The sequence below is a fragment of the Momordica charantia genome (genome assembly GCF_013281855.1).
Source record: "Momordica charantia cultivar OHB3-1 chromosome 11 unlocalized genomic scaffold, Mcharantia_2.0 BLBB01000011.1, whole genome shotgun sequence".
NCBI classification, from domain to species: Eukaryota; Viridiplantae; Streptophyta; class Magnoliopsida; order Cucurbitales; family Cucurbitaceae; genus Momordica; species Momordica charantia.
The window spans coordinates 3,022,637-3,248,013 of record NW_028275159.1 but is presented as its reverse complement, the minus strand read 5'-3'; the positions used below and the strand labels follow the sequence as shown (position 1 = coordinate 3,248,013).

Here is a 225,377-nt window from a genome sequence, read left to right as displayed (position 1 = left end):
CACGAAAGACATAAGTAAAAAGGAGCTTAGAATAAAAACGTGTAGGTGTACGATGCAAGTTCATTGATTAAAACCACAAACTAATTTATCGTTTTCCAAAAGTGGAAGGTTGCTGAAAAGATATTAATTAATTATGGAAATTGAGTGTTAGGGAGGACTAAGAAGCGCCATTTAAGACAAAGAATTAGGAAAAAGGAAATATTTCAACCCTAACATCAATTATTAGTGTCTAACCTTCTTTGATTTGATTGCCAATTTGCCACGTACTCATCGTTTCCTCAACTAGATCTAACTTCAGTTTGTCGAGATAAACTATTTTTATGGGATTTCTCAAAGCAAAGTAGAGTGATCAAACAAATAATTTTGTTACAAGTATTAGTATTTCAATTAGTTGAATTTGTTTGGGTCGGCCCATTTCCATTACCAGGCTCAAGAAGCCCAATGAACTTTAAATATTGTTCAAACACTGGCAAAGTTTTCATTATAGTTTAAATCTCGTTTCTTCTATTATTTTAACTTTTGAACTTCAAAACGTATATTTTACGTTTGAATTTTCGAAAAATAATCATATTATCCAATAACTACCTTAGCAAAACCTACGTGGCACTAATACACGTAGTCAAAGCCTGTGTTATCCATTTGTAGCACTAATACGTGCTCTTGTCGGTAGGTTAAAATTTTAAACACATGATAGAAATTCTGTTATTCATTTGTTAAAATAAAATTAAGGTAGGAGCCTAAAATGATATTTTTCAAACCCAAAGATAAAAATAATAAATTTAAAAGTTGAATGACATGATAGAATAAAGACGAGAATTTAAAAACTAAAACAAACCTTGTGAAATTTTAAAATGGAATAAATTTAAAAGCTTAAAAACTTTTTTTTTTCCTTTCTAAATGTGGACAGTCATGCCTGCACAGTCATATTATATTACGAAACAAATCTTGATGTATTTTTAGAATATGATTCTTTCTAAAAAGATTATGAAAAAGGAAAATATTTAGGTTGAGGACTTACCAGTGGAAAAAATGAGAGCTATTTATTTTTTTAATATTTGTTAATTGTCAAATATTTAATGGTAATGAATACAAGGTAGGTTATCGTCGATCAGAACAAAGTACTTTTCAAAAAAATAATGAGGAATATCTTTTTGAAGGAAAATACTCCCGTCTTGACTTTTGTCTTTCTCAATCAACCATAAATGTTTGACAACTAATAAAGAAAATGTAAAAACTAAGATAGCTTCTATTATTTTTTCTGATGGTCTGAGTGATCGACCTCGACCCTATAATTATGAGCTAAATATTTAATAATTTTTTTTCTTAAAAAACAAAATGATTATTTAAATATATAATTAACTACGTTAAATAATATTTTGATCTCTATACTTTTGACTTTGGTTCATTTTCGTACTTTCAAAATGTTACAACTTTGTTCCTTTTGATCCATGTACTTTTAAATATTTATTTTTATTTAAAAAAAATATATTTATTTTGGTCTATGTGCATTTTAAAAGTGAATATTTTGGTCTCTTTATTTATATTTTTATCTCATTTCTTTCTTTCCATCATAATATTAGCATGACATTTCACTCACTAAATTTTTTGAAATATAGTCATAAATTTATATTAAGAGTTTTTATTGTGTATTGTTTGTGTTAAAATTGTGCAAATAGTCTAAAATTGTCATTTTTTAAAAGTACAAAAACCAAAATAAACATTTTACAACTTGTAAGCGACTAAAATGAATAAAATTTAAAAGTAGCAGGGACCAAAATAGACGTTTTGAACATATAAAAAACAAAATAAATTAAAGCGGCCATATTTAAACTTTTTATTTTCTTATTAAATCAACCAAATGTGAAACACGGGTAAAGTTGGGAGAAAAAAAAGCATTAGCATATGGTTTGTGGGAAGAAAAATCCAAAAAAAAAATATATATATATATTGACCATAAGAGAATGGAGAAGAATCTGAATTAAATATCAAATCGAAATTTTACTAATCTGAAAAAAAAAACGCATTACAGCATATGATTCTGGAGAAGAAAAAACTCAAATAAAGAGAAAAACGATAAGAGAGAATCTAAAATATATATATCAAATCGTTCTTACTAAATTTGACCCAAAAATATTGAGAGAAATATAGATTTGGTATAAACTCAAACACCTGAAATTTTCAATTTTTGCTGCTGCAAAGATTTAATTTCCAAACACTGTTTCTTCACTCTTTTTTTTTTTTTTTTTTCAACTTCATTATCAGCTCAGCCGCACAATTAATTACCAAAACCAGCACTACCTTTTATTTTTCTTCTTGTTTTCCTTCACGGGTGGGAATTTCCATATATTGTTAAAGTTCAAACTTTGCGTCTCAGTTTTTTCTTTTTTTAATTTATATAAGTAAATAAAGAGGGAAATTATGCGTAGGAATTAATTACCTGTCCCTAATTTGTTAAGAATTAAGATATATTTGAACATAAAGAGAATTAAGACGTAGATATGATATATGTATAAAAAGCATGCATCACGTTATAAAGTTTAATCTCTACTTAAGTCTTCTAAATATTCTCGTGTGGAAAGAATAATATAATTAAACAACTCTCACGAGTAAGATTCAACTAGTTAAAATATTATTTGTAAGTCGAATGTTTGAAAATTGTGTATATATAAAAATGTTAAATAGGTCTTTGAACGTTTGATTTTATGTTTGTGTTATTGATTTACCATCTAAATTTTTAGATAGAGAAATCTAAATTGTTTATCTAAAAGTCATATGAGCGCACACGCCATTATGCTATTTACGAATTTTAATGAAGCATTATATATAAAAGTTACTGCACAAATCTATATTTTCTAAAGCATGAAGTTTCAACATTTTAATTATTTAAATCACAAATTCTTGTATATTAAAAAGTTATACGACTCTATCCATAAACTCAACTTTTTAATTTCTTCTAATAATACTAATAAAATAAAAAGTTAGACATGACTAAAAGTAATATCTGGGGACAATTTTAACTGCATCTCGAAACAAACACAAATAGTAATTCATACATAAAGTTGCAATAAATGTACTCCTTTAATTTCAACCAATTGTTATTTATTTTTGAAAAAACTACTTTCAAAAAGTGGGATTAATATTTTGCATGATCTTATATTTAATAAAAAGACACCCAATTAATGACCTCCATAGCCAACCATTAACCAACAAAAATAGAGAGCTCCAATATGTACAGATCCAATGAGAGGAATCAAATTATGAAAGGAAAAAAGGCAAAAAAAAGAAAAAGAAAATCAAACTTCTCTTCTCTCATTCAAAACAGTGAGCAAAAAAGTCTTTTTCATTTTCAAAACCGCGTGGGACCTAATACACTCAACTCAACCATTCCACTCCCTCTTTCAAAGTCAACCCCAACCATAAAACAGAAGTAAGAAAAACACATTTAAAAAAAAATAAAAATAAAAATATATATGTATATATGTATATGTATATATGTATATATATGTGTGTATATATATAATCGGAGGGTTTCGAGTAAATTATAAAGCTTAGTCCATGAAATTAGATTTATGAATTTTTTTTTGTGTTTAATATATTTCTTTCATATTTAACATTTTCTAAAATTCACAAAGTTATTAAGTACAAATTTTAATACAAAGTGTTAAAAATTTAGGAATTTATTTGACATATTTAGATTTTATTAGACACTTTTTAAAATTTAAGGACTAAGTTTATAAATTAACTTTTAAAATAATACTATCATAATTCAATATACCTCTTCAAAAGTATAAGAGAGAATTTGAAAATTGTATTTTAAATTTGCATCGAATCGTAGTAATTATTTGAGATTTAGGGATTTAATTATAATCATGGTATTAAATATCCAACGATATGTGGACATGTCCATCAACATTTTCATATATCTATGAGTTCTATATCAACAGGTAAATCGACATTTTCATCCTATTACAAAAAAAAAAAATCGACAAAATATAAAAAAAATCAACAAAATGTTACTAATATACCCATAATATTAATATTAGTCATTTTAAACTTATTTAGAAATAGAAAAATATTTATGTAAATGTCAATTGTCGCTGAAATATGCTCGATTTGGCGAAAAATATTTATTTGTTAACTTAAATATTTTTTACGATTTTCAATTTTTCTAACTTTTACAAAAATTAATATCCATCGACATTGACATTTTATCGATATTTTCATCGATATTTTCATGAAATTAAGACTTCTATATTTCCATTGACATCAACCTTTAAAATCTTGATGGTAACTGTATATCTAACATACTAGGAAGCAAATTATTTATTTATTTATTATTATTATTCTTTTTTGAGCTTATCAATGAAGTTGGACTCTGCAAAGAATTCCAAAACCGACTTCCAGAAGTATGGGGACCCTACACACAGACGATGACAAATTAAGCTTCTTTTTTCTTTTTTCCTTCTCTCTTTCTATGAATATTTGTATATATAATCACTCAATTTTCTGCAATCTTCTTCTTCTTCTTCAAAACCCCATTTTCAAAATTTTCTTCTTTCAATGCAATCTGAAGAAGCCTTGTCTTTGTCTGCCATGGATGTTTTCTTGGATCTCAATTTGGATCCTTCCCCTAATTATGGATCAGCCATGGATGTGGGTCTTGAAAATTCAGTAAGTTTTGATTTTGTTCCATCCCTTCATCTCTCTGGGTTCTTTTGTTTGAAGAAAATCGTGGCTTCTCTCTTTATTTTCAAGAGAATTTTGATAAATTTAATGATTGTTGTTCAACTGTTTTTTTTTTCCTGAAGGAAAAAAGAGGGTTTGAAGAAGAAATCTTTTGGGATAAAACAAAGCTCTCACTAAGCTTGCAAAATAAGGTGAGCCCACGAGTGCTCTAATTTTCATTTCCTTCTTTAAAAAGATCTGTTTTTTTTTTTAATTTCTTACCATTAATTAGTTTTGAGACCACTGAATGAATGAGTGTTGAGAATATATAAATGAGCTCACACAACAACAAATTTGAGTTTGGTCGAGACCTAATTTTGGTAAATTTCAAAATAATACACATTAAAATACTCAAAATCCGACGACAAAAAGGAATATAAATATTCGTTGGAGTGAAAGCTTTGAAGCAGAGAAACAAACAGTTACCAAACATTTATGCTTATTTCTAAAAAAATGCTTATTTCTAAAAAATGAGAATGTTACCAAACGAGTCGTATAATTTTTGTTTTTTTAATACATCGGGTTTTTCTCTAAATATTATGAATGGTTAATTATGTCATTTGAAGGAATTCGATTCGGGGCGAACATTGGAAGAAGAGTTGGATAGAAAAATCAAGGAGAACGAGAAGCTGAGTCAAATGTTAAGAGTAATGTACGAAAAATACATGAATCTTCAAAAGCAAGTGATGTGTTTAGTGAAGGAGCAGAAGCAGAACTCAGAATTAGTAGAAGCTGAAGAAGCAGTTTCAAGGAAGAGATCAAAAACAGAAGGATCAGAGAATGATCAAAATTGCAGTAATAATAATAATCACACAATGGATAATGAAGAAGAATTCAACAGGTGGCTTGTTAAGAGGCCAAGACTACTAAATCCAAACTCAAAGGTTTCAAAAGTTTTTGTGCACAAAGAAGCATCAGATTCAAGCTTGGTATATATTTTAATTTTATTTAATTTAATTTACCCATAACTAGCTTAAATTAGCCTAATTTTTGCATGTTTGAATTAACAAAACCTCTGGTCGAGAAGTATTTGATACTACGATTATTAGAGGAACAAATATCTAAATTATGAGGATTTGTACGATCTAGAAGCTTTTCGATTGCTCGTTTCGCTATTTCTATAGTGTTTTTTTTCCATTTTCTCTTATATCGACCATATAATCTCTCCATTGACTGTAATACTTGAAGGAGTTGATTGAGATATCTGAATTAAATTTATCTAATTCATCGACTTAAATTTTTGGATTGAGGGGTGGTCTTATTCATCTTTAACAGAGCTCCCATGCGATCAACCACTCCTTCTCACATCCCAAATAAAAGGGAATTGGTGTATGGCCGATTTAGTAAGACCGGTTTTAGAGATTGACCCATTAGGGTTTAGGCTCGATGAAAATTTTGCTTTTGGCTTTCTGTTTTTGAGAAATATATCTAAGATGGTTCGTGTTGAGTTAATTTCTTCATTTTACCTTCTTTTTTAAATCTTAGCCAAATTTTGAGACATGAATTTAGATTCAATAGGGATTGAACCCTAAAATTTGGAATTTGTAAATTATTAGGTGGTGAAAGATGGTTATCAATGGCGGAAGTATGGCCAAAAAGTTACTAGAGACAACCCTTCTCCCAGAGCTTACTTCAAGTGCTCCTCTGCACCAAATTGTCCCGTCAAAAAGAAGGTAATCGATCTCTACTTTACTCGTTTAGTAACATTTTTATTTTTTATTATTCATTTTTTTTCGTAGAAAAAATAAAAAAATAAAATTCTATTTTTTTTCTTATGTCTCATTTTTCTTAAGAAATATAAGAAACAAGAACAGAAATGTGTTGAGTAACTATTTCGAGTTCCTTCTCCTCTAATATTTTAATTCTAAAAAAAATCAACGTTTTGTTTTTCTTAATATATATTTATTATGCTTTGTAGGTAGAAGTAATAAAATAATGCTTTGTTTATAGTTACGAAAAGTTTGAAAAACCAATAACAAGGTTGAATTTTGAAAATTTTGAAATATGTTTAAATAATATCAAACGAGGAACATGAGTAGTTATTATGTAAACAAGAAATAAGAACGCGCTATTGAGTTTTGTCGATTATATGAATTTTGTGATTAGGTGCAAAGAAGTTTGGAAGATCCAAGGATTTTGGTGGCAACTTACGAAGGAGAACACAGCCATGCCAGCCATTTTCAAACTGAGCTATCCTTGAGGTCCATCAATGGCGGGAAAGCCAGCTCAGTCCCGATTTTAGCCACCATCAAGCCGTCGTGCGCCACCGTCACCCTCGATCTGATCCATGGAAACGGCATGTCGTCGTTCAAGAGCCCGACTCCGACGACAACGGTCGAAACGGCGGTTTGGCAGCAGTTTTTGGTCCAACAAATGGCCTCCTCATTGAAGAAGGATCCTGAGTTTGCTGATATTGTTGCAGGGGCAATCTCAGGCAAGATTTTGGGCCAAACAAATAAACATCACTGTTAAACCTAAGTTTATTTAATTATTTTAGGCTTTTGTGAATACGTTTTTGTTTCATGGGACAATCCAAAGTTTAATTAAAAAAGTTACTTTTTAAATCTGCGACGATGATGTCAATATTAGGACATATTTCGAAGTGGTTGGACGTATACAGCTAGAATCTCTAATTTTTTTCTTAATATTAATCGCTTGAAATAACGTTAAAATAATTATATAAAAATCATTTTCACAAAATCAATTTTTATTAAATCTCTTTTGCTAAATTCACTCGTTCTAAAATCATTTCCATACTGATCCTTAATAGTATCAATATCGATTATCATTTTTGTCTTTGTAGCAGTGAACGTTCAATTGACAAAAATTTTAGGAACAATTCGAGTTGAAGTATCCACCTCTAATTTTCTTTTGTTAGAATATATATATATATATATATATAATAAAAGAAGATGAAATGGTCGAGTCTATTACTTCTAGTTGTACAGTCGATGAATAATAGAAGTCTTGTTTATTTAGTTATTCCTAGTATATTTAATGTGTGTATTTGGTTGAACAAATGATCCAACACCTTTTAAGTACAAAGAGCGAAACATTTTGTTCTTATATTTAATAAATAAGTAAATCTCATTATTATAATATATTTTTTAGATAAAAAATCTATAGAGTGGAAATTTGAATTTTCGACATTTCAATCTATGATGTATGTCTTAACCAGTTAAACTATATTACATATCTTGTTAACATGAATAAATAGTATATTTGAGATCTTAAAAAGAATTAGTTTTTAAATAGTATATTTGAGCGTGTTTAGCTCACACGTGCCCGTTTAAGGAAAAATTTAAGTTCAAGTTTGAGAATATCTGGATTCCCTTTTGTAATTTTCGTACACTTGTTCTGTTTCAAAAAAAAAATGTTAAGGCATCTTGCTCATTTTGTAGAGATCGAAGATTCGATCTCTCACAACATAAACAAGTTTTTTGTTCCGGTTTTAATTTGTTCTAGTATAAATAAAACGTCAGTTGGTGTTAGGAGCAACGTAATTCCATTTTTTTTATTATTAAAAAAGAAAACAGGAACAAGAAAATGTAACATCACCAAGATAGGCCTGTAATTTATTGTTCTTGTTTCTAGTTTTTTTCTTTTTTCAAAAACATAGAAAAAAACATTATCTTTATCATTTTTTACTTATAAAATGCATCATAAATATAACATAAAAATGTTGAAATTTTAAATTCCATATAAAATTTGTACTTTTCTTAATTTAAAATTTTGGAGAGAAATAATTTTCAAAATATTTATGTTCTTTTTTTTTGTATAAAAAAGAATGATATCAAACGCGATTTTTCTTGATTGAAAAAATAAAACGAAAAACAAGAAACGGTAAAATGATAAACAAGCTGAAATAGAAACGTTATGAAATGAACCTAAAATTTATGTGACTAGTGTTTTTTTTCCCTAATATTTGTCAAATAATAAGAACACTATATTTGAAATTCCATGGGTAAAAACTTCTTCCCCGTTGAAAGTCTTGACATAAAATATCCCTACCTAACAACTTTCTCCAAACTATTTTTGCTTGTACCATATATTTTAGGAAAATAAATAATACATCGACATATCAAAGAGGATCATTCTAATAAACACATAAGTCCACCCATTGAATGATAAGTTTTCTTTTTCCATCTTTGAAGTCTCACTTCCATCCATATAATCGGATTCTAAATTACGGTCACTATCAATATAATAATTTTCTCAATATATAAAGACTTCTGGTTTAAGAAAGCTAATAAATATATATATACGGCTGAACGATTAAGATTTACCAAATTCTGATTTCTAACATCACTAAATCAAATTGAATATGAACTCCAACCTAAAAAATTATGTGTTGAACTTTATTTTAGTACAACAAATGTAGGAGAATAGAGACTTGAACTTTCGACCTCAAGAAAATAAGCAAATATGTTGGCAGATACTTATTGACTTGAACATCAAAAGTCATTTTCAAAAAAAATAAATAAAGAAAAAACCTTTGACATAATAGGGATAGTAGTTAGGGATGACAACAGGGTCGGGGGCTATACCCATCCCCGCCCTGTTGGAGATTTTTTCCCCATCCCCGTCCCCATCCCCAAAATTTTGGAGCGGGGACAGAGCGGGGATTCCCCGATCCGGGACGGGTTCCCCATTATAAATATATATTTTAAATTTTAAATTTTTTTTAAATTAAGTTTTGTTATTATTAGTATAAAAGTGATTAAATGGGTATTAGTTTGAGTTTTTTTTTAATTAAAAAATATTTATAAAATTAATATATATTAATATTATTATATAAAAAAATATAAAAAGTAATAAAAAATTAAACGGGGCGGGGTCGGGGACGGGAGAGAACCGATCCTTGTCCCCACCCCGGCCCAGTCGGAAATCCGATTGGGAACCTCGGTTTGATCCAGTCTCCTATCAAATCAGGAAATCTCCACCTGATTGGGTCGATACCTACAAAGATAGAGTCCTACGGTTATTTTTACCATCCTCAATAGTAGCAGATGAATTAGAAGCTTGGAATAAGGAAACGATAGAAGACAACAAAAGCTAAGACAAATGTGGAAAGTGGAGCAAATGCGAACAAAGGCCGCAAACGCTGACCAAATTACAACATTACACTTACTCTTAACTTGTCGTGCGTGAAAAGGAGTTGGATTTGGATTAATAATTGTTTGAATTCCAAACCCATTGACTTCAAATTTCTTAGCGAAGACTAAACAAGTCCACATCCATTTGTTTCTTCTTTTCCAATGGTCCAATTCTCTTGCGCCCACCATTTTTCCTTTCTAGAAAGAAACATATTATCAAAGTCAGCTATGTACACGTACAAGTTAGTAGCAGTAGTGTGTCTATTTACGTTTCTAGACTTTGAATTATGTTTAGTTTTAGTATAATGTCTAATATTCCGATACGACATTGTCTCACTCAAAATTTAGACGAAATTGACTAGATATATATAATATAATCACTCGACTCCGACGTCTCGAATTTAATCGAGGAGCATTATAAGTAAACACAGTGATTAAGAAACACAATATAAAGTAATTTAGCATACCAGAGAGAGGAGATTAGAGATATGGCATGACAGTTTGGATGATTAGATCACTAATTACCTGAGAAATTTCCTCTTAGTGATCATCTTCATATAACATTACATCATTATATACATGTAAAAAACACAGAAAGAGAGAAGTTACAGACTAATGGAGGAAATATTAGCAGGGGAAAAGATGTATTATATAGAACATGAACAAACTATTATTACATTTTTATGATATATTTTACAGCAAAATTCTGATCTAACCAAATCCCATTTGAGTGCTTCCTCAAACAAGACTTCCTTAAATCTACCTCCCTACCAGTAACTCAGTTACACAAACAGCAACAATGGCTGATGAGTTTCACACCCCTGTAGCTTCTTCTTTTCTTAACAAATAATACAAGTTTGGTGGAAGACTTACTGCTTCATAAATGGCCCGTATCTCGTCCGAACACCGGCTGCTTATTCTACCTCCCGTGCCTCTGAAACTTTCTTTTTTGTCCAAGATAGCAACATTGAAGTCGACATTGTTTCGACTGTGCACGATGGGTTATTTTTGGCCACGGCATATAGAGAATAACTTAGTATGTTGCAGAAATGTCTGTTAGAACACACGGGATCAATTGATGTCGCTATGCTAGGTTCGGGTCTTCATCAAGAATCCTGACTCCTTTTTTGGGGTACTGACCTTCAACTTCTCCTTCTTCTCCTTCTCCTTTTCTGCTGCTTCCTTCTGTGCTTTCTTCTTTTCGTAATCAAGCTGCTTGCAGTTCTCTTCATGCGCTCGCACGAACATACGCACAAAATTGAACAGCGTCGATACAACTGATATCCGAACAAATGTCTTGGATTTCAGTACCAAATATGTTCATTATAGAAGGGGGATGACTCTGTGAGTTCTAGGCACTTGCACATTTAACCTTTGAAAGAATATTTTCCTTTCGTTTCTAAGTTAGGGTTAGTCAGTTCTACTTTTTGATAGTAGCAAAGAGAGGGATATAGCAAATATACCTTGCTCAAAAGGGCAACGTGCTGGGTCCTCCCCGAAGTAAAGCGCCAATGCATCAGCATTCCTACCCTGAAAATGCCCAAAGTTCAGAAGATTTCTAATGCTGCTTTCACAATATATATCGAAATTAAAGGAAAGAGCATCATACATACCACATTAGAATAAAGAGAGGCAAGAGACCTCACTTCGGCCTCGGCATGAGAAAGGAAGCCTTTTAAAGTCTAAATATAAAGAAAACAATAAGACAGTAACTGGTATGAATTGAAAGAAACAACTGCCACATCTTTACAAGAGGAAAGCAGCTAAAACTCATAATTTGGAGCAGTTCTTAGACAAGGAAGTCAACAAGTCATTGCATAGTTATCCCTTTTCTCTCATTTTGAGCCCTTTCTGTATTTGTTCTCTGATTTTCTGTTAGCTTTTTTTGGCTCCTTTTGGCCTGGGATTTCCCTTTTTTTTCTCTTTATTGCCCTCGTGTATTCTTTCCTAAGTTCTCCCAGGAGATTAAGTTAAGTGAATGCCAAAAATGATAATGTTCCAACCAGTTAATAATGCTGGAAATAATCATCAATCTTAGACTAATTTCTAAGATCAGCCAAATTACCATGTCTTAAGCAAACTACTTTAGAACTTTACAAAAATAAAACTATCCTTCATTAAACGCTACACAATACCCGGCAAAAATTTTCTGAAACAATCCCATCATTTTCTGAATTCGCCAATTCCTGAACAACCTTCTCAAGCCCTTTGCTAATGGCTTGCATTTCCTCTGCCAAATATTTCAGTTGTATCTGCATGATGATCAAACTATTAGCTTCAACTACAAAACAACACTGGATACTGGTCGTACTGCACAGAAATTAAAAGAAATGAAGAAATAATACCTTTGTAGAACCTTCCAAACTCACAAGGTCCTTCGGAAAATCCAGAAGTTCTGGCAGCTTTTCAGCAAGCACCTGCACTTAATCAGGCAGATATTTTACAAGTTAACATATAAATGTATAACAAGTGCCTAAGATGTTCGATTCTCAAACAATTTAGACTTAAAAGTTACTTTAACCGAACATCTACAGTTTTACTCCACCATCCATCTAGAATCCATAATTTTTAAAAGTTGTGTTAAGTGCCACCTTTACAAAGATTTGACAGTCAGATAATGATTCATCTTTATCACTTTATTAGAAGCAGCGCTTAACTTGGAAGTATACTGTTCTTTATAAGAAGTATACTGTTCTTTATAAGAAAATGGATTGGCTTGGGAAGGGTTCGTTCATTGTCATTTTTACTATTTACTCGTGAATTATTTTAAAGTTTCCTCATTCTCAGAAACAGCAAGAAGAATACCATGTATGTGCATTACACAATAGCATTGACATGAAGATTATAGTAAATCATGTGTACTAAATGCAGGTGAGACAAGAGTATTCACTATAAGAGAGAAGTTTTTGCTGAACGACAATACAAAGAAGACCGCCATACATCAAGAAAGCCTATAGAACTATTTGACAAGCAAAAGGAGCAATTTATTGAACAGAACAGGAGAAGTCTACCTTACATAGATAATGCATGAGAGTCATCTTGTTGTTTCTGGCTCGCGTATCAGTGAGTTTGAGAAGACTATCAAGCCGAAATCCAATAGCAGAACCTACATCAGCAAGAACTCATAAGAGCAGAACACTTGAAGTCTTGGTGATACCATTCAAAAGTTTTAACGGTGAAGCAGAACACCTAAAGGAACTATTTCCTATTTTTTAAATTTTAGGCATCTAGTGTGCTATGCATGGCATATTTATAAACCTTTTTTTTTGGGTCAATGAATGAGTCTTTGCAATCGAAGTTTCATCTAGAAAAAATTTACCTAAAATAAATGTCGTATATTCTTCATTTTATCATCACAAATACTGTTTTCTTCATTCTAAAACTCAATTCTAAAATATGCATGTCATTGTAAAGAATAAATAAATATTAAATATGATTCTATTATAAATACTTATAATAAGTAAAGTTTAAATACTCTATTTATTTTTAGGTTTCGTTCATTTTAGTCTCTATAATCTCAAAATATTCATTTTAGCCCCTACCCTTTCAACTTTATTCTCTGTGCTTTCAAAACGCCGATTTTGGTCCTTATACTTTTTAGAAGTAACTATTGTAGTCCTTATATGCAAAACTTTAACACAATTTTTATACAAAATGAAAAACTCTTTAATACAAATTTGTGGCAACATTTCAAGAAATTTATTGAGTGAAGTGTCATGGCAAAATTATGATTGAAAAAAATTAGATAAAATGAAGGGATCAAAATGGTCACTTTATAGAAGTATGAGAAACAAATCAAAGGCTTCAAAAGTACATGAACTAAAATGGACAAAAGCTAAAAGAACAGGGACCAAAATGGAAGTTTTGAAAGTACAGGAACCAAAATAAACTCAAGCTAAAAGTATAGGGACCAAAATAATATGTAAACCTATCATTAATTTTAACCTTCACTTTTGAAAGTGAGGCATTCATATTAGTTAAGAGATTTACCACGAGTGTGAAGGCAAATTTTTCGAAAAAAATGTTTCTCCACTGTTCATACATAGTGTAGATTATTTGAGAGGTTATTTCAAAGGGAAAAGACTCCCTCACCTCTAGCCGTTCCGTGGTTCAAAGCATTACCCAATGATAGAATAGTTTGCATTACCCTTTTCAACTTTACCGAACTTCTGATCTGACTAGCACATAGAGAAAGGGTTTAAAATGTGAAAATGTCCAGATGATGCACCTAAATTAAGGAAATTCAAAGGAACATCACTTGCCTCTTCAGATGCCGAATTGATAGTATTCAGACTATATCTAAGGTCAGAGACCTAGAAAGTGAAAATAGTGAAATTGGGAATAAGTAATACAAAAAGAAAAAGGAACAGAACAATTAGATAGGCTGTCCCCTCACCTGCAAACGGAATTGTATCTTGAAAGAAAAAACCCTTAGCTTGGACTCTACTCGTGGGACTTTCATCAATTCTAAGAAGAACTACAGGGAGAAAAGACAGAAGCAGGTTAATTTTTTTTTTATAAGAAACAAATTATCAATCAATAATATGAAGCCAAATGCCCAAAACATATAAAGAAAAACTCCGATGCTAAAATAGAATTTTCCCAACCATGGTTCAAATAATGATGTGGTAATGAGGGTTGAATTGCAGATAAGTTAGCTCTATAATTTAGAAAACCAGAATCTGAATAATGGGGGGGGGGGGGGGGGGGGGGGGGGAGAGAGTAATGTATTAACACACTTGTTCGCATTTTCCCAAGTTGTCCTTATCCCCACTGTATGCCTGAACGTGAAAGCAAAAATTTCAATGTCAAAAGAGGGGCAAGCACATTTTCAAGAAAATTTTGGTAGAGATCAACGGAGACCAGAAAAAATAAGTACAAACTAAAGGAAATACAATATGATTCAGACCACTGAATGTAAGCACTTGCAGAGAAGGAAATAAGTACCTTAAGTTGTTCCATTTCTTCTTTTGTTGGACAGAACTTGATTAGGTTCTCAACCGTATCCACATCTAATGCTGAATCATCCAAGGCTAGGACTGAACTCTGACAATGATAATACCAACACAAAGAATCAGAGACAATGTTATGCATTAGTTTCTCCAGATGAAAAATATTGTCCCTGCATAAAACTTGCCTACACAGCAGAGAAATGAGAAATTGCAAATTAATAGAATGCTTCACAATTCCTCCCTGCATGCCAAATGTATCGCTCAATATAAAGTTGTACTTGATCATTTAGGTTATGTCACATATACCACATTATGAGAGGCACAGAATGGTACTAAAAAAAAAGAGAGAGGCATGGAATGTGTACAAAAGTAATTTAATGTGAGGCATATCAAATAAGAACAGAATACTAATTAAAAATGAAGCCATCAATTTTCAAAATCACATTTGAAGATTTTGGAATCCCCCCCCCCCCCAAAAAAAAAAAAGAGTAGCATTTTAGTTTTGTAGTGTCAAAATGTTTAGTACTGTTCCACATTTTAATGTCATTTTAATTAAAATTGGTAAGGATTTACTAACTATACTTGAAATGAGAAAGTGACCTTGAAGGATGTCAACAAACAGAGGGAATCTCGATACCCTCAACAAACCGAGAGGCAAGCAGGGGGGTATAATTCTTGATGACAGAGAAAAAAGAAAGGAAGTAGAAGACCAAGTGAAGACTGCTAGCAAAAAAGAGGTTCCGTTTGAAGAGGTAGGAAATAGCTATTTAAGAAATGTCAAGCTCTTATCTTACCAAATATAGCTGTTCTATATAGGTGAAAAATCTGTGGAGGTAATGAAGATAATTATCAAACACATGAACTTAAACTAATAAGTTCTTATTTAGCTGTGAACCACAACTTAAACAATTAATAGCCTCACATTGGCTTCAGAAAAGATGCAAATTAATAACTTACCATCATATCGGGCAAAGGAATCTTAACTTTAGAGAGCATAATTTCGCAATTATATGCCCGCCGAAGTTCAATCTGCCAGAACAAGTAGATACATGAAACATAAGTTGCTTTTGATGAAAATATGTAACAAATGTATCAAAGTCACAGTGTGCTAGCCACAATTTTTATATTTAACACAAATGAAAAGGTAGTCATTGTTCAATAAGTAACTACTTCATACAAAAGTCAGGATATAAAAAGTAGTTCGAAGTTCAAAATTTGCAAGTTCAACTGTTCCATTTTTCAACAAAGAAACTAACAACTTAAAATTGTCCCGTACCAATGAGATATTCAATGACATGCAGATGTAATCATCTAAGTATAAACTAAGAGTCAAGCCTACAAGTTCAGCAGGCGACATAAATCTTTTGCTATAATTGCATGGCTTCTAATCCATCTAGAAAGAAAAAATGCATGACATGCACGAGTTAATACCCAAACATAGGTTCACGAATTAAAACTAACTATATTTTGCAGTAACACTGTAACAGAATCCAATCGATGGGATTAGCTTCTTTAACATCTAAAATTATGTCAGAATCTTCAGTCAAAGAAATAAGTCTGGCAACAAGTTTATTTCTTTGATTACCAAATGAACTTTATCTGATTTTGGCCCTGAGGCTCGGCGATTTGAATTTCCACCAGAACCTCCAGAGTCTGAATTTGGTGCAGCTGCAGAGAAAAGACTTTCAAGTTCGGACATGTCAAACTCCGGAGCTCTATCACATAAAGATAACTAAATTAACAAAACGAATCTTATAATATATAAGAGACAACCTAAAATATAGGACACGTACTTGGAGGCTTCATCAGTCTTTTGTGTCTCTGCCCATAAGCTTCCTTGCATGGCCCTTGTTAATTTTAACCAGTGATAAGGCTTCAAATTGGATCTTTTAGGTAGAGACTGGTTTTTGGAGTTCAAACGTCCAAGGCCTCGTCCCTTTGAATTGAATAGAGCACTAGAAGGTGGTCCAGGAATAGAAGGTATGTTGCCGTTATTAATGCCAATGTGAGACTGTGAGGAAGTACCATTGACATTCGAAAGTTTATTACCACTAAAAGGAGGAGGGGGTGCAGGTGGAGCATGTGTTGGTGAATCCTTCATAGGAGAACCTGGAGGAGGTGGTGCAGGTGGAGCTGACGATACAACACCAAGACTTAATGGGGATCCAGAATTCACAAAAGGTGGTGGAGGAGGAGGAGGGGGGCCAGAGACATGTGTCAAGTCAACTGTTGTTGCAGAACCATTTGCTGCAAGACTAGGAGGAGGGGGAGGTGGAGGGACTGAAGATACAATACTAGGCACTACGGTAGAACTAAGAGATGGTGGAGGTGGGGGAGGCGGGGGGCCAGTTGTCAAGTTGCTAACTATCGTTGCGGAATCTTGTGATGCAAGACTAGGAAGAGGCGGTGGTGGTGGTGGTGGTGGTGGCAGCGTTAAAGACGTGATACTGGGACCACTAGTAAATGTTGAACCTAAAGAAGGTGGGGCTGGAGGTGTAGGCGGGGAATCATGCATGGATGTGATTGTAGAGTCATTCCATGAAAGAGGTGGGGGTGGGGGTGGGGGCACCGATGTTGGCGAGATGACACTAGTACCCAAATTAGGGTTAGAAGTTGGAGGAGGGGGAGGGACAATTGTCAAGTTCTTTTTAGGTGACTGAAAAGAAACTAGACTGTCATTTGGAGAAAAACTAATGGTTGGAGAAGGTGGAGGTGGAGATGAGGAAACTAAACCATTAGTCTTTCTAGAAGATGGAGATGTTACCAAATACGAAGGTGAATCAAGCAGAGAGGGGGGAGGAGAAGGAGGGGGAGGAGTGGGAACCGAAAATGAATCCTTAATAGAGGAAGTTGGAGATGATGCTAATAAAGGAGAAGAAGAGGATATTGAAGGTAAGCTCTCATTGAAAGAGGGTGGAGACCCCCCAAGACGAGAGGTAGGCGTTGCTTGATGTGAATATGGTGACAATTGACTTCTCCCTGGTGATGTGGTTTGAGACTGTTGAGAAATTGAAGATTTAATAGTTTTCAAAGAAAGTTGGTGAAGCAACAGCCGATCACCAATGTTTGAAGTTGAGGTGGTGGTAGGAGAATCTTCTAAGGTGTAACTTGGAGGTAAAATAGGAAGCTTACTTGGTTGAATATCTTTAGGGGAATCTAGAGCAGATGAAGGTGACGGAGCAGATGAAGGTGACAGAGCAAACGAAGGTGAAGATACTGTCAATGGATGTATGACTTCTTTACTACTAGAATTTGAATGATCATGTAATAAAGCTGTAATGCCAAGAGCTGAGGGGGCACTGTTATTTCTTAATATTGGGCGAGGTGAACATTGCACAGAACTCCGGAAGGAGACTGGTGTGGACAAGGAAGGTTCAGGTATTCGCTGGGTAATGATTTTAGACTGGACTGGTAGTTGGAGAGCAACCTGCAGTTCTGGGGATTCATCCTCTGATCTTATTGGACTTGCAGCACGAGATAGCTCAGAAGAAAGCCGAGATTGCTTTGTTTTCACTCTCAATCGGGGACTTCTAATGTTGTCTTCAGATGTCTCTGCTTCCGAGATTAGTTTTTCAAAAGATAAGTCAAGCAACTGGTTTCTGTCTAAAGAAGAGGCAGAACTAAGCAATTTCTCTTGGAGCACATTCGATGATGTTATTTTTTGAAGCATATTAAGAGCTGCATCTGCTTTTGGGCTTAGCCAGTCCACATTGCTAAAGATCTCTTGAACTCTAGCAAACGCTTCAATTGGAAGACCATCTTTCTCCTCAATATTTGGTAATTCAATTGAAATAAGTGATGCCGTGGCATCCATCTCTGAGAAAAGAACCTTGATCCAAACACAACTTATTTAGTCTTAGCAAGATAAACACAAAAAACAAGTAATAATAATAAAAGAAAATAAAGGAAATGTATGTATTTACCGGAGAGAGGAAGAGGGGATGAAACAAGTAATTGAACATACCTCTGCTCTGAAATCCTTTGGAAATTGATCCTTTGCATGCCACAAGATATCAATGTCATCACGGTTGAGCATCAAAATATTTGATCTTATAAAAGCTGTATTGAACATGACTCGAAACATCATCTCCTCCCTTTCCAGATCATTGTCCAAACTTATACATTCAAGAACAACATCACCTTGGATATGGCAATGGATATCAATTTTAACTAGTTCGCAATCTACCTGTAACAAAATACAGAAGAATTACAAAAAGCAGGCAGCACCCACAAACAGGCAACAATACGTATACAAAAATCTTGCAGGCTCCCACCACAAACCAAGTCAGGAAAGTTCCCTTCTGGAGTAATATACGAATTTGTCTTCTTTTACCATTAGAGGTTCATAATTGGCATTTACGTCGATGGAAGACTATCCAGCCACAATAAAACCACTTAAACATCGGGGAAAAAAACAAAATCTCATAGTTCAAAATATTACTACCTACAAAAGGCCTAAATGGATTGACATGTAACTTAAGAATAAAGAGGAAAACATTTAAAGAAAGAAATATAGATAGGCAGAAATTAGCAAGTCTCGGCATTAAAAAGACTAGATAAATGGAGAAAGAAATTCCCAAAAGAAAAGAGCAATTTCAGTAAATAAGACAAGAAATAAGGTAGGCAATATACGCTTGACCCTCTATTTAAATTTAAAAGGGAAAAAAAGGAGTCACCTGCTTATATTGACGAACAAGTTTACTCTTTTTGGGGGTTGAGAACAATACTTTGGAAGTTCGATCAGCAGCCATAAAGGGATCCTGTCCATATATCCTAAATATTGGGCGGCAACCACCTTCCCCATCCATATTAGGAATAAATCTAATAATTACGCAGTCTAATGTAAGCGCCCTATCAAGTGGAGGCCATTCGGATGCCACATTTCTTCTCGATACATATTGGAGATACCTCAATTGCGAAGGCAATGGATTAAGAGGGGACATCAACTGCAAAAGCTCCCGAGGTGCTTGCTTGTAAATCATGTCTAAAGTTTTTTGCTCCCCAGCATACTGCTTCCTGTAAATCAAAAGAGCAGCCAACATGAAAGCCAAGACTGGCCACCCCCCTCGTTCACAGTGCATCAAAAGTACATTTTGTTGCCCAAGTGAGAGCCAGCTTTCACTGGATCTTAAGAAGTGGTGGATCATCTCCATAGTAAGTAGAGGGCAGCCTTCATAGTGTCGAGGATAGTCCATGACAGTCATATCATAGTCAGATAATATATTAGTAATCATGCTTTGGCTCTCCCCCTCTCTGAAATTGAACACCATGAATGAAGCGTCGGTGAGACTCTCACGAAGTTGACCCACTATGCCTCCAATATAGACTTTGTAATCTACCTCTTCCAAAACCTCCGTGGTAAAGCAGCAGTCAAAAACTGCACACACATTCATTGGTTTACCCACTTCCTAATCATCCATAACAAAGCAAGACTACGCATGCATATACACAAGCTTGAGAGGAAAATATTAAAAACTTTGAAATATTCATTCAACGCTCGCAGTTTATTGATCGAGATGCAATACTCACAGTTCAATGCACAGAGTATTTTGGGGTGGAAAGGGGTGGGGGAGTTCAAGGCACTGAATTTGCCGTATCTTTAAGGGAAACATATGTGGAACATACAATTGCAGGCTAACAGAATGCAGATATGATACAACAACAAAGTTAATGCATGAGAATAATTGTAACTCAAAAGAAAGGAGGATAATTTGTAGTATAGTTCCAAAAGGGTACGATAGAATCCACAACTGCGAGCTCCGGGAAATTATAGCTGAATGGTTGCATCTTATAACTTGAGAGAGCTACGTTAAACGAGGACAACTCAATGATTATGAAGGCCCACGCACCTAGCAGCTAATAGTGACTTTTAGTAACAAAATTTCATGTAAAATTCCATAAGGACACTCGGAATTCAGTTTAGGCCACAACCAAAATGATTTGCAGAACTAATAACTATGCGTATTCTGTCACGAAATGTTGTGAAATTAAAGACAAAGAATGGCTATCTTAAATTGTTGTAAAAATCCACACTCCCATTACTTTCGAACCCCATAATACCAAACTTCAATCAACAGCTAAAACCAGTAGGACATACCATAAACCCTTTCAGATATCTCTAGAAGCCCGTCAGGCGGCTTCCGATAAAAGAACTTGCGAAATAAGGCCATTCTGATTCGGCGTTGAGATCCAAATCAGCACAAAAGCAAGGCTCCTACGAAATCCCTAATTTCAACCCGCATTACGCAGACACATTGCAGCTAATTGGCCCCCCGCAGATCACCAAATTCCCGCAGACGACGAGCAATTGCAGAACGCCATGATTGTGTTATGGCAGAGAGTGTAAATTCCGGAACCAAATGGAAATGGATTTTTGATTGGCCTTGAAGGGAACACAACACTTTCTCCTCGGTGAGGCCGTTGTTGCCGTCACGTTCACACTTGATAATAAAGATTTACTTAGCTTTCAATCAATTCAAGCTCCCATGGCCGAAAGAACAAAGAACCAGACGAGAAAATTGAGAGGAGAGAGAGAGAAAGAGAGAAAACAAAATGAACAAAAAAGCTTTGGGTTTAGAGAGAGAAAGTGGTGGAATATTCCAACAAAATTTGAAGGAATTGCAAAAGAAAATGAAAGAAAAAATACTGTAAACAAAGAAGAGTCGGATATGGCGGTTGGTGATCAAGGATCTGAGGTTTGTCTCTATCTCCTCTGTGTTCGCTCTCTGTAAATATTTCTTTTCTTTTTCTTTTTCTTTTTCTTTTTCTGTGATTTGTAGAAAGATTGGTGTTAAATAAGTGAAATATAATTATGATAATGATGGTGGTGTTCCTTTTTTTTTTTTCTTTTTGTTCTTTGCGTGAAATATTAAAATAAAATGATGTCTCCAGGTTAGATCTGTAGTTGTTCTGCTTTAGACACGTGCGTCCCCCATGCATTGGACAATTAAAATTTGTGCCGCATTGAATAAAACATATGTTCTTCTGATTTTATTTAATTTTAATATTTGAGTGTCACGAGCTATGGTTTCCTCTCTCTTAAAATTAATTTAGGCTTTAAATTACAACAAATACGACGTATAAGATTTGAATCCCAACTTTAATATAATCGATCAATTATTTATTATTCAACTAAGTTCGAATCGGCAGCTTCTAAGATTAAATTTATAATTTTGTCTTTAATACTATTTTCGGATTATTTCTTCAAAATATGGATTACACACGTAATTAGTAGTTTAGTTGTAGTTTTATTTTTTCAATTTATACTGTTATTCATTGCAATTTTTTTTTCCTTGGTTAAATAGACACTTTGAAAATAAGTAACAAATAGCTTACCCAATAAATTACCTTGAATTGACACCTATTATTAAAACTTTATTCAAAATAGTATTTGAGAATAAACAATATATATTAACAGAATTTATATGTTTGTCTATCCATTATTCGATTATGAATTTAGTGATCTTTTTTAGTGTGGGTGTTTAAGATTTACATCTCCAATTCTTTGAAAAATAAAAATGAAATGATAAAATACGTTGGAGTATACTCGTGATTGTTATAGATTTAGGAATTGATGTTAATAAAAATTAAAGAGGCATTTATGAAGTTGTTGCACGAAGGTGAATTTATTATATCAAGGAAAATCTCGAAAACATTGTTAAATATTTTTTTAAAATAAAAAATGCACATTTGATTTTGTAGGTTTAACTTAGATTTCACATTTTACGAATCCGAGCTAATCCATGCATGCAAGACTAGTTTGAAAATCACAATTATAAAAAGAAAACAATTTTTTTTTCTTTATATTAGGGTGTAATTTGAACCTTCAAAACTTTTGGGGCAGTCATGTATGTCTTTGGGTAAAAGATATATGTCTTACGTGAGTTAGTGCTCTGGTTGGTCAATTATATTAACTTATCTTAAGTATACTTGTATATAAAAAAATTAAATTAAAATACATAAAAATCTCTACACAGAAAAATTATTGGAGGAGGCTGCTACAATGTGGGTGTCTCCTAATAACCGTTTGATGTATATTAAAAAATCTTTTTCTCTATAATAACCATTGGATATAGATCATTCGAGGTAATTTTGTAGTTTATTGTTCATATACATTAAATTATATAGAATTATTAATCGCATTGTCAGAGCTTTCTTCAATCATTATCCTCTTTATTACCAATAAAAGTAATGTGGGAAAAGTTTGAAAACTACAAATTTCTCAATGTGAGCCTAAATTTATTGGATATAATTAGGGTTTATTTGAATTCATTTATATTTGGGAAAATTACTAAACTAAGGCAGATTTTATAACTTTATTTTATTTTATTTTATTTTAATGTTTTAATTATAATGATTTACTTTATTTTTTATAATCTATTAAAAAAATGAAATTTTGAAGGCTATTATGCTGTTGTTTTCTAGCATGCTTTCAGGAAAATTCTATTTCTTATAATAAAATATGAATTCAATATATATTCAACAATATTAAATTTTTTAACCCATCTAATCAAATTTTTAAAATAAGCTCGAGAACAACCTTAAAAAAATAAAAGCAAGAGTTAAAAAGATATTTGGTGATAGGAAGACAAGAATATTCTTGAAATCACATGGTAGGGAGTTGGCAATAACGGAATTTAGGATTAAGAAAGGTGAATTGGATTTTGATGTGGCCCCCAACCAATGATTATATGCATACCAACTGTTTGTTCAAAGTACTCAAACCAATCAAATTTCACATATTCCAACAAAAAAAAATCAAAATTTACTTTTTTTTGGTTGTTTTTGTCTTTTTTTCTCCTCAATTGGGTAAGATAAATTTGAGACGATGTAAATGTCATTTGCAGTTTATTTATATTCTAATTTGACAACTTTAATTTCATCGCATTCATTTTCGTTGTTCTCTAAAAAAAAAAAAAATTCATTTTTAATCGTTGTTTCAGTCAATATATTATATATTCACAAGATAATTTAGTTCTTAAACTTTCGTTTATCATTATAATTTATAATTTATTAGGATTAAAACTTCAAATTTAGTGTATGATATATAATATAGTTATTATCTTTCCATGTATATAATTATTTGTAGTATAAAATTTGTAATTATGTGTTACTAATGTTAAAAATGTCTGTTTTTGCAAAGGAAAAAAAAAAGTTTGTTAGGTATGGGTTTGATGGTGCAACTGCATAGATACTACCAAACATTTGCTTGTTTTATGCACAAGTTATTTTTATTTTTGCACACACAAGATTCGGCAAATGTTGTTACGTCAATTTTTAATGGTACATTACACATTTTAATGAGCTATGGTATGTGTTGCATAAATTAAATTATATAATTAATTTGTTATGGATTATATCATTAATTAAATGGTTACAAATTTCAAATTAAATTAGACTAAAATTACGTGCTATAGTTTATGGACTAAATTACTACTTTAATAAAAGCAGATGAATTAGATATGTTTTTTTTTAACATGTTGTCTTACTCTATTAATTTACTAAGAATGCTTTTTGTACCTCTGTTGACTTTAGCAAATTTTAATGAATATAGTCACCTACGTTGAGGTCTCAATTTTTCCGAGAAAGAAAGAAAAATGAATAAAACTAGTCAATGTATTAGTAATTTATCCTAAAAGCTCGTTTAGGTTATTTCTTCAGTAAGGTAAAAAACATTGTTTATGTATAAAATTTTGGTCATAGCATCAAGAATAGCTTTCGATGTACTATATTTTATTTTGTTAGAAACGATGTATAAGTTTTGTGGTAAAAAGTCCATTACTACATGAATATCATACTATTTAGGATATATATTATCAACAAAAAAATCGAAAGTTCATGTCACATATTTCGAACAAAAAAGTCTTTGAATCCACGTATACATGAATAGAAATATTACGGTAATTATGCTAAATTTACAATTAAACTAACAATTATATTGGGAAAAAATCCACCTCACTTTTATTTTGTACGATAATTTCATCCACTGAACCTTTTTGTCTACCAATTCCAAAGAATAAATTCACCACAACACTGCATCCATTTAATGCTTAGTTGAGAATATATTTAATTGTATATTTTGCATAAAGGTTTTGGTCCAGTGAATCTTCCATATAAATAAATATAGAATCAATTGTTGTCGTAAAAAAGGTAAATATATAGTCTCATATACTTTGAATCCAAATTTAATCAAGGGTGGAAGTTAAAATTGGGAAAAAAAATGATACGTTTTACTAAAATCGGAAAGATAACAAAACGACATAAATATTAGAATAATTTTGTTGTCCACACCGTAGTTTTATCTTTATAAAAAATTATTAATGTTGGTAAATCCCATCTTATTTTTAATAGGATTATGATAGACAATTAATGTAAACCATTGTGGATGATACATTGGTTCAAAAGGACTAAGGTTAATCGAGGGAAATATCGAAATAACCTGCACAAGAGAGAGGTAAAGAGAGTACATTTGAATTTGAATTTTTTAACTAGATAAAGTGAGATAAATATTAATTATTGATAAGTATATAAATAAATAAGTATATATATGTATATAAATTATTAAAAACAAATTTAAAATATTCATAAATATCATATTACCATTTTATAAAATTAATTTTCAACAGTTTTATTGGGTAAAACTAAAAAGTCAGATTGAGAAATTATGATATCTCAAAGGGCGTTATTTAGGCTTTAATATTTTAAAGACAAAATTGGGAAATCATATAAAGTTTTATTTATTTATTTATTTTTTTGAATAAATATAAAGTTAAGGTACGGTATGATAGATTTGGTAAAATAAGAAATAAAAAGAAACATTTAAAGCAAATTTGAATTGGCGATGAATTTGAAATGTAATAATTCGATCCCACAGAAATTATTGAGTCCAATCCAATTTCATTATCGGTTCATCAACATCATCAGAGAGAAATCATAAATACTTCGAAATTATTGAGCCGAATTCTCCAGTCTCCATTATCAACCACGACGAAGTTATTGAAGTTTTAAATCAATCCTGGAGAAATCTCGTGAATCGCAGAAACCAACCCCAACACGCCATCAATATTCGCTTCTCCCTCCATTTTTTCTCTCTCTGCAAATTCGAAAACCTTTCAGTTTCTTCTCTGTCACTTCGCCATCGAATTTAATATCCGAAACTGATCACATTCTCGTATGAAGTCGCCCTTTAAATCCCCCAATTTTTCCGAATCCTGCAACTCGACGGGCCGTCTCCTGCGAGTGGTTGATATTCTCCTGGAGGAAGAAGACGACGGCGCCGGCTGTGACGGAGATTTTGGTATGTCCGACGCCGGAGAGCGCCTTCCGGATGAATCGCCGACCCTTCAGTGTTTGTCTCCCCGGCGGATTATTGCACGGTGGGTGGCTTCGTTCAGGCGACTGAAGCGGAGGAGGGAGGCGGAGGAGGTAAAGAGAGTGAAAGAGGGCGGAGAATCCGATGGTCGATTGACGCCTAGTAGGTGCTCGAGGAATGGAGTTGATGGCGGCGCTTCGTCATCTTCACCTACGGAGAGCGCGGGGCCAGGTGAGCGAGTATGATTTAATCTATCGGCGCTTGCGTTTTTAAGCGATTGAATGTGCTTTGTTGTATAGAGACCATTTCGAGTTCGAACCAGCTTTGCTATTGTATCTATCGCTGTTTGACTGCGTCGATTGAAATTTTAACCAAATCGATTAGGAACTGAGGAAATGACAATATTCTAATGCCGGATTGCGATTTAGAAGTCCGAACTTTATGAAATGGAATAGTTAATTCTTCATAAGATAGCAACAAATTTATGGAACTTCTCTCAAACGCACTTGTTTGGTTTTTCTGAACTGTTTTTAATAGTTTGAACTTCGTGCATCTCTATTTTCGCTGTTGTTTTCTCCAACGTTACAATTTTTTTGTGTGCCGAAATTCACAGGGCTGAGTAGGAAAGAAGATACGTCATTCAACTTGGGAGTTGGGTGTAGTTTATTGTATCTTGTACTTGCGAGTAGAAATGAACTTTCTAAGATGGCAGATTTGAGGAGACAAATGGAACTTTTTCTTCAAGATATCAAAGAGGAGCTGAGAAGAAAAGGTGATCCCTTCGAGCCATTCCAATTGAATACAGATTTGGCGTGTTCCTCCACAGATTGCCAAGAAGGTCCATGCTCCACCAGCCAGCTTTCATATCAGCAAGATTTTTCGTCTCAAATTTTATCCGATGCACAATCAACTATACCGAATCATTCTTGGAAGTCTTGTCCGCACGAACAAGGGGAATGCCAGGAACGCATCGACGAACTGGAATCTGAGTTTGAGGCCGAGTTAGAACGCTTGCAGATCCACTTGGAAGTTGAGAGTTCTTCTGGACGCATTGAGCAACTAAGAATCAAGGTATGTGCGAACATACTAAGATTTATAGATTAGCTTTCCCTCACAAATTGATTTCACATGATTGGTTGGTTTGGTAATGCTCTCTTGATTTTGATCCAAGCTTCATAAGATTGAGAATATGATGAATGATATTCTTATGTCCTGATTTGATATCATTACTTATGATGAACTTGGTTTTGCACCTTTTGCTACATAACTTCGGTGATACCACTTATTCGTAGAAAGATGTAGAAGATAACATGACTAGAAAAGCAGGTTCAGTTATAACTATGCAAATGAAAAAAGTTTATCTGGGCAGGAGATGTTTATGTGATAGGATTGCATAGATCTATGCTAGTTCATGATCACTCTGCCTACTTAAAATTAAAAAATGGTGGATGACACTGGTTCTTTAATTTCATGGAGTAAATACCTAATGATTTGATTGAGGGGGTGAAATCATTGACATATATGATTGGAAACAGAAAATTAACTACCAAGTAAAGTAATATGAGTACTTGATTGGCCTAGTGGTCAATAGTCAATGTAAACAGTACAAAGGTTCGGAGGAAATGAGTTTAAACCATGATTGGCCATATATCTAAGATTTAATATTCTACAAGTTTTTTTTTACAACCAAATGTAATGGAGTCAGGTGGTTGTAGTCGATGAGTATGCAAGCTGGTCCAGACACTTACAGATATTAAAAAAAAAGAGTACCCTTTCGCTCTATTTATAACGTATCCCTGCTAACTTATCCCTTAGCTTATTTACTAATATATCCTTAATATTCTAATAATATCCCTAACTTAGAACCGAGTTGCATTTCTATCAATATATTGACGATAATGTATATTCTGTTGTATGTTCAATTCTTTGATTGCAAGTTCTGAAACTGTCAATGTGAAATGTCAGACTGCAAAAAACGCCAGCTCGACAAGAAGTTGCCGTTGGAGTTCTAGCGAGGTCATTGATCCGCAAGAAGATGGCACCGAGGGGCAACATGGAGTTCCTCCCATAGAATTGGAAAGAAAGTTGCACGAACTGCTCGAAACAAGGCAGCAAGAACGGATTAAAGAACTCGAAGGCGCTTTAGAATGTGCCAAGCAGGAACTTACTGATAAAGAATCTGAGGTTTCTTGGTGGAAAGAAACTGCAAAAGTTATTTCTCAGCACATTCCAGTTCATTCACGTCTTAGACTTGCTTCTCAACACGATCAGCTTCAGTTACTTCGGTAAGCATCATTCTACAACTTACCAAAAGGTTTTCAGATAGATTAGTGTTCTTAAAATGATGACTGATGCTTTTGTTACAGCCAATCAAGTCTTTGTGTTGTAGCTTTTTAAGGCAAAAAATCACGTTTTTGCCTATATTTTTTTTCTTCTAAAGTGTCGTAGTCATACACAGCTATATTGATCTATTGCTTCACTAACATTACCTTAAACGTAAATGGTCTATACAATACAGACACTTTAATTTGAGTAACGAATTTACATGTGTTATTGTCTTGAATTTTTGGTAAATATCGTGTCACTGTGTCCGTGTGTTTGTGTCGGCGTCTTTGAGGATGGTACGTGACACAAGTTTGTGAATCAAAGTTGGACTAGTGGGACTCAAATCAAATCTAGTGAAGTCAAAATGATATTTGAAATAAGATGGAATTTGATTGTCATATTCATGCACTTATGAATTGTGTTCATTTAACCAGAAAGGTCAGGTTCCAATGATGATGAAAAGGATATAAAATATACCGAAAGTAGCCCTCTGGTTTACTTTATTCTGAAGATGCGCACCGTAGACGGCCATAGTGAAACAATGGTCAATTCACAAATCCACAAATCACAACAGACAACACAAATCAGATTCCTTCTTATCTTAATCTGATAGTGTCCCATTGGAAATTCTCTTCCTATTATTTTGGCAAGTCCAAAATTGTGTAAAATTTGTAGGCTAAATTACCTTTTTAGGCTTTATTTAGTTATGATTTATATACTTATCCTTTTAAATGTTTGATAATTATCATTATCTTTTAAACTATCACTAGTGAAGTTGAGGAATTCTATTCTAACATGTTTGTTTGCTCAAAATAGAATTGAACCAGGATTATAATCAAGTCGATTTCAAAAAACATACGACACACGTTTTTTTAATATAGGGTTTGTGTTACATATCACAATGAGAAATTTGCCTATGTGAAAAATGTACTTTGTATATGGTCTAGTTCCTTGGACATTGGATTGACGACGACATGAGTTGTAGGATTGAAATCTTGAATATGAAAGTAATAGACGTTTTGTCTACTAAGCTATTCTCGAATTAGAAATTTAATATAGGACTCCACTTCTAACGAAAAAAACTACACAAAAAACTTTTGGATAGATTAAAACATAAAATAAAAGAAAATCAAAGTTAAATAACTTTTTCCAAAAGGTGATGTATGTTTTTTGAAATTTTAAAGGTACCACATAAGCAATTTTTTACACCAACCGTCCAATCACATCAGAAACTATTTATTGTTAGATATTTTTTCAAAATTGGCCTTTTGAAAGATTTTATCAATTCATTTACAATATCAAAAAGAAAATTGTGGGCAGTCCCATTCATTCTTTTTTCCACGACTTATGTCCACATATTAAACCTTCTGTCCATAATTTATAACAAATATAATATATAATATAGACATGGGAAAAAGCATTGCAAAGTATCATCTAATTTAAAATAAGTACACCATCTTATAGAATATATTTCCTTTCACGTAATGATACTCTATTGATGAAAAAACAAACGATGGGTAGATTTCTCTTTTTTATATATATATTTTTTCTTTTTAGAAATAACGATGGGTAGATTTCATTTATAGGAAGATACGATGCGTTATATATAATAAAAGAAAATTTATATATTATATTATAAATCATAGTTTTCTATGTCATTGGTTAGTGTCATTTTAATGGAAAATTTGACGTATTAAATACAAGTTTGATCAATTTGGACAATTATACATCTTAATGACTCGATTCAACGAAACAATACTTAATAGGATAAATTTTGGATGAGGTTACATAGTGCAACAATTAGTTAGACAATTACAACTTTTGATATAAAATGTCAAACCCATCATACTCTGCACCCACCATTAAAGCCTTAATTATTTTTTACCACGCATTTATAATTTGTTCGACTAGCTATCAAATCAAGTTACTTCATTTAAATTTATTTTAATTGAATGCAAATGATCAGTGTTAAATCGAGATAAGTTCAATTCAAATATTAGATATTATTATTTTTTATATAGTTCATACTTCATAAATTTAATAAACATAAGCATAAATCAAGACATATATTCCCGATCAAAATATCGAGTTGAAATCTCCATCCTTACATATTAATGTACTAAAAAAAGGTATACATAATGCTTGAAATACGACATTTATTATTAACCAAATATATGGTCAGACACGGGTGCCAATTACCACTAAGCTAAGCCCATATTAGTATTGTTATTTAACTAATTGAGCTATATAATGATGTAGTTCCAAATGATGCTCAAAATGATACGTGATTTAATATCAATATGTTATGTAAATTTATTTTCATTACTTATATATATGCAAAATTATAATTATATATCAATATTTGATAATCTAAGTTATTTAATATACTTTAAAATAGATAATATTACTAATTTATTTAATATTATATAGTTTATTTCAAATATAATCCGATCAATTTTAATGGTGAAAAACAATAAATTAAAAAGAGAATAAATAGAAGGTAACTCTCTTTTAAGGAAGGTTAATTTTTATTTAATGAATTTGAACCGATTTAGTCGAAAAGATAAAATAAATAAATTTAAAAACCGAGTCCATTAAAATTGAAAGAAATTTATGAAATTTTTAAGTTCCAAAAAATAATTGCATTTAATTGAATCTTTTTTTTGAACAATTGTATATATTATTAGTTTGTAATTTCAATATTATAAGAAAATAATTTTTGTGAAAAATATATTATTTTATATTATAAATTAAAATAAATGAAACAATGTTATAGTATATATATTATATGTTATATGAAAAATTTGGAGTGGATAGTATTAGACGATCATTTCACTTGCTTGTATCTTAGGTCGGGCCTGTATAGTTTAATTTTTATTTTTTTTTTAAGACAAGTCATATTTGAATTCGAACTAGATTATCTAAAAAAACCTTGAATTCACACTATTTATTTATTTTGTTGAGTACGATATATGAAGTAAGGATTTGAATGATATTTTGATCCGAGATAAAAGTCACTATTGAGAGATATTCAATAAAATGTTGATATTATCATATTTCCAAAATTGCAAGTGATAGTTAAATGTGACAGATAAGGCAGCATCCATATCTAAATTAAAAGAGAGAGTATATTTGAAAAGATTTTCGGGACAATCCTGACCGTTAAAATCTACGGACGGTGGAGATGGTTTTCAACCCAAAGGAGGGGAAAAAAGAATATCAGCATTTTTTAGGGGGTTGGCGTCAGAAACCCTAATCGCACTCGCACATACGTGTCCGGTTGAAACGCGATGCTATAAATTGGTCTCCTCCTCTTGACTCGTACCCTCCTCCTTCCTCCCGTTTTCCTTCCGCTTCCACCAAAAACCCACTGTTCAACACACAACTCCACCAGGAAGCTGTAGAAATTTCAACCATGTCGGACGAGGAGCACCACTTCGAATCCAAGGCCGACGCCGGAGCCTCCAAGACCTACCCTCAACAGGCCGGAACCATCCGCAAGAACGGCCACATCGTCATCAAGAACCGTCCCTGCAAGGTCATTTCATCTTCTCTCTTTTTTCTTTTTTATTGCCACGATTTAATCTCCTCGTCCTCTTGATGATCCGGCCTTTCGTTGTTGCGTCTTTGATTTGTGGTTTCTAGGGTTAAATTTTGGATCGGATGTTTTAGGTTTTGCTTGATTTGATTTTATTTGATTTTTTGTTTGCCTTGTAACTGATTTAGTCTATTCTGTGCGACTTGTATCGCCTTTGACGTGCTGGACGTGATCGATGGGCATGGGCGGTGAAATATTTCTTCTCATTTTGAGTGTTGTATTGGATTGGAAAGAAATAGACGAATCTGATGTTGAAGTTACCTATATACTGCTAGATTTATTAATCTATCTATTTGGCGAGGGTTTTTGTAGTTACGATTTAGATGAGTTTTTTGATGGTTCATTTTTTGTTCGGTCAACGATTAATTTTCAGTTTGCTATTTTCTCCTCCACCCTCTCTGGGAGGACGCTGGTATGAACTGTGCAGTTGTGATTTGAATTTTGATTTTATGACGGAGACGAAAATTTTCCCGGTGTAATAAATTGTAAGGGGCGTTTTTGTTTGTTGAGACTATTATTGATATCCTTTATTGTTGTCGAAAAAAGTTAATTGAGCTTCCTAAACTTACAGTTTCTGTTTTGTGAACAATGAACTGTTGATATTTTTAGCCATTAAAGTAGACAAGCTTCCATTTTAAGCATACTCTCGAGGCAATATTTATGCTATTTTTTGAAAAATTTATCTGTTTTGTATGATAATGCAGGTGGTTGAGGTTTCAACTTCTAAGACAGGCAAGCATGGACATGCAAAGTGTCACTTTGTGGGCATTGACATCTTCACTGGCAAGAAGCTCGAGGATATTGTTCCATCATCCCACAATTGTGATGTAAGGAGAATATAATCTGGCTTGAAAATCATTTTTCATTGAGTAATATGATTTACTAGTACCATTAATGGATTTTATTTTGTGCCTTACAGGTTCCTCATGTGAATCGTACTGATTATCAGCTGATTGACATTTCTGAAGATGGATTTGTGAGTAATTTGTTTATATGAATTTGTTCAAATCAATTTTGTCTTTGTGATGTTAAATGTGATTGCTCTGTTATCTTGATATCTTTGGAAATCTACGCATGTTACCGTTCGTTCTTAATAGTTAATAATCAATTCTAGAGGTTAATACTCTGTTAAATTGTCCAATCTCGTTGGTTTGGTCATAGCTTATGGCAGTTGGTTATTATTGTTATTTTCAGAGGAGGAACTTGAAAGTAAAATAGCAAATATTAATGTGAAGGATTCATAGCAAGCATGCATCGGATTCATACATGTGATTGCTTGTGAAGTCTATTTGATCAGTCATATATTTTTATTTGATGTTTTGATTTTGCTGCAGGTGAGTCTGTTAACTGACAATGGTAACACTAAGGATGATTTGAGGCTTCCCACTGATGACAACCTGCTCACTCAGGTAAGCCACATATGAATCGACTCTTATCGTTGAAGTTATTCGAGCAGATGTTATTCCCATATTTTGTACATTTGGGTGTTAGAAGGAACCCGATTCCCTCCCTCGGCCCCCCTCACCCTATTGATATTCTATTTCTAAGATACGTGATCCATTCCATATTTCTTTGTTCGCAAATATTCCATCTCTGAGATGACTTTTTGTTTACTAAAAGCAAACGATCATGGGTTTGTATCCACAGATTAAAGATGGATTTGCTGAAGGGAAGGACCTTGTTGTGTCGGTGATGTCTGCCATGGGAGAGGAACAAATTTGTGCCCTGAAGGACATCGGCCCGAAGAATTAGCTTCTACACAAGCTAGCTGCTAAGTTGTGGTCGGTCCCCGGGTTCCTCTGATTGAATCTTTAAATGGTATAATTAATTAGCAGAGACTTTGTATCTGTTAACGTTTCACTCTCCCGTCCCTTTCCCTCCCCTCCCCTCTCACCTTCTGGCCCAGGATTGTATGGTTGGTTGGTTCATCATTACTGTGTTTTTATGCTGTGTTATTTTATGATATTGGTGTAATGTTATTGGGTTTTTGGATGCTTACTTTGATAATCGAAGTGAATAATTTTTGCTAATGCAGTTGCCTCTATAATGTTTTTTATTGGTCTTGAAACTCTTTGGGTTTGGCTTTTCCTGCGAAAACTGTTTATTATTCAATAAGGAGATGACAGATTCCGAAACTACTATTTTGATGGGTTTCTATATATAGATTTTTATGTTGAATAAATTTAGGATTGTGAAATTTATTTTAGATTTTATAATTTTTTGTTTATTTATATTTTTCCACATCACCTAAATGGAAATGGGTCAAACATTTACATTTTTTCTCTGTTTGAAATTGATTGTATGGTGGATCTTTGAGTTGATTTTCTTTTTTCTTTTGCGAAATGCTAAAAATATGTTTCTACTTTTATATCAGCTTTTAAGGAGTCTCAACGGTCGTGGTGGTTGAGCATTCTTTTTACTTTTTGATTTAGAATCTTTTCGTTGTTAAACGTTCTGTTCCGTCTCCATTTCAAAATCTAGCTGGTTATTTTGTTTGTTGCCCTAAGATTTATTTCTAATTCTGGAAAGGAAAATTTTCACCACTAAAGAAAGTAAAAAAGTCGTCTCTAGTTTTTAGTATTATTTCATTCTTTCAAAGAGGCGTCCATAGATTCTTTGTTTTTGTTACCATTGATTTCTACTTCTGAAAAGGAAAATTTTCACACTAAAGAAAGTAAAAAAGTCTTCTCTAATCTTTAAAATTATTTCATTCTTTCAAAGAGGCATCCATAGGTTGGATCGGATTAAGGGAGTCATTTGGACCAAACTTTAGATTAAGGAATCTGAAGTTTTTGGAGGATAATCAAAAGTCGTTTGTTCAATCGATCAAAAAATATTTTAAATCGAAAAATCGAGAAACAAAACTAACCTAATCTCATTTTTATGGTTTTGGTTGGGTTGTCCAAGTTATTCAAAACACTGATTTTTTTAACATTTTTAGTTGGAGTCTCGTGACACGTGCAAGAATCGGGAAATTTCGAAGCTTTTCCCATTAAATTTAAATTTAATTTTTTAAAATTACAATGGAAGATATCAATTATTTTAATTATTTCAAATCGGTTATAAAATATAAGTTATAATTTCTCTTTCCACCAACCAGAAATCCCATGAGTATACACGAAATCCATATTTGTTTCAGACACAGTGTCCTAAGTAATTATTATCTAAAGATAAAAATAACCCATAAAATATGAAATTTATTATCCTTGGAGATTTTTGTTCCTGCAAAATAAAAAAATCTATAGTTAATGTCTAAAATTTTTCTTTTGAATTCAATGAATGTGAGCGATAGGATCTTGCTCCTTCAGAGATGGGAAGACTCAATTCCTATATATATTAAATTATCCTACATATACAAAAGTCAAAAACACACATTTATTATTTCAGACATTTAACTCCCAATACGTGATCCAAATTATACAAATTTGGCTATTACGTTTAATCATTTTTATCTGAAGCTATTAATTTCGACCACAACTTGACAAAAGGCATTAAAAATTCGCCTCTACTCAACGGTACACATCTAAACTTGGAATAGTTCGTGGGCCCTCACCACCACAAAAAATTCCTAAAGCAGGCTGCAGCCAATCACGCCGCGCCAAATCAGCCCACCGCCGCCTACGGCGGCGGCCGCTTCTGCACCACCGCCGGCCCTGTCCAGTGCCGCCACCACCACGTAATTTTCTTTCTCATTAAGCAAATTTTGCTTAGGTTAAAATCCACTTCCCCTTCCCCTTTACTCATAATTCACTGTCTCCGAGCTTCTCCCGTGCGATTCATGCCAGCTACTGCGCCATTTCAGCCATTCTTCCATAGCCACATGTTCTCGAGGAGCGTTGACATTTAACCCAAATCCTCGCTTTAATCTCAAATCTCCTTGACTTGAAGAACAAATTTGCGGCAGGGTTGAATCGTGCGAAGGTCAGCGTTTTCTCTCTTTTGAAAGTAATTTGTGAACGCCCGTTATTTTGAGGCGTGGACTTTTCTCGTTTACTCGCTGATTTTCTAATGATAATGTGAGATTTTCAACTGCTTCTTTCTTTTGTATTATTTATAGCACCGTTCGTTTCGTTATAGTTATGATTATTAATAACCTCGCGTTTTCGTTGTTTCATCATTGAGGCTGACGATTTTTTCTTCGCAATGTTGTTTATTGTCTTGGTTCTTTTGGTAATGGCTGGAGAAGCCATGGCGGATTTGAACTGTAACCCCAATTCGGCTTCGGATATGTTGACACTTGATGGGATTAGAGACTCTCTAATCAGACAGGAGGATACTATAGTTTTCAGTCTCATTGAGAGAGCGAAATTCCCTCTCAATCGGAAGATGTACTATAATAATCATACTTCAATTCCTGGATTTTCTGGTTCTTTGGTTGAATTTGTGGTGAAGGAAACGGAGGCCATTCAAGCCAAGGTTAGTTGATGTTTGTTCCATGAATTTACATTAAAATCTTGGTGTCTCAAATGGCTAGAGAAGATAAAGAACATGCTGTGGATTCTGCTGTATCTCTATGTTCTGTTTCCTGTAATTGTTAGATAGCAGAGAATGATGAGACACATTGTCCATAAATGGCTGTAAATTAAATTTCAAATGTCGTTTGGCTGTTGTCATTTACAGCATAGGCCTTTGCTGCAGACTTTCATTACTTCCCGATCTTAATGGGAAAAATTCCAAATGTTAAGTTGGTACAAAGAAAGAGCAGTTCTAGTTGTTGATGCCTGTCTTTTTGGTTCATTTGTTACTTCTTTTTTGAGATCCTTGCTGATTATCCGTTTGGATTTTTCGTCAACAGGCTGGTAGATATGAAAACCCCGAAGAAAATCCGTTTTTCCCGAAAGATTTGCCTCGTCCATTGGTGCCTCCTCACAAGTATCCAAATGTGAGAGATTGTTTAATAAGTTTTAAGTTCTCCATTCTGTTTGAATAACGTGAATACAGAGCCCATTTGTTGGAAACTAATCCAAGTTTGCAGGTTTTGCATCCTGCAGGCGCTTCAATTAATATGAACAAAGCCATATGGGATTTTTACATCAACAAATTCTTACCACTGTTGGTTGCCGACGGTGACGATGGAAATTATGCAGCCACTGCTGCTAGTGATCTTGTTTGTTTGCAGGTAAAAACAAGTTTACAAAGTGCAAAACGTTGCTATTCTTATTGGGTATTTTGAGGTCTGGATGCCCTTATTAGCTATGAAAACTGACATTATCTTTTATGCCTATGACATTATCGCAGGCGCTTTCGAGAAGGATTCACTGTGGAAAATACGTAGCCGAGGTGAAATTCAGGGATACCCCCAAGGAATATGAGCCTCCTATTCGTTCTAAGGTATCGTAAATTTATCATGAAGCTGTATGATTAACAGGGTAGCCATCTTTGTTTTCTTGGTGAGAAAAAAATGAAACCAATCTTAAGGGCCACAACTACAAACATTGTTCTTGTTGAAGGGTTTGATAAAACCAAGTTAATTTACTGTTCGTTTAGGAAAGAGACACTTTGATGAGGCTATTGACATTTGAGGCAGTGGAAGAGGCGGTGAAGAAGAGAGTAGAGAAGAAGGCCATGGTGTTTGGGCAAGAAGTCACCCTCAACAACACAAGTGAAGGGAAGCCTAAGATTGATCCTTCCCTTGTATCTCGCCTTTACGGCGAATGGGTAATGCCTCTCACGAAGGAAGTTGAAGTCGACTACCTCCTGCGACGTCTCGAATGAGTCCATACGATAAATAACCATATGTAAGGGCCAAAACCAACCAATATTTTCTGAAAATTTATCGTTGTAATATGGTCATTGTATAATTTCTTCCTAACACTCCATGTCCTCGAACTCTCGAATCGACAATGGAACAAGAGACTCGGATATTTGATGATTAAACTTATGCAACAGCTCGGCTAAATTAGCTACTTTTCTTGGTGGTAATCTCCTCATTTTCAAATGCAGTTTCAAAATTGACATAGTAAAGAGGTAATCTCTTTCTTGCTTGTTACTGTTTGCAAATGGCATGGATTTGGGCATCAAAATCTGATTATTTTGTGCCTTTAGAAGTCTTTCTGGAGAAGTGATCGTAATTCAATGCAGTACTTTACAATATCAAAATATTTGTCACAGGTAAGCTTTGATCTATATTTTTAATTGCACGTTGACATCTCATGCATGAATTTGTCAACATCCAAATCACTTCACTCATGATTGGTCTAAAACCCATTTAAAACTGATGAAACATTTCATAATCAGAACCAATCATTTTAATACAAAAAGTTATTTTTTAATAGAAAAATTAAAGACAAAATATAAAATAATTCAAAATTAAAACAAAACAGTCCGTAAAAGTTTTATGTTATAATCAAAATAAATTTTAATGAACATAAAATAATTACTCTATTTACTTAGATTAAAAAAATAATCAATAAAATAAGTTTATTACTTTCAATTATTTCTAACAATAACAAAAGAAATCCCAATCCCAACCAAACCAGCTTCAAGTCAATGCATGCGATTTGTGTCCCAACACAGAAGCCACTAAAATCATGACTAATGCTTGTAATTTCACCTCAAATCGCAGTCATTACACACGATTTACCTAAAATCACAGCGATTCCACTTTAACACTTTTCGAAATACTTTAAAACTTACCATCCGTGTCATTTGAAAAAAAAAAATCCAACCCGAAACACCGGAGAATCGTAAATTTACAGTTTGCCCCCTCATTTTCCTTCGTATTTACCAGTCGTACCACCGGACTCCCAGCTTCACTTCCCTCGAAGGATGCATGCGTCCTTTTTGTATCCCCTCGCCGAATTGTCATTATTCTAAGCGCGCGCTCTCTCTCTCTCTCTCTCTCACTCTCAGTTCTCAGTTCTTTTCGTGAATGCCAAATTCTCTGAACAATTGAGCGCTAGCTCGTGTCGATCATCTTGTTCCCTGCTTCCGCAGCAGAGAGAGATCGTCTTTTCCCTGAAACTGGCGTCTGATTCGAGCGGGGACCGCCGGCATTGCGTGGATGCTCCATTCTGATCTTTCTTGCAACGGATAAAGCTCGTGGAGTCGTCCTCTGGAAGTGGCCTAGGGTTTAATCTCGAAGGTACTTGAATCTGTTACCTCCATGACTGCGTTACGGTCATTTCAATTAGTTACGAGAGTATCGGATTTCTGCTGTTTTCGTTTAGGTATAGTGAAGTTTTGAGTGTGTGTTTCGAGCATTTTAGCATGAGGATTCTTTTTCCTACGAGTTTAGTGTGTGTAGCGTTTATGTGAAGTTGTGAACTGGTGCTGGTTTAGCTTTTATTTCGGGTTTTCAATTTGTGAAATGAAAAACGTTCGTTCTATGGCTTGGAGATGGAGCGGAAAGGATAGGCTAGTTCCAATCCTCGAGTTTTAGTGTTAATTACTTCGTTCAAAGCAGGAGTTGTTGAGGATGCTTCTCCAAATCATCTGCGTACTTCCCGATGCTTATTTCTCAGGGCTGTACATGTCTAATAATGTTGATTTGATTAACCTTTATCCATGAGCAACATTGTAAATTCGTTGCTCAGTTTGATTAACGCTTCTGTTCATTCTGCCTGTTTTATGTAGAAAATTCATCAGGCTTTTTTGTGATATTATTTGTTTGAGAAATTTTAGTATTTCTATCTGCCTCTTATGTATGTTTGTATTTATTGTAGATCTTGAATATAATGGGGACATCGTCGGGTGCAAAGGACGATATAGAGATGAATAGTGAGGCAGAATACTATTCACCTGGAACTGATATGGATACAGACGATGATGATTATTCTGAGGCAGTCAACATACGCGAAATTGGGGAAGGGTTTTTAAAGGATTTCTGTAAGAAGGCATCGATGGCATTTTTTAATGAGTATGGTCTTATCAGTCACCAAATTAACTCATACAATGACTTTATAGAAAGTGGTCTTCAGAAGGCCTTTGACTATTTTGGTGAGATTGTGGTTCAGCCAGGATATGACCCCTCTAAGAAGGGAGATGGGGAATGGAGATATGCTTCAGTGAAGTTTGGTAAGGTAACGCTTGATAAGCCAAAGTTCTGGGGTGGGGCAGCAAGTGGAAAAGAGTATAACATGCTTCCTAGGCATGCTCGACTTCAGAACATGACTTATTCATCAAGGATGAAAATGAATATTAATGTAGAGGTGATTGAAACGTCTGTGTAATTTTTACTGTTTTCTTGCTTTTTGTTAGCCTTTGTATCTAATCTAATAACTTGCTAATTTATTGAATAAATGCCTAATGAGGTGTTGGATACTTGTAATGTACTAGGTGTATACTCAAAGGTTAGTCAGAAGTGACAAATTTAAAACTGGGAAAGATCAATATGTCGACAAAGATCTTTTAAGTCAAGATAACAGGGAGATATTTATAGGCAGGCTACCTGTGATGGTGAATTCTGACCTTTGCTGGATGAAGGAAGAGCAGAAACGTGACTGTGAATTTGATCATGGAGGTTATTTTTTAATCAAAGGTGCAGAAAAAGTGAGTCCATTTTCCCTTCCATTTGTCACCTTTATAGTTATGTCTTATGTTATCTACAAATTAAAATTTTACTGTTTTCTTAAATTGTACTGAAACTCATAATGGATTGTTTGTTTCAAGAGATTGTTATTTATTGACATAAATTCTTATTAAAAAAAAATTAATGACATAAATAAGTCTCCTGGAGTTCACATAATCTTATAGAGATCAGTTGTCCTGGAACAGGGAGCTGTTAGGCATAATTATTTAATCGATGTTCTGGAACGTGATCTACCTCCTGATGGGGCATAAAATTTAGTCAAGAATTTTAGTTGAACACGCTTTTATATCACCACCAACCATATTTTGTAAAAAATGATTAATTGATACCATCAACTTCTACGTCTTGTAGTTTTATGCAGATATTTCTTTCTTATTCTACATGTATATTACATCTTAGTGGCTAACTTTTGTTATTTTCTCTCATACAACTTTTGTTATCTTCTAACCACTTCAATATCATTTTCATGCTCATTCCAGATATTTATTGCTCAAGAGCAGATTTGTTTGAGAAGACTCTGGATTTCTAATATCCAAGGTTGGACTGTGGCATACAGATCAGAAGTTAAGAGGAATAGACTAATTATTAGACTAGTAGAAAATTCCAAGTCTGAAGAACTTAAAAGCAAGGAGAAAGTCCTCAATGTATATTTCTTGTCCACAGAAATTCCCGTGTGGATTTTATTCTTTGCCCTAGGTGTTTCATCGGACAAAGAAGTAGTAGATCTAATTGATTATGGCAGGGACGATCCAACTGTTCTGAATATTCTCTTTGCCTCTGTTCGTGAAGTTGATAATGATGATAAGTGGAAAGATTTTCGAAGAGGTAAAAAAGCTCTGAATTATTTGGACAATGAGATTAAAAAGACCAGTTTCCCACCTACTGAAAAAATTGAAGATTGCCTTAACCTGTATCTTTTTGCCAGCTTGAAAGGCTTAAAGCAGAAGTGTCGTTTTCTTGGTTATATGGTTAAATGTATCCTGCAAGCCTATACTGGCCGTAGAAAAAGTGATAACAGGGATGATTTTCGCAATAAGAGGTTCGAGTTGGCTGGAGAATTGCTTGAACGAGAGATTAAAGTGCATATTGCACATGCACGGAGACGCATGGAAAAGGCTTTGCAAAGAGACCTTTATGGAGATCGTGAAGTGCGCCCAATTGAACACTATTTGGATGCTTCCATAATCACTAATGGTCTATCCCGAGCATTCTCTACTGGAGCATGGGCGCATCCATTCAAGAGGATGGAAAGGATTTCGGGTGTCGTGGCAACGCTTGGTCGTGCTAATCCCCTGCAGACAATGGCTGAATTGAGGAGAACACGTCAACAGGTTGCATACACGGGGAAAGTTGGCGATGCAAGATATCCGTGAGTTACTCTGGACTTCTTATAAGTTGCACTTTTGTATTATCGGCTACCATGTTGATATGTAAACCTGTGATTATGTGCTTACCTATGTTTTTTTCTTCTTTGAGCTGTGACTTCAAGGACGCTTCTGCCTTGTCTGTAATTCTAGTTTAATAGGTTGTACTCAGTGCTACCAAACAGATTGTTTTTAAAAATTCGTAGGACTCCTCTCTCTCTGCCTTGTATGTTACAAATTTTTGAACTTCTTGGGGCTACCAAAGAACAATTTTTTAAACTTCATGGGGTTCCTCTATCTGCCTTGTCTTTAATTCTCATTTACAGATTGTCATTCATTGAGCTCGGTTTCTCGTATTAAAAAAATCTCATTTATAGGTTGTACTTGCAACAAGTTTTTAAACTTCATGGGGTTCCTCTCTCTCCCTCTCTCTTATCTATCTCTGTTACTTTATATGTGTATATACATATTCTTAAATTTATAAGAAACGTGTCCTTTCTTTTATAACGTGTGCAAATGTGCTGCCTTTACATGGAATGAGCTCATGAGATTGCAAACACCTTCCCATTGACATTTTGCTTTGAAGTTGATCTCCGCATGGTATCCACGGATGATGGAGAGGAAGATATAAATTGAATTATTTTGTTCATATGTTTCTCATTGTGTCTATGTATTTTTTTGGACAGGCATCCTTCTCACTGGGGAAGGGTTTGCTTTCTCTCCACCCCGGATGGTGAAAATTGTGGGCTTATTAAAAATATGTCCATCACAGGTCTAGTAAGCTTAAACACATTGAAGCCTATAGTTCCCACATTGTTTCGGTGTGGGATGGAGAATTTGGTGGACGATACATTTACTCCTCTTAGTGGGAGCTACAAAATTTTTCTCAATGGGGAATGGGTTGGCATTTGTGCTGATTCCGTTTCATTTGTGACAAAACTGAGACGCAAGCGACGAAGGAATCAATCACTGCATCAGGTTATTCACTAAATAATTTTTTTGATGGCTTTATGAGATTTAAACCTTTTATTTGGGCACCTAGATGCAGTCAATTGTCAATATTGTCTGGATTTTTTTTTTTGACAAGGCCATTGTCCGGATATTAATACTTCAGTGATTTACTTGGTCTACTCAGCTCGGAACGTTTTTGCACATGTATGTTGGTGTTTGCAAGAACTTGCGTACTTTATAAGCTAACCAAAGTTTTTATTCCATTTATAGTTAGTTTTTTTATCTTATTAGACTACCAGGTGCCTCATTGGGCATTTTGTTGCACTCAGTAGGCATCCCTGTTGCTCTTCTTCTTTTTCTGTTTTGTTGTCAGAGGTGGCAGATAGCTGCTGTTTATTTCCATGGACTTTATATATTTCCTTTTAATTGTTTGCAACATTTTCTGATCAACTTATATGAGATAAATCCATATAACTTTTTTCCTTTCTTATCTACTTTAGGTAGAAGTAAAAAGAGATGAACAACTGAAGGAAGTACGTATATTTTCGGATGCTGGAAGGATATTACGTCCTCTCTTAGTTGTAGAGAACTTAAACAAGATCGATAAGTCTAAGGGAGAAAATAACACTTTCCAATCCCTTTTGGACAAGGGAATAATTGAGCTTATTGGAACTGAAGAAGAAGAAGACTGCCGTACAGCTTGGGGTATTAAGTATCTGATGGAAAATGAAGGGACTACGAAATATTCCCATTGTGAACTCGACATGTCATTTTTATTAGGATTAAGCTGCGGACTTGTCCCATTTGCAAATCATGATCATGCTAGGAGGGTTCTGTATCAGTCCCAGAAACACTCTAATCAAGCCATTGGATTTTCAACAACTAATTCCAATTTTCGCGTTGATACTCTATCTCATCAGTTACACTATCCGCAAAGGCCACTTTTTCGTACAATGAATGCTGATTGTCTTGGAACACCTGGATACCTGTCATCTCACAGTGGGATATCCCCAAGACCCGAGTTCTACAATGGTCAGAATGCTATTGTGGCAGTCAATGTTCACCTGGGTTACAACCAAGAAGATTCTTTAGTGATGAACCGGGCCTCTCTGGAGCGTGGTATGTTCCGATCTGAGCACATTCGCAGTTACAAGGCTGATGTAGATAATAAAGAATCCTCCGAAAAGAGGAGGAAATCTGATGACGCAATAAATTTTGGAAAGACTCAGAGTAAAATTGGAAGGGTGGACAGCTTAGATGATGACGGCTTCCCTTACATTGGTGCAAACTTGCAGAGTGGAGACATTGTCATTGGCAGGTGTGCTGAATCTGGGGCAGATCACAGTATCAAACTGAAGCACACTGAGAAGGGCATGGTTCAGAAAGTCGTGCTCTCTTCTAACGATGATGGGAAGAATTATGCTGTTGTATGCCTGAGACAGGTAACTTAGATCTGATTTTAGATGGGCCTGAATAACACATTGAATAGCTAGGATAACTATCCTAGGAAATCATATTAGATGTGGATCTTTGATCTCTTGTAACTTAACTATCCATTCGTGTTGCTCGATTCTCAGATGCGATATCTCTTTTCTTTTGTCAGGTTCGTTCCCCATGTCTTGGAGACAAGTTCTCTAGCATGCATGGACAAAAGGGAGTTCTTGGCTTTCTGGAGTCTCAAGAGAATTTCCCATTCACCATCCAGGGGATAGTTCCAGATATTGTTATAAACCCGCATGCTTTTCCTTCGCGACAAACTCCTGGTCAACTATTGGAAGCTGCTCTCGGGAAAGGCATTGCTGCTGGCGGTTCGCTGAAATATGCCACTCCTTTCTCCACTCCTTCCGTTGATGCCATTACAGACCAGCTTCACAGGTAACTAACTGTCTCTGTAACTCTGAATATATAGCTTTTGCTTAGAAATGTTTTTTGCTCCGTTCTAGCAAAGTAGGATTAGACTAAAATGCTGTTTATATCATAAATTCGCTCTGTTCTTGGAATTTCCATTTTTCTCTTGGTAATTGAATTGGTATTTTATTCAACTTTTCGAATAGGTGGATCTCATGTCCATCGCCAAGCTGCAGTTACATTACATGCGTTTATTTATGTCGAAATCCTAATTTTCTCTTGAACTTTTAGGACTTCCATAAAATTCTATTTTAGTTTTTAATTTTACCTGTCATTAATTAAATTATTTAATAGAAACTCAACATCCATTAGTTTTTGTTCATTTATTTGATGAGCAAATATCTACCTAAATCACAAGCAAAAGAATAAAATGGCTTCTTCCCTGAAGTAGAACATTTGAAAGTAGTTGTAGGAAGAAAGTGAATTATACGAAGTTTCTAAACTTTATAAAGAATTGTAAAATTTCAATTTAGAAATCTGTGATCAGACTGATGGCGATGTTGTTGAATTGGTGAGCATGAGCAGGGCAGGGTTTTCAAGATGGGGTAGCGAGAGGGTGTACAATGGCCGAACTGGTGAAATGATGCGGTCACTCATATTCATGGGTCCAACATTCTACCAGCGCTTAATCCACATGGCTGAAGACAAGGTAAAATTCCGCAACACCGGCCCCGTCCACCCTCTCACCCGACAACCTGTCGCCGACAGGAAGCGTTTTGGCGGGATCAAGTTTGGCGAGATGGAGCGCGACTGCCTTATAGCTCACGGGGCCTCAGCCAACTTGCACGAACGCTTGTTTACCCTCAGCGACTCTTCCCAGATGCACGTCTGCCAGAAATGCAAGAATGTCGCAAGTGTGATCCAACGATCAGTGGCCGGTGGTCGCAAGATAAGGGGCCCGTATTGTCGGGTTTGCGAGTCGGTCGACGACATTGTGAGGGTGAACGTACCGTATGGAGCCAAGTTGCTGTGCCAGGAGCTGTTCAGCATGGGCATCAATCTCAAGTTTGAAACACAACTGTGTTGATCCATGGCCACCAGAATAATTGCTTCCTTTTCCCTAATCTTTTGACTAACTCTGCCACATGTTATTGTAGAAACGGAAATATTTCAGACAGACTTATTGGCGTCTCATGGAAGGGAAAAGATAATGCTGTGGCAATGTGAGCGCTCTTATCTGGCTTCTGTTATGCGTTCTGTTTATAACCTCAAATGATGGCAATTAGTGGTCGTCCCTTCGAAGCAATTTTCTAAATTTTCAGTATTTAAATTTTGATTATGAAACTTTGAAAATGATGAATTACATTTATAAAAATATTGGTAAATATATGTCATGAACTCATTTCACCTTTTAAAATCACAACATATAAAGCAATAATTATACAAAATTTAAAATATATATCTTAAAAATTTAATTAATAATATTTAAGATTAAACTAAATATTTAATGGATTAATAGTTTATAAATATATTACTAAAATAATTATTTAAATTGAGATTTAATTTTGAAATTAACTATCCATTCAAAAATATTGAAAAGATAGAATACAATTCTGTTTTTATTGAATTTATTAATTTATTAATTTTTATTTTCAAGTCACCCTTAGTATTTAGTTAAATAGTAATAAATAATTTTCTTTGCAAAAAAAAAAATATATATATATGGATATATTTTTGGATGCTTTTAGAGAATATTTAATTAGTGCTTTTTTAAAAGTGCTTGTGAGTTATAACGAGTAGAAGTGCTTTCACTGTCTCGAACTCACTCTTAACAAGATTCTCACGGCCGCCCAATATGGTGGATTCCACGTACCTCTTTACGTGCTTCGTTGAGAAGTCCACCAGGGTTGCACGTTGGACATCTGTGAGATTATTTTTAACATCAAATCAAAGGATCATTTTCCAGCACTATAACATCAAAAATAGTTCTATTATACAGATTGGGGCATGCGCCAGGGAAGGGAAGGCGGCTATGGATTAGGAAGAAATGCTCAAAAAATTCCATGAAAACCCTAATACATTAGATGGGAGAAGAAAACACCAAAAATGGTCAGTCAAAAAAAAAATAGATGAAATTCTCCGGATAAACAGGAGACATTGACTGTCTGAAATAACATTACATGAGTGGAGAGAATAATTTACCCACCTGAGGCGCCGGGTATATTTTTTTTGCCCTTTTTTTACTGTGATTTGTGGAACTTTTCAACCTCAAATGAATGGTTCCCGCAAAGCGGTGGGCAGATCTAATTCAGGCTCAAATTCACCTGGCCGTGAAAAGTAGGATTCTACCATGTCTTTACTCACATCATCTACACTGGGAGGATTCCACTGCATCATTTCGGGTAATATTAATTGTTTTACTTCACACATTCACAAAATATACCAAAAACATTCGAAATGCCTATTTACCCTTGAAAGTTACTTTTTATGAAATAGTTCGAAACTAAAATATAATAAACTTGAAAGTTTAGAACCCATTTGATGGTGATTTCAGTTATAATTTTTTTATTTTATAAAATTTTTCTTTGCTATGTTTTTAACCTTTCTTAAAAATGTATTTGAATCTGTAGCCAAATTCAAGAAACGAAACAAGTTTTCAAAAACCATTTTCAGCTCTCTAAACTTCAACTTGGATGCTGAAACCATTTTTGAAAAGCAAACAACAAAACAGAGTAGTAGCGTTGGAAAGACAATAAACCATAAATGGACTTGAAATTTAAATGAAAGGCAGGTTCGAACCTGAGGTGCGAAGTCTTTATCCACCAGCCGTGCTCGAGCACCCTATCAATGCATACAAATAAAAAATCAATAACATATTTGATTTCTTATAACATGTTTTGAAATGGCGCGCAAGTTAACCACAAATGAATTTGAAAAAGCTGAAACCTCGTAGAAGTCGGGAGATGCTCGCTTTAAAATTGCGTTGATGGATATCCTGTATTCACGAGCAAGGCATTGGTCGAGACTTTGAAACCTACCTTCGCGTATCTAACAGAACAATGGGATAAACATAAGGATTAGGGAGTTGAGGTATTCCCTAGACGAGTAAAAAATGCAAAAAACTCACAGATCTTAAAGTAACTTTCAGGCTCAATGGCGAGGCTTCTCTAAGTAACTTCAGGGTTGTAGAATACCATTCATCATAAGATTCTGCAGCCTCTTTTTCCTGAACGAGTGAATTAAGACAAATAATATTCCACCTTTATTTTCTGTTCCTTATATATATATGTGTGTGTGTGAATATATATATATATATATATATATTCCAACTTTATTAGTAGGTCAGCTTTGGCTACAGGCTTTAGTCTATGAGAATTCTGCTAAAAGAAGCGTACGGCATTTTAAAGGTTTAGAAACAGAATACAGCGCTTACCAAGGCTTCCATAATTTCCTCAACCGTGTCGTGGCAAAAGCACCTATCAATTGCGTCAAGCCTGTGGAACAAGAGAGGTTTAGAAATGATACAAATCAAGAAGGGGCAAAAAGACACAACATATAAAATCATCAATGTCCAGTAATAAATCATAGTTTTTCGTGTTTATGCGATGCAATGGCATAAGAAATGTCATCCTCACTGCTTTTGGATGGAAAACTGCACTGCACATTCACCCTGCCATTTTCCTTGACTGTCTCCTGTTTGGACACCCTTTTAGAAAGGAAAAGGCTACACTGTGGGTTCAATTTATAAGGGCTTTCTTATGGAGTCTTTGGTTGGAGGGAAACAATAGGGTCTTTAATGATAAAGTTCTTCCCTTCGAGATATTTTTTGACAGAGTTACTTTCTTAACTCTTGGATGGTGTAAATGTTTCTACTCACCTTTTAATAGCTACTCTCTTAACAATCTTATTACAAGCTGGAAGACATTCTTGTAATTGCCCATGTGGTCTTTTGTATATTTCATACTATCAATGAAATATTTGTTTCCTTCCAAAAAAGAAAAAAGAAATATCCACTAATCAACATGAACGGTGAACAAATTGGAAGATGAAGGCGTTTAAAGTACACGGCTGGTTGATGATTTATTGGTCGAAGTTGAATATGATGAAGTTCACTATTTAACTCAACCAACAAAGTTTCCGGTTGCACGCTTCATTCAGTAGGTACAAATTCTCAAAAATGGCTAGGACTTAATCTAACCAAAGAGGAAAGATGTAAAAGAGAACAATACTTGGAAAGAACACTCCTTCTATCAGGATAGACAAGATCACCATATGCGGCAAGAGATGATTCTATGACAGAAGGGTCATCTGTTATCATTTTACCGAGGCGTTCTTCAATCCCACCAAGTCGCTGCCAGAATCATATATTGATCATTAGATTCATTACAAGCTACGAAGGAATGAGAATGGGAAATAAAAAAGGATTAAGGAAAAGAAAACAAACTGCATTTAGCGAATAGTGTGTAGCAAGGCCACAGACAAGCATTTCCACCCCATTGAGTTTATCACCTGTAAGAGCCAAGTACTCCCCTGCAAGAAAGAAAATCGTCTTAGAAAAATGATTGTTTTTCATGACAAACAAGCTAAAAAAAAGTTAAATTGAGGGGCCATCGTCTATGAACCAACTAAAGAACAGCAGAGAAAATTATGCAATTAAATATGTTGCTCTTGGATGTATTACTTGATCGATTATACAATTATTGCCATCTGATCCTAACAGAGGAGTTTTCACTTTAATAAGTAGCTTTACCACATTGACGATGTTCACTTTCCATCATACTTTTTAGCATTATTTTATGCTTCAAGCAAACCCAGCCATGAGAAATCTTCATCGGTGCACCAATTTCAGAAGCTTATATCTCTAGGTTTTATCCAGTTTTTGAAGGATGGATTTACATTGTGTCCACCAAAATAACTTAGTTTGGAATAAATTTTATATGTTCTATCTTCCAATTGATCTATTTTGAGGCAACCAACTAAAAATGGAATGGAAATTGTTACCACACCCAAAACTTAAATCAATTGTTAATTTACTGTCATATTGATCAGATTTATACGTACGAGAGAAAAGAAGTCACAAATAGCACAACTTGTATATTACATGCACTACCTAAGTAGCCAGGAAGACGAGAAAGATAAAAGGAAGCTCCAGCATCAGGATGGAAACCCATTCGAACCTCAGGATGAGAGAAAACCTGTAATAAAATACGTGTAAAACGTACAAGAAGCAAATGTGGAGACTCAACCCCATTGACTTCAAAAAATAGAAGGAATATTGAAGATTGAAGAAGATTACTCTTTCTTGTGCTAATTGTGCTTCTATTACATACGAATGCTTTGAACATTATTTTGGAAGAAAATCCTAATCTCATTCTCAACTACGTGGTCCCCCAGAATTCCAAAATTATGAAATCTCAGAAAGTCTATTGCTATCTATTCAGAAAGATATCATACACTCAAACAAACAAATTCATATGATATGCAACTCTTAATATTAACCATATCTTGCTCAAGTATTAGCTACCCATCTTTGATCTATTAAATTTATTCATTTTCAAATGCTTAAATTCATTTACTCAAATATCATGTTTTAAAGCATGTATAATGAGCAACATCAAATAAAAATCATCTAGATACCTAGATACAAAAACATCACAAAAAGGTCACTCCACTTGGTGCAACTGTATTCACTTACAGTTTTATCAGTCACCACTTTGAACATTCCTGGAAGAGAAATCCCAGCCCCACCTCCCATCATGATACCATCCAACAAAGCCACCTAATAAAAATAATGATTACAGGCTACAAATTTTTAAAGGCAGGGTAAAGTTTATATATAGATACATATATAAACAAATTGAAGAAAGAAAAGTATAAAAATTGCATATTGAAAGATCTGCAAATTCACTCAACTAACTCTTTAACCTCAACAGTAATCCTAGGCCAAGAGAAAAAATCATAAAGGACTGATGAGCTCTCTCTCGTAAATCACAATACCGAAGATTTCAACAGAGGCCACGAAGAGTTCTTGTTACTCACATGTGGCTTCAAGTAAGTTCCTTGAAGATACACAAATTTGTATAATGTCTCAAAGAACTTCTTGCAGTCTTCAACATTCCCTGCGCCCAAAAGAAAAAAGGATTGACTAAAGGTTCTAACTCATTTGCAATGAAACAATGAATCCCCATTTGAAGCACCATACACTGGATGTAATATGATAGAAAACATGAAGTGTAGATTCAGTTACAAGTATGGCAACTATAAAAATCAATGGAGGTGCATTAATGTCTAAAATGACCAACTGTGGGAAATATTTCCATAGTGTGCCACTGTCTAATTCACTAAACTTGAAAACCTTCAATCGAAGTTTTCTTTGCTTCATCTGACCAAACTGGTTTAGAACAATAGGCCATTACTTCTCTTCTTTATCTAAATACATCTTATCCTTGAAGTTAAGATATATTAAGAGAAATGTAAACATGGTAGTAATGACTTCCAAGTCCAAAGCATTAAAGGTCATCACGAAATATAAATTGAATTCTGGTTCTACCTATCATCTTCAAATTACTCGAAAAGGTCTTAGCACTCAAAAGTATGTGACAATCATACAATTTTTAAGAAACTGATTAATGTTTGCCATTCATAATGAGATTATTTAGGTATGTACACGATGTTAATGCCTAATTGATTCCTTTGAGCATTCCAAATACTTAATTGCCAAACTGAATCCAATAAAATTACATGATCTTACAAACACCTTAACCAATACCAATGATTAGTTTGCTAGACTGCGACTCAAATCATTCAAAGACATCTCACCTTCATTCGATAGATGGTAAAGGTTAACAACGTCTGCACCGGAACAAAAAGCCCTGCCACTACCCTTCAGGAAGAATAAAATGAAGCAGCTCAGGTACGGAGGCAAAACAAGTGCGAATAATTAAACGCAAGCTATAGCACCACACAGATTAAGAGGTTTCTGACACTAGAAATAGAAAAATTAAATCGGAGAAAGTGTACGAAGTTGAACGTCCGTGAATGCAGACATAAACTAGTCCACACCTTCATCAAGACAAATCCGATATTGGAATTTTCCTCCCACGACTCATAAAGCCTGTTCAGCCGAGCTACCTACAACAAATACAGCTTTTGATTTCACATATTTCGATGAGATAATTACGAACCAAACAATACAGTAAGCGAAACTCACGCCACGGAAAGGAAACAGAGAATCAAAATTAGAAAAAGAACCATGGAAGTAGTGAGAGCATTAAGCGCCGATGGTCTGTTGAGGATAGCTGCTCTTGATTTCGGTCTTCCTTCCACTAGAACCTAAAACATCACATAAACAGCTCGTCAGAACAAAACCGATAACTGCTCAGCAAGTTCCTCAGAAAATTAATCAAGTCAGGGAGAGAAAAACAGACAGAAAGAGGCGCATTGCTGCGTTTGATCCGTTGTTAACAAACTGAAGTAGAACTCCGAATACAAACCTGGTCTGAAAGATCATCAGTTTGAACATAGCTTGGTAGAGCAGAGAAGCCTCTCCTAAGGTTAGAAAAATAACACAGACGATGAAATGAAGATCTCCTCACTGCTTCCAGAGCCTTGAATCTCTGCATCTCTCTTCTGGAAATCGGCGCGAATTGTTCTAGGAGCTACAATCTTTGTTCTTCGTCTCTACTGCTTCGAAGCTTAGAACACACTTTCAAGCGAACTCTGAAGTCCGAAACGTAAACGATATTAGAGCGACTCGGAGAATTTGCTGCGTATTGCGGCTACGAGACCGTTCTTGATTCAGAGATTCGCGACTATCTGGTGTTTGGTTGGAGGGAAATTAGCCCATTTCATTTCCCGCTGGTTCCAGAGAAAAGGGCCGAAGGCTCCTTTGTAATTAGGCCCAAGCCCAACAATCTGGGAACCTGGTCCAATTTATGGTCCATGTATACTATTTTTTCCTTATTTTTTTTTGGGTAGATGTGGTGACCGTGGATCGAATATCTGATCCCTGAGGAAGAAAATGTTTTAACCGTCGAGAGTTTCGCTCGTCTTGGTGAGGGAGGAAGGGTTCCGGGATATCTTGAGGCCCTTTTTCGTATATTTCATCATTAGCAACCCCTAGCAACCCCTATTTATCGATCATCAAAAACATATGTTTGATCAGCTCCCCTATTAATATTGTCTTGTAATTGCCCATTGTATATCTTTACTAACTCCATTGCAGTTCCCTCGATGTACTACTATGCATAGCTGAGGAAGATAATAAGGGCAGAGATTTTTGTTAACAATGTCTTGTGCGTTGCTCAATGCTTCTCCATCAATTGTAGTGGGAATGATAGGAATAGGAGACTGGAAGAAAGAGACCATCTTTTTTTCTAGGTTAGCCCCGGAAAATGAAAGCTCTTCATTACCATTGTTATTCATCAATGCACACTATCCTCTAGGTACTTCTAAATTTAGTTTATGTTAGTCTATGTACTTTCGAAATGTCCATCTTGATCATTGTACTTTTAATTTTTATTTATTTTAGTCTCTATACCTTCAAAACGTCTATTTTGGTCCATGCTCTTAAAAGTGACTATTTTTTTTATAGAAGACAATTTTGATTTTAATACATTCATTTTCATTTTGATCTCATTTCTTTTGATAATGACACTTCAGACTATATTTTTTGAAATGTTATCATAAACTTGTATTAAAGGGTTTTCATTATGTATAACATTTATGTCAATATTTTGCAAATATAGACTAAATTGGTAATTTTTTTAAAAGTAAAAGAACAAATACGCCTAGGTTTTGAAAATACAATGACTAAAATAATTTTTTAAAAGTACAATAACCAAAATAGATATTTTTTGAAAGTATAAAAATGAAAATCAACCATATTAGAATAGTACTAATATTTAAAATTAATATTAGGTTATGTATTTAGCATATTCATAGAAAAATAACGTCTAACATTTAAAAATCAGTCTTAAATATTTATGACAAGTACACAATAAATGAAACGAATGCATTCGAATTTTCTTTTCGTATGTTTAATAGAAATAAAATGATCTACAAATATTTGCATTATTTCTATAATACTTAACTACAATATTACAGCACTTATTTGGATCAATGAGTCAACCTATAATAGTTCAATGTGAGTTTAATTAAAAGTAGTTACAAATTTAATATTTAATTAAATCTAAAATATTATTAATTAATTTATAATCGTATATGTTATAAATTTGTATAATTATTATTTTACATATTTCAGTTTTAACAAAAATAAAATGAGTTTATTATTTTAATACAACATCTGAGATAAGAGTGGGAGATCAAACTCACAACCTATATGCCAATTACCGTTAAGCTTGACTCGTTTTGACAAAATAAAATGAGTTTATAACACGAAATAATATATTTATCAATATTTTTTTATCATTTCTACTAAATGTAATTATGCAATTTTAAAGTTTCAAATTTAAAATCTAAAAATACTGATAACACACCAATGTTCTTTTTAGAATTTCCAAATTTGAATCACATAATTAAAAAAAGAAATATTTTCCGAATCTATCTGAAAATAATAAATGGAATTCGGATTACATACCAAGCAGACCTATCGACTTGACTTGAGTTAGAGTAAATTTAATTAGCCACATGAGTTGTAGTGTAGCTTGATTTTCTTGCAGCTTCATCAGACCATCATTCAAGAGCAACTCAGCTGGAAAAAGTAAGGCCATTCTGTATGGCCTTAACAGGAACAGTATAAGGAGAATTCCAGTCAGCTTCAAATACTTCTTGAAGTTGCTTAACAATGGCTAGATTATATGTTCCAAAGCTGATTCCAGAGGTTGCATAAAAGTAATCCCATTCAAGATTGCTTGTTCCTATGTGTGCTCTAACATCACTAACAGCAAACTTTCCATGCTGAACTCTGCCAAAACCCGGATATGTATTTTTCGTTCTCGTTCCGTTGGGGAAAAGTGCTGGTCCAGTCTCGTTGTAACCGGGAACCACATAGTACTTGATCTCAACTTTGCCAAAACAATCATTGAATTTTGAGGAGTTGCAGAGGATGTTCGAGTAGAGGAGAGACTTGAGGTATGGATCCGTGCTCTCGACAGAATGCGTCCAGTACGATACCAGTAACTTGACTGTAGCATTTTTAGAGAAGATGACCTATAATAGTAAATGGTTTTGTCAAGATCCAAAATCTAGAATGCAAGCCATTTTCTACCGGATAGTACAAGATGTGATAACCTCAGCATGAAAAAGCTTGTGGTTTAGGAGGTAGAGGTAGTAGACAGTTTCACATAATGTCATTATGTCAATACTCGACATTAATAGTATCATGGCTTACTTTTTCCATTTGTTAAGGTCTCCGTTTTTAGTTTTCTGTTTTTGAAAGATTTTTTTGCATTTCTCGAAAACACATTCGTATTCTTAGCTAAATTTTGAAAACCAAAATACAAGTTTTTTAAAACTACTTTTTTTAGTTTTTAAAATTTGCCTTAGATTTTGAAAACGTTCTTAAAAGTAGGTAGTGAAACAAAGAAATACACGAGTAAATAGGGTTAACAAGCTCAATTTTCAAAAGCAAAAAACCAAAAACAAAATGGTTATCGAACAGGGTCTAAATATTTTCATAAGATTAGCAACCTCAGGAACGGTCGTCTCTAATATGATTTGAGTGTAATATATTTCCTACGACGTTTTTTAATAACAAGAATGGCAGTAAGATGTATCATTAGCCACAGAAGCAGGCAGGTAAAAGCCACGCAGAAACTTACCTCTGATATTGCAGAAGACAAGGAAGACCAGTAAACTGCTGGTGTGGTAAATTGAGACTGACCAAGCCAGTCCATGGTACTAATCCTAACAGTTGCTCCATTGCCTACAGATTTAATTGTGTCTGACCAAGCCTGTTCATCAGATTGGTACCTGCCAAATAATAGCTGTGGACTGCAAATGCTTTCAGAGTGGAGGAAGGATGAAATTAGATATACTTTCTGAAAACTAAATGTAAATGGAGCTCTGTTAATTGGTCTCAGACTGGAGCTATTGATACAGTTGAGTATCATCACCCTCCAAAAGCAGAGGAAATAAGAAGAGAGAAACAAAAAGTTGTGAAGTTTTTTTTCTGTGACCCGTGCGAAAGATGAAAAAATGAGAAAAAATGTAACTTCAAATCCATATGACATCAGTAGAGGGTCTTAAAAACTGAAAACTTGGAGACGAGCCCCTTCGGCAACATCTGATAAAAACTTAGAGACGAGATAGAATCTTAAAGCCCAAAATTTGATGCCAATTTCCCCCAAAACAGTACCATCTTTCATACTGCAAACAATGGTATCGACTAATACGATACACAGACTACAGGACACAAACATGTGAATATGCATTTCCTTTTCTCCTCTAAACCAGATTCTCCTTTTTGTTCGTTCCTTCTGAAACTTCTAGTTGGTTTTTGTTTTGTGGGAATCTCAAATGCCTGCCCCATGGAAATCTGAAGTTCACATTTGTTTCATGGGTATGACCACTTCTCTGGCATATAAGGATGTCAAGGCATCTTACAGCCCCATTCAAGGACCATTTTTATCCCATCATTTTCTATACCTATTTGGAAGTATCAGTTTTTAGGATGCGTAATTTTTTGGCATCCAAATCTGACAAAAGTCTCACAGCTGATATACATTTTACTAATAACAAAACAATAATAATTCACTACAGTGACTTAGGTTTGTACCTAAAGTTAAATGTTAAATTATTCTTTCATTAAAAGAATTTGTAATATCAATTAATTCACTTTACTACTTTTAAAGCACTATGTCGGTTTACTTTTAATTTGATTAGGATGTGCTTTTTAGTGCGTCTATAAATAATATATCTCTTATTTTCCAGGTATAATGCTCCATAATATTGAATTTATAACACTATATACTAATTTTTTATTCTTATAAAAAATATATATACACTAATTTTTATAGCATGCCTCACCTCACTAAGGTTTTGAATTTTTTTTTTCCTTTTTTTAAGCTGACAAAAAGCATCAGCCTTTAGACTTTATATAGCAAGAGAGAAATAAAGAGCAGTAGCCCAAAGAAGTGATTGAATTGCCAAATACCTCTGGAGGAGCGAAAGAGAGATAGCAAGAGTGAGGCTGCAAGGTTGAAACGCTGCTCCCAGGAGTCTGGATAGATAATTTGATTGTGTAAGGATCTGATATGGACGGATATCCTAATATATGGGGAAAGTTCACATATGGAGGAAGCGGTGACCTGCAATGTAATAATTGTTAACGGTGAACATAATTATCACAAGGAAATGCCAGATTTTGCACTCATGGCATGTAGTACCATAAGAAGTTCAAGTAAAACATAACCGGAGCTATTGCCATTGGCCAAAATGCAAGACAGACATCTTACATAAAATTGGCTACCACACACTACACAAGACTTCAATTGATTTGTTCCGCAAGAACTAAGAAGGCAGCTGATTTTTTAAGGATTCCAACCTCTTTAGATACATTCAATGATGGGCACAATTATTAAATGTAACATTCTTGACACGTGGCTCTTGATGTTAAGAAGCATGGATACAGACATTAGACGCGAATATGACACGACATGGACACGGTGACATATCATGTTCTAAAAATCTAGGACATGGACATGTTTATTGAAATATACAATTCTTTTAAGTATATATCATTTTTATTGGAAAGGAAATTTAAATTCAAGAGGATTCATATTCATTATTTTGCTCTCAAAATTTATTATTTTGTCCTATATTTCTATTTATGTCTATTTCTTATACAAATATGTGCTAGCAAGTTTCGGATTCATATTCACTTTGTACAACTGTGACACACATCTATTGAGCTAACACGTGTGATACATGTCCAATGAATATCGGAGTATCCGACACAGACACGTCGAAGTGTCTATGCTTATTTGATGTAGACATTCTTTTAGAAGCCGGAAAAAGAGATTCTCAGATCTTTCTCAGTTCCCTAAACCTATCTCTCAGAAAAAGGACAAAGAATCTTCTGCCACTATAGAATAAATCACAAAAATACATTCTTCTGTAAAAACTCACTCGGGGGAGGGGGTGGGAAATTTTGGACTTGCCTGCATCTGGACTCAGGATCAACAAAATATGACCAGCAAGGAACTTTTCTATGTATCTGCCACTGCTGGTCGAATATTGTTCTTGTGTAATCTGTGTCATTAAGAAACGCGAGTTTCAATAGGTTGTCAAAATAGGCCTTGACATCAGCTGCTATTGTTGGGCAGCCAGTAAGATATATTCCGAGTTCCTTCACCTAAAGCAACAAATAATTGGGGCATCAACTTATAACTCAATTCCAAAACCACTACTGCGACCAATACTGGAGAAAACCAAGGAACTCAACAAAAAGAATGTTCGACAATGGTTTCCCAAAAATTGTAATTACATATTTCGAGTCTATTTGTTTTGTTTTTTTGTTCTCTTTCTTATAAATGCTTGCAGTATCATCTTACCTGTGAGAGAGATTTCCAATCCTGGTTTGCAGATCCTATATACACATCTCTATCATCAGATATCCAAACTTTGGAATGGACTATGCCTGATCCGTACCAATGACCGAGTAATAAAGTTACATTCTGGACATTTGGCCTGCCAGAAGCTAAGTCAGCTGGTTCTTTTCCATAGTGAGGAGATACTCCCGAGTGAGATACGAGCCTACACGATGAACAGTTTAGAAATTAAATAACATAACGAAAACCTTGAATTAATACTTAAAATAAGTAAAATTCAAAACTGGCAATATCTTTAGGCGAATGAGATATTACTGGCACTGGATAAGCGATTAAAAGCCCTAAAAATTTACATATCGATGTTATCATCTTCAAGGAGTAAAATATACATATTTTTAATGACGAACGAAGTATTATTGAGTTCTACAAGTTTGAAAGGATACACCAAAGCAGCTTACTATTTGGATTTGGCTAATTTCCATTCCAAACCCTATATCATTGCCAAAGCATCACCAATCGAAAATTGAATCTACCTGACAGTGACATTGCGATCAGCAGCTTTCTCAATGGCTGTATAAACATCATAACCTTGATAGGCACCAAACTTCTTCAAATCCTCATTAGAATATCCATAGTCTCCCGAGCGAGAATCATCGGGACTGGCTAATAATTCCCAGTACTGAGCAATGATATCCAAACGCTGCGTCGAGTTCCCAGCTAACCAAACAAATACATCCCCTGATAATCCAAAAAACCGAGAACTAACAATCAGGTCAGAGTTTCTTGGTATTTAGATCTAGATGATCAGCGAAAAAAGAACCAAAAGAATCATATGAATTAGTTAGCTAACTGGCAAAATGACGATGAGATTTACCAGTAGAGAGGACGCCCGGAACCCGCTGAAGCTGCGGCATATCGGTGGGAATTGATTGTACAAGCCATGCCTTGCATTGCGGTGGAGTGAAGGAGAGAGCAGTTGAGAATTGGCTGAAGAAGAAGAAGAAGAAGAGAGCACTGAAAATGGTAGGTACAGTCCGCGCTCTCATCTTCCTTCCTCACTTCTTATCCAAAAAATCTTCCTTCCTCACTTCTTTGGGGGAATGTTGACCTTTGAAGAAATGTATTTCCTCTAAATTCTCGTTTTGACTAAAATAGCCCTGTACTTTCGTGAAAGAAAAAAAAAAGAAAAGTATTTTTGTTAGCCATAGTTTTTTGTGCCATTTATGAAGATTTAACTCTTAAAAAATCCTTCACTACACCCTATTTAATATATAACTATTATAACATGTAGTAAAAAATTTATTTGTTTTGGGTTGAATTTTAGTTACCAAAAAAATAAAAAAATAAAAAAATTCACCAAGTGTTCGAATAAGTATTTTTTAGTCACTATTTTTCTATGACTAAAATAGAGTGTACTCAAGGGTTTTTATGAGTTAAATCTTCATAAATGGACTCCCAAAATTAGATATCTGTGTTTATTTTTTCAATTTATAGTCGGGATATATCTTAACTGAGCTATGTTTAGATTGACGTGTTTTTTCATTTATTTAAATGTTAGATTCTAAATTCATAATTTCTTTTTTTAATCATTAGATTTTTACATATTTTAGTTACAAATTATATTACTTTAAATCATTTGACAAAAGATTCAGGATAAAAATAACATTAATAAAACTTGTTTGAAAAATACCCAAACATTAATTGACGAGATTGTTTAAGAACAACATCAATTTCCTAAACATTATGGTTGTTATTTTTGGGACCCTTTTCCCCTGAAATTGACTATAATTGAACTTTTCGAATCTAGATTTTGGTCCAAATTTAGGTGATTCGTTTTTTTTTTCTTTCAATTCACTCTTTTTTTTTTTCAAGAAGTATGTTAGTTTCATCACTAAATAATTTTCAAACTCAAGTTGATAAAGTTAAAATAGATCCACCCACCGAAATATAGGATGAAATTTTAAATCCGTTATTAACAACAATAAAGTCAATTGCCAACCTGAATATAAATCAACTGTTCGAATTTCCTCTAAATCAAACTTCCAAATTATACATGAAATTGAAGAAACAAGACTAAAGATTAAGTTAACCCTTCACAGTTAAAACTATATAAGAATGTCAAAAGCATCAAATAATGCCAGGTTCTCTAACACATACGACTGAACCAGCAGAAAATTCCAAGTTAAAACTCCATGAAACTTTAGTTTCCCGAATTTAGTACAGAAAAAATGTCCATCGACTGAAAGGAAAAAAAAAAGAGAGAAAAAAAGAAAACAGGCTAGGAGAGAAGATCTGCTAATCAAATTTCACAGAGGAATAGATAATTCTTGTGAACCAAAAGCAAGCAAAGAATCCAATGGTACCAGTTAGCACGAAGAAAGCATAAGAAGCAATTAGCATGTATCCTATGTACAATAGCACAGAGACAAGCTTCGTGATCTCGAGCGAGTTAGAGAAGTACGACATCGAATAAAGGAAGAGGTAAAGAGCGACCGAACCCGATGTTATGAAAGATCTCCACCACCAACGGTAATCCTCCCTGCATAACTGTAAGTAACAAAGCATGATGGATATTTCAGCACAAGTGAGGGTGAGGATGATGAAAACCAGCAAGTGGAAGCCAAAGAACCAGTAGAATTGGTTTAGCCAAGTTGCAGTAAGGCTGAAGGAGAGCTCAATGAAGACGGTCGAAAAGGGAAGTATCCCTCCAATAAAAACGATGGAGATCGGATTCATGTACCAGGACTGTCGTGGGATTTGCCTGTGAAGTGAGTTGTTCGTCACAGGTTTTTGTATTGCTGCCTTCTTGAATCCAAAGTAACTTCCCACAAAAACAAGTGGGGCAGAGATTCCAACCCATAGAAAGACCAAAGCAAGCATTGCCCAAGATGGCACTATTGCAGATGATTTCTGACCCCATAACAGAGCATTTAACATGAAGAAGATTACAAAGTTGACAGCCGGGATTATGAAGGCCGTCTTAAGGGCAATTTTCTTCCAATCCGAACCGTTAAACATCTTGTAAAGACGGGCCGACACATAACCAGAACAGAGGCTCATGAAGATCCAGAGCAAGAGCATGGTTGTAATAAGAGCACCCCTATTACAAGGGGAGAGGAGTCCCAGGATGGCAAAAAGCATAGTGCCAAAAATCATTCCAAGAAACTGAACTCCAGTTCCAACATGGACACATAATAGATCTGAATTACTTGGTGGCCTGAAAACATCCCCATGAATGAGCTTCCATCCCGTCTCTTTCTGGGATCGATCTTGGGTCTCAAGATCATTGTAGTTCAAAATATCCCGGTAAATCCGCCACACAATTACTGCCAGTATGCCAGAGATCACAAGAATAGACTCTAAGCCATTCATTATTGAGAACCAATGCATTTGGTCATCCCTCGTGGCAAGATAGGCATCCCATCTTGATGCCCAATCCACATCGCTCTCCTTAAATCCAGGAAGAAACACACACAATATAAGAATGATACACTATACCAGTAAGAAGCAAATAATTATGTAATGGTATTTGACAATAAGCAATACAACAGCAAGTAAATAAAAGGCAAGGAAACTAGCATAAAGAAATTCATCCTTGGGGTACTAATACTCCTGATTTGGTAACAACTGAACAAATGTGAATATAAACTGCAATTATGCAAGATCTGATTTACTATTCAGACGTACTTGATATTCGACATCATAAGTAAAAATGATTTCATTTCCCTCCTCAACCTCTTGAGGACCGTCAGAGTTAAGAACCGTGACTTTTGAGCTTGGGTCACAAGTTGAAAGCCGAGTATTCTTTTCTTCCCACTGCCCTTTATATTCATGTTTGACACTGCTTTGCATAAAAGAAATATATATATATATATATATATATATATATATAGAGAGAGAGAGAGAGAGAGAGAGAGAGAGAGAGAGAGAGAGAGAGAGAGAGGGAGGAAAGGTCATGTAACATCATAAGAACCGGAGCGGTGCTAAGAAGATTCGAACTTGATCAAATGGAAGGGGGAAGAGAGGGAGAAAGGGGGAAAAACCTGAATGGTTTAGCCTCAAATCCCACAATTCTTGTAGAATTAGTTCGTGTATCTTGATAATACTTGATAGTAAATGACAAATGGTTGTAGATGAAGTATTTACCAAATGTTTCCTGTGCGCGGAGGAAAAAAACGAGAGAATTTTCAAACATAAGTGAACTTATAATGATGATGATGATGATGAAAGTCCATCAATAGAAAATGACAAAACTTGCCTCAGGATAATACCCTTTAAGCCCGATATGAAATCCAAGCTGATAAGTGAGAGGAGATTCGTGTTCAAAAATTCTAATCGGATGAACCAGAGGAAGGTTATCAAGAGTCCTACCAAATGCAAGAAAAATTCATTAAAAAATGCAGATGACAAAATCAAGGAATCTTATCTGACCGAGTGAGATATTTCCATACATGTGGATCATATACTCATCCTCAATCTTCTCTTTCAACTCTTTAGCTCCTTTGTCATCAATTTTGATCCGGCAGATAATATTGCACAGTTTATGCTCCATCAGAACGGCCTGCAAACAAACACAATGCCACACACTTGAAAACGCCACAAATCCTAAGAATTGAATAAGTCCTCTGATATCAATTTCTGTGGAACCTTGTTGTGATTGATAATGACAATATCAATAAAATAAACACATAAAAACCAAAATACTCTCGGAAAAGTCTTAAGAATAAATATAAAGGTTACCACGTAAGGAGAATTTTCACTCCGATCACCAAGTAAAATTTCTCCAAGATTCTCTGCATCTTCCTCTATCTTTCCGGGGCGACAAAACGGAAGTGAGTAATATGAAAGCGGAAGTTGTGTCTTGGTAGAAGTTAATCCTTTCACCTTCACTTTCAAGTCATCCCCCTGCCACCAACAAAATTGGTAAAAGTTATCTCAGGCAATATCTCAAACGCCTTCACGGCATAAAACTTGAATTTTCATAAAATCCCCTTTTCGTCATACTTCACTACATTTTGAACTCTAAAGTCCTATAAAAAAATGGGAATCCAATGAATCCATCGAATGCTTAATAAAAATTTCAGATGCATTGATGAAGTTTGAGTTGACCTCCTTAAAGTCCACAGGATGAACGCCGAAGAAGTAGAAACAGTGGACGGCGTGAACCAGAAGCAGAAAGCTCAGAGAGATCGGCAATGTCCGGACCGGGGAAGAACTCGGAGACGGCATTGGTGAGTGAGTAGAGTACAGAACACGAACTAAAGTCAACGAAATGCAATATTGTTCTTTTCTTCTCCATCTTCCCCATCCCGCGGAATTCCGAGATCGATCGAACCCAATGGATTATAAAAATGACAGTGGGACTTTCTCCCGACGAATCTCTTCTTTAACGAGCCTGTCGGCGGAAATTATAAAAAGAAAAAATAATAATAACGAATTTCCAAAATTATTCAGTTTTATGTTTAAAAGATTATCTATTCTGGCTTTATTCAAATTTTTTTTTTGTTAATGTTTGCTTTATTTACTTTTATTTTTAATTTCTTTTTTAATATTTGGCTCTTAAGTGAAGAGAGATCTTGCCTTCCTTGTCGTTAAAGATTTGATAATTCATTATTATTTAAAAAGAATATCTGAACAACAGTTGTTGCTTATTGTTAATAAGTCAAATATTATTCATTTTATTTGGTTGAATACATGACTACATTTTGAGAGAGTATATAGCTCAATGCATAAACTTTAAAATATAACTGTTTTTGTTCTTAGTCATTTTACTTTTAAGTAACTTTGGGTGTTCTTTTTTAAATACAACATGTGGAGGTAGAGGTTCGAACTCGCAACCTCGGAGGAAAGTGTTAATTATTACTGAACTATATTCACTTTGTCCTTCCCTTATTTTTTTTCCCTATGTTATTGCATGCAGACATATATTTAAGTACATAAATTAGCCTAGGTAAATATTTAGTAAACATATATTATGACCAATTTAATAACACTAAGTGGTTTATCATTTCTCATTTCATGTTTTATATTTTTTAATAAAAAAACTGCATTCGGTAATTGTTTGAGAAAATGAGCAAAAATACCTTTAGGATAACCTTTTCCTTTTTTTTCTTCCTTTTCTTTTTGGTTGTTTGTGCTCTAAAAATTTAAATTAAAAGAAAGGTAAAAATTTTATATGAAAAGTAATATTTCAAATTGGATATTCAAACTTTTAATGTTATAATTATTTCTTAATACTTAGTATGCATTTTATAAGTAAAAAATCACGTAATAATGCTTTTATACATGTTTTGGAAAAAACTGAAAAATAAGAAATTTGATTTTGTCGATTCTTAAATTTGTACGAAATTTTCAAAACATTTCTTAGGAATAATATATATATATGAACTCCATTACCATATGCTAAAGTTTCTCGAAACTTAAAAACCAGAAACAAAAAAATGGAAATATTACCAAGCTTCCACTCAAGTTTAGCACAGAAAAAATCTCCAGCAACCGAAAGGAAAAGAGCTAAGGGAGAAAAATCCCTGATAATCAAATTTCACAGAGGAATTAGATATCACTTGTAAACCAAAGGCAAGCGAGGAATCCAATGGTACCAGTTAGCACAAAGAAAGCATATGAAGCAATAACTACGTAACCTATGTACAATAACACAGAGACAACCTTTGTGATCTCGAGTTTCATAAAGAAGTATGGCATCCGATAGAAGAAGAGGTAAAGAGCAGCCGAACCCGATGTTACGTAAGATCGCCACCACCAATGGTAATCCTCCCTGCATAACTGTAAATAACAAAGAATGATGGATATTTCAGCACAAGTGATAGTGAAGATGATGAAAACCAGCAACTGGAAGCCAGAGAACCAGTAAACTCGGTGTAGCCAAGTTGCAGCAAGGCTGAGGGACAACTCGCTGATGATGATTGAAAAGGCGATTACCCCTCCGAGCAAAACGACGAAAATCGGATTCATGTACCAGGACTGTTGTGGGATTTGCCTGCGAAGTGAGTTGGTTTTCACAGGTTTTTCAATTGCTGCCTTCTTGAATCCAAAGTAACTTCCCACAAAAACAAGTGGGGCAGAGATTCCAACCCATAGAAAGACCACAGCAAGCATTGCCCAAGATGGCACTACTGCAGATGATTTCTGACCCCATAACAGAGCATTTAACATGAAGAAGATTATAAAGTTGACAGCCGGGATTATGAAGGCCGTCTTAAGGGCAATTTTCTTCCAATCCGAACCGTCAAACATCTTGTAAAGACGGGCCGACACATAACTAGAACAGAGGCTCATGAAGGTCCAGAGCAAGAGCATGGTTGTAATAAGATCGCCCCGATTACAAGGGGAGAGGAGTCCCAGGATGGCACAAAGCACAGTGCCAAGAATCATCCCAAGAGACTGAACTCCAGTACCAACATGGATACATGATAGATCTGAATTACTTGGTGGCCTGAAAACATCCCCATGGATGAGTTTCCATCCTGTCTCCTTTTGATTTCTATCCTGGGTCTCGAGATCATTGTAATTAAAAATATCACGGTAAATCCGCCGCACAATTACCGCCAGTATGCCAGATATCACAAGAATTGATTCTAAACCATTCAATATTGAGAACCAACGAGTCTGGTCATGCCTAGTGGTTTCAGCAAGATAAGCATCCCATCTAGACACCCAATCTACATCACTCTCCTAGAATTCATGACGAAATGCAAGATAAGAACAATATACAGTGAGAAGCAAATAATTATGTAACGGTATCTGGCAATAAGCAATACAGCAGCAAATAAATAAAATGCAAGGAAATTAGCATGCAAATTCATCATTAGGATACTACTCGTGCTTTAGAAACAACTGAAGAATATTTGGATATAAAATGCAATCATGCAAGTCTAATTTACCATTGAGACATACTCGATATTCAACGTCATAAGTAAAAACAACTTCCTCTCCCTCCTCAACCACTTGAGGAATGTTAGAGTTAAAAACCAAGACTTTTGAGATTGGGTCACAAGTTGATATATGAGTATTCCTTTCTTCCCATCGCCCTCCATATTTATGATTGACACTGCTTTGCATAAAAGAATCATAGACGAGAGGTGATGCAACATGATAATTCATAAACATATAAGAACTCCACTGCGAAGCATGGATAGCAGTAACAGTAAGTTAAGGTTGGATTAGAGCCAGAGTGATCCTAAGAAGATTAAACTTGCATCAAATGAAAGAGGAAAGAGAAGGAGACGGAGAAGAGGAAAAACCTGAATGGGTTAACCTCAAATCCTACAATTCTTGTAGAATTAGTTCGTGTATCTTGATAATACTTGATAGTAAATGACAAATGGTTGTAGATCAAGTATCTATCACCTTTTCCCTGTGCCTAGTGAAACAACGTTGGCATTTCGAGAAGATAATGAACTAAAAACAATAATTATAAGATTTAAATTTTGACATAACTTACGTCATAATTATACCCTTTAAACCCTATTTGGAATCCAATCTGATAACCAAGGGGAGATTCATGTCCAGAAATTCTAATCGGATGCACCAGACGATGATTTTCGTGGGTCCTACCAGATGCATGGAAGATTCATTAAAAAATGCAGATGACAATATCAAGGAGTCTAATCTGCAAAAGTGGGAGATTCCCATAAATGTAGACCATATACGCGTCCTCAATCTTCTCTTCCAACTCTTTGACTCCTTTGTCATCAAGTTTAATCCGGCAGATAATATTGCGCAGCTGATTCTCCATTTTGGCCTGCAAAATGGCAGACACTTTTTGATAAGACAAAATGCCAGACACTTGAAAACGCCAAGAATTGAACAGGTCCTCTGCTAACATTTTCTATGGAACTTTTTTTTGTAATTTAATGAACCATAATCTTAAACTGATGGACTAGGGTAAATTTAATCATTTAGGTTAGTTATCTAACACCTCCCTCACTTAAAATTGCACGAGACTCGATAAGTGGAAATGAATATAAATAGAGAATAAATGACAACACAAATATTCTAATATAAGACCTTTTGCTTTGATACCATATTAAACATGATTAAGATGATTAAACAACCAAAAGCTTAAGCTAGTACATTAGGATAAATTTAATCATTTATATCATATATCTAACATGTATATAGGTATATATATAAACCGAAATATTCTCTATAAAGTCTTAAGAATAGACATAAAAGTTACCACGTAAAGGGAATTTTCACTTCGGTCACCAAGTAAAATTTCTCCAATATTCTTTGCATCTTCCTCTATCTTTTCGGGACGACAAAACGGAAGTGAGTGATATGAAATCGGAATCTGGGTCTTGATAGAAGTTAGCCCTTTCACCTTCAATTTCAACTCATCCCCCTGCCGCCAACACAATCAGTACACGTTCTCTCAGGCAATATCTCAAACACCTTCGCGGCATAAAACTTTAATGATTATAAAACCCCCTTCTCGACATACTTCAGTACAATTTGAACCCCAATCCTCTAAACAAATGCCAACCTAATGAATCCATCAGGTACATTGATGAAATCCGAGTTAACCTTCTTAAAATCCACTGGGTGCACATCATAGATGTTGAAACAGTGGGCGGCGTGAATCAGAAGCATAAATCTCAGAGAGATCGTCAATGTCTGGACCGGGAGAGAGCTCCGAGGCGCCATTGGAGAGCGTGTAGGGTATAGAACACGAACTAAAGTCAAACCAGGTGCAAGTGCGACTTTCTTCCTTTTTCTCCATCTTCCCCGCCCAGCGAATTATGCAGTCGAACAAATTCGAAACCGAGTACATAAATAAGAGCTATTTATCTTCCGACAAATTAGAGAGTTCTTTTCTTTTTCTTTTTTCCTTGTTTTAAGATCCCGACAAACTAGAGTAAAAATGAGTCTGTCGGCGGAAAAAAAAAAGAATAAAAATTAATTTATATTGTAGATCCAGTTGATTATATTCTAAAAATAATTATAGGACCATATGATCAAATTAGAACCGTCGATTATTTTATTACAATTACAGCACATAAAAACAAATCCTACAATCTGTACAAAATAAACACAAAAACAAAAACAAATCCTACAAAACATGACACAATTATCTGTTATTTTTAGACGTCTCTATCGGTCTACTCCACTTCAACACCACAAATTAAACAAAATTATTCATTTTCTCTTATATATAGAATTATTCTCATTTTTTGTATATTGCCATGTTTCTTATTTATCGATTATTGTTCTTTATTTTTGTGGAAGAAAATAGATACATTCATGTAGTATTTTTCTTTTTAATTTCACGTTCCCTAGTAGTTTAAATTCAAATATATTTCTAAAAATATATTGTATATTTCGTTTTTGAAAGTATACATTTGTCAAATCCTAAAAACACTGAGGTTTCAAGATATTTATTCAATTCACAACACTTAGCTATCCTGATTATTGAATGTTTAGAAATCATATTTTATTACATGAACATCTTAAACGATAACTAACTTGATTATTGCCACTATTTTGCCATCTATATATGTAAATCAACTAATGTAGTCTTCCTGTATGTCTAAATCAACATGTTAATACACATATTTGAAGTCACTTTATCTATATATCAAATTAAATATATATCTTTTAAATAATTCATAAACCAAAATAGATATTTTAAAAATTTTAAAACTAAAATAATTAAAGTAGACATTTAGAAAATTTAAAAGTCAAAAACTTAACCATTTGAAAAAAAAAATTTAAACTTAAAAATTAAATACCATAGAAAGTAAGTAAAGTTTTGAAATTCAAAACAAGAATTTCTAAGCTAAAAAAAAAAAAGAGTATACACCTTTAACACCAAATTACGCTTAATTAAAAAAAAAGGAAAAAGGAAAAAAGAGGGAAAAAAAGTGTAATTCCGAAGGTTTATGCACGTGTTTGCTATATTTATTATTATTTTTTTAATGAGGCGTAGGTTACTTTAATTAATCAGAATAAAATTACGCAAGCTCCACACCGATCTCCATGTCCGGAAAATTCAATAAATTCCCCACCAATTTTCACTAAAATAAGAAAAAACATTGTGTGGACCTGATTAATTCGACACCCTGACGTGGCAAGATCAGGGATGTGCTGGTAAAACGTCGCCGTAACAATCACGAATGGTAGGGGGGTAGTAATCTGGTGTGCTGCCATTACTGGATCGCTCCTGCACCCTTTTTCTTCCTTCCCATTTACCATATGTACAGACACAACAGGCGGAAAATTAAATCCTCCCCTCTCGGATCTATAGCGCCTTCGTTTCTCTCCTCTCCCCTTCCCCTCTCCCTCGCCATGGCGACTCCGAGATCTCCATCGATTCGGAACTTGTCCATTGCTGCCGTCCTCTTGCTTCTGATTCATGGAGTCAACTGCTTCTACCTCCCCGGTGTTGCCCCCGAGGACTTCGAGAAGGTTAGCTCCCTCGAACACGCTTGTTTGAGACTTGTTTGTGTTGAATGTTTGCATTGTCGTCGATCTTTCTGGGTGTGAGGGTGTAATTGCTGCTTGATCCGTGTTGTATTGTCGGATCTGCGCTCGATGTTGGTGGCTATTGGAATTACGTGGGTTGTCTGTGTGTGGAATGGGGTGGTTGCTGAGAAATCTAGATCTAGAAACCTTGTTCGTTGTTTTTTGGTCAGTTTGGTTTCTCAATCGTGGTAGATCATCTATATATCGAGTGGGGGTTATTCGTTTGGCATATGGGGGTGGAAGTTTTCGGTGTCTCATCTCAAATTGTAGGTGTCGTGTAATATGGAGAATTTTTGTTACCCATTAGGATTAAGCATCTTGCACTGGGCCAGGATTTTTAGAGAACTTTTACTCCTGGATTAAACTTTTGTTTTGGACAACGGTTTCATCACGGGGACTAGGTAACATTTCGAGTCATGAGTCGTCTATTTTATCATGTGGGGGATGGTGAGGGGTTGGTGTAAGTCAACTGGAACTATTGGTTCTAGATTTGCTTTGAATGGGTACAGATAATGCGTTTTCACATTCATTCTATATGTCGCGTGTAATGTATTACATATATACTGGATTTTGCTATTGTCAACTCGAGTTGAAAATATGTCGAAATGTGTTCAATGCTGTTAGATATTTCAGTTAGAAATTAGAATCTCGCGTGCGTGTGTGGCATAGTTCCTCTAGTATCATGAGCACAGTGCGTTTCAGATCTAAGAGATGATTGTGGTACTTTTCACGTTGGATGCAGGGAGATGAATTAAAAGTGAAAGTAAACAAATTGACGTCAACAAAGACTCAGCTTCCCTACTCGTTTTATTCCCTCCCATTTTGTCGTCCAGATAAGATATTGGACAGCGCAGAAAATCTTGGCGAAGTTCTTCGAGGTGACAGAATTGAAAATTCCCCCTATGTGGTGAGTTAAGATATACTTGAAGTTGGGAAACTTTCTTTCTGTTTGGCGCGGTTAATTTAGTTCTTAACCACATTCGAATTTTTTGCAGTTTAAAATGCGGGAACATCAGATGTGTAATATTGTTTGCCGGATTAAACTTGATGCTAAAGAAGCAAAGGAATTCAAAGAGAAGATTAATGATGAATATCGGGTCAATATGTGCGACATTTTTTCTTAAGCTAAGCTTATTACTGTTAGCTGTTGTTTGTTTTAACATATTTTTGAGATTGCACATCTTGAATCTGCTATGTATGTGACAGGATTCTCGATAACCTTCCCCTGGTTTTTCCAATCCAAAGGCAGGACCAGGAATCACCTGTTGTTTACCAGATGGGTTACCATGTTGGGCTTAAGGGCCAATATACTGCGGCAAGTTCTTTATTTTTCACGAGCAAATTGATGTCTATGCTTGCAAAAATTTGGAATTTATTTATTTCTTGATTTTGTTCAGAGCAAAGATGAGAAGTTCTTTATCCACAATCATTTGGCATTTACAGTCAAGTATCACAAAGACATGCAAACCGATTCTGCGAGAATAGTGGGATTTGAGGTCAAACCATTTAGGTAATCACCCCACTCATTCTACTAAATCGAGCTTCTGATTTTTCAGCTCTTACAGTTTTGCTTACGGTGTTATGTTGCGTTCAGCGTGAAGCATGAATACGAAGGGAACTGGAATGATAAGAATACTCGTCTAACAACCTGCGACCCGCATGCAAAACATACAGTTGTTAACTCCAACTCTCCGCAAGAGGTTGATGATGGAAAGGAAATCGTATTTACTTATGATGTTGAATTTCAGGTGCGCTCTCAGATCTACCCATGCTATAACCTTTATTAACAGTTGTCTATCGTGATTCATTTTGTAGTGGCCAGGTACCTCGTGAATGTTCATTTGTTTTTTTGGACCATCTATTCTTTAATTACTGAATTAGATTTTCATTTTGTCACTTTGTTGTCCTCTGCTCATCCATAGGATGTCAAGTATACGTATACCTATAGTAGAGTAGCCTATATTTACTTGGCCATGAACTCGTGCCTTTTTTCAGGAGAGTGAAGTGAAGTGGGCTTCTAGGTGGGATGCGTATCTTTTGATGAGTGATGATCAAATCCATTGGTTTTCTATCGTCAATTCATTGATGATTGTTCTTTTCCTCTCCGGCATGGTTGCAATGATTATGCTACGCACATTATACCGTGATATTTCCAAGTACAACGAACTTGAAACCCTGGAAGAAGCCCAGGAAGAGACCGGGTGGAAGCTTGTCCATGGGGATGTTTTCAGGCCTCCTAAAAACTCAGATCTGCTCTGTGTGTACGTTGGAACTGGAGTTCAGTTCTTGGGAATGGTTGTTGTAACAATGATGTTCGCCATCCTCGGCTTCCTCTCCCCCTCGAACAGAGGTGGACTTATGACGGCCATGCTCTTGCTCTGGGTTTTCATGGGTCTTTTTGCCGGTTTTGCCGCGGCCCGTCTCTACAAAATGTTCAAGGGTACAGAGTGGAAGAAGGTTGCCCTCAACACCGCAGTCATGTTTCCTGCCACCATATTCGCACTGTTCTTTGTTCTAAATGCCCTTATCTGGGGCCAGAAATCATCCGGAGCTGTGCCCTTTGGAACAATGTTTGCTCTAGTTTTTCTATGGTTTGGAATCTCAGTTCCCCTTGTTTTCGTCGGCAGCTATGTCGGGTTCAAGAAGCCCGCCATTGAAGATCCAGTGAAGACAAACAAAATCCCCAGGCAAATCCCAGAGCAAGCTTGGTACATGCACCCAGCCTTCTCAGTTCTGATCGGAGGGATCCTTCCATTTGGGGCTGTTTTCATTGAACTCTTCTTCATCCTCACCTCAATTTGGCTGAACCAGTTCTACTACATTTTCGGATTCCTGTTCTTGGTTTTCGTTATCCTCCTCATCACCTGCGCTGAAATCACCATTGTTCTGTGCTACTTCCAGTTGTGCAGCGAAGATTACCTATGGTGGTGGAGATCTTACTTAACCTCAGGCTCATCTGCCCTTTACCTCTTCCTCTATTCCACCTTCTACTTCTTCACGAAGCTCGAAATCACGAAGCTGGTCTCTGGGCTGTTGTACTTTGGGTATATGCTGATTGTGTCGTACGCATTCTTTGTGCTCACGGGAACCATTGGCTTCTACGCATGCTTTTGGTTCACAAGGCTCATCTACTCATCAGTGAAGATTGATTAATGAACTACTCGAAGCAGACAGATCGACCAATCATTTTGCTCCATTTCCTTTTGCAGGATGCCGAAATTATATTCTTGTAAGATTTTGAAATTGAAGTATTACTATGATGATGCTTTCAGATGTAACCTGTTGTACTCAATTTTGAATGATGACAATTCTGTTGCCATAGCCAAGATCATTTGTTCAGGGATTCTTCTGTTATCTACCTTCATGTTGACAAATGGATTCTCAATCTTTTGAAAGGAAAAGCCGCATATAGATCCCTTTTTTTTTAACCCATTTCGTTTTCTTTTTCAGATTCTTCTACACAACGAATAAATGTTTATAGACATAACCGCTTTTTTTGCTATGGAAAAGCATCTTGATGTCTCTATTGCCTTTGCTTGCATATTTTGCATTAAGTTTGTTAATAAAGAGGAACAGATGGATGATGTGAGGAAGAAATACAAGAAAAGGCTTCATTAAAGAAGAAACACAGCCACCCAGCAACAGAGCCTACTTCCTGGGCTTGGTGTCTTCAGGCTCTGCGACGTTGGCGGCGACCTTGGCGACGTCTTTGGCGGAGGCGTCGGGCTTTTTGAGGGCATATAAGGTGAAGTATCCGGTGGCTCCGATGACGAGGAGGCCGGCGATGGTCATGGTGGTGTAGCTGTAGGGGAGGCTCCGCCGCTGGTGCAGAATTGTGCCTGGGTGGTGCCCCGGCGGCCTTTTGGAGGCTTCCACTCCCGCTGCTCTCACATCCTCAGGCGTCATTTTGTGGGTATCTGCATTTTTCCTCCACTCTTCATTGCTTCCCATCTCTCTAAATTCTTCAGGTTCCACAGAGTTGGTGGTGTCGGTAGAAGGATCGTGAGAGTTCAAACTTTTTAGTTCTTTGAGAGTTGGATTTTTGAAACGTGTTGTGTGTTTGGGTGAAGGGGAGATTCATGGAGAGTTGGAATTTGAACACGTATACAACTGCATGATAATATGGTATGACAAGTGTTGTGTTTGTTGATATCCACGTTTTCTATCGGTTTTGCCATAATTCACACAAAAATGGGAATTTCTTTTTCTTGTCATATCTTTTCCCGAATAAAGCAAAATCCAAAGGTGGAGGAAGATTATAGAAGAAACCAATCACCGACACCCACCGTCAACGTCAGTTCGGTTCGAAATTATGTCGTTTTCCAGACTTATTTGGTAAGAGAATAAAAACAGCCTGCCTCAGTCAATAAATTCTAGACATTCATTGAGTGACTTGAACCATGCTCGAAAGGGTCAGTACCTAATATGGTACTCTTTTTTGGTTACATAATAAATAAAAGAAATAACCCAAATAATAAATGAGTATAATATTCTCGTAATACCAAAAATAATTTTTAATATGTGGTACCGTCCGTAGTGTCGTTTCATTCTTGAGTGAGCTTTTATTCAATGTCAAAACAGGCTGAAGCCAAACATTTTTATTAAAACATATCAAATCTTGGAAGAAAATATTTTCTATACATTTTTTAAATTAGAGTTTGAGGAGGCAAATTGCTCCTGCCTGCATTGAAGATTAATCTCATTGTGTAATGTAAAAGTTGAAATTTAGAAAAGAAACCAAAGAAAACCCTGCCAAAATAAAAATTTTCAGGGTTTACTAGAGACTAGTCTGTGGCGATCTTTGGAACGCCTAGAATATTCCCATTTCTTGTTTTCTAATCAGTGGCTCTCTTTAAAAAAAACTGGAAGCTGAAAAACTTCAAACCTCCAGTAAAGTGGATTCGAGGGGTAGTAGCATACTGCAGCTTAACAGCGTTGAGCCACTCATTATGAGAGTCACAAGAAAGAACACAGATGCTGGTATTTCTCCAGTCCTGTCTCCGGTGAAGTCCCTGCTCCGATAGCGGTGGCTCCGCTAGTCTGCAACTGCACTGTAGTTCTAATGAGGAGGTGGCTCAATAGGGTAGTAAAAGAATCAGAGTAAAGCTTGCTTGAGTAGTTGATTCTAACAAGAAACTAAACAGGGCCCATCAGAAAACACAGAATAAGATTCTTGGAGGCGATTCATCACAACTAACACGCTATTATTAATTTATGGCAAAAGGCTAATCCACATAACAAGATGCTGATTCATATACAGACCCAGAAGAAAAAAAAGAAGTCAGATTCCATGTAGGCTACTTTACATGTAAAAGGCAAGGCCTCCTTTTATCAAAATCATGTCGATCACTCACACTAGTTCAAAAAATATTGGGGTGGAACTTGGAAGCAACCAAGAACATCAGCCTGTGAGAAAGAGTAGAGAGCCAAATTCCCAACCAGGTCCTAATAGTAACTTAAACTTATGGTGGGACTGAAACTTCCAATGCATATATATGAAGACTTCTAGATAAAGTAAAGGGAAAACGGCTTAATGTTGTAGGGAGAAACAAGAAGAAGGAAAGAAAAAGAAAACAGATGATCCTCTACAACTTCAAAATGGACCAATTCTTCGAGAGTTGGGATAATTAAGTGCACAGGTGAATCTGGTTTTCATAATCCTGGAAGATGTAAAAGTGAAGGAAAGTGTTAAAACATAGAGGAACGAGTGCATATACATAAACGGAAGTAATCTGTTTGCATGGAGTATTTGCATGGAGTAAACAAAAATTATAGCACTCAGTTTAGTGACGAAAGGATACAGTTCGATTGAAGAAAAACTATTGTTGCATTCGAAATGACGCTGCAATAATGCATAATAGCGTTCGTTTAACAATAATAATAGAGCATGATCTACATATCACCATATAGAAACACATCAAAGAAATCCAGAAACAGAATATATTTTCTTTTATTTACAACTCACAATCCATACACTAAGCAAGCTAACAACAGATAATAGTATATGAGTCAGCTATAGAACTAAAAATGGCTAATTTATTAAGAAAATCGAATCATGTTCTAGCAACAATCGTATGGAAAAGCATGCATTCATTAAAAAGAAAAAAAAAAAGACGCCAAAATTATAATAAAAACGTGATGAACAGGTACCAAGTAAAATCAGGAATTCAGTCCTCCTGCAGGTCATCATCTGAAGCGTCACCACAGAGTGGTCCCTGAAAACCTCCATTATTTTCACCAAGAAGCTCACGCGCTGCTTTTGCAAGAAAATCCTTGGCAGCAGTTTGAACAGATTGTTTTTCAGAAGACTGATACTTCCTCTTCTTTTGTGCATTCCTCTCTAAATGCTTAATTTTTGGTCCCTTCCCCCTACTAATATCCCTCATACTCTTCTTTTGCTCTGAAAATATTGAAATATTTCCCTCATCAAAGGGAACCAAGCACAAAAATCCCCCTCCTCAAAACCAAAATGCAAACAAATTCAACCAACCTTGGGTGAGATCAGGCAGAGAATGTTCAATAAAACGTGTAGCTGCTTGGTAGTTCAAGGTAGTAGAAGGCCTTAATGGTGCTTCATGAGCAAAATTAAATACAAAACAATTAATCAACCGAGGAAGGAAGTAGGAATGACAAAGAAAATGTGCTGATATAAACGAAAAACCAAAGATCAAGAATACCTTTACTCAAGCCAATGAACCGTTCTAGTTTTTCTTGATACAAGCTTAATCTCTCCTACATGCAAAAGAAAGAATAAGAATGATGTTCAAAGAAGCAATGGGAGAATAAAATTTACTGCCCATGCGAGAAAATTTCAGTTTTAATCACCAGATACAAGGTACGAGAATAATTACAAGCTCTGACTTGACAGGATGATCATCGGGGTGAACTCCGCTACACCTCACCTTCACTGCAAATCACCAAACCTCCATAATCCAAAACAAAAGAGGAACAAAATCAAGTATTATCCACGAGTAATCAACGAATCTTACACGAGAATAGAGTGGTAGTGATTCTAGCAAGCAAAAGCATAGACTGAGCCCGTTGGAGAGGCTGCATTTGAGCGAGGACCTCGGGCTCGGAGATCGAAAGGAAGGAAATCAGGTGAGTTCGCACTTCTTCTACATTGTCCAATGTCTTCTTCACTGAATCCATCGCCGACTCGGGCACCACGGCGGATTCTCGAACACCCCCCTCCATATTTGGCCCCAATTTTGACCTCCGTCTCTGTCACAGGCGCACACAGAAACCCTGCGAAATTGAAATCCTTAGCAGGAGATTTGTTGAGATGGCGACGGCGAAGGTCGAGCTCGGACCGTTGTCGTTAAAGGCGGTGGGGGAAGGGGAAGGGGACGGGTAGGGCTTTTGGGTTCGAAGAGGTTTATGGCAGCAGTTTGGCCCGATACGCTTCGGATCTCCAGTGTGTTGAATTTGTTTCTGCGTTAAATTATGATTAAATTATTTTGCAAAAACGTAAATTATGATTAAATTATACAAAATCACCCAAAATCAAATTTATTGGGTTTCAATTTTACCGCAATGATAAAAGTTCCAATTTTACTCTCAATTTATTAATTTTTTCTTTAAATAACAAATTGAAACTTTGTAGAACACCCTTAATAAATTTGAAAGCAGAGTAAACAATTTTGAATAACTATTGTTTTACTACACGGTGTGAGGAAGGAGTTTGAATACAGATATTTAATTAAATATAAATGTGTTGTTCAATTGGATTAGATTCAAGTTTTATTTTTTCAAACAATTTGTAGGATTGACTTCTAAATTTATGATCTAATATATTTGAAAATTTAATCTAACATATTTCAAAGGTTAAATTTCATTAGAGTCGTAATAGAGACATTTTTTTCCTTTCTTTTTTCAAATGTTTAATAAGTTATTAAAATTTTGTGTCTCGTATACTATTAAACTTTATATCTTTTTCCTAAAAAAACTATATATATAAACTTACACATTTATAATTCTACATTTAATGGATACCTGACTTAGATAATTTCTAAAATTCACGAATCTATTGAGTACAAAAATAAAATTAAATATCTTATTTGACACAACTCTAATACATCCATAAATTTTGAATGGGTTAGAATCCACAAAATTGAAAATCAATGATATCATTAGATATTTTAAAAAGTTCGGGTAGTAAAAAGTTTTTCGTATTTATTTATTTTATTTGTCTGCCATTTAATAATAGTCCGTTGGTATTTTTTATATATATTTCTAACAAAATAAAAAAATTAAGAGATTTATTACATCAAATTTGTAATTTAATCTATATTAAAAATATCTTTAATCTCTCCCTCTTTCACTTTCTCAACATTTCATCCATTGCCGAAAGAAAAATGTGACCATAGGCTTCGTACAAAATATCCCAAAGCGCAAACTGCAGACAGTGCAGAAGATATTCATATCATATCCCAGAGGCCATGGCGATGGAGGCTCGGAGCTCCAACTTTTAACTGAATTCATCAGAATTCAGCCGCCTCTCCGGCCGAGAAATGCTATTCTGAAGACTCAGAGGTAATGTAAATGCAATTTACTTCGTTTAACTTTCTCTCAAGAGTGAGATTCATCAAGCAGCAATCGTCCATTGACGAACTCAAATTTCGAAACCGAACTTCTTCACTCATGTTGTTGATGAAAATGTCCTGATGTCGCTTTTAATCCTCAGCTCTTTAAGCATGTTGAGCAGTTGTTGCAATGGCGCTTTTAGTGATTGTCAGATGTCTGCTTTAAGCTGTAACGGATCATCGGGAGGACTGATATGGGAAAAATTGGGGGATTTTCAAACTGTGTCTTTGTCTTTGGCGAATTGGAAGAAGCACAGGAAGAGGCGGACGGGGTTCTTCCGGCTTGCGTTGCAAAATCCGGAGCAAGTGATGGCGGTAAACGTGAAGGCGAAAATTCCAGTGTCCGGAGATGAAGTTCTTCGGGTTTTGAAATCGATGTCGGATCTGGCGCGTGCTCTTTCTTACTTTTACTCTATATCTGAGTTTCCTACTGTTCTGCATACCACTGAGACGTGTAATTTCATGCTTGAATTCTTAAGAGTGCATGAGAAGGTGGAGGATATGGCTGCTGTCTTTGAATTTATGCAAAAGAAAATTATTAGGAGGGATTTAAGCACTTACTTGACTATCTTTAAGGCTCTTTCCATCAGAGGCGGGCTTCGGCAAGTTACGATTGCGCTAAAGAAGATGAGAAAAGCTGGATTTGTCTTGAATGCATATTCATACAATGGATTGATCCATTTGCTGATTCAATCAGGGTCCTGTAGTGAGGCGTTGGAAGTCTATAGAAGAATGGTTTCAGAAGGACTTAAACCTAGCCTGAAGACGTATTCTGCCCTTATGGTTGCCTTAGGAAAGAAGAGAGATTCTGAAGCCGTAATGGCTCTATTGAAAGAGATGGAAAGTTTGGGATTGAGGCCAAATGTTTACACATTTACAATATGCATTAGAGTACTAGGCAGGGCAGGAAAAATTGATGAGGCATATGAGATATTTAGGAGAATGGATGATGAAGGATGTGGACCTGACCTTGTTACTTATACAGTCCTCATCGACGCCCTTTGTAATGCTGGACGGTTGGAAAATGCCAAGGAGTTATTCGTGAAGATGAAAGCTAATGGTCACAAACCTGATCAAGTAATCTACATTACTTTGTTGGACAAGTTCCATGATTTTGGAGACTTGGGCACTGTCAAAGAATTTTGGAGTCAGATGGAAGCTGATGGGTATATGCCTGATGTAGTTACTTATACTATTCTTGTCGATGCGTTATGCAAAGCCGGAGACTTTGATGAGGCATTTGCTACTTTTGATGTCATGAGGAAGCAAGGGATCTTGCCAAATCTTCATACTTATAACACACTTATTTGTGGACTTCTAAGGGCAGGTAGACTTGAGGACGCACTAAAGCTTTTAGATACCATGGAAACTCTAGGTGTTCAACCTACTGCTTATACATACATCATTTTTATTGACTATTTTGGCAAATCTGGAGACACTGGCAAAGCTGTTGAGACCTTTGAGAAGATGAAAGCTAGAGGAATTGTTCCGAATATTGTAGCTTGCAATGCATCTTTGTACAGCCTTGCTGAAATGGGTAGGTTAAGAGAAGCAAAAGACATGTTCAATGGGCTCAGAGAGAATGGTCTTGCTCCAGATTCAGTGACGTATAACATGATGATGAAGTGCTATAGCAAGGTAGGACATGTAGATGAGGCCGTGAAATTACTTTCGGAGATGATTAAAAACGGATGCGAACCTGATGTGATTGTAGTTAACTCTTTGATCGATTCACTTTACAAGGCTGGACGAGTTGATGAAGCATGGCAAATGTTTGGAAGAATGAAGGACATGAAGCTTTCTCCAACAGTTGTGACCTACAATACGTTACTCTCTGGATTAGGGAAAGAGGGTCGGGTCCAGAAAGCCACCAAATTATTTGAAAGTATGATTAAGAATGGGTGTTCTCCAAACACGATATCTTTCAACACGCTTCTGGATTGCTTTTGCAAAAATGACGAGGTTGAATTGGCTTTGAAAGTGTTTTCTAGAATGACAGTAATGAACTGTAAGCCTGATGTTTTGACCTACAACACGGTTATTTATGGCCTGATCAAAGAAAACAGAGTAAATTATGCAGTCTGGTTCTTCCACCAATTGAAGAAATCAATGTACCCCGATCATGTCACGATATGTACCCTCCTTCCCGGTGTCGTGAAGTATGGGCAGATAGGGGATGCTGTAAATATTGCAAAGGATTTTATGCACCAGGTTCGGTTTCACGTAAACAGATCCTTTTGGGAAGATTTAATGGGAGGCACTTTAGTTGAGGCTGAGATGGATAAAGCCATTATATTTGCTGAAGAATTGGTATTGAATGGGATTTGCAAGGAGGACTCGTTCTTGGTACCTCTAGTTAGAGTTTTGTGCAAGCATAAGAGAACACTTCATGCTCATAAAATATTTGAGAAATTTACTAAGAGACTGGGAATCAATCCAACTCTAGCATCATATAATTGTTTGATTGGTGAGCTTCTTGAAGTCCATTACACCAAAAAGGCCTGGGATCTTTTTAAGGATATGAAGAATGGCGCCTGTGCTCCTGATGTTTTTACTTATAACATGTTTCTCGACGTTCATGGGAAGTTTGGGGAGATCACTGAACTTTTTGAACTGTACAAAGAGATGATCTCAAGGAGATGCAAGCCGAATGCCGTAACTCACAACATTGTCATATCCAGTCTTGCAAAATCCAACAACTTGGACAAGGCTTTAGATTTGTACTATGATCTTGTTAGTAGTGATTTCTGCCCCACTCCTTGTACATATGGCCCTCTAATGGATGGACTAGCAAAATTGGGGCGCTTAGAGGAAGCAATGCAGCTCTTTGAAGAGATGCCACACTATGGATGCAAGCCCAACTGTGCAATATTCAACATTCTCATCAATGGATATGGGAAAACAGGAGAGACAGAAATTGCTTGTCAGTTGTTTAAAAGGATGGTGAAGGAGGGTATAAGGCCAGACTTGAAATCATACACAATTCTGGTGGATTGCCTCTGCCTTGCTGGAAGAGTTGATGAAGCTTTATACTATTTCGAGGAACTGAAATCAACCGGTCTTGACCCTGACTTTATCGCTTACAATCGTATAATAAATGGACTAGGAAAATCGCAGAGGATGGAGGAAGCTCTCGCTCTATACAGCGAAATGCGAAACCGAGGCATTGTTCCCGACCTGTATACTTACAATTCATTGATGCTCTATCTTGGGCTTGCTGGAATGGTGGAACAAGCAAAGTGGATGTATGAAGAACTTCAACTTGTGGGCCTTGAACCTGATGTCTTCAGTTATAATGCTCTTATTCGAGGGTACAGCATGTCGGGGGACCCTGAGCATGCTTATACCGTCTTCAAGAACATGATGGTTGGCGGCTGCAATCCCAATGTCGGTACGTATGCGCAGCTCCCTAATCAATCTTGAAGCGTCATGCAAACTATTAGGAGCATACCGAATGATCGGTGACTATCAAAGAAACTAGATGTGACATGAGATGTAGCATTTGTATAATAACATCATTTGTACAGACTGTAGGATTTTTATCGATTGTATTTGTTTATACTGACGTTCCCTCGCAGAAGCTAAAAGAAAGGAAGGGAAAATTATATAACTGGAGGAAATCAATTGTGACAAAAGTAGCATGATCATCAAGCGGATTTATTGCTTGATAAAATAGAAGGAAAAAAAAAAGGTGGTCAATAGATCCACGAATTCTTTGGTTTGACTCGAACAAAATGAAAGAATGATCGTACAGGAATTCAAACTTGAGATGAAAAAATTCATTCGAATGGAAGCTTTATGTTCAAGATTCTTAGAGAACTAGCTGGTTCTACAGAAAACTGTACAGATTTAGGGTAGCTGAAGTCATTTTACATTCAAAGGTTAAAAAAAAAAGAACACCAGAACGGAGAAAAAAGGAACATTTTGGTAATCTGATCTGTTGAATCTCAACTAAAACATCTATGGTTACAAATCCCATGATCCATATTTTACAGCAAATGGGCAGAAGCATGTGAACTTCCTCAGAAAGAAGAAGGCATAAGTGAGGGGTTAATCAAAGTCACTGGTTCGATTAATCGCCTTGCTTCGATTCAGCACTGTCTGGTTCGGTGGGGGTGGTGGCAGCGGGGGGTGAAGTTTGCTCATCAGCAGAGGTGTTCGAATGGATGCCTTTCTTGAACTGCACCAAGATCATGGTCATGTTATCACATCCCTCACCACCAGCTGTGGAAGGTGCCAAACACCTATCAAGTACTCTCTCACAAATCACAGAGAGTTTACTTTCCTGCATCATTTATTGCATTTATCAAATGTCAGAAGGCAGAAAGAACAAGGAGGAGAAAATATTCATCATTTTTATTTCTATAATCCATGAAAGTAGGCTGCCAGTATCTTAAGGAGGTTTACAAAATCCCCCGCAGTTAAATCCAAAAGATAATGCTTTCGAATCTTTAATCTACATTGGGTTTTCTCAAGATTCTCTCTTCTCTTCAACTCATCCTTAATCTTTATTTGGCCCCATAGCCAAATTTATTATGGATAAATGTGGTTAAAGCAATTATCTCAGAGCTTTAGTTGAAAAGTAACCAAAGTGTCTTTAAAAATTCTTAGAAGTATTGGTTGCTTTAAAAATTCTTAGAAGTATTGGTTGGATCGTTTTGAAGCGGCTAGGCTAAAAGTTTCCAATGGTGTGCTTAGAATTTTTTTTTAATATTAATGGCAAAATATTTAAATGAAATGGGAGAGTTTTATTTCTCCCTTTTCTTGCTAATATTTTGTCCTTTTTGTTTCTGTTTTATTTAATTCTGCCTGTTTTTATTGGTGCTTGTATTTTTGAACTCTGGTTTCTCCTCATCTCTTTCAATGAAAAGTTCAATTTCTTTGTTTAAAAAAAAAAAAAAAAATCTGAAAGATAATTTTATATGCGGATGAATTCAAGAGGCTTGAAGTCCTAGTTCAAGCTCTTGGGTAGAAACTTGAATAATTTAAAATTCTTGTTGTCTCTCGGATTTGGTATTGGGGTGGGTGACAAGTCTCCCGAAGATGGGTAGCATGGGTCATGAGCATAATGCAAGGAAGAGGACTCCGATAACCCGGACAAAGTTATAAAAAAATATCAATAAAGCTCAGTACCAACAAAACCTGCTCTTTATTGTTGAACACTAACAGGTTTTTACTTACTGATTCTAGCTGTTCATGTATAAAATCTACCAGTTGCTGGTTGGACATACAATCCCTGTAGAAATTCATCAGAACAGATATTAGCACCAAATTTCAAGCTTACTTCAATAAAATCAAATTCAAACGACAAGTTCAAACTAACATTAACAAGCAAAACAAAAAAGAATGGTGATTTATTTAGCTCGCTCGAACTTGTTCATTTTGAATCCTTCTTGACTAATAAGAATCACGAAGAAATGTCATAAGAAGAATGTATGTATCTATTCAATTTCTTTTCCTTTTTGATAGAAATATCCGAAAGAAAGAAAGATAAATATCTTGCATAGAGGCCAAGGACCGCCAGAAAGAAGAAGAAATGTCATTGCCTCATGCAAATGTTATTAACTCATAAAGAAAGAAAAAAACAAAAAATAAACTTGGTGAAACGGTGTCAGTTTCGGAATGCTACCATAAACTCAAAAGCTTCAATATTCAGCGCACCAAACGGTGGAACAGACCTATGACAAATACTTGGTACTCTATTGAAAAAAGAAAACCTTCAATTTTATGCTGCTTAAGAACATATTTTTAAGAATACTGTAGAAAATGATAAGCACATTAGCACTATTAGCACTATCATGCTAAAATAAAGTAAGTTAGATTATCATATTAAGATTAACCGATTGAAATACCAATACTCACTCCACCTATTAAGTTTAATCCTTGATTAAAATACCAAGTGCAAATGATATGGATATATAACAAAAAATAAAAACCAAGCCAAGGAGAAACCATATTTACATACCATATCCCATCACAGGCTATAACCATAAACTCGTCATCATCGGAAAGCTCGACCTAATTCAAAAATTACCCAAAAAAGGAAAACAGAATGTCATTAAAATTTTAAACCTATTTTGAGAAGTAAAGAAATCAAATCAATTGATAATTCAGATAGGATGAAAGTGGGAATCTTATGATATAGCTTCAGTTTAGCCATTCCTTGAGAAATTTGAATTGTAAATATAGCAGGTAGCATACGTACAGTGGTTACATCAGGATTTGCAGTGATAATTTGCTTTTCAGCAGGTAAAAATTTGTTCTGCTTAAATTCCATGTCACCTGCAGTAGTTGAAAGGCGGGATTATGGAAATCTAACAAATTAAAGTTCACATCCAAAATTTTTATAAGTTGCTAAGTTTTATTATTTATGTTCCCTTTCAATGGTAGTCTAGTCATTCACCAAACGCTAAGGAGGAAATTGAACTATACTAATCCATACAGATGGCAGGAGCGTAGAAAGCCAAACTGTTGGACATAAAACAAAGTATACTAGAAGGAAATTTGACAAGTAGTTTTCCGCATACCAATAGCTCTGGCAAGGTTCAAGCTACCATTGACTCGTCCAGCATGAATAAAACCACCAGCCTTCAGAATTCTTTCCCTCTCCGCCTCAAGGTCGGGCTTGTGATCTCTGGAGAGATTATGAGCCTGAACAAGAGTAACCATGTCAAGACCCGTTACCACTGTCTATAATTATAAAGCATGCAAGCCATTTCACTAAACTCCTCAACTCTATGCCTATATCTTTGTGCAAGTAGCATGACTTGTCCATGAGTTGTTTACTTTGAACTTCTGAACATCTGAATTCAAGCATGTTACACGTACTAAATCAAGTTCCAAGTACTACATCGCTCTAGGTTGCATTATCTAAAAATTATTCTTCAGAACCATGCCCATCAGTCATTTATAGCTGAATAAATACCTGACCCTTTCTTGATATCACACAACGAGAATCACCAGCATTAGCAACGACAAGTTGATTATTTCTAATAATTGCAACACAAGCTGTACATCCTGAAGTCGGGCCAGTAAAATCAGAGTGCGGACCCTGCCGAGATTATTAAGTTGGAATCTAGAATGATTAGTTTAATTTAGAACTTAAACTGATAAAAGTAAAATAACAATATAAAGCAGTACGGAGAAGACTGTTATGATTATTATGAGTATAAATTAATGTATCGTGTAATTCTCAATGAGATACCACCAGTACCTTGGAAAAGCAATGTTCCTCCTCTTAATTCACAATTATACTGATAATGTAAGCTAAAATTAAAGAGTGACTTAGAATTCTAATCCTACCTCTTCAAAAGCCCAATCATCAGCCTGGTCATTTGCATCACTGCTTCTTGGGGACCAGATTAACCCTTCTATCATGCCAGTGAACTTGTTTAATCTATCACCCAAAACAGCTAATTCTCTCCAACCTCTTTGTCCACGCATCATTTCATCCATTCTAGAAGACCAGAGTCATCAGTTATTAAGTTGGAAAGTGTGAAACAATAAGGTGGTGAATGGTGATAGAATGTTGCACTTGATATAATGGTGATAGAATCATAGACCATAATGTTGGGATAACTATGTGACATATCCCATACTTAATTAGTATATTTTTCAACCAATGTATCTTGTAGTAAATGCTTTCTCATAAGAAACCATGGAACACTGGAGGCTATCATGTAAACTAATTCAATAAGCTCCACCAGAAAGCAAGACCCATGCAACAAAAACTCATAATTTATTCAATAAGAAACAACAATTTAAACTCATGCTTGCTTGCTTGCTTTCTAGCTAACAACACTGGAGGATTTCCTGGGTCCGTGCAAGGGATTGTAGGACTATGATGGAGGAGGTGCTCTTATTCCCCCCTTTTCGGGATAAGGGTCGTTTTTTGTGGCAGGCTTGCATTCTAGCTTTGTTATAGGGTATTTGGCTGGAGAGGAATCATAGAGTGTTTAGGGGGTGGAAAAGTCCGTGGACTATGTTTGGGACATCGTTAGATTTAATACTTCGTTATGGGACTCGGTTTCTCATCTCTTTTGTAATTATTCGCTTGGCCTTATTCTTTTGGATTGGAGTCCTTTTCTTTAGGGGGCTTCCTCTTGCTGGGCTGTCTTTTTGTATGCCCTTTTTAGGCCTTTTGGTATATATTTAAACAATTTAAATTCATGCGAACAATGAACGCAAAACCCAATAAGGCAGGAGACATAACTAACCTGGGGATTCAAACTCACAAATGAGCTTTAGAAAAGAAAAATCCTATAGTTGGAATCAAGAAAGAAAAATAGAAGAAAGAGGGATAGTTCAGAAAAGGTCTTATTATGGGAACTCCCCTTCGAAACATGGAGAGGTCAATCATGAGAACTGTTAATCTCCTTCCATCCCCTTTGAAGAAAAATAAATGGCAGAATAGTTCTGAGAAGGTCTTATTAAGGGCACTCCCCTTTGAAACATGGAGAGGTCAAAGGATCATGAGAACTATTAATCTCCTTCCGTCCCCTTTGAAGAACCACCTATTTCTTTCAATCCAGAGGAACCCGCATAAATAGGGTACAGCATCCACTTGACAGCCCAAACACCCAACAATTTGAGAAATAGAAATAAACACTGACTCATAGTCCAATAGTAAGAAATAACCTGAGGAATGCTTTCTGCACAGAAGTTCCTATATCTCCAGCTGCATAAGCTTCATTTTTCTTCATTTGCTGATGTAGGTACTTGGCACAGAACTTTGCAACCACCTTACCTGAAGAGTTGAACATCTTAGATAAGCAACCATATCAAAGTTGAAATTATTTGAGACGGGAAGTTTTTGCTAATGCAATTACCATGTAGTTGTAGATATTTAAAACTTTCTCATTTCATTGATGAAAATAATTCATAGTTAAATTCCAAACTGAGCCTCAAAATTTCTCAGTTCTGAATGTCATAAGTTTTAATTTGTTCAATCAAATTGCGTTTGATGCTTATCCTCTAAATCGGACTTCTTTGAATAGTTCCTTCCATATAGTACTCTATTTAACTCCAGTAGATCTGTCTATATCATCCAAAGATGCTACAAAGTACAAATAAAAACAGAAGTTAGATTTCCTCAATGTTATTAAGTTGCTGTTAACGTATATTTCAAGCAGTATTTTCAATTTTTATGTCAAACACTCCATGGTGAATTTAAAAGAAAAAAAATCATGACAGACTATTTTCTCCAGTCATATTACTCAGTTGTTTGTAGCATAAAAATCGTACTACCCACATCCAAAACAGAAGAACTTTATACCCCATGTGTTCAAAAAGGCACCATCATAAAGAAGCAGATGACAGAAACATGCATTTTGCCATCATTTTACCTCCATGGCCGTCATAAACACCAAAGAATGAAGTGCAAGCATCCAGATCAGGAAATGCAGCATGCTACAAAGCAGTGAATAGAAGCATATCATTGCAACAGAAATTGCAAAATTTTGAAAATAATAAATTTAATTGAGCTCTTATCAATAGGATAGAGTGGAGCCATTTAATTGATTACTCACAGCATCTTCCATTGTGGCACGCCATCCTTGCATGGATGATAGTCCATATCTAAGCCTTCCATTCCCACCATCTTCAGAGGATTTTTCAGTTTTGGGATTGCTGAGGTATATACCCATTTCAATCTGACATCATAAAGAACATATATAAAACTTTTACCCTCTCTTCAATCAGGGGAAAGAGGTCAATAATGATTCTGATTCTCACTCTTAGAATCACTCAAGAAGGGAGAAACATATAACTTTTGATTAATACATTAGGTCTACAACTAAGAGAAGAGCAAGGCTCCAGCGTACTACATATTTCAGAAAATATTGGAGAAGATCGTGTAAAAAATGTTCTGAAACCCATAATAAAAATATATATATAGTAAATTTCTATGTGCCCTTTTCCTGATAAATCTAACAGACGCACTTGCCAGTACATAACAAAGAAAATCTTATTTGTAATATGAAAAATATATATTAAGAAAATAACGGTGAGAGATGACCTCCTATCAACTTCTGCTCATCCCACTTGCAGGGTCATACACTAAGAGCCTAGCCTAGGTCAATCTATGGATATATATCAGAATCAAACATAAAATCAGGGGCGAAACATCTTCGAAGTTAAATATATACTCATCTAATTACCTAATCAGGAAAAAAAAATAGTGTGCAAAGGTTTGAAATGGAAAAGAAGAACATCTACACTCTCGTGAAACCCATAATTTAGTTGGATATATCGTAGACAAATGAGATCCAAATTTCAGTAGAAACTTCGATCAACTAGGCAAACGGAGCATTCCAGAATCACTACATACCCAGTAATCCCGATAGCTCAATGCTTGGAATTAAGACTAAGAGGCAAATTCGTCCAGATAAAGTATAGGAAACCAAAATCGCGACTAAATAGAAATAAGATCCTTTAACACGAGAAAAGTGAAAATCTGCCTGCAATCCCAATACCGCAGTACGTACTATTCAAAATAGTAAATATTCCAAATTCTAGACAAGCGAGAAAATTGATGCGAAAGCAATCTTTTCTCAGTAATCAATAAAAATCCACGTGAAATCCCCGAAAAAAGTCAGCAATAAAATGAGGAAACGGAACAAACCACGAGATCAGTCAGCAGAACGAGATGTTACTAGGCACGAACAGCGACGGTAGAAGTAGAAACTAAGAAAAATCTTCTGAAATCTCAAAAGATGTAAACTCCACTGCGGCTATTCTGCACATTCAATCGCTCTCCAGTCTCCGCCTCTCTCTAATCAAGATTCTTGGTAAAATCGTTTCACAAATTTTCACTTTCTGGTTCAAGATGGAGGCTTTGGTCAATCTCAATCAGTCGTTTTCTGACCTTTTGTTTTTCTCATTCCTCCGCATGGCCAGCCCACAACCACCATGAAAAGCACTCAATTAACTGTAGCCCACGGTTCGAACTGTGCTGTTCGCTTGGCTATGGTGGTGAGCCATGGCTTTGTCGGTCGGCCGGTGAAGCGAAGGCCTCTACGCGCCGAAAGCGCGGGCTTTTGATGGTTCACTTCGCCATTAATTACTGGATAATCTTTTTTTTTTTACGGAGTGGATAATCAAAATTTTAAGTAGTTCAGTTGTTAACTTTTGGTTCAATTACTAATTTAGTACTCTTTAATCAGGCTTAATTTAATTTAAACACTGTAATTTTAAAAGTTCGAACTTGTTAGATTTAATTTTAACTTAATTGCAATTTAGTGATGATAATTTTGAATGTTGAAATTAATCTTAATAATGTGATGAAAGGTTCACACCGTCCTTATTATTGTTATATTGAGTTTGAGATGGTATTTTGTATATTGTATTTAGTTTATTGTGTTAATGGATTATCTTAGGATTTTGAGACTTTACAAAATTAAATTTGCTTTTTTTTTCTGGGTAAGATAAAGAAATTTATGAATAGTTGGTAAAATTTTTGTTTTTGCTTTGATTTTTCTAATTATTTTTTAGATTTTATATTCTATATTGAAACTAAGAGGCTATTAAAATTTTTGAAACTATTGATACTGTTTTGAAACTCAGTATAAATTATTAATTTAACTTTACCATTTTTATATTCATATTATTTTGATTTAATATTTTAATGTCTAACTTTATCGCTTCATAAATATTTCCCACAAAATACGAGTTAAATTAGACCCAAAAGATTGTTTCCATTAAAAATATATAAAACGTGTGTCACACTCTTTATTATATATGTATATTTTTTAGTTTAGAACAACTCATTTGAGATAAGTATTTAAAAAAAATTATTGAGATAAATCAACAAAATGATTTGAACTTTGAATTAAATTTTAATTGTATCAATATATGTTGGACTAATTATAAAACACATTTCTTTCCGTAATATTTGACCCATAGTCCAAAGTAGTTCCGAAAACTTCAATTTTTAATGGTACCAAATGTTTAACTAGAAGAACTTTAAAATTTCACTTCTAAATATCATTTCCAAACACTATTCTAGATATTTTCATGATACTATTTCATTTCATTTTTGTTTGTGGACACTTTTTCAAGCTTATTTTTATCCATTTACTTTTTTAAAGGACTATTTTGTCCTTTCATTTTTTTATCTCATTTTTTTCTATCATAATTGTTTTTAGTACAACATGGAGATTAGGAATTGAACTTACAACTTCTTAATTGAAAATATATGTCAATTACCACTGAGCTATATACTCACTTCATCATAATTTTAGCATAACATTTCACTCAATAAGCTTATTGAAATGTAAATTTATGACTACATGTTGTACTCACTCTTCATCATAATTTGTAATAAATGGTTACCACTGTATATAAAAGTTGTGTTAAAATTTTACGAATAAAGACTAAATTACTCACTCTTTGAAGATACAGTAACCAAAATATATGTTTTAAAAGTACACGAACAAAAATTTAATGTACTAATACTAAAATAAGTCGAAATGAAAAAATACAATGACCAAAATAGTATTTTAACCTTTAATATAATATTTAAAAAATCTCAACATTTTACATATTAAACACTCATGTCCAATGCCAAAACTGAGGATAACTCAGTGCAATTGATATATATCTGCAACCAAGAGGTTATGAGTTCAATCTCCCAACCCCACCCCATATGTTGTACTAGAAAAAAAAACTCATGCCCAACTTTACTCTGAAGTTGGGAAAAAATTTAATTAATTCATTTTTAAATCTTATAAAAGAGAAGCATTTTACTTAAAAGGATTGTTTCAAAATATCCCAAACACACTTAGTCAAGTCCCTTTCCATGGACCTATATATAAAAAATAAAAAAGGACAAAAAAAAGTCCCTTTCCATAGACCATAGCTACAAAGTATTTAACTCATCAATGGGTGACGTCTAATCAACAATTATGTTATCTTTATACTAAAAAGAAAATGAGAAAACAAATAAGAAAATTATGTTATCTTTGTGATAAAGCATATCCAAAGGCTAAGAAAATGCTACCAATTCAGTGGGCTGATTGCTGAATTTAATTGACTTCTCCAAAGCCACCTAATGACAAAATAAAAGCACGTACAAGAAAACTGTTTGAAAAGCAGTTAATTATTTTGTACAACTTTCTGCAAGCAGAAAACAAGCTTATCAGTTCACTGATTATAATTCTCAAATAATAACAATAATAAAGTTTAAATTATATATTAATGTTTATAAATACTTTTTAAAATTTTATAAAAAAATCTAAAGCCCAATAGCTAGCTGCCCATCCAACTATTTTTCTTTCTTAAGAAAAAGTTTATAGTTTTTAAAGAATTGAAATATTTATAAGGTTTTTTTCGGGTAGGGATAGGGGGAAAATCCCAACGGGTCGAAATAAATCTGACCCACATAATTTTAAATTTTTAATGTTCTTGTTAGCAATTTTCTTACGGGTCGAAAATCCATGTTGGATGAGCAGAAGAGCTTGCCTTTTCTTGGCGATCTATAATACATTTAAACATTCATAATGATTTAACAAAACTACAGAGATTGAATTAAAAAATTCGAAACTAAATTAAAATGGAGCATAAATGAGAATTAAAAATTCAATCTACTTGAAAGATGCAATATCCAAAGCAAGCCCTCAAATGCCATTCTGCCATGGAAGGTGAAGAGCAAGCTTTCATTGTAACATTAAATAGGGAAAGGTTTCAATTAGTCAAAAGATGAGAAGAAAATTGGTAGCAGAGATGAGGAAATCTCAAGTAAAGAGTAAGATAAAAGCAGAGACATTATTGAGGGGAAAACTGAGGGGCCACACAAGGGCTAAAGTACAACAAGCAATGTTTTTGATACATCATATAAATTCAAAATCTAATGTAACAACTGGACCATCATGAAATCCTGTTATTCTCCAGCCACCCGAAAGTACTTTCGATGGGCGATCAAGAGAAATGCAAGAAACTTTTGCTCCTAATTACTAAACAAAGTTGATAGGACCCCAAAAAAAAGATATACAACTCAATATAAATGATCAGTTATTTGTCTTTCGCGATGAGAACGTAAAACTTGGAACGAAAATTTTTTGATCAAAAACGTAATGGGAAATCGAAATCCCACATGACTAAATTCACGCAAGTAAATTCTCACATGCCTGAATCTCAACCCTCTGAGTCGCAAGAATTCCTTCTCCAGAAGGGCTAGAGTTGAGGCTCTTCATAGCACCACCAAAAATGGCTTTCTGGAAAAAATTATCTTCCATCTTCTTAAGAACCTCCTTCACAACGGCGAAATCCAGACCCCCGATCGAAACTAGCTTCCCTAGAATCTCACCAAAATTGTTTGGTGCTTTGGGTAGATCGATGCCGATATCATCCATCATTGACCCATACAGAAGGCACCCGGAACCTATATCCCTCGCAGTCAAGACATTCTTGTTCAGCAAGTGCTCGAGAAGCTTAACAACTGGGTCGACGCATGGTGGAATCTTTTCAAGTGCAATGGTAAGGGCTTCCTTAACGACATCAGGGTGATAAGCTGGGGTTTTCAGCTCCTCTACACACTGTAGAGCTTCATCGAGAATCCGTACGCTGAAGTACTCCTCAAGTAGCGAAACAGTTTTCTTGTGAAGATCAGCAGAGTTGGACACCACAGCAGGAGTTGCAGGCTTCTGGGGAGAGGGCATGGCTGATGCAACCGGAGCAACTGGTCTAGGGTTGTGAGATACAGGCTGAGTTCCAGGCGTGGAACTTGGTCGGGCAGGAGATGCAGCGCTACCCTGCAACAAGGCACTTGTTTTACCCGTTATTACACCACCACTTCCCTGAGGTAGATATTTTGAATTGATGGAAGGTGTTTTGCCGATTAATGGTGTCTGGACACGGGCAGAAGCCTGAGTAGGACCTCCGCTTTCGCCCCTCGGCATTGCTCGGGATCTTGAAACCTCCCAATTGTCTGAATCAAATCCAGGCATACCAGGCATTTTCCTGGCTCCAGGCATTCCAGGCATCATACCTCCAAAGCCGGGTCGGGCAACAGGAAAACCACCAGGACTTAATCCTCCAAGAGCCTCAGCAGCATTACGGCCATTTCTCATCATAGCAATCGAACCCGGACGAAGCCCTAGATTCTTCTCGGCCTCTGAATGAATTTCAGTGATGGTTTTTGCTTTCACCTGCACCCCAGAAAGGAATTATCAGATTTGCAAGTTCCCAGGCATGACAACGGTTAAGTTGGAAAAAAAATCTCTAGAGAAGGCCCCAGAACAAGTCAAATAGCAAACCTCAATTATCAACGAAACAGAGAGAACAGACAATGGCTGCTTTCTCGCCATTTTACAACAGCCACACACCATCAGTTTAATTTCTTTCTACACAAGATCTCAAATAATGAATCTAATGAACATCTTCGTTACTAGAAACTATCAGAAATGAGGATCTTCAGATCTATTTTTAAAAAGGTGATGCCAAACACAACATAATACAAGTGTCTGCCACTTGGTCAGCAGGGGATTTTGGCCAATAAAAACATTGTTTTTTTTTTTTTAATTTATATAATGGCCTATAAGAATATGGAACTGCAGAAAGACAAAACATAAGAGGACCATAAAAAGTAACTCGAACAAAGAACTTGTAAAACCATAATCATTAACTAATACAAAAGAATTTCACCTCTTCGCGCCTAGGAACCCAGTTATTGGCCCGTAAATCAAGAACATCGCGAACCATAAATCTTAACCTTGGTGCTAGTTGGGTGTTTGCGGTGAGCTCCTTCAACCTGCTGAAATATAAATCATTGACCCGCCGAGATTTTGGGCTCTCATCCAGCTGCTTACCAATTGTGTTAAAAAACTGACAAATAGCCTCAACATTCTCCTCAGCAGGGCATGCTTTATTATCAGACCCCAAAAGCTCCTGTGCATTGTTAATAGAATCAAATTAACTACACCAACCATTCAGAACAGAGATCATAAAAATGTACGTGGATGAGTACTGATAGTTACCAGGACAATATGGTGAACAATCTTTTCAGGCACCATCTTCTGTTTTAAAAGCTCACCTATCAGGCGAATGTTTCCTAGAGTACGAAGCTTAACCATTCTTTCTTTATCTCTTCTTTCCATTTCATGCTCAGGATCATCCATCTGCCTGATTTCTACCCTCAGGTTATCAGCACCTTCAAATGCCTCTTGGCAAATATTCAAGAGGACTCGTTTGAACGTGATATCTTTCCCTCCAGGCACGTCAGATGAAAATGGTGGAAGTTTCTCGTTAAGGTCAGAGCACAAAAGTGCATACATAGGGCAAAATGTGGGTTCAAACACAGCCTTCTCAAATATAAGAGATATAACATCCTATATACCAAAACTTAAATCATGTTAGTTCATTGTCTAACAAATCGCCTCGAAGCACAGAAATAAACACACTATATGCAATAGTACGAACCTTTAAAATATCAGCGGTTGTAATTCCAGAGTCAATCAGTTGACCCTTAAGGACGTCAAACTTTTCTGGGGTCAATTTATTAAGTATGCTGCAAAACAAGTAAAGGAATTACCATCTCTAATTCCAATTTTCCACAACATACTGTGAAATGTAAATTGGGGGTATAATAGTTACCCTTTTACCGTCTTCAGAACACGTTCCTTTTCTGAGATATTACCTCTTCTAACTGACCAAGGAACTTCAGCCTTGATAAGGGCAGGTGCAGTACCGACCTGTTCGCACATAAACAAAATAAGAACAATGCCAGAGCCAGCAAATCTAACATATCAGTTGAGGAAGGGGCAATATGCCTTCGTAAGATTTAATAATGCAACCTCAGATAGGGAAAGTTAACTGATGGAAAATTATTACCCCTTGGTTACCAGAAACTTGAGACCTATTATTTGAGCCTTGCAACCTTGATTCAGATTGTCCAGAAAAATCCTTATTCTCACGAGCTGCCTCCCAAGATCCTTCATCTGCAGAGGCAGGTAACAGTCCGGATCGACCACGCCAGTCTCGATTGTCAGGCTCAAAGTAACGGCTTTGAGATTGTGATTGCGGCTAAAGAAAGTAGGAACATACGTGTTATTAAAGTTTGAACAAGGTTCTACAACTGTGTGTGTGTTGAAAGTAGGAGTAAGGGAATTATACAGGGATGATTACGATTTTAGTTCAGTAACTTTATGTTCTGAGTTATGAACTGATTCATACGTAAAACCAGTGACACAGGAAAAGGAAAAATCCCTTTTAAAACTTACAATGCTTTCAGAACGAGCCCATGTTTGATCCTCCCCAACAATCTCAGTCTCAACTTCTAGTTTGACCTTCAATATATCCTCCGGGACTGTTGCAACCTGAGAAGATAAATATGTTAATTGACAATCTAATAAGAGCATATGATGGTAATCAAAACCATAACAACGCCGCAGATTGAACTAAATATGACACAAAAATGGACAATTTCTCTACACCCACAAAAAGCATCAGCCAATCAACCTAATGGCAGTTAGGGACGGATAGATGAACCAGTACCTCCCTAATCTGCAGAAGCTGGTCTCGAGTGTATTGGATTCTCTCACGACCTTCGAACCGTAGATCTCCAGTCTAAAAAAATTCGCAGCATATAACCATTAGACAGCGTATATAATCATACACAAAATTAAATTAAACAATTGATCTGGAAAGTGATTGTCTAGGCCTATAACCAGAAAACAGACTCCTAAAGATTTTTGAAGGAAGATATAGAAATTATCATGCTTACGTTTTAATTGTAAATGCAATCACAGGGGCCAACACCAACTTATGCAGCCTTTTTTGGATAAGAACCAACTAATGCACCCTATAATCACTCATACTTGGCATGAACCATATAATAACTCAATAGAATATTTTCCAGTAAGTGGTCATCATGGTTTGAACCTTATGATCTCAAATATCTGGACATATAGCTCACCTCTTTGATTATTGAACCAAGACCAACACATGGTTGTTCCCATGTCTAGATATGGAATGTAGTTTCTACATCTTATTAGAATGAGATGGTGTGCAGCTAACTATCGTGTCTATTTTTTTACTCTTAAATTATTCAGTCAAATACTATAAGCATTTCAACAAACAGAAATAATAATACATATACATACATACACAGCAATGACACTTCATAGACACACTAAAAGGTTGGGCTTCTGATAGATCAACATTAGTAACTTTTCCTGACTGAAGGCAATGCCCCATATCCTATATCCCACTGCATTGACCAATCTCTATAAATTTTGTAAATCTATATGTAATGTAGGTTCTTTATGGGCATCATGAACTCAAGCAATGCCCACCTAAAATCCTACATGATATTCTATGTCCATATTTACATCAGATACACGTACTTGAGTGCCCTGACAAGAATTAGGACAATATCGCTTCATAGAAGAAATCCTGAAATCACGATTACCGTGAATTATAGAAGCTAATCTATTATCAAGCAACGTGAAAACCGAGATGGAACCCACGGTAAAAATAACGTCAAAACGGGAGAAAGACAACACTTTTAAACATTCCAGATCTACAAATAACAAATCCATACATCCATATTGATAAAAACACAGATACACGACAGAATCCCCAAAAATCATCCACACGTATAACATATGTCACGAATATCGCATCCCTAACGCTATTTTTATAATAAACAGAGATGGAATTCGACCTTGAAGATTGGCACAGCGCCGCCATGTGGACGGAGCGACGAGGAATCGGCGGAGGAAGAATCGAAGCGAGGGGTAACAAATCTGGTTCCACGAAGGCCACCGCCACCACCTGGTCTCAAACTTATCGCCGTCTGATCTGCCTGCATAACTCCACCGATGCAATTCTTTGTTGCGCGTCACAGAGATGGATGAGGAGAGAGAGAGAGAAAGAGGGGACGAGAGAGAGATAGAGAATCGTTCGAAGCGGAGAAAAAAGAGGATTGAGATATGGAGGATGTTGGCTTTTGGAGATTATTTTCGACAGATAGAGACAGAGTAGGATTCTATCTCTACCTGCGTCTCTGTATTCTCTTCGCAGCTGCAAAGAGAGAATGGGGTGAGTGAGGAGAAACGCGAGCTCCAAAGAAACCCTTATTGTTGCCGTTATTCCCCTTTTTTTAATTAACAAAAAAATAAAATAAATTGCTTAATTTTATAATAATTAAAATCCGCTCTATTTCAGGATTTCCGTCTCTTGCATTGCACTGTTGTTCTGAGAAAGCGGATTCCACCTTCAATTAAATACTTTGAGAAATAAAATTACAATTATTACTTGTTCGCTGAATCTTGAAAGCATTATGTGGGCCCCGCGGCCCAAATTCTGTTTATTCTGGCCCAATAAGTTTACTCTAAAGTGGGCCTGGTCCATTCATTTGTAGGCTCGGCTTCGTCTAGTGTTTATGGTCCACCATTCGTTTTGCTCCAGCCCAGTGTATTTTCCTTTCAAATCTTCAATATTTGGTTTAAATACACTTTAAATAATATTAGAAAACAAACCATTTGTTAGTAGTCATATATTTTCTTGGTACGACATGTGACGGTGGGGGTCTAAATCACAATATCTTTGTTAGAAATATATGACAATTACCGTTGAGCTATGCTCACTTTGACAGTGATACATGATTTTTAAAACGAAAAAAAACAATTGAAAATCGTGATTTTATCTCTTCGTTCCATTTAATGTTCATGTCCGTGAATAAACACGGAATTTAAATAAAAACTTCCAATAAATCATATTTAGTTTTTTTTGTATAACATGTGGGATGAGATATCGAACTCAATCTCTTGATTGAATATATATGTCAATTACGCTGATTTATGTTTGCTTTGGCTACGGATATTTAGTTTATATGCAATATTTAACTTTTTAACTTTAAATTATTTTTAAATCAATCGAATAAATATGAAACAATCTTTTAGTGGAATATACACTTCAATTGGTTGAGTCTAATTATAACATATATATATATATATATATATATAGACAAACACACGTATATGTATGTATGTATATATATGTATTTTGGAGCGGATCCATAAGGACTTGTCATTGGATGTGTGGAATATTTTATCCTCCCCCAGTCCTTGCCTTATGTTTTATTTAAAAAATAGTCCAATGAATCTCTTAATCATACCTGCCTGCAACCCATTTAGTTCACATTTTTCCTCCCTCATTTTTTACTTCCCTCCTTGCTACACTTTAGGGTTGAGATCGGTTCGACCACATCGGTTTCTAATAGAAACCGACAATTTCCCTCCTATGCATGGCTCCGACCGCGATCGGTTCTATCTGTCGGTTTGTCGATTTAACCAATTTTTTTTCTAAATACTGTATCCTTTGGCTTTTTTCCTGAGGCCCCGAGGGGCGGGGGCGCGGTTTGCAGCAAGGAGAACAGAGGACGGTTGGACGGCGAGGAGAACGGGGGTGGTTGGAGTTTGGACGGCGACGGCGAGAGACGGGGGGAGGTTGGACGGTGACTCGACGACGGCGAAGGCGAAGAAGAGAAGAGGGAATGAGGGAGAACAGAGTGACAGCGAGAAGAGGGGGCGGTTGGACATGGGTGGTTGGACGGCGAGTCGGAGACGATGATGGCGGAGGGCGACGACGAAGCGAATTGAGAGAGTGCGGAGAGAGTGAGCGACGACGTGAGGGAAGAACATAACTTGAGATTTGAGAAAGAGAAACCCTAAATTGAGAAACAAATGTTTGATTTTTGTTAATAAAAAAAAGAAATTAGATTATATTGTCGGTCGCTCGATCGGTATCGTCTAGTCGACGGCCATCGACCGACCAACAAATTCGATTTAGGAACCCCAAAATCGATAGTGTGTAAAACCGACCAACCGACCTCTTTTCGATCCATTGGCTCGATTTTTCAGATTTCCACGCTCACCTCTAGCTACACTTTTCATTTTTTTCTTTCCCTCCCTCCATATTATATATATATATCATTAGTAGTCATTATCGTTAATTTACATTTTTGGACATGTATTAATAATATTTTAAGATTTTGCTTTTATATAATTTGTATTATAAATTAACCAACATTCTTAAGAAATTTAACAAAATTCATTTTTTAATGAGATTATTTAAAAAAAATAATTATTGAAATGATTATTTAATATGGAAGTTTGACTTTTTCTAAAAAAACTTGAGTCGATGTGACTTGATATCTACTTATGATTAAGAGATTATGATTTCAAATTCTCGTCGTGAAAATACGAAGGCTTTAATTTTTAATAAAAACTTTTATAGAATTTGGTACGATAGCAAATGAAAGGCGACTTTCCCACCCTCTGCCATAACATGCTTATTTGAATTACTCTGAAATTGGCAACCTTTTTTGTTTCCTTAAAATATTAAGAGGCACATGCAATGCAAGGACGACAAGAAACCATAAAGCACAAAATTTCCTTAATAATAATTACTCACAAGGACCACCAAAAATGAGAAATTAAAATTAGCTATAAATAAATATAATAGGCAATAATAAATTAATAACACGTGTAAGCACATCTTCCACACTAAAATGCTTATTAAGAGCTTCGAAAAATGTGCCATTCATTTTTACACAGTTAGTCGCAATCTGCTTCTTCTTCTTCAGAAACGCTCTGCAACTCACAGGTCAATTTCCGGTCCTCCATCTCCCAATCCACCGCATTCTCAGGGATTCCATGTCTTTCTCGGCCTCCTTCTCGGCTCCTTTCAATGTCTGTTCGCAGACCGGAACAAGTTTCTGCGCTTCTCTTGCTTCCTGGCCTTCCATGGCTGCTTCTTTGATTCCATCCCTCAAAACCTCGCTCGGCTCTTCCAAGTCGGCTTTTCTGCGCCATAATTTGCCTCTGCAGTCGTTGAATTCTCGTTGCGTCTTCTCGAAAGCTCAATTTTCTGGTGTTTCGGCCAGGGCGGCTACGGATAAGAATATTTATGACTTCACTGTTAAGGTGTTTTTATGTTTACTTTTATTCCTTTTCGTTTGAGTGTTAATTCTTCAATATTGTTCCTCTGGAGTGATGATGAATTGTGGTTTGTCTGTGCTTATTTTTGATTTTTTGTTGAATTTTGACTGGAGAATACAATTTCGCTGTGGCAACATACACTTCAGCAAGAGTCAATGCTGAATTGTAGTTAATTTTGAAACTTGCGGTTTTGTCTGTCCATCTCTTTCATGCCAAAACGGTAAAGAAGTTTTTCTGCATCGAATGATGTCTATGTAGATATATGAAAATTAAATATAGCATATAACCAAAGCTTTTGAGGTAAGTTTCGATTTAACAAGATATTAGGTTGTGTGAATTCTGATTTTCGTTACTTTTCCATTGGTATTAATGGTTCACGTGTTTGGTTTCGTGAATCAAATTTATGTTCAAAGCTCATGTATGATAGAGACACGTCTTTGACATATTATCTTAAATTTTTAGGTTTAGTAGTGATTTAACAAATGAGCATAGATTCTTCCCTCCAGGAAGTTAATTTTGAATGTATTATGAAGCTGAATAGAAATTTTCAAAATGGATTTCTTTAGGATGCTTATGACTTAGTAGGAGAGTGTTTTCTGGTGCAGGATATTGATGGAAAAGATGTTTCTCTGAGCAAGTTCAAAGGGAAGGTTCTATTGATAGTAAACGTTGCTTCTAGATGGTATTCAACCCTAGCTAACTTTGGTTAGGCTAGATGCTTAGCCTTAAATTATGCAGTCTGGATTTCTGAAAAGGCTTATTATAAATTTGTATTCTATTATTTCATTAAAGATTTCTTTTTTTTATTCCAGTGGCTTGACAACTGCAAATTACTCAGAACTGTCACACTTGTATGAGAAGTATAAAGCTCAAGGTATGAAAAAGCTTTGGTAGGAGTTGCATTATTTCTTGGGACTCCGTTGAACACCTGACGAATACTTTGTTTTAGCTAATCTGATAAGTTTTTTCCATCAATGATTCTGTGGCTTTCTTTCAGTTATAATATGGTTACTGTAATTGATCCTTCCTCTACAAGACTTATTTTCCTAATTTTGGTTAATATGCCTGAATAAGTTGTAGACGAGAGTCTAAAACTGTGTATATGTATTTGTCTTGGTTACACCAATTTACCTCTATGGCAGGTGTTCGTTCAAGTTCTTTTCTATTTTGGCATTTCTTAAATGAAATTCGACATCAAAGTTGGCTGAAAATATCCTAGCGAATGAATGAACATCTTTTGTTACCACGTGTATTGCTCAAAGAACTTCCAAGGCAACATAAAAATAGCGTCCCTGTAGATTACAAAATTTGGAGCTTGTAGTGTATTTAAGAAGATGTTCCCCTTCAGATATACAGCCGAACTTGTTGACTTGTTGAAGTGAATTAGATGGATAGGAATCTTAGTTCTTTATGAATCTTCTTACTACTTGGTGCATATATTTGAACATGCATAGCAAGAACAGTCGTTTGGCTAGTAAGAAGCTTAAAGCTCAATAGTGTGGGCTGTGCATAACATAACTTTGTGAATTTCTAAAGAGCTGATATATGTTCAGTCACCATATTGGTTTTAATGGCACATGTTATTTGGTCAGTTTCTTTTATATTTGAGCTGTATGAGTCAATTCTCACTCTCCCAGACGAAGATATCAGGTTCAGCCAAGCGAGTTGAGAGATTTGTGTTTGGTTTGGGAAAGAATTGTCCATATTATTTTATATAACATCTGAGAAGTATGTATTATCACAATCTCATGTATGTGTTTTTGTCTGGGGTGAGTAGGATTGGAGATTTTGGCTTTTCCTTGCAACCAATTTGGAGGTCAAGAACCTGGGTCCAATCCAGAAATCAAGCAGTTTGCCTGCTCAAGGTTCAAAGCGGAGTTCCCAATTTTTGACAAGGTATATCGATTGTATATGTTATCACGGGACGCAATTTAATGCGAACGTAGCAAAATAGTAATAGAATTGCTGTATATCAGGTCGATGTCAATGGTCCGAATACTGCTCCAGTATATCAGTTTCTAAAATCAAATGCTGGAGGGTTTTTAGGCGATCTTATCAAGTGGAACTTTGAGAAATTTTTGGTGGACAAAAATGGTAAAGTTGTTGAGAGATACCCTCCAACAACATCACCTTTTCAAATTGAGGTATGGCTGGTTTTATTTTTTAAGGTGCATCATTCTGAATTTCGTTGCATTATATAATTTTTGCAAGCGTTGACTGTTTTAGCTATTAAGTTGTGTTCTTCATATCTCTCCAATCTAGTAATGTTAACATCACTTTCAACTATGTCTCGTGAGATTAGTCGAACGAATATTTGACAAAAAAAAAAACATTACTTTCAACCATGTGTTTCTCTGGTTTGTTATATAGTTCTATTCTATAAACATTTTTGAAATCTATGTCAAATTATATTATATAAAAAAGAAATCGAAAATTTAGATTTTGTTTTTTAAATTTAGCTAAGAATTCAAAAATGTTTTGGTGAAATGAAATTGTACAAAAACATGCATAATTTTCAAAAACAGAAAACGAAAAATGAAATTAACTTTCAAGGCATATTTTCTCAGTCATTGATGATCCACGAAGTATTTATTCCACGTACTGCCCTAATATTTTTGTTTGACATTGTTGATTCAGCTTTCAGTCGAGATAACAATCTCTTAAATCATGTACCGCATTAGAAATTTCGCCTAGTTTTATGCTGACTCCCCAAGGATATGCTATGAAATCCTTTATGATGAAACTGATAGAATGTATGTACATTAGATCATAGAATCTTATATATCATGCTCCAAATTTTGGTCTGCTGGAACTTTTCACATTATTGGGAATTTATGCAGAGGGTAAATGTGGAAAGTTAACTATGATTGTATTCCTTTGTTGGTCGTGAACTATGCATTCAGAGTCAGCAACCAAGCTATAATTCTTGAAAATAAAGTGCTTTTTTGAGTTGTGAACACTTTCCAGCTCCAATTTTTGCTATTTTGATTTCTTAGAAGGACATCCAAAAGCTTGTTGCCGCGTAAAATCTCGAGCGGGGAGAAAGTTTACAGCAGTTAAAATCATCAGAGGAAGAAAAGAGAAGAAGGAATGTACATATGTTTACCGTTACAGAGGCTTATCGACATTGAATTGTATGGATACCGTGTATGAGTTAAACTTGTATTTACTTGGTCTCTTGTCCTGTAATTTTAACCATATCATATTTATAATGATGTAGTTTGAGATATTACTTCTTGCGGGATGTTGCCTTCTCGGATGGCAATGTCTGCAGCCCAAGAGCAAGGTATTCAATTTACGTGGACACGGTGAAATCACAATTTTTTATATATCACGAAATATATATTAAAAAAATCAATTGATATGGATTCGTTATGTAGTATTAATATTAAGAATTTTAAATTTATTTTAGATTCGTGTAATAATTGTTAATTTATGTCATTTTTATGGGATTTTTATTGTATAGTTTTTCCAAAAATAACTATCCATCTATATTTCTATAAAATTATGGAATTTCGAAGGATTGTTTGCCTATTCTAAACATTTTGTTTTGGACCTTTTAATAAAGATAAATGTCGGTTTTTTTCCCAGTTGCATGAATTATACATATCCTATAATTTTAGAAAGAGTGAATTTTCTTTATCAAGCTTTGACTTGTTAATTCTGTTTTTATTTAATTAATGTATTGGTATTTTAGCCACGTTAATGCACCTTAATTAATTTCATTTCACGGGACAAATTTTTTTCCTACAAGAAACGGACATTTAAAATCATAGGATTTTGTTGGACAGTTGGATGATTTTTGTTGTAAGCAGATTCGTATGATTTGAACTTTTTAATTATTTATTTATAAAAAGAAAAACTTCTTAATTATTTCAGAACCTCAAAGTGATTTTAACTTTTTAAACTTATCTTACTGACAATTCTATACAGGGCAAACCCATGGGCCATGAGCTGACCACAATAATTATAAAACTTCATCTCTTTATTTGGTGTTAAGAGATTGAAAGAGAAGTGAAACCTTTTTCCATTTTTATACTTAACATTATTCCCTTCTATAAACTAACAAGGAACTTTGCAAAATACTTTCATATCATAAGTAAAATATGACTATACGTTTCAACGATCTATCATGGAGAGATGGACAAAACTAGAACATAATAATATGGGAAACTATCAACATCATTCCTATTTTACTCTATAAACTAATAAGGAACTTTGCAAAATACTTGGCATAAAGGAATCTTTGATACCTGTTGTCAATGATTTTATAGAGAACGAAGCTTCCTTAGTAACCACTTCTTTCGCAGGGTTACGTCCAAGGCCAAAAAAGTTTTCGCCTTCTTTTCGTCTTCTAAGAGGTCGCAAGCATCTAACATAAGATCGTCATCGATCTCCGGTATAGCCTGAAGTGCATCTATTGCACCTTCTACTACTTTGTAGTTATTGTGCTGCTTCATGTTCATCAATCTGGTGACAACACCTGCCATCTCGGAGAGAGTTTTTTGCACGCTGTTCTCGGTTCTATGCACTTTCTTATCGAGTCCTCTGTCTGATGATATCGTCTCCAATGGACGCTTCCTCTGTTCAGAAATTTGAATATCTCTAGACGTTAATTGTAGGTGTCCATTTCCATCCATCTTTATCTCCAGATTCTCGTGATCGGTTTCGGCCGTACACTGACCAATGACTACTTTATCTACTACATTTCCGAAAATCTTGCACAAATTGGTATAGTAGCCTAAGAATTTGTCTCTGTACATAAGGGCATCTGGATGTTCCTGCAAAATTTTGTTCATAGGATAATCAATAATGTCTTCATTTAAAGTCATCAAAATTTGAAGTCTTTCTAAGCAGAATGCAGAAGAAACAAAAGAAAGCAAAACTACCATTACATAGAATTTAAGCTCGTTTAATAGCAATTTTATTTTTAGTTTTCAATTTTTAAAAGTGATGCCTGCTTTCTCTCAATTTCTTTGGTGTGTGTTTCACTATTCTTGGCCAAATTTAAAAAAACAAAAGCAAGTTTATAAAAACTACTTTTTTCTAGTTTTGGAAAATTGGCTTAGGTTTTGACGATGTTTTAAAAAGTAGATAATAAAACCAAAAAAAGCCCCATGTGGAAGTAGTATTTATAAGATAACATTTCAGATACAGAAACCCAAAAACCAAAAATAATAAGAATATCAAAGGGGCGTTACAAACGATATAAGTACACCCGTTCCGTTCTCTGGGTAAAGCCTCCTAATCAGTTGATCCAAAAGCAAAATTCATGGAATTTCTGTTGAAATGTAATGAAAATGTCTACAATATTGAAGTATCGGGAAATGAAGTCACCTTTCCATAAGCTTCCCAGATATCATCCTCAGCAGTAATCAGTTGTCCAGATTCATTCCACACAAACCCACTATGATTGAGAAGATTGTAGATTTCATTGTGTTGCTTCATCCACCAGAAATAACGATCTTCTAGAACAAATCTGTCACATTGAAGTTTGAACCTCTCATTGAACGATATGATCATTTGAGTCCATGCTTGCTCACTAAATGCTTGGCCAATGGCATTTCCTTCTTGCAACTGCTCTAACATAAGATCAATAAAAGCGCAATCCATCTGTGGTGTCCAATCCGTCGTAGGTAAAGGTCCAGCAGGGACTTGATCATCACCTAAAAATTACAGATATAAACTGCTAAAGCAACATATTTTTCAGTCTCCAAGAAACAGACCCATAAATTGAGATAATATGACTAATTATACATACCAGTCATCAGAACAGGTACTTCATTACTTGGGTCAGCATCATGGGCCAAACGGCTATATCTTCTATCGGGACATTCTTCACCAAATATAATACACAACTTATGATAGCTTGGTACAGTCTTAACTCTATAAGATCGGGCATCAGGGTGTTCCTGTGCATCTAATACATAAGCAGAAGAAACAGGATGGGGAAGAAAAACTCAAACCATTCAGTGGAAACAGTGTAAACCTTAGTATAAGTGTCCCAAACGTAGTCGTCAGCAGTAACGATTTCGCGACTTTCATCCCATGAAAATCCTCGCTGTTCAAGAAGAATCTTTATTTCATTATACAACCGTCTCAAATGCTTGTATCGATTTTTCAGAACATCCTTGTCATGGTGAGCTCTGAATTGGGCATTGAAAGCAGTAACCATGTCAATCCAAGCATGACTTACGAATGTCTGACCTATTTTATTGCCCCTATGCACCTGTTCTAGTAACAAGTCTATAAGGTAACGATCCATTGGGGGTGTCCAATATGTTCTTGTACGGTCACCGAGGGTAGGCATTTGATTCTCATTTGTTTCTCCTGCAGGTGCATAACACTTTTATTATGTCTGCAAAGTGAATGGATGAAAATCATTTATTTTTTATATAACTAAATCCACATGCATCTTTTATTTTTTCTACACAAAACATAAAAACAAAAGCTTCATTATCAGCCATCGAGAGTTTCTAAAACCAAATTAACCAACGGCATAACTAAAATGTTTCTCTAACTAGTTTAATGAAGAAACCGAAAAGATCAATGATCCCTTTCCAATCGTACATAGTCTAGGATACAAAGTGTGGATAAGTATTGATAAGGTTCCTTTTCTTCCGGTAATCTCCATCACAAGGTTTCAGTTGGTTCTCAATAGCTTTGTAAAAGACCAAGATGTTTACAAAGAACTTTTGACTCACCACCCTTTACCTCTGATATGTCTTCTTGAAGGTTTTTATCTAGATGCAACTGATTCCGATTCTCATTATCTACATTCCCATATATGAGGACCAAGTCATAGTAGTTTGGTAAAGCTTTCATTCTATAACTTCGTGCAAATGGGTGTGTCTGCATTCATTAAAGTCCATCACAACACTAGAAGAAAATTAATAAGTGAGGGAAAAGGAATTTACTATTAAGTTTTAACAACAAAATGTAAATGAAGAGATACCTTGACATAAGCATCCCAAATATCATCTTCAGCAACAACCATCTGTTGTACTTCATCCCAGAAAAACCCCTTTTGTTGAAGTAGATTCATAATATCACTGTAGTATTTCCATAATTTCTTAAATCGGTGTCTTAACACCCTTTTGCCATGTTGAGGACCAAATTTAGCATTAAACGTCGCAAGCATATCAGTCCATGCTTGCTTATTGAATGTATTAGATGTCTTATTGCCTCTTCCTACTTGATCTAACATGAGCTCAATGAAATATTGGTCCATTTCTAGCGTCCAGTCTGTCCTCAGACGATCAGGAGGTGCAGAGCAGCCAATGCCATCACCTGAAAATTGAGAATGAGGGTAACTGGGTAAGTCGATATTATAGGAAAGTTGACTCTGCCCACTACTGAAGAGGCAGGGAAAAGAGAGCCATTACTCATGTTATGTATTCTACAAGGGTTAAACACAAGTCCATAATATAAATTTTTTTTACCTGTATTTACAGCTTGGGCTTCATCATCAAAGTCTATATCATGACTTGATCGACTGTATCTTCCATCAGCATTAGTATATCCGTATATCAGGCATAGATCACTAAAATTCAGCACTGCTTTAGTTTTATAAGATCGTGCATCTGGATGGGCCTGCAAAATATGCCGTCTTTTAAAATCGCAGCAAGTCACTATCACACTTCAGATTGATTCATAATAAGATTAAATGTTTCACCTTGATGTAAACATCCCATACATAGTCGTCAGCTAGCACCATTTGTCGACTTTCATCCCAGGAAAAACCACTATGACCTAATAGGTTCTTTACATCATTGAATTGCTTCCACAAATTTGTATAACGACTCTTCAAAACATCTTTATCATATTGGGATCCAAATTTTGCATTAAACATCATAAGCATGTCTGTCCATGCCTGCTTGTTGAAAGTGTGCCCACTCCTGTTTCCTCTATGAAGCTGCTCTAACATAAGATCTATAAAGTAACGTTCCATCACCGGAGTCCAATATGTCCTGGAGCGTTCATGACTAGTAATAGTTTGGCTGCCCATTCCTTGTAGAAATCATTAACAGTCTTAGATTACTCATTATACATGCTTTATTCATATGCAAGGAATGCTATACAAGGTGGAAGGTTAAATTCTAGGAATAGCCTTTTGCAAAGACATTACCTAGGGGATTAAATTGAACTTAGGATGCTTGATATACACAGGAAAACAGAAGTTGATATGAATTACTTCACTTCTAAGTTCTAACTATTCTCGAGAGTAAGGACAAGGGAGAACTAAAGCATTCAAAATTCAAAACAATATATTGAATTCTCATAAAAAGGAAGTAAGGATTCTACCGGCTCCATGTCGACCTCTAATAAGATCTATAAAGACTTCCACACCACACTGGGAGTAGAAAATTGGTCGTTATTGTTCAATTAATAATATTTGTAGATGCAATGATCCAACAATGATCATAAACACTTCCAAAGCAGCCACTATTAGACAAACTGCGCAGATTAACATGCAGGACAATGCAATGGAGAATCATAAAAAATCTGCTTGCATTAAGAATGAATACGTCATAAATCAAAAGTATAATTTATACACTCATTGCCACACGTAATATCACCTCCGTGCAATCCCGCCTACTCAAAATATTTTCAATATCTTGAATTAAGCCAGTTCCAAAATTTTAAATCCGCGAAGAACGAAGAAGAACGAAAAAATCACATAAATCGAAGTATTCTCCAACGTAACACACCTTCGTGATATCATGAGCAAATTCAGCTTCTAGATTACGACAGTAAACAGCATTGAAGGATTCGATCATACGCAACACAATGCTTGAACGTTATCATACCTCAAAAGCGCTCGAACGGCGAACAGAAAAACAAGCAGAGAGAAGAAATGCAGGAGGAGGGTGGAACTGTAAGGTGGTTTTACCTGTAGTAGCTGTACCGAGGAGTGGGAAATGGAAGGAGTTTCAGTTGGCGCCTAAGAAAATCTGTTAGTCGGAAGAGTTAACCCTAATCCGGGATAAGGGCGAAATAACTTCAGAGCTGTTTGGTCACGGAGGCAGCTTGTGCCTGTTGCCATACAGGCCTGAGAGCTCTTTATATTCGTATGCTTCTAGTTCTAGGGCTTCAAATTAAGCGGGCCAGGCCCATTTCCACCACACTATGGTTTCTCGTATTATTATAATATTTATCTTTAAATATTACATCATTAATAATACTGGATAGTAACCAAGATCTTTTGGTGGATATCTATGGAAATGTTGAGTGGGGATGTTAAAACTTTAATGACCCGAATAACTGATCAATCCAATCTAACCAGTAAGATTGAGCTTATTATTAATTTCAAATCATTTTTTACTTGCCATAAAATTATATATAAATATTGTTTTATTTATTTTGATTTTACTTCCTTCCATAAATTTTCATGGATGGTATGCTACACCAACTTTTTAAAGTAAATTTCTAAGCTTTTTAAATGTAATTTTTCACCATGTAAATAAATATTGATTTACCATCTTGATTTAATGTAGAAAAAATATGTAAATAAATGTCTAAAATATTAACCTATACTTCTCCTAATATTAATATATATATATATATATATATATATATATATATATATATATATAAAATGTCAACGTCGATGGATATTTTTAGAAAAATTAATATATAAAAATATTTAAATTAATAAATAAACATTTCACACTTTTTGAACTAATTAAAAACTTAAAATTATTAATACTAACATGTCCATATTAGTAATATTATACTAATATATATGTATATACTTCTATATTTTTTTCATTTTTTTTACAATAAATTCAACTTTCATTCATGTCAGACGTTAAACTCATGACATATGAAAATATCAGCATATGTTTAAATCACTGCCAAAGAGAATAATGTCTGCATTTTGACAACTATGTTCATTGATTCAAGAAGATCTATAGAAATGGATGATTCAAAAGGACAAAAGTCAGAATCTTGAATTAACCATGCAGGATTTGGTTTTTCTTTTGATGAGCAGGGCTTAGAACTTATTACAATTTTCAAAAGATCAAGTTTTGAATTCCTTGAACCTTTGGCTTTCTTATTAAAAAAAAATGTAACAGCCTTCCCATGGCTCATCAATGCTCTTACAAACCATATTGCACCTGTTATTGATCTCAGGCCATCACTGAATCAACACTACACATTCGAATGTCTAACATCGAACATCGAATGTGAACATTTTGTTGGCCATCGATGACATTTTTGCTTTCAAATTGTCCCATCAGTCGGACCTCAGTGACCCACTTAAGGTCACATTTGTCCAGTTCATTTCTCGAGCGTAAATGATTCAAACTTGGTAACCAAATTCTCGCATTCAAAGAGATAAAGCAGCAGAAACGTTCAAGGACACAACTTTGAAGAGAATATGTCAATCTCCTCTTCTGAAGTACACTGATCATCTGACCTTTCATTTGGATGCTTTATCGGCGTTGAATGTACGAGGCGCAATCGAGAAACCTTCAGCAGATCTCACGATTAACAGCAACCAGCGATTTGATGGAATGCATCGTTACATTGAGAAATTGGAAGGCAGCTCAAATCCTCATTTGGTTTGTAGTTGACCACTTTTTGTAGATAAAACATCATGTAACACTGCGAATTTCTCACCATTTCTTCATCAACTTCGGTAATCCAGGCATCGTCGCATTTATACCATCGTTTTCTCAATCGCAAGTATGTCACATAATGGCCAGATTCAAGCGTCCCTGAATGAGAAACCACCGCAAAAACCTCGAACTTCGATGAAGAATCTAATTCATCCCCCTCGGAAGCAAAAATCCTATTACCATACCTGTTTCTGATAATAGAAGATGACAGATACGGGATCATGTCCAGGGAGAAAGGAAACTGCAAATACCGGTCGATTTTTCTCGACGTTCGCCTGACAAAAGAGTGCTCAAATCTTTTAATATGAAAACACAGTACCAACGGCAGCCTTCTGATAGACATTTGTTTCACTGAATTTCTCATTTCTTGACAGTTTTGACAGAAAAGTTTCTGGTCGGATCCCAACTTTTCTGGCCTCGTGAACAGATCCAAACACCCGGAAAGTGTCGATGTACTGCTGCAGTCCGCTGGCTTCACAGACTTGCCAGTGCTGTTTTTAGAAGCGGAATCCCGGGTGTCCAAGTCAAGTGAAATGTCCACACATGGATCATAAGTCGTTGAAGTGAACCCACAGGTCATACAAGTTACATCTGATCTCAACTGTCCAGAGAATACCTTGTGAGCAATGCATTTACAATCTCCATTCTCTGCTGAAAAAAAAAAAGGAGTTTTCATGTGAGAGATACAAAAATCAATCCAAACCCAGATTATCTTTATAGTCTGTTCTAGCACCTTTCTAGTTCATTTAAGTTATATGTTAAACACCGTTCTGATGAAGCATGTTCGTCCTATTCTAATGCATTCTTATCTCATCTAAGTTAAATTTCAAACCGCTTCACGATGAAGTGTGATCATTCTAGTTTCTTCTAACACCGATCCCGACTAAGTATAACACCGTCCCAGACAAACAACCAACAGTTGCGTTTACTCATTAAAACATATGCCTTTATTTATTTCACATAGAACTTTTAACCATCCAATACTCCATAGGATACAAAATACTCAGAAACAGCCAAATTAGATGTCACACTCATAGGATAAGGCTCCAACAAAGGACCAGAGAAACAAGTGGTCTCTTTAAACATTTAACATGGAAGAGAAAAGAGAGAGAGAAAAAAAAAGATGAATTTTAATTTAAAAGCAGAGAAAAGTAACATTTCACCTTTATCTTGACTCCTAGATTTCCATTCTCGCTCGTGGATTCTGTCTAAAACCGAGATGAAGAACTCATGGGCATCCTGCTGCTCATAACATGCTAAATTTGCAGAGTGCTGCCACCAGCTTAGAGATGGAAAACAAGATTTGAAAAGTTCAGAAAATACCCATATGATCTAAATGACCATCAGATTCAAAGACAGATAAATCACTCCAAAGAATCGCGACAAACTACACTAAACCTCAGTTTTTGGAAGAACGACTGCTATCAAACCACCACTAAACCAAAAAGTTTAAACTAAGGTCTATTCAATACTTTACCTGATTCGAAAATTAGCACGAGAGCCAGCAAGTTACTATCAAAACTAATAGAGATGGGAAAGGAAATGACATTGCAAGAGTTTTACAAAGAGTCTCCTACCATGATTAGATTAACACTAAACTCAAGATCTTAGTCAGGATAAATTTAATCTTTTTTACACTTTTACAGTCTCAACATTATGTTCAAATAAAATGGTAATCGAGTTACATAGTTTCGAACCATCTACTTATTCTTCTACATAGACAACTTAACTCTGTCAAGAGCTTCAAACTGGAAAAATACCAAACACCCAACAGAGAAAATGAAGGCATTGGGACAAAAAAATAAGAGAGAAACCTAGATAACAACCTCAGGAAAAACAAACAGACATACAATGGCAGACCTGTAGAGAAACTGGGCTGGGCTGTAAGGCATATGATCCCCAGAAAACACAGCAGAAAAAATACCATCAATGTCACAGGGCAAACACAGCTGCCCAATGGGTCTTTTCCCGCAAGTTTCACGGTTGTGCTGATCATTCAAGAAGTAATTGCTCAAAGGAGGAGTGTGAAGAAACACTTGAAGAACAGAGTTCATAAAACAAGTATTCCCCAAGTTATTCAACCCCCTCAATCCCAAAGGGTAGCACGATTTCGACCGCTGATCTTTTACAGAAATCAACGGTTTCAACTTCTTCAAATCCGATGAATCTAAAGACCCCAATCGCCTTCTCTTACTCGATCTCTCCCCAATACTCTCCGCCGCCGCCGCCGCCGCCTGCGATTTCTCCGGTGCGGCGATGATGTGCTTCGACATCACCGTACGATCAAAATCGGGGTCGTAAACCTGATCGAAGCAAGAATAGCAAAAGAGCTCAGCTCTTTCAAGATCAACAGCCAAATCGTGGCCATTTTCAGATTGGTTATGGAGAAGGGTGTGATTCGAGCAGGAGATTGAAGCACAAATCAAGCATAGGTAAAGTCTTCCTTTATACCCATCGCAAGAACAGCATCTGGGTAGCTCCAAATCGGGGTTTTGGATACTGGTTCTGCCATTGGGGGTGGTTTTAAGGCGATTTTGAAGGGATTTATAGCCGTCTAAGCCAAATCTGAGCTTGTAATCTGCGAGATGATTGCATGGTTTTGGGTTTGCATAAGATGGGTTCCTTTGGGACATGCTCAAAAAGGGATGCACAGCAGAACCACAGATTTGTTTTGTTAGAAAATCAAACGGATGATTTTATATTATGTAAGAAGAAATCGACTGTTAAAAGGGGATAGTGAAAAGTATAGAAGTTACTCAAAGGAGAAAAAAAAATGTGTTGTTTAGCTATGGAAAACTAAGAGGAAAATTTGGATTTGGCTTGACGAATCTCCCACGTTTTATGAAGGAAAAAGCGTAGAGAGAGGCGAGGGGCAGAAGAGAAAACAGAGCTTAAGGTTAAGGATGGGAAGGTAAGTGGAACGACTTAGCGGAGAAGGAAAGGCGGTGCTTTTGACTGGAATAACTCATAATACCCACCATTCCAATTTCCATCATTTCCCCCTTCAGGCCCATCAAATTATGGGGCAGTTCCTTTGATTTTCTCTAAAATCATTAGTGAAAGTAGATCATAGCATCTTCGACAAGAACTTCTACTTCTTTTCGTGGTGATCAATCGAGCTCAATATTTTGAATGTAAGAGTTTGAACTCAATGTGCTTGAACCCTGAACTATCTTTAACTTTGGCTAAGTTCGAGAAGTTGCTTACCAGCTATCCACTCATCCCAATAATCAAAATCAAATATTTGAATCTCTCATATTTTGGTTGATGATATATGCTTTATCATTGGACTATGTCATAATACTATAATTTTGAATGGGCTCTTATGTTTTGTTCAATATGTAATACAAGAAGTTCAACAACTCATTCCGAGGTATCAAGAATTAAAGTTGTATTAGAATTTTTGTTTGATTGTACCGAATATTGTCTGTGAGACTGATTTCAAAAAGAAAAAAAAAATATCTATCTCTTAAATGTTAAGAGCTAAATCGGTGATTAAATTGGCTTAGGAAGACATTTATATTGAGATATAAATATTTTCTTCATGACATATATTTTTCACCCTTGTTTTTTATTTTTTCTATTCCAAAAGTAGTTTTTAATAGAATGCCAAACAAGTTTGACTTCACGATTTTTATCCAAGTCAAGATTTCATATGAAGATGCTAGGAAGACAAATAACAATCGAAAATAAGATTTTTTTGTCTTTGATTTGTCACAGATTCTTCCTTTTTGCTTGCCACAGATTACTTATCATCACATATTTGCAATCCTCGTGGGGAGGACACTAATTTTTCCAACTTCGTCCTTCAAATAAAACGAAAAGATTCATTTATCTCGAGTCAAATGGGTCTTCTCGTAGTAGTAGTCAAGGATTTCAGAGATGAAGTACTCTAGAATCTGATTTTGATAACATTAGAAATTCTTCGAGAATCTTTCTAAGTAGATAGGACGACTCCTACTTGTTCTTGTCCCTCTCGATGACCGATGACTGAAATTTCTCAATCTCATCTTTTATTCAAACTGGAAACTAGTATCTAGGAATCATCTATTTTACTAGATCCACCTATCATAAACTATAAGGGGTCCAATCTGATACAAAAATTGTACTCTTTTTCTTTCTCTTACGAGTTCAACCATCATCGAAGATCAAACTATCAACTTCAATAATTACTTTGAATTTGCTCTGTGTCATAGTCTATCATCAAAAGTGATCTATTATTTTATATTTTTCAATTAATCTCACGAGATAACCATATACGATAATTGTAGCTCACATAAAATTTGGATTAATGACCCCCAAAAGCTTATTACAATGATTTAGATGAGGAACTATGGATAGTTGAAGATGAATCTATTTGAATAAAATGGTAGCAACTGAGAAACTGGCACCCTCCACAGATGGTGGATGTACAAGGTTCCCAAACAGTCCAGTCAAACAATCACTTCCATCGGCTAGAGCATCTACCAAAGAGAGAAAGAAAAGAAGAGAACAAATAAAAAGAACATCATCTCTTGCATCAAAATTAATGAGTTTTATGAGCAGATTATATTGCAATTTCACAATTCTGCAATGATCAAAACAAACTAAAATGCTTGAATGATGGAGGATTGGCATTCTTGGTATGGTGTTGAATAGAAGTCTTCGGTTATAAGAACATAAGACTTGCCAAACTGATTTGAAAGGGTAAAAAACTCGTATACAATGAAAAATCTACCATTAAAGAGATGTAGAGAAATGATTTTTTCACATCAATCATGGCTAATGTATTCCAGGATTTTGAATGTTCATACAATACCGATAAATTTGTGCAAATTCTAAGGAGTTTCAGATACCTAGAAACAGATATTCACGAAATTTCATTCAGCAAGCCAAAAGTAGCCAAAATCTCGAGAAATTTCATTCCCAATCATTACGAACCTCGATTCTTCGTCGTTCTCGGTCATCTCTACGACGGCTCTGCCGGAATCCTTGCCGGCGAAACTGGCACACGGACCACCACGGCGGTAGATTCAATCGCCGGTCGTGCCGTGGAAAATACGGCTTTCCACAGCAACGCAAATTAGATTCGGAAGGTCTGTGCCGTCGTAGATGCTCAGTTGTAGGGGGACGAGATCCATTAGCGGCGGACAATAATCGAGCACAGAGTTAAGAGAGACCGATGATGGAGACAACAGAAGAATTTTCCTTTTGCAAATGTCCCAGCGGAGGATGATCATTTATTATTAAGAATGCCAATAATAATTGAAGTATAAATTTCATATTCAACTTTTTGAATTAATTACCAATTAAAAAAAACTTTTTGGATTAATTATTTCTCATTCGATGATTTTTTTAGGGTATTGCGTAAAGATTTGGAAATTTTACTCGAGTGAAAAAATAATATAACATAATTATAATCTCTCATTTACAAATTTACGGGAGTAAAGAAGTACAAATTGAAAGCAAAAATATCTCGTATCATATTAAAAACCACGAATTATACCATTTTTTAAATATAGAAAACCATGTACTTATGCCTAATTAGCTTCTAAATTTTAACGAATTAAAATTGCAATCTCTAAATTTTAAATCATATTTAATCTCTATTTAGCACTAGCATTATGTGACAAATAGCTGATATTAATTAAAAAAATCCGATAATTGATATTAGATTATATACTATACATCATATTAGAAATTCCATCTTCTATATATTCAACCAGAATTACGCTAGATTTGTAATGCATTAAATCAAAATGTTAATCATACTCCATGTAGAGCATTTTGTTCTGGTTTTACCAGTCAGTCACATTCTACTGGCTGAAACTAGTAATAAAGAAAAACTCAGTACCATTTTAAAAAATAATGATAATAAAAATAAAACCGTGCCTTCAGCACATCTCTAACATTGTTCTTGATCAAGCACCATCCATGCAGGCGTAATATAAATAGATACCATGTTCAAGCACAACATAAGCAGTCCGCCCACGCAATTCGATCATCAAGAAGTCGCACCGTGATTTCCTCTGTCGGTTTCACAGTCGGTAGCTGAAGAAACAGGGGGGAGTCTTAACGAAGGGGGATGCCACCACCGGAAAATTCGACCTCCTGAAAAAGAAGACGATGAACCTTTAGCAATGGTAGAGGGGATTGAAGGACTAATGTCATAGAGATTAAGTTTCCGAGGTGCTGATACTGATCAAAACTCTATTTAGCACAAGCGACTCCTTTCAATTCGATGAGTTCAGTGAATGAAAAGGCATGACTATTTACTATTCTTTTGTTAAACAAGCACATTCCAATTCTGTCCATGTTTCATCAGCTTATGAGTTTCAGTAGCAAGATTGACTCGGTGAAATTTTTCCATACAAATGGATTTCGAGGATATGGTAATACATCATACGTTAAGTAGTCTTCCGTATGCCTTTCACAGAAAATTTATCCTAAGTTAATCATATCATAGATTCACAAGGATGTCTAAACCTGCGCTACTTTCACCTACAACTAAAAATAGAACTCTATGCTTTGAGACTACTGGATAAACACAAGATTTGAAACCACGAAGGCAATGGCACAGAGCCCAAAAGTGGTTTCAATATCAAAATACTTAAAGCATTGAACGCCAAGAAAAAAAGGGTTGTAGTATCATTTCTGCAACTAGTGAGTAGTTCAGATCACATGCACAAGCCCGGCACGTGCCCATGCAATACAGAGAGCCGAGAGATGGAGTAAGATTCTTACCTGAGCAGGTGGCAAGGATGAAACCCAGTCTGATACATGTGTCGGCAGAAGCCCCAAAGTGTTAAGCTGCAAAAGCCACAATTGAAACGTAGGAAAATCAAGCAGAGGTCAACAAATATTAAAGAAGTGTTAAGAACTTATTAGGTAGAGATTAAAAACTAAAAAGAAACTCACCTTCCAAACACCCAGTGCTAAACCTCCAAGATTAAGAGCAATAAACAGTAACTTAGGTCCAAGAAGATCAACTTTACCGTCCTTGTAAGGCTCAAAAACTGCAGGAAAAATAAATATTAATACCAACTGGCAACAGTATGATAAATCTACTAGAATAAAATCACTAACATCCCACAAATGATGCTATTTTTTTTTCATACACTTCACAAACTCATATCTTATATATGAATTATACAAACAGGACAATCAGAATTTAGTTTAGTGTTTTAGAAGCCGGTGCAGAAAGGGGAGATGTTAAAAGAACAATACCCATAAAAAACAAATCAGAATGAGTATTAAAAAGTAGAAAATATCAATGAGGACATAGCTACATCAGAAGATCTCTCAATCTTTAACCTTGCGGAGCTTAGATTGTGGGAGCGGAAGATGTTGAGTCATTCAAAAAGGGTTAATCTGGATAGGGGAGGTACAATAGTCCACGATACATGAAGAAAGAACCAAATGTCGTATGAGTCGTATGAATACTACATTCCTCATATGTACTTCGGGTAAAGTATGCTTATAGAACAATTAAGGCAACAGCATGCTAAACTTAAGAAAATAATAATAATAACAGCAGTTGGGAAAGAGAGTAAATATTAATCCTACCCTTTCCAACGCCTTGTAGGGCGCTTATGGGTTGCCAAAGAGCTGAAAATGTGATACCAATGCTAAATAAATGTACAGTGCTTCCAGCCATCCACATCATGAAGCCCATCATGAACAAATTCTTCAAAGGAGCCTGCGCCACTTCCCAAGCTTTCTGCTCATAAATTGCGATGTTAGATTACTCCATTTAACTGTAAATATTCTAATCAAGAGCACAAAGACGCAGAATAAAACATCACGGAACAAAGATTCAGGACAAAAATCTTCTCTATTAAATACTTAGAACTGAAGTTACTGCATCACATGATTCATATCATGTCAGAAACGTCCACAACATGGATAAACACTCTTGACGAGGGGGGAAAAACGATTACCAGTCAAGAAAATTGTTTAAACTTGTTGCAGGCTTACTGATCTTCGCATTTAATGACAAATCAAGACCTTGCTACCTCATAAATCTCTCATTTTATAAAATAGCGTTACGATTTTTCACCATTGAGCATGCTTTGAATTTGCTCCAAAAGTTAAATTGCTTACAAATGAAAAGCACAAAGCTTCCACTATAAAGCAATCTCATCCACCCTATTTCCCTAAAAATGTAATCGATTATTTCTGCGCTTCCAAACTCGCTGATCCCATCCAAGAACTAGCACCCAGCGAAATACGCAAAAATTAGAGCAGGAACAGTGAGAAAACAACAACCAAACTGATTAAAAAAATCAGGAATAACAAACCCTAATCAACCAACAAAATAGAATTTGGAGAAACACCTGTGCCTTCCAATTGGATTCAGCATCTTTCTTCTGGCGGCTCAGAGTTGAATCGTCCTGATCTTGGGAAGCACGAGTGAAACCGGGAGGATCAGTAATATCGCGAGTGGAGAACGATGAAGAATTGTCGGTGAAGTCGACGGCCCATCGCCGGCCGTCCACCATCAAACCCTTGCCCTTCTCCATTCCGAATACTGTTTCCAATTATGCGGTGGTGGTGATTGTCGCTTCCGGTGTTTCAACTTTCACGATTCAGATCCTTTTTGAAGGCTTATGGTCCGGAAAGTTCAATGAGATTAAAGTCCTTGTGCTATGGGAATATCTAACTTTTCCAAATGTTTAATATCTCAAATTTCTAATTTCCGTTCCTAATTTTTTAAAATTAAATGCTAAATGAGATGCCTTAACTCATTTTGATTTTATTGAGTTGAAATCTTATTTTAATTTTTGAAATTTCATTTTGGTGCCTTTTAACTCTCAAAATTGTGAAAAGCAAGCATAGCTTCACTTAGTTGTACTAAAAAAGCTATCAAAATAATTATTAACTTAAAAAATAATCCAGGTAATAATTTATTGTACACAATAAATTATTTATAAAGTAATGTTATCATTTAACCATCTATTCAACACTTTTTAAATTTACAAATGCTGTTTCTCGAGGAAGAAGAAAAAAAAAGCCTAAATTAATGCAACATAAATTGCAAAATTAGAGTCAATAGACCTAACTTAGCCGTTAACGAGGTCGAAGGTTCAAACTACTTAAAAAAAAGTAACTGAAAAGTCTTTTAATTTTTAATAAGGATCCTAATTGGAAAAGATAAAATAACTACTTCTCTCGTTACTAATTGATTTCGAAATACCAGAAATATGAACTCCTTCTCTCGTTACTAATTGATTTCGAAATACCACAAATAGAATCCGATCAATGAACTGAGATGATGAGCATATTAAAGATTTCACATTGGAAAATAGTAGGTGAGGTGAAGTGATACAACTACCAAGGAAACTTGTCATATTTCAAAGTTGCACAAAAGCAAAGGGTAGAGACTGAAAAAATGTTCCGATAGATGAGCATTAAGTATTTACATTTGTACAGTTAAAAAAGTAGTTACATTCTAATACATCTCATACTTCAATGGCCGCCTGCACCAAATCTATGTACACCCTCTCTTCTTCACAGGATTCACCACTCACTGTACCTGGTTTGCCCTAGGCAGAGAACTTGTCTGAAATATTCACCAAGAAAAATCCAGCAAATACCTGAATGGACAGCAGAAAATAGAGCTAACAAGTTTCAATTAGGGAAAACACAAGTCTAAACTACATATTTCGTCCCGTTCGGTCCCGTTTGGAGATCGTATTTCGTCCATCAACATTTCAAGAAATGAGTGTCATTTCAATTCTATGTCTACCAGTTTTACTGCAGACTATATAGACACAGTCCAGTCCTGTCTGGAGATCGTATTTCGTCCATCAAAATTTCAAGAAATGAATGTCATTTCAATTCTACGTCTACCAATATTACTACGGACTATATAGACACAGTCTGGTCCTGTCTGGAGATCATATTTCGTCCATCAAAATTTCAAGAAATTAATGTCATTTCAAGTCTACGTCTACCAATATTACTACGGACTATATAGCCACAATACTGAAAATTTAACAGTGAAACATGATTAGAAGTAGTTTTTGAAAATAGAAGTAAGATACTACTAGAGAGTGAGATTAGTTAAGTGGATGAGCGTTTACCTGAATGCAACCCAGGATGTAAAGAGCGGAGTAGCGACGGCCGTGCAATACAACGTCGGCCAGCATAGCTAGAGGAATTGTCAATGACATGCCCAGGGTAGCAACTAATGGAGAAGTCCAAATCACAGAGTGGGCCCTGCAAGAATGATGAGATTCTCCCAGTAATAAGAAATTTTTGGGATGAAAGAAAGCAAAGTTTCAACGCGATTGTCAAAGTAGTTTAGTTTGGTAGCAATTTTTGTTTTTTACTTATTTCCTTTTGAAAATCATGGTTCTAAAACACTCTAAGCTTGATTTTGAGGGACAGACAATTAAAAATAAAATCGTTATTATGTCAAAAATAAAAAATCGTTATCAAAGTAGTCAGCCTGAACGACCACCCGAAAGATGTAGTATTCTCGACATACCATAAGTAATCTGACACAACGCTCCCAACAAAGCCATTTAAAAGCACAATTTCGGTGACGGATTTTGAGGCAGGAAACTTGAGAGGAGGTTCAATGCCCACGGCAGTTAGAGGCCACACTGCAGAGTGATTTTATTAATAGTAAGAATGATGCAAGTCAGTGTAGAAGAACACATTGCCATGGCTAATTCTACCATTCAGGCACAATGTAACTAAAACTTTTTCAGAGCCAAATGACCAAATTGTCCAAATAACCAGTCTAAACTCTAGTCAATGAAGTGCTTAATCATTCAACCATAGTCAAAAACTTCTATCCAACCCTCAAAAGTTTTCCAATAAAGAAGAACAAAGCACCATAAACCTAGCATTATTGTTTCACTTACCAAGCCACCAAAGGCCCAATATAGTAAAGAGACCAACATATCCAAAGAACTTTTGCACATCAATCTTGTCTCCTTCTGATCCAGCTGATTTCTTGAGCAGTACTATAACAATTACCCATCACAGAACAAAATAATTATCATGAAGTAAAACATTTGAGCTATCAACAAAGCAGTTCCTAGTTAGAATTCCATACCAGTAAATAATCCATATGTTACTGCAGATAGAAGACCGAACATGTCCCCCATGACGGTTCGCCCTCTAGACCTTACCATGAAAGGAAGAAAAGATGGCACATTACAAAAAGAAAAAATCAAAACTTTATGACCATGTAGTCCAGTTAAGTCAAAGAAAGAATTTATTGCATATGGACTTCTCTCCACTTTAAGCTAAACTTTGCCACTTTTAACTGATCATCTATTAACAATGTAAAATGTAAAATGCAAAAAGCTCTTAGTTATTGTATAAAAATAAGATTTTAAAGTTTTCGCTCTAAGATTGTCCCCTGCCCCTTCAAAGGTTGGACCCCGAGGGATGGCCTAGAGGTAAGAACTTAGACAGGTAGATCTTCAAGGTCCTAGATTTATCGAAAGCTTAATAAGTGAAAATCTCATCAAGTTGGCATTGGGTGTGCGAAGTATCCACGGGGAGTTCTTAAATGTTGTTGAACCTCGCATCGTGTCATTTGTCATATCATACTTCTTATATACGGATGATATAAATTGATGCAGTTTAAAATAAATGAGAGTAGTGTGAAGAGTTATTCATACTACCAAAATAGTATAAATTAATTTTCGACCCAATAGTGGGGTGGGGCCCAATACCATGGATAAAAATATAAAAAATAAAAATCTCAAAGGGGCTGTGAGTTGGCGAAAATAAAAGTAACATGTATGATTTTATCTGAACTTTGAAATGGAGATCAGTAATACTATACTAAGCAATAACGTAACTTACTCAGAGATGATTAGGTACTCATTTGTTGCCCAAGTTTTTCCCAAGGTTGTCATGGCAACCCCAGCCATGCTAATGAGAACAGCTACCACCTTGGAAATGGTTATGGATTCTTGTCCAAGAACGGCTCCAAACAGAAGGGCAAACAGGCCCGACGTGGAATTTAAGATGGTTGCAGTTGCGACACTGGTATTTGCCAGGGCCGAGTTCGAAAAATACTACAAAAGTCTCGAACAAATTTATCAAAATGACTAAAAATCTTAGGATGTCAAAAATTTCTTTTTAGTAGATAAGGACACAAAGGAAATTATTAGTAAATAAGCATAGATTTTGAAAACAAAAAACCAAAAACACTAAATGAAATATCAAAATAATGTCCCTATTGAACCATAAGTTAACCGACTAATTAAAAAAGTTCTAAAACTTTCTGTACCTCTGTAGTGAACCACAAGGGAGTAAGAAAAAGGCTGCATTTAGCAATTTCCCATGAACTAACTTCATTTTTTGGTTCAATCTTAGGAATCAAAGGCTGTCCCTCTTCCCTTTCACTCAAATCTTTGTCACTAATTAGGCAGCTTCCCATGCCTTCATCCAAACTGTTATGAGCTTCATTAAATCTCAAAGGAAAGTCAAGTCCAATAGAAGAGCTCAAAACAGAGCCACCATTATCAGGGTGGTTGTTTGGTAAATCTGGGTTTAATAAACTGAAAATCAAGTCTCTGACAACTGCCACTGGTAGATATACCACCATTAGAGACACCCCTAAGTAAGAGAGTGCAAAAGGATGTTTATATTCACTGAAGATCCTCTGCACCAAACAAAGTATATTGGGTAAGTTGTAATTTTCTCAACAAGAGAATTTGGTTGAACATAAATCTTGAAAAAATAACTCTAGAAACGACTCCTAATATATATTTAGTCTTTCGCACTCGTGGACTTGAATTTTAATTTGATTCATAAAATCCAACCCGTGAAAAAATAAAAAATAACCATGCAGGAATTCAAACCTAAGGGCTTTGCTCGTTAAAATCACCACTAAACTCATAAACTTAAAGCACTTAAAAGTGAGTGGCGTATATTTAAATATATGTATTCTTGAGCAAATATAATTTTAGCGCCGAACTTGTATATGCTTAAAAGCGCGAGTGGTCGTATATTTAAATATATGTATTCCTAACCATATGCAAATATAATTTTAGCGCCAAACTTGTATATAGCTCACCTAGAGCTTAACAACTCCCTTCCAATTATGTTGTGTGATTTTAGATAAATAGATCTCACTGAAATTTTTGAGCCAATAAAAATGTACCGTATCAAAAAAGTGGTGGGAGCTCATACTGACCAATCGGGACGTGGGTTCGAATCCCCACATCCGAACAAATTTTGTGTGAAATCAAAAGTAAAAGTACAGTGGAATTGAACATGAAACCAAGCAAAAAGAACAATAAAATAAATATAGCTAAACAACTATGGCATCCACGTCCAAATCATCAAGTTAGGCCGTAAATTTCCCCAAAAATGTCACAGACATTCACTATAGGCATTGATCGGTCCATGCATGTCGGAGGGATTCGACGTAATTAATGTTCTTAACCAAATAAACAAAACAATCGAAGCTAGCTCTGATTTCCATTCCTTCTCCCAACAAATAACATCAGCCAAACAATACAGCGATTAATACCAAAATGCAGGTGGAAAAAATGAAAAACTCAGTTAAACAAACACGACTCCACATAAATCAGACCAGACCTGAGTAATTTCCGCGGAAGTAACCCATATAACAACCGCCGTTAAAATCAGCCCTAAACCAATCCTATACCTCCAGCCCATTTCCCGGCCGCGAACCCAAATCCTGAGGCGGAAACCTCGATTTCCGCGGAGAATTAATGAAACATCCTCGGAGCTTGCTCCTCCGGCAGGGATTAATTTCAGTTTTTTCGTTTTCCTTGGCGCTAATTGGGTCGACGATTTGAGAGAGGTGTTGAGAAACGAGCAGTTGTTCGCTGAAGAAGTTTTTGGTGTCAGTGTATTGAATGTAGTCTGGATTTTTAGGAGTTTTGATGAGAGAGGAATTTTGTTGAGCGTTCGGTGGGATTGGTGACAAAGCGGCTGCGAGCGTTCGACAAATATGGCACGCGTGTGCGCGCCAAAACAAACCCAAATACTTTAGGCAAAAAGAAATGCACATATTTCGCTGAAATCCAATTTTAATCTTTGAAACAATTTTTTTTTTTCAAATCATATTTGGTCTCTTTTACTCTTAAAATTATGACTTTTATTTCATTAAGTTAATTGATGGGCTGAATCCAACAATTTGAGATAATATATAAAATGAAGGGGCTAAAACTCATATTTAAAAAATAGAGATTAAAATTGACATAAATTAAAAACAAATATACTAAAATTATTTTAAAAGTACACCAAATAGTATTTAAATCTTATTTTTTAAATATACAACAAGATTTTTAAGTAGATATTTGTGTTATACATTAACTATATCAATATTTGCTAAGGTAATAAAAATTATTTTTTTTCATGATAATTTATAGTTCTGTTTCCAATCCAACCCGTTCATAGCAGCTTCAATATTTATTATTCTGTCAAATATTAAATGTTCAATTTCTAACCACACATTTGTTGAACATTCAACTAGTTAGTATGATTTGGTTTACTTGCCAATACAAACATATTTAACCGTTACAAATATTTCTATATCTAGTTATTTTAGGTTTGAAAATCTTCTGTCCCATATTTATGGTGTAATATTAAAAAAAGACGTTGATATCTATAATATAAAATTCATTCCAAATTTGAGCATAAATCAACGGGTAAATTTTAAGTCATATACATTTGACCAATAAAATTGAAAATTCGAATCTCCACTCCCGCATGTTACCTATAAACCTTAAATTAAATAAATAAATAAACTTGTCTGTAGTTAAACTTTTAATCATTTTAATCTGAGGCCGATGATGTCAATATATGTGGTCCGGCCCATAAGTCCCATTATTGTACATGAATGTCTTCGGCCCAATATATATGTGAAAAGCAAAAAATATATAAGAACATATATTTTACTCATCGAAAAAAAAAACAGAATTCACATGCATTATTTGACAGTCGTAATCAATGATTGTTCCTACAAAAGGAGATAAATTTTAATCTAGAACTTAGACAAGGAAACTCTGATCTCTAACAAATTTTTTTTTGTTCAACAACAAGTGGGATGGAGATTCAAATCTACAATATTTTAATCGTTGATAAATATTGTAATCAGTCGAATTAGATTAAAATTGATGTATCACCACTTAAACTATGTACAGTGAAACAAACTTATTATTATTTTATCTGTCGAGACTCAATGTTTTATTTTACCTAATGATACAAATGAGAGTTACATAATGTAAGATATAATGTCATCTATTAGTTCTATAAAAAAATTAGTTGAAAAAAAAAGTTAATCATAATTAAGATTGAAAGTTCACTTAAAAGTGAAAGCAAAAAGTTGTGGAATTTTTCACAGAGCATATTATTACATAGAGAGAATGTCTTTTGGTAGCAATCATTTCAAAGAATATGAGCAAATCCTCCAAAAACCCCCCATGAAAATGAGAGTTTCACGATCATAATGATGATACCATTCCCCCCTTTGCCCCTTTGTGGTGCCAAATGTTGACAACTCCTTTGACCCTAATATGCCTCAAAGCATTAAAAATAAATAAATAAATAAAATTAAAAGAAAAAAACAAGAAAAAGAAAAATACCTCGTTGCCTTCATATGTCAAGTTCTCTTTGGGGGAACATCCCATGATCTTAGAGGATATGTCCTTAGGAAAATTTTTGCAAAGAGAGAATTTTGAAGTCCTATTTGGTTTTACATCCTTCTACTCAGGTGTAACTTTTAATCGTTGTATTTATTTTAAGATTCTATTAATTTCAATCATAACCGCGAATAATTTATTATCTTTTTGAATTTTTGTTTAATCAAGTTGTCATTGAGTAACATGATTTCTCAATTATTAATTTAACATAATAATTATATGGGTTTGAAAATATTAATTTATAATATTTCTTTTAATAATAGATTTATTACTATTTTGTTTATAAGTTTTTATTTTTCTATCTTTTAAAAGAAAAAAAAATGTTTTCTTTTTCTGGCGGATATATGATAAAATTTAATTTCATTCCACAATCTTAGAAAAAAAATTAATGGAGGAATTTCCAATTCTTTTTTTATTTTACCCGTTCTAATTAGGTCTAACATTAATGTTACGTTGTATTTATATGAAGATTTTATTTATTTTAATCATAACGTTGAATAATTGGATATATATATATATATATATATATTATACCTAACTGGTGTACTAAATAACATAGATAGTCTATCAAAATAAGTCTAGCTCAACGGTGATTGACATATATCTCCAACAACACAGTGTACTAAACAAATAATAATAAATAACATAGATAGTCAATTAATCAATGTAATGTGGTAATTATAGGCCAATTGTTAGAAAATACTAATTTCTAGGATTAATTTTTTTTTAAGTATAGATGAATTTATTGTTTTTTTTTTCACAAGTTCTTATTTCTCTTATGGATCTCTAGTAAAATTTTTGTCCATCTCACGGTCTAAGGGATATATCATTTAATAAAGTAATCCTTTCTTTCTTCTTCTTCTTTTTTTCTTTTTTTTTCCTTGGTAACAAGGGAATTTCCTAATCTAGTCTTATTTTACTCTTTTTTTTATTAGGTCAAACTTTAATGTTGCTTTGTATTAAGATTTTATTTATTTCAATCATAACATTGCATAATTGATTAACTTCGTTGAAATTCTACTTGATCGATCAAAGTTGTCACTAAATAACACAAAATACTAATGATTTATGTAACATGATAATTATATGTATGTTTGAAAATATCGATTTCTAGGATTTCTTTTTGTAACAGATGAATTTATCACCAATCAGAGTATAGCTCAACGGATTAAGGCACATGTATTGAACTATGAGGTTCAAAGTTTTAATATCCACCAATACAACTTTATCACTGTTTTTTTTTTTCATTTTTGTTTAAAAAATAAATAATAAATAAAATAATATTAGATATTTTTACTTTGAGTTTTGATTCATTTTGGTCGTTGTATTTTCAAAATGTTCGTTTTGATTCCTATACTTTGAGCTTTGGTTCGTTTTAGTCCCTCAAAATATTTATTTTAATCATCTTTTAAAAAGTGACTATTTATTTTATTTTAATCTCTTTTTGTCTACCTTCATGATAGTACACTTAATATATTTATTGAAATATAACCATGATTTTATATTAAAAGGGTTTTCCTTAAGTATATAATTTAAAAATTTTCAAGTAGAAGATTATTGTTACTTTTAAAAATTACAGGAACCAAAATAAATATTTTGAAAATAGAGAGACTAAAAGCGTAAGCAAGAAGAATGAAAAATCAAAAGACAGGATTTTAATCCCGTAAAAACCAATTTTTAAATAAAATTTTGACATGTTTTTAAGAATCATGCTGAAGCCTCAAACAAAGAAAAATAAATAAAATAGGGGGGGCGGGGAATGCGATACGCGTGATTAAAGTTGTATATTATTGGCAGACAAACTTATTATTTCAAATATTTATCTGTCCACGACTCTTCCTGTTGCAAACTAATATTTGTGTTTAGTTTTTTTTCCCTCTAATGAACAAGACTTTAAGAAAAAGGGGGAGAAAAAAAAAAAGAAAAAAGAAAAGAGAGAGAGAGAGAGATAATAATAACAAATTTTTCTTCATTTGTTTTTGTCTATATTTCGTGAGACGTTTAAAGTAAGAAAATTTTTAAATAATCGCAATTGTATAAAAATCTTCTTCTTCTTTCTTTCTTTCTTTCTTTCTTTCTTTCTTTTAAAGATCAATTTACAAAATATTTTTAAATAGTAAGAAAAAAAGGGAAAAAAAAACAATTGATGCTAATTTATTAAAATATGCAATTTTATTTTGACAAGTCCTTTTCGTCTTTGACTTTGTTACATTTTAGTGGAATGTTGTACTATGTTATCGGTCGACAAATGACATCATTCGCAAGCTAGGGGAAAAATTAAAGAAATTAACTTACAAAATCTTGACTAACCTATTCAAGATCTAAAGAAAAATTGTCACCAAAGAGCAACAAATTCATATAAATCAAAATTAATTTCTACCTATCTTGGAATATATCATTCTTATTATTAGAATAATTTATAAAACTGAAAATAAAAGTGGATAAATTTGTGAAGATAGATAACATTGACAGATATATTATTGATGTAGAGCTAATAGAAAAAAAAAATCAATTATTCGTTTTTTTTCTTTATGAAACATTTGAACAGTAGACATATGAAATATTTAGGGAAATTCTATTAAGTAACTTAATTTTGTAAAATATAAGTGCATATGTATTTTTATACAAATAACGTTTTTGAAAGAATATTCATTAATCACTGGGTGATTTGATAATAATAATGTTAATGACCTCTTTATTTTTATCTTTTGAATGATCATTCGTTCATGTAAGCTAATAATTGTTTAAAATAATCACAATAACCAATAGTTTGTTGATATTTATGGACATCTCTTTTTTTTTTTTATGACAAGATATGAGGTAGGAATTCGAACCCACGGCCTATCGATCATATATATATAATATATGGCCTATCGATTATATATATATAATATATATCTTAATTAGTACAGTAACATAAACATATCTCAATTAGTGAAGAAAATTTACTTACTTCTATAAATATGAGAGATTCATATCATCCTTGAACTAAAAATAATTTATAGATTTTGAGATAGTATTATATTTTATAATTTTATATTAGTTAAATTATACACTTTTTTTTATTACCATTTAAATATCGTGTTTATTTAGCTCATGAATGAATGTCTTTTCATTATTGTTATCTCTATCAACACCAACAAATAGAATACTAACGTTAGACCTGTCAAATAAAATTTATATGGAAAATACAACTAAATTGATCGATTAAGAGTCAAAACCAACATAACTCAGCGGTAATTGACATATACCTCAAACTAAGAGGTTGTGAGCTAATTCGATCCCTCACCCCCACATATTGTACTAAAATAATAAGTGATCGATTAAGACAATTGAGTCTAACTCAATTGGTTAAGATACATGTCTCCGACCAAAATATTGTGACCTCGAATTCTTACTCCCACAAACACGTTGTAATAAAAAAAAATGACCAGTTATAAATGAAGAGACAAATTATGTAATAAAAATTAATCTTTAAATGTTACGAATTTAAATCCGTACTCGATTATTCAACCTTGAAATAAATAATTTATTTTTAAACCTATGTTAAATTTTAGTGAGGTACCATGAATGAAAAGGGTGTCTAAATTGTCATGGTACTATAAATCTTTTAGAGAACATATAGAAATGAGGTCAAGTTTCCGTGCAGAATTCCTATCACTGACCATACGTAATTAGCCACGTGTAGGGAAATGGTGTACCGAAAGGTGCATTTGTCATCGCCAGTCAAGACTGGAGGATAAGCTACGAACACTCAGACGGTCCGTGCCGTGTTTCGACAAATCAGCCGCCATCAAACTCGACATCTCCACCGTCCGAGGGATCCATCCAACGGCTCACGGTCACTGTAAAACATATATTCTCTTCACGAGAACGACAACGTCAACCCACTTACAAAACCGTGTCGATGTTCTTTCTAACAGCTAAAAGTGAGGCCCACTAGTTTTTGTCATCGTGGACTTTTTTCAACGTCTATTTTTACATGTATTTATTTGATGAAATTTCGTGTCCTAATTTTTATATTTTATTTATATTGTAGTTTAGTTATCTCTAAACATTTATTTTTATTTGTATTGATAAATATTTTATTATATTTAACATAAATTATGCATCATCTATTTTCAATTTTGATTCTTTATGAGTAACTTACAACATTAACATTAGATATCAAAATAAAATTTTATATAAAATATAAATGTTAGCAAAAGAAATAACGATTCAAATAAAAATCGAGTTGTGCAATCCGAAAATATAAAATAATAATAATAATAATAATAATTCTCCTCTATTGACACATGAATAGTAAAATTGTGATATAAAGTAATTATTTCAAGGATGAAAAATGTTCAAACTCAGATTGAAAATAATCCAAACTGATTTGAAAAACTGTAATTTTTGTTGTTGTTATCTTATAAATTTTCATTGAAAGATGCATCCACGTATAAGTGCAACCGAATTATATCTATTCACTCGTGGTTGGAGGTACATACCAATTATCGCTGAGTTATACTCATTTTAGCTATATCTATTCACGCAGTAATAATCCACTCCTACGTTTCTCCCGAACAACTAATGAAAATAAAAAAAAAAGTTTGAGAAAATGCGAAATTTGACGATTATATTGGAAATAAATAAAATTTAATAACTCCAATGGATCAGCTCCAGCATGATTGAAAATAAAAATATAAAAAAAGCACAAGAATTTAAAAATATACAGAGACATTGCCAACAAAAAAAAATCCCTTTTTTCTTTTTATGCATTTTGAGATTGCTCACTTGGCGAATTGGAGGGGAACAAATTCAAGAGCTCCGGCGGCTGGAAATTCCTCGGAGTACTAACCGGCGACGGGTGAAGGTAAAACCCTCCGTCAGCTATGGCTTTATCCTCCGCCGTAACCGGCGGCGACAGCGGCGAGGCCACGCCGGGCCTCAGAAATAACAGCGACTCGGTAGCTAGAGGCGTAACAGGACTCGGAACGGGCGAGTCGAACCGGCGAATCTGACTCGGCGAGTAGTGACTCGGCGGCGAGTTTCGGAAATTAGTGGTGAGGCCGAGTTTGATCTCTAGCTTTCGCATGGTGTGACGGCGCTCTTGGAGCTTGAACGGAGACCGGCGAGGGCCGGTGAGGTGGTCGGCGGCCGGAGGAGAGGGCTTCGAGCAGGAAAGCTTTGAGAGGTGAGTGACCGGCAGTTTCTCGGAGTCACCGGAAAAGCCGGTGAGCTTTTGGACAAGGTCCCGGAAGGAGTTTGTGTCTGCTTGGACGAAGGTGGTCGGAGAAGTTAGCCACGGCGGCGGCGATGGGGGCGGCGGCAAAGTCATGGGGTTTACATGTTGTTCCATTTTAGAGAGAGAGAGAGAGAGAGAGAGAGAGAGAGAGAGGGAGAGAGAGGGAGAGAGAGGAGGGAGTAGTAACTGAAGTAGGAGAGAGAAAAGTCAGTGAGTGGTTTAAACTTCGAAAATGATTTGTAAGTTATTTTCTGACCTTTATAACGGTACATATCTGATACCAGGCGGCGTATTTACTTTTACTACTTTCTTTTGACCTTTTTTTCTTTTTAGTTGGCAAACTTAATTTAATTTCGTCCAAATAATACCCTCGTTAAATATTTCACAATTTATTATTTTATTAAAATAATTTTTGTTTTTATATCTATCTTTCTTAGTTGTCATATATATAATGGTGATAAGAATAAGATTCATCTTTACATGTGAGGAGCAAAATATTTTCTATATTTTATTTTTTTAATTTTGTAGTAGAAAATCGACCCAATTTAAAAATAAGTTGATTTAAGCGGAAGGAAATAAGAAAATAGAGTTCTTTTCTTTTCTTTATAAATTACAAATTTCATATATCAACCTTATAGATTATGGATAATTATGGTAATTTAAAAGATTTAGATTCTTGAATTTTTAAGATGGTATGTATACATAAACTAACATTTTTTTCAAATAGGTTTATAAAATTTCAATTTTGTGTCTAATTGTTAGTTTGATATAGTTAACCTGGATAGCTGCATCATATTAACAAAAACTTGAAATAAATATATTAAATTGACATGGTTTTTTTAATTTTGCATTTTAGTTATTTTAATATTGAATTTGAAAATAAAAGCATTATAAATTAACAAAAACTTGAAATAAATATTTTAAATTGACATGGCTTTTTTAATTTTGCATTTTAGCTATTTTAATATTGAATTTGAAAATAAAAGCATTATAAATTAGTTTAAAAGGGGGTTTTTCTGGGGGGTGGGGGGTTTAATTTTAGTTAATAAAATTGTTATCAAATTAGTATTTCTTGATTTAATTTTTAAGAATTGACCACAATAAAATACAAACAAAAAGTCATACGAACAATGAGCCCACGTTGAATATAGGCTTGACAAATTCAAAATAAGAAATATTTGACTCTTCAGCAGATGAAATCTTGCTTTCACCCTTATTGTAATAAGTCTCTATTTTTACATCTATCTATTTTTCAAATTATCAAAGATTTAAGTCAAATATTTTCCATACAAAAAAATATACACATAATTTATAGATATTTGAGATATTATTATATTTATAGTTTTTTATTATTTAAATTATATATTTTTTTTCATTTACAAACAATAAATCAAATCTTTGTTCGCACCAGCATCAAATACACTAATTATTTCATCATCATAATTTTTTTTAAATATCAATAATTGACTTAGAAGTTTAAAGCGATGGGTTAGGATAAATTTAATAATTTATAGATGTATTAACTATGAAAATACTAATAATAAACTGCATATTTTTATTTTAAATTTATACGGAAAAAAATTTCAAATGTATTATGCAAAATGAAGTATGGAAGTCAGATAACGTATATGAACTTTTATTTTAATAGAAAATTGTCATAAATGACTTACCTACACCAAAGATTTTCAGATTGGTAGCAATTTGAAAAGACGTCGCCAGTGCTATGGGTTTTGGCTTATGTAGATCCAAAATGATGAATGGGATTGTGGCACTTCACTCGCCGCCAATGCGGAAGGATGCCGCCGAAAAGAATGGAACGCTGAAAAAAAAAATACAAATATAGTATTTTCGGGCAACTATATATATTGCATATTCTTTTAATTGTAATATAAAAATCAATCCAACTATTAGATTGTCTAAATAAAATAAGATTTTAGCGTTTTCCCTCAGTAATATAAACCAAAAAATGACTAACATGTAGTTAGTTCAACGAAATACAGAGATCATGAGTTGTAATTCTCCGTCCACTATAAAAATATATATATATATATATGAACTAAAAAATAAAACAAAAAATAAAGATGAAGACACTAGGTAATAGCTGAGTATGGACTAATTTTACAAATATTTTGATTTTCTGATTTTTTTAATAAATATTTTTTTTAAAGTTGATTAGACATATTTAAAACCCTTGTTACTGGGAAAATAATAATAACTAACCTTCCTTATCTTCCATCTATTACCAATCTCAATAAGTGGAACCGAGATTTCGGGTTCATCTGACATAGTAGCTACAATGGGGTGGGGCTTTGTTCTGGGGTGGGTTGCTCTGCGCCTCCCGTGCATCAGGGGGAGTCAGAGTCCAGCCCGGGACCCGGACTCGGATTGAAGCCACTGTAGTTCAGATGCAGCCTGACGACCAAAGGCGCTCAAAAAGGGGGCCACATCTTGAAAAAGAATTCCAGCACTGTCGAGAGCATGCAAAATAGAGCAATGGATCTTCGGCCGAATTCGATTTTGAATGGCACGACTCTTTCGATTTTTGTGCTGGCATTTGAGTTGTCTCTCCTCCTCTTTCAATTGACACACTCGACACAGATAGGCACTACCTTTTTGGAACTCCATGTTTCCGTTTATAGAAAGCATCGTACCCGAAAGGATACAAAAATATCTGAAGGAGCATGGTGACCCCAAGGAGTACCATTCCCTGTATCGCATCCCTAGCCCTGAGATATTGATATTAGGAGTTGGGTGGGCAAGCAAGTAAGTAATTTTTCCTCAGCGTTTCGTTTCTAAGCTAGGTGACCTGAGCTTGGGGATTTTGCGAAGGCCGAGCTGTAGGTCACGTGACCTGCACCGAATTGGTGGCTCCGGGTCTGGTCCTTTAGGCAAGGCTCTTTACTTTACAGGGTGGTTCCCTTTATGGTTCGGGGTTTAGATGTCTTACCTTATTATCGTCTCTCCACCACAAAGATGGAAACCACATCCCATTCAATTTTCTCCTGTAAGCTTGCTCGATTGATTTGGTAGAAGATGTTCCCTTAATTGCGCATCCTAGGCCATCCTAACTTGACATTTTTGGAAATTTGGCATGATCTTCTCACAACAATCACTCAACAAAGAAAGATTTAGCTGCAATTACCTGTTGGATGATTTGAAAGGACCGAAATCAAGCAAATCAAGGCAAGCAAATTCTGAATTTTGACACGAGGTGTTGGTGGATTAGCTCTTATGCTCTTCAATTTCATAATGCCACTTTTGACACAAGCTGGGGGTGGATTAGTTGCTATATCCCAACGATCTCAACTGCCCTAAATTTCAGGTAGAATCTGATTGTCTCATTGCAATTAAGCTTATTCAAGGTGCCTCCTCAACACTGGGGATGAATTCAATTTCCGCCTTGAAGTTCGTCGTTTGGCTCTACAATTTGATTCAATTTCTTTTTCATGTATCTCGCAATTGTAATTGGCATGTTCATCTGCTGACTAAGTATGACCTTCCTCTAACGGTGCGTCGTCTTGATCCTCTAGTTCTCATATGTGGCTTCAAGATATCACTCAGGATAAATCCCTTCAAATATAACCCATGTGGCTTTATTTTTCATTAATTGAACTCATTTCTCTAAAAAAATAGTAATAACTAATCTCTCTAAGAGATAAAATTTACACGTGTATATGTCTATCTAATTTATTTAGAAAGCAAAGCTGCCCAAATTGGCAGAAGTTACTTAGTTATAGATATTCTTTAATATTCCAATTTTATCCCTAAATCCAAAATTGACCGAATGTTAAAAATATTCAATAGATTATTTTGTTATTATTTCTCTATGGTAGGTTACATTATACCTATGATTAAATTCCTTACTTTATATTAAATGTGCTAGTTTCTTCAACAAAAGAGGCGGGCTTTTATTGGGCCGTTATTGGGCCGAAGTAGGCCCAAATGTGGGGATGGATTTGATTTGGAGGGTCAAACTTGGCCACGTAAAGAAGGAGAATTCAAAATGATATTTCTTTCGTTCCGAAGTCCGAACACGAGGCGGGCCCGAAAGAAACCCTCCGAGATATCTTCCCCTTTCTCGGCTCCGTGTATTTCTTTGAAAACCAGAGAAATTCTCTCGCGGTTCGTCTTTGGAACGAAATTGTATAAGAAGAATCCGATTGCCTTTTATTGGTGGAACAAGGTCGAGGAGACGAGGAGCAGAGAAAAATGGCGAGTTGTGTGTGTTGCAGGCCTGTGAATACGGCGAAACCGATCGACGGCAGAGGATTTGTTTCTACTAGAATAGTGCCAATCGGTGCGGGATTTGCTGCGCCTCATCTTTCGTTCAACGATTCGAAGATATTGAGCCCTAGAATTTGTGGCGTGCGAGCTTCTATGGTGGATTCGCACGGAAGCTCCGATTTCGCCAAGAGAATGGAGCAAGCATGGGAGATCTCTCAGGTACTCGCGTTTTTCTACACTCGTAAAAATTGGCTTTCCTTTCATGGCTGTTTCGATTAATTCTCCATCTGTCTCTCTCTCCTTTGAGCGCCGGTTGAATGAGTAGATGTCATCATCTTCCTCTTCCGACTTCCTAGGCCATGTGTTTCCTTCGAACGAAGATTGAAATATTCATTTCTTCTAACATTATGCAAAGATCTATGGCGACATTTATGAACCTAATTGAAGAAATTAGTCTTAATAACTTAACGAGCCTGTTTCCTTTTATTCCTTTTCTGCGGTAACGCGGCTGGGAGGAGCCGGAATTTCCTGATCATAATCCGAAAAACATAACACACTCTACAAGATTTATGGCGACGTTTAAGAACCTAATCGAGGAAATCATTCATCATAACTCAACGCGTCTGTTTTGCTTACATTATTTTCCAGCAGTAACGCGATCAGGAAAAGGAGCAAACGAATTTCCTAATCCTCCGATCCGTATGCTATGCTATGGCAGTTTAGAACTAACATCCGTCTTCACAAACATAGTAGAGCAGTAGAATATTCAAATTCTTTGGGACTCCGCTTTCCCTAAGCCAGTCATAGCTCATATTAGTAAAATGTTTGCAACGTTTAAAAGAAAAACTACTGTCTGTTTCTGTTCTAACCTCTAACTTAAGATGAATTGAATGCGAAACCGTGTAGAGATTCACACTAATAATTATTTGATGTCTTAATTCCAATTTCGTGATTGTTCTGTATGTGTTTACAGCAACCGAGGCCTATTGGCTGCTCTTCTTGCCACTCGAATGGGCATGTTGAATGCAAATGGTGTGCGGGAACAGGCTTCTTTATTCTTGGAGATAATATGCTATGTCAAGTTCCTTCCAGAAACACTAGCTGTGTCATCTGTGCGGGCAAGGTAGTTTCGAAACTGGATTAATCTCAATTTTTTTTTTCCTGAACTGTGAATTGCAGTACTCGTATTCTTTATTGGTGCTATAACTATAAGTCTATAAGTGATTTTTTATGCAAATACATTAGATAAATACTTTAATAGAACGTGTTTAATATTGAAATTTTTGGTTGCGTTTTTATTTAAGTCTAATTAGATTTGTTAGTTTTAATTACTAATATTTCCTTAACAAATATTTTTAGAATTGACAAATTACTTAACTATAAGTAATTAAAATTATCTAAATAATTACCCGGTTTGACTGCCGAGAAAAATTAGTAAGATAAAGCATTGGAAAAGATTTTGAGTGAAAATGTGTAGGAAGTAGTTAGATAAAGTAAGCATGTGTCGCAAGAGAGGTTAAGGAATTTAGAGCGTTGAAGTAAAAAATATCTTATTTGCTTCTTTGGAAAAACTTTTTAAGTGCTTTTGATTTTCTTTTGGACGTGCTTTTCAATTGTAGCAAAATATAAATATTTGGCGTAGGTTGAAGTGTTTTAACTATTTCTTAAAAAAAAAAAAAAAGGTTAAAATAGTATTTTAGTTCTTGTACTTTTAGTCTCACTTTTTTTTTTGAAATCCGTGTGTTCGGGCTAGCTTGCGCGCATTTTTAGCCTCACTTTCATAATGTTCATTTTGGTTTTTGTACTCCCATTCATTTTGGTCATTGTACTTTATAGTGTTCATTTAGATCATTGTACTTTTATAATGTTTATTTTGATCATTGTACTTTCATAATGTTCATTTGGTCATTATATGTATTTTCAAAATGTTCGTTTTGGTTCTTATACTTTTGAAAATTAACCATTTTGGTTCCTATTTTCAAAATTTTGACACGAAGTTTACACAAAATGGAAATCCTTTAATATAAAATCATAGTTACATTTAAAAAATATATTGAGTGTAGTATTCTATTCTATTGAAATTTCAACAGAAAAATGCGATTGACTGACAAAATTTGTTACTTTTTTTTAAATATGGTGACCAAAGATTTTTGAACCAAAATTCAAACAATATCCCTTCAAAATCCGTTCAAAATACTTTTAAATAGTTAGGGTCACCTTTACTAGAAAGAAAAATGAAGAAACACCTTTTTTTTAAGAAATAAGAGCATTTAGAAGAAATTTTTAAAGAAGCAATTAGTAGGTACTTATTCAAGTATTTTACTGAAGTACTTATAAAAGTAATACTATTGAGACTGAAGTGTAAATAATGCCTCAGTAATTCTTCATTAATGCAAGAGGTCATATAAATAGATCATGAGAAAAATAAAACAGATAAAAATGATCATGTACATCCTCAGTTACATTTTAAAAAAATATTTACTTTTCTGATAATTACACAGAATTCATTTTCAACTATTATTCTATAATTTATGAATACAAGCCCAATTAGATCTATATATAATTTATGAACCACCCATATAGAGTAAGCCAGCATGTTTAATGTGCCAGGGTTCCATGGGTTGCTCAGACTGTAAGGGAACAGGTTACCGGGCTAAGTGGCTGGGAGAGCCCCCTGTCTCTAAATAGCCCTCCTTGCCCCCGCAAGTTCAGCCAGAATAGCAGACGCAGGTCTGTCAACCATTATTTTCCATTAAAATTCGTGATGCCTCTACATATTTTTTAGGCTCATAAGTCATAACCAACGTCAAATGCAATTTTAGGTATTGTAATTTCATAGTGAAATGAAAAGATCTCCCACCCTCCTTCACGGTCTTTGTTTATATTTTTGACATATTCAGATGTGCATATTTACTGTTTCAGAACTTTTTCAAATTTTCAACTCTGATAGTTATGTTGAAGTTACATGTGGCTCACGAGAGTGCGCAGGCACGTGGTGAGTAATTCAACTTCTTCATATCATTGACTCTGGCAAACAGGATAGGCACCAGTCTGAAGTCTATTAAAATGATGGTGTGAAAACAGCTGCATGAACCACAATCGACAATTTGTTAACGACACGCTTTCTTTTTCCCTTTTTTTCTAAGGAAACTAAAACTGGTTAGAGAGCGAAAGGTAACGTCAGAGGAAGGAAAAAAAGAGGTAGTCAAATTCAAAAACAAATATTAGAAAGGGAAAAATCTGAGAAAATGGACAAAACAAAAAGGTTGAGTAATGTTAGAGACTTTAGGAGGAGAGATGAGATTTTGAAGAGAAATGAGAGATAAAAGCTAAATTGGGGGAACAGACATAAAACTATTTTAAGAAATTAAAAACTCAGCTTCTTTTAGGTTATCAAATAATAATCTTATTTTAAAATATGAAAAAATTAAATATAGTAAAATGGTAATTAAATGACACTTAAATGATTAAGATTAGTTGACAGCCAAAGGAAATCAAAAAACTAAAAGATAGCCCTAAATATAGCACCCAAAAATTCCAATAAATGGTAATTAAAAAACTTGTTCCCAACCAAAGAATCAACATAATCATGCCCCCACGTATTTTCTTGTACTAAAAAAACAATTATGTACTACAAAAAAACAATCATGGAATGAAAAATAAACATGCTAATAAAAAAAAAACAATTATGTACTACAAAAGCTGTACTTACTTTGGCACATATCTGATTTTTTCTACAGCAATTTCAATACAATATCAAACTCAATATATTTATTGAAATGTTACCATGATCTTATATTAAAGAGTTTTTATTAGACGTAAAATTTGTGGGTTCAAAACAAATATTCTGAAAAAGTTGAAAATTCATCTTTCAAAATGAACAAAAGCTTAATGTACCTACTGGACCAAAATAGCATTTTCAAGATTTAAACATAAAGATACAAATATTATAAAAAAAGGAAAAAAAAAACTAAAGATAAATACTATACATATGCAACTAAATATTGATTTATTAATTTAAATAAATCAGTATCTCAATTTAAAAATATCAATAATTGAAATTGTGGAAGATGGTGCGATTAAGTTATTAGGTAGAGAACTACCTGCATACTTCGAACTTGGCGTGCGAAAATTTAGCTTTCGTAACTCTCTATTAGTGGTTGGTGTGCACTACGGCCGAGAATAGCAACTTATTTACGTCATTAGAGTCGGCGTCCTCCTGCCCGTCGTCCCCTGTTTTGGCGCCAAACAAAACAGTTAAATATATAAATCATACGGCTCTAAACAATAGTCTAAAGGCATGTTAGAGAGTAATTGGCATAGTCAAAATTATTTTTCTCAGATCTCGAAATGATCAAAATCACTCTTTTTCTATTGTCAAATTACTTCCATATCAAATAGTAATGTCTTACCATTAAGTTATTTTAAAAAATGGCAAACATATCCTAAGACTCTAAAACAACAAGCCAAAATCTTCGAAATCCCCTAGACGTCCCCAAATTATTATTAGAAAAAAAACAATCAAATAGAAAGAAATTATGGAAATGAAATTTTCTAGCTTCGTGTTGCAAATGCAATTGAGTTATGGAGACGTTGATGAACTTAATTTTTAGATAGATACTTGTAATTTAGGGTCGATACTTTTATTAATATTTTTGTAAATAAAATGGTTCACTATCAGTATCAGGGTTGGGTGATATTTTCGAATAATGTACCGTAAATTAGAACTTAGATCATACTTGTGATCTACGATTCTAGTGGTTGTGACTTGTGTGTACTGGGAAAGTTGAGGTAGAAATCGGCTCTAAATTTTGATTGTAAATACTAATTTTACAAACAGAAAGTAACGAACTATGCACGCCTTTGCAAACAAGCAAAATTAATTTACCCACGTCAGCAATCTCTGTAGAAAGCTTGAAAATAATCGTTACCAATTTTTGATTGAACTTGTGTTGTCCACTCTTCAGTGATCTGCAGGCGGAAATTCAGTAAATGGTTTAAAGGCATGACACTACTAAATAAAAAAAAATATATTATTAAACAGTATTTAAGTACTTATTGGTCAACATCTATCTTTCTACGGACCACCGCTAAAAATTTCACAGTTCAAGACATTCTACATAAGAAGAATGACTCTGCACATGTGCACATGTGCACATGACACTACCAAATGAGGAGGATATTTTAAGAAAATGTTCATGCACTTGGTGATCAGCACCTATCTTTCTACCCACCAAATACAAAAAATTTGAATGTTTTATATTTTTTTGAAAAAGGAAAAAATTATCTTCTTTTATGTATTCTTCTTTCCTATTTGTCAAAAAGGAAGACATGGATACTAACTAGTAAACACTTGACTACCATTTGGTTGTGTAAGCTTTATCCAAAAGATCGAAGATACCCACATACCATCTAGTGTGGATATTCACTCGTAAAAGCCTTTTGCAAATTTAATATTGGTTGCTTGCTGGCAAATGGTACGAAAACTACAAGCACCACTTGGAAATTACAACCTTTTAGAAAGAAAAAAAAACAAAAAATAAAGTAGATGAGAGAGCACTTGAAAAACGAATGCTAAAAGTGGTCAAGAAACGTCAAGTGCCTACTTCACTCTGTTTATCTTTCTTGTAGGTCGAGAAGAATACAAAAACGCACGCTTACATCACTTTCATTCGCGACTGATTGGCAAGTGGAGAATGATATGAAAAATATGTATTCACTACATACTTAGTGTTAATGTGCCGTTAAACTGTTTTGTTTTAATTTCCTGTTCTAAAAAGATTATACATGTTTTTGAACATCTCTCTAAAAGCATATTTGATTTCTACCAAATTTCAAAAAACAAAAACAAACATTTAAAAATTACTTTTTCTAGGATTTCAAAACTTGGCCTTGATTTTAAAAATTTTCAGAAAAACTATAAAACAAAACAAAGGAACACCTATATTTCTAAACTTAATTTTTAAAAACAGAAATCAATATCGAAATGGTTATCAAACAGAGCCTAAACGTTCACAGTTAATGGTGGAATAAAGAGGAAAAAGAGCACAGAGTGTAAAAAATGACATCAAATCTAATCTAAATGCTACAGTCCTTTGCATATGCGTGGTAACGCAATTCAGGCTTAGGGCCGTGGAATAATCGATGCATAGTACTACTACTGCTCACAAAATGAAAACCAAGGGGCATTAGCAAGGAATACCTTCTTGAATTGCGCAAAAGCATGATCATCGAGATCGCTGACAAGGGGTATGCCCATGGATGCTTGCATTTTTTGCAGCATGTTTCTGTTCCCAACCAGAACCGTCCGAGCCTTATCAATTACATCCTGCATTTGAAAAGTGAAAAGAAAACTAATTCCTTAATGAAACGAAGTGATAATTTTATCAACAACCGCACATGATCGTTGCATAAATTAGCAATAGGTATTGAGATGGCTCAAGCTCAGTTCTAGAACAAGAATAAATAATGTACATTAGAATCGTTTCTTCAATTACCAATGTTTTTGCAGTCCTCGTCCTCCATCAGCGAGCGAAGAGCAAAAAACCATCGACCATCAAGGCATTAACTTAAGTTTTAAACCCATACTACTACAATGAAGCATTGACAACTTATTTTAATTTCTTTGATTTCAATTATTCAGTTTTTTATTAGATAACATTTTAAATTTGGTGTGCAGTAATATTTTAAACAATATTATCAATATAACTGCATCTCATAAAAGTTATCATTAGATTTTAGATTATAGACAAAGAAAAATCTAAATCGCATTTCATAAATCTCATTCACATACACCAAACACAATCATTCTATTCTTAAACGTCACGTGCGCAAACTTCAAATTCTCATTTATGCATACCAAACATTCCAAGTTAAATATATCTATATCAACATTTCTTCAAATCGAATCAAGGTGAAATGAAGTTTCAGACCTATTTCTTGAAAAGCATGAACTCTAGCAGTTTAAACACGTATGTTTACCCTAGTCAATACCTTTCTGGAAAAATGTAAAAGCACGATGTACCTGTTTGGCCATCAAAATTTCACGACACTGCTCTTGCAAGGTTGATATATCGTCCCGTATCTTCTTTATCCTAGAAACTAACTTCATCGGATTAGCCTGCCAAAAAGTTACAAAAACTTAAATGAAAAACACCACTTGAACAGGAGAAGATTCGAATTTATTTTTCCCCAAGAAAATCTGGAAAGAAAAAATGAGATCGAGTTCCACATCAATCCGTGGTTATCTCGTCGTGGAACACACAGCAAATTTTCTTCAGGTGCTTTTTCCAAAATTCAGAAGGATCACTAAAATCAGAAATTCAGAATTTCAAAAATTAAGAGAAACAGCAGGTGATCGTGTTACCAGGAAAAATAAACCTAAAAATCATGTAGTCCATTGTCTGAACAAACATATTTATACCGCAAAACGAACCTTCTAAAATCAAGAGCCACAACAAATTGCTGACTAGTACAGTGAAATACTAACAGCCAAGAAAGAACAAATAAACGCATGTCGCTCTACCGCTCTAAGATACGTTATTTCTCTTGCGCAGTAGAATGAAATAATTCTATATCAAACTCAAGGATCATGTACCAGCACTCGAAGAGAGAATGAAATAATTCTACATTCATTTCAAGACCTAGTATTTCCTCCTCACACAAAATAGTGCCTCGATTAGAAAATAAATAAATAAATAGACAAAAGTATGTTGCTCTACCGCTGTCAGAAATAGATTACTTGCTCTTACGCCGTACCCGTAGAATGAAATAAATCTACAACAAGCTCAAAGATCTTGTACTAGTACTGAAAAATAATTCTACATTCATTCCAGGACACAGAAATTCCTCCGCAAACCAATTAGTGCTCTTACGCTGTCGGGATAGATTTGCTGGAACTCCTTCTCGAGCCTGTACTGAACCACCGAGAGATCATGATTCGCCTTCGTGAACAAGTTCGCCAATCCATCGGCCGCTTGATGATGCTGATGAAGATGATGAAGCCCCATCCTCTCTCTCTCTCTCTCTCTCTCTCTCTCTCTCTCTCTCTCTCTCTCTCTCTCTCTCTCTCTGCTAGGGTTTTCCCGCTCTCTTAATTTGAAGCTGCGTCTTCCGCGCCAGTGGATTGCGTATTTGGCCGTCTTTCAAATTGAAGAGTGAGTGATGGATGTTCTCGCGCCACGTGTCTATAATATCCAGTCGGCCCATGGACCACCGGGTACGGAAATAGCCCGTTAAACTAATCTCATGTTCTCGAGGTTTCCGGAAATAGCCTTGACTGCAAATTTACGGAAGTGACCCTCTACTACAAAATTGCAAAAAAATTGAAACGTAGTCGATGTAAATTGTTGATTGACAATGGATATATTAGTTAATAAGTGATTTCTTTCTTTTATTTATTTAATTTCTTTTAGTATGTCAATACTCAATAAGTGGTTTCGATATTAGCCAATTTGATTGAAATTCTTCCATTAAATAAGTTTGGGCACAGTGCACAAAATTTAACCTAATAATAAAGGACATTCGAGACTAGACTTTTAGGCTTAGGGAAATTTGAGTGTACAAACAAAATCATTTTTTATTATTGTTATTTATTGTACGAGTAAAAAATAAAATTGAGGATTTTAGCAAAAACTCCCAAAAAAAACGCTCAAATATTTGGATTAAAAGATGTATGTTAACAAATAAAAATAACTTTAGAATTAATAAAATTAGTTTATAATCATTTTTGGAAAAATCATTTAAAAGTTTGATTCTTCAAAAAGTTACTCTAGAGTAATTTTCAGTCAATCCTTTTAGAGTAGCTTTATGGTAATTTGTAATGTAATTTGACAATTTTGTGATTGAAAACAAATTTTTCTTTTTTTAATGTAATCAAACAAACATAATACCTTGCAAAGGTTTGGCGAGTCAGTTCATCCTCTCCAAGGCCAAACTCAAAACATTACGCAGATTTTGGAACGGTTTTTAAAGTCTAAGCCAAATTTCGAAAACTAAAAAAGTAATCTTTTTCTCGAAAACTATAAAAAGGTAATTTTGAAAAAGATGTGTATTTTAAATAAAGGTAAAAACATGTCAAATAAATTGTGACTATCCGAGCATAATTTTCAAAAACTAAAAAACGGAAAATAGTTATTAGCCTAAGAAAATCAATAGAATCCATGGGACAGTAAGGAAATCATGAAACTGAACCTCCTTATATATTCTACCACTCTGTTCTATTGAAATTTACAAACAGAAACACACAAAGTTTTTGATCTCCCTATTATGAACCATATCACTTACAATCTTCTGTGAGTTCTTATAAAATTAGTTGTATTTAATGCAACAATGGCTGAGCAAGCATAAGCTCCACCAGAGCACGATGCAGCTGACAGAAGAATGAGGGCCTTCCATTGCCTTCCACTCACCAAAATTGCCAAAGCAACCAATGCGATGGCCATGGCAGAAAGAGCCTTGTTCCAAATTTGAAAAGCTTTGATTACATTGCTGCAACTTCTACAATGAACGACATGTCGAAAGTACCGATTCGCCAGATTCGGAGCGTGCATCGTCCCGATTCCCCCCTTGGCCGGTGTAGATGCTGAAGCTCCAGCAAGTAGTCCCACCGGGGCGTGTTCGACAACGGCTGGCAGCTCGGGCAACGAAATCGTACTGTGTCCGAAGTAATACGGCATCCCGTGCCCGACCTTGTCCATCCAGCGACGATACTCGGCGATCCAAGTGTCGGAGGATCGGAGGTTGAGGTAGAGTTCCTTGGTGGGCAGTTTTTCTCTCATTAGAACCTCATTTTGGGAAGAAAGGAATCCCATATCTTGCTCGAAAACCTTGCAGGCATTTTGGTGCACAAACCATAAAGGCAGCAATTTTAATAGAAAAGAAGATGGTCTTGTGCTACCAAATCTCACTATAAGCATTGATTTCCCCTGGCCTGTGGGTCTGCAGAGGAAAAGTCCTGAAAAAAAATATTTCCCACCTTTCTCATTGGGAATTTCCCTACTATTATGAAGAACACAAGGTGCTTCAAACCTTAAGAAGTTTGGCAATGGCTGATCTTTAGCATAGCCCCACCGACCAGCAAAACCGCGATCTGTACGCTCGGTAACTTCGAATCCTAGCGCCTGAGCATCTTCCCTTCTGGCTGTAAAATCAGTTCTGTCATGGGAGATTGGTATATGAGCAGGATCCATAAGGTTCTCAAGAAGTATGGAGTGGTCATATGGAAGCTCGTGAACAGTCGAAAAATCTCGAAACCCGGGACGCTCGAAGTTCTCGAACCATGGTATTTTTTTCAGGGTTGATGGCTTCTTCAAAGACATCCACACCCATACAACTCCCTGTGAGTCCCTCACCTCATATGTTTTTAGACATGCTGATCTAGGAATCTTGGCATCTGATGGAAGCTGTAAATAAGTTTAATATGGGTTAAGGCAATTCATATAAAAGATCATATGTTGAAATACATTTAGCTGACGAAGGGTATGTTTGGGATGACTCAAGTGAAAAGTACTTTTAGCCAATTAAAATCAGTTTTCAAAATTACTTTTAAGGTGTAGAATCAAACAGCACAGTGACTTATTATAAGCACTTTTTACTCAAGTACTTCTTTTGCTAAAAGCACTCCTAAACACAATTACTAGCAGGGGAACCAGTGCACCAAGACCTCCACAATGGTAATATTATATTCTCAAAGGAAAAAACTAATCACCTGAGGGATCTTCACACATTTCCCATCCCCTTCGTATTGCCAGCCATGGTAAAGACATTCCAATCTGCCATCCATTATTTGGCCTTCAGAGAGCTTTGCTAGCCTAAAACAACACAAACGTAAGCACAATTAAAATATTAAGATCTATTTTAAGTTGCAAATCGAATGCTAATTTTTTTTATGATCGATCATAGTATATTTAGAAGAGATTGAAATTTCAACTGACCTATTAGCTCAGTTGGTTAGAGCGTCGTGCTAATAACGCGAAGGTCGCAGGTTCGAAACCTGCATGGGCCATTTTTATTTTTTTTTTACTTTTTTGGTGAGTTAACGTTACCTGTGTGGGCACCTATCTTCGTGACATCGGAGCTCGCCGGCTCCATCCCGGTACAGCACCAGCTGCTTGTCGAAGACGGTGAGCCCTAATGGAGCATCCTCCGGCACGTTCCGCGTCAGGTACAGCGGGTACCACTCCTCCGTCCAGTCGTACTCCGCCGCGGCTCCATCGCCGACCTCCTCCTCCGCCGTGGGATCCAAAACGGCCCTCCGTTCTCCGTCATCCGTCAGATCGTTGATCGGAGCAGCAGCAACAGCAGCTTCGGCGTCCGTGACCGCGGCGCCACACACGGCGGGTCTCTTTCTGGCGGCGGCGAGTGTGAAGAACGGCGAAGAGGAAGATGAAGAAGCGGGAAGAAGAAGTAAATTGGGGAGGCGCGTGGGCTTAGATGCGTGGGAGAGAGGGGAGATGGGAAGACATGGGCGGAGCGAAAGGGAAGCCATGCCGCGTGTGGTGAATTTGGAGCGGAACAGGAGAATTTAGGGCGAGGAATGAAGGAAGTTGTGCTGCCTACATCAGTGAATTTGTTTTCTGAACCACACATTGAATCAACACTTTCACGATTGGATATTTAAAAAGTTTGAGAATTTATTAGAAATTAATTTAAAATGCAATAACCAAGCTCATCGTTTTACTAAAGAAAAACTAAACTTGTCATTGAAAAAAACATCTAGTCAAGTGTTTGTACAAAGCGGCGGGCAAGTATTATATGTTGTTTTTAATTTCAAATTTAAAAGTTAAATTAAATTATAAGTTTTTATCCAATTTAGCCTTTGTTGATTTTATTTCACATATTTTCAAAAAAAAAATTATTTTAGCTTACAAAAATGTAAATGTCGATATTAATGGAAACATCGTTATCTCTTTAGTAGAAATATCGATAAAGTCTTGATGTCAAAAATCTAATCTTTAAATCAATCATTTTTAACGAGTTAAAATTATTAATATTAATATTATGTCTGTTTATTCTTCGTACTGATGTCGATCCCATGGCATGAAAATATTCGATGAAAATTTTAGCTAGTCGGAAGTTTAATATCTACTCTTGGACAATACCAAAACTGAATTCGAAGACATTTAAATCGAGTAAAAAAATAGAGCGAATTTCAACGGTGGAAAAGAGTACGCGTGTGGTGAGGAAAATGAAGAAAAAGGGATTAGAGAAGAGGTGAAGTGGCTGAGACAGAGAAGATTTTCTTTTTATTTTTTGTTTTTAAATACTTAACTGCACCCATTAAATATTTCACTACTATTAAAAAGAATTATGAATTTTCAAGTAGGACTTAAATATTGTTTAAATTAATACTTTAGTTTCAAAGCTGTCTATTTTTATTGTTAAATATGCCGCGTGATTTTTCAGTTAAATTAACTAACAAAGGCATAATTAGATTTTATATATATATATTAGTTAATATTTTTTAAAATCTAAGCTAAGTTTTAAAAATACAAAAAATATGTTTTTTTTTATAAATTTGTTTTTGTCTTTAGTCAAGTGTATGTTTCAAGAAACCTAACAAACAAATTATTAAAAATGTACAACTAAAAATGGAATTATTATCAAATTAGATTTTAGTTATTGCCAATTAACTACAAATATCCACTTCGCATTTCCCATATAATATTCTCAGAGTAGAAAGTTTAATAGTTAAAAATATATACATGTGGGTTATCTTTTTTCTTTTTTTAATTTGCTTATTTCAATTATCCATAGATGAATCCATGTTTTATTATTACTCAAACAATTTTGAAATAAACAACAAAATTACAATGATTTAATATATTTCACTGGCAACTTACAATCAATCTCCTGTGAATTCTTATAAAATTTGCTGTCACAACGAAACTTCTGGTGAATAACGTGTCATGACTTATAAATATCGATTCAACAAATTTGGAGTAGGCATAATTCTGATTCCCTCTTAACATATAAAAGGAAATCATACAATTATTTTATTCAGTTAACGAAAAGTATGTTTAAAATGACTTTTGTGAAATTCTCATAAAAAGAAAAAAGAATATTTCACAAACAAACAACTAATCATACCATAGAACTCTTCTCAAAGTTTGTTTGGCTTTAGATAGCTTCAGTGGCCTAAAACCAGACAAAGGTAAACACAATAAAATAATAAGATCTATTCAAAGTTTTTTTTTTTAAATAAGAATTTTAAGTTATAATTTGAATGCTTATAATCCCTCCATACATGGTTTTCCTAAAAAATAAAATATATCACTACAATTGTATTTAAGGAAAAATAAAATATATAACTGAAATTAAAATTGGAAAAAGAATAATCCAAATCAGATAAAGATCAACCCAAATTGAAATTAAACAACACGAGTTTGGATGCAGTGATTGAATTTCCAATTGACCGGCTCAGTTCGTTAGTTAGTTAGAGTGTCGGTGTGTTGACATTACCCGTGAGGAACATATACTCAACTTATACCGCAAACGTCCCTTTATAGATCAAATGTGTTAATAAAGTATAGGTATACAATTATCATAACTAAAAGATTAATAAGATTTTCTTAACGACTAAATTGTTACATACAAATTAAAAAATTAACATTTGTTACTTCAATAATCGTAAAAAGATTAGATGGTCCTCACCTCATGTATTTACGTTTTTAATTGATTTAAAGTCAAGTCATCACATAACTTTTGAATAATATAGTCAAAGTATCATAAAATATTTAGACTATTAAACTAAACGATGAGACCTTTAAAAGACATAATTAAAAGTTGAAGAACATATTGAAAAACTTGACATGGACTTGAAAGTTTAAATACTTATTAAAAATCTATATATAATATTTATATAGTTCAAAAACTAAATAGATTGAAGGCTAAAATAACCATTAAAAAAGAAAAACATAAAATCATCCATGTGTTCAAGGAAAAGTAAGATGTGACTACGAGTTAAAATTCGGAAATAATGCCCAAAGATAGATAGAATTAGTCAATTTTACCTAGTTATTAAATATATAGAAAAAATATAAAATGTTAACATATTTTTTCAATTGGCCTATTAGCTCAGTTGGTTAGAGCGTCGTGCTAATAACGCGAAGGTCGCAGGTTCGAGACCTGCATGGGCCATTTTTTTATTAAATATTTCAAAAAATCCAAATATTTGTAAAAGAAGGGTAATAACGTAGTCCATTTGAAAGGAAGATCTGAAAAGAATGAAGAGGCATAAATATTAAATAAAGGGGTTCCGTTTGTATGGGCGGCGAAATGAAGGAATCAGCTGCTGAGGAGTAAATGTTGGGGCTGGCGTTAAGGGCAAAATATGTCCGAAAGACGTGTGACTTTTAATTTCAACACTCTTTAATCTCTATCTCTGCTCTGCCACTACCCAACTTCTTCAATGCCGCCTTAAATAACCCTTCAAAAACTATAATATATATATATATATATATATATATATATTATGTTCATTTCCCCCCCTCTATCTGATTCTCTTTCCCTTACGGCAACTTCAACGGGCACATTTCCAATGGCCAAAACGCCGCCGTTTCCCCAAATGTGCAAGTTTCTGATTCTGCTTTCGTTCTTCGGATCAGCTGCCGTTTTGCAACTCTCGGCGGCGGCCTTGTCTTTCGGGTTCTACGCCGCCACGTGTCCTGCCGCGGAGCTTCTCGTCAGGAACACCGTCAGATCGGCCTCCTCCGTCGATCCCACCGTCCCCGCCAAACTCCTCCGCCTCCTCTTCCACGACTGCTTTGTTGAGGTTGGTCAGATTGCAAATACGACGCCGCATTTTCTCTTCAATTTTGTCTGATCTTTCCGTTTACTATAGTCGTTGGTCTTTGATCTCCTGTTCTTGAAGGTTATTTTGGATTTTCACTGGCTTAATTTTTAATTCTCTTCCATTTTTGGCCAAGGTTTGTAGAAATCTAACTATAATTTATTTTGAGCAAATTTTAACTTTAAAATTTCCATCTTTATCCAATTCAATCATGATGTTGAATAAATAATGAGATTAATACACCCATTTTTCAAAATTTTCACATTTTTTGAAAATATTAATGTTAGTTAGTTGACTTTTATGTAATTTATGGATTGATTTAAGTGTAGTTTTTAAATTTAGTTGGCATGAGATGTTAATTTTACTGTTTATTAAAAAAAATTAAAATTTAATCATTTTTGTTGATGGGAGTACTGTGAAATGTGGGAACTAGCAGGGGTGTGACGCGTCCGTGTTGCTCCAAGGAAACGGAACGGAACGGAGTGATCCGGGAAACAGGTCACTTGGAGGATTTGAAGTCATCGAATCAGCTAAGAGAGGTCTCGAATTCTTCTGTCCCGCAACCGTTTCCTGCGCCGACATCGTCGTTTTAGCCGCCAGAGATGCCGTTGAGTTCGTGAGTTTTTTTCCAACTCTGCTTTTTTCAATTTGGGAAAATTTTCATTTGAAATTGTCGGTTCAAGTGATTGGTCATTGACACATTTACGGTTTACCGTGAATTTTACATATTTGAAAGTACTTTTAAGAGCCACTTGAACCTGGGTAGCTCTAATAAAAAAAATACTGAATTAAAATTTTCATCTAAATGTTGTATTAGAAAAAGAAAAATAATATTTTTAAAGAAATATTTCATCTTAAAACACTTTTTTTTTTATCGTCTTAATCCAAAGTGTTGATTTACCGTTTCTTAAGTTGTAATAATCAATCTGTTTGTTGATTTCTTTTAAAAAAAATACTAATAAAAAATTTGTTTGGCTGCAGTTGCACTACATTACATTTAATAGTGATTAAACATTTCTACTCCTATAACCCTAAAAAGATTTTGAAAATTAATTTTCATCGATCATTTAAAATATATATATATATATATATATATATATATATATATATATACAAAACACACATCTACCAAACTTTGATAAATACAAGAGAAATAGAGTAAATAAAATATTTTTTTTATTTTCAATTAACACTCTTCGATAGGAAAATACTTTAGCTCCTACCGTAAGACCAAGCGAAAGAGAGAAATGTAAAAATAGATATTAAAAAAATGAATGACTTATTGTTTTTTTTTATGGCGACCAAAGCTAATGGTTAAATATTCAACCACTAATGTTGAGACTGAGAGATAAATGCAAAAGTAAAACTTAAAAGAGAAAAGAATAATGCAAAAGTAAAAAACCTTTTTTAGAAAGAATAATAAGTTATCAATTAATGGGACTAAAGACAAAATTTGGTTCTCGAGTCTAGATATTTCCTAATATTTTCCCAATAATTTTTTAGATAATGGATTTGAAATATTCCTTAAAAAAATATTGTAATTATTTTAAAAGAAGTCTTTACTTGATATCAAACACAGTAAATTTTCCCATTCACAATCGCTTGAAAATTAAAATACTTCGCTAAAATTACCCCGTGGTTGATTGGTTTGATCCTTGGCACAGGCCGGCGGTCCCTTCGTCCAAGTTCCCACCGGCCGGAGAGACGGCCGGATATCGGCGGCGTCTAATGTCCGGCCAAACATCGTCGACACGAGCTTCTCAGTGGACCAAATGATGAGTCTGTTCGCCGCAAAAGGGCTGTCGGCGGACGATCTCGTGGTCCTCTCCGGGGCCCACACCATCGGAACGGCCCACTGCAGCGCCTTCAGCGACCGCTTCAGAAGAGGCCCAAACGGCCAGCTCACCCTCATCGACTCCTCCCTCGACGGCGCCTACGCCGACCAGCTCATCCGCCACTGCCCGGCCGGCGCCAGCTCCTCGGCCACCGTGGACAACGATCCGGCGACGGCGTTGGTGTTCGATAATCAGTACTATAAAAACATTCTGTCGCACAGAGGGCTGTTTCAGTCGGATTCGGTTCTGATGAGCGACGGCCGGACCAGGGTTCAGGTGGAGAGCTTGGCGAAGGACCAAACCGGGTTTTTTGAGAGCTGGGCCGAGTCGTTTTTGAAACTTAGTAGTATTGGAATCAAGAGTGGCGATGAAGGAGATATTAGATTATCTTGTTCTGTTAATAATATTTGAGAATTGGAAAAAAAAATAAATTATTGTATAATAATATATAGTACTTGGATAATTTGTTGTTTTTAGTTATGTTTTTTTTTTTTCCCTTTAGGAGCAAAAATTCATTTTAATTGAACATGATTGATGGAATTCCATCTGTCAATGGTTGAATACTAGAAAAAGAACATTTTAATTTTAAAAGGATTCGAATAATATTTAAAATTAATATACTCCCTTTAATTAAAATTAGCAAATGAGTTATACAAAATTTAGTCAACAAATATTTATAAATGACTCAGTATGAAGTTAGGAATATCGCTGCAAATTTTAGGTTGGTAAATAAAAACAATCCCCAACTATATATATATTTATTTATTTACTGTTACCTTTAGTTTAGGTTTAGGGTTTTATTTAAAAATTTGATGTTAAAATTTAAGTTTTTTTTGTTTCATTTTCATATTTTTTGTTTTAGAGAAAAAAAAATATTTTAGGGGAAAATGAGTCGGAAATTGTATAAAAAGCACGATCTGAAAGACAAGCCCCTGAGTTAAGTTCTGGCCTGCCCCAGTAAATGATCTGATAAGAAAGCGTTCCATATGGGCTTTCAGGGTCCACCCAATATTCAACTTCTGGGCCTGGGTTTGGGCTTGTCCATTTAGGCCCAGTCTTGACAATAATGACTGATTACTATGATTGAGCCTTTCAGAAAATTCAGACTAGAAATAAACTCTTAAATTATTAAGAATAAAACGTCAATAGCTAAAATTATTTACGGAATACATTATAAAGTGCTGCTGTTCAACTAATCATTCTCACGATTCTCCAGATAAAATATGTTCATATTTCTGTGTATAGATTTAGATAATGTAAAAGAGAAGAAAAAAAACTTGACTTCCAAGTTTTTGACCTATTGCTTCACTTCAGGTGCTTGAAATGAATTCCACACGTTTGGGCAATAAAAATATGAAATTGAAGCAACAAGAGAAGAAAAGATGGTCCACTTTTAAAATCAATCATGTTGTAAGCATATATTAAATTTTTGTTAGACATCTCAAATATTTTCATCGAAATTTGTATGTGTCCATTCAACTTGAGATCGACATAAGAAGTGAATCAACATTTGCATGGTATTGCGAAAAAAAGACTAAATATAAAAATATCACTAATATAAACATAATATTAATATTAATAATTTTTAACTTATTTAAAAATGATGAAATGTTTAATGGTTTGTTTAAATATTTTATTTTTATAACATTTCTAGAAATATTCATCAATCCCTACATTTTGTTGATATTTATATCAACATTTATGTGAGATTAAGATCTTAACATTTTCATCGACATCAACATGTACGGAAAAAATCAATGGCATATTAAAATTCATAGTACTCTTATAATTTTAGAAAACAGAAATTAAAATCTACCTTTGAATATGTATGATAAGACATGCATGAAAGTAATGTAAATTTGAATTAAATTATAATCTTTATCAATATATATTTTGAAAATGAGAGGTATCCCTTATATTGCCTTGGAACTCTTTCTATCTTTACTTAATCATATAAATTGAACATAAAATGTTATTGTGATTATTAAGTTTAGACATTTGGAGATTAAATTAAAAATTACAGTATTATTTCCACTTGAATAAAATTAAATTGAAAAGTAGTAAAAAAAAGAATTAAATTGAAAAAGTGTGTAGTATTTTCAGATGGCATATAGATTCTAGATGATAAAATAAGAGAGTTTTATTTTCTGGTTCGAATGCGACTAAAGTTGAAGGAGAAACTTCCAAGCGATCGGCAAAAAGAGTGTGAAAACTAGACTTGGAAAAAAGCCAAGAAGAAAAGAAATCGATTTGGTTGAATTTCCACAAACAATAATTAAAAAAAAAACTAATAAAGATTAAATAAAATGAAGCTCCAAGCCTGCATGCTGCCATGATAACGACTCATTGGTCCTCAAAAGTGTAGAAAGGAACAGCTGTGACAAGTAGTTTAAATATTATTTTAATTCTAATTTTGGTTATACATTTTCTCATGATATAATTGAATAAATGAAAAGCTCTAATTTTTAAGTTACACAAGTTTGAAAGCTTAATTTTTTTTCATGAGCTTTACTCTAGAAAATAGTAATATAAAACAATTAAATAGGATAACGATCAACATGAAACAATAAAATAAGATTCAGAAGGTAGGATCGGAAAATAAACAGCATGGTGCGTTCATATGTGGAATTAATTGAGTTTGACGTGGGAATGATTTTTTTTCCTTTTTTTTTTTTTGGGGTTAGTGCTAGCTGTTCGAAATCCATACAAAAAATTGAAGAAGTTATGAATTTTTTATTCACGTTAGAAACAGAATATATATATATATATATTTTTATTAAACAAAACAAAACCCATCAATTGTGGAGAAATGAATGGGTGGAAAGAAGCCACCTCTCATATTTGTGAGTGTGTGTTTTCTTTCACTTCCCACTTCAAAGTGCGAACTGCCCTACCAAAACCCATGATCTTTTTGTTGTTGAATTACAAGTCTACCCCCAATAAATAATGTTGATTAATTTTTAAAAGTGTCTAATAAATATTAACAGTAATTTACATTTTCTTTTACTAATAGTCATGGGTTTAGATCTCCTTTGTTTCCCTGAAAAAAAAAAAACAGACTCTAAACTCACAATTTATTAGAGACACTTGTATTTTATGTTTCATATATCTATAATTAAAAATAATAATAATAAATAGGTCAATAATTTATTAAATGTCAAGATGACCTATAAAAATAAATTTAAAATTTATTAAACATTTTGTAAATTTTATTTTCAATTTTGCTCTTTGTTTGAAAGTATCACCAAATAAGATTCCAGTTTTTTCTCTATCTAGAAATGGCTGTAGTGAGAGACAGAGGTGGAGAGGGCCCACAGAACCAGTGAGGTGATACTTATCGGGAAGAAGCAATTTGCTTTTGAAATTGGAGTCATTTTCAGCTTCTCTTCTACGCCAACTTGATTGTGACATTGTTTAGTTTTCGCTACAACAATTATGAAACTTTAGTAACTTACCTGTGATGGAAAATGGAATTTGCCTATCAAAAAAGTTAGAAAAGACTCCTTGAATAAGTAATAAAATCATTGATTAAATACTAATTACGAATTATGGTGGAAGTTCACGTGGTTAGATTATATACATATTTATGTTATTATGTATGTCGTGTACATTTTAGTTAGGTATAAACATTTTGACGTTAGTTAGTTACATATCTCGTATAATTGTGACAACAAGTTTTTTATATACTTCTTTTATAAGTGATGATTTTATTATATTTTTTTAATTAAAAAGATTGTATTTTCTATCGTACAAAAGAGAGTTTGATTGTTTAGATTTAGAGTGTTGAATTGACATATATCAATCACACCTTTTGTTTCTTGTCTCTCTTACTATTCTAGTAGTGACAAAATCGACAAAACCAACTTAGTCTATTTCTAGTAGTGACAAAATCGACAAAACCAACTTAGTCTATTTCATTAAATATCTTTGATTCTAGTAATCACACAGGGTCACTCAGGCTAAAGAGTGAAGTTGTTTAGTAAGTGAATATTGTCTTTTGAATTTCATCACAATAAAAATAAAAAAATAGAAATAAAAAAATATTGCGTGGAATTAAAATTTTAATTAATTACACCTTAAAAATTATGTACACCTAAGGGGTGGGTTCGCCTTAGGATGGATTGAGCTCTCAGAGTCCAACCTAGGTTACGTTTGCTATCATGATAAATTTGGTGGGTTCAATTGAAATTTATCTTGAAGGTTTATTTTTACACTCGTCGTTTTTTAAAAGACCCACAACCACTATGTGGTATTAGAGTTACATCTTAACATCTGATATACTGCTTTTATGAATGGCTCTTAATGTTGTATCACTCTCGAAGCCAAGACCCTTTACCATGACATCTACTTATTGCATACCATTATCTATTATTGCCAAAATAAATTTTCTCTATGTGATTTGAGTGACAAATGATGTACCTTTGACTTCACAAGTACCGGTCGCGGAGGACCAACTCAATAAAAAAGTAAAAATAATTTTAATTTTAATTTAACTATATTTAAATAATAAGAAATTGGCTAAAAGTAAAAATTATATAAATATGAAATACAACTGATTTAATATAATTAATTAAATATTTAACGAACTCATACTACTGAAATAACACTATGAACATAGTTTTTCTATACTACTGAAATAAAAGATTGTTGACTCTTCTCATCATCGCTACCGACATGTCTTGAATCCACAGTTAAATTTGTTGTGGCCAACAAGAATTATTTGGGGAAAAGAAAACAAAAACATGAATTGGGACCAACATGTTTGATATTTATGGACAGAAGTATCCTAAATATATCCTAAAAAACTTAGTTATGTTGTTTTAGGGCATTCACCAAATTAGAAACATTATTCATACTCTATAGTTTTAGAAGATTGTGGCTATGTATAATGTGTATAATAGAAACAATAGATTTATAGTCAAGATACTTATTTCCAATAAAAAAGTCATGGATTCGAATTTCTACAATTATATGATGTTGTCGTGTTAAAAATAATTATACTCACAGTACTATCAATTAATTAATTTCAAAATAAAAAGATTAATATAAATTCGTATTTGATTACGTCGGTGGCAATTTTATCTTTGTACTTTTTAAAGTTTGCAAACTTCGTCCCTATCTTTTAATATATCAAGGATCTTCATCGTTGATGAATGGTGTTAAATAAAATGAGATAGTAATTTAGTGCTTATATAATTATTACAACTATGTCAAAAAAAAATATGTTCTACAAACAATGATTGCTAAATAATTCCTTTTTTTACTATTATTATTATTATTTTGAGTACAAAATTCCAACTTTCGATATTTGAAGAGATATGTAATATCCTGACCAATTAAATTATATTTATATGGACATAGAGGACTAAATAGTTTTATAAAATTGAAATAAAGCGACAAAAGAAGAAAAAACTTTGAAGTTTATGAAGATGGGGTTGACAAAGATATATGAGATGAAAAATATAATCTAATCCGTTAGAAAAGGACTGCCACATTGTTGCAATTGCAGCTTTCAATCTAACAAGAGATATGGGAATATTCATATTACATTATTTAACATTATTGCCTTTTGGGATATTGAAATGGGATAACAAATCCATTGAAAACAATTATCAAAACAATGACTTTTAAGGAAAACATTAGTGTTTCACACTTACTTTTTCTAATTTAATAGAATATCAAATCAAATCATAAAGTGGGTGTTTACATCTTCGAAATTAAAAAGTGAGTTTATGAGTACTGTTATTCAAAAAAAAATTTTGTTCAACAATACGTGGAAAGACGAAGATTCAAATTTATATGTCGCAACTAACTAAATAAATTATATTCAAGTTAGTACATAAAGCTATGCTAATATTTTTTAATAAAATAAAGACTATTAAATAAAGTTTGATATGCCCACTACAAAAGATAGTTTAACTTCTTAGCTTCAACAGTATGGAGAAGCCAAAGGGAAAAGAAGAGACCTAAAGAAAAGATAACTTTGCATGAAGATAGGCTTTAACTAAAAAATCCACTGCAACATTTAACGAGTGTCTCATGTGCAAGAAAGAAATGGACTCAAAGAGACTTGATTAAATCAAGGATATTAACAATTCAATTCATTTCATCACTCAAAATTTCGATTTTGCCGATCATGTATCGTATAGAAAAGAAAGAGTCTGATTCAACGACAAACTTCAAAAAATTAAGACTTTTGCAAGTTAGAATCCCTTCTAGAACGGTCAAACTTTCCACTTGAAGGGGAGAGTAGGTCAGTTCGAAGAAATCTTAATTTTGTAGTGGTGAACCGCTCAAAGTTTTTATATGAAATATATATCTTATCAAATTTATTAAAATCATGAGTCGCTACAAGTTTTGATATGAAATATCTTTAAGAAAAAAGGGGTGAAATGGTCACATAAGGTGCAAATAATGGTTAGTGGTAGCAATTTGGTCAAATGGAATTCAATTGTTGTAGTTTGTGTTGATCTTCCCTTATACAAAGATAGCATACCACTAAGATTAATGGCCATTATATACACTATAGAATCACTTTTTAGTGCTTCATCATTCTCCTTCTCTCTCTTTCTTTAGAAAATGCCATTTGAATATTTTTTTCTACAAATGTTTACCATTGTTATATGCTTAAAAATGAGTGAATACTTTATATATTTAAATTTTAAAGATTCATAGGCATGGTTTATATTTGAGAATTAAACGGTCATATTCCTACCTACAGAGCTAAAAATATTATGAGATTATGTTTTGAGTTAGAGCAGGAAATATTATAGTGGTTTTAAAAATGTAATTATTGTTAATAGTTTTGATTTTTTTTTTTTTAATTTAGAAACTTTCCTAATTCATTTAAACAAATCGTAACTTCTTCTTTAAGAACTTGATTTTTTAAAATATTAGGAAAAAAAAAGTACAAAGTACTCCTTAGAAAGAAAGGAAGAAAAAAACACCAATTTAAACTTGAAATGAAAATCACCAGACTGAACCAAAAGTCATAAAAAAAGAGGATAAAGGACACAGGATATTTGAATTTTAATACATCAATAATAAATTGTTTGATCATTGATGAGTTTGTTTCAACTGTTTTTATTTTTTTATTTATTATTACCATTATTATTATTATTATTTTTTTTTTTTGGTGTAAAGCTAAAAGATTCATAAATAATGAAAAAAAAAAAAGAAGAAGAAGAAGATAATTCAATTGCCTTCCCCAGACTGAAAAGCCATGTGATAAAAGGAAAGGACAGAGGATATTTGAAGTCTAATACATCAACCATAAATGACTGATACTTCCACAAAAAAATAATAATAATAATAATAATAATAATAATAAAAAACCATAAATGACTGATTAAATATTTTTTTAGTTAATTCATGTCTATGTTTCTTTCTTTTTAATTTTTTTTTCTCTTTCAACAAGTTGATGTCTCCGTTTCAACTTTCAATTAATTAAAAATCAGGTCTGGACGGCATAAAAATTATTTAGAATTAAAAAAATATATGGATTAAATTATATTTCGGTCTCTCTTAATCATAATAGTTATCCTATTTTTATTATTTGACTTCGTCTAAGGAAACTATTTCCTAATTACCATCTTTATTAATAATTTATTTATTTTTACTGATTATTTAACAACCACCTAAATTCATTTAAAAATCCTACCCTCAACCTACTACATATGATTTTATATACTTTTTTTTAAGCAATATGGCTTTGTATATTTGCCCACATAAATATTTGTTAATTAAGTAAAATCATTACATATGTATTTATATTAGAATAATGTTTCATGCAAAATTTAAAAACTCAAATAAAATATTTTTAAATTTTCAAAGAGTGTAATAAGATAAGCATGAAAATTAAAAGATTTATTTATTTGTTTATAAATTTAAAGAGGAAAAAAAAAGTAGTGTTTGTAATTAAGGCTTCCATAATTGGCGTGATCACTGATTTTTGACTACTTTCATGAGCTTACTTAATTGGGTCAAGTGGGACCGGTGGGGCCCACATTTTCCTTCAACAATTTTAATTTCACCGTTTGAATTACAGGACAAGCTGGCCACAGCGAGTCTTCTCAATTAAATTAAGACTTAATTATTTAATTATTTTTTTAATTTCTCTCTTTCGAAGTTTTGGTAAAGGAGGAAGCAATTTATCTAGAAAGAGTGAATAATCTACCAATTGAGCAAACAAAATAATATCTTCTTTGATTTCAGATCCAATAAAACTTTAATGCTCAATAATGTCTAATTAATATCATTACCATCCAACCCTGAAATTTTATTATAATGTTTTTATTATTATTTATTATTTTAAAAACATAGCTTTTTTTTTTGTTGAAAAGAATTTTAGAAACATATCTTACCGTCTCTCAATTATGTCAATTTGAAAGAAAAAGGCAATTATTTATTTATCAAGTTTAATTCATCAATTTACTAACCCACTTCAATTATTGAAGCTTGATCATGTTTTTTCTCAAATTCCAATAATGAATTTAGAAACTATTTTCAAAATATGAAAGGTCTATTTAACTATAAAAATAGAGATGAAATCAATGTTGGTCAAAATAGTTAAAGGTGATAATTATTTTGGTTTTATCCTTTTTCCTTAAAAATTAAGTTTATAAATACAAGTTCCATTCATATTTCTTTATTTTGTTTGTTATCAATAAATTATATATATATATTTTTTCTGGAATGTTTTCAATTTTTAAAAACTAGTAAAAGTAGTTTTAAAAAAAAAACTTGTGTTTTTCTTTTTTCTTTTTTCTTTTCAAAAAATTGCCTCAAATATTATTGTATTTTTCAAGAAATGCAAAAAACCTACGGATGAGAAAACAAACGTAATTTTCTAAAACAACAAACTAAACACAAAAATATTATCCAACAGAATCAAATATTTTCATTAAAGTCTATTTAAATCTCAATACAATTTATTCCTATCAGTACTTATTTCATAAATATCAATATTAACTAATAAAAAAGAAAAGTAAAACATGGAATTAATTATAGTCAAAAGAGAAATAATAAATTTCTACCATTTTAAGTCATCTTATAAAAGACTACAGATAATTAGGTGGTGCCAGATTCTACAAATTAGAGAAAGTTGACAATTAGAAATCAGATTAGTGTTCTTGAAAATGTAATTAAACTGATGGAGGCATATAATTTTGGTTGTTGCATGGGCTAATCACTCCCTTTCATTGGTCTGGATCGCAAAATGACCATAATACCCTCGACATTCCACGTGTGCATCAGCCATTGGTCAGCCCCAAACGCGAGTTCACGTTAAGGTAGAGTGGAGCACAGTTTTTGGGCGAAGAAAACGCAGTATTTGGATGTGTGACGTAAAACCATTGGAAAATCCACAACTGTACTGTGGAGTGGAGCATCGTCCTTTTATTTAAAAAGGGCTTAAGGGTACTTCTATCAACAACCCAAAAAAGAAAAAAGGAAAAAAAAAGCTCAATTTTCTCAGAGCTCTTCTGCAGCTCTAATCCATGGCGGCTCTCTCTCTCTCCTCTTTCTCACTCCTCTTCTTTTTCCTTTTCTTCCACTCGTTCGCCGGAAAGGTCGCGCCGGACGGCCACCACCTCACTGTCGAACTCGCCGCCCTTCTGCCCTCCGCCGCCTGCAGCCGCCGCTCTGCCAAAGGTCTCTTTCTCTCTTACTTTTGCTAAATTTCAGTGTGAATATTCTGAATTTTGACCCCCCCTTTTTTAATGGTGAGATGGGAAACGAAAGTAATATTATATTATATTTTAATTATGGTAAAAAATTGATTTTACGTTAAACGAGGAAGATGAATAATTTTATTGGAAAATGGTACTTTGTTTCTTGTGAAGTTTTAAATTGGGGAAGAAGATAATCAAGAATGTAATTTTCTTTTTTTTTTTTTGGATGTAGTTGTTATACAATAAGCACGAACTATCATTAATCTCTCTGCCAAAAACGTGCTTACGTGTCATAAATATAGCCATGGCTATTTTTTTCCTTAGTTCAGCGATGGCTATTTCTTTATTACGACCTTAAATTTATAGTTTTACGATTCATTGAATATATATATATATATTTTTATTATTATTAGTTGTGGAAAAGTTTTAAAAAATCACCCAAATTAAAGGGGAAAAAAAAGACCAAATGGGTCTGTCTGTCTGTCTCTGAGCTTTATCTTCGTCAAATTTGAAGAATATGTTATCGGTGGGTTGTTGGTTTGTGGCTGAAAAGCAAAGGAGATTTTTTAAAGAGTCAATAAATGGGTCCTCAATTGAAATACTGAAGTGACTAATTACCATATAATTAACACATTATTTTAATATGATGACAAATTGTTTATGTTGGATTAAAAATTTTAATTACCCTAATTTTGATAATGGTTTCATTTTCTATTTACTAAAATTATATTTACCTACTAACACTTTCTTTATTTGTAATGTACTTCACGAAAAGATTTTTAAGATCTTGACCCAGATTTTAAAAGTTAGAAAGCAATTCATTTATTTTATTTTTTATGGAATCTTTCTTGAAATCTTGCTAAAGATTTTAAGCGTTCTTAATCTACAAGATAAGCCTAAATTATTATTATTTTTAAATCATTATCAGTTGGGTCAATTTTAATATAACGGGAAGTGCTACGGAAAGAATAATTACTAAAATATTGCTTATATTTAGAATTGTTTATAATTGGAAAATGATTCTTTTTTCATTTTTATTTTTATTTTTTTATTTTTTTGAACATGGAAAAATGATTCTTACTCATAGTCAAAAAGTACAAAAAGACAAACAAGTACACCGTCAGAGGTTGCAAATATTCCGAAACCTCATACGGCTGTGATATTAATTGTCAAAAATCATAAATGTAATTAATTCAGCTCCCAACTGAAGCCTAAAGCCGCCGCTATAAATGCGTTTTCAAGACCATCAGTCCCCTTCAAGTGAGCCTTCCAGAGGCCCATGGTTAAGACAATTCCTATTATTTGGCCCATTAAAAGAGCCCACCTTATACTTAATCTAGTACGTAGCCCATTTGTCAGCCCAACTTCGAATCATATTTACTAACTTTTTCCTTATGGAAACAAAATAAAACAAAAAACCAAAATTAATTTAACATAATTCTATCCCATTCTTATAGTACAACAAAGTGGAGGTGAGAGACTCGAACTCATGATTTATTGGTCAAAGACAGGTGTTAATTACCGCTAAGTTAAGTTCATATTGACCATATAATTATGTTGATTAAGCATACTCTAATTAGAGTTAAGACATTAATAGCTTTATTTTAAGTTATAGATTAGAAACACCTCGTCATATTCTTCTTTTTTTTTAGCTATAAAAGTTGATATAATTATTCATTTGATAGGAGACTAACAATGCTTTTTCCCATTACAATATGTTCAAGTTTTGATTACACCTCTTTTTTTTTAAGATCGTGATTATTATTAGATTAAAATACTAAAAAAAGTCAACATGAACCTAGTTTAGTTGTAATTTACATTTACTCCTGCGGTTTTGTATCTTGTGATCTACAAATTGTTATACTGAAAAAAAGTTAAAAATTCTCTCGAAATTGACTGGGTTGTGTTGTGGTGGGCCGGTATCCCAAGTTACAGGTGTGAAAAAAGAAGATTCGTCTCCGTCTCTGGAGGTGGTTCACCGGCATGGGCCGTGCGCCGGAGCTTCAAAAGCGCCGAGCGAAGCGGAAATCTTTGTCCGCGATCAGGCTCGGGTGGACCTCATCCACTCCAAGTTCTCAGAGGAGTCTGGTTCGGGTTCGGTCCAGCGTATACGGCCGTCGAAGGCGACGAAGATTCCGGCGAAGTCCGGCGCCACCATCGGGTCCGGTAATTACATAGTGAGCGTCGGATTGGGGACGCCGAAGAAGGAGCTGTCGCTAATATTCGACACGGGGAGCGATCTGACGTGGACTCAGTGCGAGCCTTGCGCCAGATATTGCTACAGCCAGAAGGATCCGGTTTTCGCTCCTTCCAAATCCACCTCTTATTCCAATATCTCTTGTTCCTCCCCTTCCTGCTCTCAGCTTGAATCTGGCACCGGTAAGTAATTCTAATTTCTACCTTTTTACTTCCTCCTCCCAAATTTATCTCTAATAAATTGATAAAATTATTAATTTTGTGTCAATATATTTTTTAATTGTAAAAATTAAGAGATTTTTTAAATAGGAAATTTAAAGTTTAGAGATTAATCAGATTGTTTAGAAATTTATTAGATAATTCATTTAGATTTTTAATTAGTTACTCAACTTTATCTGTTTATTTAGTTTATAATTTAAAATTTTTTAATAAATCACTATCTTTTGACGTTATCAACTGTTTGAATACTTACCCGACATTTGTGTTGATATATCATATGGTCCTCGTAATAATATTTGGTTTAATAAGGAATTATTGTGAAATTACAGGGAATGAGCCAGGTTGCTCCTCCGCGACGAAGTCGTGTATTTACGGAATACAATACGGCGATCAATCTTTCTCCGTCGGATATTTTGCCAAAGAAACGCTAAGTCTATCGTCATATGACGTCATCGAAAACTTCCTGTTTGGATGCGGCCAAAACAACCGCGGACTCTTCGGTAGCGCCGCCGGCCTTCTCGGCCTCGGCCAGGACAAAATCTCCATCGTTAAACAGACCGCACAAAAGTACGGCCAGATCTTCTCCTACTGTCTCCCCAAAACTGCCAGTTCCACCGGCTACCTAACATTCGGCGGCGGCGGCAACGGCGGAGCGCTCAAATACACGCCGATCACGAAAGCGCACGGCGTCGCCAATTTCTACGGCCTCGACGTCGTCGGAATTAAGGTCGGCGGAACTCAGTTGCCGATTTCGTCGTCGGTCTTCTCGACCTCCGGCGCGATCATCGATTCCGGCACGGTGATCACGCGGCTGCCACCGGCGGCGTACGACGCCTTGAAATCGGCGTTTCAGAAAGGCATGACGGCGTATCCGAAGGCGCCGGAGCTGTCGATCCTGGACACGTGTTACGATCTGAGCAAGTACACGTCCGTAGACGTCCCGAAGGTGAGCTTCCTCTTCAAAGGTGGAACGGAACTCGATCTGGACGCCATCGGAATCTTGTACGGAGCATCGCCGGAGCAGGTTTGTTTGGCGTTCGCCGGAAATCAGGATCCGAGATCCGTCGCGATTATAGGGAACGTGCAGCAGAAGAGTTTGCAAGTGGTCTACGATGTCGGTGGAGGGAGGGTGGGGTTCGGCTATAATGGTTGTTAGGGGTAAAACTATAAATAGGCTTTCTTTGTGGGGCTAATGGGGGAAATAGGGATGATAATAAGGGCCAAAGGGCAATTGAAATTATTATACTTAAGAAATGTGTGGTAAAAAGGAAGATTTGAAAGAAGTTTGCAAATTGGGTATACTTTGCAAATGTATAGGGTTAAAACCTAAAAGCCTTTGTTTGTTACTTCTTATTGTTGTAATTGTAATTTGCAACAATTACCCATTAAAATGTTTGATGAAATTACAAAAATTATAACCAGAAATGACTGGAAATGTAAATTTGAAGAAATAATGAACTTATAGAACCGTTCACTCGTAGAAAATGTTTTTAATAGTTAATTATATGGTAAACAAAAAAGAAATATATATATATATATATATATATATATATATATATATATATATTTGTTTAGTACAACATGTTGGGGATGAGATTGAATCTACAACCTCATGGTCAGGTATATGTCAATTACGGTTACTTTGACGACCTAATTCACATTTGATATACTAATTTGATCAAAATTGATTTATATTTTTTAATTATATTGATTCATTAAGTGTTAAGTAAACTAACTAAAAATCAATTAAGCTTAGTTTGTTGGTTAAAGTAATTATTAAGGGAAATAGCCACATGAATAATTTTGTACTAGAATGAAACTTTGAGACTATTACTAACAATGCATCAGCAAAAGGTTTTTTTGAAAATTCAATCTGGAGAGGCTGAAAATATATATATGTATTTTATTTTTTTTTTAGCACAACTGAAAAACAAAAAATTATCAAAAAGTACTACAAAACTATACATACACACCCACTAAGCTAAAGAATAATGAAACTCAGATGGTCTAGTTGTAAAATAAAAAAGTATAGAGGTGTGTTATAAATTCCACTTGTTTTTTTGTTTTCCCCTTCTCTAGTTAAAGTCAAATTTTTGTTTATCAATTGTTTGGTAAATTTAATTAATTATTAATTGACCATGTATGTCCAATTGAATAGTTTACATCTTGCATAACAATATTTTTTAGTTGATTTTTTTTAATCTTAGACCTAATTTTCTTTTCAAATCTAATTACAAATTTTCAAACATATCCTTTAATTTTATAATAACTCAATTTAATCATCACATATTTTTACATTTCATATATAAAAAGCAATCAATTATAACTTAATTAAAATATCATTAAAGTTTTTTTGTTAATTAAAATAATTTTTATTAATTTTTGTAATTTATCACACGACATGTCCATAAAATCATATTTGGTGGTACTTTTATTAATAATTTAAATTTTATTGGTAGAAACTTAATAAAATCATATAATAGTAATAATTAAAAAGTCTAATAGAATAGAGTTCGGTTGACACGTAAAATGTATTATCTACTCATCTATATCCCCGAAATTAAATTGAAAAGATAAATTATAATCACCAACTTTCCAATTCCAAATAAAGAGTGAGAGCCTCCATGAACTTGTGAAAAAAAATAATCATAAAATTAATTTTTAAAATAGTAACTTGGAAACTGAAAGTTCAAGATTAAATTAACACACAATATTTATTTAAAAGAAAAAAAAAAAAGAAACTTCGAAACTTCGAGGATTGTTTTTATTGGGGGATTCATTTATTAAGTTGAATCCCCAATTCGAAGAATGAGTTTTCAATCTAGTTATCGCAATTATTCTCTTCAACGATGTCGCTACTCGAAATCCGCCGGTGATCCGCCTTGGCACTCTCTAACCAACTCGGCGGTTCGGCGGGCGCTTCCACCACCACCGCCGCCGCCATCTCAATCTGAGAAACCCTAACGGCGCCGATTAACCGCTCCGGCAACTCATCCTCCGTCACTGCCTCCACAAGAAATCCAATGTCGATGGTTATGCAGGTCACGTAATGCAATGCGAGCCGGCAAATCGCGCTCGCCAACGCGGAGCTCCCGATGTCGACGTCGATTTCCAAGTAATTCGATCCTCTGTGATAATTGCAGGTTAAGGCCTTTCCGAGCAGACACGCGCTGTAATTTCCGACGGCCTTCTTCACTATCAGCGGTCCTTTCACGATCCGGTTCACGATCTTGAACCGCTGGTTCCGGAACGAATCGTCGCCGTGGAGGAATCGGTGGAGGAGAGAACCGGACGCGATCGGATCCTCGGCGGCGAAGTAGAGAACCGCGGCGTATTGGTCCTTGCCGGACGGGATTTGGAGATTGACGGCGAAAATGAAGCTCTTCGGCGATTTTCCTTCGGCTTGGGCGCGGCGGAGCGCGGAGGAGACGCGATTGTCTGGTCGCGCCAGAACGTTTTCCAGTTTGGAAGTGGATTTCAGCCAGTCCATGCCAGCGGGAGAGAGTAGGCAATCGCCGGCGGGCGATTTCTGTCGTTTTGTGAGGTAGTTTATGGAGCGAACGGAGAAGAGGTCGCCGGGGGGTGAAGCCCAGCCGTTGGTTCCGGTTTGGAGGTCGATGTGGCGTAAGGATCCACCGTGGATGGACTCGGAGATCCAATCGTCGGTGGCAACGGAGCATTTTCTCCGATCGGGAAACATTTTTTTTTTTTTATCAGTAATCGCTCCAAAGGAGATTGGTGTGAACCTGAGGGGGGGGGGGGGGGGGGGGGGGGGGGGGGAAAGGAAGCCTTGGCTTCAAGCAAACTGCGGGATTCTGCTTTCCTTTTAAGATCCTTCGGTTTTTTTCACCGATTTTCCTGTTTTTCTTTTTTCCTTTTTCTAAATGAGATTTTACCGAAGTAAATATGCAGATTTTGACTTTTCTGGAGCTGTAATTCAGATCAGAGTTGACAACAGGCCAAAGTATTTATGGGCAATTAAATGTGATTTATGAACAGCTATAGAATATTTTTCATTTTTGTCCTCTTAAGTTTAGAAGTTTTAGATACCTAACTCCTAAGCCTTTTTATTCTAATTTTGATTCCTACATTTTAAAAACTTAAATGTTTATTTGTTAAATTTTTTGTTCTTATAGAAGTGTGATATAATACAGATATATATATATATATATTTATCAATGATGTCAGTTTGAAATATCACGTCTGAAATTTAATAATTGTAGAATCAAAATAAAAATTCAGACATCAAAGAGAGAATACTAGAATACAAAAAATCAGGGATCAAAACCATACCTTCAGCCAGGAATATGAAATAAAAAATAAACCACAGGTCAGTTAAATCTATCCGAACTCATACGTTAGGTATAATGAAACAATAATCAGCCTTTTACACCAACTTTAAACAAGCCCAACTTATATATTCTCGACCAAAATACAAAATATAAAAAATTTCCTCTACTAACTTTATTAATTCTAGATAATGACTAATTATTTATGTATTTTCAGATATAAAAGTACAACAATCGTTTCTTCCATTAAATTTAATCCTTCACCTAAGTCTAAGACTCTTTTGCGTATATCTTATCATAAGGAATCAAGGTGGATTTGAAAAATTATACTACAAAGATCAAGTTCCAAGAGTTATTACATTAATAAACCATCTGATTTGCGCGCGCGCGCACACAAAAAAAAAATCATTGATTAGTTTTTTTTTTTTTTTTTAAGATTATCATTGATTAGCTTAAATCATTAAACTCGTTACAATATTTAATATTTTAGTATTAAATTAATCGGAAAATTTTTATACAAATATATAATAATAGATCAAAATAAGAAATAAATAAATTTCTCCCTATCTCCAATTCTGACTTTGTTTCTAAGAAAGATTTTTCATCCAATCCAGTCCCAATCTAAAAAGGATCTTTGTCAGCTTGGCGAAAACTCATCTGAAAACTCATCTTTGTCAGCGAGTACGATGATTTGATCAAATGAACCCCAAGAAATCCTTGAAAATACACTCACTAAAAAACTCATTTGGATCAACGTTAGATAAGAAATTTTCTGTTTCCCTTTGGGCTGTTCAAAAAAGAATACAAGTACAACATCAAGAAGATGAATTAATTTGAACTGAAGCATGCACAAGTAAAATTTTAAAACAAAAAAACTGATGATCTAATGTTGTGGATCCATTTTTTATTCGCATGATGTTTCATTGCACCTAAACTCACTCCAAATTCTGATTTTATGGAAGTTTCAATGCCACACCCAAACAAGCTCTACTTTTGCTTATAAACTTCTATATTTCTGCTTTCTTTGCGATAATATCAGTAATCTATCTCCCAAAGTAAAGTATGAAACCTAGGCTGCAACTATTTTGCCACCGATTAAAGTATCTATTACTTCACAGTTGCATCAAGATGATACTGCTAACCAACTCAGTGAAATGAATATCTCCCAACAGATTTCACTAACATACAAAGTTTCAATACCAAACAAGAGCATGGTCTCGTCCCCAAATATTGGAGCTTCAACCACGGACAACCCTTCCCAAAAGTTCAGCACTTTCAGAGTTTTCAAACTAAAATTTTGAAGAAAGAAACATTCTATAGCAAAACCAAGATAATTAAATCATATGGCGCTACCTTGTCAACTTATTCCCTATTTGACACAACCAAACAGCACCTAATATTCCAAATCAACTGACCAGGTAAAGTAATAAAAATTGCAAGAATGATAAGGTATAACTACAGATATAAAGGTTTAAAAATATACAATTAACTTCTAGGTTAAAGACTAAAGTATATTGCTAAAGAATCTATGTAGCAAGATGTTAAAAACTGATTTTTGTCCATATAATGCAGATGGTTTTCTCATCATGCTCTATAGATGCTAAGCAAAAGATGGACCACATAGTTCCATATCATAGGGCGACCTCATTGTAGGTAGCAACGCTGAAATGGCCAACTCTATGTTTATAATGGATCAACACAACAAACTTCTTACTGATATGCCTATGTGACTAGCTTAGCCAATTCTTGTGCCAGATCATGGAAATTAAGAATCGATAATAACAAGACATCTAAAATAAAGAACGCAAAGAAGCCATCTTTGGTACGCTACTGAAATAAAACTATAGAATATGCAGCCATAACATGAAGATTGGTGTTTTCATTGTCTTAGGCGTGCATGCAATTCGTAGCAACTCGAAAAAAGCAAAGTACCATACCCACAAGATACGACTCTTAATGGATATTCATATTCCAAAGTGCTGCAATTCAATTATCTTTCAATATTTCACTTCTCCTGAGAGTTTCTTATTCTTACATGCATTGTGCTACTAGCCTACTTTAAAGTCTATGTTGGACACTTCCAAGCAGGGAAACCAACATAGACTTTGATCCTCTCTACAGTTGAATATACCGATATACTGTGCACGATAATATATCAATCATAACAGTGAAAGAGAGATAGGAATTGCCACTAATTTACTAGGAAACATATTCAAGCTAGAACTATGATTAGAGAGCAGATAGCAGAGGGCATATCATATATCTTTCCAAATATAAGATCTGAAAGCTCTGTGCCAATCTTGTGTATCTCTTGGACGGTAATAAACTGTTATTCAGTTGAAAATTATTATTCCACAATAAGGGAATAGGCAATACTACATGCTCATGTGAGAACGTAAGAAGTGCTTCGATAGACTTCATCAATAACAATCCAGCTTCAATTTTATAATTCCCTCGATATTGAACAGTTTTAAGTACTGACGAGTGAAGGGGACAGTATAGCCATTCAGTGAATACCGCAACATTTATAGAAGATCATGAGTTTCTAACTTCCCAATATTGATTTTACTGTAGACGACTGACAACTGGATGATGAAGAAACGGTTTGATATCAAAATAAAACATGGCGCAGAGTTAGAGGACCAGATACACGTAGATTGATCAATTAGATCAAAGGCATAACCCTTACACAGAGGAGGCAACCTAAATCGATCGACATTAAAGAAAGGATCTATTATATATCATCCTCAACTGTTAGTTACAGTAACAGATAATGAAAATGGTACCAGACACGTTTCTCTGTTAGCATTGCAGCTATGAGCTTCGAAAACATTCAACAAATTAGGGTTCCACTAACCTTCTTATCTTCGGTTCAGTAAATCAAACTGTTCGTCAATGTGCTTTCCTCCTTTGAGGCCTGTTATCCGTCGCTAATCGGTAAATCCAGTAGGCCTAAAACAAAACTACGAGATCAAATGATGAATTTCACACTTGTAGCGACTGTCTTGTAGAACGAAAAAGTAGAGGTTGGAGTTGAGATTGAAGTACCAGAGCGAGAACATGAGCAGCTATTAGAATAACAACGATGAAATGCACGACATCGAGAATCCACGGCCTTGAATCAATCTGTTGCTGGTTCGCCATTGCAGATAGAGATGGATCGCGACTATGATATGCCCTGGCTTGCAAACGAAATTTTCATATTCACTTGATTTGCTAGCTTCGGAAGAGAAAGTAAAGTGAGTGATGGATGAAACTTGGCGCAATAATGAATAAACCATGGTGAAGAAGCAATGTGAAGCGTAATGGATCGTCGTTAATGGAGTCCCATCGGCCCGAGAAAGAGCCACATGTCAAGACGAGAATCCACCGCCTCCATTGAAACCATGGTCCATGGATCTTCCTCTCAAAGCCCAACTAAAACGCAAATTCGGCCTGGTTTCAGATTGCCCTCGTGACCTATTTACCGTACATATTAATAAAATTATTTTATATTACCAATTCGGTCCCTATAATTTGGCTTTAATTTCAGTTTAATCCGGGCAGTTTTAAAAGTTTTATTTAGTTTTTATGTCTTTTTTTTTATCTCAAATTATCCGTGAGCTCCTAAGATATCATTATTTTTTTTATTTATTCTATTTTAGCTCATTAATTAAAAAACGTATATCGCTGTTATTTTGTTTTATTTTGATGGAAAAGTTTTAAATCGATTAAGTAATAAATGAATAACGTAGTTTCAAAAAGGGAGCATAACTCAGCGGTAATTGGCATAACTAGTTTAAAAAACAATGCATTTATGAATGTTAAATAACTAAGTGGATATAGTAACAAATTAATAGTAATTACAAAATTATATATATATTTGGTTTATTTATAGTAAGTGTTTTGTTTCCACTTTTAAAATTTTGACATATTTATATTTATAAATAAGATTTATCTTCGTGTATTTTTAAACCAACTTCAGCTCCTGAATCCATAGATGGATTTTAAAGAGTAGAATAAATTTTTTTAATAATAATACTATATATAATAAGTATAAAATTTTAACAAAAAATGCATGCATTGCCAGTCGTCGACTCGGTTGTGCAAAGTTTAATCATGTAAATATATAAGTCAATGTTATAACACTAATCATTTTAAAATTGAGGGTGGATGGGCCTCGACCTATTGTAGATCTATTTTATGCGACAATTAATATGGAAGCTTATACACATTTATTATATTTTCATATTTAACTTTGTTTTAAAAGTCTTGTTCTCTATCGCTACTACAGTTTGATTTTTCACTATCTACTCAACTTTACCTTAATCTCACTTTAAAAGCAGTAGTAATTTATTCTACATTTCTCTTAGCGACTCATCGTAGACAAACATCCATATTAATTATTACATTGTTCAATTCTCTCCACATAATTTTTCTTTCAAAATACTAAATAACGTTTGTTTAGATAAACTTTTTGAAACGGTTAGAAAAGGGTAGTATGGAAACTTACCATAAAATAACAAAGTTGAGTGATACTTCTTTTTTTTTTTTTAATTCAGTCTTAAGAAACCTTAGTTCAAATTTAATAGGCGTAGGTGTACCATACCAACCATTAAGCTTACGACACGTAGTTGGTTGGGAAACAGAAAAAGCGGTCACGTGCCACGTGGGCCGGTTCGGGTATTTCGAAATTACGATATCGTTTCCTGGTCGGTTGACACGTTGACTTGAACGACGATTTCTGAATCGATGATAGTCAGGTAATTTACCAACGTACCCCAAAGAAGCAGCGGGGTCGAAAAGAAAATATCAAAACGGATAGACCCTATAAGAAAATTGCACAATTTATGGGAAAATGGAGAGAATTTGTTTAGTGCCATGTGGCAGCAAACGTAGTGGGAGGGAGGCTGAGGAGTTTTATGTCGTCTTGGAAGATTATTTAAAAAAAAGAAAAGAAAAGAAAAGGGAAGAAAGTCTTCGTTTTGTATTTATTGCGAAGAAAAATATAAATGCGATCGGGTAGTCAGTAAAATCTCGCCGGGAACCCGCGATTTTGACTGGAGCTAAGCTAGTGTAGCTGGCGGACATGACATGACCAACGCCGAACCAACCGAACTTTTTAGATATTTTATAATTATTAGTTTCACAAAATTACGCGACTACTTTTATGTAGAGTGAATAATATAATTTATAACATGGTCCATCACAATATAGTTCCATTAAAGTATATATTTTCGATATAAAATTCATATATTTGAATCTTTACCTTCACAAATTATTACTAAAAAATCATATATAACAGCGAGTTACTATTTTCTTTTCACGGAGGAACGTAACTTTTTTTTTTACACATGTCATTATATACATTTCAACAATAAATAACATTTATATTTTATCTGGGTAAGTTTAAAATTTAAAACCTTACTAAGATTTATAAATATATATAATTTTAGACCAAAAATTAAGAAAAAGCATTAAAATATTAATATTATTATATTATGTTATATTATACTAAAAAAAAGGTTTAGTTTCTTAGTCTTGCGTTACACAACCTAAGTCAAGAACAAGTACCTTTCTAGTTTTTAATTCCTCAGTTTATATTTACTTACAATTTTAATCATACTATTTCGTTTATTTTTACCTTCTTTATTTTTAAGTATACTACGTAGGGTATGGTTCAAACTTACGATATTTTGATCGAATATTGTTATTTTAATCGGTTGAGTTATATTTAAATTTGCTATTTTGCATATTTTAAATTTAGTTTATTAATTTTTTTCATGAAAAAATGATAATTATAATTTTTTTCTAACTTTAACAACTTGGTAATTTGAATATTATGGTTTTTTATATTTCTTATTGTCCTCCACTTGACATACATGATTATTGCTATCTTGAGTAGCCTAATTATGATGTGAGAATAAGAATCACACCCTCGACCTATAAAATGGGTAATTAATGCCTCAACTTAACAAAAAAAATAAAGTTGTTTTAAGTTTGCTGGGGAATATTTAAGAAATACTAATTAACATTAAAATGTTTTAATTACATTATTTAAATTTAGTCTATCCATTAGCAAACACAATGCAATTTACAAAACGATTAGAATTGACAAATATAATAGGACAAAAATGATTTTTCCAATGAAGTTGGAGAAAAATGGGTACTGGCCTAGATTGGAGTCTGCCCCCAACTATTTGTAACAAATTTCGTTAAAGTCAACTAATTCCTTTCTCCTTTGTCTCATTTCGTAAATTGCGAATGAAAAACAAAGAAAATGAAGTTTGAAGATTAAAATTGATTAATCGAGTAAAATACTCAAATATGTTAACTAAAAAATAATTTTATTTTTTCACAAAACAGTATTTATAAAATAAATAATAAATACTAAATAATAAAAAACCACCCGGTAGATGTGCAATTAACTCCAGCTATATGGAGACGTGTGCTTGAGGTGTAAGAATGCTCAAGCTGTGCCAACGGTTTCGGTATTGCTTCCAAGTAATCACTTGCAATTCAATTAATTAAGCAATCCAGTCTGCAATTAATTAAAGTTTTAACAGTTGGTTAATTATCCATATTTTCATTTAACTGTATCCTCTTTATTTAATTACCAAATTTTTTGGGGAATTAATATAAACTATTAAATTATTCGAAGTGGTAGATATAATTAATACCTATACGTGTATTGGAGAATTATAAAATATATTTTCCTTAGAGTCCGCAAAAGTTTCCAACCTTTTCTCAAAAATCGTTTGGGAGCGTCCTTTTTGGATGCACTCTGTTTGATCTTTTTTCGGACGCATTTTTTTTAGTCACAAAAAGCCACTCTCGACTTTTTAAAGGTTTTTCCCGACTTTTTAAAGCATCAAGAAATTTCATATTTCTTGTTGAGAACGTACAATCGGTTTTTATCGATTTTTTTTTTCGTTTTCAATTTTTTAGAAATATAAACGTTAACGATTCATATTTATTGTTTCTCATTTTCGAGAAACGATTCTAAAATTATTTAAATTTTTAGAAATGACAAAATGAAATTTCTCATGCAGATATGTAAGTAAAAAAGAAAAAAAGAAAACAAGCTTGCAAGGCTAATAATTTGATTTCTATTTTAGGGCAATCCCCAAAAAAGAATCCGTTAGCTTACGAGTGTCTCTATTTTCCCCTTTTGATATCATAGTTAGGTTATACTTCTCGAGTTTGATATTCAACCATAAATAAAGTCTATATGTCAGCCTAAACTAATATCATATGTTTTCGTTTGGAAAATATTATATTCCGTGATAAATAAAGTTTATATGCTAGCATAAATTAATATCATATGTTTTCGTTTGTAAAATATTATATTACCACAGATCACGTAGTTCAAAAAAATTCACATACATCATACATTAAATTGCAAGTGTGTGGTCTATCAAATTTTAGGATCGTGTTAAATGGATTTTTTTTTTAATTTATTGTTGTTTCTAATATATTAATATTCATGGGATTCCATCTTAAAACTTGGCCGGATCCCATTTTTGGACCGGTGGCTCGTTTGAGCATTTTGGGCTCTGATACCATATTAATATTCATGAGGTTACATCTCAAAACCAATTGACAATGAGAGGAGTAGTCCATGTTTATTACTATTGTTAGGTCCCTTTTATTTTCAATGTAGGATCCTTAACAGACACGATACTAAAAAAGTATGGTCTATTACGATTTATTGAACACTAACTCTTGAATGAATGACAAAATTTGTAATTTAACCAAAAAAAAAAGACAATCCATTCGAGCATAGAACTTTCGCTCGAATTCAATTCTTCCAACCTTACTTATTTTTCTTTAAGTCAAATGTTTTAGTTTTTTTAGGAGTCGAGCTACCTGACTTCTCCTCAAACGACACTAGTACGAAGATATCAGTCTCCGATTATTTATAAAATTATAATTAAAGAAAATACCTATTACCATGTCAAAAGTCGGTCTAGGCAAAACAGAATGATAGATCAAGAGAGAGGGAAGTTATAGGGATGGAGTTGAGGCTCACAAAAAGAGTCGTGTACCGTTGTTGCATGTGCGCCACGTGTGCGGTGTGGGCCCGAGAAAGGACGGCCACTCCTTCGCTCTACGGAAAAAAAACTCGCACGGTGGCGTTGACTCAGTCCTACCGTAAGCTCACCTCTTCCTACGCCGACGCGTAATCGTATGACCCCTTCCCTCTCTTTTTAGAGTCACCAAGTAACAAACTCCCTTTTTTCTAACTTTATTATTTATTATTATTATTTCATTTTTAAATAAAAATACTACTATATAATTTAAAAATATATCCCATAATAAATAAATAAAATTTTATTAATTAAATCAAAACCCAAAAATTGCAACAGAATCCTCCCCTGTCTTCCCATTCTCTCATCCTCTCTCGTCGACTCGTCGTTTTCTCCTTTAAACGCTCCTTAAGCTGTCCCCCCTCTTCTTTTTCTCTTCCTTTCATTTCTTCTTCTTCTTCTTTCTCCTCCACCAGGTAATTTCTCTCTCTAAAATTTCATCTCCTCTTCGTCTTCTTGTTTGTGTTACCCTAACGTGTTGATTCGTTCGTTACCTGGTAATAATTATTGCTCTAATTATCATCGTTGCCGGAATTTTGCCGAATTTTTTGGGTTTCACATGGCGTGCTTGTTCTTGGAGCTATAAGATCCGTTTTATCGTTGTGTAATCTGAAATCGGAGAGTTGTGGATAACTGCAGGTTGAAGTTCTACTTGGGCGGCTCCACGGGCATGCTAGGAGAGGCTTATTCATTCCACATCTGTAACCATAGCTACTAGATATTTTTTATTTATATTCCTGTTTCTTTGTTCCATTTTGATCGAAGAGATTGGAGCTGGGCATTTTCAGAGCCTACACAATATGGGCTATCTGAATTCAGTATTGTCTTGCTCGAGCCAGATTCATGCTGCCGAGGAGGCACCTGTTAGCGGGGGCGGACTAAGGTAGATTCGTGGTTTTTCTTCGTTAATCTGTCTGGTGGATCCAAAGCTGTTTAGATTGATAAATGTATTCTTCTGTAGATTTGTGGTTTCCTTTTAATTTGGATGTCCAAGTAACAGAATCTTATTAAAGTTTAGACGTGTTTGTCGAGGAATAGTATTCCTTGTTGTGAAAGAGATTGCTAGAGATATCTTCAGTTGATTGGGTTTCTAAGGTATAAACTGCCTTTAATTTTAGATTCTTTAATGATATCTGCTCTGGAACTTATGCACGGTCCCTTCGTCAATTGAAATTTGCGATTGCCTGGAAAGGATAATGTTGATTTGTAATAACTCCAGCTCCCGTTCGAGGAATAAATTTCAATTTCATTGGCTGATTGAGAGTTTTGATTATAGGGCGTTCTTAGATTACTGATTTGATTTCTGTACTTATTTAAGAATTTTATTACTTCTGCCTTGTAATCAATTTTAAGAATAAAACACGTGGTATACTGAAAATATGTTTTTACTTAATTGCAGTCAGAATGGAAAGTTCAGCTACGGGTATGCTAGCTCCCCAGGGAAGAGATCTTCAATGGAAGATTTCTACGAGACACGAATAGATGGCGTGGAAGGAGAAATAGTTGGCCTATTTGGCGTTTTTGATGGTACAAAAATTTTTCCTTCTCTTATCAATGTTTATCTATTAATTTTGTATTGGTGTATTCGTGAAAAAGGGAATAAATTGCATTTTCAATAATGTAAAGCTTCTGTCTAGTATTGCATTAGACAATATAGAGGTATAGTGGGTGATTCTGAATTTTAGGATTTTATAAAATTGAGGTTTCACCTTGTAGGTGAATATCTGTTGATCATTAGATGTTTTATTGTATTTGGATTAATATGACCAATACAATGTGATAGGAGCGCTTTTGGGTAATTAGAGATATTACTATAATAGTAACGGTATCTTAATAATTAGTTAGAAGGGTTTTGTTATAATCGGAGGGAGAAGGTAGACAATTGTTTGAGTGGTTTAGGCTTGAGGGATCGAGAGGGAGGGTCCAGTGATCTTATTATTGTTGTCCTTCTATCATTTTATCTTTCAATATATTTCAGCTATTTGGTTTCTATCACAACACTGTCCAGCTTCTGTTCACTGTCGTAGCTTGTACCTTTTCCATTATTTATTGGATAGCTTTTACCTTGATCATGAACTCTCTTTTATTTATGGATCTAAGTTGTGTCCTCCAGCATAACTCGTGGTTCCATTACCCAAGATTTTGATAAGCTATTGATTGCTCAAAATACATGCATGTGTTTGCCCTGCTGTTTATTGTGGCTAGGCATATAATTGGTAATTTCAGGGCATAACTCTAAATTTCTCGTTTTTGTTGACTCAGGTCATGGGGGTGCACGGGCTGCTGAGTATGTTAAACACCATCTTTTTAGTAATCTGATCAGGCATCCAAAGTTCATATCAGATACCAAATCAGCAATAGGTATACCTCTCTCTTTCTTTTTTTTCTCTCATTGTTATCATACTAATCTTCTTTGATTTTCTCGTCCAACCGAATCTTCTTATATCTCTAATTCGAATGACTGTTTTTGTGCAGCTGATGCATACAACCATACAGACACAGAATTTCTGAAGTCAGAAAATAACCAAAACAGAGATGCTGGATCAACTGCTTCCACTGCCATCCTAGTTGGCGACCGTTTACTTGTTGCAAATGTGGGTGATTCTAGAGCTGTTATTTGCCGGGGTGGCACTGGTGAGAATGTCTATTCCTTCCCCTGTCGTTAATGTTTATTTTAATTCATATTTTGGTAAACCTGTTTGATTCTTGGAATTTCCTCTTTTAAGTAATGTGAGGATCTTTTTTATTTTACAAAATGTTGGAATGAATCTGATTGCTTGAATGATGCCTTTCCTCATTCTTTTAGTGAATAGGGGAACATGAACATGTTCAAGGTGGGAAATTTCCTTAATCATTCTCCCTCCTCCGACTATCTGGCAATGGAGTTGGCCCTTCTATAATTCTATTCATGGTATTGTTTCTATAGTTGGTAAAATAAGTTCTTGCTTTTAATATATCAAAGATTTGTCCACTTCTTGCTACTCTTTTCACGTAAGTTATTATACCAGCGGATTTTACGTAATAGCGAGTGGTAGTTTTGCTAGTGAAAATTGAGGATTTGTTGAACTGTGATTCTTTTCCCCATACTTCCAATTATTTACCCTAATATTTGATTTCATCTAGCCATTGCTGTCTCCCGAGATCATAAGCCTGACCAAACTGATGAGCGACGACGAATTGAGGATGCTGGAGGATTTGTGATGTGGGCTGGTGAGGTCATCATATCCTTTATCATAACATTTAAATAAAAATGGTTGTTGCCATTAAATCACCGGAAGTTATATGAACAGGAACTTGGAGAGTTGGAGGTGTTCTTGCTGTTTCACGTGCATTTGGTGATAGATTGTTAAAGCAATATGTCGTCGCTGACCCTGAAATTCAGGTACATTTGACGTTATCCGCAATATTTAGAGAGAATCAGCATGCCTATTCATATGAACGTTGGTTCACTGCATTATGATGAAAATAAAGAAATCAGGGCAATTACTATATTGTACATACTTTGCAATTTTGAATTATTTTGTCCGTTATCAACCCGGGGAATATCGACATTAAAACCAATTTGCATCATATGCATAATGAATTACAGAGGAGTAGTAACAACCCCACAATATTCTAGATTCATTCATCCAGCTACGCAATTAGAGAAAACAAATAAGTTTAGAATTAGAATATTTTTTTCAAATATGGGCACTGATGAGAAGTCCGAATTTTTAAATGGTAAAACTCGTTCAATTACGGCAGTCTGGTTTGGAAAGAGTTTCAATTGCCAATTGTCTTTCCTGTTGGTTGGGATTTTGGCTAATTTACACTAAGGGAGAATTTTTGTCAAATCCTTCTCTGGGTTGGTTCCCTTATTGGGACCCAACTATGAAAATTCCTTTCCAAAATCTTAGATCTTCTCTTTCTTATTTATTGAAACTACTATCACTTTAGAATTATAAACCATTTATAAACCAAGCTATGGATAAAAACCTTAACGTATGATATATGTGAATTTGTATCTAAAATACAGATCTATTAGGATCCCTGTGTTTAAACTCCACAATTTTAACTTACAGGAGGAAAAGATTGATAGCTCGCTCGAGTTTCTTATACTTGCAAGTGATGGGCTGTGGGATGTCGTCTCTAACGAGGTTTGCAAGTTCTTTCATTTCTTTAATGCCAATATAAAACTGTTGATTTTGATGTCAAAATCTGAGTTTTAGAAAAAAGTCCATAACTTCTCGAAATCTGGATGATCGGTCCTCATGTCAAACTGCAAAGCTTACGAAACGTCTCGATGCCTTTTCAGGAAGCTGTTGCAATGACTAAACCGATCCAGGACCCAGAAGAGGCAGCGAAGAGGTTGATGCAGGAAGCGTATCAGAGAGGCAGTGCAGACAACATTACTTGTGTCGTTGTTCGTTTCTTGGAAAATCAAGGAAGTCCTTCTCGCGGAACTTCCGGGTAAGAACAGTTTTCCTAGCTTTCACCTTCTGGTCCTGACTCGTCCGAAAAGTCTCGACTGAACCACGGTAATGTTCGGGTGGTTCTTAGTCATAGGAAATTCCAGTAACATTGTTGATTGTACTTATAAGAAGAATAGACATAACGAAAAGTTTTCAGGTTGGTTTTGTGGAAGACGGTGGTTTGAGTTGCTTCCTACGTAGTCTTTACTTAGCTTCCTACCCGGAGGTTGTAGAAATGTGCATTGGTTAAATTGTAAAGAGTCTTAATGGAAATGGTTATTGTTTTGTGTTGTCTCCAACCCTTTCTAATATAATTGGCCTTTTTATTTTTTAATTATCCCTTTGGTAATGGTCGGGTTTGTAAACGGTTCTTTCAATGTGAGCTTGATATACATTTTTTATTTAATTATTTTTTAAAAAATATATTTTTTTCTTGAAACGGTTTCTATAGAATAAATTTATTTAAAATATTTGTGTATTTGGTTATATTTTCGTAAATGTGATTTTGGTCACGAATTTATTAGTTGTACTACCTTTTAAAGGGATCCTACGAATGATAAATTTTCATAAAGTGATATGGGATAATTAACTTTATAATGATTCTTCGAAAATTAATTTTGAATCAATTTGATTATTGTAAAAGTGATTTTTATTAGTTATCAAGTAGTCTAGAGTTAAAAAATATGATTTTGACCCTCTAAAATTATAATTTTAGAGAAGTTAATTCAAACACATTTTTAATTTATTTTCCATTTCAGTTTTTTTTTTTAAATTTAATATTTTCTTCTGCTTTTTAATTGTTGGGTTGGTTACTTGGAAGAATAATTGAAAGATCAAATTTCTTATAAGTTATGGCAAAATTATTCTTATTCTTATGTCTTCAGAAAATGATTCTTGGCTTCGGTGTGAAGTCTATTTTCTTTATCATTTATTTATTTATTTTTAATACAACATGGTATGAGATGAAATTCGAGCCTACAATTTTTGTTGATGGTTGGATATTCTGCAATAGAATAAATAAAACATAAATACTAATCATCATAGGTAGTTTATTGGTCTTAAGAGATTAGGTTAATTGAGAGGGAATGATTTCAAATTCCACCAGTATCTTAGTAACTAATTCCTCTAAATTATAAAAAAAAGGTCAAAAAGGTACTCAATTGATCCATACCATTAAACTTAGATGTGTGATGTTTTTTTTTCTTTTTTAATACAAAAACATGTGAGAGTGAGAATTCGACTCGAAATCTTTTAGTCGAAGATAGGTATCTTAACCAGTTGAGCTAAGCTCATGTAATCATTGATTTAAACTTAAACTTGAATAAGAGACAATTAATAAATTTATTTTTGAGGAGGTATTAATTGCAACACTATTTAAGTTCATGGTTTAAATTAATGAAATTAAAATTCTAAGGTTAAAGTTGACTCACCTACCCAAGTATACTAGTAAACATTGTACTTTTCCCTTTAAAAAAAAGTTTCTCATTTTGAAAACATTTTTAAGATTTTAGTTAGTTTAAAGACCTAAAAGATATATTTTGGCTACCCTTTTTAGTTTTTGGCTTAAACTTTTTAAACCGCTTCTTTTAAAAATTATCTTAATTCTAAAAAGTAAAAAATAAAATTCCTCATCAAAGAAAACTCAATTATATTTTAATTTGATCAAAATAAAATAATAATAATAAAAAACAAAAAAATTATATAGAGAAGAGGACTCAGACAGAGATAAATGCAAAGTCTCGACAAGGCATATTTGCCCTTACGCACGACGAGCGAACCAAAAGCATTGTTTTCATCATTGTCCTCCCCTTCTCACTTCAATAAATATCATCAAATTATCAAAATAAAATAAATGAAAGGGATTTTAGATCAATTTGGTTCATTTTAATCAACATACTTTTAAATTTGCTTCATTATATACCTTGTAATTAAAACATGATTAATTTTGTCTCTATTTAAAAAAATTTAATAAATGAAGTGTCATGTTTAAATATAAAAATGAGATAAAATACCTGAAAGGAATAAAAATCGAAACTATAGAGCTGAAAATAAACTAAAATAAAAAAGATAGAGGTTTAAATAATATTTAAACTTAAACTAAAATATAAAAAAAAAAATCAAATCAAATTTGAGAGAGAGAGAGAGAGGAAGAAAGAAAGGAGGGAGAGAGAGAGAGAGAGGCCATCATGGATTCATGGGAGAGGTCTCCTTGTAAAATGGCTTGAGGCCAGTGGAAGCCCTTTGGCTTTTAAAGTTGTGAAATTTGATATTTTTTAATTTTTAAATTTTGAACGTGATACGCAAGGTATGTTGTTTAATTAGATAAACTAAAATAAAATAAAAGTTTGGTTTGACAACTGCCTCGGCTGAGCTGGTCCTTAGCTTTCAAGGAAATAAATATGACAAAAAATAATACTCATATTATTAAATTATAAATTATAAATTATAAAATAAAAAAGGACAGAAGGAATCCTTGGAAACGAAAAGGTGAACGATCCCGTTCATGATTTGGTTGGTGGCCCTTCGAAAAAAATTTGACTGAGTTTGGATATGGATTAAAAAAATATATATAGTAACAGTTTCACTGTAGGTTTTAGAAAATAGTTCCAAAAAATTATTAAAGTTAACTAACGGAATGTTGACGAGGTTGTCTATAGACATGTTTTTTAGAACTGTGGACCTATTTCTTAATGGGCATATTTCTTATCTTTTGTGTTTTCTTTTTTAATAAAAAAATATAATTACCTTCAGTAATTTTTTTGTTCTTATTAAAACTAAAAGACATTTATTTTTAAGAAAAAAAAATGAAAAACTAAGATTGCAAAAGCTTTCTAAAACCAAAAAAATAAAATTTGATATCAATGCGATGATAGCATTTTACTTTGGGTAACAAAAAAATAAAGTTGGGTGTAAATTAAGATAGTAAAAACTCAACCATACCCAATTTGCTAAGTTATGCGAACATCGATATATTTTATCAATAAATGATGTCTATTATTTTTTGGAGGTCAAAGATTAAAAAAAAATAAAAGGACCTCACTCCATTTGACTTTATTTTTATATAGTTTAATATTAATAGGTATCTTATTTATTTATTTTTGAATCAATACAACAGAAGAAATTAATAAGTATCAACAAACAATAAATTAACTAGTCACGTGGAACATTTCAAGACCCAAGAAGATGAAACGTTCTCCTCGCCTTTTTTGCCAAATCGTGCGCCACACTATTTTCCTTCTTTGAAATGTGCCTAAACCCTTCAAGTTGCAGGGTTTATGCCTCCTTCCAGATATCTTCAACAATCAGAGCAGCTTCTGTGAGGCAGATTCGTAGTCGATTCAACGCTTTAAGCCCCTCTGACATTGCTAGGCCTTCTAGAGTTTTGATGGGTCGTTTACTTTGTAGGTGAAGACACCCCGCCATGACGAATCGCGCCTCCAAGTCACTTGGACTTAGATTACCAGCCTGGCTTTGTTAATTTCTATACTTGTATTCAGTTTTATATAATTTCAAATTAAGAAAATATTTAACTAGCTTTGATTTTGTTCACCTTTTATTCAACTTCGATCTGTTTTTTTAGGTAATTGATTCGTTTTTCATTATTTAAGGGAAAAAAAACCCCTCAAATTCACACATCAGTTCCAAGTTAGTTTTTGTCAAAAAATAAAAAGGAAAAAAGAAAAAGAAAAGAAAATGATTAGAACCAACTTTGCTTACACCCGTGTCTATAATTTCTATTTCGTGTCAAAATCAATGGTCACAATTTCATTCACAGATTTGTAATTTACTAATTTCGTTTTCCCGCATGACAAAAATGTCATTTTTTGTATAAATTTGGATAAATGACACAAAATTTAGCAACATTATGATAATTAGCTGCCCGCCTCGAGTCTTGCCTTTCTGCTGATTGCAGTTCCTATTCAATTTTGGGCCTCGAAAAGTCCAGCTGTCTATCACCTTCCAGCCAAGCCCAAATATGAACGGGTAAATTAGGGAATATTTTACTTAAAATAAATTTGGATTCAACCAACCTTAATTTATTATTTTTGTTAAAATAATTTTTAGTTATCATACAATTAAATATGGTAATATTTAGGTTAATTTTATTTCATTCAATAATTATTTCTGGATTATTTATTCTCTTACCACTTTTAAAACAACTTTTTAAGTTTTTGATCTTGATTTGTTATCGTACCAATAAATATTAACTTATTGATCTTGATTTAAGATTAAAAAACATGTAAATAAATATTTTAGGAGTTATTTGAGTTGAATAAATTTACAAGCCAAACATACCTAAGTTGTGTTTAAAAGTACTTAACCTATTCAACATATGAACACACTTCAAATCATCATGGGGTGATTCATTGGTCTAAAGGAATTAGAATAAATTGAGAGGAAATGAGATCAAACCTCATGATCGCCATACATGTGAGATTAGTTGGGATACGTTACTAAACAAATTACAGAAATTTACTATATACTATCATCCATCCAGTTAAACTTTTTTTTACATCAACATGTAGAGATGGTAGATCGAACTCACAATCTAAATTTTCTATTTGAACTTTTCCATTAATATTATTGATAAACACCAATTAAATTTTAATATTGGGTATTGACTTTCATAAATCGTAAATTTCGTAAATCAAACACACCCAAAACCTATTACTTATTATCTTTCATAGCTACGAAACAAATTACATAGATTCTATAAAAAAAAAAAAAAAAAAAAGGAAAAAAAGGAACAAATTGTGAAACTTTTAACCCCAAATCCGTTACTAAAAAACGATCTGCTGGTTCACATAACTCTCACTTGTTGAAAATCGCCATTCCCTAATAAATGCAGTGGACGGTTTTTTAAGGAAAAAGGTAAAGAAAACGCGGCTTCCCGTCGCCGCGCACGCAGTTTTTGTAGCGTAGTGTAGTACAGCTAGTTTTTCAACTTACCCATCTTACCCTTCCTTGCCTTCCAAGAATGTCGTCGAAATTTGCTGTACTCTACTGTACTGCTGACACCATCTCTTTTTTCCCAATGCCCCTACCCCTCGGCGGGCCCCACCATCTTTGCACCGGCTACCGGACCCCAACCGGTGGTGCGAAAACGGACACGGTTCTTTCAGAATATATATATTATCTCTCACTAGTGTCATTTCTTACGCTTTATTCTCCTCTCTTTAGTTTTCCCCCAGACGACACCCAGCATTTCAAATTTATAAAAATTTAAAATTATATAATAAAATATCACCATTCGAAGTGACTTGATTTACTTGCAATTTAATGGAAAAGAAATGCGATTATGCCCCTTAATGGCCATTTGTTTATGCTTCTTGTTATCTGATTTTTTCCGAAGCATTTTTTTTTTTGTACAGTACTGATTAATAGTTTAAAATATCGATTTTTGTTGGGGGGAAATGGTAAAGTGAAATTGATTTCGATCGAACTGGGGAGAGATTTTACAATTCTATCACATAATATTAATTCTCAATTTCTCACAATAATTTACAAATTGAGCCAAAACAGAGCTCGAAACCCTGGAAAATGGGCGGCAAAATTTCTCTCTTCCCCGGACTGAGAAAGAGAAGTCGATTATTCAGTACAGTTCAGAACTCACTCGTTTCGTCCGTCGCCGGATTCCTGAACGGCTGAATCTGCTTCTGCGTCATTCGAAACTTCTCGGTCCGTCTCCTTGTTCGATTTCTCCGCCGCCTCTTTCTGTGTGGCGTCGCCATTAGCGGCGGTTTCGACGGCGGAGGAAATTTTAACGCACACAGGCCTGGCTAAGAACGTCGGATTCTGGTTTCCGGCCATTATGACCAGAACGTTATCGTCGTAATTGACCTTCTCCGGCTTCTCCGAGTCGATCTTCGCTCCGTTGCCGGCGCCGGTCTCCAAATCGGCGCCGTCTCTGCTCCGCCGTGAGAGGTTCCAGTAAGAGCAGGCCAATATGACGAGCGCGAAGGCGATCAGGCTGAGCATCGCCGCGAGGCCGCCGAAGAGGTAGGGCAACGGCGAGTGCCATGTCGTTCGCTCTGCAATGCTCGGAACCGTCGACGCCGAGACGCTTCCCATTGATATTCCTTAAGCTCTGTTACTGAGTTTTTCTGAGTCTCTCTCTCTCTCTGTATCTAACTGAAATCGAAATGCAAATGGAAATGGAAAGTGAGGTGGAAATTGGGGGCGTGTGAGAGGGGAGAACCAGAGAAGTGTATTTATAGGAAGAAAAGAAAAATAGTTAGCGAATATTTACAGACCTTTTATTTCTAATTTTTAAAAAATTATTAAATTATTATCTGTTGTGAACATAAAAATAAATATCGGTAACATAAATTTAATTCAGAAATAATTCACGCTCAATTATGAGTTCGAATCTCACCGATACATTCTTAAACAAATTAAATAAGTATTAATTTGAAAATAGCTAATATTTTTCATAATTAGTAAGATTTAGCAGTTCTTTAATTTATATTTTATATTTATTTATCAAAAGTTTAACGATGGTTAGATTTAATATTGATGAAAGAAAAGGAGTAATTGGATAAGGATGGAGCAACAGGGCCCATTTCCGTCATTTCTCCCTCTTTTCTTGCATTAACTTTTCTTATGGGTCACGTTTGTCGTTGTGTTTACAATGGAAATATTCTCTCACAAGTCATTAATGTGCACTATCATTTTTTTTCTTCAAATATAGATCTATGTTCTGAATTCTGATACGTGTTTTCACATTTATTTTACTCGTAGTTTTAGAAAGAATATGTTTGTTAAACCTATAAAAGTTGAAAGGTATGAGAATATTTCGTGTTATTGACAGTTTCTAATGAGAAATTGCATCTTATTCATTTGGTTCCACGTCATAATAGTTTAATCTATAAAAATGAGTAAAAATAGATGAGAAGTTTACTAGAAAATTAATACTTTGTTATTATAAAATTGACGTGTTCATTGTTTGTTGATAAATACTTTGTTATGGAATTTGTATTTACTTGAAAAGGTTGGTTAAATTTTATATTTATATAAATATATTACCCATATTTGTGGTCTGTCATAACCTTGATTTGTCAACTCTGTTGTCCTGCAGGTATATTGTGTTGTTTACTCATTGGCAAGTTAAAAGTGAACCATTTTTAAGTAATTAAGCCTACAACTTTGATATTCATCCACATGCCCATATTGTCACAATGAGAGTTTTTTGAGTTTTAAATTTGGCTAAGATTTAAAAGAGAAAACTCAAGTAGATTACTTCATGAGCACATAAATATAATTAAAAAAAATGATATGAAAAAGGCTAAATTTATTTTCATTAAAAAAAATGTATTGTTTTCTTTATTGCAAACTATCTTATCTTAATCAAGCGAATTTGAGAAGAATTAAAGAGACAAAATATTTATTACCGTGCGATCCTCCACCTGGAAAAAATCTTATTTAATAAAGAAATAGAGAAGGAAAAACCTGCGTTGCAAATTGTAATTCATGTCGTACAATCCGGGAAGCCGGAAATCTGGTGGAATGTTGGTGGGCCCATTTGGGCCCAAGAGAATGAGGCTTGAAGTTTCCTGGTGGGCCCATTTTGTTGACCTATTGAAGACCGGTGATTTCCCCGTCTCCCGCTAATTCTCTTTGACATTCATGTATTTTCATTTCATAGAGTGCGGACATTGAAGTCTTATTATTTTATTAGTTTTTTAATGTATGAGAATATTTTGCATCAAGTTTGGGGAGCAATGATTTCGCTCCAAGTTGCATTTAAAAAAATAGAACTCAGATGATTTAAAAATTGAAAATAAGAAGTAAAAGAAGAAGAAATTGAGCGAGTTGTTAAAAAAATTATACTTTTCTTATTTTTGTTTCATATCTATGAATTTTAGTTTGTAATAAATAATTGCATTCGGTAAAATGTTACTGTTTTTTGTAATCGATAATGCAAATAAAGAAACTAAAATCTAATTTAATTTGAGTTTAGAAATAAAAAAGCATTAATTTGAAATCCAGTTTTGTGATTTTTTTTTCAAGTTTTAACCGGAAAATCAAATATCAATATAATTTGATTTTTTAAATCCCCATTTTTTAAATTTATTATTACGGAGAATCAAATATCAATTTGAAATTTAAATTTCAACAAATTAAAATTTTGAGTTTTGAAGTATCGAATTTTGATTATAACAGAGAAATCAAATTGTTTTTCTAGAATTTTGATTTGATTTCTTTTGAATTTTAAAATATTTTATTTTTAAATCGAAATTTAAACATTTTGTATTTTAAAAATAAGTTCGATTTCTTCAAAATCTAATATCTCATCTAAAATCTGATTTCATAATTAATCTCAAATATGTTTATGTTATTTTCTCTCTCTTTTTTTCTAATTGGTTTTATAATCTATTAAAATAAATTTTAGTTGGATCAAATAGAGTGTCTACTAGTTATTAAAATTTTCAAATATAAAAGTTTTAATTTTTTTTTTGGTGTATAGTATATTACATTTGAATTCATCTATAAAAAAATTACATTTGAATTTGGATTTGAGGATGCTATTTTTACAAAACAAATTATATATATATATATATATATATATATATATATTGTGTTCGAAAATACCTATTTATTTTATTATATTTACGAGAATAACTCTTAATTTTATTTGTGTTATTCTGATGAAGAATATGTATGTATTTAAAACTGTCCAAAATCAAGAACGACTCGTGGTGGGCCATATGCACTCACGGAATCGGGTCGGGTCATCTCGAAACGCACGCGAAGATTGTGATGTGGGGCGGCTGGCGGGTAAACAAACTAGCTAGCAGCCTAGCATAGTATTTCCATTTGAGAGAGTCAATTTACTCAATTACCCTTCTGTTTCAATGGATATTTCCGTAAATTAGAATATTCAACATTGATTTCGAAATATAGTATTTTGGGCACCAAAAGAAAAGAACTTTATGCTATTTTTTTTTTAAGTAATATTTGTAAAAGACGCTTGAAAAGGGGTTGCTTGGGTGTGGGTACCACGGCAAATACTTTTATCACTAACCTTTTTGTATGCACTGCATTTCACATTTATCAAGTTAATATGGTTTTTTTATTGCTAATATGAGTTTAGTTCATGTTAAGGAAAAATAAAATAGATTTTATAATGATTCGACATGAGCTATTCTTGTTATTGTCAATAGATTTTGAGATGAAATTCATGGTATCAAAATCCAAAAAATTCAAACAAACAACCGATCAGAAAATGGGATCCGGCTAAGATTAGAAGTTCAAATTCCTCCATCCCTCTTGTTGTACTAAAATTAAAAAACTATGATATTTTATTTTCCTTTTATGCCATTTTCTTGAAATTTTAAAATTTTTTACCCATATCAAAATTTCCATAGTAATTGAGGTAGTATACCACTAAGATATAAATGACATTTACTATTTAACTATAGTAAAAAAATCATTTTTAATATTATTTTACCTTGAATTTATAATTTCATCTTGACATAAAACTTTGATAAATGTTACAATATTCAAATTGTAATTTTTAGTTATGATACATTTATTTTCATAATTGTCAAATAAATTTAAAATAAAATAATATTACAACTTGTTAAGTTTAGAATTAAAGAAATGATTTTTTCCCTTAATTTTAAATAGAACCAAATCTAAAGAAACACAAAAAGAAAAGAGAGAGATCTACAATCGCGGAGTATTTTTTATACCTCAATTTTATACGTGAGATATAAGAAAAATATCCGTTTATGCTTTGCTTCTCCACCTCCACTGTGGATTGGCCAAAAAAAGAAATAATAATAATAATAAATTATTAATAATTAAAATAAATAAGGAAATCTGGCCCTTTGGGGGCTCGGGGCATTTTGGCTCCACTTCTCAAAAAAAGTAAAAGGGACTCAATTGTTCAGTGAAGAGGCAAACACCGCTCGTGTGGGCCCCAAATCAAAATCCATTTTAGGACTTGTTTGCAAATAAAATATTTTGGACTTTTAATTTTAATTTATATATGTTGTAAATTCCAAAGTGGTGCTTTTTAATCATTAATTTACCATCAATATATTATCGACAAGAGAGAACAAAATAAATAAATAAAAAGGCTTTGCGCCCCACTAATAGGTTAATATGATGCACTATCTAATGTATCAAAGAATATCTAATTAAATAATGTAAAGTACTTTATTTTAAAGTACATAACGTATTTACCTTTTATTAGATCTTTCCGATAAACCTCTTTGGGTAGAAACAATAGTGAACAGATATTTATATTTTAAAGATACTATATATTAAACAATGATTTGATAGTTGGAGAAGTTACATTCACTCGTCTATTATATCTTATCAACATGGCGATAAAATTAATATCATATATATTTAAAATATATTATAATGTGTGATTATAGATGCATTTCTAATGGTCCAAACAATGTTTTTTTTGTGAACATTTGTTTTTATAATATAACAACTTTTTTCTAATGCTGACACAAAGAAAATTGTATATACTATCGTACTATGGATATTACTGTCATTTATTGTTTGTCGTGCTAATATCATTGAAAATTGATGTGAGGTTTTAAAAAACTAATACCATAAATAAAAGTTCGTAATGTGAACGAAAAGAATAAGTACTATAGAGAGTACTAGAAAACGTTCCTAGTGACACAATACACAAGTAAACAAGGAAAAGCAAAATCCTAGAAGGGGTTCAACTATCAACCGATGCCTTTTTTTTTTCTTATGATCTAAATTCTTACTTATCGTGTGGGAAATTATACTTGATCAGAGGAGGGAAAATTAAAGACTTTGATTACCTAAGTCAATAAGACCTCGAACATCAACTATTAAGAGGTTCCAAATTGTTGATAACAAAATTATTTGTGGAATAAGTTATTATATCGAGACTTATATGGATTAAAATGAAATATTTCAAAAGTATAAAAATCAAACTAAATATAAGTTACAAGGATTAAATTTACAATTTCATATAGCTATAACAAGGAATATGAAAGGTTAGAATGGTAATCTTACAATCATATATTATAATTTCCTAAACATCTAAATTTCAACCCAAGAGCACTACATATAACATAATTGAATTGTGGCATTTTCAGAAGAGAATAATATCATATCTAATCAACTATGCTCCTAAAATTAATAAATAAATATAATAAAAAAAATGGACTAGTTGGGATGACGTACGCCACTATGTTCTAGAAAGCTATAAAACAGCATTTAGGAGTAACTGATAGAAAGCTATATATATGTATATATGAATTTATTGTAAAGATTATCCTTGCACTGAGCATTGTAGGATTATTTCTTATGCATTTTCTTTTAAAATTTAAATAATTTTTTCTTCATTAAGTTGAATAGAAATACGTAGGATATGTAAGAATTGTAAATAATATCCTCACTATTTAACTTGCTTGTAAATATGATCTTTAACTTGAAAAATATATATCTATTTTTTCATTGTATTGAGAAAAAGTTGGCTTCAAGAGTCCAATGTGCAATTTTTTTAGGCCAATAATCTGTGATTTCGAAAAAAACATGGGAACTATATGTTTTACACAGGCTAAAATACGAGCGTGTATTTACGGATTATATATAGAAATATATACATATATTTTTTGAGAAATATTTTTTTACACACTGTTTAATCTTAATGTATCACTCTTTTTTTTTTTTTGACCAACTTTTCAATTCTTTAAACAAGTAATAGTTTTAGTCATTTGCAGAATTTAATGCGAAAGTTCCATAAAAATATTACAATTTTACTTTTTACAAAAATGTTCATTAATGATCCAATTTAAAGAAATTATTGAACAATTTTTATACATACCAAATTACAAACTTTAGCGTTCTGCAAATTTCATTGCACATGCGATAACAAGATGGGCTATATGGAGAATCAATTTGAAGGACTGTGGATGGAGGAAATTCATGAGGTGAAATTCAGTTTGGAGATTGAGAACTAGAAGGCACGCGTTGAGGACTCCGTTTGATAACTTTTTGTTTTTGTTTTTTCATTTCTAATTTTATCAAGAAACCTAAAAAATTTGCAACTATTTATGTTTTTAGAAGCATTTTCAAAATCCTCAAAATCGTATAGAAAATTTTGAAACAACAAAAATAAATATCTTGTTTCTTGCTTCCGTTTCTGATTTATTTCAAATAGAAATAAAAATATTATTTTATCATTTTCGTATTAACGGGTGTTGAGACATGTAATTCTGTTTTTATTTATTAAAAGTAGAAAACAGAAAAAAAAAAACGAAAACAAGTAGAAAACAAAACAATAATGTTTCATCAAAAACCACTTCAATTAATTTGAACTATATAGAATAGCAGTATGATTTTGTTTTTTAAATTATTTAAAAAGTTATTTTAGATTTGAATCTTGGATAGCTCTTTCACAATATAATATTAAAAAGATCTAGTTCAACATGGTTAGAATACCTATTTCCCAGATAAAAAAAAGTTGTAAGTCTGAATTTTTGCAATAAAATAATAATAAAAAAAATTATATTTATCGAACTTTAGGTCCCACGTTCTTTCCAAACCAAGAAATTGGGCCGAAGCCCACAACTAATCGGGTCGGGTTTCTTATACGAACCGCTCGATGGATTTCCAATTTCTCGTTTTATCCAATGTTACAAATTGTAATTCGTACGGCCGTGGTATTTCGTCTTTATCCAGCCTGGCGCCAGTATATAAACGCAAGTCGCAACGGCTTCACTTTCTTTGGATCCAAACAGAAGATTAAAGACATAGCAAAGAGAGGGAGGGAAGAGAACGCGATCCGCTTCGGCTTCCTTTTTTCGCGCCTTTTACTGTTCCTGAGAGTTCCAAAATCGAAATCGATTGCCCTAATTTGCACTCTCATTTTCGATTTTTCTTCGCGATGATTTGGTGGAGGATTCTTTGGCGGTTAGCGGATCACAGATGCTGCTCTCGGACCTTCGATTTTAGGTATTTTTTCTGTCGATTTAGAATCACTCATCTTCATCCACCTTCGTTCGGCGACAGACTAATTGCATTTCATATTCTTTTCAGTTTCTAGTAGTTTTCTGCTTCTGAAATATAAAATCGTAGAATATATCTTTGTATTTCTTGAACGTACGTCTAATTTGTTGTCCGATTATGGCGTTTCGCGTCCTTGTTTGATTTTTTTTTTCTTTCAGGATGAGGCTCGTAGCTGTTGTTGCGCAAGAGGTTTCTGAACAGAAATTGCTATGGCGATACTCTTAGCGTTTTCGAATTGCTATATGCTTTTCGATATAATGAAATGCGGTCTGGTGCTCGCGATCTTCTAATATTTTACGTATCATCCGTGTTGTAATGGTAAGTCGATTTTATATTTCAATCGGCTGGAACGAGACAATAAGTATCCAATCTAACTCTGTTCATTATTAGATATCTGGAGGTCTACAGTGTAAAATCTCGATTAAACGATTGTTCGCATGGACTGACGCTGGTAGCTGATTGCAGGCGATGACTACTTCATTGGCCTTGTTTTTCGTGATAAACGAGTCATGAGAAACTGGAGGTGGTTTGTCTGTGCAATTGGAAGAACTTTTCGATTTTCGTCGATAGCATAATGTTTTATGTTGAGGTGAAATAAAACTGAACTAAAAGATTTAATCTAATCCAATCATAAGAAATTATTTGTAATTTTCCTGCGTCATTTTTTTCTTTGGTTCTCAAGAGGTAGCGTTGAGGAACTTTTTCATTTTCACGAGTTTTCAAGCTAAACCAGAATTCCTTCTTACTGCCTACTTCAATGTCCAAGACCATGATTCCTAATTGTGGAGCTCATAGTTTGGTTCACATTATAAAATCGTACCTAGAACTGATATATCTTTTTTTATTACTAACTTGGTACAAAAAATAGTGTTGAAGGAAAATAGAGGTTATCAGCCAGCACACCTTGAGTTGAATGTATCTATCTTCCAGAGATGATGGAACTTGAGGTACAGTTTTTCATTAAAAAAAAAAAAAATTGAGGTCCAGTTTGTGTACTTGTTTATGGTTCCACTGTTCTGTTATCATGAAAATACTCCTTGTTTGGCAGCACGTTATTTTATTTTGCAAGAAATCTCTGTTTCGTACCTTGTCATTTTTAGGGTAAAAAATGATAAAAAAGTCCTGTGTTTATCAGGTATCTCCTGTTTCAAAAAGGTAATGGAGCATGTTTTAAGTAAGTGGCCTTTTGGTAACATCTGGTTTCTCCATATCCAATATGTGATGTTGGTTCACTGGGTTGCTATAACCCATTCTTAAGAAAGATTATTTTTATTCAATTGAGTTGCTACTTCTATAAGTAATTTGGTTTTAATTTACTTGCTCTGTGATTCATTGTAGTCAATCATGTGAAATATTTTGTCATTAGTTATACGACACATCCACTACTAATTTAATTCTAACCATACCTGGTTGTAAATTAATGATGCAAGGAAAGTATACTCTTGGCCTTTGTGGTTCATATCTTTTGGGAGTCTAATACTCAACTCCTCGTCCTAGTGGCTGTCGAAGCTCGGCCTGCAGGTTTCTTATTTCCTTCTCTTATATTTTGTTGACTTCATGGATCTCGCTATTATAACTTTCTTTCTATGCTTGGATATCTCTAGGAAGATTTTGTGATGCAATGTAGTGTGTTTTTCTTTTATTTTCTGTTTGTTGCACTCTGTCCACTACTAATGACCAGTGACCTGGGAAAGGGATTTTTGCTTGGCTAAATATGCTAGTTGCTTAGGTTCAAGAGGATGATCGGGCCATTATTATTCAGAAATACCATCGATATATCTAGTCTTTTACAAGTAGATATCTTACTCTAGGGTAAAACTAAATATTTGAGCTCTAAACAGGTGACCTGTTTGAATGATTATTAAATAATGTTGGTTAAGCTAAAATTTTTGTGATGGAAAACGGTTAGCAGATTATAGTTTAGGTAACCTGATTTAATGCTTTCACTGCTATTGAATGCTATCACTGTCGATACGTCTTGAAAGTCCTATAACTGTCGATACGTCTTGAAAGTCCTATAACTGTCAATACGTCTTGATCGGGCTGCTTCTTTTATTTTTTAAAATTTAGTTAACGAAACAGATTTTAACAAAGGATTACCTTCCCATAATTTACAATGAATATGAAACATTAAGGGGTTGTTTAGTAATATTTTCATTTTTTCTTTTCAACAATTGTTTATATTTTCAAGTTTTCAAATTTATTTGCGTACTTATAAAATGCTCAATTGATAATCTGATATCAAGAGAATAATGAAGAAATGACTTTAAAAATCTGAATGTTTTGTTTTAAAAAGAATTTTGAAGTAAAACTTTGAATTTTTAAATGAAAATTTTAGAGAATAAAAGATAGGAAATGGTTAAAAAAAAGTTTTTTTTAGCACAACAGATGTGGGGGATAGAAGTCCAGTTTTTGTATGGACATTTAATATTTGTTTTGAGTTGAAAAAAGTGAGTTTCAATAAACCTTTAATTCTAGATGGTTTCTAAATATAAAAGAACAACACTCCTTTTTTTTTCTCTTTTAATCAATGTTTCTCATGTCTTTTATTTTGAAAAAGGTTTTCCTTAAATATTTTTAGTCGAGATTAATGATGTTGAAGTTATATGGTAACATTAGGATTTCAGTAAAATATAATAGAATTTTTTGTAGTACTATAAATGGAATGGGTCTAGTGGTTAAATGGATAATGTTTTAGAATTGATGTCCTTAGAGTTCCATGATTTAGATAATTATTCCATAGATGAATCAAGATGTTGGACTCGTAAGGCAGCTTGAACACCCACAAATACAAATGAAAAGCTGTCAAATTTTTATTGGTTATCCGTATGAAGATGAGTGTTGATCACTAAACACCTAAATATTATTAAAAAAGAGAATCTATATCAAATTTTTGACAAGTAGGAGAGATCTAAGAAAAATATATTTTCACTTTAAAAAACTTTAAAAAAATTGCCAAATTTTTATTATGATAAACGTTGTTAAAAGGAAAGAACCTATCGACCAACTATGGCTGAGTGCGTAAAACCATCCGAGTGTTAGTGATAAGTACCGAATTCTGAGGAAAGCAAAATGTGAAAACTTTATTACAAATTTCCTCTGGGGAAAGGAGGACAGCTTTCTTCTGTACAATTTACAAATGGGGGCAGATAGTGGAAGGGAGAGATGAGATATGTTACAGTGATTACATTACAAAACTTTCCTACTGAACTGACTTCTATTTTTCTACCATACATTTGGCCTTTCTTTCTCAAAGCAAAAGCAAAAGCATAATTGATTGAGATAATACATTTACAAGGGACGTTGTGGTAAATACTGTTGAAGACACTCCTTCAATTTTTGGAAGGTGATCGGCTTTGGTACGAATGAGTCCATACCGTTCTCATAACACTCATCTGCGCTTTCTGACAGTGCGTTCGCCGTCATCTGCAGGTACGTCACCATTCAATTCAGTTTCACTATATAACGCAACGCAATTACTACCAATATTATGTACCTGCGGAAACATTATTCCTAAAAAATGCTAATTTTTTTATGAAAATTATTTGGAAAGTTACCTTTAAAATCTAGACGCGGAAGACATTAAGAGTTTTTGTATTAAACTTATTCAAAATTTGAAGTTTTTCTTTTTATCTAACCCTCTTTATTTACTTTTTCATCGCCTTTGCAAATTTAAATCAGGGTCCAAATTTTACAAAATCACAGATTTTTTTTAAGGTGATAAACTGAAGGTAGTAGTTTTACGGAAGTTAATTCAGAAATAGAAAGTGAAAAAACAAAATTGTAATATAAGGGCATAGAGTTTTGAATAATTTGTGTTATTTTTTATGATTCTATATTCATCCATACTATTATAATTATTAAAGTTCTAAATAAAATTTATCCTTTACATTAGTCATAATATATTGTTATTTTAAAACAATTTTCTAACATTTCATGCCTGTAATTTCTCTTTTGTGTATCTTTTCAAAAAGACTCTGTTTCTATCATTTTTCCAACCCAATACTTTTAACGAAAGTTGATCAAAGAGGAGCAACTTTGGTTGGGGTACATATGATTAAATATTATTATAAGATTAAAATTTTATTTTTGGTCATGAACTTTTAAATATTTTTATTTTGATTTATTAACACTTTAAAATTTTATGTTTTAATTAGTAAACTTTATATAAGAAGATCTACCTTTTATCCTTGTTATTATATTTTCATCATTTAATTTTAAAATTTTATTTTTGGTCATGAACTTTTAAATATTTTTATTTTTATTTATCAACACTTTAAAATTTTATGTTTTAATTAGTAAACTTTATATAAGAAGATCTACCTTTTATCCTTGTTATTATGTTTTCATCATTTAATTTTCTTTTTCTATATTACATATAAATCTAAATGTAAATAAAAGACAATTTTATACTTCATCCTTGTACTATACTTTATTGCTTCTGTTATTTTAATCTCTATTTTAATGGTCCCATTATGTTTTAAAGAAAAATTAACTCAAGACTGGTTATTTCTTTTAACCATGCAATTTGTCTAATTCACCTAATTAATGGTATGAACTTACTGATTTTTTTTTAATGAATGTTATTATTATAATTTTTTTAATTACAAAAATTAGTAGTAGACAAAATAAAATTGGGGAATTGAAAGTACTCACAGCAATGATGGACATCCTCTGACGGGAGGACGATGGGGTCCAACAAGGAGTCGTTGGGTCGATCCCAGCATTTGCAGCTGCTTCCCAACTTCCCGTTTCCTCAAAAGAACGAATTAACCTTGTAGCTTGAAGACCATCCATAACTGGCATACAAACATCCTGCAGTAATTAAGCCGTTAAATAAAATTTTACCACAGGTTTAAAATCCTTCATTTTAAACCCACGCTCTGAATCGAAGCCTTTGACTATGTTGTTTATATTTCATTTTATTATTATTATTAAAAAAATATTTCTTCTAACCAATAAGGATTATATTAGTCTTTACTATCATTGAAAAAAATCATTAGTATTTTAATATCAAATTTTCAATTGTTGTCGGCACCATATGGGTCTTTTACTTAGGAGCAAGTATTTTCTTTTTTATTATTATTTTGAGGAGGAAGTCTGTAACAACTTTACTACATGAAACAGCATGAAAATGAGTGAATTAAAAAATAGTAAATAAAAATATGATATTATAATTTTAAAGTAGCAACATTTTAGTTTTACATAAATAAAAAAAATGTAAAAGTAAAACCAATCATAGCATATCACATGTCATAACTCAAATATGTTATTTTTGTTAAAAAAAAATATTAATAAAAGTGATGCTATATTAAATATATATAATTTTATTGCCATTTTCAAGAATTTCTGAAGTCAAAATGTGTGCGGTTATAAAACATTATAATAATATGACATCGAAAATAAAGTGCATTGCAAAAATAATAATTATTATAATAATTTATTTTTAGCAATAAATTTTCAAATTTACAAAAATAATAAAAACGTAAAAATAATGCCGACATATCACATGCCATATTTTAAAAAATAATATAAATTTTTGTAAAAATACGAAAGTGATGAAATAATGAAAAACAGAGTATTTCGTAATTGTGCATTTAAAAAAAAGAGAGAGAAAAAAAAAGCTGAAATTTTGAGTTTGGAGCAGGAGACGAATGAATTTCTGAAATAAAAAAGTGAGCGATTGTAAAGCATACATACCATGAGAATGAGATCATATGAACGTCGCTGAACTGCACGCACAGCTTCAATTCCATTGGTCACCACGTCGATTTTATGGCCGAACTTCTTCATCATTGACTGAGTTACCATAATATTGGTCTTATTATCCTCAACTAGAAGAATTCTGGGCTCCGATGCCACCGTTGCTTCAGAACCGCTACTGCTACTTCTGCAGTGGGAACTTGCATCGGATCTCTCCTTCCTCTGATCCGTTTTCTGGAGTTTATTACTCGTCTTTCCCAATGTATCTTCTTGTTTTGATATTTCTGATCTGTGATGGGAATTCACACTCACATTTTGGGGCCGAGAATTAGTGTCGGGCTGAAGTCCATCAGTTGGTTTCTCGTTATCAAGATTTGAGTTCTGGTTTGATGAACATTGCGATTCGCTTGAGGTTACCGCGGAATTGGCCGAAATGGAAGCAGTTTCTTTTGGTTTGATGTTGTTTGAGGGAAAAGAAACAGAATTTTCAGCAAAGCCATTGAGTTTGGTTGAGGTAGGATATCCAGTTGTATGTAACAAGGCATTTGGGATTCTAGTGGATCCATTGGAAGATGATAGGGAACTGAAACTGTGGGGTTGGAATTGGAAATAGCCCTCAGTCATTTCGTCGTTTGTCGATTCCTCGTCTGAGAGCTCGTCGGAATCGTCGGAAGGACTGCAGGTGGTTGAAACTTTATATGGCAGTACAAATGTAAATGTAGATCCATGATTCTCTCGGCTAGAAACGGTGAGATGACCACCCATCAACTCAACCTGCTCCAAAAGCAAGCACATAAAATTTGATGTAATTAAATTGTGGGTTAAGGAAAGGAAAAGTTTGAGATGATTTTGCAGGGGCGAAGAAAAAGCACTTCTAAAATCACTTAAAAAGTACCTCTAAAAGTTAGAGTAAGCACTTAATTAATTTCTTCTATAAGTACTTCTACCATTTTCTTCAAAAGTCATCCCAAACTCTATATCACTCTGGCGAGAATCTAAGTAAAGTGGTACAACCCAGGAAAGAACATTTTTCGAGGCATAACTCAAGGCATAAACATGATCTGATGGATCATATGCACTGCTACCTTCCTCAACTATTAATATCACTTCAAAATTGAAGCAAAATTTAACATGATGGCAGTAACAGTTTACCAGTTGTTTGCATATTGCCAGCCCAAGTCCAGTCCCTCCATACTTTCGAGCATGATCAGCACTAGCTTGCATGTACCTATTAAAAAGGGTTGGTAATGCCTCTTCTGTTTCATTTCAAAAGAAATCAAATGAATATTACTACCTATTATTGAGCAGCAAGAACATTTGAATAATCAGATCAATAGGCAAGCATACCTTTTATTCCGATTCCTGTGTCGTATACATCACAGCGTATCCATACTGTCGTTTCGGGTGAACAAGAGTTGTTTTCTCTATTTCCGTTCACCGTGGCTTCGCTCTTTTTACCCGATTCACAATGTAAATGATTTCTGTCAGCGTGGCTTTGGCCACGCAAGCCATTCTGAGGGGACGGAAGACATGTTCCTTCTTGCACACCATTTACTGAAACTGTTGAGTTATTAGCCGTTGATTTCTTATGGCATTCTTCTCCTTTCCCAGTAGGTGGATAAGGTAACACATAAAGATTGATTCCAACCTTCCCTTGAGGAGTGAACTTGATTGCGTTGCTGCATCATTTAATTAACTATTTAGAGAAAAATAATATGGGTTGTGGGAATGGAAACATTAAACTTTTTCTGCAACCTTAATCTTACTAGGTTCTTAAAGCTAGTATCAATTTTATTCATGCAATCCATAGAATGTACTCCTTTTAAGAAAAAATAATAGGTGTTTATCGAATAAATAATAGGTGTTTATCGAATGGGTCAGCATCCGGAATACCATCATTAATTTTTTTCCACAAATAGGAAATATGAATGCATAAAAGAATATATTTTTTTTTTGTTTTTCTAAAAAACAAAGAGATGTCAAATTTTTGGGTCAGCATCCGGAATACCATCATTAATTTTTTTCCACAAATAGGAAATATGAATGCATAAAAGAATATATTTTTTTTTTGTTTTTCTAAAAAACAAGGAGATGTCAAATTTTTAGTTGTAGTTAACAGGAAGATGAGTACTGACTGGTAAATACCTAAATATTATTCTTTAAAAAATTAACGTCTACATGTCCACGTCCACGTGTTGATCCATTTAACTCTTCAGAACTCTTTCTATCACCTATATGTGCCGCTCCACATAAATATTCACACTATAGCCTTGAGTATGACTTATGCATGTTTGTCAAGGATTTCTATATCACATTGGTGAACCATATTACCTCACATTGCCAAGATGAATATCCTACTTACTCCCTCGTCTTAGTAATTTGAGATAACTGTGTATTTTACTTGAACTACGGCTTAGAATTTGTAATTGTTCGTGCAAGATAGGTTCATAGTTTATAAAATTCAGTACCTGATCAGGTTGGTGAGGATTTGCCGAATCCGAAGAACATCTCCAATGACCTGGAATCATTGCATAGTTTAATTGGCAATTTAGACAACTATAACATGCGATTACTTTTCATAATGCTTGCACCCGCGAAATAAACCTCTTTAGATGGACAGATCTGAGAAGCCCAAATATTTAAAATTTATGCATAAGCATGCCAATTCAAACATGTAAAGGAATGAAGAAGCCTACGAACTAAGAATTTATAGCCATCACCTCTATAGGAACATCATCTGCTATACGCCCCTCCAGAACTAAGAATTTTCGCAATGATGCAGCAGCAGTCTGCAGAACATGTTTTACAACCTCTCTTGGACGGAACTTTGTAGCTTCCAACCTCATTACTCCTAATAAAAGCAGGCAAAAGCTCACATGTTTATATTGAAGCAAAACGTAAATTGGGTTTCGTTAACCATGCCATTAGATAGAAATAATCCAAGTATAACAGTTGAATATTATCACTTCTAGTTGTACACTAATGAAGCCATATAGCTTAAACGCTAGAATTAAAACAATTTTAAAAGGGAAGAAATTCAGACCTGATTCAACTTTAGAAAGATCCAAGATATCGTTTATGAGTTGAAGCACCAAGTCTCCTGAAGACAGCATAACATCCAACAGATGTCGTTGTTCCCGATCAAGTTTTGTGGTGGACAGAATTTCAGCCATACTAACTACCCCAGAAAGCGGAGATCTAATTTCATGCGACATGGTTGCTAGCATTTGCTTTGCCCGCATTGTCTCCTCTGGAAGAGTGTGAAGAGCAAAAACAAAAAGAACTTGAGAACTCCAGCAGCTAAATTGAGCGAAATTAAACATCCAGAGAGGTCTCAAGAAGAAACTAACCTGTAATATGGATTGTTTTGTTCAGTTCTGATTCCTTCGCCTTTTGTACTGCTATCTCCTCGCGAAGCTTTGCCATCTTTTCTCGTTTTTTAACCTTTTGCAACAGAAACAGAAAACGCGTCACTCAAGATCTAGAAAAAAGTTAAAATGACCATCTTTTAGAAGGGGAAATGAACTTTATATAAATGTACCGAAAGTCATTAAATTACCTGATCAGTTATGTCCATTCCCATATAATTTATTCCAATTGTCTCCCCCGCCTTGCTAAAGACAGGTTCAACGTAAATCAGAAAGGTCTTCAGCCCAAATAATTCTGTATCGAACTGTATTTCCCTCTTTGCAGGCAACCCTTTCTCCAGAACTTCTTTCTTGAAATCTTGGGATTCCTTCACACCAGCGCCACTAAAAATCTCAACGTCTGTTCTTCCTATAATATCCTGGGAAAAAGAATACCCTTTCCATTACATAAGAAGCAAATAGAAAACTAAAGGTAACAGTCTGTCCTGCTCCATTGAGTTGTTAGATTTAAATTTGATAAGTTGTACAATAGCATATGAAAGAAAAGGTTACCTCTTCCTCCAAACTTGGAAAATGATTGTAGATAAATCGATAGCGCAATTCTTTGTCCTGAAATGCAAGTGTTAAAAAAATTAGTTCCTTATGGTGGACTTAGAGGAAACTGATTTCACACAACCATCAAGGAAAAAAAGACAACTTCACTATGTAGAGCAGAAATATGAAGTTACAGCTTCAAGTAGTTGTTTTCATTATTTATCTATTTTCTCTGTTTCTTTTATCTTATGATCTAATAATGGCGATGCAAGTAAGATCATATATTTAAATAAAATCAGAAAGACCAACAGAATTAACATGTTAATTATATAATAGTTAAGGATCCAAAACACACTAGAGCGGTTGAGCTGTCTTACTAGTTATTTTCCTTTCAAAGCTACAAGGATTTGTTAATTCAAGAGATCACCATAGCCAAGACCCTTTAAATGATTTGAATAACTAATACAGAAGTCAAAACTTGACGAACTAAAGTGCATCAGAAAACACATGCCATCCTAAGATTTACATTATACAGTGCAAATAATACCTGATGACCAAAAACGACTGGTGCATTCTGTAGAACGAAATGCAAAAAGTTGTCGGCTCTTTTCAGAATCTGTGACAATTCCTCGACTGGTGAGGACTGCTTTTCAATATTTTTTATATTTTCCTGAAGTTTCTCTGCAAGCATTTGCTCTCGCTGTAGACTAGCTTCCAATAATTTTTCCAGATCCACGGTTCGCTGCTTCCAGTATGTCACTGTATCATACTCTGCATCAATTTCAACTCTCTTACTTTGAACAACGAAATCAGTTTTTCTCCTCGGAATATCTTGCCATATGTCACAAGATTCTTCCAATATAGAGATTGGACGTTTATCGCCACCATATCTTTCTTCCTCGAAAAGATGCTCCTCTAATATCTTCAATTTCTTGAGCTCGACTTCTTTCCTCTGCTTGCTTAGGATGTCGAGTTCTTCTTTGAGGAGACGCACAGCATTTGCTTGCTTATACTCCCACTGTTTTGCAAGATATTGTAATTGAGAAGATCCTTTCTCAGTATAGTTGGTTAACTCTATAAGTCTCTTGAAATCAACGATTGTTGGTTCCTCTATTATGTTAACTTCTTCCAACATATCTTGATCTATTCCTGGCCTTTCGACATTGAACTGCTTTCTAACATCAGGTCCAACGTCCTCGGGCCACATAGAAGGAAGGACTTCGATGTCCATATCTTCAATAACATCAGTCTCCATCTCGCAGACCATGGCAAATTACTCAACAATTTCTTCCAACTTACACCAGAAAGTAGACGAGTCAATGCTCCAGCAAATAAATTCCTTGTGGCCGCAACACTTCGGGAGTCTTGGCTCCATGTTCCATCCAACGCCACTAGACGGTGTTATCGGATAAATAGGAGCAAACCTTGAAGCTGTCGTTGATGGGAGAAGTTAGAGAGCAGGTCCTGCATATGCAGAAAACTGAATGAATTGATTAACTGCACGACTACTCATCTATAGACCAAAACTTAACATCAATCGAAGTATCCATACATATAATAGTTTCAGATTATTCCCGCGGATTTCTGTTTCTCCCAAAACGAAATTAATCAGAAATTGACACAAGCGTAAGCGTAACTAATTGAATTGCGAAGATTTTTCAGTTTGAAGGTGAAAGATGCACATCAACCATTAAAAAAAAAAAAAATGCATGCGTGAAGCGGTTTGATTCTCAGCGAAAGCTCATGATGCTCAAAACTGTAAGTTAGAAAGGAAATCCGAAGATGGTGAAGGAACTCCTCCAGATTCATAACGAAACTCCAAATGTGAAACGACCGAAGAAAGAAGCGAAAAGATGACTCCAAACTCGAATTCCGATCCATGATCGGATTTAGAACAATGAAGCCAAAGTAATTTGCCAAGAGCAAGTCAAAACGTAGTGGTAAGCACATTTACGAACGCAGTGGACGGAGCTGCAGAGCGCACGATTAATCGGATCATGCTTCACAATCAGAAGAGAAAATACTCGATTACAGTTCAATAAGCTAACCTCGTATTCCAATCGACAATAGCCAAACAGCACCGAAGCCTCCCTCCAAAGAACCGAAATGAAAAATCAAGAATAGCGAATGCCTTCCACTGTAGATCTGAGGAATCTTTGCCAATCAATGTCAAAAGCTTCGAGTAGTATTAAAAATCAGAGCCAGCCACTGCGCGCGCGAGAGAGAAGAGAAAGTGATTCAATGCTAGAGAGAGGAAGCATGTGAGGGAAAAAGAAGAAAAACGAGAGAGAAAATAAAAAATCGATAGAGAGAGAAGACAAGCTTAGGAAGCCATGTGCACTCAGAGGTCAAAAATATTAGAGAATTCTTGGCCTTTTCGATTACCTTTTTTGTTCTTAATTTTATATAAAATCCGTCTCTGATTCCTTGCGACTGAATATTGAAGCGCCTAATGAAAAATCCTCGGACTAACAAAACAAATTTCACCGCGTTCTCTCTCTCTCTCTCTCTCTCTAGTTTCTCTGGTATTTTCTGATCGATTCTCTCTCTACTTTCCGGGAAAATTATTGAGCGGAAACTCAAACAAGAACGACGCAGAGACAGTTTTAAAGGAAAGGGAAGAGAGAGAATCAGAAGCGTACGATCACATTGAGAAATGCGAGCTGGGAAATTTTTTAAAAAACGATTTTGTTGTTCCCCGCCATTTCAGCGATGACGTGTTTAACTGACGCGTGGCTCTACGCCCGAACGACGTAGTTTTGACAGTGGTCAGTGGATTCAATTCACGATAATAAGCCTGCCACGTGTGCCAGCCAATCTCTCCCTCTCTCTCTCTTCTATTTCTCTCTCTAAATTTTACGTTCAATGGATTTTGCGCAGTTTCTGAGCCAGCGTCTACGGGGAGCAAACTGGAGCTTTGAGATATGGTCCTTCAAATTCAGCATATATTTAATTAAAATCTATTTTTTTAATGGGAAATTAATTTTTAATTCTAGGTGATATTTTCACCCCTAGTAAATTGGAGAAACCTTAATTTTTATAAATGTTACGTTCGTTTAATTAATTACATATTCAACCAATATATTTTGACTTAATTTTTATATCTATCATTTGTTAGCTATTAAATTAAAGAATTTGAACTAAAATAATAGAATAAAAATTCATTCGAGTTCTTTGTACTTGTTTCTTAGAATAATAATTGTGAGGGTGGGAGATCGGATCATCTATCCTTAAAAAGATAATAGATATTTTATCTACTTAGTTATGTTCGAATTGATAAATTATAAAACTTATCTCGATACTTTAGTATCCATAAATATGATTGCTATGGTTAATAGTAAAAAATATATAATAACTACAAAACTAATCTCACACTTATATTTTGTCCTTGGTAAGATAAATAAATAAATAAGTGATATTTTGTAGGTAAGAAAACTATCACTAAATTTAGTTTGATAGTAAGGTTTTAACAAATATTTTATTAAATTAAGGTATTAAAAATGGAGTAAATTTGTAGATTTTTAGTTCAAACAAATTTACAACTATTAGTATAAATAATCAGCATAAAAAACTATAATTATTTAAATTCCACAAAATTATAATTTCAAATTATTTACGTATTAAATAATCATGTAGATGAGGTTTTAAATATAATAAATTTACATCAATTTGAACATAACTCAACTAGCAAGTATCGATAAGTTCAAACATTTATTCCTTTTATTTGGAAGGTAATATTCAAAAAAAATGGAACAAAGTTACTAATTAAATTATTTATAGGTCATGTATGATAATTTATAATTTTTCTAAAGTAGGCAAATTTATGGTTTCAAATAATACATATAATATTCACTAGTACAAACTTTCATTTTTAATATTACTCACAAATAAAAGAGCGTGGATTCAGATCCATGATTCAAAAGTTTAAGGAGAACGTGGATTCAGATCTATGATTCAAAAGTTTAAGAAATACTGTCAATCTAAACCTAGCTCGATAAATAATGCACACAGTACCATCTTTGTAGATTATGCTTAAATCTCTCCACCCTTAAAAAAAAGCAAAATTAAGAGTTAAAAATACCTAATCACTAAAATAATATTCTGATATGCCAATTTAACAATATAAAGGTCATTGGCATATAGCAATGGTTAAATAATGGTTTAAATACTATTTTAGTCAACGTACTTTCAACTTTAATTTATTTTGATATTTGTACTTTCAAAACGTCTGTTTCTGTCTCTATATTTTCAAATTTTGTTCATTTTAGTCATGTACTCTCAAAACGTCGGTTTGGTCCTTATATGCTCTTAAAAAGTAACCATTTTGATTTCTTCATTTTTCGTTATCTCATTCATTTCAATCGTAATTTTAGCAAAGCAATTCACACACTAAATTTATGAAAATGTAGTCATAAATTTGTATTTAAGTATTGTGTATAAATTATGTATTTAAAATTTTGTAAATACAAATTGGTCTTTTTTTTTTTTAAGTAAATAGACCAAAACAAATGTTTTGAATTTACAATAATTAAAATGACATAGATTAAAATAAATCAAGCTTAATTGCGGATCAACTAAATTAATATTTTAAACCTATATTTTACATTTTATAGTATTAAAGAGAGAAAAATGCGACATGGGGAGGACCCTTTACCAAAGTGGTTCAATTCAATTAACGTGGGTTTCATTGGTTACGTAGCTTGTGCTCGATTATGGAGTGGGTTTAATTTTTTAACCTATGGTTGGAACTTGGAAATTACAAATGGGATTTTAACTTTTATACTGTAACTTCAAATGAAATCAATACACGTGGAAGCAATTGGGCAGGAATTGTCTGAGCCCCCACATGGTAGCAAAAGGCAAAAATCGCCACTCGCCAGATCGAAGAGAAAAGTCTTGGATGGTCAACGGCTCTGTAATTAAATTGCCAACCCCATGTGAGATAACAATAACATAACCATACAACAAACCCATTTCCCTTATTTAATTAAACAATTTCCGTTCTTAAAAGAAATAATAATAATAATAATAATAATAATAAAAATAAAAATAAAATAAACATTTTCCAGTGGTCCACTCGCTTTACTTAATTTCCCTATCATTTGCCACTCTGACCCACATTATTAATCTTTATTGCTAATCTATTTAGATCCCAATGTTTTGGGCAATAAATAAATTGTCATGGGTAAAAATGTCATTTTCACTTGAAGATCTATTTTTTCCGAAGGAAATTATTTGGGGTGTTTTTCCGAGTTTTTATTGTCGATTAAAATGAGGAGAAAATTTTTTGGAAATTTGTTAGTTGAATTACATTTCAAGTAAAAAATAATAAGGTTAAGCAAGTTTAAGTATAATATATAATTGAACTAAAAGTTACTAATTTTCACCCGAGTTGTTAAATTAAAAAGTAAAAAATAATTATGTAGACAATGTTCATGGATGAAAATAGGTTAATTATGAACTATGCATTTTTTTTTTTGATTGGTGTGAATTAATTCATTAAATTAAAAGAATAAATTTATTCAAAGTAATTATCTAGTAGTGTAATCATAATGATACTAACATTGTATTGGTTGGTTTTTTTCTTCTTTTAACTATGAGTGTGCCAATTAACTTACACACCTAGCTAAGTTTACAAAATAGTTGTATAATCTTACAACATTTAAGATACTTCAAATATCTTAAATAGATGACGGGTAGAATTTGAATTCATTATAAAAATATTTATGTTTATCCACTTATTCTAATAATCATTAAATCTCGATTCAATATAAAAAGTCAATAATATTCAACCGTTTAAATTATTATTTCTCATTTTAACCATTTATTTCAAATAAGAGAGATGAGTTTCAAAGTGAAATTTTTAAGTATAACAATTATTATTCAAAAAGAAACGCAAAGCTAGCTATCACTGTCAAACCCTTTGCACTATGGTCCTCCAATAAAAATTAATATAATTAATGTTATTTAAAAATCTTTGATTAGGTGGCCAATAATGGCTGTTTGATGGAAACATATATACTCGTCTTTCAAGGAAGGGCAGATTAGTCTTTTGGAGAATGCTTTTTCTTAGTGGATAATAAGCATAATTTTAACTTTCCTAATCAATGGGTTGCCAAACATGTTCTAGATTCCCCAATTTGTGGTGGGAGCGGCTCGGGTGTTTTGTTTTATAAACAAAAAGCTCTTTTATGTATTTTTATATTCATTTTTATTTTTTTTTATTATATTTTGTATATGTACAAGTATTATTTTGAGTCAACTTTACACATACATTTCTCCAAATAATTTATTAATTAACTTAGTTATTTAATTTATATACATTTTTTACTTATTTTATAAGTTATTTCAATTTGGTCTCAGCCTTTGATAATATTTATCAATAATATGTGTCATTAGTTGAACTTGCAGATGGATGATGTGACATCTTTAGTGAGTTAATAAATAATATATCTATTATTTATTTTTTAGTATAAACATGTGGGCGCGAAAATTCAAACTTACCGGTCTTTGGTCAGAAATAGGTTTTAATTAGTTGAGTTATGTTCATGTTATTATATATTAATTATATAATTTGGTAATAATAAGAGAGTTATGTATTACAGTCGTATTTAAAATTCCCCTTATAAGTTAATGAACTCTGTATGGCACAGCTTAGTTATTACTATGGTCATACAACTTAGTTACTATTATGGTTAGTAGTAAACGTTAGTTGGGAATACATATATCTTGATGGATAAGTTAGTAGAATACATAATGTATACAATGATGGTTAGTAAACGTTAGTTGGGAAGTATAAGGTTAAAATTTAATTTGTACATTTAGTTTTAATAGTATGCTTAAATTAATATGGAGTCTATAAAAGAATATGTTCCATGAACTAGGTATTGAAATTTTTTTATTAGCGATGCAGGATTACTAAGTCCGCGTTTGAATAGGACGATCTCTTATCCAACAGAGTTGAGGACTTGCAAAGATAACTTTGCACCAATATAACCGCATACACTCTAAAGCTTAAGTTAGCACTTAGTTTGAACTTGTGTCGAGTCAAGTTTAGTGAGGTTACATAGAATTGCGTATCTTTGTGAGAAATTGTCTGATCATTTTTCATCCTCAGTTTTTTTAGTACAACAACATATGTGAGGTTAGGGTTTTTCGAACCCACGATCTTTTCGTCGAAGATATATGTTTTAACCAGTTGAGCCACCAATAAAAAAAATTATACATTTTCACATGAATAGCCATGTGATATGGTGATCTATTATCATACTCCAGTCTTCAACTATGTCAGGTGGGTTATTTAGCTGATCTGATTTTCTCTAATGCCTCGTGGACCTAGTCTAGTACGGGTTCGAACATATGACCTCTCGCTCTTATACCATCTTAAGAATGAACAAACTATCACTCAACCTAAAAGCTTAAGCTGATAGGTTGAGTAAATTTAATTCATTTATATGGATTCTAACACATACATTATATATAAAAAATTAATAAACGACATTAAGTATATATGTATAAAATAAGAGACAACAAAAAACAATAATAGAACGCAAGGAATAAATTATTAAACTTCACATTATAATATTGGTACAATTAAAAAAAAAAACAAGAACAAAATAGTAATAATAGAAAACAGACTATGCATTGGGAGGATATAAATAATTTATGTTCGCGTTTGGGCAATGGACTGATGAATTAATGGAATTAGTTGGAGAGACATGGGCAAGAGAGAAAATTGGCCAAGTTGTATGATTATTTTATATTTTATATATATTTTCTTTAAGTTGAAATGAGTGCTATAAAAAAAAATTAGTGCTATAATTGTTATTTGTTTGTACACCTCAGAAGCCCATGTCTGTACTTTCTTTCTAATCCACTGAGCAATTCTGCCACGTGATGGTTGCTGACTCAGCAATGAACATCATTTGATCGCCACGTGTACTGCATGGATCCACCACCTAGAGCTCTTTGTCTTGGTCTCTTCATCCAAATTCCAAGGTTTTGCTGACCAACAAACGGACTATATATAATGTAAGTGACATTTATTTTAATCTATGATTTTTCACTATTATTTTTATAAAAAATCAATTTTACACCCAATATAAAAAAGTAATAAATAATTACTGTTTCTCCTTCAAAAAATTCACATATCCATACATTTGAATTCAACTCCATTCGAATAACTATTCGAGACAACCTTTGTTCCTACTGAACCGTTGTAAGTTTAATCTCTTATATTTGTACTGTTATATTTTTATATAAAATAATTTATTAATCTTACCTGATCTATTTATTTCATAAAAAAAACACGTAGTCAATAATCATTTAACATATACATTTACAAATTTTTTAGGCTTACATTTTTTCACACTATAATATTGAAGTTCTACCATCCTAGTTTAATTGTCGCCTGTAAGTAGCAAACTAACATTCTCCCACTTTGTTTATTTACAATATTGAATTTTTATTTTGTTATTATATCAATATATATAGTATTAATTTTTTTATATTATATAGTTTTTTTCAATCCAGTGAACATTGACTCTTCATAAATTTACGTTTTTAATAGAAAGATTAGAGATGTTTATTATTTAATGGGGGGGGGGGGGGGCTTTTATATGGGTTAGTGAAAGTTCGAAGACAGCCATCCCTAATTTGCGGATTAACGAAACCAATTGATAAATAAAAATATACTTAATAATTCATTAATTAAAATTAACGTGATTCCGCCCCGTCTTCATCTTCTTCACCGGATTCTATGAATAAAAGAAAACCCATCAGCCAACACCTACCCAATCAAAATTTACGGTGAGAGGGTAAACACGTAATTTCGACAAAAAAAAAATAAAAACAATCCGTGTTTGTTTAGCAGCCAATGAACATATTTTGTCTTCACGTCACGTCATTAAAATAATACGGAAAACGCTGAATCGGATTGTGGTTTTACAGGCAAACACGAAGGCCGAGAGAAAGTCACCATCTTTTTAACTTTTTTTTTTTTTAATATTGTCAAGAAAATGTTCTAACTTCTGAGCGACACGTCGTTTTATTTATTTATTTTTACGAGTGGTCGGTCACATCAGGGATCAGGGAATAAAAGATTTCGGGGGGAAGCCCCGCGCAAATACGACGACGGATTGAGTGCAAAGTATTGTGTACTACTGGATTTGCTTTTGCATGTAGTGTAGGAATATATATTGCGCGCACACACTCGTAATTTAAAATTATTTTGTTTTCAGTTTTTGTTTATGATCAATTTATGTCGTCATAATAAAGTTTAAACCGAGTTTGGCCCTGGAAGTTCACGAACTATAACGAATAGTTTAATCAAAATAATATTTTTCATTTGTAGTAAATCATTCTTTAGATCTATATACCATATTATATTGTAAATGATCTAAAAAAAGGGAAAAAGACAAGTTAAATGTAAATTCAATAACCTAAAAAAAATGTAAATTCAATAAGCTTGACTCATTAATTTTAATGGCTGCTTGTACTAAAAAAAAATCTAATAACTACTTATTTAGAATTTAATTTAATAGAATTAAAAGTTTTTCTTTTGATTTCAATATAATTAAAAGTTGAAAGTTAAATTATACTCAACCAACTGTTGCATAAATAAATTTTATTTTAAAAAATATTTATACAAATATAAGTATGGTATGAGTAATTTCATAAGAATTTTTTTCAATTAAAAATTTTCTTTTCTCTTTTTTTTTTTTTTTAAATAAAACTAGAAAATTTTTTTAGAGACCAAATTAGAAAAAGCATAGTGTTGAGTAGCAGTCTGAATCAAGGTGACATCTTGTTCAACATAGTTGAGGACTTGAACAATTTTAAGGATTTTATATTTATTATTTTATTTTATTATGTTATATTATTCCTTTAATTTGGTCAATCAACTCTTCCTAAATAGGATGGTTTTAACTTGTTAAACTTAGACACCTTCATAATATGGGATGCTCTTTTATAAAAATAACGTCATCTAACAATTTAAGAAACAGAGTACACTGTGTGTCCCAACATAGTTCCCAATAAATTGTTTATGTAAAATACAAAGGTTTGTTTTGAGTTTTATGATTCTGAGCATACAAGCAGTTAGGAATTTATAAGAGAACTTAGCTGCTACATAAGGTCTCTTGAAGGATTGTTGAATCTTCGGAGTCGAGTGCCAAATAACTTGGGGGCACATCTTCTCTATGGATATTGTTTACAAACATGCCTCAATCCATAATTTACAGGCGTTTCTTATATCTATTTTAGTGTTCTTATTAAATTAATTATGTGTTGGATTATATTTTAGAAATTTCTATTCCCTAAATATGTTTCTAATAGAACCTTGCACTGATATAGTACTTGACCACTTACACCATAAAGTTTAAGTTAAGTACTTAGTTCAATAATTAGTGTCAAGTGGAGCTTACTAAGGATTATATAATTGATTTTTTATTTTATTTTATGAGAAATGAACCTCGTCTTATATAAGAGAGTTTTGGGAAGTATTGTCCTATCTTTTCAACGCTTTGTACCCGATAGCCAATGAATTTTACACCGGTAGAATTAGTGCTCCCAGGTAGATGTTGAGCCAGAATTTTATTGAATCAGTCAAACCTAACTTTACTTGGTCCGTCTCGTCCTCAAAGTATCCGAATTGAAGTCCAAGCACTTGTTGTCTTACGAGGGAACCACGTGGCAGATTTTGATTCTATTTGATAATTAAAAATAAAAAAAGGAAATTTTAATATAAAATTAAACTCTCCCTACCGATGTAGTGATGGTTCCGGTAGGGTGGCGTTCCAATTTAAACTAAATTTAAATACGAAGATTAAGAATTCTTAGAAATTTAAAATGAATAAATATCATCGCTTTTATAATACCAAGTCCGAATTTGATTGGGTGAGGGCAAAATTGATAGAGGAATTTATCTTTATTTTTTGCTAACAAAATATTACCCGGGGATTAGTGCCCACTAGGAGAAGTGGAAGTGGAAGTTGAAAGAGGAAGAAAATGTTGTGACGAAACGCACCGTATCGAACACAGAACAGAAGAAGAGTGAGAAGCGTTTTATGTTGGAAGTGGGCCCCAGTCGGCCCCTGGGTTTCAGGGGCTAGGCCCACCTTTTTACCTTGGACAGCTAGCTAAAGCTACTTCCACTTCCCATCAATCATCACCATATAAACAAACAATGGAGTAGATGGATGCCCCAACTTGATTCTCTAAAATATTGTTTTTTTTTCTCCTTTTATATTATTGGTTCGTGGTGTTTTCCTTTTCCTATTCTTCTTCTTCTTTTTTTTTTCTTTCTTGAAAAGAAATTAGTTTGTGCTCGAATAACAATAATCTTAACTCGCCGCAGATCATATTTTTATGTTAGGAAACAGCTTTATATGAATATTATGGAAAAATATTAATTTCAATGTATACAGTATATATCCATCCTTATCGTAAACTTTTAATTTTATCAAATTATACTTTAAATTTGGATAAGTATTACCATCTTCAATTCAAATTTTAAAAGTTGTTGCAATTTATAACTTCTAATAAATTTTCATTTCAAAAATTATGGAAATTGTACACGTCTGAATTATTAAAAACATATATTTGGTATATAATTTATAGGATTTTGATAAGAATGACATTAGAACTTTCTTTTTTAATTTATTTAATGGTTGATTGTGTGCATTAATCAACATCAATTTGGGAAAAACTTTGTTTTTATTAAATTAGAGAGTTTTTTAGTTTTTGTTTAAAATAATGCGTGAAAATTAGCATAAATTAATAATGGATAAAAATTACAATATTTATACAAGTTTAGTTTGATTAAATTGAAATTTATGTTATTTTATGGATCTTGCCCAGTCTAGAGGTAAACGATAAGTTTTTTTTTTTCCCAAAATACAAATATAAATATTTTTACAATAAACATTCAAATTGATGAGTAATATTAAAAATTAATATTAATTTTGTACTAAATAATAAAAACGTTTGTGAAAGAAGTAATAAAAGTGGATGACATTATGCATACATGTTAGATGTTAATTTGTTCAATATAAAATATAATTGAATTAGATAATATAAATACAGAATAAAGATAAAAAAACACAAATTATCTAGTATATTTTTTAACCAAATAAAATTTCTTTTAATATAAATAGTTTTACAAATTATCTAGTATATTTTTTTTATCGAAATAAATTTTTTTTTAATATAAATAGTTTTAAAGAATAAATAAAAGTAAAAAGATATAACACTATATATTTTTCATTATTTCGTATTTTATCTTAGGGTGAATTTATATTTATTAAAAAAATTAAAATTACAATTTATAACTTTTTTTTTAGTACAATTACAAATTTACAATACAAACTTACTCAAAAGTCTAAATTATTTACTTTTAGATAAAAATATATTTTCCATTTTTTAAATATAGTAAGTGAGGTTGGTGAAAGCCAAGAAACCTTCAACTGTGATTTTTTTTCTGTTTAATAACAAGCACAATATATTAAATTTAATGAAAAAATTATTGATAGCTGCTCCTAACCCACGATCTTTATAAATAAAAAGTATTTACGAATGTAACTCAATTGATTAAGACATATATATTTAATCAAAAGATCGAAGGTTGAAATTCACATTCCATTAGTGATCCTGAAAAGCAAAGAAAAAGCACTTTGCACTAATTAGTTATTGAAAAAACAAACAACCAATTTTTTATTAATATAACAAGATTATAATGCTCTTTTATCCCTTTATTCCATTAATATTTAAATATTTAATTTTTTTAGTACAATAAATATAAGTGTGTAGGAATTTATACCTCCGATCTCAAGAAAATAAGTAGATTTCATTACAGTTGAGCTATGCTCACGTTGGTACATAATTAATCGATATAATAATTAAATAAAAAAAACAACACGAGTTTAGTGAACTATTTAGGCTATTAGTGCACATGGTAGAACCTACAATTTTCATTGGAAGGGGTAAATTTTTACCTTACATTTTAGGTAATAATCTTTCCATTCTAAAATATTTAGGGAGTCAATAGAATACAAGCGAGAATGGCTAGGTTGACAGCTGTGTTAAAGAAAAGGCGAGTATGAAAAGACGTATCGCGTAACCGTTCCTGTAAGCTGCCTCGATCCGGGACGGGAAGAGAAAGACTTTTTTCTCCGGCGGGCTTTCTCTCGTAAAGCCAAAGTACTAACTAGTAGTGGAGTGGCTTGCTACTTTCAATCAAATCCTAAGAACAATTGGAATGCTTTCAATGGCCAGAAGTGAGGAGAGGATCCCCATCACTTTTGGGCGCAGGCAGCCCTCTACCATCCATCCCATTGCATTCCATCGTCTCGTATTGCTTTAGTAAGCCGTATCAGACCAGATACATCTATTGAGAATTTCTCAAAAAAATTAAAGTTTTAATATAACTTTTTAATCTATCAAAAATCAAGTCTCCCTCTTTCCTTTTTCTTTTCATTCTTATTGATATTATAGATCGAACAACGTAATCAAGACTTACATTAGTTCTTTCATTCTATGACAAGTTTTAGCACTAATATGAGTTTATCGACTGAGTTAGAACAATGCAACTTGATGACAAATTCAACAATAACACTAAATTAAAATGAGCTATTTGATTAATATTAGCTCTCACCTCTTTAGTTTCCAATAAACACAATATGTATGATCTTTGACTTAGCTTATTTGATGGGATGGATCTCATATTCTTCCTTAATGATGTTATATGACTGGAAATAAATATAAATGACTTAGATATTAATGAGTTAGACAAGAAAAAATATATATATATATATATTATTAAAATATAAATTCACTATGATTTATTTATTTATATATATATATATATATATATATATATATATTAAAATATATATCTGACCAAAAAAAATGAACTTTTATATATATATATATATATGGTGAATTTTTGTACAAGTGGCTTGTGCGTAAATTATAGTTAGCATAGGACATGGGCCATGGAGCGAAGTGCAAACGTGGGCCCCATTTATTTAGATCAAGGTTATACGGTGAGTTAAAAAGAAACTGGTCCATAAAAAAAAAAAAAAAACTGGTCCTTTATTTTTATTTTTTTGTGCTTTAGTTTAATAAAGTCACCAAAGTATATTAGTTTATAATCATATTTTCGGCATAAACTTTCATATTTATATTATTTTGATTACTTCTTTTTAATTCAAAATTGTGGGAGAGAGGATTTGAATTTCATGATGAATATAGATACACAATGATTTAATCAGTTCAACTATGTTCAAATGTTAACTATATTATTCAATTTTCTTTCTAATAAATATTTGTTATATCAAACATTTTAAAAAATTTATAGACATATTAAACATAAAATTGAAAGGTCATGCCTCATTTGACTCAAAAACTCAAAAATTCAATTTTTTGTCTAATAAATCTATGAATTTTAAAATATTGAATAGGTCGAGAACCTATTAAATATTAATATTATAAATTTAGTCTTGAGTTGTATCTAATAGGTTCTTTACTTCTAAAAGCTGCTAATGAGTCTCAGCTCTTAAAATGTTAATTATATTTTTCAATTTTGTGTCTAATAGGTCCTCTATTCTATCTAATAATTTTAAAAATTCATAAACCTATTAAATACAAAATTAAAAGGTCACGGTCCCAGTCAATCTCTAAACTCTTAAAAATACTGAATAGGTGGAGGACGTATGGAATACAAAATTGAAACTTCAAAAACCTATCAAATACATTTTCAGACTAATTTTGTAATTTAATTTTACTATACATAAATATATGTGTGATGGATGTGGATAAGAAATGAACAGTAATAATGGGTCCCATTCCCTTGGAAATGAATGGAAACCAAAGGTAATTTAGAAGTACAAAGTGGAAAAAAGAGATCCATATAGAAGACACAATCCCCAAACTTGGGGACTATATAATCTTTGGATAAATATGGCATTGACACAGACAACTCCATGACAAAAAGGAAAAAAAAAAAAAAGAAAAAGAAAAAGAAACCACATTTCTCATAGTCCAAAATGAACATTGACAGAAAAAACTATGATTTCTTTAGTTTAATCTATTGGATTCTATATTTTTATTAAAATTTTGAAATTTGCAATCAAATTGATCGATTTTAAAAGTAGGAATACCAAAATGAACTAAAACCACCAAAATATAGGAATCAGAGTAGTATTTACCTCGTAACTTAATTTATATGACCTAGATATATTAATTTTTTTTAATTCAATAAGGAAGAGGAGGATAACTCATATTGGCCTCGATACGTTAATCTATTTCATGATTTTTTTAATGGTAAAAGGTGAGTTAATTTTTTTCCAAATAGTTTTTTTTTTAAATAGTCAACTATATAAATAGAAATATATATATTTTTTTAAGTTTTAAGATTAAAGAAAACACTAAATTAGTGTTTTTTTTTTCCAAAATATCCTATTAAAAAATATATTTCTTAAACCCATTATTACTCTACAGTCTACCATAGCCTTTTTTGTTTTTGTGTGTGTGTGTTAAGGAAGATATGTTCATACAAAGTGATGCATCATAGAGATTTTTTTTAATAATTTTATTTGTAGTATGGTTCATCGTATAGTTCAGTCATTTTATGAATGGTGGGAGATAGGTTTTATTTTTAATATTATTATACTTAATTTGTTCAGGAAATATTAATTAAAAAGTGGAGAGAAATTGTTATAATTAATAATTGGATTGGGGTAGCTGTCTGGTAATTATAGTGACACATTCGCTTTATGTGCGTGGGAGAGGGAAACGGAGACGGGTCCCCTTCCATAAAGAACCAAACAACCTGGAAAAATACCACCACTTGTTATCAAAAATAAAACTTTTTCTCTTTCTTAAAAAAAAAAAAAAATAACAACAACAATAATAATAAAACTATTATTTTACTTCTCGTACTCCCGATTTTGGTTCATTTTTATTTTTGATAGTTGCACTTTTGTTTATTTTAGTGAATATACTTTTCATGAGGTAGTGATGAGTTTCATGCGCTCTAAGAATGATTATAGTCAAAATCCGATGTCGTAGGTTCAAATCCTACCGAGCGTCTCTATATTTTTAAAAAGAGTGATTATTTTAGTTTGTTTAATTTCATTTTTATCATATTTATTTCTAGCACAATTTTAACCTGACGTTTTATTTATTAAATTTTTTGAGGTGTAGTCATAAGTTTGTATTAAATATTTTCTATTATGTATTAAATTTGTGTTAAAATTTTGTAAATTAAAATTGAAATTTTTTACTTTTTAAAAAGTATAGGAAACAAAATAGTAGTTTTGAAACTACGTTAGTATTTAACCTTTTAAGGCATATAATAGTAATACCGTTGACTTATTAAAAAAAAAAGTTAATAACTCCATTTTGGTTATTTATTTATTATTATTATTTTGATGGAAAAGGCAAGTCGTGAGACATTTACTCATATTGTATGTATTTTTATATATAGTAGAAAGTTTAAAATGGTACAAAAATAATATAATTCCAATCAATTTTAAACTCAAATATAATATAAAGTATAGTAAAAAATATTTGAAAATAAAAATGAATATTTGTAATCATTATAATATATTATAATTAACTTTGTTTAAATTTTTTTTTTCCTAACCTGAGTTTAACTTAATGGTAATGAATTCGAATCTCCATTCTTTAAAAGAATGTCCAAAAGAATTCTGTGGAAAACAAAAAATACAAAACAAATAGATTTAAAAAATATTTCAACCTAACGTTTTGTTGGATTCAGCCCTCCCGCTCCACTTTAATTGTATTGATAGGGTCCTTTTGGTGCTTAGTTGAGTGGGAAAAAGAAGGCTTTTTCTTTTATAAACGTACGATGGGTGCTCGTGTGGAGCATGTGTTGGGGGAAAAAAAGTTTCATTATTATTATTATTATTATTATTATTATTATTATTATTACTTTTTTAATTTTAAGGAAAAAATGGTGCTGCTGCAATAAAACAAAATAAAGGTTTTGAAGGTGTAATTTTGTGGCAGTGGGTAGCTGGTACAAATTTTTGTTATTTCAAGCTAATTTGTAACGTTCTGTGTCCTGTTTCTTTTTTCTTTTATAAATAAAAATAAAACAACTTTTAATAAACATTTTTTTTGTTTATTGTTCTTTTTAATTGAAAAAATAAACAAAAATATGTTTGGTAACAATTTTTTGTTTATTGTTATTTAAAATTTTAAATAAAAAGAAAATCATATGAAATGAACTTTTTTGAATTCAACTTTCAATTTTTTTTGTGTCATATTTAATTTTTAATATTTATTATAAGTTAGGATAATAAAATAATATTTTTATTTGTGTTTTTGAAAAAAAAAATATAGAAATGCCAACAGAAACAAAAAAAAACTTGATTTTGTTGTTTTAAAGATTTCTACACCATTTTTAAAATGTTATTAAAATATAAGAACAGTTATTAAACTCTTGTGTTTCTAACAAATTAGAAACAGGGGGAAAAAAGTTAGAACGTTGCTCAAATTTCTTCATTTGTTTGCGAGTTCTGAAGTTTTGTTTATTTTCCAAGGCCCATGGGCCGTATTATGTCAGCAAAACGGCAACATTTTGGGCTGTTCGTCCGCTGCTTTAAACTTCAAATTTCGGTAAATCCAATGGACTTGGGCCTTCCAAGTAGTCCGCAGCTCTAAGCGGTCCATTCTTACAGTTAACAAAAAAAAAAAAAGAAAAAAAAGAAAATTTACATTTTGATTGGGGGTGATCATCAGTTGACCAGGATCGGTTTTATGGAAAAATGGATACCGAAACCAACTTGATCGGTTTTCACAAATAGAAATGGACCAATTCTTTTTCTTGATTATGATGATCGACAGACCGGTTGGTTCAATCGGTCAATTTTCAGTTTAAACCATATCTATTATTATTTTATTTTTATATTTTAGGAATTAAAAAAATGTGTACCCTAAGTTAAGTATAATAATGAGACTAAACGATTTTTGAGGAAAATTAGATTTGAAGAAATAGAATTTGAGTGCGAGAAGAAACAATTTTATGGGAAAGTTCAAACAAATTTTCAAATGAAGGAAAATTATTGCGGTTTATTTTCTGACTCACATTAATAAAATATACATCTCTGCCCGTTGAACTATACTCATGTTGGTATTTTTACCGTGAGCTAGGGCCTACCTCTAAATTATTCTAGAAAAATAATGGATAAATATACCTCGTTTTCTTAAATATTGAAATTTCATTTATTTATTTATCTATATTTTTTATTTGTGCCCTTTCACAATAACCATTTTAACATTTACCATTCTTGGCTAGCACTTTATGTCTATGACTTATTCATTATTTCGATAAATAAATTTTGAAGTATTTAGATTAAGGAATTATCAATTTTAAGTTAGGCACTCCGAATTTTACTCTCAAAATTGTAATATATTCTTAAAAGAATTTTGAATGGTTCCATTTTGATATTTAGATTTTTTAATATTATGTTGTAGTCTTTGAACTTTGCTTACACTTGTTTTAGTTATAGATACTAATTTATCATTAATTAGTTAACGTGAATTTGAATACATTTTGAAATTCAAATACATCACCTACAATCTATTATATACATAACTTTAAAATTTTATTAATATAGATATTTATCCATTCGATAAAAGAAAAACGTGTGATAATATGTTTCTTTTAATAAATAATCTTTAAAACTTCCGTACTTATTCTATTTTTTATTATTAGAGAGGTAAATGATCTAAAATCTATATATATGTCGTAAGGTAAATAACTTTTTTTTAATTACTGAATAAAACCAAAGTAAAACAGACCTATATAGGTCATATGTATATGTATATGTAATTTCGTCATAATTGAAATACAAAATTTTAATTATAAATTTGAGTTGATTTTATTACACATAAGTTATTTGAAACCAAATATTTTCTTAACAAACTTATGCATTTAGGTTTCCATTCTTCAAATGGGTCTTGATAAGTCAACGCAGGTGATGACTAAAATGATGTAATTTTATTTGAGAATTCAAAATATATAAAAATGATATAAAATCAATTCAATAATTAACCGGATGGGACGATGGGAGTAAAAGTAATAAATTAATAAAATAATTTAGGTGGCCGTTGTAACAGTTTGACAAAATTATATCGTCTCTTCAACAGCCATCAACTGCCAGCCAACGCCAACAAAGTACACTACTAATTAAATTTTCTCCCAAGTCAATGGAATTTCATGTTGCCGTGTGCCTGCCCAACTTAATAAAAATAACAAATTTCTTAAAAAAAAAAGTATTATTTTCCCCATACACTTGCTTTCAAACTAATAAATATTCAATTGAGAAAATGTATAGAGGTTGATATAGCTCACAATCACACTTCTAAATTTTCAAGTTAATAATATGACAAATTGTTTCAATTAAACCATTAAATATTAAAAAATGCACAACTATTTTAATGAGATTCTCTATGAAATGAGGCATGAAACGGAGCTACTACGAAGAAGTTTCAGGAGTTACGACCGAAACCTCGAGCTCATATTGGTCATGGGTTGAGAACAAGAATTGAATTCTATGAGACCTAATTTCCCGTTGTTCTTCAGTAGCTCAGTGGTAAAGCGGTCGACTGTTAACCGATCGGTCATAGGTTCCGTTTGTACAACTGAATTTTTTTTTTTTTTTTAATGATATGATGTTGAATGACCAAAATATTATATGCATTTAAAAAAATGTTTATTTTTGTAGAAAATGTCACAAACTTAACTTTTTTCTTCTTCTCTTCCTTTTTCTTTTTCAAATTCAAATCAAACTAAATTATGTTATTTATGTAAAATTTAAACTTCCTTATTTTCATTTTGTCATTTACATAATTACCTCATTTTTTTTAGCGCCATGAGTTTTGAAAACTATAATATTGATCATTAAAAATGTTGGTTTACATAATGACGCTGAGCTGATTTTTATGTTATATTTATTTTCTCAATATTTCATATGAATTTAATAAGTCAAAAATGATAAAATAATATTTTTATTTATAGAAAAAATCAGAAACCAGAACAATAAATATGAAAACTTATTTTATTATTTTAATAATGTATACAAACTTTTAGATATGTTTCTTAAAAATGACAGTTACCAAACGATTTTTCTTTTTCCTCTCTGAGAAAAGAGACAGGAACCAAACGATTTTCAGAATAATCTCACTTAAATAGTAATGAAAAATCTGGAATGTGAAAGGAACCAGAATCAATTCGTTTCAATAATTTCACTTTTGTTTAATGTTCAGTGATTTTACCTAGAAGGTTGGAAAAGTATCTGCACCAACGATTGTCATAATCATACATCAAAGACCAATTACGTCCAGACACGTGGACTTTCATGGCCCAATGGAGAACCAATTGATGCCAATTATCTATTTATAATTAAATTATTGAGATGAAATATCAACTACGTTAAAAATTTTGATAAATTTTCAAAAGCTATAGTTTATTTGGTTATAATATTTTAGAAAATTAATAATCTTGGTTAATCTCATCCTAACTCAACTAGTGAATCTATATATCATCCACTGATTAAGGTATATAACATCAATTAAAAGATAGAAGGTTTGAATTGTTAGAAAAAAAATAAAATTATGCTTAATTTTAAAAAAACTAAATTATGTAGATAATAAAAAATACGCTAAATACATATTTTCATCTCTAATGTTTTAGTTTTTTTTCTTTTGTCAAGTTGAAATTAATTGCGATACTTTTATTTGTTTGGTTGATTACTACTCACATCTCTTTGCGTAGCAAATTATCTTTCTGCTCTCATGTTTATAGATTGACTCAGATTTGGTTTAAATCGAAACTAAGTTATTTCAATTGAACCACGTTTGAGGAGAAGACTATCTTTTAATCAAAATATATTACAAATATATTTTTTAGATAACAAAGAAGTAGAGAATTGGAGCTTTCAACCTTAAGAAAGGTATATGTTGGAAACTAGGTAACGTTCTTTATCAATGGAAAAGACATATTTTGTACAATTTAAATTTCCTTAAAAATTCGAGAAGATATCCTGATGACTTAGGATTTTTGCTAGATTCAAGAGAAGATAATAAGAAATCTTGATTGCCTCAGGATTTTTTGTGAGAAGATATATCCTTCCTATTAACATTAGGCTTTTCTCTCAATAAATATAATGAAAATACTCATAATTGGTACGCTACAAAATTCGTTCATATTGCTATACTTCACTGGTAAATATCTAAATTTCTACATCAACACTCCTTATTTGTTTATTATTTTCAATTTTATTGAGAAACTT

The 225,377-nt window shown here is 33.6% G+C and overlaps 30 protein-coding genes, 1 long non-coding RNA gene, 3 other non-coding genes and 2 pseudogenes across 64 annotated transcripts; 15 read left to right on the top strand and 21 right to left on the bottom strand.

Annotated features, from left to right (window-relative positions):
* Positions 1-4,507: 4,507 nt before the first annotated feature.
* On the top strand, positions 4,508-7,291 carry LOC111010701 (putative WRKY transcription factor 40). Of its 2 annotated transcripts, XM_022284211.2 has the most exons (5): positions 4,509-4,671; positions 4,809-4,877; positions 5,292-5,654; positions 6,282-6,398; positions 6,832-7,291. In XM_022284211.2, exons 1-5 carry the CDS (start codon positions 4,561-4,563, stop codon positions 7,195-7,197), a joined length of 1,026 nt encoding a protein of 341 aa, XP_022139903.1. In that variant the 5' UTR covers positions 4,509-4,560; the 3' UTR covers positions 7,198-7,291. The 2 variants fall into 2 exon arrangements, with proteins under 2 accessions (XP_087975774.1, XP_022139903.1); XM_088119648.1 differs by lacking the exon at positions 4,809-4,877 and having other exon boundaries at positions 4,508-4,671.
* A 3,157-nt stretch (positions 7,292-10,448) lies between these two features.
* Positions 10,449-21,561, bottom strand: LOC111007994 (actin-binding FH2 (formin 2) family protein). 5 transcript variants are annotated; one of them, XM_088119724.1, is made up of 17 exons: positions 20,871-21,552; positions 19,450-20,150; positions 18,738-18,959; positions 16,567-18,602; positions 16,359-16,488; positions 15,731-15,802; positions 14,769-14,867; positions 14,561-14,602; positions 14,218-14,298; positions 14,084-14,134; positions 13,914-13,995; positions 12,833-12,927; positions 12,167-12,238; positions 11,957-12,073; positions 11,435-11,503; positions 11,285-11,351; positions 10,449-11,098 (listed from the first exon to the last, which is right to left on the bottom strand). In XM_088119724.1, exons 1-17 carry the CDS (start codon positions 20,941-20,943, stop codon positions 10,911-10,913), a joined length of 4,197 nt encoding a protein of 1,398 aa, XP_087975850.1. In that variant the 5' UTR covers positions 20,944-21,552; the 3' UTR covers positions 10,449-10,910. The 5 variants fall into 5 exon arrangements, 4 of the variants coding, with proteins under 4 accessions (XP_087975850.1, XP_087975851.1, XP_087975852.1 ...); XM_088119725.1 differs by lacking the exon at positions 14,561-14,602 and having other exon boundaries at positions 20,871-21,554; XR_015788845.1 differs by lacking the exons at positions 10,449-11,098; positions 11,285-11,351; positions 11,435-11,503 and having other exon boundaries at positions 11,997-12,073; positions 12,838-12,927; positions 20,871-21,558.
* Positions 21,562-25,601: 4,040 nt separating this feature from the next.
* LOC111005875 (protein POLAR LOCALIZATION DURING ASYMMETRIC DIVISION AND REDISTRIBUTION) lies at positions 25,602-29,203 on the top strand. The gene is made up of 4 exons (XM_022277537.2): positions 25,602-26,315; positions 26,698-27,155; positions 28,050-28,369; positions 28,844-29,203. The coding sequence occupies exons 1-4, from the start codon at positions 25,946-25,948 to the stop codon at positions 28,860-28,862; spliced, it is 1,167 nt and encodes a 388-aa protein (XP_022133229.1). The 5' UTR covers positions 25,602-25,945; the 3' UTR covers positions 28,863-29,203.
* A 2,502-nt stretch (positions 29,204-31,705) lies between these two features.
* On the top strand, positions 31,706-34,037 carry LOC111005893 (eukaryotic translation initiation factor 5A-2). The gene is made up of 5 exons (XM_022277564.2): positions 31,706-31,947; positions 32,712-32,834; positions 32,927-32,983; positions 33,342-33,416; positions 33,655-34,037. Exons 1-5 carry the CDS (start codon positions 31,825-31,827, stop codon positions 33,757-33,759), a joined length of 483 nt encoding a protein of 160 aa, XP_022133256.1. The 5' UTR covers positions 31,706-31,824; the 3' UTR covers positions 33,760-34,037.
* Positions 34,038-35,556: 1,519 nt separating this feature from the next.
* Positions 35,557-37,913, top strand: CM2 (chorismate mutase 2). 4 transcript variants are annotated; one of them, XM_088119906.1, is made up of 6 exons: positions 35,557-35,928; positions 36,191-36,423; positions 36,803-36,889; positions 36,983-37,126; positions 37,246-37,338; positions 37,495-37,913. In XM_088119906.1, exons 2-6 carry the CDS (start codon positions 36,196-36,198, stop codon positions 37,720-37,722), a joined length of 780 nt encoding a protein of 259 aa, XP_087976032.1. In that variant the 5' UTR covers positions 35,557-35,928; positions 36,191-36,195; the 3' UTR covers positions 37,723-37,913. The 4 variants fall into 4 exon arrangements, with proteins under 4 accessions (XP_087976032.1, XP_087976033.1, XP_022142025.1 ...); XM_088119907.1 differs by having other exon boundaries at positions 35,557-36,023; positions 36,194-36,423; XM_022286333.2 differs by having other exon boundaries at positions 35,563-35,928; positions 36,194-36,423.
* An 837-nt stretch (positions 37,914-38,750) lies between these two features.
* On the top strand, positions 38,751-45,950 carry LOC111009271 (DNA-directed RNA polymerases IV and V subunit 2). 2 transcript variants are annotated; one of them, XM_022282417.2, is made up of 8 exons: positions 38,751-39,176; positions 39,672-40,157; positions 40,285-40,497; positions 41,017-41,906; positions 42,588-42,879; positions 43,353-44,294; positions 44,456-44,727; positions 45,286-45,950. In XM_022282417.2, exons 2-8 carry the CDS (start codon positions 39,684-39,686, stop codon positions 45,785-45,787), a joined length of 3,585 nt encoding a protein of 1,194 aa, XP_022138109.1. In that variant the 5' UTR covers positions 38,751-39,176; positions 39,672-39,683; the 3' UTR covers positions 45,788-45,950. The 2 variants fall into 2 exon arrangements, with proteins under 2 accessions (XP_022138109.1, XP_022138042.1); XM_022282350.2 differs by having other exon boundaries at positions 38,752-39,091.
* A 680-nt stretch (positions 45,951-46,630) lies between these two features.
* On the bottom strand, positions 46,631-52,516 carry LOC111011534 (ATP-dependent caseinolytic (Clp) protease/crotonase family protein). 2 transcript variants are annotated; one of them, XR_015788921.1, is made up of 15 exons: positions 52,194-52,516; positions 51,952-52,032; positions 51,763-51,831; positions 51,520-51,583; positions 50,740-50,819; positions 50,396-50,479; positions 49,811-49,895; positions 49,145-49,230; positions 48,930-49,051; positions 48,134-48,194; positions 47,828-47,926; positions 47,647-47,748; positions 47,500-47,541; positions 46,907-47,088; positions 46,631-46,772 (listed from the first exon to the last, which is right to left on the bottom strand). XR_015788921.1 is itself a non-coding variant. In XM_022285341.2 (14 exons), exons 1-14 carry the CDS (start codon positions 52,320-52,322, stop codon positions 46,969-46,971), a joined length of 1,224 nt encoding a protein of 407 aa, XP_022141033.1. In that variant the 5' UTR covers positions 52,323-52,516; the 3' UTR covers positions 46,760-46,968. The 2 variants fall into 2 exon arrangements, 1 of the variants encoding a protein (XP_022141033.1); XM_022285341.2 differs by having other exon boundaries at positions 46,760-47,088.
* A 1,667-nt stretch (positions 52,517-54,183) lies between these two features.
* Positions 54,184-59,317, bottom strand: LOC111008064 (uncharacterized). The gene is made up of 7 exons (XM_022280656.2): positions 59,086-59,317; positions 58,745-58,949; positions 58,215-58,416; positions 57,822-58,015; positions 56,816-56,969; positions 55,482-55,646; positions 54,184-54,870 (listed from the first exon to the last, which is right to left on the bottom strand). The coding sequence occupies exons 1-7, from the start codon at positions 59,255-59,257 to the stop codon at positions 54,409-54,411; spliced, it is 1,554 nt and encodes a 517-aa protein (XP_022136348.1). The 5' UTR covers positions 59,258-59,317; the 3' UTR covers positions 54,184-54,408.
* Positions 59,318-60,371: 1,054 nt separating this feature from the next.
* On the bottom strand, positions 60,372-63,844 carry LOC111004741 (transmembrane 9 superfamily member 8). The gene is made up of 7 exons (XM_088119698.1): positions 63,321-63,844; positions 62,952-63,116; positions 62,663-62,772; positions 62,470-62,578; positions 62,255-62,367; positions 61,899-62,052; positions 60,372-61,661 (listed from the first exon to the last, which is right to left on the bottom strand). The coding sequence occupies exons 1-7, from the start codon at positions 63,438-63,440 to the stop codon at positions 60,507-60,509; spliced, it is 1,926 nt and encodes a 641-aa protein (XP_087975824.1). The 5' UTR covers positions 63,441-63,844; the 3' UTR covers positions 60,372-60,506.
* A 798-nt stretch (positions 63,845-64,642) lies between these two features.
* LOC111008008 (transmembrane 9 superfamily member 9-like) lies at positions 64,643-68,040 on the bottom strand (annotated as a pseudogene). The gene is made up of 7 exons (XR_015788839.1): positions 67,758-68,040; positions 67,411-67,575; positions 66,851-66,972; positions 66,673-66,763; positions 66,473-66,585; positions 66,126-66,279; positions 64,643-65,903 (listed from the first exon to the last, which is right to left on the bottom strand). The product of XR_015788839.1 is annotated as a transmembrane 9 superfamily member 9-like (transcript).
* Positions 68,041-69,444: 1,404 nt separating this feature from the next.
* LOC111005198 (transmembrane 9 superfamily member 8) lies at positions 69,445-73,034 on the top strand. The gene is made up of 7 exons (XM_022276629.2): positions 69,445-69,638; positions 70,438-70,602; positions 70,691-70,800; positions 70,902-71,010; positions 71,093-71,205; positions 71,290-71,443; positions 71,691-73,034. Exons 1-7 carry the CDS (start codon positions 69,519-69,521, stop codon positions 72,846-72,848), a joined length of 1,929 nt encoding a protein of 642 aa, XP_022132321.1. The 5' UTR covers positions 69,445-69,518; the 3' UTR covers positions 72,849-73,034.
* Positions 73,035-73,174: 140 nt separating this feature from the next.
* On the bottom strand, positions 73,175-74,099 carry LOC111005207 (uncharacterized). Its single transcript, XM_022276639.2, has one exon. The coding sequence runs from the start codon at positions 73,644-73,646 to the stop codon at positions 73,344-73,346; it is 303 nt and encodes a 100-aa protein (XP_022132331.1). The 5' UTR covers positions 73,647-74,099; the 3' UTR covers positions 73,175-73,343.
* Positions 74,100-74,367: 268 nt separating this feature from the next.
* Positions 74,368-77,132, bottom strand: LOC111012672 (Sas10/Utp3/C1D family). Of its 2 annotated transcripts, none has more exons than XM_022286915.2 (6): positions 76,685-77,132; positions 76,547-76,602; positions 76,373-76,427; positions 76,186-76,266; positions 75,846-76,095; positions 74,368-74,746 (listed from the first exon to the last, which is right to left on the bottom strand). In XM_022286915.2, exons 1-5 carry the CDS (start codon positions 76,890-76,892, stop codon positions 75,863-75,865), a joined length of 633 nt encoding a protein of 210 aa, XP_022142607.1. In that variant the 5' UTR covers positions 76,893-77,132; the 3' UTR covers positions 74,368-74,746; positions 75,846-75,862. The 2 variants fall into 2 exon arrangements, with proteins under 2 accessions (XP_022142607.1, XP_022142600.1); XM_022286908.2 differs by lacking the exon at positions 74,368-74,746 and adding an exon at positions 74,879-75,355 and having other exon boundaries at positions 76,685-77,130.
* Positions 77,133-78,030: 898 nt separating this feature from the next.
* On the top strand, positions 78,031-81,839 carry PGR3 (proton gradient regulation 3). The gene has a single exon (XM_088119553.1). It carries the CDS (start codon positions 78,362-78,364, stop codon positions 81,701-81,703), a length of 3,342 nt encoding a protein of 1,113 aa, XP_087975679.1. The 5' UTR covers positions 78,031-78,361; the 3' UTR covers positions 81,704-81,839.
* Positions 81,840-82,029: 190 nt separating this feature from the next.
* Positions 82,030-89,252, bottom strand: LOC111012444 (putative protein phosphatase 2C 60). 2 transcript variants are annotated; one of them, XM_022286601.2, is made up of 11 exons: positions 88,902-89,252; positions 87,808-87,930; positions 87,625-87,688; positions 86,918-87,026; positions 85,583-85,736; positions 85,206-85,331; positions 84,808-84,931; positions 84,486-84,562; positions 84,246-84,298; positions 83,462-83,516; positions 82,030-82,565 (listed from the first exon to the last, which is right to left on the bottom strand). In XM_022286601.2, the coding sequence occupies exons 2-11, from the start codon at positions 87,922-87,924 to the stop codon at positions 82,353-82,355; spliced, it is 1,092 nt and encodes a 363-aa protein (XP_022142293.1). In that variant the 5' UTR covers positions 87,925-87,930; positions 88,902-89,252; the 3' UTR covers positions 82,030-82,352. The 2 variants fall into 2 exon arrangements, with proteins under 2 accessions (XP_022142293.1, XP_022142301.1); XM_022286609.2 differs by lacking the exon at positions 88,902-89,252 and adding an exon at positions 88,608-88,768.
* Positions 89,253-92,022: 2,770 nt separating this feature from the next.
* LOC111004585 (eukaryotic translation initiation factor) lies at positions 92,023-97,358 on the bottom strand. Its single transcript, XM_022275638.2, has 9 exons — positions 96,939-97,358; positions 95,768-95,839; positions 95,494-95,589; positions 95,105-95,296; positions 94,868-94,965; positions 94,694-94,781; positions 94,252-94,602; positions 93,920-94,162; positions 92,023-93,423 (listed from the first exon to the last, which is right to left on the bottom strand). Exons 1-9 carry the CDS (start codon positions 97,083-97,085, stop codon positions 92,380-92,382), a joined length of 2,331 nt encoding a protein of 776 aa, XP_022131330.1. The 5' UTR covers positions 97,086-97,358; the 3' UTR covers positions 92,023-92,379.
* On the bottom strand, positions 96,518-96,623 carry LOC148208025 (small nucleolar RNA snoR103). Its single transcript, XR_015789111.1, has one exon. It is a non-coding gene; the product is annotated as a small nucleolar RNA snoR103 (small nucleolar RNA).
* Positions 97,359-99,819: 2,461 nt separating the features above from the next.
* On the top strand, positions 99,820-103,447 carry LOC111010846 (putative phospholipid hydroperoxide glutathione peroxidase). Its single transcript, XM_022284422.2, has 6 exons — positions 99,820-100,203; positions 100,824-100,900; positions 101,031-101,092; positions 101,996-102,114; positions 102,195-102,362; positions 103,215-103,447. Exons 1-6 carry the CDS (start codon positions 99,934-99,936, stop codon positions 103,242-103,244), a joined length of 726 nt encoding a protein of 241 aa, XP_022140114.1. The 5' UTR covers positions 99,820-99,933; the 3' UTR covers positions 103,245-103,447.
* Positions 103,448-104,346: 899 nt separating this feature from the next.
* Positions 104,347-109,269, bottom strand: LOC111012018 (Myb/SANT-like DNA-binding domain protein). 2 transcript variants are annotated; one of them, XM_022286045.2, is made up of 9 exons: positions 109,112-109,269; positions 107,894-108,228; positions 107,661-107,811; positions 107,174-107,508; positions 106,923-107,070; positions 106,208-106,548; positions 105,980-106,130; positions 105,556-105,884; positions 104,347-104,999 (listed from the first exon to the last, which is right to left on the bottom strand). In XM_022286045.2, exons 2-9 carry the CDS (start codon positions 108,224-108,226, stop codon positions 104,487-104,489), a joined length of 2,301 nt encoding a protein of 766 aa, XP_022141737.1. In that variant the 5' UTR covers positions 108,227-108,228; positions 109,112-109,269; the 3' UTR covers positions 104,347-104,486. The 2 variants fall into 2 exon arrangements, with proteins under 2 accessions (XP_022141737.1, XP_022141743.1); XM_022286051.2 differs by lacking the exon at positions 109,112-109,269 and adding an exon at positions 108,930-109,088.
* Positions 109,270-110,142: 873 nt separating this feature from the next.
* Positions 110,143-113,786, bottom strand: UBP22 (ubiquitin-specific protease 22). Of its 4 annotated transcripts, none has more exons than XM_022281641.2 (3): positions 112,694-113,786; positions 112,007-112,115; positions 110,143-111,494 (listed from the first exon to the last, which is right to left on the bottom strand). In XM_022281641.2, the coding sequence occupies exons 1-3, from the start codon at positions 113,474-113,476 to the stop codon at positions 110,713-110,715; spliced, it is 1,674 nt and encodes a 557-aa protein (XP_022137333.1). In that variant the 5' UTR covers positions 113,477-113,786; the 3' UTR covers positions 110,143-110,712. The 4 variants fall into 4 exon arrangements, with proteins under 4 accessions (XP_022137333.1, XP_087976110.1, XP_022137323.1 ...); XM_088119984.1 differs by having other exon boundaries at positions 110,143-111,491; XM_022281631.2 differs by having other exon boundaries at positions 112,007-112,125; positions 112,704-113,781.
* A 2,764-nt stretch (positions 113,787-116,550) lies between these two features.
* Positions 116,551-119,472, bottom strand: LOC111012825 (ER membrane protein complex subunit-like protein). The gene is made up of 5 exons (XM_022287097.2): positions 119,159-119,472; positions 118,389-118,542; positions 117,741-117,838; positions 117,567-117,632; positions 116,551-116,933 (listed from the first exon to the last, which is right to left on the bottom strand). The coding sequence occupies exons 1-5, from the start codon at positions 119,342-119,344 to the stop codon at positions 116,895-116,897; spliced, it is 543 nt and encodes a 180-aa protein (XP_022142789.1). The 5' UTR covers positions 119,345-119,472; the 3' UTR covers positions 116,551-116,894.
* Positions 119,473-120,199: 727 nt separating this feature from the next.
* LOC111012569 (putative vacuolar membrane protein YML018C) lies at positions 120,200-124,778 on the bottom strand. 2 transcript variants are annotated; one of them, XM_022286747.2, is made up of 8 exons: positions 124,398-124,778; positions 123,082-123,456; positions 122,652-122,866; positions 121,891-121,961; positions 121,697-121,798; positions 121,315-121,432; positions 120,908-121,043; positions 120,200-120,418 (listed from the first exon to the last, which is right to left on the bottom strand). In XM_022286747.2, exons 1-8 carry the CDS (start codon positions 124,476-124,478, stop codon positions 120,368-120,370), a joined length of 1,149 nt encoding a protein of 382 aa, XP_022142439.1. In that variant the 5' UTR covers positions 124,479-124,778; the 3' UTR covers positions 120,200-120,367. The 2 variants fall into 2 exon arrangements, with proteins under 2 accessions (XP_022142439.1, XP_087975411.1); XM_088119285.1 differs by lacking the exon at positions 123,082-123,456 and having other exon boundaries at positions 124,398-124,616.
* Positions 124,779-131,070: 6,292 nt separating this feature from the next.
* Positions 131,071-131,923, bottom strand: LOC111009767 (VQ motif-containing protein 4-like). Its single transcript, XM_022282975.2, has one exon. The coding sequence runs from the start codon at positions 131,808-131,810 to the stop codon at positions 131,223-131,225; it is 588 nt and encodes a 195-aa protein (XP_022138667.1). The 5' UTR covers positions 131,811-131,923; the 3' UTR covers positions 131,071-131,222.
* A 3,799-nt stretch (positions 131,924-135,722) lies between these two features.
* Positions 135,723-138,802, top strand: LOC111011719 (DnaJ/Hsp40 cysteine-rich domain superfamily protein). The gene is made up of 3 exons (XM_022285593.2): positions 135,723-136,139; positions 136,894-137,043; positions 138,531-138,802. The coding sequence occupies exons 1-3, from the start codon at positions 135,906-135,908 to the stop codon at positions 138,606-138,608; spliced, it is 462 nt and encodes a 153-aa protein (XP_022141285.1). The 5' UTR covers positions 135,723-135,905; the 3' UTR covers positions 138,609-138,802.
* On the bottom strand, positions 138,718-143,966 carry LOC111011710 (spindle/kinetochore-associated protein). 3 transcript variants are annotated; one of them, XM_022285580.2, is made up of 6 exons: positions 143,795-143,966; positions 142,945-143,040; positions 142,123-142,248; positions 140,852-140,891; positions 140,024-140,153; positions 138,718-139,004 (listed from the first exon to the last, which is right to left on the bottom strand). In XM_022285580.2, the coding sequence occupies exons 1-5, from the start codon at positions 143,927-143,929 to the stop codon at positions 140,074-140,076; spliced, it is 477 nt and encodes a 158-aa protein (XP_022141272.1). In that variant the 5' UTR covers positions 143,930-143,966; the 3' UTR covers positions 138,718-139,004; positions 140,024-140,073. The 3 variants fall into 3 exon arrangements, with proteins under 3 accessions (XP_022141272.1, XP_087976142.1, XP_087976143.1); XM_088120016.1 differs by lacking the exon at positions 138,718-139,004 and having other exon boundaries at positions 140,809-140,891; XM_088120017.1 differs by lacking the exon at positions 138,718-139,004 and having other exon boundaries at positions 140,813-140,891.
* A 1,128-nt stretch (positions 143,967-145,094) lies between these two features.
* TIC55-II (translocon at the inner envelope membrane of chloroplasts 55-II) lies at positions 145,095-147,500 on the bottom strand. Its single transcript, XM_022299644.2, has 3 exons — positions 146,966-147,500; positions 146,629-146,731; positions 145,095-146,323 (listed from the first exon to the last, which is right to left on the bottom strand). The coding sequence occupies exons 1-3, from the start codon at positions 147,406-147,408 to the stop codon at positions 145,202-145,204; spliced, it is 1,668 nt and encodes a 555-aa protein (XP_022155336.1). The 5' UTR covers positions 147,409-147,500; the 3' UTR covers positions 145,095-145,201.
* TRNAI-AAU (transfer RNA isoleucine (anticodon AAU)) lies at positions 146,852-146,925 on the top strand. Its single transcript has one exon. It is a non-coding gene; the product is annotated as a tRNA-Ile (tRNA).
* A 2,485-nt stretch (positions 147,501-149,985) lies between the features above and the next one.
* TRNAI-AAU (transfer RNA isoleucine (anticodon AAU)) lies at positions 149,986-150,059 on the top strand. The gene has a single exon. It is a non-coding gene; the product is annotated as a tRNA-Ile (tRNA).
* A 332-nt stretch (positions 150,060-150,391) lies between these two features.
* On the top strand, positions 150,392-153,009 carry LOC111009836 (peroxidase 46). Its single transcript, XM_022283057.2, has 3 exons — positions 150,392-150,693; positions 151,148-151,327; positions 152,376-153,009. The coding sequence occupies exons 1-3, from the start codon at positions 150,394-150,396 to the stop codon at positions 152,955-152,957; spliced, it is 1,062 nt and encodes a 353-aa protein (XP_022138749.2). The 5' UTR covers positions 150,392-150,393; the 3' UTR covers positions 152,958-153,009.
* An 8,953-nt stretch (positions 153,010-161,962) lies between these two features.
* On the top strand, positions 161,963-166,117 carry LOC111009289 (aspartyl protease family protein At5g10770). 2 transcript variants are annotated; one of them, XM_022282351.2, is made up of 3 exons: positions 161,963-162,197; positions 164,153-164,596; positions 164,962-166,117. In XM_022282351.2, the coding sequence occupies exons 1-3, from the start codon at positions 162,044-162,046 to the stop codon at positions 165,786-165,788; spliced, it is 1,425 nt and encodes a 474-aa protein (XP_022138043.1). In that variant the 5' UTR covers positions 161,963-162,043; the 3' UTR covers positions 165,789-166,117. The 2 variants fall into 2 exon arrangements, with proteins under 2 accessions (XP_022138043.1, XP_022138035.1); XM_022282343.2 differs by having other exon boundaries at positions 164,147-164,596.
* Positions 166,118-167,262: 1,145 nt separating this feature from the next.
* On the bottom strand, positions 167,263-171,490 carry LOC148208024 (protein ENHANCED DISEASE RESISTANCE 2-like). Its single transcript, XM_088120243.1, has one exon. It carries the CDS (start codon positions 168,330-168,332, stop codon positions 167,454-167,456), a length of 879 nt encoding a protein of 292 aa, XP_087976369.1. The 5' UTR covers positions 168,333-171,490; the 3' UTR covers positions 167,263-167,453.
* Positions 171,491-171,635: 145 nt separating this feature from the next.
* Positions 171,636-172,105, bottom strand: LOC111024034 (uncharacterized). The gene is made up of 2 exons (XM_088120244.1): positions 171,970-172,105; positions 171,636-171,873 (listed from the first exon to the last, which is right to left on the bottom strand). Exons 1-2 carry the CDS (start codon positions 172,063-172,065, stop codon positions 171,814-171,816), a joined length of 156 nt encoding a protein of 51 aa, XP_087976370.1. The 5' UTR covers positions 172,066-172,105; the 3' UTR covers positions 171,636-171,813.
* Positions 172,106-177,253: 5,148 nt separating this feature from the next.
* Positions 177,254-181,775, top strand: LOC111009644 (putative protein phosphatase 2C 59). 2 transcript variants are annotated; one of them, XM_022282789.2, is made up of 9 exons: positions 177,254-177,406; positions 177,630-177,873; positions 178,390-178,517; positions 179,253-179,351; positions 179,466-179,624; positions 180,114-180,200; positions 180,281-180,372; positions 181,052-181,126; positions 181,285-181,775. In XM_022282789.2, exons 2-9 carry the CDS (start codon positions 177,791-177,793, stop codon positions 181,441-181,443), a joined length of 882 nt encoding a protein of 293 aa, XP_022138481.1. In that variant the 5' UTR covers positions 177,254-177,406; positions 177,630-177,790; the 3' UTR covers positions 181,444-181,775. The 2 variants fall into 2 exon arrangements, with proteins under 2 accessions (XP_022138481.1, XP_022138485.1); XM_022282793.2 differs by having other exon boundaries at positions 177,295-177,487.
* Positions 181,776-186,859: 5,084 nt separating this feature from the next.
* On the bottom strand, positions 186,860-187,623 carry LOC148208023 (protein GLUTAMINE DUMPER 5 pseudogene; annotated as a pseudogene).
* A 6,525-nt stretch (positions 187,624-194,148) lies between these two features.
* On the top strand, positions 194,149-199,414 carry LOC111011701 (uncharacterized). 8 transcript variants are annotated; one of them, XR_015788955.1, is made up of 5 exons: positions 194,157-194,398; positions 194,611-194,770; positions 194,843-195,973; positions 197,799-197,884; positions 199,111-199,414. It is a non-coding gene; the product is annotated as an uncharacterized LOC111011701 (long non-coding RNA). The 8 variants fall into 8 exon arrangements; XR_015788959.1 differs by lacking the exon at positions 199,111-199,414 and having other exon boundaries at positions 194,843-195,399; positions 195,888-195,973; positions 197,799-199,028; XR_015788957.1 differs by lacking the exon at positions 199,111-199,414 and having other exon boundaries at positions 194,843-195,399; positions 195,888-195,973; positions 197,751-199,028.
* HK5 (histidine kinase 5) lies at positions 197,509-206,698 on the bottom strand. 2 transcript variants are annotated; one of them, XM_022285552.2, is made up of 14 exons: positions 206,443-206,698; positions 206,106-206,265; positions 204,605-205,521; positions 204,076-204,132; positions 203,715-203,942; positions 203,506-203,599; positions 203,199-203,405; positions 202,876-203,006; positions 202,624-202,673; positions 201,503-201,834; positions 201,308-201,411; positions 200,153-200,929; positions 199,109-199,267; positions 197,509-197,878 (listed from the first exon to the last, which is right to left on the bottom strand). In XM_022285552.2, exons 3-14 carry the CDS (start codon positions 205,322-205,324, stop codon positions 197,744-197,746), a joined length of 2,994 nt encoding a protein of 997 aa, XP_022141244.1. In that variant the 5' UTR covers positions 205,325-205,521; positions 206,106-206,265; positions 206,443-206,698; the 3' UTR covers positions 197,509-197,743. The 2 variants fall into 2 exon arrangements, with proteins under 2 accessions (XP_022141244.1, XP_087976127.1); XM_088120001.1 differs by lacking the exon at positions 206,443-206,698 and having other exon boundaries at positions 206,106-206,328.
* Positions 206,699-225,377: the final 18,679 nt, after the last annotated feature.

Coding starts and splice junctions, on each gene's coding strand:
- LOC111010701 (XM_022284211.2), top strand. CDS start 4,561: ATGCAATCTGAAGAAGCCTTGTCTTTGTCTGCCATGGATGTTTTCTTG. Junction 5,655..6,281: donor AAGCATCAGATTCAAGCTTG/GTATATATTTTA, acceptor GTAAATTATTAG/GTGGTGAAAGATGGTTATCA. Junction 6,399..6,831: donor ATTGTCCCGTCAAAAAGAAG/GTAATCGATCTC, acceptor TTTTGTGATTAG/GTGCAAAGAAGTTTGGAAGA.
- LOC111007994 (XM_088119724.1), bottom strand. CDS start 20,943: ATGGCCTTATTTCGCAAGTTCTTTTATCGGAAGCCGCCTGACGGGCTT. Junction 20,151..20,870: donor GATATCTGAAAGGGTTTATG/GTATGTCCTACT, acceptor ATGTGTGTGCAG/TTTTTGACTGCTGCTTTACC. Junction 11,504..11,956: donor TTTCAGAAAATTTTTGCCGG/GTATTGTGTAGC, acceptor CTTTATATTTAG/ACTTTAAAAGGCTTCCTTTC.
- LOC111005875 (XM_022277537.2), top strand. CDS start 25,946: ATGAAGTCGCCCTTTAAATCCCCCAATTTTTCCGAATCCTGCAACTCG. Junction 26,316..26,697: donor TACGGAGAGCGCGGGGCCAG/GTGAGCGAGTAT, acceptor CGAAATTCACAG/GGCTGAGTAGGAAAGAAGAT. Junction 27,156..28,049: donor TTGAGCAACTAAGAATCAAG/GTATGTGCGAAC, acceptor GTGAAATGTCAG/ACTGCAAAAAACGCCAGCTC.
- LOC111005893 (XM_022277564.2), top strand. CDS start 31,825: ATGTCGGACGAGGAGCACCACTTCGAATCCAAGGCCGACGCCGGAGCC. Junction 32,835..32,926: donor CATCATCCCACAATTGTGAT/GTAAGGAGAATA, acceptor TGTGCCTTACAG/GTTCCTCATGTGAATCGTAC. Junction 32,984..33,341: donor ACATTTCTGAAGATGGATTT/GTGAGTAATTTG, acceptor ATTTTGCTGCAG/GTGAGTCTGTTAACTGACAA.
- CM2 (XM_022286257.2), top strand. CDS start 36,151: ATGTTGTTTATTGTCTTGGTTCTTTTGGTAATGGCTGGAGAAGCCATG. Junction 36,424..36,802: donor CGGAGGCCATTCAAGCCAAG/GTTAGTTGATGT, acceptor TTTCGTCAACAG/GCTGGTAGATATGAAAACCC. Junction 37,127..37,245: donor GTGATCTTGTTTGTTTGCAG/GTAAAAACAAGT, acceptor ACATTATCGCAG/GCGCTTTCGAGAAGGATTCA.
- LOC111009271 (XM_022282417.2), top strand. CDS start 39,684: ATGGGGACATCGTCGGGTGCAAAGGACGATATAGAGATGAATAGTGAG. Junction 40,158..40,284: donor AAATGAATATTAATGTAGAG/GTGATTGAAACG, acceptor GTAATGTACTAG/GTGTATACTCAAAGGTTAGT. Junction 42,880..43,352: donor GGAATCAATCACTGCATCAG/GTTATTCACTAA, acceptor TATCTACTTTAG/GTAGAAGTAAAAAGAGATGA.
- LOC111011534 (XM_022285341.2), bottom strand. CDS start 52,322: ATGCAGAGATTCAAGGCTCTGGAAGCAGTGAGGAGATCTTCATTTCAT. Junction 47,542..47,646: donor CATCTCCCGACTTCTACGAG/GTTTCAGCTTTT, acceptor ATGCATTGATAG/GGTGCTCGAGCACGGCTGGT. Junction 47,089..47,499: donor ATAAAGACTTCGCACCTCAG/GTTCGAACCTGC, acceptor GAAATGATGCAG/TGGAATCCTCCCAGTGTAGA.
- LOC111008064 (XM_022280656.2), bottom strand. CDS start 59,257: ATGAGAGCGCGGACTGTACCTACCATTTTCAGTGCTCTCTTCTTCTTC. Junction 58,417..58,744: donor GATCGCAATGTCACTGTCAG/GTAGATTCAATT, acceptor TTCATCGTGTAG/GCTCGTATCTCACTCGGGAG. Junction 55,647..56,815: donor TCTCTTTCGCTCCTCCAGAG/GTATTTGGCAAT, acceptor TGCAGTCCACAG/CTATTATTTGGCAGGTACCA.
- LOC111004741 (XM_088119698.1), bottom strand. CDS start 63,440: ATGCCGTCTCCGAGTTCTTCCCCGGTCCGGACATTGCCGATCTCTCTG. Junction 62,773..62,951: donor GTGAAAATTCTCCTTACGTG/GTAACCTTTATA, acceptor GTTTGTTTGCAG/GCCGTTCTGATGGAGCATAA. Junction 61,662..61,898: donor CTTATGATGTCGAATATCAA/GTACGTCTGAAT, acceptor CCTGGATTTAAG/GAGAGCGATGTGGATTGGGC.
- LOC111005198 (XM_022276629.2), top strand. CDS start 69,519: ATGGCGACTCCGAGATCTCCATCGATTCGGAACTTGTCCATTGCTGCC. Junction 71,011..71,092: donor TTAAGGGCCAATATACTGCG/GCAAGTTCTTTA, acceptor GATTTTGTTCAG/AGCAAAGATGAGAAGTTCTT. Junction 71,206..71,289: donor TTTGAGGTCAAACCATTTAG/GTAATCACCCCA, acceptor TGTTGCGTTCAG/CGTGAAGCATGAATACGAAG.
- LOC111005207 (XM_022276639.2), bottom strand. CDS start 73,646: ATGGGAAGCAATGAAGAGTGGAGGAAAAATGCAGATACCCACAAAATG.
- LOC111012672 (XM_022286915.2), bottom strand. CDS start 76,892: ATGGAGGGGGGTGTTCGAGAATCCGCCGTGGTGCCCGAGTCGGCGATG. Junction 76,267..76,372: donor GTTCATTGGCTTGAGTAAAG/GTATTCTTGATC, acceptor TTGCTCATGAAG/CACCATTAAGGCCTTCTACT. Junction 76,096..76,185: donor TCTGCCTGATCTCACCCAAG/GTTGGTTGAATT, acceptor CAATATTTTCAG/AGCAAAAGAAGAGTATGAGG.
- PGR3 (XM_088119553.1), top strand. CDS start 78,362: ATGTCGCTTTTAATCCTCAGCTCTTTAAGCATGTTGAGCAGTTGTTGC.
- LOC111012444 (XM_022286601.2), bottom strand. CDS start 87,924: ATGGGTATATACCTCAGCAATCCCAAAACTGAAAAATCCTCTGAAGAT. Junction 84,299..84,485: donor CAAATCCTGATGTAACCACT/GTACGTATGCTA, acceptor TTTTTGAATTAG/GTCGAGCTTTCCGATGATGA. Junction 82,566..83,461: donor TACATGAACAGCTAGAATCA/GTAAGTAAAAAC, acceptor TAAATGATGCAG/GAAAGTAAACTCTCTGTGAT.
- LOC111004585 (XM_022275638.2), bottom strand. CDS start 97,085: ATGCAGGCAGATCAGACGGCGATAAGTTTGAGACCAGGTGGTGGCGGT. Junction 95,840..96,938: donor GCGCTGTGCCAATCTTCAAG/GTCGAATTCCAT, acceptor GAATTTTTTTAG/ACTGGAGATCTACGGTTCGA. Junction 94,163..94,251: donor TTGTTCACCATATTGTCCTG/GTAACTATCAGT, acceptor AACAATGCACAG/GAGCTTTTGGGGTCTGATAA.
- LOC111010846 (XM_022284422.2), top strand. CDS start 99,934: ATGTCTTTCTCGGCCTCCTTCTCGGCTCCTTTCAATGTCTGTTCGCAG. Junction 100,901..101,030: donor GTAAACGTTGCTTCTAGATG/GTATTCAACCCT, acceptor TTTTTATTCCAG/TGGCTTGACAACTGCAAATT. Junction 102,115..102,194: donor AGTTCCCAATTTTTGACAAG/GTATATCGATTG, acceptor GCTGTATATCAG/GTCGATGTCAATGGTCCGAA.
- LOC111012018 (XM_022286045.2), bottom strand. CDS start 108,226: ATGGGCAGCCAAACTATTACTAGTCATGAACGCTCCAGGACATATTGG. Junction 107,509..107,660: donor AGCCCAAGCTGTAAATACAG/GTAAAAAAAATT, acceptor CTCAATTTTCAG/GTGATGGCATTGGCTGCTCT. Junction 107,071..107,173: donor TTTGGGATGCTTATGTCAAG/GTATCTCTTCAT, acceptor TAATGAATGCAG/ACACACCCATTTGCACGAAG.
- UBP22 (XM_022281641.2), bottom strand. CDS start 113,476: ATGTCCCAAAGGAACCCATCTTATGCAAACCCAAAACCATGCAATCAT. Junction 112,116..112,693: donor TTCTCTACAGGTCTGCCATT/GTATGTCTGTTT, acceptor AGCTGGTGGCAG/CACTCTGCAAATTTAGCATG. Junction 111,495..112,006: donor ATCTAGGAGTCAAGATAAAG/GTGAAATGTTAC, acceptor TTTTTTTTTCAG/CAGAGAATGGAGATTGTAAA.
- LOC111012825 (XM_022287097.2), bottom strand. CDS start 119,344: ATGGAGAAGGGCAAGGGTTTGATGGTGGACGGCCGGCGATGGGCCGTC. Junction 118,543..119,158: donor AATCCAATTGGAAGGCACAG/GTGTTTCTCCAA, acceptor ATTTATGAGCAG/AAAGCTTGGGAAGTGGCGCA. Junction 116,934..117,566: donor CATCCTTGCCACCTGCTCAG/GTAAGAATCTTA, acceptor CTTCTTTTTCAG/GAGGTCGAATTTTCCGGTGG.
- LOC111012569 (XM_022286747.2), bottom strand. CDS start 124,478: ATGGGCTGGAGGTATAGGATTGGTTTAGGGCTGATTTTAACGGCGGTT. Junction 121,962..122,651: donor GAGTACCTAATCATCTCTGA/GTAAGTTACGTT, acceptor TTTCATGGTAAG/GTCTAGAGGGCGAACCGTCA. Junction 121,799..121,890: donor AACATATGGATTATTTACTG/GTATGGAATTCT, acceptor TAATTGTTATAG/TACTGCTCAAGAAATCAGCT.
- LOC111009767 (XM_022282975.2), bottom strand. CDS start 131,810: ATGGAACAACATGTAAACCCCATGACTTTGCCGCCGCCCCCATCGCCG.
- LOC111011719 (XM_022285593.2), top strand. CDS start 135,906: ATGGCGAGTTGTGTGTGTTGCAGGCCTGTGAATACGGCGAAACCGATC. Junction 136,140..136,893: donor AAGCATGGGAGATCTCTCAG/GTACTCGCGTTT, acceptor ATGTGTTTACAG/CAACCGAGGCCTATTGGCTG. Junction 137,044..138,530: donor GTGTCATCTGTGCGGGCAAG/GTAGTTTCGAAA, acceptor TTAATGTGCCAG/GGTTCCATGGGTTGCTCAGA.
- LOC111011710 (XM_022285580.2), bottom strand. CDS start 143,929: ATGGGGCTTCATCATCTTCATCAGCATCATCAAGCGGCCGATGGATTG. Junction 143,041..143,794: donor AGCAAATCTATCCCGACAGC/GTAAGAGCACTA, acceptor ACTTTTTGGCAG/GCTAATCCGATGAAGTTAGT. Junction 142,249..142,944: donor AAATTTTGATGGCCAAACAG/GTACATCGTGCT, acceptor TTTCAAATGCAG/GATGTAATTGATAAGGCTCG.
- TIC55-II (XM_022299644.2), bottom strand. CDS start 147,408: ATGGCTTCCCTTTCGCTCCGCCCATGTCTTCCCATCTCCCCTCTCTCC. Junction 146,732..146,965: donor GAAGATAGGTGCCCACACAG/GTAACGTTAACT, acceptor GTGTTGTTTTAG/GCTAGCAAAGCTCTCTGAAG. Junction 146,324..146,628: donor AATGTGTGAAGATCCCTCAG/GTGATTAGTTTT, acceptor ACTTATTTACAG/CTTCCATCAGATGCCAAGAT.
- LOC111009836 (XM_022283057.2), top strand. CDS start 150,394: ATGTTCATTTCCCCCCCTCTATCTGATTCTCTTTCCCTTACGGCAACT. Junction 150,694..151,147: donor TCCACGACTGCTTTGTTGAG/GTTGGTCAGATT, acceptor GGGAACTAGCAG/GGGTGTGACGCGTCCGTGTT. Junction 151,328..152,375: donor CCAGAGATGCCGTTGAGTTC/GTGAGTTTTTTT, acceptor TCCTTGGCACAG/GCCGGCGGTCCCTTCGTCCA.
- LOC111009289 (XM_022282343.2), top strand. CDS start 162,044: ATGGCGGCTCTCTCTCTCTCCTCTTTCTCACTCCTCTTCTTTTTCCTT. Junction 162,198..164,146: donor CAGCCGCCGCTCTGCCAAAG/GTCTCTTTCTCT, acceptor CGGTATCCCAAG/TTACAGGTGTGAAAAAAGAA. Junction 164,597..164,961: donor TCAGCTTGAATCTGGCACCG/GTAAGTAATTCT, acceptor GTGAAATTACAG/GGAATGAGCCAGGTTGCTCC.
- LOC148208024 (XM_088120243.1), bottom strand. CDS start 168,332: ATGTTTCCCGATCGGAGAAAATGCTCCGTTGCCACCGACGATTGGATC.
- LOC111024034 (XM_088120244.1), bottom strand. CDS start 172,065: ATGGCGAACCAGCAACAGATTGATTCAAGGCCGTGGATTCTCGATGTC. Junction 171,874..171,969: donor CTGCTCATGTTCTCGCTCTG/GTACTTCAATCT, acceptor GTTTTGTTTTAG/GCCTACTGGATTTACCGATT.
- LOC111009644 (XM_022282789.2), top strand. CDS start 177,791: ATGGGCTATCTGAATTCAGTATTGTCTTGCTCGAGCCAGATTCATGCT. Junction 180,201..180,280: donor AGGATTTGTGATGTGGGCTG/GTGAGGTCATCA, acceptor TTATATGAACAG/GAACTTGGAGAGTTGGAGGT. Junction 180,373..181,051: donor TCGCTGACCCTGAAATTCAG/GTACATTTGACG, acceptor TTTAACTTACAG/GAGGAAAAGATTGATAGCTC.
- HK5 (XM_022285552.2), bottom strand. CDS start 205,324: ATGGTCTGCGAGATGGAGACTGATGTTATTGAAGATATGGACATCGAA. Junction 201,412..201,502: donor CACAGGAATCGGAATAAAAG/GTATGCTTGCCT, acceptor GAAATGAAACAG/AAGAGGCATTACCAACCCTT. Junction 200,930..201,307: donor TGGCAATATGCAAACAACTG/GTAAACTGTTAC, acceptor CTTTTGGAGCAG/GTTGAGTTGATGGGTGGTCA.